We start from the raw sequence: 288,358 nt of genomic DNA, 5'->3' as shown, positions 1-288,358 counted from the left end.
AACAGCAGAAGACCCCACCGGGTACCACTCATCTCTACTACAAATAGGAAAAAGAGGCTACAATTTGCACAAGCTCACCAAAATTGGACAGTTGAAGACTGGAAAAATGTTGCCTGGTCTGATGAGTCTCGATTTCTGTTGAGACATTCAGATGGTAGAGTCAGAATTTGGCGTAAACAGAATGAGAACATGGATCCATCATGCCTTGTTACCACTGTGCAGGCTGGTGGTGGTGGTGTAATGGTGTGGGGGATGTTTTCTTGGCACACTTTAGGCCCCTTAGTGCCAATTGGACATCGTTTAAATGCCACGGCCTACCTGAGCATTGTTTCTGACCATGTCCATCCCTTTATGACCACCATGTACCCATCCTCTGATGGCTACTTCCAGCAGGATAATGCACCATGTCACAAAGGTCGAATCATTTCAAATTGGTTTCTTGAACATGACAATGAGTTCACTGTACTAAACTGGCCCCCACAGTCACCAGATCTCAACCCAATAGAGCATCTTTGGGATGTGGTGGAACGGGAGCTTCGTGCCCTGGATGTGCATCCCACAAATCTCCATCAACTGCAAGATGCTATCCTATCAATATGGGCCAACATTTCTAAAGAATGCTTTCAGCACCTTGTTGAATCAATGCCACGTAGAATTAAGGCAGTTCTGAAGGTGAAAGGGGGTCAAACACAGTATTAGTATGGTGTTCCTAATAATCCTTTAGGTGAGTGTATATCTGTCACTTTGTAATGTGTGTTTTCAGATATTGTTAAATTTGAATTGAGAAAAAATGTTAATGATTCAATAAATTACCATGCAATTAAAGGCCAATGCAATACTTAACAGTTCTCCTGACTGAACGTTTCCTAACTTAATTAAAACAATGCCTGTTTCTTCTCCAGGTGTATCTGAGCCAGTTGTAATTAATATGCAATGTTACTTGTGCACATATCTCTGGCTCCAGGCCTGGCAAGACTCAAGATTATGTATTATTCCCAATAAAAAACACAGATATTTGTCATCCATAGGCAATAGAGTAGGGATGACCATGCACCGGCTCCGGGACCTGGAGCCAGAGTGGAGCTAAACAGTTTTTGTTAGTTTTAGAGCTGGAGCTGGAGCTGGCATTGCTGGAGCAGGAGCTGAGGTCATGGAGCTGCTCCACTCTCTCACCCTTCCATTAAACTCTCCCAGATATTAAGTTCAGTTTTCTTGAATTAATTAAATATGTAACTTCATAGGAATTGTTGTGTGTTGGGAGTTATACATTTGTATTAATTGTAATGATATGACACCTTTACTTACTCAAGAAGTGATTCTATAATCTTAGTGTACATCTCTCATGAACAACGTGCAAAACAAGAAAAGTCTATTTTAAATGTAAAGTTTTAAGTATCTCCAAATTATTTTATTTCAACCATCTGCCTAAATTAACCTAATTTAATAGCCATCTGAAATGTCCTGACTTTAGTTTGTCCAAAAGCTGGTTGCCAGGGAGTTAAGGTTAGAGTCATGCCCCTGCACCTTGTTTGCCACTAGGGTTGCCACTCTACGAAAGTGCTCTGTGCAGGCCAGTCAAGTTCTTCCACACTGATCTTGACAAACTACTTCTGTATGGACCTGCTTTGTGCACGGGGGCGTTGTCATGCTGAAACAGGAAAAGGCTAAAATTGTCATTGTATGCTGTAGCATTAAGATTTACCTTCAGTGGAACTAAGGGGCCAAGCCCGAAGCATGATAAACCCAGGCCATCATTTTTCCTCCAAACTTTACAGCTGGCACTATGCATCGGGCAGGTAGCTTCTCCTGGAATCCACCAAACCCAGATTCATTTGCTGGACTGCCAGATGGTGAAGCGTGATTCATCTCTCCAGAGAAAGCGTTTCCATGGCTCCAGAGTCCAATGGCAGCGAGCTTTACACCACCCCAGCAGATGCTTGGCATTGCGCATGGTGATCTTAGGCTTGTGTGCGGCTGCTCGGCCATGGAAACCCATTTCATGAAGCTCCAGACAAACAGTTCTTGTGCTGACGTTGCTTCCAGAGGTAGTTTGGAACTCGGTGGTGATTGTTGCAACCGAGGACAGATGATTTGTATGCGCTACATGCTTCAGCACTCAACAGTCCTGTTCTGTGAGCTTGTGTGGCTCCACTTCATGGCTGAGCTGTTGTTGAGACATTTCCACTTCACAATAACAACACTTACAGTTGACCGGGGTAGCTCTAGCAGAGAAGAAATTTGATTAACTGACTTATTGGAAAGGTAGCATCCTATGACAGTGCCACATTGAAAGTCCATTCTACTGCCAATGCTTGTCTAAGGAGATTGCTGTGTGACTTGATTTTCAGTGGCTCTCAAAAGTATTCACCCCTCTTGGACTTTTCCACATGTCATTGTGTTACAGCATGAAATCAGAATGGATTTTTCTTTTGCATCCACCACCATGTTGCATCCACCAAATATTGACTGAAAGGTGTGATTACTTTCAATTCAATTCAATTCAATTCAATTATTTTCGATTTTGTATTTGTAATTAATTTAGAACCATTTGCAGATTATATTTTCACTTTCCATTCTGATTTCATGTTGTAACACAATGAAATATGGAAAAATCCAAGTGGGTGAAAACTTTTGAGAGCCACTGTATACACCTGTCAGCAATAGGTGTGGCTGAAATAGCTAACTCCACTAATTAGAAGGGGTATCCACATACTTTTGGCCATGTAAAAATACCAGACAGTCGGGTCAAATACTGCCACTTTTAACGTATCATATGGTCAAGCTGCTCCCACAACAGCTCAATAGGGTTGAGATCTGGTGACTGTGCTGGCCACTCCATTATAGACAGAATACCAGCTGACTGCTTCTTCCCTAAATAATTATTGCATAGTTTGGAGCTGTGCTTTGGGTCATTTTCCTGTCAGTGGGTGGGATATATTAGGCAGCAAGTGAACAAAGCTGATGTGTTAGAAGCAGGAAAAATGGGCAAGCATAAGGATCTGAACGACTTTGACAAGGGCCAAATTGTGATGGCTAGACGACTGGGTCAGAGCATTTCCAAAACTGCAGCTCTTGTGGGGTGTTCCCGTTCTGCAGTGGTCAGTATCTATCAAAAGTGGTCCAAGGAAGGAAAAGCGGTGAACCGGCGACAGGGTCATGGGCGGCCAAGGCTCATTGATGCACGTGGGGAGGGAAGGCTGGCCCGTGTGGTCCGATCCAACAGACGAGCTACTGTAGCTCAAATTGCTGAAAAAGTTAATGCTGGTTCTGATAGAAAGTTGTCAGAACACACAGTGCATCGCAGTTTGTTGCGTATGGGGCTGCGTAGCTGCAGACCAGTCAGGGTGCCCATGCTGACCCCTGTCCACTGCAGAAAGCACCTACAATGGGCACGTGAGCATCAGAACTGGACCATGGAGCAATGGAGGAAGGTAGCCTGGTCTGATGAATCACGAGTTCAAGGTGTTGACTTGGCCTCCAAATTCCCCAGATCTCTAGCCAATCGAGCATCTGTGGGATGTGCTGGACAAACAAGTCCGATCCATGGAGGCCCCACCTCGCAACTTACAGGACTTAAAGGATCTGCTGCTAACGTCTTGGTGCTAGATACCACAGCACACCTTCAGAGGTCTAGTGGAGTCCATGCCTCGATGGGTCAGGGTTGTTTTGGCGGAAAAAGGGGGACCTACACAATTATTAGGAAGGTGGTCATAATGTTATGGCTGATCGGTGTATATATATAGAACACTCTGTAATCGATGGGGGGTGGGGGGTGAAAAAAACTAATAATTTAAAAATTAAAACCTGATAAATATTAACCCCCATTTGCTATGACATTCCTAAATAAGCTTGGGTGAAACAAATTGCCTTTTGAATTCACACAGTAAGATGAATGGAGTCCATCTGCGTGCAATAAAAGTGGTTCACATGATTTCCAATAAAATACACCAATAGGTTGCGAATGTAACCCCGGTTACCTGAAAAAGGAAGCTCTGCCCAAGGGGGAGAGGTTTCTGCGCACCCTATCAAAGCTGCCATTGGCCCCTGCGCCTGTCGCTCAGAACAGGTCCCTTCCCACTTCCTGTTCTACAAAACGTGATGTCAGCGCAGGTTCATCCTCTTTTGCCGGGAGCTAGGACTCCCGTGCGACCTTGCAACCCTTGGGCAGTGCTTCCTTTTTCAGATAACCTGGGTTGCATTTGCAACCTGTCGTTATCTTTGAAGTCGGAAGCACTGCCCAAGGGGGAGGGGTTACTGTATAACAAAATCGTCGCAAGGGAGGAGGCAGCGAGCTGATAAGGGAGCCTGCCCCAAGGTGTACCGCTACGGGTCCCTCACTTCTGTCCACACCACGCCTCGGAATGGGGGTGGACGTGTTTGAAACTGTAGGGAGTAGCCAACTGATATAATCTGGAGCACCAAAGAGTCTTTGAGAGTTGCTGGGTGTGTAAGGGAGGGCCAGAGGCTGCTGGAACGCCTCAGGGACGGGGCTTGGGTGGTGGAGGAGGTGGGGTCCGACCAGGCCCCCTCCTCTCACGAGCTGGGGGGGGCCTGCAAACACGGACAAGGAGGCTAAGCAGAGCTCGTTCTCAGCAAACTGAGAGAGTGAGATCTCCTACAGCTGCAGCTGGCAGAGGAGCACCTCACACGGGCAAGATCTCTTATGACACACCGAGGCTCAGGCCAGGCAGCCGGGCCTCAGATTTGACTGCCCCTGATACATTCCTGCTGTGGAGGAAAAAGCCATGTGGATAAAAAACCAACACAGCAAGCAGTCAGAATATATAAGGCACTATATAAACACGACTATTATTTTTAAAGTGTTCTATTTGTAGCCGAAACTGAAACTGAAAGTGCACTGGAGCCCCGGAGCACAGACAGAACAGAGTCAGATTAGCTATTAATAATAACTAATATAATACAAATAGACACAGACAATAATAAACAGTGGTGAACAACACAGCCGTGAAGCCAACCAACTGAATAATAATTGTTAAATAACAATAAGGGTCTAATGCACAGACAAGACACAGAGAGCTCACATTCTCGAGTCCAGACGAAATGGTAAAAGAGGACGAACCTGTGCTGACGTCACGTTTTATAGACCAGGAAGTGGGAAGGGACCTGTTCTGAGTGATGGGCGCAGGGGCCAATGGCAGCTTTGATAGAGTGACATTTCGATCAGGTTCCTACGGAAGTGTGCAGAAACCCCTCCCCCTTCGGCAGTGCTTCCGACTTGAAAAATAAGTCTCTTTATAGTCCAACTTGAAAGAGCTTGAACAATTATGCCAAGAAGAATAGATGAATATTGTACAATACAGATGCACAAATCTGGTAGAGACTCACAGATATAATTACTGCCATAGTTGGTTCTACCAAGTATTGACTCAAGGGGGTGAATACTTCTATAAGCAAGTCTATAAATTCCAGGTTATAACATAACAAAATGCGAAAATGTCCAAGGGGGCAAATACTTCTAATAGCCACTATACATACACCCCTTTGTCCATCTCCTCTCGTTCTCTGCATTACTCTTACCTTTAGCTCTATGAATACACCCCCTACCACTCCACCTCATACCCATCTCTCTTTCTCTAACTTTGTGTGTGTGTAATAAACAGCTGGGTTTCGGTCATAGAAAGTTTCTATGTATGACTTAATGTTGTTCACTGTAATTTGTGGCTAAATAATTTTGGTAGAAATCCAATTTTAGCACCATATATTCTCAAAGTTATGCAATTGTAACACCAGCCCTACCTCACAGTATTCATGCATGTGAAATGGAAGCACTGTGGCACATAAAGGGTGTTAATATACATGCTAAACTTCTTCAATAGCATACATTAAAAAAGCACAAGTCAAGTGTTTTGCCATTACAATCCACTACTGCTGAGTTATCGTTTAACTGTAAAGTCAACTCAGATACCATTGTGCTCAGGTTTTTTATTCTGTTCTTTAAAAAGATACTAGTTTTTCCTCATTGGAAGTATCAGAAAACCTTTGTCCTCATCACCCTTTCTGGAAAGGCCACAGTGTCTTATGGTTTTAATTTCAAATGGAGATCTCTCAGTTACTCAATTCACCTAGTCAGTCTATCAGTTTGACATATATATTTAACACAATTTAAAACTCTTTTACAGTTCATGGCCTACAATATTCTTTATGGTGTCACTACTGGGTGAATTGTTTCAAAAGTCAGGAGACATTATGGCCCTGGTTTTAGACCCAAGCCTGACTGTGTTTACATGCTCTTGAATAAGTCATGACAGTTCTGTCTGGTCACAGTTATAAATTATACAATTTGATCCCATAATGGTGCCTTCCAAAAGTACATCTTCATTTAAAAGACTAAAACATACCTTTTCCTGTTGAAACTCAGCCATTCTGCTCACATAGTCCATAATATGTGTGTTTGACATCAATGATGTCACATTGCTCCGATAATGCTGGTGATTCACAGGCTGCCCATCGCTCCATTTCAGGGCTCCTGCCTAGAGATGCCTGCAGTTTTCCATGGAATTCATATTTCTTATATCTCTTTTCATTTTTCTTTTCTTTAGGCCCACAGCTTGTTTCCACCCCCAAGGATGGATACACATAAGTGGAACTTTATATCAGAGCCGATTTTATCAGTCCTGTGGACACACACATACATGCATGTAACAGACACTAAAAAAGAAAGAGTGTATTTATTTATTTATTTATTATTTATTTATTTATTGTGGAAAGTTCGATTGTTTGCCTGTCTGTGCCTTTGGTTGTCCATTGCAAGCCACTCTGATCCCACAAAGTGTGTTTGAAATATACCATTGCAATGAATATGGGATTAATTAATTTGTTAACTCATCAAGCAACAAAAACTGACTTGCTATCCCAGATGACAGTAAATAAGATTAATATAACATGCTGTCATTTGTTTATGGATAAAAAAACAGCTTTATGAAGTCAATGACTCTTCTGACACAGAGCTCTGAAATTCAGTTTTGTCATGCAGAATTCTCCAAAACACACAAATGGAGGCCGTATATATAGAAGTCAGTGTCAGTCGCTGTGTGTAAATAAAGTGCATTAAGGGCTTGATCTTAATTAGTCGAGTGTCATGCTGAGGCCATGACCAAAAAGGAAAAAAAGGTCATGTTTATCTCATGCTCACAAGATAATTTGCCTCAAGATTTTGATATTATAAGCCATCATGTTCTGACCTCAAGATAAAAAGTTTGAAAGATACTTCATCTCAGGATTTCAAACCTGAAATTATTTATCTCGTGATCTCAGAATAAAGATTCACATAATGCTTTTGCCTGCGGACCGTAAGGAATCACAATATATTAAAGCTGTGAAAGGTTGACGTTCACTGTTCCCACATGTCCAGGTTTCTGAAGGTGCTCAAAAGAGCAATGGAGCAAGATACTATCCTCCTACTGTTGGGAGATGTTAAAAACCTAAAAGACTAATCTTTGAGGGACGTTCTTGTTGGCAAATCAGATTCAGCCTAGAGAAAACAGTAAAGATTCACTGGATTTGTGAAGACAGGTCAGCTTCTTGGCCATGATTTCTGTTTTATCCTGGTTCACTTGCTATGAACACTTTCTTGTACTGTGGCACAACTTCAACCAAAGTCAGATTTTAGAAGTCATAATTTAAAATTTAAAATGCACATAGGAGTAATGGAAGATCCAACACTGTATTTTATGTTGAGGAAATCCTTACGCTACAGCTGAAGAGTGGACTTCCCCTGACTATTCTGAATCTAGCCATCGGATTAATGTTTTCTGCTAATTTGAGGATTTTGGCTCCTCAATGGCAGCTTAATCTGTCAATCAGACTGCTCTTGACTGATGGAACATATTAAGAGGAAACATGTTCTCTTCAGCACATCTGGGTGAAGCTCAGCTTGTGCTGTCCTGGGATCTGTGTGATAAACAACATGATGTAAATTTACTGGTATGATGTCATCTCTGGGATCCTGAATGAGACTTCCAACCATTATCTCAAGATCCTATTGATAAAGAAATAGCTATGAATTTGATGATGATGCAGCCAATAAATTAAGAAAATATGATTACCAGTGAACTGAAAAATTATGTGTATGTGTGTGTGTGTGTGTGTGTGTGTGTGTGTGTGTGCACATAGATAGATATAGATATATGTTAGGTGAGAAGACTGACCTAGAATTTAGCTGGATCCCTTTACAGTGAGGGAAAAAAGTATTTGATCCCCTGCTGATTTTGTACGTTTGCCCACTGACAAAGAAATGATCAGTCTTTAATTTTAATGGTAGGTGTATTTTAACAGTGAGAGACAATAACAACAAAAAAATCCAGAAAAACGCATTTCAAAAAAGTTATAAATTGATTTGCATGTTAATGAGGGAAATAAGTATTTGATCCCATATCAATCAGCAAGATTTCTGGCTCCCACGTGTCTTTTATACAAGTAACGAGCTGAGATTAGGAGCACTCTCTTAAAGGGAGTGCTCCTAATCTCAGCTCGTTACCTGTATAAAAGACACCTGGGAGCCAGAAGCAATCAATCAATCAGATTCCAAACTCTCCACCATGGCCAAGACCAAAGAGCTGTCCAAGGATGTCAGGGACAAGATTGTAGACCTACACAAGGCTGGAATGGGCTACAAGACCATCGCCAAGCAGCTTGGTGAGAAGGTGACAACAGTTGGTGTGATTATTCGCAAATGGAAGAAACACAAAATAACTGTGAGTCTCCCTCGGTCTGGGGCTCCATGCAAGATCTCACCTCGTGGAGTTTCACTGATCATGAGAACGGTGAGGAATCAGCCCAGAACTACACAGGAGGATCTTGTTAATGATCTCAAGGCAGATGGGACCATAGTCACCAAGAAAACAATTGGTAACACACTACGCCGTGAAGGACTGAAATCCTGCAGCACCCGCAAGGTCCCCCTGCTCAAGAAAGCACATGTACAGGCCCGTCTGAAGTTTGCCAATGAACATCTGAATGATTCAGAGGAGAACTGGGTGAAAGTGTTGTGGTCAGATGAGACCAAAATCAAGCTCTTTGGCATCAACTCAATTCGCCGTGTTTGGAGGAGGAGGAATGACCCCAAGAACACCATCGCCAACCGTCAAATGTGGAGGTGGAAACATTATGCTTTGGGGGTGTTTTTCTGCTAAGGGGACAGGACAACTGCACCGCATCAAAAGGAACGATGGACGGGGCCATGTACCGTCAAATCTTGGGTGAGAACCTCCTTCCCTCAGCCAGGGCATTGAAAATGGGTCGTGGATGGGAATTCCAGCATGACAATGACCCAAAACACACAACCAAGGCAACAAAGGAGTGGCTCAAGAAGAAGCACATTAAGGTCCTGGAGTGGCCTAGCCAGTCTCCAGACCTTAATCCCATAGAAAATCTGTGGAGGGAGCTGAAGGTTCGAGTTGCTAAACGTCAGCCTCGAAACCTTAATGACTTGGAGAGGATCTGCAAAGAAGAGTGGGAAAAAATCCCTCCTGAGATGTGTGCCAACCTGGTGGCCAACTACAAGAAACGTCTGACCTCTGTGATTGCCAACAAGGGTTTTGCCACCAAGTACTAAGTCGAAGGGGTCAAATACTTATTTCCCTCATTAACATGCAAATCAATTTATAACTTTTTTGAAATGCGTTTTTCTGGATTTTTTTGTTGTTATTCTGTCTCTCACTGTTAAAATACACCTACCATTAAAATTATAGACTGATCATTTCTTTGTCAGTGGGCAAACGTACAAAATCAGCAGGGGATCAAATACTTTTTCCCTCACTGTACATAAATCATAAATGAAACCAGAGACTATCTACATTCATGTAGCCTTGTCAGAAAACCCATTTGATCTGGTTAAACATGGTCTTTAAGGAAGCCTTTAGTGGAAACCCAATAAACTTGGATTCTTACACACCTCTACCTGATACTGAAAAGTACTGCAAAATAATTGGCAGGTCCAACACCCATATCCTCTGCCCACTTCCACTCCCGGGGCTGTCCAAAGACAGCATCTCAAATGTTGGATGAATGCGTGTACTTTAAAAGAGACGGGTACCATGCAGAACTTCCACTCAGTGCTATAGGTCTCCGGGCATTTCTGTCAGGAGGGACCAGTGAATGTATACTGAATGTCTGTTTGAGGACTGACTAACAAAGACCTCCTTTTTTCATTTTTCTACAAAAGCAGTTCAGCGAATATACAACATAATTACAGAGGTTTGATCCCGAGGTTTGTTCACGTGTTCATGTTCATATAATGTGGAAACATTGTTCAGTAGTTCTCAGTGGCACACACTAGGGCCCTTCTATGAAAGTGTGTGCAAGTTACAATCATTTAAGTTGGTTTAAATATGACTCCTGGAGTTACATTTAAACTATTTTAAATTCCACATCATCGAACTTTGTTGATTTCCTTTTTTTTTTTTTTTTAATTCACATATGAAATATGGAGCTTCTGGTTATTTGGTGTCAGACGGTAGTGGTTTTAATGTTCCTGTGCAGTAATCAATAGATTATGTATTGGACTAGTAAGTAATATTGATCCCAATAAAGCACAAGTGGTAAACAATACAACCACAAGAGAAAATCGATTCAGTTCAAAGCCTCTCTGACTCTGCAGTGTTATTGGATGAATGTGTAAATGCTTCAAACACAACAATATATTTCTGTTTTCGCTTTTTTTTATTAATCTCTTCACACTGCTGTCTTTTTAGGAACTTAATAAGTGGGGGTAACATTCATAATGATGCATTACTGTAGCACAGGGTGAGATGACTAAGGAGTAGGAGCTGTGATGCATATTGCATAGAATGTAATTTAAATTGCTTTAAATATGCTGTAGTTGGTTTTCATATTTGACATTTACAAGACTGGGGAAATAAGTAACACCTTAAACTGATAATGAGAGTAAAACAGACCCTGGCTATGTCATAGTGATGCAGAAGTTAATGTTTACTTTGCAGTATTCTGCAAACGAAAAAAGCAATATTTACATTTATTAATAATATTTATTCTGAACCGTGACAGAAAGATAGAAAGAGATCATATTATACATCAATTTAGATCAACAATAGCTACTGATTCATTAGCCCTAATAGTCAGAAATCCAAACCAAACCAACAGTTACATTTGCAGCTATTATTCTAAATATAAAAGTTTTAGTTTATTGAGTAGAATCGTAATCCTATCCCTATGGGAATGGAGCCTTACTGGAGCCTCTATCCCAACCTCTATCCCAAATCAAAATGTTACCCTATTTTGATCCCTTCACTTAATCCTAGAGTACAATTAAGCTACATTCCAAATATTACAATATTACTCTAAACTCTATTACAATCTATCTGTAAGACCATTCTTAACAGATCCAAATTCCCTCCTTTACTTCCTGAAATGATATAGCCTTTCTCTGGACCAACCTAAAAGGCCACAGTCACGGGCCACAGGCAAGAGAATCTTTGGTTTAATTTTACACACCCTTGTTTGCAAACAAGCTGGAGAATGGGGCGAATGGTTTGGATCGCTGTGTAGTTTGGGAATGTGGGAAAATGTATTCATCCTACAATGATGCAGTCTGCTCCCAGTGTTGCAGTTAATTGTATGTCAAGAGTGTGCTGTGTGCTGAGGGTGTTATATTAGGGTTGTCCATGATATTAAGGGGGTTATTTCCTGAAGTTGGAAAGGGGTTTACTCCTGAGGAAGGACAGCACATCTGTTTATTATAGTTACTGTAATGCATTTACAGCTACTCGCTCTACTGACACAAAAAAGTTCCAAAGAGCCTCCATAAATTATCTGCATTTGAAAATGTAAGGCATTCTGTTTAAATTTCTGGTTTTACTCAGGAGCAGGGCTTTTACTGACTAAGACTAAGACTAAGACTTTCTAAGACTCCTACTACACCAAAGGAGGTGCCATGTGTTAGCACCGACAAACAGACCTGGGACAAAAAATATTATAATACAAATACATGTTTTACTCATATTTATTTATTTATTTATTTAGTTAGTTAGTTAGTTATAATATTCATAGGCAATAATAATGAAGTAATGTAAAGTTTATATGAAATATATTTAAACAAAGGCTACAGGAGGATTCACAGACCTCCATTCACCTAGTCCCTACCTTATCCATGACTAGTGCTAATCTAGGTCTGTGAAACCTGCCCTTAAACTATTTCACTTGCAAATGTAATATTTAACTATATTTGTCCCAGTTCTGCCTACAAATGACAATTGATCGACGAAAATAAACATTTTCAAGAAAGTAATTTTTTTTCCATTACTTACATTTTATTACTGTTGCACCATTTATACAAGTACATATAATTTTAATGCATCCATATTACAATTTCTTTTTTTTTTCTTTTGTATCAATGAGTGGTGTGGAGGTGTCAGTGACACGGAATGGAAGAGAGACGGTAATTGCAATGAATGCAGATTTTTGAATTATTATTAATTTTTTTTAATATCATTTTTTTTTCTTTTTTTTTTTTCCATTTTCCACTTGACCGAAAGACAGAACTACAGGTGCACCCAACCACGGACATGCATTAACTTTGTCAAGAGAAGAAGAGACAGAAACCTAAAGAGCAAGAAATATATATATTTATATATCTAGAGAGATAGAGCGACAGAGATAGAGCGACAGAGTTAGAGTTAAGAGTTCGCTAGCTCGACTAAATATGGTAGATATGTCAGTTCCAAAATTAAAGAAATAAAAGACAGGATGACAGAGAAAGAGAGAGAGAGAGAGAGAGAGAGAGAGAGAGAGAGAGAGGAACTGCTGCTATCAGATTGGCACTGAAAGATTCGAGAACTGTTTAGTTCTTAAAGGTGTCTGAAAGTGATGTCTGTAACCTGCGGAAAACAGGTAGCAAAAAAGCAACAACAACAACAACAACGTCGAAAAGAAACAAAGAAAGAAAAAACCTAAACGTAACAAAACAAACAGAACGTAAGTGACACGCAGCAAGAATCACAACTTGATTGATTTAGCACTGACCCAACAGGTAGAGTAGTAGACTAAGCACCCAAGAGGAGGGGGTTGGGGGGGTTGGTTGAAACTGGCGGAGTGCGTTGTACAGCTGTTAAGTAGATTCTACCCTTTCCATTTCATTTTCAGACATCTGCAGCAAGATAGTCCAGGAAAAAACGATGGTTTATGAGCGTGTGCGTTGAAGACCTCTCCTGGCAGGACCTATAGACGCAGGGATGAGTGGAGGGGGTGGTGGCGGTGAGAGGGTGTGGGGGGGGGGGGGGGGGCTTTATCCCAGTGAGAATGTTATGAAATGCGGGGCAGGTCAAACAAGACTTTGATCAAGTTTGTTTCTACAGCAGAAAAAAAAATATATAATAATATAATAATATTAATAATGATGTGGAATGGGGTGGGGTGGGTTGTTTTTTTTGTGTATTTTTTATGTATTTTTTTTGTTTTTTTTGTCGTCGTTTTGATGTTTTTGTTTAAAAGAGGCTGTCCGTTAATCTTGAACTGCTACGGTTTGATCCTTGTTGGGGACGGGGACATCTGTGCCTTTGACATCCTGCGCTGGGGTCCCATTCTCAGGGGCAGCCGTGGTAGAACTAGGGGCTACATCTTTAGCAGGGGCTTCCTTGGGAGGGGTGGCAGAGGCGGGACCGGTGGCGGCAGGGGTGGCATCAGCGGGTTTGGGCTCAGGAACAGCAGCAGCCGCCTCGCTTTTGGCTTCCTTGGCAGTGGGAGCCACCGGGGCCTCAGTTTTTTTGGCGTCGGCCTCCTCCTTGCTTTCTGCTTTGCTCTCTGCGACGGGTGGTGCGGGGGCATGGGCTTTTACCTCCGCAACTGGGGCAGCAGCAGCAGCGGCCGTGGCTGGGGCAGCGGTGGCAGCGGTAGCAGCGGCTGGCTGTTTGTCATCCGGCTTGGTCGCAGCGGGCTCCGCGCTCTTGACCGCGTCTTCCTTCGGCTCCGAGTTGGCCGCGGGTTTGTCAGCTTCAGCCTTGGTGGACTCCTCCTTACCGTCTCCCTCCTTGTCCTCCTCCTTGGCTCCTGTCTGGTTGGCCACAGGCTGCCCATCTTTCTCAGTCTTTTCGTTGGCTCCCTCGTTGTTCTCTGCTGCAGCCGGAGCCTCCTCCTTGTTCTCTTTCTGGGCCTCACCCTCCTCCGCCGACGCCCCCTCTGCCTTCTTGTCTTTGTCTTTGGCTTTCTCGTCGTTCACATTGTAGCCCTTCTTTTTCTTGCTCAGCTTGCCTCCCATTTTGTTCTCAGTGTCTATTTAAAGAGAGAGGAAGAAGGGGGAGAGTAGAAAGATAAGGACACCTGTCAGAACTCTGAGGAAATACATACGCACAGACATACATAGAAACGTGTGTGAGCAAATTAAGGCAACTGCAGAAGGTGCTAATTTGGAAAACGTACAGATTTTCATTCAATGTCCTCAGTCTAATTTCTGTGTTTCAGATAAAGACTTACTTTTCTCTAATACAGGAGAAAGGTCATCAGGTCATGTTTGTGTTTTTGCTTTTCTTTTTTTCTGTAGTGTATTTTTCGGTCACAACCAGAGGGGTGCGAGTCTTGAACATGCACAGGAAACTAATCTTACAGCTGCTTTTTTTAGATTCTGCATTTAAAATGTTGCAAAATATTTATTTAGCAGAATAAGGGGGCATAATGAGGACCAAAAAAAAAGGATATCTGGCACAACATACTGCTGCAGAAGCTTCTAATTTTCTGCAGATTATCTAGATGCAAACAGCTCATACTTTTATCTCTGTAGAATTCATACATACTATATACCAGATCACCAGAACACTTGAGAGTGCAGAATGATCACAATCACTATGCCACACAATTTGTAGTAAGAACTGCACTGTCCACTGCCAGTGGACCAGAGTTATCACTCATGAGACACAATTATGCAATTGGATAATGTGGGAGCTAAAGAAACATTATAATTTAATTGTACTAAAAGCGTATGCTAGAAAAGCAAAAAGGTTCTAATTCAGAGCTGCCAAGATAACATGGGTTACCACATTATCAATCTGCACTCAACAGCTTTTACAATCTAGGATGTAAGACCTTATATATTGCTTACTGTATCTTGTATACACTTGTGTAAATTCTAAATTTGTATTATTAACTGCACTGTATTATTGCACTTTGTATTGCTCTTATATTGTGTAAGTCGCCCTGGACAAGGGCATCTGATAATAAATAAATAAATAAATAAATAATAATAATAATAATAATAACAAGGATTTCAAATGAGTAGCCTAATTCTGAATTAATTCATGACACATGGCCACTTATTAGGTACACAAACATCACCCCCAAGCAAATATTCTTTGTTTCAGGAGCAAAACCTCAGGACACAATGGCTCTTTCATTCTGGAAGGATTATGTGTGAATCTCGGTTTCCAAATACACTATTTATCTATTGCTTAAGGCGCTAAAAAGAACCTTTTGGGGATGCACAAACAACATATCGCGGAATGTTGCTATCAAATCGACTGTGGTCAGGCGGGTGTCAGTGTGGCAGATTTGTGTCTTGGAAATACAATCTACAGGCACTTGGCACTGTGAGGTTGACAGCTTTATTGAGCTGGGCTCTGTGGGTTATTCAGGCCATCTGGTCCCTTGCTGTCCATCAAACAAAGCATAGCTGCTGACTTAACTAAAGAAATACGGACTCTCGTACTCTTTATTCTGCACTTTCTGGAGCAATGCAAATTGGTCATTAACCCGTCATTAAGTGGTTGGCCAGTTCTAAATTGCCATGCCACCTCTCCCAGTGCCCAAAAGGGAGGCAGGCCTGGAGATAATATTGAGATGTAGGGTATCTTCTGCTGCAGTTCTTATTGGAAGCCTTACTTCCCTTTCAAAGCCCCTTCTGACCGCTTCATCTTCTCTGTCCGTTGCTTTATCTGTATCTGTGAATAATGATAGTTCCTGTCACAGGAAATGTAGAAAACACCAGAACTGCCTGGCAACCCTCAGAGAGAGAGATATTCAGTGTGGTCAATTCTACCACTTGCCCATGCTATGCCGAACACTACCGACCAATTTTGTCCGACAGCCAACAGAACCTACCTCCTACCCTGAAGTGCATAGTGCATGACAAGTGCATAGTGAATCCACCAGCACACTTTGTATGCATATATCCTAGACATACGCTAAACAGACTGCCCTCAAAAACTGAACGTATTGCATGTAATACGCTATTTAGCACAGATTAACAGGACAGAGTGGCGGCAGCTGTAATTTAAGCAAAGGGAAGAGGAAATCCCTTTCTGACCCCAGCGGGTTTAAGCTCCGAGAACTCGCTCTGCAATCATTTTTCACCGCAGCAACCGCAGTGCACTGAGCACGGGGCCGCTGGGTTATGAACAGAGGCAGCAGAGGGCAGGAAAAAACCCAAAACAAACAAACACACAATAAAACAGGAAGCTGCTCATCTACAGCTTTCATTTCTTCTCTTGATCGTACAAGGCACGGCAGCATAGCCAGGCTGAAACTGATCACATTGCTGTAATCTGCACTAACAGGCTTGTTCAATTTCTGCCATTGTTATATCACAATGGCAGACCTCAGATTACAATTTCCTCTATCCTACAGGGACTTACTGCTTTTTATTTAAGTATGTATGTGTATGTACATACAAGATATTTTGCTACAGGTACTAACATTTCCCATTTTGTCTGGATCTAGATTCACATGTCCATTGTCTTATGAGGAATAAAATCCTCCTTCCATTAATCGAAGCATTCAAACTTTATCTCTAGCTTTTGACACTTTCCTTCTCTCTTTCTCGAGCACCCAATTTAAAAGCCTTTATTTCCAGATTTTTCATCTTTCCTTCCCATCAGTTTGAAGGCGTCTCCCTAGGATCAGCTGTGTTCATACTTTATAGACAAAATAGTCTGTGCCCTTTCTGTTTGCCATGCTTCCCCTATTATAAAAACTTATTTTATCAGTGAAGCCATGTAAGGGGGTTTGTTTCGGCCAGATTTAAGTTATCTCCTGTGTTGGAGGCTATATTTCAAGATCACAATGCCCATGTAACTCTTTCCTATCCTTCTTTAAAAAACATTGCTCTCCCTTGTGTACTACAGTTCAAGTACAGTACAAGTATAGTATAGCACAATGAAAATATTACAGACAAATGAAGAGATACATACATAGAATAGAAAACCATGATCCAAAGAATGGCAAAGCAGGGTACATGCATTGCAAAATGAGCACAAAGATATTTGTAATGTATAGGTTTTTTTTTTATGCCTGAATTGGCCCTCAAATGACAAAATAAATATATGGATAACAGGCTAAAATGTATAATATATCCCATATATTGTAAATATACAAAACATTTGGCAATTTAGGCATGTGTTAAATATATGGATCACACATTTTATGATTTTAAAAATATAGGCCTATTTGTTCTGAATGGGAAAACTGCTCAATTACCACAGATATTCTTTTTAAACTTCAATAAGGGCTTTACGGTGACTTTTATTTGATCTGAATTGGAAATTTCTGCACAGAATTGTAAGAGCAGGTTACTAATGGCAAGCTGTAATATACTCATTATAACACATTCAAAACTATGTGTTTCCTGTGAAATATCACACTCTATGGCTGCTTAAAGACATTGGGCAGACCATATACACCAGGTAGATTAAAATTAGCTCCCCATAATATAGTGCAATTGTCTGCAAAGAAATAAGTATCCCAGAAAAGAATCTACACCCATGGTAAAAACATTGTCTGCATACCCATGCTGGCATATACTGTACCAGATATGTTCTTAGCAATAACCTTTCAATGATGTATCCAAATACAACAAATAAGACCTTATACTTGTTGATATAGATCTGCAGTATATCAGATAATAAAAACAAATGTATATTAACAAGTTGAGAAAAAAAGTATCAGAATTGGAATCTGTGAGGGTCATTGAGTAAAGAAAGGTCAGGAAGAAAAGTTTGGTCTGCCCTTCCAACAAATGTGACCTTGCTTTACTTTTCAAAAGATACTCGCCTCATGAATTCTGATCCTAATACTTAAGTAAAGTTACACTTGTCATTTTGGAAGGAAATGGAACAGGAAGATAGAAACAAGCATGGGAAATGCCTTCATTCTTCACACAATAAAATCTGAATAAAACACTGATCCGGGGTACAAAGAAAAGTCACCTAATGTTTCATGCATGATTTCACAAGGAGTGCAAATCCTAGAGGAGCTTTTTACTGAGGAAAATGTAATGTACCTTAGCTGCCATTAATGCAAAGTAAGCAAATTTCTATTCCACAGCTTTACTGTGAACTGTGATACCATGAAAAAGAATTGACAATACACACCTATGAATTACACCACTAAGATACCTACCCCAGTACTAGCCCTAACAACAGTCAAACCCCAACCCTAGCCAACTCCCATATTTGAAGCTACACTCTATCTGAAAAGATGTCTTAAGTAACATTGCGCTTATGTTTTTTAAGTCGCCCTGGATAAGGGCATCTGCCAATAAATGAATAAATAAATAAATAAAACGACTACTACTACTACTACTACTACTACTACTAAGAAGAAGAAGAAGAAGAAGAAGAAGAAGAAGAAGAAGAAGAAGAAGAAGAAGAAGAAGAAGAAGAAGATTTATAAAACACAACCCTATTCCCTAAATGGAAGTCTGTGTTTGCTGGGTACTCTAACCCTGACCCTAGTTTGGATAATTAAAACTTAATTCTAGTGCACAATTTATCAAGTCCAAATATTACTCAAATATTGGGGATAAATGTGGAGGTTAATGTATATAAATGTAATAGTTCTTAGTTCTCCATGTAATGTAATAGTTCACTTTTGTAATTGTTCCACTGCATATTTTTCCATTAATTCGAGAACTCACACACCTATTCTCACTTCCTTAATGTTCCAGTTTCCCCGTCTGGGATCAATAAACTTTAGACTCCATTCAGTCTTGGGTGACCCTTTCTTCATGCCAGAAATGCCTGTTCTAATGAGATGTTTATTTTATTTTCGTAATTCTTTATATTCCCACATAAGGAGTTGCAATCTTAACGAGTGCAGAGCTAAGCTGTGAGTTATCCTGACTGATGGATTCTTTAAATTAACTGACTGATAGTCAGACCCAGCAGTCAAAGCCAAACAATGCCAAGTCATAAGAGACTGCTGTCCCTCCTTAAGTTTGACACAACTGCAAAAGGAATGGCAGAGAAGAGATCCATAAGGGGAACCATAGAATTCTAAGATACACAAAGACTGAGTGCTGCATCTGTTACTGGAGTACTGCCTCCTAGTATCACAGAAGTCATTTTGTTATTCCCTGTAGCAATTCACAAGTATTGTATGACAGCAAATGGAGGGTACTGTGAACTGGTCCCAAACAGAAACCACGCCGTATAAAATCAGTTCGATCGCTACTATGGCTTGTCTGGACCCATCCTCCAGCCTCTTCTCCTATGAGGAAAAATCATAGTGCCCACCTGAAAACTAGTCCGTCAGTCTGCTCAGATCTATTTGGACAAATGAAAAAAACCTGAATCTGAAGAGTAGTATTTTAACCATCACAAATAATCTAAGTGATGTTTCTACTCAGATTATTTTTAGTATAAAGCATAGTAGACTTCTTTCTAGACTGTTTTCCACAACCTCGATTGCTTTGCAGAAATGTAACAGAGCAGACGACTGCCACAGACTGCTGTAAGCCAATGAATTTGGTAATAAGATCACGGTAAACACAAGATAAGGTTATGGTCATAATTCATTTTTGTTTTTCATGTGCTCGTCAGTTTTTTCCTCTCTCTCTCTTTCTCTCTATACTTGTAGACCTGAATGATCTTTTTTAATGGCCCATATTTGAAAATAAATTGAAAATGGTTATATTTTGACACTAGAGTCTGGTGCAACTCTATATACGTGGAAAGTCTGTGCGGTCAGGAATGGTGCTTAAAATAAATTATCCACAACCTCATCAACATCAAAATCACAAATCCTACCCTATGCTTTCAGACCTAAATTCTCAAAATAAATTATAGCACAATATGATACCTTCAGGTTCCATGAAATGCTACATTAGTCAGCAGGAGTTCATGTTCAATATCATGCTAATCTTTCAATGAGTGGGATTCTGGAAAACAAATTTAAAGCAATATTATCTTAATTTATATATCCTTTCCTTCTCATTGTTTAAACAAAAAAGATTGCATGCTGTCATTTGGCTCCTACAATTAATCACTGGGGGCTCCAGTGTATTATTTGTACTACTGTAGTGTTAGCGGTAGAAAACTAGCACCCTATGATATCCATGTTGGATGGGATCTCGGAATTCAGGGGGGGAAATGGAATCAGGCCCTTGAACACATTAGAACAAAGTCAGTTTAAACAAACAATATATATGTTTTATATATATTTAAACACATTGAAATAGCAGTGTTTGTATAACAAGAAGCTTGGAGAAACACACATCATGGGAACCCATGAAAACATTTTTTTTAGCACCTTTCAGTCACCATACGTGACCTTAATAAAAAACGCTGCCACTTCACTCTCGCTACTGTAGCTAAGTTATCGCTTGATTGAAAATAACACCTAATAAAAGCTATAATTTTATTCTGATATGTCAAAGCGACCTTCACTCACATATTCACTCACAATTAAGTCCTACTCTCAACAGCAGTGTAGATTTGTCAGCTGTTTACCTCAGCGCGCAGAATATGTCAGGTCAGTGGGATGTCATTCCTAACAACGGGCTTAGCAACGATGCTGCTAGTCCGCGTTATTTCAAAACCCACTCTCCTCTGGGCAAGCTACGCCAACACATGCCCAAACAGGATTCAAAGCGCTGGCATTGGTCATTGGAATAATGTTAATCATATTTTATGCAGCCAATCACCTTGCAGGAAATGAATATCAATATTTTTTTTGTGTGGCCAATCACTTGCAGAAGGAACTTCTCAGTCATTTTTATGTGGCTAATTGCCTTCATTTATAAAGTAAGAGCGGGAGAAGAAACGAAGGGGAGGGTGCAAATGTGTCTCGGTGGTGTGTTTGAGTTTGAGGTGTGTTGATGTTAGTGGATAGCAGGTAGTGGTGAGGTCATTAGGAGATTCAACAGCTAAAGTAGCATGCTTTATTTACACACAGGTTTTATAACTTGTGTGTTATAAAAAAAACAATGGAAGTTAGCTGTAGGCAAGGCTAGTTTGATGGGACAAACAAACCGATGTGACGTTTAACATATGTTAAAAAATATATTTTGATATTTTGATGAGTTGTGCTTACACAAAAATTACACACAAATGTATAAACACATCCCTTCCTGTCAACAACCCCCTTTCCAGCCCCCAACCCCCCCCCCCCCCCCACCGTCAGGAAAAAAATAATCAGAACAATTTCATAGGTTTCATAGGGCCCTAGAAAACCTAAACTGTTTTACAGGCTCGGATACGTGGTCTGTCTAAAAAAGTGGGGAGTGTTAAATGAATGATTACAGTGTGCTTGCTATTCAGTTTGTCATAAGCCCATGTCATATCCACAATAGTGTTTATCAGAGATTTTACATTAATTGTGACAAATATAAGCTTTTGGAAAAAAGCTGAACAGGATGTAATGTGCTTGGAATCAGGATAAAGTTTCCTTCTTTTGAGAGCCAAAGTAAATAATGGAGTGTGGATTGCCAACAATGGGTTTTGCATTTATTTATGTATCTATTTATGAATTATATAATGCCAGAATGCAAAAATGAATCCTGATAATAAACACCTAGGATTTGCCCTTTAAGGAATAAACCATGAATAAAATAAAAACGTCAAAAACACACATCATGGTAGTAATATCAAATTGAAGAACATGAGTTTACAATTGTCCTGAATATAGTATAGGATCCCCAAATCCAGAGTGGTATGAAAGTTGACCTAAAGATATATACTGAACTGAACATAAAGTTACTGAACAGTCCCTGTAGTACTCCATCAGAACTTTTGCTGGAGGTGGGGCATCATTCAAGCTGGCAGGGAGTGGATTGGCTGGAGCTGAAACAGTGCTACAGTTTGACTGACTGGTTTTGAGGCAGAGTGACATTTTGATTTATTTCAATGTGTTTCATTCTATTGAATTTACAATTGGGCATTTCACCGTTCCAGTGGACATTATAATTTGATAATGCCTGCTAGATCTGGAAGCTGATGGGCTGTTTGCATACAATCTTTTTCTAAATATATATATAGAGAGAGGGCATGTGAAGTAAAACCTTGTATAGATGCAAACCCCTGATCTGCCCAAACAGAGAGACAAACCTGCTATGCCAACAGAGCAGCCTCCTATAGAATGGACTTTGAAGTTAATGCATGTGATGTCATCGTAACAGGCTCATGTACATAATAAACTCTCTTACATATACACACAGCTCAAGATGTCTAAAGACAAAACAGGCTGGGAGAGAAAGATACAGTCAGACATAGAAGTACACTATTTCTTATGCACCCCTCCTGCTGGTAAGGGATTCAAGTATTGAAGACTTTGTGGGGAGTTGCTTTAGATTCAGTTCTAGTCAAAGTCACTGTGACAAGCACAGTGGATTCTGCCAGTTCCGTGTAAGTGAGAAATGGTTTCATCAATACAGCCTGAAAAGAAACAATCCTCCAGAAACTCTCAGCTTCAGGATTTTATTGTTATTTTTTATTTTTATTTTATTTTTTTGGGGGGGGGGGTGGTGGTTGTCTATGAGCTATCCCAGTCTACCAGCTATTTATTGGCAGAATTTGGGAACAGTCCAATGACTTCTAGACTCAAGGAAAGGACTGGACAAATATCATGATAGATGGTTCAGGAAGGATCAGAAAAAATAAACTTGCACTGGGAAAATTTAAGTTTGGATGGCAAAGCTGTCACATCTGGAGAAGAAATCTGACATGTATTGACATTTTATTCTATATCCCACATGTGAACATGATACAAATATTTTGCACACATCGTTTTCAGGGTCTAAGACAGGAACAGAGGTTGGCTTAAATGTCTCTTCTTGGCAAGGTAAGACAATTGATAAAATTGGCAATAAAACATTCTGATTCTCCTACTCATTCTAGTGGATTAAAATTTCTTTCGCAACAAATGAGAATCACAGATGCTGCACAGTGATCCAAGTACTAAGGCCCTTCCTGAAAGACTGTCAAGACTTATTTTATTTTTCTACTGCTGTCTGAAAACCTACATAAGCAGATATATGGATTGTCACAGTTTGACCTGCATTACAGTTCCTTACTCAAACAAGTGTTATCAGTGAGGTTCATAAGAGAACCGACAGTCACGGTTTTCTTTTTCCAGAAATGGTCTGTAAAGCAAAAAACGAAAGAGTTGGGGGAGGATTTTTAGTCCTTAAAACCACTGTATGTGAGCTAGCTCTTTATAGGCAGGCCATTATCTCTCATGTACAGTTACAAATTGTTCAGATGCGTCATTGACACACCTGCATCACTCCTACTCAATTGTTATGTTTCTATTGTCTTTGAGGTACAGTGTGGTCCCCTATACATTTGTACTACGTGATAAATTGGTGCACAAGATTTCAGTTTATAACTCCCCTATGTATGTTAAGTGTTCTGATCATGGTGAATTGACCTTTGAAGTTAAAGCCAAGCAAAACAGTCCAAAAACAGCTGGGGCTTGACCTGAAGAGCTCCACTACATGTCTATTAATCAGGGATGGGGGTTGGGGGGGTGTTTCATGGGATCAATATCCAGTGTGGGCTGCTGAACATGCTGATCAGATCCTGAGCCTGAAAAGTCAATTCGTAGCTATGTCAGCATAGAGCATCAACAATAAGCATATTCAAGCACCACTGTCATGGCCTGATTAAGAAGATATTTGTATCCATACAATTACACATGGGTAAATTGTTGGAAATAGAATATTGTAAACTGATTGCATTTAATGTCATTCTACTTGGATAAAGTGCTACATGATACTATTACTAATACAGAATAAGTTCCAGCAAAATCCTGTGTTCAGAAAACCTTTAACGGGTTCATCCTATAAATTCACATTTATTATATAGTCTTATTAAATGCAAACTCAAAAGTAATTACATCTAGCACAATTTTCATAGATGTTTCTCTCCCATTTTAATCTAGTGTTTGCAAATGCCAAAATACATAGCACCAGAAAACTGCGTAATTTCCATCAAGATTCAATTATATTTCAAGTAGAAAAGCTCTTCATGTTGGACGGCTCTAAAAGCCCTTTCTCTCTACAGCTCATTATCAACAGTGCTGAGAGAGGGGCCAGCCCAAGATAACTGTACCATTGTCCATACTTGGGAACTGATTTGCTTTGGTTGTCAGTCTCTCTCTCTCTCTATTCTCTTGACAGGGGAAGAAAAGAAAACATGGTCTGAAAAATCTACTTGCTTGTGAGATTGCAAAAAACGTTGGCACGATTTAAAAAACTCTGCCAACAGCCAAGTTGCAAATTTCCAGCTTTCAGTTTCACCACAGTCTTCTTGAATTGAAGACAGAGGCCTGAGAATTGGGTTTGGAGTTTACGATTGACAGGTGGGTCTAGACCCTAGTCCTGGAGGATCCATGTCTACAGTTTTTCTGTTACAGTTGAGCTACTAATTAAACTGATCTAATGATTGTCTTGTTTCAACATTGTTAGTAATTTCCATCTCTTAAACAGTTTAGCAAGTGGATGACAAGGGGGCTAGATTAAAAACCAACAGACACAGGGATCCAGGGATGGGAACCACTACAGGCAAAACCATCTTTAACCCACTCACGAATCACAAATGACAAACTTGTAGCCAGTTGTGTTTTTATTTACAAGTAGTAGAAGTGGCCAAATTAAAATACAATTAAATATAATAAATTAAACCATGGGCAGATCATAATCTAGACCCAAGTCCAATGTCCAGCTGCCTAAAACACCTAAAGTACTGAATATCTTGCATATTAAATACAGCAAATACTGATTTTTTTCCCTTCAAATTAATATGTTAAATGACTGGGTAGGAAACTTTTTTTTTTCTGATATGCGAAATGCGAAATGAGAAATGGAAAGGAGGATTGGCAGAGTTAGCAGGTGTAATTATATGCTAGTGGATATTTTGCAATGACTCAAAGCACACTTTGTGGCGTTATGTATCCATGTATTCTCCACTTTTCTTCATCAACAAATACGGACAACACTGCAATTCACGATACAGTTACATTCAATACAATTAAGTCAAATGCATATTTTTATAGTCTTACACAAGAGAGCTTGGTTATAAATCTTCATTTAAGTCATTTAAGGTTAGGAGATCAGTCCCTGAGGAATGTCCCATCGAAGTTGCATTTCAAAGTGGTAAAAATTTTAAATCAATCAATAAATAAACAAAGTGTACAACCATATATGCTGGTACATTCAAATGAATATGAAATGCACCGATATTACAGTTTTGGAGCTCTATGCCCTCTTTTCGCGTTCATATCCTCAGAAAACCAAATCGGCAAATTAAATTACAAAGAAACATATATAGACCAATCGTTTCAAATTGGATCTCTGTGTTGCATTGTAAGTTATGTATAGATTATCTGCACTACTGTGTCTTACAAAAACAGATTAGGGATTCTTTATAAAACTGCAAAGCTGGGAAAATTCATCTCAAAGCCTCTTTTCTGAAACTATCAGTAGTAGTAGTAGTAGTAGTAGTAGTAGTAGTAGTAGTAGTAGTAGTAGTAGTAGTTCATACCAATACAGTATGAAATGTTTTATCATGGATTATATTTAAGATAGGAATAATTTATTAAAAGGTAACATTTTCATCCTTTTCAAATACACACTTTCTCTGTGTAACAGGGCTTTTGCAGTGCATGGATTTGAAGAATACTCAATAATCTAATAGCATACACAGTATCGCTATGCCACACTATTTTCTAATGCAGAGGCGTCCGAGTTTTTTCAATAGTGGGCCACATGATCAGAAATCCATACATGTGCAGCCCGCATAAATTTTTTGATGATAATGGTGAAGTATAGCCTGTCAGCTGTTAACAAATATGGATTTTTTAGTGTAATAAAAAAGCAGTTCAAAGACTAAATTTAATCAACTTTGTTCGTACAAAAGTGCACAGTAATAGGCCTAGTATTTGAACTATTCTCAAGAATTGTGGCGTGTATTCAGTTACGCCACATCTTATTTCTGCCTGCTAGCATGACTGGCGGCAGTCAGTTACACAACGGTAGCGGCAGGCTATCAGTTTTGACTAAGCACTATTCGCCTACTATTTCATGTGTGCTAGCTAATTAGGTAAAAAAAAAATGCTGCTAAAAATCTCAGGCGGGGCCGCATCTCTATAGTATTAATCAATGTGTAACAAAAGTGTTCTCTGTTTACTAAATCCCAAGCAATGATGAAGACTAGGCCTATAAGCTGTATTCAAAATAAACATTGTACAACAATATAACAGTAAATAAATAAATAAATAAATAAATAAATAAATAAATAGTCAAATTCAGGAGATGAAACTCATCTTGATGTTTTGCCCTCAAAACCGAGATAAACTCCAACAATGAGAAAAAACAATCACCTTCCAACAGCTGGAAGGCAACAGCATATATGAACAGTGACATCTCGCAATAACTCAGTGTGAAATAATGCTGATAATATAAATTAAGCAGGGTGGATGCTCTTGTCCAGAGGTGATGACAAGAAGTTCCATATCTCCTTAAAAAAAGAGATAGGACATCTCTGGGAGCAAATGAATTTCATTTAAAAAAATATATATTATGTGTGGAGGAAGGGGTGTGTCTGTGTGGGAGAGATTGACATAGCAGGTTGCTCCCAGGACTGTAACAATGCTGTAGTTTGGGGCTGTAAAACCTGCCTATCAATGCTGTGACAATTTAGTTGTGATTTTTTTGTATGTATCTATTAATCTATTTATTGATCTGTGTATATATGTATTAAATCTATATCTATTAATTGATATATTATTATTATTATTATTATTATTATTATTATTATTATTATTATTATTATTATTATTATTATGTATGCTTATTCAATTGAATTGATTATCCTATACACCTATGGCATGACATTTTCAAAAGCTGGTAAAGGATTTACTACTGAGTAAGTATTATAGTTTGTATTATAATTATTTTGCTTGTGATAAATAGATAACCCAATACTCCACACACACTTCATGTGATTGTGATGGAGTACCATTTTAAATCCGTGAGATCCACAGAGTTACTGTCCCATTGATTCTGAAAACCCAGTCGATGTCAGCTTGTGAGCATGTGCAGGCAGTTTTACAACTCTCACATAAAAGTCAAAGAAGCTAAACTGTTGCTGCTGTAGACACCTGATGAAATTATGTGTGCCCTTATCCTGGTAAAACTGGATATTTGCACTTTTGGTTTTACTGTGGTTTTAGCATAGTTTTACTGTGGTTTCCTACGGTTTTAACATTGATTTTACTATACTATACCATGAATACATTATGGTCTACAATAGCAATAAGCATTCTTCTTAAATGTTTATCATGGTTTATCACGGTTTATCATGGTATTCCCATAGTCCAGTGTATTGAAGCACATGAACCCACCAGGGTAAACTTACATAAGGGTAATTATTTTTACAGGCCTATATATTAAAATAATATGTACAGTACAGTAACCAGCTTTGGCCTTGGGAACTGACAGTTTATAGTTTACTGACAGTCTTTGTCAGTTTACAGGAACATAAGAATTCTGATAGTTTAAAAAAAATATTAAAGCTGATATCAAAACGGATGCAAATGTGTATTGATGTTTTCCAAAAATGTTACCTAAAAAGTACATTTCAGATTTTATACCCATATCGTAAAAATGACCAAACTGATATATTTTTTCCCAAAAAAGTATTCCTGTAATGTAATTGCACACGTGCAAGCTGACCTCAATATCTGCTCAGCCCTACAGCTGCGTCTGCGTGAGTGGTCTAAGTTAGAAAAAAGATTTATGAGCGCTTTAGCTGGCTTATCATGCAAAGGTAAAATGTGCACATTTTCTGATTCAGTCTTCCAAAAATTTGAAATCATGGAAAATACTGATTGTACCATGATTAGCAAATCTTCCCTCTCTCTAAATCTTTTTTATCCCAAATATATATATATATATATATATATATATATATATATATATATATATACATGTTTCTGACACTTTTTCTTAAGGCACTTTGTGTAATCATGATGAGGTATGAAAAGAGAACATACTGAACATACAGTGTAGGCTAATAATGGCACACGTAATCAAAACCCTGGGAGTAATAAAACTATTTACAGGAACTAAAATAATGTGCATGCGACTCAACTCAAAAGTGATAAAAAATTATAGAATTTACACAATTTGGAAGGATCTAAACTTTATAAATAAATAAATGTCTCATAGGAAGATAAATCAATCAATCAACTTTTAAAATTAATCGGGTAATACTGAGAAAAATATATAAACTCAAGATGGGACTTTTTGGGGGGAAATTGATAATTCTTAATATATATTGCAGTGTTTTGCTTTCTTTCACACTGTACCTTTGAATAAAGTTGTTGAATTCTTTCAGTGTCCAGACATTCATATTAAGATTAATGTTAGGTAATGAAGAAGCATTTAATACATGCATTTATAAATAATAATGTGCATGAATCTGCAAGCTAATGACATCCTCATAGACTTTTAATTACAATTTGTTATCCCACCCACACTTTGTAATGAGATTCCACCCACTTGATTGACTCGCAATTAGCTCCATAACGATGTGTTTGAAATGGTCCTTGTTAATGAAATATATATAGATAGATATATGGATAGATATATAGATATACAATACTATTACACTTAATATGTGGTGAAACCAAAAGTGCTTAATACAACATTTGTTTCAGCTTTGTCCCAAAATACCTCAGGATCAGAGTGAGTAAGCGACAAGAACAAAGAGAAAGGCAGCTTCTATGAAGACCAAGTACAAGCAGAGGTCTGCATTGAAATAATAACCACAGTCACTCTGTGTTTCTTTTCAAGTTTCCAAGCAACTGTGTAAAAACTGCTTTGCCTCCCACAGAGCTGTTAACACAGCTTCTGGTTCACTTTGAGCATGCACTTTGACACACAAGCACACAGAACGTTTACATTACTTTACACCCAAATCCCCCAATATCACTGCATTTATTAAAAAAAAACAATAACAATTACATGGGGTCATTGCATTGGTCTAACACAGGGGTTTTCAAACCCGTCCTGGAGTACCCCCTGAACTGCTGGTTTTTGTTCCAACTTAGGTCTTAATTACTTAATTGAATTGTATATTGCTTTGTTAGGTCAATTAAGGATTTAATTAAGCAATTAAGACCTCAGTTGGAACAAAAACCAGCAGGGCAGGGGGTACTCCAGGACTGGTTTGAAAACCCCCGGTCTAACGGAACAACAAACAATGTGTTAATCACATCCTAATAGGAGTTATAAAAGAGTGTGGTATGAAAATGCTGAAACGAGAGTTTCGCTCTCCAATGTAAGGCTTCTTCCCCCTGACCTATATACAGTGTACATTCCCTATACCTTCCACTCCTTCTCCCTGTCTCTCTCTCAAATACCTCAATTCATTAAAGGTGACAACATTATCTTATAATCTTATAATTGTATAATAAAAGTTAAGGCTCACTCTTGAACTTCCAAGATGCAGTGTTCAGGTCTGCATTCCACTGTGACCCTGTGACAGCCGTTTGACACTTGCTTTGGTTCATCCAGCAGACGACCGAGATAGATGGGCAGATACTGTGAGTAATGGCAATGTATTGTACTGCTGGCAGCTTCCCAGTTACTGCATGTGAGACAGTGCTTAAGGTTTGTGGGCTACTCACAGTACACTTTAAGAGGGGGACAGAAATAATATTCCTTAGTTTCACTGTTTCAACAAGCTGTATCATCGATCAATATTCATTAGTACAGTGTAAATAAATAATAACAGGCTGTCCTAGTAATCCTCGAAATTGGGCTAGTACTTTAAACACTGTGTGAATCAATATGTACACATCTCTTACTTGGAACTGTACCAAAGCAAGAATGGTCTCAGGCCTATGATTGTAGTTTGCAATAGCTACCACAAGGTGACAATTCTCATTTTATCTAGCCATCAGCCTTGCTGGATAAATAACAGCTGTTGAAATGAAAAGTCTGCATAAAAGGATTTGTGGACTGGATCCAATCAAGCAGATTTTTTTTTGTATATATATATATATATATATATATATATACTGGGGGGCGATGAGTAATTTATAGAAACACTGTGACACTAAACTGATACCAACAGCTAAGCATGCCATATTGAAGTAGATAGCTTCTCCAATAAGAGGTCTGAGCAGTTCATCACATGTCAATGTAACATGTCACATGATTGTGCCATTTCTTCTCTCAAATTAGGAGGATCCAGATCTGTTGTTGTATTTTCTTTAATATTAAACCATGACAAAAGCATTACTTTAAATGTTAATTGTGCCTCTGAGCAAAACCCGAGGGTACAATTGTGACTGGTTGTGTAAACAGCAATTAAATATCAGGATTGTTTAACAGAGCTGTCGCATTTAACTTGCAAAATGTATAAAGCCAATAATCACTACTGTTTTGTTTTGGATTATTTTTAAGATCTCTAAAACACAAAGCAACACATTATAGTGTACTGTAAAGGAAGCAGTGCAACTTTAAACAAAGCTGGGATTCACCACTATATTGCAAAAATAATGTAATAATGTTGCAAAAAGTTATAAGATGTGCTGCATTCAGTGCAACTTATTGATCAGAAGAGTAAATGGAGATGTTTTTAGATTGACACTGGCTTGATGTGACAAGCTAGTCAGTGTATTATAAGAGTACTATTAGTACTTTTAAAAAGGCATTGATTAATAACACTGTCAGACTTTGTAGCTAATTGTGTAAGTGCAGAGACATGTGTTTTAATGACCTGAAAATAAACTCTATTCCCCGATATCTGTAGCCCATTTAGACTTAAATGGATTTCCCCTTCACCATTATTTACATTTAGAAGCATGACAAGCAGAAGTCATTCCCTGGGGGAGTCAAAACCTGCAGTGTTAATTAGTTCTCCAAGAGCAGCAAAATTTACACCTGACGCTTTGCTGGCTACATATCTATCTGTAGACGGCCAGGGGCTAGTTCGTTCTTGCTTCTACTGCATTAAACTCTGCATTTGATAAAAATCTCTACACCCTGAGGACCAATGCAGGTTAACATGCAAAATGTAAAAAACATCTAATAATAATAATAATAAAAAATCTCATATCTTGAATTAGTTATGTTTTTGATCATAATTGATCAGAACACTGCTTGTATTGTAATGTTAGTTAGAATGGTCTAGTGCCTTGTTTAATATATCAATAAATACATGAACAAACAAATACATAAATAAAAATAAGTTTGCTACAGTTTGTAAGTATCATGACTGTCCATTATAATATTGTTCGGCACTTTGAAATGGTGCAGTACAAAGCTGAAAGCAGTGTATGCCTCATTGTGCACAATATCTCATATATATAATCCCTGGCAAAGCTGTAGTCCTGAGGGGCACACAGTCCAGTCCCCCAAAAAATTTGAAGTTTCCTTGAACTGAGGACATGTTGCTAAATTAGTCTAATAAAATTACTGTAAAACTTTCCATACACCTAGAACACTACAATAGTTCAATGAGCTAGTTCCTCATTCTCCTTCTCTCCCCTTGCCTGCCCCTGCACAAAAGCATTTGCATATTCAAACCCTCTTCCTGTAAACCCCCCCGTGCATGGCCCTGCCAGTACTGTAATGTAATGTAATGCAGACATCCTTGATCGTCGCCATACAATAAGACTGTTACTTGTACCGTCAAAAATATATATAAAGAGAATGGGAGAGAGAGACAGAGAATTAAATGCTTGTCTACGTGCCCGCTACTAATTAGGATGAGTGTCGGCCTTTAGGTTCTGTTCTTACCCGTGTAAATGTTTGAAAAACATCCCTTAGGACACCAAGATGATTTGATCTCCTCTCCCAGTCACTACCTGCTCTGAGCGTGCCTCTTGGTGTCCTTTTAATTGCACAAGTTGGACAGAAGTTCTATGGGTCACACTCGAGGTTGCTGCACTCGAGGTTGCTGCTGAGGATAAAAGGATCTTTTCTCTCAGCGCCTTTGACATTTTCCCTGTCCTTGCACCCAGGTTAGCAGGCCGGCTTATTCTGTGTCCTCCTGCGAAAGTGTAAACCTCCCCTCCTGTGTAGCAAATGTCATAAATGAGAGCCAAGATTTCATGTTGCTGCTGTTATTTTAATACAATATAACAGGAATAACACTGATGTGGATTTAATTAATTTTATTTATTTACTCTCAGGAAAGAAAGGCAGTACATAAGTGGGTAATGACATAAGAGAAAATGACCAAAATCCCAGTCACAGAGCATTTGTTCGTGAATTGTACAGCTGAGAGCAAAGACTCTGACCTCCCATGAGCGTAGAGCAATATGGAAATTTGTTTTTGAAGCACTGTAGATAGGCTAAATTACCATGCCAACATCATTGATTAGCTTCACTGTGAGCTGGAGGAAATTGCTTTTTGAACTTTCCTTCTCTGTGTCATAAACTCCATGGAAACATACACCAAAGACAATAATGAGTAACTGTGCATGCAAAGTAACTGATGGAATTGAAGAATGCAACTGTTAATGCCAAACAAAGAAAGAAACCGCCAACTGATAAGAGCAGGAGAGCTGACAGCGACACATTGCCTGCGAGATTATCCATTTAAGAGGGTTGTTGCAGACACAAAACATTACAGACAGGTGTTAATAAGTGTGTGTATTGCGGCATATTTAATCTTAAAACAAAATAAAGGAGAGAGAAAAACAATCACAGGAAATCACACCACTCACTGATCTGATGAGATCCCCAGGGAATATTGATTTTTAAATAAATAAATAAATAAAACTGCTTCTAAAAACACTCCACTATCTGTACCAAAGGCAACACACTTCTAATAAAAAAATCGTTCAAAGCAAAATTAACCAAAAACAAGAGCCTGTTAGATACTCTGTATTTCGCTTTCATCTTCACTGACCTTAAATGTAGATCTAACCTCCTTATAGCCACTGTATGGTTCTAGGTTCATGCAAGCTTGTATTTAAAAGGCCATTTACTGTGTCTTTGTGCCATTATATTAAATGTGCAAATATATAAAAGTGTACTCTACAGATTATTATCTACAGCTCTGAAGCCACTGCTTGCATGAATGCTAAAACTCTTAGTGCCTCCTGACCCTGTTACATACTTTAGTTTTACTGAACCCATAGCTCTTGTGGTTGTCAAATCTTAAAACACAAAATTAAGCTAGCTTCTCAGCTTGGCCTAATGTAAGCTGCTCTATTATGCCAAGGCCTCTGTTGTTTAGCATAATTTACCAAACAATTACAATACGAAATCTTGAAATACGCCGTAACAATTTAATTACTCTGGGAATGCATCTACCAGGCTGAAGTTACCAGTGTCTCCGAGCAATTACACGCAAGGATCCTGCTTGGCTCGTTCACAGTTCAAAACAAAAATACTTTGGGGGCACATGGGAATGCTTTTATGAACGGATTCGGACCATTGAGTCAGAAGCTAACACTTCTGAGCCAAGACTTGGGGAGAGACTGCGAAAAGCATGGGGTAATAAAAACTGACTGGCAATACAGGGACCATTGTTTTGCCATGATTATGCAAGAAAAATGACAAATCAATAGCCCAAGAGAGGTGCAGTACAGTAATTACCCTGCTACAGCCACCTTTTGTTTAGTTTTATTTATTTTTTCATAAAGGGAAGGGGGAAGGGACAGCCGTTTGACTGAGAGAAAGACGTCCAGTGCCTTGGCCTGAGAAGGTACTGCAGTAAGCCAGAATCCCCTTGAGCTTAAGGTATTTATTTGTTTTTTCATCTAGAAATATGTGGTTGTTTTATTAATCGCCTTTCCTGTGCCATTTTTGAAGACAACAGCAAGCAGTGGTACTCTCCAGCCTTCCCTTAAAAAGCAAAGCAAAACAAACAAAATGCATCCCCTATTGGTTAAACTCCAATAGGCACACAGTTAGCTATTTAAGGGCCTTTCTGATCAAGTTAACAGTAAAATTTTGATCTGGCTGTCACTTTTAATTTTGTGCTGTAGTGTAAAAAATATATGTTTCTAATAAGATGTAAAAGTACACACTGACGCATTGACGGTACTAAAAGCATTGTGACCTGCCTCTTTATAAAAGCCAGAAACCGATATTATTATATATAAAATAATATAGTTTCTGGCTATATATACACACACATATAAAGACAATGTTTTATTGGATGCAGAGAAATCCAGAAAAACCCAAATGCTATTCCCAAAAGGGAGGTGTTGCTTCTCAGTAGACATATGTTCATCTTCCATACGAGGAAAGGAAGCAAAGAAAACATTCCACCACCATAATACAATTAAGAAAATTGGCGAACACGACTGTTTTCCCAGATTTTCTACTGACAGGTTTCCAAAAAGCAGTGGCTGCAGTTAGAAACATGCCAGAGACAACTGTACAGCCATAATATATTCATCTGTGACAAAGGCCTCCATTGCCAAGTGTCTGGGGAAAAAAAATAAAGGAGACCATAAAAACAAATAAATAAATATATGGAGACAGTACTTGATTATTCAATTGTGAAAGGCCTCAGCTAAAGTCACAGTGCACATTATTACAATTACTTTTATTAAAAATAATAAATACATAAATAAATACATACATACATACATACATACATACATACTCCTGGATGATGTTACTAGAATGTATATATACACTCACCTAAAGGATTATTAGGAACACCATACTAATACTGTGTTTGACCCCCTTTCGCCTTCAGAACTGCCTTAATTCTACGTGGCATTGATTCAACAAGGTGCTGAAAGCATTCTTTAGAAATGTTGGCCCATATTGATAGGATAGCATCTTGCAGTCGATGGAGATTTGTGGGATGCACATCCAGGGCACGAAGCTCCCGTTCCACCACATCCCAAAGATGCTCTATTGGGTTGAGATCTGGTGACTGTGGGGGCCAGTTTAGTACAGTGAACTCATTGTCATGTTCAAGAAACCAATTTGAAATGATTCGACCTTTGTGACATGGTGCATTATCCTGCTGGAATTAGCCATCAGAGGATGGGTACATGGTGGTCATAAAGGGATGGACATGGTCAGAAACAATGCTCAGGTAGGCCGTGGCATTTAAACGATGCCCAATTGGCACTAAGGGGCCTAAAGTGTGCCAAGAAAACATCCCCCACACCATTACACCACCACCACCAGCCTGCACAGTGGTAACAAGGCATGATGGATCCATGTTCTCATTCTGTTTACGCCAAATTCTGACTCTACCATCTGAATGTCTCAACAGAAATCGAGACTCATCAGACCAGGCAACATTTTTCCAGTCTTCAACTGTCCAATTTTGGTGAGCTTGTGCAAATTGTAGCCTCTTTTTCCTATTTGTAGTGGAGATGAGTGGTACCCGGTGGGGTCTTCTGCTGTTGTAGCCCATCCGCCTCAAGGTTGTACGTGTTGTGGCTTCACAAATGCTTTGCTGCATACCTCGGTTGTAACGAGTGGTTATTTCAGTCAAAGTTGCTCTTCTATCAGCTTGAATCAGTCGGCCCATTCTCCTCTGACCTCTAGCATCAACAAGGCATTTTCTCCCACAGGACTGCCGCATACTGGATGTTTTTCCCTTTTCACACCATTCTTTGTAAACCCTAGAAATGGTTGTGTGTGAAAATCCCAGTAACTGAGCAGATTGTGAAATACTCAGACTGGCCCGTCTGGCACCAACAACCATGCCACGCTCAAAATTGCTTAAATCACCTTTCTTTCCCATTCAGACATTCAGTTTGGAGTTCAGGAGATTGTCTTGACCAGGACCACACCCCTAAATGCATTGAAGCAACTGCCATGTGTTTGGTTGGTTAGATAATTGCATTAATGAGAAATTGGACAGGTGTTCCTAATAATCCTTTAGGTGAGTGTATATATATATATATATATATATATATATATATATACATACATTCTAGTAACATCATCCAGGAGGGGGGTGTGGGGGGGTGTCATACAATAGCTAGAGTGTACAGAAAAAAGTAGATAGCAAGAAAGGAGCAGAAACATCACACACACTGTACACAAGAGCAGGACTGTCAAGTCTACACTTCACACATGTTCCAGTCCCTGCATGCTTTGAACCCTCATCTTTCCTACTGTATGTCCTCACATTGAATAGCACTATTTATTATGTAAGTGCAACCAAAAAAATTATGAAATATTGTTTTTTCTAAGAAACATGGTGTGTTGGATGAAGGACAGAAGCACTGCAGTCAGTCATGTAAACAAAGCCTGGCATGCAAGGAATCTTCTGGAAAGAGAGAGAGAGGAAAAAAAAGGCCTTCATACTGCCTGCCGTAAAAACAATTCTCCTGAAGCAACAAAATGGTGGGTTCCATGGCATAGTACTGTATTCCTGCACACTGAAGAGCACAGATGCATTTTAGCCTAAAGGAAGGGAATAATTTCTGCATATGTTTTGCTTTTGAGCTGCACAATACAGCTTGCTTTTCCATATGAAAATATTTGGTTAGGCTGACATGGTTAGGATCTAACTTGGATAGAACACTGCTCTCCATAACCCTTTTATCATATCAGTCAGGCCAAGAATGAAAAAATAAAAAATAAAATCTTTGTGCATGATTCCAATGCCATTGCTTTCCAAATTGTGGTCAGACTACCTTTTGCTTGATTTCAGTTTTTGCTGAGTTTGCACAAAGCCTGGAATTTATTTGTCATCGTCATTGTCAGAAGGCAGCATTTCATCTCTACAGAATGTGTCCACATTTTCCTTGTACAACAAAGAAGCCATTTTCTACCTTGCTCTGTTGTAATTTTTAGTTTTTCTGGTATGATTTTCTTAATATTTGTTCAACAAACAAGGCCGTGCAATTCAAAAGTCTGTTCTGAATTATAACATTTTTCTGCTGTGTTGTCACTACATTTCTGCCCATCAGGAATTCAAAGCTTGCATTGCACCAACTTGAATCATTCCCAGAATACAATGTGGTAATGAGTCATTATCATTATTTTTCTGTTTGTCTCATTAGGAGGAGGGAAGGGATGACTGTTGAATGAAGTATGGCTGCATTTTGTTGTTTTCCGGGCACTTCAAACTGCTGTTCCAATGCGCTCAGGTTGTTCAGCACTATCTCTCTGCTTACAGATCACAGCATTTACAACCCAGTCTCTCCAGAATCACCCAGCCTCCTGCTTCCCAAAGACAACCATAATGTCAGGTCAAATATCTTTCAGACAGTATGTTAATGAATTTCCTGGATGGTTCTTCTGAGAAATATGTGACCTCTGACATAAAAGAAGAAAACAAAAAAGGTCTTCGATTTCACTAACATATAACCATTCGGCATTCAAGGTTGCCATAAAGAAAACAAAAGAGGCCCCATGAAAGAATAATCTAAACACCATGAATCACAGAGATTTTGCACTTAAAGGGATAGTGTATGCAAAAGTCTGGAACTTCTACCTAAATTCCCAGCAAAATCAGAAGCTTCCTGGCACAGTGGGGCTGAATGGGAGTTGGAATTCTCTCAAACTCGTTACACAGTCTAGAGTTTTGGTTGATCCTACTTCCAGATGTTGAGAGACCTGAAGTCTTTCTCAAGTCACAGAAGTACTTCAACAGGCTAATGTATTTTTTGGTGGGGATTCCTTTTCCAAGTTACTGTATTGAACGACTGCCTTAAACATACTACTGTGCCATCATCTATTTATATCTTGGCAGCAGAGAACAGCTAGGTATATGAATATTTATATATAGTTGCTGTTAATGTCGAACCATAAAAACAACAAAAAACACATTTATTTTAAATGTTTAACTCAGAGAAAGGTGTGTATTTATTGAAAGCTGCCAAATTGGATGGAGAGGCGAGAGAAGAGCAAAAGTTCAATTTTCAAGACCACACACCCAAGAGAGAGCAAAATTCATGTGTGTTTAAAACAGAGAGGCAGTAAAGGGAAAGAAAAAGGTGTCCCTTAAGAGGTAGTGGCAGAAGGGTTTCTCACAGTGCAACACGCCAACTCCCGGATGTCTGGATATTACTGACAGGCAAGAAAACATCTATGAGGCCACTGGGTCTCCCACTGAAACGCAGGAAAAGATCCAGCTGTACCTTTGCACCAGGTGGGAATGAAGAGATAAGAAATCCAATAACTCCCTGAGTGGAGCCCTGTCCTGAGTGGGTGTGACAATTTACATCTTCGCACAGTAATCTTTTTTGACCAACACGCAGAACACATGCTTAGCTTCAAATAAAATAGAAGAAGAAGAAGAAGAAGAAGAAGAAAATGATGTGGGCTGTTCATTTATTGAGGCCCTACACTGCACACAGCAGGATGCTCCACTAGCCTGGAGGTTAGTAGTGGTTCTGTAATGCAGCCGTGGGAGATCAGGTTTGCGGCTGAAGTCTTCAGTTCACCACATAGTAACACATAAGGTTTATGTACTGTAGGTTGTTGATGTACAATATAATTCTTCTTTACACAGTTAATTCCAATCCGTTGTACTGGAGCCATTGGACAGATTCAAAAGCACGGCTGAAGCTTTTGTATGATAGCAGTAATGATCTTCTGCTTTGTGTCACGAATCCAGCTATGGTTTCTTTCTCTTTTAAACATGTAAACATTCTCTTCAACAAAAGAAAAAAAACACAGTGCTTAAACAGGTGAGGATCTCTTGGACAGACTCGGAAGAACTATCAAGCACACAGGGTTACATAATATCTCAATAGAGCCGATCCCAACTGTCAACATCCTTCACATTCTTTAAATCGATTTGACTTTGCTTTGCATAGTCATGACTCTGCAGGGGAGCCTTCTTCTGCCGAGGTGTCCCTGAGGTACATCAATGTATTTGCCAGTGTTAACATCAGAAAATTATTAGTAAGTCAAAACAGGTGTTCAGTTTCTGGAATATTCAAATCCATATCCTGGATTTATTAAAGGATGCATTCTTAGTTGAGGAGCAATTCAGACATGCTACCAGGTACTAAAGACATGTCTATGTGCATATAAGCCACAATTACAGCCCAGCTGAGGTTGAAAAGTTCAAGTGTTTTTTTTTTTACATGATGGGAAAATGTAACTTAATTTGAATACCCTCCTTTTTCAAACATGATTATATTTAAACGTTTAAATGATAGCTTTTTCTGAAATAAAAGTGCTTTTATTTCCATTATGTTGGAACAATTGCATCCATTTCATGCTTAAAACGAAATATTCATATTTTTAAAACACAAGGGAAAATGCTCTATATACTGATATCTATTGTACAATGTATCTTTGAGTATGTGTACCATGCTATAAAATATAGTAATCAGTGACATTTGTCCAGATACAAAAATCATTCATCAGTGTTGTGTCAGTGTTTGAAAAAAATACTTTGTTTTCATTTTGGTTAGATGAACAAAACAGATTACACTGAAAAAACATTTTGAGATCAAATTTAGTTCAATAATCCGTAACCACTTTGAAAACAACACATATACACTATGCAGAGGGCAATCAAAGGTAAAATTCCTATTTCCTATATTTTACTATCAGTCTGTTTGTTAGGTCTGTCTGTCCCCTTATGGAAATGGCTTAGAATGGCTTCTTTAGAATTTAATGTATTATATATGTAGCTCTGGAAAAAATTAAGAGACCACTCCAAGTTCAGAAATCAATGAAATCAAAATCTTAATTTTTTACAGAGCTGTATTATATTTATTCCAAAACTAAAAATCCATAATGGTCATGTTAATTGCTGTGCGTGGGTACGACACAACTTAATTAGCTTTTCAACAGTGTGTGTTGAAATATGAAAAGATGATGGTTATTGTCTATATTCATTTTGCACCAACTCCAACTTCTCTTGGAATACAGCTGGGGTATCCATGGCAACACCATGCTGGGCTAGCAAATTTGATGCTCAAATCCTAAAAAAATTATTTAATATGCCACCAAACACTGTGCAAATGGAAAAAAATCTTACACGTCCACAGAAACCAAATATAACATAATAACTGGTGGGGAATCAGAATCAAATGGAAAATAGGCTGTACAGTATTGTATGTTTTTTGGCTCAAATAAATCAAAAATAGTTTAGGTTCTAAACCGCACATTTTTTCCTACAAAGGAATGATGACACAGGTAATTATGTTACTTGTTAACTTTTTTACTTAAGTGTTCTATTTCTATACATTCATGTGTGTGTGTGTGCGTGCATATTTTGCTGGATTTAAACCAATATTAAATTACTTACTATCGAAAATGTTCTAGTTCCCCTGTCATTAAATGACATATGAGTGCTACTCAGATCTGATCATTTTTCTCTTTGTGTAAATATCTGTGGTAGACTTTACAGGTTGTGGTTAGGATGGTTGCACATGGTCTTGGACCAACTGTACAAGCCCTACTGCTGCTGGGCTTTTCAGGAGATGGCAGTGATTTTCGAAGTCTTACAGATCTTGCAGTTTGCTGGAGTCTGAGGGGATTTTTTTTTTAATATCATGATAATATAATATCATGAACTAATAAAAGTTGTATTTTCTCTAAATCCGTAGGGTTGTTCTGCTTGTATATAAATATATGTAGCATATTAAGATGTGGGTATGGGTATGTTTCTTTCTTTTGTATTAAAATTACAATCCTCAACAATTTTGTGACTCATTTGTGGCCTACTTCTCTAAATAAAATATGGAGACTTGATATTCTTCCTCAATGCTGTGAGTTTTTTATCTTTCAGTCTGTGTCCACTGTATTGTGTGAGTGTGTGTTTGCTTATGTAAGTGTGTGTGCGTGTTTTATTTCCCTTTAATATCACTATGATTTTCACTTTTTTTCCACCACTCAAAAGTTTAATTTTTCATCTTTCTTTCCAAAGGAAATATATATATATTCTGCATGACTATTAACATTCCAGGCTACAAAAACACCAGATGAATGTCAGCTTTTTCCAATAGCTCTTCCCCCTGACTGACACACTGGGAATGCAAGGCTATAATTCAGGCCTTCAAGAAGGGACAGAAAGAAAAGAAACTAAAAGCTTTTCTTTGGTAAAACACATTTTGGCTACAGACCATAGAAAGAACTACTCAGCTTTGACGAGCTTTATTCTGAACCACGCATTCCAATCAACATCTATGGGTTACAGTCACATTTTGTCAAACATCACAAGCAGAAGTGAAACACCAATGCACTTCTTTTGTGCCATTAACAAATGCAGAAGAGAAGAACATCTGAATGGGTGTAATAACAGAAGTTTTGGAAGGTACAGAATAAAACCCTCCATAGCATAGAAGATTATTATTATTATTTTTCGATAGCAATTGATTCAATACAAACTAAGGAAATACCAGGTACATCACTCATATGAAAATACTCACATTAAAGCCAATTCTCCACATAGACAACATGGTTACTGCCTTGTGTTAGGAAAACAGTGATATTGGCATGCCAGCTATTAAGACACGCTTTCAAACAAGAACAATTACCAGGTTACTTACATTCAGCATTTTAACACCATTATGTGAAACCTGTAAACATGCCCTAGAGCCTGTGTTATAAAAATTAACTTACTTAACTTAGTAACAGGTCACAAATCTGTATTTAAAAAATCTAAACTTAATTGGACAAATTGATAACAATGGTGTCAGGTAGACCTTGAATACAGTGCCCATTTGAGTTCAAAGGCTGAAAAATACATGTGACGGCAAGTTTAGATACCCCTGCCCTAACTTTCACTACATAAAAAACATGTAGGCTAAGTATAACGATGCATTCTGCATTCTTTGCTATAAGAAGTGTGAATCTTAAATCCATTAAAAACCATTTTTCTGTATACTTTTGTTATGCTGCAGTATACCATTATGTGCTTTAAATTGTCCCCAAGTGAAGCTTAGCTTCTCATCAGTATTCATTCCAGATGACAGTCCACACCAAGACTCTCTGAGGTGGAAATTTAAATGGCAGGTGAATACATTAATGCTAAGTAGCCAGGTTAAGAAAAACCTGCTTTCTTTTTTGATTCTCAGGGCATATCAACATTTTGAATTTTTTTTTTACCCTTCATTTCCCAAGTAAAATAACCATAAATTACAATGTTCCTTGGGGATCTTTTAAAATTGAAAATACCATTTCCTTCTTTTACGTTTGTGCTTTCAAGTTTTAACATCTGATTTGAGAGCATTAATTTTTGCTCCATTCAGTTGGTCCAGAAACATCCATGTAACTTTTTACATTTCTTGAGCCAGCATAAAATTAGGCATGAACTTAATTAGAAATGAAGTCCAAGTATCTTATTCATCCCTGAGGTCAAGAGCAGTCTTATTATGAAATGAATGAATGCATGAATTCCAGAATCTGTACATGTATGATCAGTGACTAGTTTCTTGATTGGAAACTCATGAAACACAGGACACAAGGTAGGACTGAGAGCACACTACTGTCCTCACCCCCCTGGAGGATGGCACACCAATATCCATTGCAGAGCAGCCAAGAAAGGGACAATTTATAGCAGCCGATATGTCAGCATATTCTTGGGAGGTTGGATGAACCTGCAAAATGAAACATTGGGGAAATGCATGCAAACTATCCCCTCTATGAAAAAATAAATATCTTACATTGCTACACTTCCCAAAATAAAAAATAAAAATATGAAATGGTTAACTGTTCAAATGTAGCCAAAAAATAAAAATACATTTTATAGCTGTCTCAAAGCATCAGTCAGCTCTTGGGCCTTCAGTCTAATGGCATTAACTGACCTCACATTTCAGCTGCTCTGTAATTTTCCATTGAGAAGGAAAGGATAAAAGCTGTACCACAGCGTACATTTCTGCTATCCTATTCTGTGACACAAGAACGGACACAGGTTTCCCTGTTTTACGGATGCACTCTGCATGTGTCCACAATAAGGATATAGTTTAGGAGTCATTAGGAATCGTTCAAGCCTGAGAAACATTGCTTGTGTCCTCAGTGGAATGCTGGAGAGAAAAAGGGGATCTATGGCAACAAAAGCAACGAGTTGTATGACCTTCTATTTGCAGTTTTCTGTGAACTTCCTTTTTCGGTCATCTTTCAGTCCTCTGATTAGAAACTATGTTGAACTATGCTAACTACGTTTATAAAATGCAGCTTCCTGCATGTGTATGTTTGCAGAATGAAAGAGAGAGAGAGAAATAGAGAGAGTGAATCAAAATTTGCTTACAGGGTTTGGCAGGTTTATCTAGGCAATCAATAGCCAAAGCTTTTTTCCACTGATATTAAAGTCCATCACACCCACAAAGTTAACTTAGTTTCTAATAAAATGTGAAGTTCTCATGTAAAATACATTCCAGAAAGCAACATAAAATACAGACATCTGAGTCTTTCCAGGCTGTAGATCTCCAAGCTGTGATGGATGATAAATTGGAGATTATTTATTATTTATCTCCTTTGTCCAGCTTTTTGTTGTTCCTAGACATTTGTGGAATTTTCATTTAATCAGGTTTTTAAAATGAAGCGTGTGGTTGAAAAAATAAATCTCCATTATGCACAAGGACAGACTGTCTCCCCGTGTTACACAAAGTTTATATTGAAGCAAGTCTAAACAAGGGGAAACACCATATTGCCCATGTTAGCTTGAGGAAGAGATGTCTACAAGAATGAACCCAAAGGCTGAGGAACGTTATTGTCCAGAGATGTCAAAAACCACCAATGAGGTGCCTCTCTGAACAAGGGCTGACTTCTCTATCAGAGTCAGGAGCTATCCCCTGAGGAGCCCAAGATGTTGTCACTGGCTCCCTGTGGTGTCTGAAAAAATCACAAGCTCTGCGGAGATAATTTATGTTTTATTTTCTGCTCCATAACCAGGAATGAAGTGTGGATCTATCACAGGGAACCTGAAGCTAAACAGTAGTTGATGTAGTGGAAACACACTCTTCTCTGTGATGCTAAACAAATTTCACAGTCGGCCGTCAACCAAGAAAAATACTGGAAAATTTTGTTTTGTGAGAAACATTTAGAGAGCAAAAAATGAGAAAAGCCTGCTAATGTATTTGTTTTTTTCTCCTTTAATCACCATCCACCTACAAAAAGACCCCCCATGAAGAGATAACATCTTAAGAAACCCCAAAACCATTTTGGCCAGACACCAGAACCAGAATTTTATTTGCCACTTTACACGTTGTCTGTAAAAGCATCAGTTTTTACTTGATTGATGAGGCAATTGCTGCATGCGTCTGCTCTCCTGAATTACCTGACTCTCTTTCTAATTCAGGAAGAGCTTTATTAAGAGCTAGAAAAAGTAAATTATTTAATCCCATCTAAACTTAAGTATAGGAGCACTAATGCATCGTGTATCTTGCAGATGTAAACAAAAGCCTAGCCTAAATATTTACACACCACTTCTCCCAGTGGTGAACAGTGATATTCTTTAGTTGTTTGTTTGTTTGAAATTCACTGATAAAGACTGCTCCATACATTTTGTTTTCTTCTTGACGTGGAGTGTAAGCTGGGCTAAAGTATATTGCTTCAAAGCAGGTGAGTTGTCTTATGTGATTATGGCATACCAAACAGTTCTTTTACAGTCACCACAAGATTATACCATTAGCACAGGAACAATACAGCAAATCATTAAGCTGTATAAAATGTCATATTACCAGCAATTAAATCCCAAGCAAATACCTCATAAAAGGGTGTGACTGCATTTCCATGTAGGAGTTTCTCGCTGTCTCGCTTGACATCCTTGTCCTGGTCCTTCTTCTGGTGTTTTGATCCTAGCTTTTAATTAGTTTGGCTCCACCTTTTTAACCTATTGCATCCTCGTTGAACATGTCTGATGTTGTCAGGACCAATTTATTTTAGGATTTAAAAGAGAAACTATGCCCTTCTTATATTAGGGCTTTTTTTTTTCAAAAGCCCTTGCGGTTATACAATAGTATATATGTCTCCTTTTCATGGCAGATTGGTCTTCAATTGTTAGATTTTTCCCCTCTGAATGAGAACTGAATTATAAATGTGGTGTATATGGTGCACTTGAGTTTTCAAATCCCATGTCCAAACTCTGGCACTCACTTTTTGCCTCGAACATCTGCACTAATTCTGCAGGCTGGACCTGTCTTTATTTTCACCTAGATGCACTTACACTCACCCTGCAGTCTCTGCATTTTCCTATTCAACCAGATTTTATATGTTTTTGCCTATCTTCCCATCTTAAACAATTGGGGAACACCTTTGGATTTTGTCAACACAGGTCAGTTAAAACATGTTTTTTCCGACATTGGACTGAAAGGAATTTTCGCCACATCAGATGAGCTCTGTAATAAGACTGTAAAAGGTTAATTTGGGTATTTTCTTGTTTTAATGTCCTCAAGATTATAAATTATTCATATTCTTATACGTGTGCTGGGTTCCAAAACCCTCCTAATTTTTATTTAAAAAAATCCCAAGATTAAGAAATTAAGGACATGCAATAAATAATAATCCATAACATACTGTAATCCCCAACTATGGTATGCACAGTTCTGTAGTGTGGACCCTAGCTGTATTTAGCACTTTTATAATGTTTCTAATTATCCTCAGAAAGTGATTCAGTGCATATATACCGATTGTATGTCCCTTAAGTGTAGTACATGCTGTAGTAATCCAGAAAAACTAGAATGCCACAAAATGGAAGCCATAACACTGTGTACCAACGAGGCTAATATACCATTTTGTTTCTTTAAAACCCCTACCAAAGCCATGTCAAGGACTATGCTTGTATACAGGCTGCTGGATCTTGACAGCACAGTGGTGGGAGAGCTGCTGTCTGCTTTAATCGAACCTGTCTTCTTGCTAAGTAGATCTTTTTATTTCTGCTTAGGCTGCTGCTTATTTTTCCAGATAAAAGGAAGTAGACTGGGTTTTATTTCTGAAGCAAAAAAAAGCATGGTACCCAAAAAGATGTCCACTTTCAAGGGACAATGGTCAAAGGGCCACTGGTGACAACTGTCACTCAATCTCAATCATTCCCATCATGCCTTGTGGCACATCAGTCAAGGTTCTCAATTTGTGCCGGATTGCATTGGTCAACATCCCCCCCGATATTCAGTTTTTAGAATATCATTTTCATAGTAAAATAGGACACAGATTCCGTTCTCCTCCAAAAGTATACATGTACAATTGTTTCCTCATCAGTGTATTCCATGCATGACATGCTTTACCAATGGTCTGAAAATCAAACGTTACACATTAAAGGGGAAATAAAACGTCCAACTGTATCGACAGGAGATTAAAAATAGCCCCATCCCAACTCAGGAGACAGTATGTCAAATTGAAATGTGAATAACTGGCCCCTTGAAACATTTTGATAAAGTCACCAGGGAATATCTCTTCAGATGCCTATTTGCATTGTCCCTGCAAATGTGCAGTTTGCATTGCAGGAGGTAGTGAGGTGTTCATAAAAATACAATGCAGCAGATCCAGTTTACTTAAGAATTCTCTAGAAGTAAATGGCTGCTAGCAATTTCTCTCTCTCTCTCTCTCTCTCTCTCTCTCTCTATATATATATATATATATATATATATATAAACCTCATGCTTTCTTTAGTCCCACTGTGTTCCAACATGTTGAACACACTTCCCCAGATCTGACCATACAATGCCTTTGAGTTTTAAATGGCTCAAAAAAACATGTCTTGTAAGGACAAAATGATTATGCTGCATGTAAAATGTAGGGGAAAGTCATTAAAGATCTCAAAAGAATACAGACATTTCAGTTTGTCTCACGTACATGTACAGTATTGCACAAGCAACAAAAACTGAGAGCCAGTAAGGAGAAAACCCAGTTCTTATCATCAGTTACCAAGGCAAAAATGATTTACCAACGCATGTTATTTGATATAATGAAAACTGCAGAATGCAGAATGTATATCCCTAGGGCATTTCTCACTAAGCAGTGGGTGTAATGAAGCAAATATATTGCACTACCCAGAATATTTTGAACTCCGGTGTTAGGCAGAAAAACAAAGGAATGGCTTCAGTCTGCAGCCAATTTAAGCTGCTAAAAACAAATAGTGATTTTGAGATTAGGATGCTGCTGAACTGATTAAACACAAATTCTAACACACACAGAGGAGCACAGTGAGTGCATTCAGTAGGTAGCCTTATTCAGAGCCAGATATATTCTTTTGCTACACTTCTTTTGACAGGACGTGTGTTTCCTGCTATCCTGTGTTTTTCATTAGGCCCTGGTCTTTCTGTTTATTTGAAATTGTACCCATACATTTGTGTTTCTTTATTTCTTTATGTAAATATGTATTTTACTTTGCACACTGCAGAGTTGAAGTAGAGCACAAAGTACAACACACATTTTCCATAGTGAACTTCCAAGTCGTGCAAAGTTAGGAATCTGACCAGCAGGGCAATTCTGTACATAGCAATTTGCCTTCCACAGCATTCATTCTATATTCTCCACAGAAATACAAGGAATTCCACTGGTTTTATTATTGAGCGTTTTGAGTTACAGATAAATAGCTGAGAACATCATATTATTCGGCTGCTTACTATTATTATATTTTTTGTTTTTAAGAGTAGGCTGATAGCAAAGTCTGGCATCAGTCTACCCTGATGGCCGTAATAATGATTAACATTTATTTAGCCTATTTATTTTTAAATGATTTAGCTAGTGTTTATGAGCTTTTTTCAATGTCCGCCCTTGTGAAATTGCACCAATGTATTTTTTTTCCTTTTATTTATCTAAGGCCTAGACCAAATAAAAATATTGACGTGCCCCATTCACAAATTATAAACTTGTACCCTACTGCAGCTGGATTTACTGTCAGAAGTCACTTTCTACTACTTATACATTTTAAAAGATTGGGAACAAGTTTGTAATTTGTGGGAGGGCCAAGTTTTGATTTCGACTTGGCAACAGTCTGAGCAGTGTGTTCCTCAAGCAACAGGGGAGTAAAACCGACTAGGCCTATATGACAGGAATACCCATCAACCACAATAAGGTCATATTTGCAAGAATTTGAAAGCGTGTTCCTAAGGGCAACCGGAGCCCCACTAGCCCTACCAAAAATGGGCTGCAGAGGACTTTCAATTGTGTGGACTCGTATCCACAAGGAACTGAGCAATGTAACCAGGGTGTTTGAGGATGCCAGCTCCTCTACAAGCAAAGCTTTCATTAGGCAATATTCACCAAGCATAGGTAGCTGGACAAGCAGTTTAGTTTTTTCTGTCTGTCTCCTCTTTGTCACCAACATTAAATAATAATAATAATAATAATAATAATAATCTTTAGCCCTGAATGCCAAAGTACTGTTTTCAATTTAGCAACTGATTTGTATTGAACCATTAAAAACCAAGGCATGATTTTTAATTGACGGTTTAAAATGAGAGCAAAACGCCTAATATTTAAAACCTTCTTATTCAAAGTAATGATGGAAACTCTTTCATGACATTTTGGCTTCTGAATTTGATAGTGGCGAGTAATTGGTTGAATGGTTACTTCATGGTATTGCTATACTGACAGCAATATGAGGTTTCAAGAGATCATTCATCAAAATTGCCACTTCAAAGTAATGGAATTTTTTCAGCAAGGGCTGAATTTCAAGCAGATTGTATGCACTTAAATGTGGTTTATTTATGTATGTATGTATTTTATTTTTTATTTTTTATTTGATGTATGTGTTTATTTTGCACCACAGTACTTTTATTGTTATAGAAGAAACATAATTTAAAAATCATTTTAGTGTCAAAATGCAATAACAGAAATTTATGAGGGGGGAAAAATACATAACTCATCAGTTTTAAAAACATCTGAATCCATCTTTGGAAAAAAGCTCACATCTCTGGGGTAGTAATCAATTTCTCAAAAATATATAATAATAATAATACACATACAGTTGTCAGAAAATAATACAAGTATTTGAGGTTTAGATGGTAACATTTAGTAAGTGCTTTGGAATAGACTCCCAGATAGCAGATCTTTAAAAAAAATGATAGTTGCCCCGCATCTTACACGTACTTTACACGGTTGGCCAAAAAATATATTAAAATTAATAAAAATGAAGAAAAACTATATTTCTTATATTTAAACCGCAAGCCGACTAAGCATGCAATTTTCTGTTATCGTACAGCATACATAGGCTACATCATCATCATCGCAACATCATCATCATGGTGAGTACAGTATTAAAATGTATTCATTTTATTGCTCTATAATGTAATTTATAAACAAATTACAGTGCCTGTTTATAAGAGCAGTCTTGGCTATATGTGGTTTTGGCTTTACGCGGGGGGCCAGGAATGTAATCCCCCGTGTAAGATCTACCTGCCGTTCTGAAGTAACTGAACGTTACAATATTGGTGTAATGAGCCTTTTCTATGGCCCTTAACCATATTGTCAATGTAGAAATTTAATTTACCTAATACTTTATTGTGAGATGCAATGTCTTTTCCTTCTGAGCTTCTATACAGGAATGCAGAGTATTTTGTAGGGTCTGCATAAAAGCCATAAGCCACCACCCTTAACAGCTCAGTGACTTTCTACCCCTTTATATAAGCGCTCCTTTGGCTCATCATAACCACACTTGCTAATGACCAAAAGCACAATACCATTATTATTTTTGTCATTTAGCTGACACACTTATCCAGGGCGACTTACATTTGTACCCATTTATACAGCTGGGTATTTTACTGGAGCAATCTAAGTGAAGCACCTTGCTCAAGGGTACTGCACTACCAAGGATTTGAACCCACAACTTTCCAGTCATGAGTCCAGAGCCCTAACCACTACTCAACAGTGCTGCCATGCATATTAACATCCATATATAATTACTTCAGACCATTTATGGTATTATTATTATTTTATTGTTGGTGTGAAGGAAAGTTTGTGGTTGGTCTCCACTAGGCATGGGCCGGTATGAGATTTTGGCGGTATGATAACCTTAAGCAAAAAATATCACGGTTTCCCGGTATTGCGATTAAAGCTATAAAATGTGTTATTTTTAAGTGTCTGGGTGAAAAACAACTTTTTTCCATTGAACACAATATATTTTATTTTTAAGCAACATATAGAATATTTGGAACAGTAGTAAATATGTATGTCAGGTTAAATAATTAAAAAATTAAAATAAATACTTGAATTCTTCTTAAATTAAATTAAAATAAATGCAGTCACTTAAGTGAGCCTAAACCTGCAGCTCAACAAGGTTTTTGTAGACATGCTCACTTTCTAAACATTTCTCTTTCAGTCCAAGTTATGATGCAGGAATATTAGCATGTTCACCTTTGGAGCGGTGAGGTACGAGGACATGTCCACTAGAACCGAACACCCTCTCTGAGGGCACACTGGTGGCTGGGATGCAGAGACATTGTCTTGCTAAGTTGCCACACACACACACACACGGTCTCTCTCTGTACAACACACAAAGCGGCAAAGACACCAGAGAGCCAGCAGTTTTTTTTTTTTTTTAAATGTCGTGATTTTGAACAGATGTAAACAATGGTGGAAGACTTAAACAAAAGTATAGACATGATACCAGCTAAATTTAATTATTGTACTAAATCGCATAAACGTAGTACTCTGCTCTTCCCCGCTCTGTGAAGTAACGTGAGGGGGGAAACTAACTGATGTTAGTTGGTTAATTAGCCGTGTTATCTGCTTCGGTAGCAAGCCAACAGTATTTATTTCACCAGTGCTAAACACGTGAACGCTCTTAGCTTGTTGCAAATGTTCATTTCAAGACAGCATTACCTTGAATCTAGCGAAGAATGACGAGTGGTGCTCCCGTAGATGGGATATCATATCGTATTGCCTCCTCTAGCAACCTCTCCTTAAACACGTCTTACAAGTTGGATGTCCTTCCTCCTCCAAGCCGTGGCTGACTGAATGTTTTCAGTACCCGAAAAATTCCCATACTGTAGACTCCGTCTTTTTCAACGGGGATAAAGTTCCAGGGGTTCACCTCCTTCAGCCATCCTACACACAGGTGACTGACTGCTTGTACCAACCGGAGGGGAAGGGTTGTGTTACTCTCTACGCTGTACACAACACAACCTGAGGGATTCCTTCATTTTCCGTCTTTGACGAGCCATAATAAAACAGCTCATACCGCAGGAACGGTATCACAGAAAATTTTAGTGGTTTTGAAACCGTGACTTTTTCAAAGCGCGGTATACCTTGAAACCGGTAACCGGCCCATGCCTAGTCTCCACAAGGGTTTGCCTAAAAGCAGTGTCACATTTATCAAATCAGAATCTACAGAAAACACCTACAGAATCTACGGAAACCCGTTTTCTATGGGGCGCCGTTTGTACCATACATAATTTCGTGCAGGAAAAAAAACGAGGGAAAGAGGGTTTTCTTTTCGACCACGAAATTAAAAGCAACTTTTACATTTTGTGGACAAAATGCATAATTGGGTGTTCATTCTGTCCAGGGAAAGCAAAGTACATTTAACATTTCATCCACAAAATTGTAGGACAAAATACTCATTATGTGCCCGAAATGGGTATTTCGTGGGACAAAATGTGAATTATATACACACAGTGTAAATTATATGCACGAAACGTATATACATAGTTTTGTGAGACCTCTGCACATGTCCAGGCCAGATGAAGGGGAGTACAGTCTGTCAGTGCGACATACGTTTCGTGGATGAGGAGATTCAATACTTTCGAATGTCACCACATTGTTTTTTTGTCACCACAACCCCTCAAAAACATTTTCCTGACCTTCTTGCTCAAGTTACCCCCTTCTCTGTAAAGGCACAAGACTCCAAGCTTACAGGTTGAAATTAGTTTTCTTCTATAAAAATGGCAGTGGTTGTGGAAGCCCCTGTTTCGGGTCTCTGATAAAGTAATGTCTCTTGGCATTCAGAGTCAGGTGTGATTAAAGACCAGCTGGACTCGGTGGGTGTGTAGAATCTGTTGTTCTCTCTCCTCTTGGGCCTGCCTGCAGATATTCTGGAACCCAGCCCCTTAACTTCCGAGAGATCCGGAGATTGCCAGCGTCCATCACAACCAGATGGAGTTGAGCGCCAAAGCCGAGCTGAGAGATTACCACACGGACTTGTCTTCTACACAGGATGCCATGCCACACAAACAAGGCTGTGCCGATTGTGCACTCAAACACTGCTTGGTTATGGGCGTGTTTAGCCGATGTGTAACGATCCAGCATCCGTCACATTTGCAGTTGTCACTGGGTACCAGAACACCTACTGTTGTGGATATCAGAGGGGCACGTGAGAGGACACGAGATTGCAGAGGCAAAGGAACACAGAACTGCTGGACTCACTATCCAACTAACCAAATAGTGTGGTGGCAAATTTGTAATAAAGTGAACTTTGACCAATTTGACACTGTGTCAACTCAGTTTTGTAGACTCCAGGGGATGTTGTTAAAACATTGTAAAATGGCATTAGGAAATTAACTGTAAAAAACTAGATTCCAAAGAAACAACATTAGCAAAAAAAAAGGAACTGCTGAGAATGAAGAGTTTATTTTAAGAGAAATGAAAAAGAAAATGAATGTGTTGTTACTACAGATGGAAACTGAATGAATGAAATGGACAAATTGTGCTTGAGACACACTGGAATTCTAGAGCTGGTCCAATGAAATGAACACACATTACTGAGTGAAAATCAGACATTATCGATGCCTTGTGGTCAGGGTAATGCGTTTCTAATACATTTTTTCTCGCATCATATTTGTCGGATACAACCAAATTACAACACCAGCAGATTAAAATGTGTTAGCTAGGAGAGTTTAGAGGCTCGGCACCTGATCCTAACAGCACATAAGCGAGATGAGAGACGAGAGAGCGAGAGAGAGTGAGACACAGTACTGGTCATTAATCTTTTGACAACAATGATTTGCTCTCTGGATGGTCCTGGCTCTACTTTTGCAGACCTCCCCCACCACTGGTTATGGTCAACCAAGAGAAGCCTTGGGAATACTTCTATAAATTACACACAGATTCTTCAGAAAACCACAACTTCCCCCCAGAAAACAAACACACACAAAAAAGGGTTTTTTGGTTAATCTAACACACACATTAGGTCATCTTTCATAATGAGGAGGATAGGTAATCCTGTTTATGCAGCATTAACAGGTTTACCAATCATGGGTCATGTAGGATTCAGACCACGCACACCTTAGTCCAATCGCTCCCCTGATGCAGATCTGAAAAATAAGAGCTGTGACATGAATGTGTCAGTGGTCTTCTGGTGTAAGCGCACCTCCCTCCTCTCTCCGCGTAAAAGCTGACTATCTCTGGCTCACACTGTCATGACGCCTCTCTCCCTGTCATCTCACTTCCACGTAAATCCTTCGGAAAGCCTCCTTTGCAGAGCTTCACCTTAAAAGGCCTTGTCAAATCAAGCTTGTCTACCCTTTTACAAGACTGAGGCCCTGTAATTAGCTACATTTTTGCCCTGCAATTATAAATATAGCTTTTTCCTGAGGAACAATGTTACAAGTGCCTTGGAGAGGGGAGTGAAGGAGGTGGCAACAAGTGAAAACGAAACTAATGTCTAGACCAATTAAAAAATTACAAAGTTGTACCCTGTCGCGAATTGATTATAAATAATAGAAAGTGGCTTCAAAAAATATATTAAACTGTGATAGGGTACCAATTCTGCTTTATGATTCGCAAATAGGTAAAAGTTCTGGTTTGGTCTAGCCCTAAGTTTCAAGGCATTCAGAACAGAAATCAGGAGTCACTTTTTCACACAAAGAATGTGGTGGGTCTGAAACTGCCCAACTTCTTTGGTTTATTCAACAATAGACTGAAAGTGATTCTTGAATCTAGTAAGCCTGTAAATTGAGCTTTTAGCTCAAAAGACTAAGAACTCCTTATTTGCTGCAGTAGCTATAGGAAAATAAAATAATATGCAGAATGTCCTTATTTTAACTGGAATGTCCCTTTCAACTAAAAAGACAAGATGCTAGAGTCTTAAGAGTCTTGTGTGGCATATAAAAAGGTTTTCTTAGGAGCATTCGATTTTTCCACTCCTCAGGACAGGCAAATAAAAGGCGCAGATCTAAGCTATTAGACAAACAATTCACTCTATTCTACGAAAGTATGAGAAGAGGAACCTGAGTCTCCCACTCAATTGGATGAAAAATAAAACATTCCCATTGTTTTGTTTCTGGTGCTCATTTTATTTTTTCAGAGATTTATCTAAAGAGACTTCAATATCTCTCATAAATTAATCAGTAACTGACTGCAAATGTCTGCATACTATGTACAGATATGTTATCTGCACATGCTTTGTATTTATCAAAGTTTTAACTGTATTCAAGCAGAAATCAATAGTGTTTTGTGTCAAAAAAATCGCTGGTTAAAAAACACACTTGATAAAAGTATAATGTATTATACACAAATAGCATGTTTCCTTCCATATGAACACATTCCATTAACGTTTCAAATGATTTGTGGGAAAAAATATCTGACTAGTCAATGTATCAGTAGGAGGATGTTAACACAAAGGCTCGATTGACCTTATCTGGTAAAAAGTTTATACCATTTTCATCCTGAAATGAATCATATTTTATTTCCAGTTAGTGATAACAAACAGCCCGTTCAAGAAATAAGAAAGCTTAATTAATAAAGATAAAAGTGTCATTTTCATAAACAGACAACTAGACAAATTACTCTACAATTTCCCTCATCTAAATGGGCAGCAATAAATACATTTCCTAGTACAGCTTAAGCTACTGTATGCAAAGCCTATATGTACATTTAGTGATTTAATTCAGCTGCACCAGTTATTTGTAAGTATGTCTTTAAATTATTCCCATCATCAGTCAGTCAATGACCAGCAACAGGAAGCATTTCTTAATTAGTCACAATGCAGCTGTACAGCTTATGCAGAAAATATTATTATACCTGTGTGAGATGGCTTCCATGTCAGTTTCCATAGCAGACTTGTAAAGATAAGATATTCGTTTGATGCAAGGCATCCGTTTGGAATAAAACGAGATACAATATTATTGCGTCCACCAGGGCCCCAGAGAAAAGACAGCACTGGAAAACTACTTAATAGGATGCAGGTCAGATAAAGCCTCAAAGCAAAGTCCAAACAGTGAAGTGAAAATTACACCTGAAGGGAAACAGCCACCAGTATATGTTACATTACAGCACACCAAACAGACTTCGATTTCTGAGTGAATTCTCTTTGTCATAATTTACAGGTCAGACACTCAACACAGTCTAAGACTAAGTAGAATGGGGGGGAGATATATATATGTAACCTTGCAGAAACATAATCTATATCTGACATACACTCACCTAAAGGATTATTAGGAACACCATACTAATACTGTGTTTGACCCCCTTTCGCCTTCAGAACTGCCTTAATTCTACGTGGCATTGATTCAACAAGGTGCTGAAAGCATTCTTTAGAAATGTTGGCCCATATTGATAGGATAACATCTTGCAGTTGATGGAGATTTGTGGGATGCACATCCAGGGCACGAAGCTCCCGTTCCACCACATCCCAAAGATGCTCTATTGGGTTGAGATCTGGTGACTGTGGGGGCCAGTTTAGTACAGTGAACTCATTGTCATGTTCAAGAAACCAATTTGAAATGATTCGACCTTTGTGACATGGTGCATTATCCTGCTGGAAGTAGCCGTCAGACGATGGGTACATGGTGGTCATAAAGGGATGGACATGGTCAGAAACAATGCTCAGGTAGGCCGTGGCATGTAAACGATGCCCAATTGGCACTAAGGGGCCTAAAGTGTGCCAAGAAAACATCCCCCACACCATTACACCACCACCACCAGCCTGCACAGTGGTAACAAGGCATGATGGATCCATGTTCTCATCTGTTTACGCCAAATTCTGACTCTACCATCTGAATGTCTCAACAGAAATCAAGACTCATCAGACCAGGCAACATTTTTCCAGTCTTCAACTGTCCAATTTTGGTGAGCTTGTGCAAATTGTAGCCTCTTTTTCCTATTTGTAGTGGAGATGAGTGGTACCCGGTGGGGTCTTCTGCTGTTGTAGCCCATCCGCCTCAAGGTTGTACGTGTTGTGGCTTCACAAATGCTTTGCTGCAAACCTCGGTTGTAACGAGTGGTTATTTCAGTCAAAGTTGCTCTTCTATCAGCTTGAATCAGTCGGCCCATTCTCCTCTGACCTCTAGCATCAACAAGGCATTTTTGCCCACAGGACTGCCGCATACTGGATGTTTTTCCCTTTTCACACCATTCTTTGTAAACCCTAGAAATGGTTGTGCGTGAAAATCCCAGTAACTGAGCAGATTGTGAAATACTCAGACCGGCCCGTCTGGCACCAACAACCATGCCACGCTCAAAATTGCTTAAATCACCTTTCTTTCCCATTCAGACATTCAGTTTGGAGTTCAGGAGATTGTCTTGACCAGGACCACACCCCTAACTGCATTGAAGCAACTGCCATGTGATTGGTTGGTTAGATAATTGCATTAATGAGAAATTGAACAGGTGTTCCTAATAATCCTTTAGGTGAGTGTATATTGTGCAGGAACTGTGGAAGGTCAATCCTTATTATGTGTGATCCGGAGCCACCATTTCTTCAATAACTTTCTCCAACCAATAACTGAGAAACAGAGCTCTCCCCGCAAATCCGACCAGTCAACACCTATAGAAGAAGGACAATCTTAATACCTGAGGACCTGGAGGGCTACAGAGCAGTCCAGCAAAGCTTAACGATCTCTGAATAATTTGCACCTTAAGGGCAGGAAAATGTTGTTATGATTTCCATAGGCATTTTTTGCTTGGTTTTACGCTGGATTTACCATGGCTCATCACACCTTCATTGTGCTTCACAGCACTAGACTAGAATTCTGGGTGGAATGCAAACCTGAATATGCTGTGCTGTGCTGTACTGTACTGTGCTGTATCGATCTGCAGCTCTCCAGGACCATAACTGTGCTATGATGCTTCTGAAGCACTGCTACAAACGTCTTCAGTCCTGCCCTGACCAGACACAGTAACATAGAGACTTTGTGTATCTTTTCTCACTTGCTGATTGAGTATCCTCTGACAGCTGCTAGCGAACAATCAAGTATAAACTGAGTTCAAAATAAAGAAATGTCACCAATTACGACTACTGAAATGAATATAGGTGAATGTCATTTTATTTAATAATAATAATAATAATAATAATAATAATAATAATAATAATAATAAGCCTCCAAGTAGCACTGTACCAAACAGCTCAGTGCAGCCTTGTAGAAAGACTCCTTAATATTGCAGTGTGGCTTGCAAATACTTGTGGGAAAATTCCTCCTCCAGAACCACACACATCCAACTGGATGAAAAGTGACAGAACAGGGACTCATCAAACAACATGGCAGCAGCCCAAAAATGGCAGGGTTGCTGCTGCACTTCGCAAAGCGCTCTCTCTATCTCCCTCTCTCTCTCTTTTTTTTTCTCTTTTGTTGGATAATGATGCCAACGGAAAGATCTGCTCCGATTTTGGCAGCAATCCCTTCAAACGCCATGTTGTGAAGATAAGGGTTTCATGGTCAAAATGGACAAGAGAGAGGGATATTGTGCTTGCTAGCCTGCTGTGTAATTCCTACATGCACTGGTCTCAGGTGAACTCAAGGCCTGTCACTCTCTGGGCTGTGAAAACCACACCTCAGTGACACCAGCTATTGGTTTGGTTTACAGGGTTTCATTCTGTTTTTGTTTTTTTGTTTGTTTGGATGTTTTTAACTGAAATAGCTTTTTAGTTCTGTTTAGCAAAGCATTTGTAGTAATGAGTGGGAGTAGGGGCTTGACATTAAAATTAGAAGTATATGTTATTTTTCACAAAGTATGTATATGATAAAGTTAATTAATAAGAGACACGCACACCACTCTCTCTGATTGGATGGCTTCTGAAGAAGGCATTGTGGGATTTTATGAAAGAAGAAAGACTTACAAGATGACTTCCTCATCCATCTGTAAAGTGTGTTTATAACATAGCCTGCAACTAATAGCCATTACATGAGCACTAAAACATTTTCTGTCCCATTTGTTGTTGTTGCTGCTTGTTTTCTATTCAAGCATTTTCAGAACCACCATTTTCTGTCTCCAAGCTATATCATTATTGGCTCTCTCAGATGTAATATATTGAATTCCTTCCTTATAGCGCCTCAGTAAAATGATTACCAAAGTGTTCCATTGGTCATTTAAACATTTACCTTTAAACATATATCCCCAGATCGATCACTACCGCTCCAGTTTTCATGTCAGCAACAGAAATCACTAACCTACTTAACAGCAGCACCCTACCACAACACATTCAACATGTCCATGTGAGTTTATTAGCAGATTGGTCTTTGGCATTCACCTGTAAACAATATACAGAGGCGTTCTCTTTGGCAAGAACCTAAACTCTCTGTCAACTCTTTATCAAACTCTTTCTGTGGTTCTTTTCAGTGTCATTAGCTGTGCACCATATTTCTGCACTGGGGAAATAAATTGCTTGGAGGATACGGTCTTTAAGTTTGTTCTCTGACATCCCAAGTGCTGCCTATCCTTAATTTCAAACAATGTCACTTGGTGATGCATTTAGATCAACAAATACTGTTTATTACAATATACTTAATCAATTATATATGTTTTCAGAGTTTCCTGAACACTGGCTCAGTCCAGAGAGAAAACTGTAAAAATGTCAGTTGTCTGAACTGAATTACACCAGGGAGGGGGGGAGGGGAAAAGGGTGGGTGGGTGGTGATGGCATATGTCCATTTATTTTCAACGAACCCTTCAACGATTTCATAAGCAATAAACATTAGATAGAACGAGTCACCAATAACACAGGATTGTGTCAAATTAAGGCGTGTGAATAATACTTTCGACTACCGCTGATATTCCAGTGCTTTTTCTCTGGGCTAGGGATTCCTGAGGACTCCCAATGAACATAGTCAGAAGACAGAGGCATCAATTCTAAGCCCTTGTCAGCACCCAACTTACCGAGTCCTTGAAGTCACTGCCCTAGCGATTAAAAAGTAACTCTGAGCTCTCCAACTCCCCCCTTCCTATCTGGTTCTACACTACTCCAGTGTACTCACTGGGTGAAATCAGTGATTATTTTCTGTGTTTGTACCTCACAATCCCAATTCTCAAGAATTGGATAATGCTTCACATATTTTCTACGTGCGTACATGTGTGGTGGTGGAGGAGGAGGGGTGGGGTTGGTAGTGATCTACTTTTTGAGGAAGTTCTAGCTGTCTGTTCATTCTGCCACTGGGGACAGTGTAAAGTGCAGTCACAATAAATGTATGTCCATTGTTGACATGCGGGGGGAGGGGGGGGGGTAAATTGGCAAGGGCCCATGAATCTAAAGAAATAAAACAGGAGGTTCAAAGCACCTCTTTCTTTTAGGTATCAAGCAAAAGACAGGAAAATTCATCCTTTTTGAACTAGCTCATTTTTTTACATTTTAAGTCCCCCACCACAGTTAAGACAAGTAGCTCTAAACAGCCCGGTAATTATTTGCCCTAAACGTATTTACAAGAAAATAATGCATTTAATTGAACAGATTACAATATAGCCTACACTGCATTCTACATACTGACATCTACTGTCCAGATTTAAGCAACTGACTTTTGTAAGGAACCAAGTGCAGGCCTTGGATGTTAATTAATATCAGACAATTAGTGCTGTATCCCCCTGTTGTATGTTAGTCTAGTTAGTAAGTTCTACCCATCACACACATTCACACAAAAAAATGTTGACCGTCAATTGTTAAAAGCCTTCTGGCATTTATGAGTCAAAATATTCAGTCATTTGGACGGATCCTTTATTTCTACTTCAAAGCATCAGGAAAGGTATAGAATATTAACGTTAATATTCTATACCTTTCCTGATACTTTGAAGTAGCTATCATATTGAATACTGCATTACAGCCCCCCCCCAACACACACACACAAACAAGAGCATTCAGGACTTTTTCTATGTAAAAACATACATAAATACATAAGCAAATGATTTATCCCTTTTCACATTGCAGGATGAAGCATAAGACCCAGATTACTTTCTGTGATATTTTCTGGTTGCTGATTGGCCTGATTGTGTTCTACAGCTTCCAAAACTATAATGTTTTCCTTGCTTTTGTTCCATAAATAAATAAATAAATAAATAAACAAATAAATAGGCCTTTCTGCTTCCCCAACATATTATAGCAAAACAATACATCATGGTATGAGTCCACTACTTAGGCTATATCTTAACAAGTTGAATTATGGTAGCTTGATTATGGTAGTTTACAATATTCCATCCAAACTCCTCTAGCCTCTTCCTGCCATCCAACATTTAAACTCAAGCATGTATTTATTCATGTTTTTATTTACAGATATAAGGGGATATAAACACAAAGTCAATAACTGTAAAACAGAAACGAAAGGAGAAGGCATTTCTTATTAAAACACATAATCGACCTGTCAACAGCCTTTGCTTTCAAGCCTACATGCCAAATCCTAACGTGACCAAAGGCTATTCTGGATTAAAATGTCAGGACTCGATTAACAGTCTAGATTACTGTAAAATGGTCAGACAAATCTAGTTGTATGTGCGTGTGTGGACACACGCACACACATACAACCACTGAAACCAATACAGATTTCATAGCTTTCATTACATACTTCAGTTCTAGTCCAAAGACACAAGACCGACAGAGGCACATTCAATCTATAAGTGTCTGTCTGTCTGTCTGTCTGTCTGTCTGTCTGTCTCTCTCTCTCTCTCTCTCTCTCTCTCTCTCTCTCTCTCTCTCTCTATATATATATATATATATATATATATATATATATATATATATATAATGGGTGTGTATTAAATGCACAGTAAATGTAAAATAAAATGGTAAACTGGCATACAAAATACCATCAGAAAGGATTAAATTAAGCACAACAGTTTCTATCTGACCATGTATCCAATGGCAGACAGAATAGCAAATGCAATGCACGTCTTGTACAACACATATATGTGGCTCCATTTCCTGCAGCACAAAGCTGAACAGCAGATATGTCTCGCCGACTCAGCCGCCACACACGTACCCTGCCCTATCTTAATAATAAATCGATGTCTATAGCCCTAACGTAAGCACTTGAAAAAAAATCGAGGTGTGAAATGCAGAGCAGTCATTAAGTGCATAATAATCCTAACATTTGCGGCGAGAAAAAGACCGTCATATCAGTGGCTCGTAAATGAAGCAACAGTCAATTGATAAGTGCAAAGAAAATCAATCGCTCCCCCACACCCAGCTTGCAATGCGCATGTGCTTTGTGGAAACAAAGGACCCCGAACAATTACCAGACTGAATTCATTCATTCCCAATAACGACGGGCTGCAACAGAACCGTAGCACAACCAAACACAACACACCGACAGGACTTAATAACGCATCTGTTAACGAAACTGTACAAGATGTGGGGTAATATACGCGTCATATGCATGATGATTTAAAGACACCTTTTAAAGCGTTTACATCGCGTCGAGAGCCACGACTAGACGCCTTTTATCTGTATCACATCAAGACAGCTCCCAAAGGACCAATTCAGTCGCCGCAGACGAACAAACAGCGAGAATTCACCCGTAACATTGTCTGAGCGGCGATTAACAATTCGCACTGTCAAAATGCAACAATGGGATAGTCAACTAAACCATTTGTAAGTTATTTTTCATAAACTGTCCATTTGAAATCATATTACAGTCAATGGCAGATATGTGCAGTGCAGCCAGATGTGAAAGAGAACACACCCCCTAACACAGACAAAACGAAGGGTGGGTGTACAATATCCTATTATAAAAGCATCACGCTTTCTATTTGCTATGTGTGATTTTCTTCACAAAAAAATCCTGTTTCACAATCAAATATACGAAATATATCATTACTTTTCCATTATATTTTTCCAGTTGTAAGCATCCTCTTAAAAACCCGTTTTTCCCTTTAATGTAAAAACAATGGTAATCCAAATGAAAGAATCCCCATCGCCAAAATATGATTTCAACAAAACAGTTCATATGAAAAAAAAAGCAATATTAAAAATATTTTTAAAGGAACACGTGCACATTATTCCCATATTTTCTTTTTACACACATTTTTTTGTCTCCTTTCGACAGCAGGATAAGACATTTCTCAGATTATTCGCAAAATCAGAACAAAAAATGCAACAGGAAAACACACATACAGCATAAATAAAATACTAACATCTGTTTTAAATCACAATATACAGAATTTAGTGTTGGTGTTTATGTGTTTTGTTGTTTTTCCCTCCCTGTCGAATACACCCTTTCCAAATTGGGCTAGTACTACAGCAAATTGGTTTCATCAAGATCCCAAAGAATATCAAAGCAATAGACTGGCTAGGTACATTAAAAAATAACACCAGCGATGTGGGAGGGGGGGACACACCGGGGGTACATTTTAGTGACTCTTACCGTTGTTTGTGGTGAAGTTGTAACGGGTTCCTGGCTGTAGACTGTAGATGAGTGTTCCCAGTGTCCGTCTCTCTGTGCTTTCTCTAGCTGCGCCTATTAGGGAAGTGCACAGCGCGGCTGTCTCTGCATTTCCCACTGTCTTTCTCAGTCTCTACTCCTTGGCTGTGGGCAGTTCAAATCCTACACACTCACAGTGCAATGTGCGAGATTGGAACCAGGGGGGCGCTGTTGGACAGGTTTGTGCGGCGTCAATACTACATCCATCTCCCTCCCCGGTAAACCCACCCACCCCCTGGCAAAGACGCAAATAAATAAATGCATGTAAAAAAATGGTTCTTTAGTGTCCGAGTACGCTTTCTTAACGAGTGGTTTTCGGCAGTATTTTTTGTATTATTGTATTGGGTTATGATATGCAGATACAGTCGTGCATTGAGTGCAGCATATATGTACGTTCCATTGCAAATTATGAACGCAATTTCATTACTGAGTAAACATATAGGTCACTGGCTAACGCACACACAGCATTTTTTTCCTAGCCGACTAGTTATCTGAATTACCGGGAATTGTCTGTGCATGCATGTGTTGATGCGTGTGCGCGTTAACAAACATAAAAAATGTTGTTGTTTTTTATATCACATAAGCAGCATTATTCGTTGATAAGCGGAAATTGAGCATTCATCCAACAGAACCGTTCTGTTTCACAGTAATTTATCGCACCTCTCCGGCTCTTTGGACACCTCTGTCAGATTATGATTACGAACATCTGGCGCCCTCTGTCACACACTCTGTGCAAATACAACACAGTTATTATGTTGATTCAAATGTGAAATTTCTATCTCAGTTACAGTCAGATACAGCGTCTGGTCGATTGTATATATATATCGTACAGTATATTATTATATAATATTATTATTATTTATTATATAGTGTATGCAGTACATATATAGTAACAAATTCTAAGTCGCTCTGTATATGGGCCTCTGCTAAGAAATGTTATACTAATGTCATTCAATTATATTTTTGAAGGAAATGTCTTTAATTTCAGTGACACCCTGCCCATGATCTTCTTCAGATGGAAGTGCTCCAGTCCATGCACCACATCGATAATTTTTTAATAGTTAATAGTTTTAATAGGTGGTTTCTATCTTTCCAACCTGGGCTCTGAGATGGAGACAGAGATACAGGGAGGGTTGGGAGACAGGGAGACAGGATAGAAAAACTGTGAGAAAGAGTTGGGAGGACACTGAGAGAAGACACTAAATAGGGCCTGAGAAAAAGTTTATGAACCCCTTAGGATTTCCACATTTCAAAACTAAAATGTTATTAGATCTTCAATCTAAATCTTAATAGTAGATAAAGATAACCAGATTAAATAAATGACACAAAAACATTATACTTTTTCAAAAGCTGTTTTCAACAAAATATTCAACATTCAATATCAATGTGTGCAAAAGTAAGTGGACCTTTAGATTCAGTAAGTTGTGGCACCCCCTTGAGCAGCAAAGTCTCTCACATTGGTTTAGAGGAATTATGACCCATTCCTCTTTACAGAACTGCTTCAACTTGGTGACATATGAGGGCATTCTTGCATGGTCAGCTCATTTCAGGTCCTGCAACAATATGACGATGTGGTTTAGGTCCAGCCTTTCACAAGGTCATTCTAAAAAGTGGAAGTTCTTCTTCTGCCATTCTTTTGTAGATCTGCCTGCATGTTTTGTATTATTGTCTTGCTGCATGACCCACTTTCATTTCAGCTTCAGCTCATGGGCGGATGGCCTGACATTCTCCTCTAGAATCTTCTGATACAATGCAGAATTAATGTTTGTGTCAATGATGGCAAGCCGTCCAGTTTCTGAGGCAGCAAATCACCCCCAAACCATCACACTGCCACCACCATGCTTAATGGTTTGGATGAGATTCACATGAGTGCAGTGTTTGGTTTTCTCCAAACAATGTTTTTCATTGATTGAAAAAAGTTCAACCTTTTACTCATCTGTCCAGAGAACATTGTTCCACAAGTGTTGTGGATCATCTATATGCTCTTTGGTGAACTTCAGATCATCAGCAATGTTCTTTTTAGAGAGCTGTGGTTTCCTCCTGGCTATCCTTGGATGTTACTCTGGGGTTCCTTCTGACTTCCTGGATCATTTGCTGGTTTATGATTGGAAAGATTTTGGTTGGACAACTGCTCCTGGGTGGAGAAACTGTCGTATTGAACTATCTGACAGTGAATTGGTGGAGCCCCAACATCTTGGCTTTGTAACTTTTTCAAGACTGGAAAGTATCAATAACTGCTTTCCTGAGGTCCTCAGAGATTATTATGTATATGTATTTATTGTTATTATTGTTATTTATTTCTTGATTGATTGATTGATTGATTGGTTGATTGATTGATTAATTGTTTGTTGCATGATGTGTTTCCATGATGAATACTAAACTCACAAAGTGTCTGATCTTTATATAGGGTGAGGCCTCCCAAAGTCACCCCTGAAGATCTACCTAATAATTAAATCACCTGATTATAATTAGCCCCTTTAATTAGTAATTAGCCCCTGACCTGATTGAACCAGGGTTCACTTATTTTTTCACATACCCTGACTCTTAATTACTAATTGTTTTTCTAATTCCTACATCATTTTCTTTCTAAAGACATGGAATTGGTTCTCATATGAACCCTACTGAATATTTAAGAAAAGACTGCTTTTTATTCAGGAAAGTTATCATAGTATAACTATGGAAATTCTGTAATTATCATTGGAGTTCATAAACTTTAATATTTTTTATCCAACTAACAAAGAAACATCAACTTCAGATTGTCCAAGCTTATGCTCCTACATCAAACCACTCAGATGTGGAAACAGATTGTTCTGAAGAAATAGGACAGCTATATGAAAAAGGCAGGACTTAAATCATCATGGGAGACTTCAATGCAAAAATTGGATTAGTGGTATTTGCAGAAAACAAATGTTTTATCATGATTAAATTGACCTGGAAAAGCCCCAGTGAAGGACAGAGTGAAATTGACTACATCTTAATAAATAGAAAATGCACTGCTCTCAAGAAGCCCTGAACTTCATTCAACTAAGAGAACAAGTAGGATTTAGAAGTAGATATAACAAGGTGGATCATATTCAAGTTGTCTGAAAAGTATTTGAAAGATGTAGAGAATATGAGCTTCCTCTGTGCCTGTACTTTGTTGGTTATGAGAAAGCAGTTGATTACATTTATACAAGGATCATCAGCGATCCAAGAAATCAAAACATTGAGGATATGTACATACATCTATCTACAACAATAGAACATCAACAATCAAACTCCACCAAGACAACTTGTAACATTTTTATATTCAGTGACCAGGTTTCAGAGCAATGAGTAAACACTGGTAGTATGTATTGATCAAATCATTTTCTTTTTTAATGTGCAAAATGGTATATTGAATCAAATGCTTTCTCATAGTCAATAAAGCCCAGGCACAGAGGAAGCTCATATTCTGTTATCCATCGTGTCATATCCACTTCTGAATCCTGCTTGCTCTCTTTGGCAAAGTCCAGGGTGTCTTGAAGGTGATGTGTCAATATCTTTGTAAATACTTTACACTAATGGGCCTATAATTCTTTGTCTCCTTTCTTGCCAAAGAGAATGACAATTGTGTTGTTCCATGTATCCGGTATTGGTTTAATTCTGAGACACCTTTGACAGAATCTGGTCCACTGTCATCTCCAGGTGTTTTTCCATTTTTAATTTTCAGTTAAAAATTTTAAAGTAGAATGGCATATTCTACTTCTTCTGGAATCACATCTGGCATATGTGTGTGTGTGTGTGTATATATATATATATATATATATATATATATATATATATATACATCGATCAGCCATAACAATATGACCACCTGCCTAATATTGTGTAGGTCCCCCTTTTGCCGCCAAAACAGCCCTGACCCATCAAGGCATGGACTCCACTAGACCTCTGAAGGTGTGCTGTGGTATCTGGCACCAAGACGTTAGCAGCAGATCCTTTAAGTCCTGTAAGTTGAGAGGTGGGGCCTCCATGGATCGGACTTGTTTGTCCAGCACATCCCACAGATGCTCGATTGGATTGAGATCTGGGGAATTTGGAGGCCAAGTCAACACCTTGAACTCGTGATTCATCAGACCAGGCCACCTTCTTCCATTGCTCCGTGGTCCAGTTCTGATGCTCACATGCCCATTGTAGGCACTTTCGGTAGTGGACAGGGGTCCAGCCCCATACACAACAAACTGCAATGTACTGTGTGTTCTGACACCTTTCTTTGAGAACCAGCATTAACTTTTTCAGCAATTTGAGCTACAGTAGCTCGTCTGTTGGATTGGACCACACGGGCCAGCCTTCGCTCCCCACGTGCATCAATGAGTCTTGGCCGCCCATGTCCTTGTCGCCGGTTCACCGCTTTTCCTTCCTTGGACCACTTTTGATAGGTACTGACCACTGCAGAACGGGAACACCCCACAAGAGCTGCAGTTTTAGCCATCACAATTTGGCCCTTGTCAAAGTCGCTCAGATCCTTACACTTGCCCATTTTTCCTGCTTCTAACATATCAACTTTGAGGACAAAATGTTCACTTGCTGCCTAATATATCCCACCCACTGACAGACATTATACACACACATTATATTGTTAGTATATTGTTATAATCCAGGAGAAAGAGTACAATTCCATAAAATATATTATTGTACAACAGTCAGTTATAGATGTATAAATATATGCACACATGTTACCACACATAGGTGTAATGGCACTACTCCCTTTTAGCTCTCTTAAAATGTATCAACAACACCACCTAATTGTTAGAAAGGAGAGACCACTAATACACCTTATTAATACCACCTTTAATACACTGGGTTATTGTAAAAGGTACCACGACAAAAATCCAATAAGTACAAATTGAAAGGGAGAGGACAGAAGAGAACCCCCCACAAAAAAGCAAATAAATCACACCCACTATACATGCACAATATAAAGCAGTGGTTCTCAATCCTGGTCCTGGAGGATGCCTACCCTGCTGGTTTTTGTTCCAACTGAGCTCTCAACGACTTAATTGAACCCTTAATTGAAGTAATTTGATTACATTTCAATCGTTAAATTGTGTAATGGATACAAAGTTGGTTCCTTAATAAGATAATTCCCTTATACTTAACTTAAAACCCCTACTGTTAAAAATAATTAAATGGCTCTGATTTAGTAAATTATTACTTCAATTAAGGGCTGAATTAAGTAATTGAGAGCTCAGTTGGAAGAAAAATCAGCAGGGTAGGTGTTTCTTCAGGACCAGGATTAAGGACCACTGCTTTAGAGCAGCAAAAGATCCAATACATAAAACAGTCAGTGCCAAAATCTAAACACATAGTATGCAGCACAGGAGCTTAGACCACAAACTCTCCTACTATGTGCATTTGTCCATTTATTGAGTCATCAACTGTCCTTTCAGAAAACCCGCTGGGAGAGGAAATTGAGTCCAGGCCATCCTCTTCCCTCTGTGCTGCAGGTGTATATAGTAACACTGGATAAAGAACAGCATGGATCACCAATATGCCTCCCACGAGCACAGCCCACACACTCAGCAAAGTTTAACTTATTTTCCCCAGATTACCTGCCTTAGTAAGGTCTTGACATTCTGCTTTTATTCAGCAGCTGCTCCCACGACCATAGACAGACTGCAGCAGCTCAGGAATTGACATAGACCTCAGAAGACAAAACATGTTTTACTAGGGGTGGGGTAGGCATATGAACAGGTGAAGTTACAGTAAAATTATAAAAGTGCCAAAGATTATCAGGAGTATAGTCAAATAAAGAACAAAAGTGTCAAGATGTCCAGGAGATTAGGCTGTGGTAATACAGGTAGCCTGAACAGTCATGTTTTGAGCAGACACTGGAAGGTGGTCAGGCACTGTGCAGTCTTGAACTCAGTGGGTAGGTCATTCCATCACTTAGGGATGATGCTCGAAAAACGAGTAAGAGGAGATGAGAGTCTGGAGGTAGCTAGGTACAGACCGGTCGAGACAATTGTAGGCAAGAATCAAAAGTCTTGAACTGGACTCAAGTGGAGATCAGGAGCTAGTGGAGAGTGGAGCAACACGTGGAAACTGAGGTAGAGAGAACACTAGTGCCCAGTGTTGCCAACTTAGTGACTTTGTCGCTAGATTTAGCGACTTTTCAGACCTCTTTAGCGACTTTTATTCAAAAAAGCGCCTAACCACAAATCTAGTGACTTTTTGGACAAATCGCCAGCACTGCCCCGTGAGTGCGAGGTCTTGCTTTCCTGCCCGGACTCGGAGGCACACCTCTCTCTGCGGCTACTCTGACAGTGAGACTGACAGAGAGGTGGGCAGCTGACATAGACATGAATGAGCTGCGCAAGTGCAAATTTGTAAATATGCACAATTTTTTGTATACATGCAGTTTTTTTCTAAACATGCACATCGTTTTTTGTAAATATTCACATAGGTTTGTTTTGTAAACATGCACATCGTTTTTTTGGAAAATATGCTCATAGTTTTTTTGTAAATATGCACATAGTGGTTTGTTATGGCTGAGCGCTGTGTGAGAGAAAAGTTTCTGTCGCTTCTAACTTTCTCTCTGAGTGATTGATAGATATAGGGAATTAATAGGGTATTACAGTATGTACAGTAAGCACAGAGAAGCAAACACATGTAAAGGGTGGACACTATGCAAAATGCAAATGAGACGCGGGGACGTCACAAATATGCTAATTATGCATATTAGGTCATCTAGCGACATTTAGCGACTTTTCGAGCAGGCTTTAGCTACTTTCCATTGAAACTAGTTGGCAACACTGCTAGCATAGTTCTGGATGAGCTTCAGCAGACAACTTGCAGATGCACGTAGGCCAGCCAGGAGGGAGTCGCACAAACCCAGATGGGAGAGAACCAGGGTCCAGACGAGGAGCCAAGTCAAGTAGTTGGTGAGGAAATGTTGAATTCTGTGTATGTTTCTCAGGAATAAAATCTGCAAGTGTGTGCAAGAGTGGAGATGTGCTGGGAGTAGGACAGAGCAGGGTCATGGATGACTTCAGGATTCTTAGCAGTAGGGGAGGGAGAGAGTGCCGTGGAATCCAGGAGAATTGAAAGATCATAAGAGTGCAAAGAGGAGGAGGGAAAATTATGATTTGGAAAGGTAAAACTGGAGATGAAGCAAGTATGCATGTGAGGGGATGAGAGGATCGGAGAAGGGAAAAAAAAGGAAGATCTACTACTTCTATGCAGATGATGCCCAGGAGAACCCATGAGATGTTATAAGGGAGCCCAGAGAGCAGGTGTAGAGAGATCAGAAGAGGTAACAGGACAGATCCTTGGGGTGGACCGGTTAAGAGAGGTTGAGGAGTAGATGAAGAATCACACCATGTCACCTGGCAAAAGCAGTGCCAGAGATTCCAAGGTTGGCAAAGGAAGAGAGGAGGATGGAGGGACCGACAGTGTCCAAGGCTGCAGAGAGAGATCTAGGAGGATTAGGACAGAAGAGAGGGTGGCTGCTTGAGCAGAGTTATGTGACTCAGTAACAAATAGGAGAGAAGCTTCAGAGGAGTGAGCAGAGCAAAAGACATATGCAGAGTGTCAGGGACTGACAGACTTTCCACGATACATAGAAGTAATAAATAATTTAAAATATACAGTGTTTTGCAAAGGTATACAGATCCCTGACCAATTTTCTCATATTTCTGAATTAAACACATTACATTTAAATTTCATTCCGTTTGATATATTTTTAAACACAAACTCAAAATCAGTTATTGTAAGGTGACATTGATTTTATGTTGGGAAATATTTGTAACATTTGTAAGGAAAATTTAAAACTGAAATATGTTGCTTGCATAAGTATTAAACCCCTGTGCTACCCTGATCATTGGTCGGGCTGTGAATCTGAAGGAAATTAGGAAAAGGATACAAAATAATATCTAAGTGTTTGGATATCCCAGAGAGCACAGTTGGATCAATAATCAGGAAGTGGAAGCTGCATCACACCACCCAGGCACTGCCAAGAAAAGGCCGTCCCTCAAAACTCAGCACTCAAACAAGCAGACTTGTGAGAGAAGCCACAGAGACCAACAATCTCTTTGAAGGAGTTACAGAGTTCAGTGGCTGGGAGTGGAGTAATGGTGCACCAGTCAACCATATCAAGAGATCTGCATAACACTGGCCTGTATGGGAGGGTGGCAAGAAAGAAGCCGTTACTCAAAAAGTACCATCTGAAAGCATGAGAGTGACCCAGCTGTGATGTGGGAAAAGGTTTTGTGGTGAGATTGTACTTAAAATTGTTATAATAATAATAATAATAATAATAATAATAATAATAATAATAATAATAATAATAATGCCTGCTTTCCCCTCTCTCAGTGCTGCTCCAATCAAATGCTACATCCCCTTGCTCTACATCAAAGGGCTTAAACAGGGCGTGCCTAGTTGGGAGGTTGTGACGCACAGCTGCAGGTAGGCAGGGCAGCCGATACCCAGTCACATGGCAAGGTGTCTCTCTTTTAGTGACCATGGTGATTAATTACAACAAGCAACCAACAATTGTAACATACATACACCGAGGCCAAAGATGACAATGCATTTTTAAATGTTACCAGAGGGAACTAGGGTCATGTCTCATTGACATTTTCATATAATATAATGGTTGAACACAAGCTACAGAGACAAGAATAAGAAGAAGCCTGGTTTCTTACTTTTTATGACCCCAAACAGTGTGCTCACATAGTTTAAAAAGAATGTTATTCTGCCCCCCAAATAAACTGGTTTAACTAATTCAGGCTAATCAGATATTAGCTGGATTCAGTTAACCTGATAATTTAAGTCAGGCTACCTCCGTTCCTTGAAGGCAAATAGAGGCGATTCTGACTTAACTCTGAAAACCAGAAGACTGGTCCTCCAAAACCACAGAAGTGCCATGAGTGTGTTCAGCATTGCATTGTATCCACAAAGGGGAAAGCCATGCAAAGCAAATGGGGAATAAAGTGTTTTTATATTTTATATGTCGCATGAGCACTGAAACAATGACCTGCACCAAAGATGATGTCAAAACAGAGCAACGTTTGTCAGCCTGACTGAGCAAGACTTTTTCATATAAAGTTTTGCGGAATATAAAGACATTTTTACAATTAAATGCAACACTGCTGTGACTGCCAAGTCCAGAAGGGAATTTTGGCAAAAAATACCTTCATTTTAAATATATAGTTTTTATTAGGCTATGTATTTAGTTAAATATAATAATTTCACTCATGTCCAATTTAAATCTGCATGCTCGTTGGAATGGAATGTAACATGGACCGAGTTTGCTGCATGAATGTTAGCTCTCTATTGTTTTGTCATATGTTGCCTTTTTTCTTTTCTTTTTTTAATGTGTAATACTGTAGTATTATGTTGCACTGATTAACCTGTCTGATATAAATGGTTTCTCTGCCTTTATAGACAAATTAACAAGAAATTATCCCATCATAGCGACATATGAGATGAGCACTGTTAGATCACTTCATAAAACAAATATTTAAGCAATGCTTTCTGACAAATAAGATTATTTCCTACACCTTCCTCGAATCTCTGACACAATGTAGACTCTCTGAATACTCTTGAGTCGTGGACAGAGCCTGGGCACATGGCTTCAATATTTGAAATGAGGCAGGTGGATTCACAGATCATATGAGAATAACTGAGGTCAAGTCATGGATGATGTAGCCTACAGTATTATCCAAAATCTGATACCCTACTGTCTAGCACAGCATTGTATTATTATGAAGGGTGATTACTGAGGGGAAGCATTAGTGTATTATTATTATTATTATTATTATTATTATTATTATTATTATTATTATTAACAACAACAACAACAATAATAATAATTTGTCCGATATCTGTGTCCATAGATTATTGTTAATTAAGTGCAATGCAAAGCAAATAATATGAATGATGATTATTATTTGCTTTGCACATTATTAACCCTTAATGTATGCCATTGACATTTGTATAGCCTATAATACGTCAAACAAACACCATTATACAGCACATGATACCGAAAGTGTTTCAGGACACTGCCAGCATTGTGCTCTATGATTATGATGATGATGATGATGATGATGATGATGATAATAACATTAATAATATGTATCATAATAATAATAATCAACACCATAATAAAGTGTTAAAACGTGCCCCCAAACTGAATCAAATTAAAATTGATATAATTGCGTAAATTATGTTAAATTGGTCGCATTTATTGTAATTGTTTTGTTCATTTTCTTGTCGTTGTTGCTTTGTTTGCTTTTTTGTTCTGTTTCCATATAATAAAGTAGCAATTGATTTTCTATTCAATAAACAAATGCATGTTCTGATAAACAAACCTTGCCTGATGTGTGTTATTAACTTGATTTGGAAATAAGTTCAAATTATGTCCGTATTCCAACACATTGCAGTAGTACCTGCCGCTGCAGACAGACAGGTGGAATACAAAACCTTCCCATTTCAATGTTGTACTTTGGATGCGAACAAATCAATGAAAGTCCTGCGCCAATTTAAAGATATTCCACTAGGTGGCAGTATATTCCCGTCGAGAAGTCTCAGAAAAACTAAACGTTAAGTACCGCACGGTCTTACGGCAACAAACAAGAACAAATAACTAGATCATCATGTATAATGATATCCCTTTATGACAAGCTATCGTTTTAACATAAACAACCTGTGTCCATATCACTCCTTTAAAACCCTTTAGCACTTGTAAGACTTTTACTTTTACATTGTTGCTTGAGAAAACCCGATGCTCGTTTTTGTATTCTTGAACACGTCCCGCAGCTCTACTTAATATCATGTAGCCTATACCATCTACATGCACAACTATATCACGTTTTCACGTAAATATGACATTGCCATAGCCAAAGAAAACAACAACTAACAACTAATAAATGATACTCCACATGACCCTCATCAGACCCTCGACAGACTCTCACGCCTCGGCCGCTATTCCCGGCGAACATGTGTCCCGGATACAGTTCCGCTCACCTGCAGTCCCGCTGTGAGTCGCGACTGCAGACCGATTTGAATATTATTATTGCTCTGCTGTATGACGCAGGAAACACCAGCCTGAAGATCCCAGAGCCATCAAAAGTGCATGGCGTTCATACCCAACACCTTTCAGCATGGACATCGCCAGTTTTCTGTCCAACAAAGCCAAAAGCAGAAGTCGCGATGGAAAGGTGTTGTTGGACCTTTTACAGGTAAGGGAACAAAACCAAAGTAAACGAGGACAACAAAAAAGTATTGTGACGTCAGTAGATTTAGGTTCAGTGGAGGGGGGATTGTTGAAATTAGTTACAATAATATAATATGAATAATTCGTCTTTAAAGTTGATCTGTGTAAATTGAGTTTGAAATGGAAATCGCGCATAGGAAAATGTGAAGTATATAATTTGGAAGTCTGGGACTTGGCAACGGCTAGTGGTACAAACGTGTGTGTTTTAATAAACTCACATCTATTGCAACAAGGTCATTGTTTCTGTTGCTGAAATGGTACAACTGACGCAGAATTACTTTTCTAAATGTATTAACCTTGCAGAAGATAAATAATATTCGGTCATTTACATTCTCACTGCACTAGATAATTAACAAAATTTGATTAATCTGTGGTTTTATTTATGTAGGCCTGTTTATACACTTTTTAAAGTTTTGGATAAGTTTCCTTGTAACATAAAGAGGTGGTACTCAGTTTTATAAAGGTAGTGTTTCCATGTTTGCTACTGAGCTAAATCGTTGCTATGAAAATGTATGTATTTGTTAAATTGATTGATTGGATAATTATCAATGTGTTTATCTATTGGCCAACAATTCGTTTTATTGAAAAACATTCAATTTCTTAAAATTCTAGGAATATATCTATATGACCTGAACTTTTGGGGCAACCTAGTTAGTTGTTACATTTTGATACTTTAATCAGAGTATTGCAGTGTCAAGCTTCAGTCCTTAGTGAAAGTAGGGGGTTCTTCTTTAACTACCTTTACAAACAAACAAACAAAAAAATAGGCTAACATTATTTTTCAATCATTCAGGCATATACACTTTATACAGTTTGTGTTGAAATAATCTGTTGGCAAATTTTGATTTTACTATATACAATTTTTATAATAATTAATGTGCTTTGCAGTACATATAATAATAATTGCCAGGTCCAGAAAACCATGTTACTGTGTTCTATTGATCCTTATACAAAAATACAGGACTGCAATATTAAAGTCATTACTTGTGACAAAACTCATTTTCTCTAATTTATATTGTTTGCAAAACAGTCTTCGCTGCATCTTGAAATGTTTGGTTAAAACAACTCTGTTTGGATTCCACAAGAGCACATACTGACACAAATAATGATGTATCCTTGGGGGTATATCTACAGGAAGTGAAGGCCTTGCAGCTACGTTGTTAAAAGTGACCCTGGCAGTGTGCAGCCAGCCAAGAGTATATATTTCAACACTTGTGTGAATTATTTGCATTCCATGCTGTCTTGACAGGAAATGGTTTAGGACTTAAAGCAATCTAACTCATTGCCCTAATACATTTTGACCACAGATCACAGCAGCCTGTTCTCCTCAGCGAGAAACAGGCAACAACCCCCCTCTAAATCTGGAGGCGACTTTTTGAGATTCCTCAGTGAAACAACATGTCCAAATAATAGCCTGCATTGCAAAACCCAATCAGGCTTGTTCATTCCCTTGTGTAATGCAAAATGTGTAAAACTTTATTTCTTCAGAGGGAAAAAAGTGCCTGGTTCTTGTGTCACAGAGGAGAACTTTTATTTTATTTTACACAACAATCCTTGGCTCTGACTCTGAGGGAGCGTGCCAATGTTTTGCAGTTTTGCTGTACAGTGGCAGTCAGATGTGTTCACACCTTTCCCTGGCATGCATTTAGCTGAATAAATCTTGTGCACTGAACTCTCCACATTTAACAATTATACTATTTGTGATCGCTGATTCAATCTCATTGAGAAAAATGATTGCAACCAAGTCTGGGGGGGTGGGGAGGTTGGATATCAAACCTTTGAATGCCACTCTGTTGAAATCAATTAACTGGCAGTCAAAAGTGTACAGACCTCGCCCCTGCCTGACCTAACTTGGTTGTCCCTTCTTTGATCCTTAAACTTAATTATAGTACAAAACTAGTCAAATGATTACTCTAAAAACTAAATGTAACCATAAAACCGATACTACCTTGAGTTGCATCTGTAATTAAACCTCACGTGCTGCTCTCTTCCTGTAATTATGTAATCTTCCCAGTGGTCCATGGGAAAACTGCAAGGAAATTTGCAGACCACACATTTGGGAACCTCTGATCTATAGGGTTTATGGACCAAATCCAAGTTTGCTGTCATATGTGTCCTCACCTAATGGAACAACGTAAAGTGTTCCTTGTTACACTCCCTGAACTTTGTTTCTCCCAGAGGATACTTAAGTCCTCTCAAGCTCTTCAGCAGTGCTAGTTTTGTCCTAGCATGTGCAGTACTGCTGGACCGCTCTTCGGGTTCACAGAGATCGAAGACTTACAGTGTGCAGCAGTTGTTTGGAGACTGTTGGTAGTTCTTATACAGATTGGGGGGAATTTGCAAATGTATCCCACTTGCAGATGCAGTGTGCATCAAGTCATTCTGTTGAAATGCCAAAGCAGTCCACAAAGTAATAAATGCCATCCCATCATGTCAGTCAAGTCACCCCTAAGGTTGAAGCATAGGCAGATGGGAAAGGTTATATTCGTGGCTAGGTTTCAGACCAGTGTCCTAGTTTATTTATTTTATGGGGCCATATTTATAAATTGAGGATGAATTTCCTTGTAAGTGTTTCATGCCTTTAGTTTTGTCGAGTGTGTTTTCAGTAGAATTGAATATTAGGCTATTATTTATGAGATGCATCATTTTCAGGTTTGATATGGAAATGTTTGTTTTTCCTTGGAGGGACACAGGCCTAATCTGGCCCCCCCTTACCATACTTTAATAGGAATGGTTTGTTATAGACCAAATAAAAAACTCTGACCTACCCGCGAAACACAAAGCACAAATCTCTACCCTTTCATGGTTTTGTTTATTGTAAGAAGCTACTTTATACTATGTATCAAAATGCCACAGGGTAGAACTTCCTAATTTGCGATTCGCGGGTGGGTCAAAGTTTTGATTTGGACTAGCCCTTAGTCTTGGAAAAACAGCAATAGGGAATGTAGGCCAAATAACCATTTAAATTATATGAAACGACAAGCGCAATTATTTCTATTCATATACTTCTTCCCGCATCTTCCTTTTGTGGCAACAAGTAGAGGAAATAATTTCCGAAAGGCTTCATATAACAAACTGCTGTTATCGACTGGAGAGGAAAGGCAAACCATTATCTTCAATCTTAGATGAAGCCCAAAATGGCTTAGGAAATGTTTGTTTTCCCCTTCCTGTTGATTCTAAAACTTCAAGCTTGGTCTGCTCCAATGCGTCAAACAGTGTTATTCACATGGCCTGTCTCTTATCAGGAAGCTTAGAAATGGGCCTCTGTAAGGGCTCTTAAGCAAACTCTGATTGTGTCTTCACTGACCCAAAACAAGTCACATAGCCCAGTTGTGCCTGTCCCTGTATTGCACTGGCCTCTGTAGATAGATATGCACCCTGACATTTAAAATGTAAACTTATGTAATGTGTGTATATGTTATTTAAATATACATATTTTTATGGCTGGACATACATGGAATATTTTTCAGAGCAAACCTCCAAGGACAAATGAGAGCATAGCCCAAAACATCCACAAATCTGAAATGATTTATTATCAAAAACTTTTCACCTGACATTACTTTCCAAGGTTATAGATTTCAAAAGTAAGTAAATCCACAATGTTTGACCACAGAAGAAATAGGTCACATTTTCAGGATTCAACTAAAGTGTTGATTCTGAAGACTGATTTGATCTGATTTTTAAATGATGTATCCCTTTATGTAATACAACTGAAAACATTTAAGAGAAGGAGCACAATCTTAATTCTACCAGACTGATATAATTACAGTGTTATAAACTATGATGTCTCACTTTGGTATTAAGATTACAAATAGAGACAAAAGGTTGCTTAAACTTTTCAAAATATCTATCTTGCTATCCATTTAATCTCCTCATTGATATTGTGTGTGGCTGAATACAAATATAAGCATATATATTTATTCTAATTATCTGCCTGTGATATGCAGGGGATATCTATAGAGTTGGAACTTGACATTCATTCATTTTATTTCCAATGTCTTCTTGACACTTTCTGAAACGGAGTATTACTGGCAGCAGTTATGAAAGCTGGGCATTACTTGAAAAGTGTTTCATATTAAGTCATAATTATGCAGCATGTTTCTCATAATAAACAAAAAATGAATACATCTCAAGAAGAATTTGCTTAGACAACCATATGTTGTACATTCTGTGTTTGATTAAAATCATACCTTGCGCCCTAAGTGGCTTAATCGACACAATCACGTTTTATTTATTTATACATTAGCCCTTAATTAAAAGCTCTTTAACCTGTGGCTAGTAAAATCGACTTTTCCACTACCATATGTTTTGTCAGAATTAAGGTAACGATTGGCTCTAGGGATTATTATGTTACAGGATCGCATCACAGCAAAGTCCCAGGTTCCAAGGGAATTTATCTTTCACTCATTGAAAATGAAGTTATGTCATGTAAGAGCTTTGTTAATTACTGGTTGAAGCCCCAACTAGTCTTCTCATAGGTACTAATTCAACAGCATTGTGTATTTATTTTTGATTTAGATTTTTTTTTAAATTGCTAAAATTGTCCTGAAGTCAAATGAGAATAAAGTAGTATTGACCCATATGAACTAACTATCTGTAAGATCTTCTTTTTGACTTCCTTCAGATAAACCTGTGCACCAGCCAAGAAATGCCTGCATGGTTTTACCTCACACAAGGCCTTTTGCTTGAGGGGTGTTTGATACCTGTAATTGACTAGCTGTTAGAAAGCGATACAGCCTAAGTTTCGTATGGTCTATAAATGTTTGCATTCAAGTTCAGCTATGAAGCTTTGATGCTTCACTCCCCTTACCCTCACAGTGTATTTTGGCATTTATTTCATCCTTAGTGATTTTTTGAGAGAAGATTTTGACTACCAGATTTTGAGATTTTGAGACCAAAGCTATGACTAAATATAGGCAGCAGATTGCCAGAATGATACTTAGTGTTTGCTTGAATGATGGCAGTTGGAGTGCCACTTTTACCTAGTTTGTACTTTGTGTCTAAGGAACAATGTACCTCATGTCGCAACACGTCCTTTAATAATTAGGCTGGACAGAAAATCCACAAATCTTGATGGGATCCATGCAGGTTTTTAAGTGTGACTCCCTGGGCTTTCCAAGGGGGCTGGCAGCAACTGAAGATTACAAACCCCTCATTCACGATTTGTAGATCATGACTCATTCGTACAAGCTACAAATGCAGAGTAGTAGTGTGTGTGTAAATAAATCATGCACTGGCCATATATTGGGCGTGTTTCCCCAGAGGGCACAACACCACACGGCTCAGTGACTTGTTCTCTCTGTCCACTGTTCTCTCTGAGAAAAATGCATTCGACCCAGGGTCTGCCCCCACGAATGTCTCCCCTCCAATAACACATAAGCCCAGGTCATTGTAATGGCTAACACAACAAATCATCTTGGGTATCTACATATTTTTTCTTTTTTTTTTGGGGGGGGGATAAAACTGCTGTTTTTCTTTCATTCTTTCAATTAAAAATATATTTTTAAACGTTATGTCTAAGTATATATAGGCCTACTTTTTGCATTCTTTTGAAATATGATTTAGCTGATTGCAAAAGTGCTAAAATGCAGGGGGGTGGATAAGGTAGCAGCACCCTTGGACAATCTTGTGATTGACTGGTGGGAAATCAGAGATTTCTGTTCAGCACAAGTTTATTTTTGTCTGTGGATCTATAACAAGCCTAAATGTTTTAATGGGTACAAGAGACATGTCTTGTGTTCCCCACTGAGCAGAGAGCTTCAGAACTAAACAAGTATGATTCATTTAGTCAATTAATATTTTCAATGCAGGATATCATGAAAAAATGTGCTGTAAGGAATTGTACTGCATGATCACTGTAGCATTCTTTAAGCAAGTTATGAGAATGTGATTTTGATGTTTTTATTGTGCTCTACAGGCCTATACCATTCATCAATTTTTTTTAACCGTCTCCAATTCACAGTTTATTTGTTTTTTGTTTGCCAAATCACGGCTGCTAACAATCATAATGTCATAAAAATAAAAATCACATATCGAAGGTTGTAAACATGTTTTTGAAAGTATACACATTTTTTGTATTTGTATTTACAACTCTACCCATTTTGAAATCTGAATGCTGTTCTGTGGCTGAAACATTTGCACATTACTAGAGCTATATTGTAACTTTGTATAAGTTTTGTAACACTATGAAGTCCAAGTGTGGCATGTTGCACAGACCATGTTGAAGGAAGGGAGTCCATACTATATGTTTTTAGTAAAATAGGAATTACTACAACATCAATGTAAATGTAATCGTGACTTACCAAAGTAAGTAAACATTATTGGATTTTAATTTAGCAATGCTGCAATCTTTGCAATTCTATTTTTAATGATATAATGAATTGTTGATTCTTGTGTTGATCAGAATTCATTCAAAATGCACATGCTCCTGTTCTCCAGAAATAGTTATCATTAAGTAATAAAAAGTAATTCCCAGTGTAGCTGAATCACATAATAAGAAACACTGCAGTACTAGAGTACATTAGGCATTAGAGACTCTATGGATGGTTTCTTCCGATGGAGTCTGGTCAGGACAGTACACAATTAAGGCCTGCTTTTCGAAAGCTGGTAAAGGATTTACTAATAATTAGGGGCAGTACATGTGTAATAAAGTTACTGTAGCATAATCACAGTTTATCTACTTGGGCAGAGTGGTTCGATCCCATCTCCCTCCTATCCCCCCAACCATATGTGATCTTATTCTGAAAAACTGCAAAATGTTATACATTGAATTAAAACTGCAGGTCTCCATCATGAATAACAAAATGTGAAAAGCATTGTCTTTAGGAGGCAGTAAATCAACCTAGCTGACTTGGTTACAGTTCTGCTCATAGTACAGTGTGCAGGACTGTCAGTTTGCATTGATCCATTTCTCAGTGTTTTTTTCAGTCTTTGTAGTATTAAAGTCACAGAAAAGCAGAACATGACCAGGAGGAAGGCAAGGGTCCCACACTATGATTCACCATTATTGTTGAAAAGGGATGCAGAGTTTGTTTTTTTATTTAGTTTTTTAAAACATTGTTGCCACCATATGTTCTGTTCCCTAAAGCCACAGAACAGAGGCTGACTTTCAGAAGAAGAAAGCTGTCTAATCAGGATTAAAGTGCACACTAAGTGCAATTTGTCTTTGGGGGATTTTAGGGTCGAGGAGAAGTGCTTTGCTTTGATGTTTCTAATGTTCTCATTTAAATATAATCCTTTGTTTGTAAGTACTAGGCAAGTCCTTATTTTTATAGATAACAACCCAAGAAACAGACCTGCACATTGACAATTAAGTGTCCCAAACAAAAGTCTTTTCAAATCAAGGGTTTGTTAAAACATGGTTGAAAAAATAGTGAAAGAAGTGCAGATGTTTCAGTCAACTATTGGCCATAGTCAGTAAATGTAATGTGATGGACCTGTGGGTTCACATGGAGTTCCTTAAACTGTTAAAAAAGGTATCAGGGACAGTTTGCTAGCAATTGCTTGGCAGATCTGTATTCTAGCCAATTATGTATGACACACATTGTTATTTTGATTTGGTATATAAAAAGTCATCATATTCAGCTCTCTTAACTCAATCACAAAAATGTATGGTGGATATTTTATTTCATTTTAAGGAATGCATATAATTTAATACCAGTTTAGCTACTTCTGTTATATATTTCATATGGAAGGTCTCAGAAGTCTCCAAAGAACAGCAAATTGTGCACCAGGACACTAAATTAAAAAAAAAAGAAAAAAAAAAGTTATTCACCTTTATTGATGAGCTTTGAAATGCAGTATGCTTGTACCTAATCATAATCATGTTGGTGCTTGTAGAATTAATCAGTGGAGTGGGGTCAGTTTTACACAGTCCTGTCTTATTTATCTCCAGCTAGCTGGGATCTTATCTGTAATTCTTAATCGGTGTTCAACCAAATCTGAAAATATTTAATTGATAAGTAGTTTAACAACACATTTACTTAACTAAGTGAATCACTGAGTTTCAAATAAAGGTGGTGAAACATGTTAGCTGTATATGGAGTGCATTTATCTTAAAATAAATGGAAAAAGCTGTATTTTCAAACGGTATAATTTAAATAATTACTGTGAGTTGTGTTGTTTCAAAAACTAAAAGTCATCATACTGTATTCTTGATATAGACATCGAATCAACGAAAATGTAGTGTAGTGTGTAATCAACCAATATTATGAAAACAATGATAAGATTCTTATCCTGGATATGATTGAGTTGTAAAACAGTAATAATACAAACATTACCGATAGGCGTACTTTAGACGTAGTTTATCTTATTTTACTTGGCTTGTTCTTAACATGTGCTTATCAATACTTTCAAAGTAACTTACAGTATTTACAGTTATTAATATGAATAAATAAACATAAAATGGGAAATAAAACAAACACATGAGTTATTTACAGGGGTCAGAATAAAATCAGATTGGTTTATGCCGGGACACAATGATCGCGTTCTTGTAGCTCAGATTTGCGCAGTTCTGCGCAGATTTGCAGATTCCCACCGATCCCATTGGTGTAGCCGCGCAACCCCGCGCAGAACTGCGTAAATCTGCGCTACTCGAACGCGACCGGCGAGTTGGACAGGCGGAGTCAGACAAGGGGCTGTGCTGGAGATTAGCTTTCAAAACTCCCTGGGTGGAGCTCCAAGATGCAGAAAAGTCCGACTGGAGTTAGCTCGCCTGCTTTACAACACACGCGTAGTTTGTATGTATTTGAATGTGTGTATGTGTGTGTGTGTGAATGTTAGTACCGTGACACAAAGTGCCAGAGGAAAACACGTTTGGCTTCTTTTCTCAGCACTATGTTGCCCTGTCAGGTTTAACTGGCCGTCCGGTACAGACTAAGGATAGTCTTGTCGGTCTTTAAATAATAAAGGACACATGGCATTTTTTAAGTGACCTCTGAACAAAGGATTGTCCGTGGATTTGTGTGATTTCTTTTTTTCTTCTTCTTCTTTTAACACTTTGAAGATTGTTAACTGGGAATACATGGAATCGGAGACGTAACCAAAAACTCCACTCATGCCTTAGCTAGTTAAGTGCATCATTATAACACATGGTTTGTCCAGCCGTTTCCAACACTGTGATCGTTGGATTAAGTGACCAAGAAGCATGGATAATTTATTTTCTGAGGTGAGTTGCATGTTTGCGGTGTAATCGGGCAAATTGTGTTTGCTTATTTTGTGCACTTTGTATAGCCAAAGTGAGCGGCTACGTTAGTTTATTATATGGGATTAATACATACATATTGCTAAATGAATCACAGTAACCTAGCAGACTTATTAAAATGGGATGCATTAATTTGTAATTATTACTGCCATGAACAAGTTGTATTATTATTACTACTACTACTATTACTACTATAATAATAATAATACAACCCCTGTAGTAGTAGTAGTAGTAGTAGTAGTTATTACTAGTAGTAGAATTGTCAAGTTCATTGGAGAAATCCCTTTTTTTAATGTACTCTGTGTTTTGTTATTTAACTGGCATTGGCCATACGTTGCACTACACAATGCAGTGTTGAACTGACTGGACAGATTTTGTGAGAGGTCGGATGATTGGAGAAGCAGACTGAATCTCTCTGGGGCTGAAGGTACAACACACCGATGCAAGTACAAACTGTGGAAGTCTGCCCAAGTGCTCAGGGCAGGGGGTGGGGGAGGTCGGTATTTCCTTAAAAGCTCCCCCAATCCCCATTCTCCCGTATGTGCTTTGTAAATTTGACACTGGTGTAAATATAGCACAAACAGCAGGTCAAGTAATATTCAGCGATGTCTCTGATAAAGTGGCATAACTATTAGACAATACATCCATTCACTGTCATTTTAGAGACTGCGCCAGTATTGAAGATGGGTAGAACAAAACAACTGGGATGTCATCATACTTTGACAATAACTTACGCAGACGTTTTCACTCACAAAAGTGTGTGAGCTTAGTCATCGCTTTCTTGTGCTCTTACCTGAGGAAGTGTCACACACACACCCTGCAACCAACCTCAGTCCTGAAAGTGTTGAGTGCTTTATCATCAGTCGGACTTGCCCCTGTTATGTATTATTAATGTTTGCTGAAGGTATGGATGATGGCAAAGTAACGTGTTGCTTTTTTTACCTGTCTTGAGAGTAAGGGTAAAAAACTTGTGTGAATGCAAGACCTGGGTGACACTTAACACCTCCCAACACCAAGACACACATACACATACACTGCTTTCTATTAGTACTACTCAGTACAGAAGTGTACCCCTCCACAAGAATTAAAAAAAAAAACAGCTGACAGATTCCTTTGCCAATGCTGCAAGCCATCTCACAATAGTCTCAGATATCACCCAGCTTCCTATGGTTCTGGTAATCTTTCTCTAAACAAAGAGTCAGTCTTTTGGGGGGGGGGGGGCAGCTTAAAGGGACTTTCTCCCAAAGTGAATTTCTAAATGTTAATATATTTTGCTATGTGTACTTGAAGAAATGGAGAGCGTGAAATTAAGTGAACTGTGGTGTTTGTCTGAGTGTGTGTGTAGCAGTTCATATTTAACACTTCTAAAGTGTTGAAGTATACAAACAAAGCTGAACAAATCATAAAGTAAACCTTTTCTTATAGGCTTGTGGATCCTGAGTTGTTCCTTGGATGTTTTCATGGACAGCTTTGCAGTGAAGCTTTTTTAATGATGATAATGATTATTATTTTGAATATTATTGAATATTATTACTTTACCTCAAACACCTTTTGTTAATACCCCACTCAACCATGTCGTTTCCTATTCTTCAGCTTTACCTTCTCTTCTCCGTTAAACAGGTTGTTATCTTTCAGTTCTCCTTACCGCATTGTCTGTATTTATTTAAATTGCAGGTTTGTGCACAGCCATTGGTGCCTTCAAGGTGAAACACCAGCCTGCTATCCTATCTCAGCATGTCAGGAAGTGAATAACTATTGGTGTTGATTAGAAATGATTACTCGTCTCTTTGGTTACATATTAATTGATTTGCTTAAAGAATGGGCTGGACTTTGTGTGTTTCAACTGGCTTCAGTACAAACTGTTGAATCAATGTGTGCAGTTTGTCAAGAGAGAGTTAACAAGGATCTGTCTCTCCTCCCCTCTTCTCTTCAGTTGTGAAAACAGGAGCACACTTCTCAAAAAAATAAAGTGGAAAAGTACAGATTCCCCAAACTTCCATAAACCCAAAGATATTTTGTATATTGTTTTGTCTTGACAACTTCCCTCCCAGACTGCATTTTTTATTTGTTTTAATTAGTTATCAGATAGTTTTAATGTTTACAGGTAGTGCTGGTTAGATAAATAAACACTCATTGGAGGAACAGGACTCCTAAAGCCTTAAAGAACTAATAAACATATGAGGCTCCTGTGTAACGCTGTGAATGCAGGACTCTGTGGGGGTGTCTACTTTCTTGAACTCTTGAGCGGCAGTGGTAGGCTACACCCTGAGCTGGACAAGCCACTGTTGCCAAAACCTACACAAGCATGAGAAATCAGCAGTGTTACTTGCTTCATTAGATCATTTAGCGGCACAATTTTTTGAAAGTTAGTTTATTTGCAGTTTCTCTCCACAAAGTCAATTTGAGGGAGAACTTTTATGCAGTGACCTGAATGGTTGTAAAAATGGTCCTCATTGGCCAGTTTCACAGACCACAATTAGCACTAGTCTAGGACTACTCTAACTTAGACCCTGTTCACACATGAGATTTAGATAACATGGACTAGTGCTAATTTGAGTCTACGAAACCAGCTTTACATTTTATAGACAGTAAAATGTTTGGGGGGAACATAACTTTGTGACAGTTGCAAATCTAAGTAGCAGTCAGTTTGGAAAATAATCTCTGTTGAAGAGTGTATTAATCTGTAATGAATGTGTACATTCAAATAGTAATTGGGTTTCTTTAGTCCACAAACTGCAGTTTTATGTTCTATCAGAAAGTTAAATTGAAGAGCACAAACCAGATATGACTTGTACATTTGCTTCCATTCCACAAACAATACACTATGGGGCATTGCATTCTTCCCAAAGGCAGCAATACATATGGTTTTATAGGTCTGATATATCACCAACACCTAGACAACATTTAACCAGTTTTACTGGTTATGGTTGGAATTCTGTAGTTGAGAGCTCTGGTGGAAAGAAAACTGAGACACCACAGGCCTGATCTGTTTGAAGTGTTCGTAACCAGTTCTTGACAGCTACAGCTATTTGTTTTTTCTCAGTTTCTTCAGCTGAGTTCCCAGTTGCCTTCCTATTGAACTAAACTAATAATTGGCTCAACCAGGCTCGTTTGTTTTCAGTTATTTAGATGTTGGTAGGTGAAAATAATTGAGAAGACGTGTTAAAGACAAGCATGAGTCTATTTGAGGGTTTAATTGAGTAATTACAAACACAGTTGGAACAAGAAACAGTCAACTTTCCTGCCCAGACCAGGATTTAGAACATTCCTGGTCTGCAGCCTTCTTAGAGTTGTCTTTGTTTTCAGAGCACTCTGAAGAGAGGTTTTGTGCAAACACACATTCTGTATTTTCACAGCTTTTCTGCTCTGTGGAAAAATGCATTGCTTCTTCAAAGTGGCTTCACTTAATACTCTGTGAAAACCAGACATTTTGGACTTTGGCCAGCGCAATAATAAATTAATCTAGAGCTTACCCCCCATACTAAATAAATGGCCTTGTAAAGTACTACCACTGTGACAGAATCATTCAAACACTGTGTTACATTTTCATAAAACGTGAACTGAGATGTATACTTTTAAGAGATGATTAAATCATAGCTGTTTACATACAGATAGTCTGTGTATATAGCACTTGACTTATGGATTGTGAACAGAATTAGTCTAAATTGTAAGGTTCTTTGTGATATAAGACACAGTTGGAGCTGATGGGTATCTTCACTTAATGTTTTTTAAATAAATTTAAAACATTTTAACATTTAACCTATTATGGTCCTGCATGTCAAAGTAAAAATAATCGCTCACAATGTTTAGAAAAACTTGCAAGATATACAACTATATAACTGCATTAAATGTGAATTCCTTACACTTTTCATCTTTCTAATAAACTTTCATCAATACATGTTCTGTGATGTTCTCCTATGTATGGAGCAGTAATGTTTGTTTTTTCATTGAAGGACACTTTAAACAGGTTTTAAAAGTGAGCTCCTTGCATATTATTTATAGTGTCGGTATAGCAGAAGGTTCAAGAAACTGTTGTATGTAAGCAGATAAAAAAAAAAAAAAATACTTTAAACCTATAGACCGTTTTTATCCCCACTTTTCAAATCACTTTCTTCCTCTTCCTGTTACTAGCATTCCATATATCTTTTGCAAGCTTGTTAACCTGTCTCGTACTGGCTTTTTTTCCCAGTTACTGCTAGACATATTTTTTTAGTTTTTTAGTAGGGGGATTTTCATAATCCTTTTCAAATGAAACACAGATGATTTTATATCCATGACAATAACAGGAGCAAAACAATTAAAAATGTCTGTCATTACATATTTTATTTTCTTGTGTTCTAGTTGGAAACATTAAATTGTAGTATGAGAGAGAACTTGCATTATAGTATATAGCTGTGTTTTTTCTACCTTAATATTAAAAAGCACATTTTACTCAGTGTCACTGGTGTAGTGCCTCACCTAAATTACAGGCAATCACAAACACTCAAGTGGCCAAGAATGCCTCTTTCTATTGATCCACGATTATAATGGGATGTTCCAAAAGAGGAGGATTTGGAAGGGAGAATCCTGCAGCCAATTACAAAAGACCTACTGATGTGCATAAATTCCTCAAAGTATAATTTATTTTTCTCAGGGGACCTCTGGGAACAAGAGTGATGACAGAATGGTAGAGCCTCCAAAAACAAACAAGCAAGAAAACAAAACACTCACACATTTCTTTTGGTATTGATTGTCAAAATCTGCCCTTAGATTGAGAGGCATTATTTAGAACCACAAGAATGGCCCATCAGTCATTCCAGAGAGAATGGCTGAGATCTGTTATTGGGTGCTTTTTCAGCTGCTTGATGATGCCAAAGCCTTTACAAAGATACTCATTTAGCATTTTTATGATGTTGAACAGTACTTAACAAAAAAAAAAACACGGATAGCCTGCAAAAATGTAGAGAGAGCTTTCTAGGGACTAGCATTGTGTACGCTGGAGAGTCAGTTAAACATTTTATGAGACTTGCCAGGCAATATTTATGGAAGACAAAATGCTGCTGAACCATTTGTTTGTTTGAATGATCAAAAGCTTTTATAAATACTAATACAGGTACAGGGCATTAAGAGGTCATCTAGAGAATCTGAATTTCAAGCCACAGACTCTTAGTAGGTGCCTACTGTTCACTGGCCAGGGGCTGTGGCGCTTTTGCAATAAACAATGTTAATTTTAACATTCTCAAACTCTGCAGACAGGAACCAGTACACTGTATGAGAATGTACTGCATGCTCCTGTTACTGAACAACAGTTAAGACCCTGAACCTGGTAACTTCAGATGATGAGCGATGGCTCAATTCAGATTCTCTCGGAAGACCCTTAAGAAAGGGTGATACAAAACACGTAATCGCTGCATTCCCTTGTTGTTAATGGTATTCCAGAATCTGATGACTCACTCGTGTTTTAATATTGCAGTCCAGAAAGTAAAACTAAATGGGATATTTGCCACATTTTGGCTGTGCTTTGAACATCCAGCGGAGAGAAGAGTTTGTTGCATCTCTGCATTCCATTGTGTGAGGCCTGAATTAGTTTGAAGTGAAGTCTCTTAGCTTAGTGAAGGTTGTGGCACTCGGCAGAAGTGTTTCAAGATCTGCCACCAAATTTGGAGATTTGGGACTCACAAAAGGAAGCTGCTTTTGAACTAGGCAGGGCTGGGTGGGGCGGTGTTTGAAAGAAAAGCAAAGATAGAGACTGAATCTAATGGACGTTGGATACTGCATAGTTTCACCTGTTTTTCCTCAGGTTTTGCGGCACGGTGCTCTGGGAAAGACCCAAAGCCTCTGCTGGCTCCTTCCTGTAATACACCCGTGAAGACCAAGATGCAGAACTCAGGCTTTGTGTCATCCTGCCAGAAAAGGAGCAGCCGCGTCTTGAATTTCAAACTCCGGTGCACAACTCTTGTACAAAGTGCTTTCAGTAGGCCTGTAGTAATGCTGCAGCACGGCCTCTCCACACAGTGCAGGCACAGCTGGCCAACACATGGCTGGGGCAGCTGAAGGGAACAAGGGAAGAACAAACAAGCTCACATCTGAAAGTAGGTCAGGTAGCCAAGTAAATGGGCAAGGAAAGGAGTGGGAGGAGGGGGGTTGAAGGCTGGATTTGGAGAGCAGAGAGAAGAGTTGGAGCATTCCTTCTTTTTTCCCCCTCTTTTTTTTAACGCACTGATTTGAGTTGTAGGCAAGCTGAAATGCACAGCTGCAGTTATTGGCTGACAAACGTAGCGATGAATGCAAGGTCAGTCATATCCAGACAGTTTATACATGATCCACGTTTTCAGAAGTTCTGAATCTGGTCTGCTTTGCTCAGTGTGAGTGGAGGGATTGCTTCCAGATTAACTGTTACAAATACATTTTTGTTTTTTGCACATAGGCAGGAAAAGCACTGTGTTGCTTTTTAAAGTGAAACTAGAGAACAGGAAGTGAACTGAAGACTGCTGGAGACTTTTTTTTTGATGAACAGTGATATTATGGTGCAGAACTGGTGTCAGCTGGAGAACCCTGGGTTTGCAATGCAGTTGCTGGGGTTGGTGTTACCAGGCTGTGTAAAGTGGAGCTGTGTCTGTCCTCTAGTTGGTACCAGAGCTCAGCAGGCTGTGCTGAGAGAACAGCACTGGTTCACTGGCACCTCTTGTTAGATGCATGTGCTAGTGGGTTGGCTTCTGGTCTCCCACGTCTGTGCTGTGTTAGAGTGACCACTTGGGTTGAGAAGAGAATATTTCCAAAGTGAATCAAAAACAGGAGGTGAAATAAATGCTTTTTCATTAAAAAAAGAAGTAGAAATTATAATGTTGAAGTTCTCTTCAGTTTATATCATACATGTTCATATTTTGTTATGTTCATGTTCATACCTTTTCATTTTCCTTGCTTACTTTCTTTTAAACTGTATCTTCCATATCCAAGAATAAAATAACCACCTGATAGGAATGAGTTGCTTCTGAATGAGAAGAATTTGCACGTAGTAAAATGATAGGTTATCAGAGGAGAGCTGCAACAGGTGTGTGACGTGCCAACAATGGGCATCTGAGCTCTGGGCAGTTCCAGTTTCCTTCTGCTTTATGGTGCTTTTCACCGAGCGTTGACATGTCTTTTTTTCATACGCTTCATTCATGACTGGAATAGTTAGCCAGTATGTCAAATACCAATAAAAACAAAACCGAGAAACAAGGAGACACAAGTCAGAGGCCTTCCAACAAAAAATCCCTGAAATAGCTGCATGATGCTTTTAACTTTGTTTTGTTTTCCCCGTCCCAAATCCACACTCTGAGAATGTCACAGAAAATGAACAGATTGTATAACACATGCATAGATTTTATAGCAGAGGGGTATGGCCTAGATGGTAAATAAAGAAGAGAAGAGAAAACAAATTGAAGGAAGGTACAGGAAGGGGGGAGGGAGCTGTGAGGAGAGATTTTGTTTTCAACACATGAGCCGTGACTCTGTTAATCTGATGAACAGTCTGCCTCTCATCACATACACCATAGGTCTTGACCTGACCAGTACAGTGTGGTGTTATTGTCTGCCAAAGCTTCCTTGGAACTTTGTCTTCGCCTTTTTGTGTGTGTGTCTAGCTGGGTGTGCCTGTGTGTGTACTTCTGTGTTCAGTGTTTTCCCTGCCTTACATTGCTTACCCTCTTGTTTCCTGAGGCCCATCTGTTATGTTCAGAGCCTCAGGGGCCAGCACTCATTTATTAATTTGAGGGAGCACTCACACGGTATCTTGTGATGAATGAATCAGGTATGTTTATATTAACTGGAATAAATGGCTTTGGTTGATAATTTTGAGTGCCAGTAAACAAAACTTTGTGTCAGTGTTTTCCCACTTAATCATAGGCATAATTTACAGGAGGAGTGGGGATTGGTCCTTGTTGGAATTCTCATAATGAATGTCCCCCCTACTTTAGAAAGTAAAGTTGCGCTGTAAATAAATAAATAGGAACGTGCTCCCTAAGTGATAATGCTAAACTACTACATACAATTAAACCTACAGGTTTTTATTAAAGAATGTTGCAGAAGCACCACCAACCAACTTAAAATGCCTGAAGTGAAAGTCACTTATCCCTCTCAATAAGCCCCACAATGCTATAATAGTCCTCTTTGTTGATGCTCTCTACATGTAATGGAGTCACACTATTGGCATGTGATGGCTCAAAATACATCGAGTTTGAAATGTAACATTCTCCCCAATTTGCACTGCAACGTGGCCAATTTGGGAATATGCTCTGTAAGCAAGTCGCAGATTACAGCCTGCAGTTGTGGATGTGTGGACCATAATCTGGCCTAGAGTTCCTCCTTTTTATGATGACTAATTGGTACGAACTAAACCAAGCTTGCCATAAAAAACATTCACAATAAAAGTAACATCACACAGGAGCTTAAACTGAAAAAATATACCAGCAGTTTTTGCTTCCAAACTTTTTTTTCACAGCTTCAAAGCTACAGTTGTTCAAAGGGATACTTAAAAGATATTTCTTCTAAAAACACTGTACTAAATTTTAAAAGAAAACAAAATTGTTCTTATCAAATCCTTGAATTTGGTCACCTTGTATTCTTTCCTTGGATATCACTTCAAATTTCAAGTATAACCGCAACTCGTCAGATGTTTAAGTATGGTTTCTATAGCTCTGTTGACTACAGTGGTGTCTGGAGATTACTTTTAACAAGCTAAGATTTTCAGATGCAAGCATTTGTTTCAAGGTAACAACAATGCATCAACTGTAAAAAATAAGGAACCATGTATTAGGACAGACATAGCTGTCTTTGGAATATGTAAACAAAATTACGTTTTTGGAAAAGGTTTTCTTTCCTGCTTCCGTGAGATGACTAAACTCCAAAATAATTTGGCACTACACTCATCATCATTGTAATAAAACAGATGCAGTGACAGGCAGCCTGCAGTTTTGTGATGAAATTATAACAATAAATACAAATGCATAGGGTGCAAATTTTCTAGCACTCAAAACAGCAGCCACTACACTTAGCATTTTGTTTGCTTTTTGTTATTTATTTGCCATTTAGTTTATAACCATTGTTGTACACACCCATCTTGGATGATAAGTCCAATGTGACTTGTGATTTTATAGTCCAATTGCTTTGAGGCTCTTCCTGGGACTCTAACAATGGAACTCTTGTGGGCCTTTGGTCACTGCAAAAAAGTGAAACAAATGAAAGGATTTTTGATTTGTATGTATTCCCCTCAAAGTCCCTACCTAGATGCAGTAATGACCTGCTGAGATGATACAAGACTGGCTATAACTGTATACTGGAAATAGTGGCTAGGTTTCATGACCAGCAGTGTCTACTCCTCAGTCAAACTGATGTCACACTTACTGCTGACCTTCCTGAGATCTAAAAGCCTGTCGGTCAAGCGATGGTGCACACAGACACCTTGAAACTCTCAAGCTGGGTGTTTGCAGCTCAATAAAGACCTTTTGGCTGAGGTGTGGTGGCTGTTGTTTCCTTGTTCTTCATCAAAGCAGGACATCCTCCAGGATTTACTTAGCAACTGGGCAATTGTTGCAGTGTACTGCAGTTACAGAATTGTAGAAAAGTCTGGACTTTGATGGTTACACTGTTCAAAGTAAAGTATTGCGAATTAAGCTGATTTGCAGTGAGACCGTCATAACTGCTTTTCAGTCCATACATTATATGAACTTGAAGCTTTTTCATTGAAATATAAACAAGTAAATCAAAGGAATCTAAAATGTTTTTCACGGGTTTTCCAGCTTGGGCATCCTGAGAGGTGAACATTGGTGTTGAATAATCGTAGTACAGATTCTCGTGGACATGAATGCATATCACATTTGTGCAGGCAATAGAGTCGCATCTGGAAACGATTTCGTTGGGCACAGCTGTCCAACATTTCTTAACCTTATGGTAATGCAAGTATAATGATGGAAGAGTGTCGTTTCCTTTTTATTTAAAACGAGAGAGAGATATTTGAAGTCTTTAATAATCGATTTATATGTAATTACACACTGGAAGGACTGTCATTGGATTTAATTGGTGCGATTTGGGTCATCCCGGTGTCTAAATTACTTCCTTTACTTATGATTAGAGATGGCTGCACTATTGAATGCCCTTGGGCTGTGTGCGAGTGCCCCTCCAACTTTAAAAAAACGATATGTATAAATAGGCCTATATATTTATAAGGCTTGACAGTTGCAGCCTGGGGGAAACGAAAGACCTGCCCAATGTGACAGCTTCCACATAATCACCATACAATCATATTTATGATCACTTACCTATACTCCAGGAACTCGGTCAGCAGTAATGTAACAATTTTCAGTACTGTATAGGTAGCATCAATGAGCATGCAGTGTCTGAAATAACTTTGGCTTGACATAGAAAATTGGATTGGAGTAATACTGTATCATGTACAGCTACTATGACAGTAGCTTTTTAAATCCCAATTTTTAATCTGAAGTTGTAATGCTAAACGAGTTCATTTTGAAGAAATTGTCTCCTGTTTATAAACTTTTATTTGGCTGAAGCAACACATCTTGATTATAAAATATAGATATAGATTTCAGTGACTGTTCTATCTGCTTTTTAAGTGAAAACGTGAAAACCACTTTTCCTTCAGTGTAAAACTACCTGATTTTATTTGATCAAGATAATTCAGGGATTCTTAGTGCTGGACAGTGTATGTGGGGAAAGGAGGAAGTTCGCCATTGGCTTGAGAAAGTGTTTTTTATTACCAGGGATATTTTTAACGGGTTAGGTTATGACTTTCCTCTTTATATTTTGGCACTTCTCACATTTGATGAGTTACAGCATTCCCACGTATGCACTATAATCTTAAATTGCCACGTATCATTCTGATTAAACCTTCTGTAGAAACTTGACTCGCTTTGTGTCTCTGTTCCAACTGTGTCTTATCTTTTGGTTTAGCACATCCTTTAAACACTCTGCAACAGTGTGGGAAACTAATTTGAGCAGAAATTTGTTTTTGTTATAATGTATGTTTTTAATTGGGGACCTAAATATCCAGATCACTATAGATCTGTAGATGTCCTGGAACAGATATTTTTCATTGAAGTAGAAAGTCTTTAAGAAGTCTTATATGCACTTTAAGAAATGCACCCCCCCTTTTTTCCCCAAGAGGCAGGCAAGTCTGACACCTTTCTGTACCTTCTAATTCAGAATGTTGATTCAGGTTAAATTAGCATGCACTAAGAAGAAGAAGAAATACATTTGCTGGAAGAGAAGTTTCTAAACTACTTCTCACACATGTGTCAACTTGATGGGGCTCTCTTGTGTCTGCAGGTTTGTTTACAAGAGTGCTGCACATCACAACCATTTTGATAAGTGCTTATGAAGAGGTCTCGGGTTACCTCCTGTCCGTGTTGCAGAAAGAATCGAAAATAAGTTCTCAGACACTCAAAACTTCGCAGTTGTGTGTCTGTGGCTTCAGGCAGGTCTGCAAAACAGCCACAGTGAGGAGCAGGGGTAAAGAGAGTGCTGACAGTTCTGTAGGCCTGCTCTGTGTCATTGCCTGAAAACGTGTCTGAAATTAGGCTGTCATCATAAAAAAGTCATAGAAAGGCTGGGGGTGAGGCCTAGTTTTGAAATGTCAGATGTGCTCTTTACGCTCTGCTGTCATTTAATTAAGCTCGCACACGGAGTAATGACAGCAGGCTTTAGTCAATGGTGACAGTGCTGGGAAATAGGTACAGACGGCACGCCTCCGCCAGACCTTGTGAAACAAATCATTTCAACACCGCAACAATAACTTGTTAATACTCGCCCTTACACGTCACTGAAGGTCATATAGGGTGGTTACATTCTCTAAAGTTAAAGGCCATTTAATGATATTTTATTAAGCTTCCCCAGGCTTTGGGGGTTACGAGAAGTTTACTAGGATTGTTTGTCAAGGGCAGTCTATTTCATTTACATTTATTCAAATATTTGCAACGTGTATCTTAACATTTAATTTAATATCTATAGTTTCTCAAAGGCATACTGCTGTATATTATTTAACTTAACTACACTTGCGCCACCATTTCCACCCCCACCCTCCTGAGAAGAAATGTTTTGCCTCCTAACTTAATTATTTTAGATTTACTTTTCTTTTACTTTTCTCTTCTGATAAGGATAGTCATTGTTCAGATTCCACTGTGTTGTTGTTTTCTTGACTTATTTTCACTTTGTATTCTCAGAACAATTCAATTTTCCATGTGAATTTGGTCTTTATTGTACACTGAAGTGCAAATGTTGTTGAATCGTAAACCATGTGAGTACTGGCTATTGTCAAAAGTCCTGCTCTTTTAATTACATGGCAGCATAAGAAATCAGCCTTGTACCTATACACATTACTTCAGGTGGTTCAGTAATGTGTCTTTGAAATTATTATTTTTCAAGTTCATGTCCTGGCTAGTTTCTTTTTTTTTTTTTGAGAAGTCCAATGCAGTTGCCTTGGGGTTTCAGCTCGTGTTCCTGTAGTGTGGGTTGTGGGGGTGGGAGGGAATAGGTTATGTTTGAGCTCTCTGGCAGCTGTTAGAGGCGTGATAAGTGCTGGCACTCCTGTGATATAATGAACCGGGTGAGAAGCGTTTCTCCAGTGGCCAAGGCTAACACCAGTCATTGCTACCTGAATGACATCCTAGCCTGAACTACAGTGGGCAGACACATGGAAAGAGATCTGCCTGTGACTTTTGAAGTTGTTTAACTGCCCAGCAAGTGCAGAACAAAAAGTTTAATTACAGTCTCATTACTTATGCAGTCAATTAGAGAAATTGTGGTGGTTTATATTTATGTGTTTTTTAGGAACCAGTACTGTTTGCTCTATGATGTCCAATTTGGTACAAAAAGTATTTTTGTAAAGTTAGATGCATGCAAAAGATTGTATTGAGGCACTAATGACAGGGCTGGATCTCCTCAGTCCTCTTATTGAACAGCTTCTTCAAGTCAAAGGTTCTCGTCCCTGGTCCCATAGGAGTCTCCTGGTTTTCATTCCAGCCCAAATTGTTAGCTACTTACCTTGAATGATGTCCTCCAGTTTAAAAGCTGAAAACAACTGTCAAGCTTGAAATAAGAGAATTATAAATTAAAAAATAGCTGCAAGCAGCCATCATTGGTGACCTTTCAAGCATGGCAGTAGTAGTAGTACTCAAAAATAACAGAAAATTGGGTGTTTTCAAAAGTATGATAAATGCAAATGGAGTGAGGAAACAAGGGCTTAGGAACTTGGGAAAACTGCTCTACAGGACTGAGGCAGTTTTGAAAAGTGCCACATGATAGGTATTTAGAAAAGGCACTAATTTGCATATGGTTATTAATGGTTAAAGAAAAAAGCAGGGACGTGCTAGTCAGCAGCTTTTATTCTGGGAGACAGTGGTGCTCAGTTCACAAAGAGTATGTCAACATCTCCTTCAACAACATGGTAGAGTGTTCACAGATGGTATCTGGATTTTGGGTTGTAATGTAGCTGGAATATAGTGGCAATTTCATGTTTTCACTTTTACATTGGCATCAGAGAAAGTGATTATTTTTTTTAACCTCCTTTTGTGTTCTTGGTAAATAGGTGGAGTGTTACTTGGGTTAACAATGGAACTGACACATTTGTTACATGACATTCAATGAGTACAATCTTAAAAGTACATTTGCAATCATATTTGTACATCTGCATAGATTGTGTTCCACGACTGGGGCCAGACAGACCGAGATGATGGAGCCAACTCTACTGCTATCAGTGTCATTTTCACGCTACTTACAGATTGCCAGCAGTATGAAGTGGTTCCAGAATAAGATTCTGATCTAATCCAACCATGTTCCAAATGTATGGTCTTTTGTGCATCAGTAGCGATTCAGAGGCACCGTGTTTGCCTTAAATAATGGCAAATTATTTTTGAATGATCTCTGTCAGCACTTTAAATGTGTGTCCCTTTGTTTTAACCCAATAAAATGTTGGAGCTTTAAGCATAATTTTAGGCGATCCAGTATAATAGTGGATGTTAAGCAGCATAAATGATTGCTTTGTCTGTCTTTATCAGCTAGCCTTACTTACTCGGTTCTGAACTGGAGTTGTACCCTTTGGGACTGAAGTGCTGATCAGTACACTATCCAGTTTTGCAGGGCTGTTTTATAATATAAGGACAAAAGGCATTTCCCACTGTCAGTGTGATGTGTACATAGGTGTACATCACTACTCGTTTTCCTTATTGGAGAGGAGTATATGCCATGAAGATGTAGTAAATCATTTATGATAAACAATTGTGGTTTTGTTGTTATATGAGACTGGCCATGTTAAGTGGGCATTGGTGGAGGCTATTACAGATTACATACAGGCGTTGCTTTGAATGGTAGTTATAACCATGTAGCCTGTGCTAACTGCAGCCACGAACAGGAAAGTTATCAATCAAGTTGGAATTAGTGTGTTATGGGGTATCTGGAATTCCTGGGGCAATACAGCTTTCTGTTATCAGGGCTCTGTTACTGATTTCAGTAGGAAAGTCCCTGTTTATTGTTTAAATGTGAAAGTGTAGGTCTTTCTGTGGCTGATCATGAAACTGAAATGCTTCTAATGCTGAAGATGTGATGCTCAGGGTCGGTGTCTGACTCAGGCTTAGCTTGGAAATTGGGTAAAACATCTTTAATACTCCCTGGAAAGATTAGTCATTACAATTATGGGTGTGACAGAAAGATTTAGTTGTTTATTTTTGGTCTAGTAAAAAAACAAATCAGTCAGGTAATAGTCAGAAATCGGCATAATTAAGCTTTTTTTTTATCAGACTCAATTAAAGGCCCAAGGTGTTTTTATACTTCGCAAATCCTGGAACAAGTTTTGGTTTTGGTGAAATTGCAAAACACAAAAAACATTTCCTATTGAGAAATTCTAATAACCATCCAGCTTTTCTGGAATTAATACTACTTAATTTGTACAGTGCCTATACAGTGAATCATGATCTAATTTGATCTAACTTATTTATTTCATATTTAAGTCAGAATCCTGATAAATTCATTTTTCTGTGTGGTTCTTATTGCAGACATGCAAAGATAGTCTGGATTATATTCTTCTATTCTTTTGTCTCTGCCATTGCAGCTCCCAAAAGTGCAACAATTCAAGTTTAGTTCGCGGGCTGTTTCTCCCTTACCAAAGTGCCTGAATGTCTTTCCTGTCTTTACACAGGGTTTCTGTCTGAACCGAGGCCCTATATTCAGACAAAGCACAATAAAATCAGCAGCTTCCTAATCCTAGCTCACCAACATGTCATAGCCACCATGTGTGATTGCACTGACATTTCATTCAATGTTTTTGCTCTGAGGCAGAGGAAGGCCAAAATTAAGCAGTGAAGATTTGTTTAAAGCCCAAGACTCTTTGCAAATTGTTCTTGGCTTTACTCTTGACCTTAGCTTAGGTATACCTTTTTTTGATATTTTATTATTTTAACATCTGTCTTTTTTCCACACAAATTCCACCAAAACCATAGCTCTACAACTTATTTTCTTTTTTCCTTTTTGCAACAATCAAAACTTTGGCACTCTTACTTTTTTGAAATGTACTGTTTTCAGAATACATTTTGGTCTCCACAAGTCATTTCACCCAGAATCTCTTTTGGATTTTTAAAACATTTGATTTCCATGAGAAATCATGAATGATTTCTCTTGCACTGGCTTTGAATACTTGGGAGAAATCATGAAGTTCTACAGTGTATACCATACAATGTTTAATTTAACTATTGGAAGTCGCCAGCCTTCCCTTGTTTTGTCTCTAAATTGTACAGTATCCCTTTTGTTACATGTTGCCGCACTTCATTGCTCGCTGCCACGAGTCGTATGAGAAAAGAACTAAAGAGTTCTAATTTAGAATGAATATTAATAATGGCATTCCATCAACCCCTTGAGTTGGTTAGAGATCCTCCGCTCCAAATGAAAGCTTACTAGCTGGAAGACAGTAATTGCAGCTGTGCCCAAAACAACTAGCTGTCCTGTTTAGCTTTTGAAACTGGAAAGTCCTGATTAAATTCAAATGTACCCTTTATATTTTAGAATTATATGCAAATGTATAGTTAGCATTAACATGACGTGGCAAAGCTGGGAGAGTGGTAAGTGAGGGTTCCCAGCTGATAACTAATGTCTGACTTGCCACTTTGCAAGCAAAGCAAAGGAGAGGTATTTCTGAACAGCAAGACTGCAGCACAAATTCGCTGTCACAGAATCGCTGCTTCAGTTCTAGCAGTGTGGGTGCAAAAGACTGTGCACAAGACACTTAGCAGTTTGCCCCTGGAGAACCAAGGCTGAATTTGCATTTTGCTGAAAAGTCTGCACACATTATCACCTGTGTGCGAATGAAGTAGGTTCTAGGTAGGTATACCCCCACCACTCCCCTCCCGCCCCAAAAGAGCATGTCAGTCAGCTTACAATAGCTCAAATCTGTAGACAAAGACAGACAATACAGCAATACAATAGTGGCTTTCATTCCACCTTAGGTGTTAATTACTTAATTGTAGTCATTATTAGGATAAGAATTCAAATCACCTGTTGATTCCAGGTCTTAATCACTAGCTAATTGAAAGCTATCTTTAAACCCTCAGGAATTGCCTGCAATTCTGAAGGACGGCAATGATCTTAACAAGAGGCACTGGTTTAGCTGAGCAGAACCGTTTTGTTTGTCCGTAAACATGCACTCATGAGACTACAGATAACATTCCCAGTTTGGCTAGAACAGTTTTCCCACTGGTGATTATATGATGGCATATCAAAAGACATCAGCAATGTTTGTGCCCAGCACAGACTGACCTGTCTGTAATAATAAACCGGAGGGTTTCCGCTCTCAAGGGAACTTTTTAATTCGCAGTCCAACAGAGTACATCTTGTAGGATAACAAATTAACCAGAAGCTATTGGGATTAAGATAGCATTGCTTATCTGCCAAGATTTCAGTGTCTCCTAGGCTAAGTTGTACAAAAAAATAAGACTAACTATACACAGTGTATTAGCTGTCAGTGGTTCTGTACATGTTTTTCAAGCATAATTATCCAAATGAATCACTCCAAAACTGTCTTTGGTTCATAATAGTTTTAATTTATTTATTTGTCTGTTTGTTTATTTTTTTCTTTCCTCCAAAGGCAGTCGGCTCTCTTCTTTCTCCTCTTGCAAGCTTGATGTGTGAGCTTAGGGGGCAGGGGTACAAAACCACTTAAACATACCATTAGCTATTTTTATATTTTGGAATATGGGGAGGGTGTTGGTTCATCTCCACAGACCACAGGAAAAATAATGGATCACATGTGTGTATTGGAAAGCAGTGTCTGTAGCTGCCTAGACAGTCAAACCATGTTTCAATAAACAAAAAGCCAACGGTTCTTTTTCAGACTAATTTCCTCCACCCACAGATAACCCCTCCCCCCTTTGCCTGTCACATGAGGGACTCCAGGCTAGATGAGGCATGGGCTCCTCACTGTTTACTGACCCAGCATTCTTTAAAATGATAGAAAATGTGAAACACAGAGCATCCCTTTTTGAAAACTGCTCAGTTGGCCGAAAAGGTTTTGTCGTTATGAAACCAGTCCTCTAAAATCATTTAAATAAATAAATGAAGCAGACAATGAGCAGGAAGGCACACCTGTCCTCTTGAGGGCCGTTGCTTACCTACCTCACAGGGGTAATATTTAAAATGCAAACGACTTTTGTTTCTGCATGTACTCTGGTTGGTGCGTGTTGTCAGCTGGCCCAGGTTCAAGGTCAATATACAGTTGGTTCACTTCCTCTACTGGTATCAAATACTACACTTTGATCCTTCACAGATTGTTTTAACAACTGGGCTGTTTGTAATCTCTAGTGCTAGTTAAATTATTATTATTATTATTATTATTTTTACGCTGAAGTGATATTTTAAAAGATATCTGTAGTTCAGCACCAAGATATGAAAAAATGGTCTTTAGTGACAGAGTAACTGATTGTAACTTCAGTTGACAAGGGTAAACAGTAATAGTTCAGTACCATTTTTCAGTATGTAAACAGCTGACAACAAATAGACAGTAAATCCAGTTCAGATGTATTTTTGTTTTCACATCCAATGGGCAAAACCAGGCACAGCTATTGAGCGCGTGATCCTGCATCATCGGCGTTGCCTCACAACACTGAATGAAAGCAGTGGTGTTACTGTGCAGGGGGACACATTAACATTGCTCAATCTGGTAATCATTAAACCAATTAGTCACCCGAGTAAAAGAGTACACTATCAGCGAATACACTGGATACACAGTAAGTTTGAAATTAAGTTCGGTGTTTAGGTTCAAGGTTGTACAGGTGCATTTTATTTATGGTTAAACATAAGCCAGGCTTTGTCTTGTTCTGTGGGTAATCTAGTGCAATACAGGATTATTTTCTCCCCTTTCTATTAAGACCATGAAGAAACTTTAGTGTACCTTTTTGAAGGGTAAAATAAACCCAAGCTTATCCTTTTAAGTGGTGTGTAGGGGTCTATTGACTCCAAGTGACTTCAGCAACACAAAAGGAAAGGGAAAAACAAAATGATAAGACTTGAAAGACACTAAGTAGGCTAAAGGTATAAAAGCAATAGACAAAAATATTTGTAGCAGCCATGGATTTCACTACACTATAACACTTCAGGCCTAAAACATTGTGAAATTTACAGTATATTGTATATTTACTGAAAAACTTTTATAGCATGATATTGCATCACTGTATTGGATGATTTTTTTTAAGGTTAAAATTGTATTTTTAATTAAACGTCTCCACACGCACACACACATACACACACAGCCCTGCCCAGAACTGGAAACCAAACCGGTGAATTTAAAATGTGTATTTTTATGAGACTGAGCTCTTTAGAGTGGTGTGACAAAGGTTTAATGCCATTTATTCAGAAGATGTCTCTTTCTCTTTCTCTTTTAAGGAACACAGAGTACTTCAGTAAACACACCCAGGAGTGCTGTATGTGCTTGTGGTGTCCATCTCTGTGTGATGCAGTTCAAATATAGATGCTGCTTTCCATAGCTATTTATTAGCACAGCAACAAGTTATACCCTTGTGTTAAGGTTCTCAAAGTGAAGATGTTCTTTTCAAAGTGTGCTTTAGGACGATGGAGATGAAGTCTGGAAGCAGTTACTTGCCCAAACAGGTGAAGGGAAGTATAAATATCTTCGTAATTGACAGGCAGGAAGTTATTTTTTGACAAGGGGTGGAAAGGGAAATTTATTATAGGATGGAGAGAGCTCCCATCTGGATGTATCCTGTAGCTAGTGGTTACTGTCTGCTGTGTGGGTTATGATAAATTGATGGCCCGATTCATTTGCTTACGTACATGGACTCCTATTTAAATTGCAGATAGGGATACAAGTAATCTACTTCATCATTCTTATTTGGGGCCTACATTTTAGTAGTGAGTGAAACCAGTTCACTTCCAATTGGGAAGCACACAGGAATGCATTGGGATTAAAGGCTCTATATAAATGCAACATATCATTATTTGCAGTCCCACGCTCCATTCTGACAGAATAAAGTATTTGCTCTGTAATGGTTGCCTTCATTTTTTTATTAACCCACCTCATTCTCATTGGTATTCTTATCACATTTTATTGTTTAAACACCAACTACTCGTTACTGTAACTACCTGCCAAACACTCTCCCGGCAAATTGCACAGCAAGCAAGTTTTATCACAAGATTGACACACACGGATCTGTTTTGTGCAAGAGAGCAAACAGAAGAAATAGCATGTTTTGTATGCCAGTGTACGTTTGTTTTAAAGCAAAACCATTGCACTTGTTTCACTGGGTCAGTGTCAGTTAATGCTGGCCTATCTTTCTCAAGAGTAAACTTACCTGTTTACCCGCCTGTGCTGTATTCTCCATGTCACATGCACCTCATTCAAAAGAGTCCTAAAATCTGTGAAACCTTATGAGGTTGAGCTTAAGCATTTTTTTGACTACTATGATATTTTCCCATTGATTGGTGCAGTAGTTGAATTGGGGAGGATCCTGTTGAATGACAATCAGAGCCATACAGATGGGTGTCATGTTCATCAATGTAGCAGCTGCCTGTTAATATGTGAATCAGCAGTGGGGTTTTGCAGGTGTGTGTGTGTGTCTGCCTGGCTTGCCTTCCTTCTTCAGTCTGCCAGAGGCCAACGCTGTTTGAGTTTGCAGGACAATAGAGGCTGTGTGCGCGTATGAGGGCTATTATCTGTTGGGGGGGAGACTCACTGACACACATCGACTGCAGAGAGAGAGAGAAAGGGAGAGACAGAGAGGCAGTCTCTTCATATCCTCAATGGCAGAGCACAAAGGATGTTGTTTCATGGCGTATGCCTGCAAGCCACAGCACCACTTCGGTTGTGGCTCTCTGATCAGTCAGTCTCAGAAGTGACTTCACTCGGTGGTAAATTAGCCTGACAACAAGACGCCTGACTGTGATTTTTGTTCTTCTTTTTTCTGTGAAATGCTGAGCACTCAGATGACCTATAACAGCTCAGTTTAGCCTCTAGTATTCATGCTGGTAGGCCTGTGAATTTAGAGCATTAGTTTTGATCTTAAGTTAGATCTTTTTGGATAATCTTTTTGGATAATATATATTTTCATATATTTAGAATACAATATTAACATAGAAATATATGATTATATGGGATGGTTTGTAATTGAATTATTTTTGGGCAATCACTTTGCTGTGCTTTTCCGTATTCATTTAAATAGAGTGACCCCAGTTTTCCACACAGTGAATGGATGGATTGTCTGAACATTAAGTAAAAAATCCTCTTTGTACTACTGCTTACCAGCATTAGGCAAATTGGTGTCAAGATGTGGTTTTCCACATTTTCACGTGGAGCCGCCTTGTGGAGCCGCCTCGTGGAGCCACATACAACTGTTTTAAGGAAAGTCCATTTGTCAAAGTTGTTATTGCCAACTAAGGAGCAAACTACTTAACAGTTTTAAATGTGTTTGTGCTGCTGTAGGCCTTGGGCGGTTGACTGGGGACTGAGCACTGCCACACTAATCTTCTAGTTAAAATCCATACCTGTGTCAATCGCTGTATAATTACTTCTCTTCTACAATAAAACAATGATATTTAATCTGTAAATATGTGCATGTCAGAGTACTATGAAACTATGTACTCTACTATGCACTATGAAAACTGCTATGCATGGCAACCCAAGAGGGAGACTGACAGAACAGTAGCAGTTTAGAGACATGATATGACTCTGTGGGTTTACTCTTGTCACCTACACGTACAGCTACACTGTGCATCCTTTAGTGTCTATTGCCTCACCCCCCTCGATCTTAATAACATGTTAGCGTCCGTGGCCACATTGACGCTTTCTTCATCTTCTTGTTCTTGTTCTTCTTCTTCTTCTTCTTCTTCTTCTTCTTCCCGAATTGCCTATGGGAATTGAATTCCTTTGGAAGATCCAGACCATATCAAAGCTTTGATTCAGGTGCCAGTTAAACCAGGGTACTTCACGGTGGGGTTTGTGTGAGGAAAAAGGAAGTTTTGATGAAGTCTTGTCCAAAAGACACGTTAGGATAGTAAGGTATGACCTTATGTATCTTCCCTAACTCGTATCACTTCCCATAGTGCTTATCGTCACTTGTTTAGGCTTGATTGTTTCATGCAGAGTTTGTGTGGTAGTCGGACAATCAGGGCTCTATGTCATTGACACCTGGATACCTCAGGAATCACTTGTTTCTTTCAGTCCAGGGTTTCTTCACTTTGAAAGGACTAAGTCAGTAGAAATGTCAAAGGTCATTTCCCCAGTGAGTTCAGAGGTTGTGAGTCTGACCAATCAATTTGCAAAGGACAGCACTGCTGCTTCATAAGCTTTTTACATTAGGGGGCCCGTGATGCAAATGGAGCAAATCAATTAGCAGTCTGTTATTACTCGTCAGGCAGAAACACATCTGGCTTTGCATTTAAAAAACTATATTGGGGCGCAAGCAAGACTGGACTATTTTAGTAACATTCCTACAGGATTTCAAAGGGATGAGCTAGCTTCATTCAACATGAGCAAAAAGTGCCTCAAAAAAATAAAAACTTCAGACAGGAATGAATGATACTAAAGTAAATAGTGTTGTCCAGGGGAGCAGAAAAATGTATGATAGTTATAGAAAACTCAGCCTGTAGGCCTTTTTTTTTTTTTTCACCTCACGTTTTTAATTGGTTTGAGCCACAAACTTTATAGGCACTCTGGGGGCCTGGATTACATCAAACATGGACCCAGTCTCCAGTGTAATCTGTAGATGAGTGTAGCCTCTGGCAAATAGACTTTCTTTGAGCTTCATATATGGATTCTGCATTTGGCGTGTGCCTCTATATTTTAACATTAACTGAGCGTGTGTTTACCCTCCCTTCTGTCCTCAGTGTGTATTGTGACTCTTGGGTTTGTGTTTTATCGAAATTCTAAAATGAAATCTTACTAAAATATGTCCTTCTTGGCTTCTTTTAGCCTAAGAAGGCCTACTTTACTACTTAAACTTTCTAAGTTTAAATCGTATTTCTGCAAAGTAAAACCACAGTTGAGATGTCTTGGGTGTCACATAATCGGACTCCGACACAAATGGTCATGTTCTGTAGCTTGACAAAGCCACACATTTAAACTTCTCTTCATAATATTTCATTAAAAAAATATATAATATCTCGATAAAGTAACATGTGCAGGCAATGATTAAATACAACAACTACACCGTTAAATATAGGAACATTAAACAAATTAAGACTATTGATTGCATATTCTGGATTTAGTGGTGTTATTTAAATTAGTTTACATATTTGTAAACTGGAGTTTCTTCAGATGATGCAATAAATCCAAGCTCTGAGTATTAATATGCTGAACAGACATTTTATTTCTGGTTGAAAACACAGAAACAAGCAAAGAAACAGATTAATGTGTCTAAGAATGAGTAGAGTTTGATATACTGGGGGACTACAAGCTTCTTTATATTGTTCATTAGCTTCTGCAACTACAACACATCAATAATATCAGAAGACGGTGAATGGAAGATGCTGAACTCTTTCCTGTGTCTTTGTGTTTCCAGGGAACCAGAGTGTGGCTGCGAGAGGATGGTCAGCACCTGCCCAGCACTGTTTCCTCATGCTCAGGGGGAGTGGTGGTGTTTACCACTGACTATGGACAGGTAAGTCTGCTATTTACACTCGCCTGCAGTACCTAACCTGAAAAAATGAAAAACGGAAATCCAACAAATCTTACTTTGTTTACCCGCCCTGTGAAGTGGCATGATGGTAGAGGCAGTGTCCTGATCCCATTTCCAGTCACCAGTGGAAGAATTGCATATCTGCCTTGTCTTCCTCTAAGTCATTTAAGTGTTAATTCTGGCCAGTGGAGAATGAGAGGATGAGAATCGGCAGCCTTGTCCAAATTGAGTGTAATAAAGGAGGAGCAATATGCCAGTTCTAAATTTACTCTACAAATTGGCAATCTGTAGTCAGCACTCTGTTTTTGATTTCCCTTTGGACACACACAATATGACTGCACAGTACCAATTGCAATAACATTGAATGTTTATATTGTTTTTTAATTTATTGACACTAAACATGTATCAACTGAAACAATGACCAACGAGTAACAAATGGAATAGTGTATTTGAAATCTCTGAAACGGGAGTTATTTTTATTCTGGCGTGAATACTAAACCATAAATAAATAACACATGACCTAGTTTCCATTTTATAAGTGCGCTGGACCCTGGCATTTGAGAAATGGTTATAATTGAGCGATGATGTGGCTCTGATTAATGCTTGTATGGCTTGGAAATGTGTACAGAGGGGTGTGTTGTCTTGCTTTACTCCTACAGTGAGGGAAAAAAGTATTTGATCCCCTTCTGATTTTGTATGTTTGCCAACTGACAAAGAAATGATCAGTCTATAATTTTAATGGTAGGTGTATTTTAACAGTGAGAGACAGAATAACAACAAAAAAATCCAGAAAAACGCATTTCAAAAAAGTTATAAACTGATTTGCATGTTAATGAGTGAAATAAGTATTTGACCCCTTCGACTTAGTACTTGGTGGCAAAACCCTTGTTGGCAATCACAGAGGTCAGACGTTTCTTGTAGTTGGCCACCAGGTTTGCACACATCTCAGGAGGGATTTTGTCCCACTCCTCTTTGCAGATCCTCTCCAAGTCATTAAGGTTTCGAGACTGACGTTTGGCAACTCGAACCTTCAGCTCCCTCCACAGATTTTCTATGGGATTAAGGTCTGGAGACTGGCTAGGCCACTCCAGGACCTTAATGTGCTTCTTCTTGAGCCACTCCTTTGTTGCCTTGGCTGTGTGTTTTGGGTCATTGTCATGCTGGAATATCCATCCACTACCCATTTTCAATGCCCTGGCTGAGGGAAGGAGGTTCTCACCCAAGAGTTGACGGTACATGGCCCCGTCCATCGTCCCTTTGATGCGGTGCAGTTGTCCTGTCCCCTTAGCAGAAAAACACCCCCAAAGCATAATGTTTCCACCTCCATGTTTGACGGTGGGGATGGTGTTCTTGGGGTCATTCCTCCTCCTCCAAACACGGCGAGTTGAGTTGATGCCAAAGAGCTCGATTTTGGTCTCATCTGACCACAACACTTTCACCCAGTTCTCCTCTGAATCATTCAGATGTTCATTGGCAAACTTCAGATGGGCCTGTACATGTGCTTTCTTGAGCAGGGGGACCTTGCGGGCGCTGCAGGATTTCAGTCCTTCACAGCGTAGTGTGTTACCAATTGTTTTCTTGGTGACTATGGTCCCAGCTGCCTTGCGATCATTAACAAGATCCTCCTGTGTAGTTCTGGGCTGATTCCTCACCGTTCTCATGATCAGCAAAACTCCGCAAGGTGAGATCTTACATGGAGCCCCAGACCGAGGGAGACTGACAGTTATTTTGTGTTTCTTCCATTTGCGAATAATCGCGCCAACTGTTGTCACCTTCTCACCAAGCTGCTTGGCGATGGTCTTGTAGCCCATTCCAGCCTTGTGTAGGTCTACAATCTTGTCCCTGACATCCTTGGACAGCTCTTTGGTCTTGGCCATGGTGGAGAGTTTGGAATCTGATTGATTGATTGCTTCTGGCTCCCAGGTGTCTTTTATACAGGTAACGAGCTGAGATTAGGAGCACTCCCTTTAAGAGAGTGCTCCTAATCTCAGCTCATTACCTATATAAAAGACACCTGGGAGCCAGAAATCTTGCTGATTGATAGGGGATCAAATACTTATTTCACTCATTAACATGCAAATCAATTTATAACTTTTTTGAAATGCGTTTTTCTGGATTTTTTTGTTGTTATTCTGTCTCTCACTGTTAAAATACACCTACCATTAAAATTATAGACTGATAATTTCTTTGTCAGTGGGCAAATGTACAAAATCAGCAGGGGATCAAATACTTTTTTCCCTCACTGTAACACACCTGAAAGTGTTTAACTGCATTGCAACCCATGGTTTCTGCACCAAACATGTCTTGTGGGCTATTGTTTTTGTGGAAAAAGACTTTTGGAAAACATCCCCCTAAACAAAAGCGGTAATGGTTAGTGAAGCTGATGTTCATTTTTTAAAAGAAGCAAAATATACTTCATTCAGCCAGGCTCACTAAACAGAAGTTTTTAATCATGTGTTCAAATACCTTGTATGAAATACATACAGAAATGGTCACAGTAGCAAGAGACCATGTACCATATATTACCAGTCACTGAATGTTATCTGAGACTTTTGCAAGAAACTGGCCAACCGTACATTGTCCTTAGTGAATAAATGTGGTTCAGGACACACAGTGTAGTGCACCACAGAAAGAAAGCCAGAGACCAATCAAATCCACAACCTTTTTGGAATTCACACCTACAGGGTTCTGTGGACAGTGGACATTGTTGGTGGCATTTGTGTTTTTCTTCTGTTACCACATCCTTTAACCATTACTGTGAGGGTTATGTTATGCAATTCCAAGTAGGTAATGTGACGTACACTGCGCTGGTCTTTTGTTCCTGGTAGCCCTTCTCAAAAGCTTTGTGATAAGCATTGGACATGTGGCATCTGAGAATCAACACAGTGGAGAACAAAATCAAACAAAAAGGGAAGCAAATCGCTCACAAAGGGATTATTTTACGGTGGATATTTAATGTTATTACAGAACCTCTAGATGCAGAAACCATTTATTATTGAAGCTCACATCAGTCAAAATATTTGTCTTACAACAATGCCACTCAATGGGGTTTGTAGAGGTATTGTTTTTAAGATAGATGTTGCGAATTGTGTCCGTGAATGGGAGATGAGTGAGCAGCATTAAGGACAATGCACACACTGTGTATCTTTTACTGACGATAAAGGGATCATTCATTTGAAATTTGACACATGAAGGTAACTTTCACAAGCTACAGCCTTGCACAACAATACCTGCCACTTTAGAATTGCAAGGGGATCACTACTTTATATTGCTTTTGTTTGATACAGATTTACTTTTACAGTTTTATTCATATCCATCCTGGGATTGTGGTGAAGGCCAAAGGGTGTTTCAAGTTACCATTGGGATTAATAGTGTGATTTTCAAAAATAAGTTGGTTGAAAAGTATTTTCTAAATCCTTATTTGGGTCACTTGATTAATATTGGTCTTGAATCAAGAATATGAAGCAGATGTTTCATTTTGGTCAATGTCTTATCCTGCTCCTTCGAAAATAATTTTGTATGTGTTAATTTTGAGTGACAGCACAGGCCAATAGACTAGCCACCTCTCAGCAGCACCACCACTGAGTGATAAATGTATTATATGGGATCATTGTTAATGATTAGTCATTAAGTGGCTTTTAAAGGAGGCTGGAGGACTGAAATACAGGTGACAAATCCAAGTCCTGAAAAACACGAGGCACACATCATAGAAACATACATAGACCAAGTCAAACAACCCTGAATACAAAATCCATTCATCATATTTGCCTTAGCAATTCCTGTGATTTTTCATTATTTATATTACACTGAATGGCTCTGTCAAATTGCTCTCCTTCTGCATTATAAGCAGGTGGGTTTGTGGCAACATGTAGGGCTAAGTTAGGATAAATAAAGGTGTGTAAATGCAAACGTCTTGAAGGTGAACTAATAACCATCGCAGATGCCCTGTTTAAATGGGTAAACTCGGCCCTGCATGAAACCCTACACTGCTGTTTACACTTCAAACCATTGTAGACTACATGTGTCCAGTCCAGTTATCCTACATTGTAGCATACTGAATGGAGTTTGACATTACACTTAGTTAGGTATTAGTGCAAATAGTAGGTTTTCTTGTTGAGCTCTGTGGGTAAATAAGAGGTATCGAGGCCTAGTACAGTAGTGGGTAACCTTGGTCCTAGAGGGCATCAGTCAGTCATGCAGATTGTGTTGTTTTGTAGGTCTCTTTGCTGCCACAGCTGCACTACTAACAATATGGAGATCTAGAGAGGTTCGTTAGGATCCCCCAGTCAATGCCTCCCAGGGACTTATGCAATCAGTGGTGACATCTTACTGGTGGTAAGAAGCCCTGACTTTAGTCCCATCTGTGTTCTTAATGAGTTAATGGGACTGCTTCATTGCCTAATTGAACCCATTTAAGTTTTAAACCATTTGTTATTTAAAAGGTTCCTTTGGATGCTGAGAGCCTTCAGAGACTGGAGTTGTTTAATGTTCAAAGAAAACTAAAGACTAAAGCTTTCCTTGCATGCCATGTTAAATCACACTTTTCTATGGACAATTTGCATGAATGGTATTGCTTAGCACCCTCCATTTATTCCAGTATTACTTGTTACAGTACAATTGTTATATAATGTTGTAAATATGTATTTACTATTATGTACTGTTTTAAGGCATGTGCATCACAAAGGCACCTGCCAGATGATTCAATTAAAATAAAAAAGACATCAAACAGACAGATCTCACAATACAGAAAACAGAAACTAAACGAGACTCAGACAATATGAGAGTTCAACAAATTAAATTAGACAAAGCCAGCACTCCTTTTAATGTCTGTGGTATATTATATTTGCTGCAATGCTCTTGCTTTTTTTTGTGTTTCAACAACATTTATGGTAAAGCACAGCAGTGGTCTCCCCCAGAAATGTCGGCAGAAACTGATTAAACCCTGGAAAAGGCTGATGTTTAAAATGACTGTGGGTGTGTTTCAGTCCTGATTGGTGGTTCCTTCTCGTGTGGCTGTAAGGTGACACTGAAGCACCTGTTAGCTAGGAGATCCCAGAATGATATGAAAGCAGAACGGAGTCCAGATGCTGTCCATTGTCCTTCCCTGCCGGCCTCACCTTACCTCAGTTATTGATGCCTTACTGTTAAAAGAAAAGCCCATTACCTAAAGAGGTCAGGCTGAGCTTTGCAGGAGAGTCTGGTTGAGTTACCACCATGGGACCCTGGAGTAGATTTAGACCAGTTCATGTTGTTTTTTGTAAATCATTTAGAGAAGAAATACAATCTACAACAAGGATGTTGTTATTAGTTATAAATTCAGTTGGAACACGATATGTGTGTATGTCACATAAAACGACATTGCGCCATCGCTGCTTTTTGTTTCGTATGTTGTGAAAGTTGATCACAGAGCAACCTTTTGTGAAAGTTGAAGTATTCAGTCAACTGGTCAACCAACTAGTTTGGATTTGCCCTTTAACACAGTCCGGTATTGAAGGGGGCTTGGTGAAATACAGTGGGCTCGTTTCTGAGCTTTTTCAGATGTTTGGCAGGGGAAAGCCTACTCTATGATTGGACAGATAAACAAACAAGGATTCAGGACAATAGAAGAGTAAAAGTATGTTACTGAAGTGTGCACAGGCACTTGCTGATTCAATATATATATATATATATGTTTCCTCCGACATTATTATTATTATTATTATTATTATTATTATTATTATTATTATTATTATTATTATTATTATTTATTTCATATTATTTTATCCAAGGCGACTTACAAAATATAAGCGCAATACAAAGTGCAAGAATACAGTTAAGTACAAGGCATCGTAAAGACATGCTTCTTAGGTTGATTGGCTACTCTAAATTGCCATATACTCATGTGCATGTGCATGTGTGTGTGTGTGTCTCGCCAACCCCTCTGGCCAGCACGGTTTTCACTTAACGATCCCTTATTGGAAGGGATGCACTCATCCTGCAGTGGATTGATGAAGACTGATGGATGGATAGCTGGATGTATGGATGTATCACAGTTTCACTCTGCAGAACATTGTTTTAAAAAATAAAAACACATATATTTTACATTTATATTTTAAAAACAAAAGTACAAATATTATAACTGTCGTAGCAATTTTGTAAACCTGGAACATAAGTTAGATATATCTTATTATAGCCTAAATCATACTTTATAATAGCAGGAAAGAAAATGGAACTGCCCTGCTCCCGAGTCTTGTAATTGTGGTTGCTGCATGCGTCAGTTCATTCTTTCCTGGGTTGCCTTATTAGTATCCTGTTTAAAAGAGGGTTATTCTTTCGGCATCTGTTTCTTGGCTTAATTCCCAAAGTAGTGATTCTGTTGTGTCTCAGCAATTAAGTACTGTCTGTATCTGAAGAGTTATCAACGGATATCATTTCCCTAATTGGAAAAATAATTAGGGCCAAATGGAGCCTAATCTCTTCAGAAGCCTGTTTCGTCGGGCCGCAGACCAGACTGCCTTACCTTCTTAAGAAGTTAATCTTAGAAGACTTGGTACTGACCTCCATGAAACCTCCACAACAGCTTAGTTGTTTGGTCTAACACAAAGGCGGTATAAACAAGGTAGGCTGGTAAACAAGACCCAGTAGCCTGGAATGCAATGATTATAGGTTTAAATTCCCTATAATATATATCTTTGCCAGGATGAAAAATTAAGAAAAGAGAATTAAAAAAAGGTGGGTGGAGAGAGAACTCCACTGAATTTAATGATGGCATTCTTTGGGTAATTGTATTTTACTGTTTTGTTTATTTAATATTTGCAAAGAATCAGAGGAAATAGCTGCATTCTGATTACATTTAGGACAGACATTTGTAATGTTTGATGCCTTGTTTTTAACTGTATTCTTGCACTTTGTATTGCACTTATGTTGTAAGTTGCCCTGGATAAGGGCATCTGCCAAGAAATAATAATAATAATAATAATAATAATAATAATAATAATAATAATAATAATAATATTCCCTGGATAGCATTGAAATTCTGGGGCTCTGTCATTAGGTAACTATTTATTTCCCTGTCAAAGGCATGATTTTAGGTTATTCCCAAACCACTAGATGTTCATGTGTACTGTAGTGATGTACCAACCACTTTCAATTGCATTTAGCATTTTGTTAATATAGTGTTACAAAGCGATATCAATACGCCACCACTATAGTGCCTAGATAACCACAAATTGATAAACTAACCTTGTGTGATACCAGTGAAATCTAACTAATCTAACTAATCCTTCAAATAGGCTATACATTTTTCTTTTTTCTTTTTATATTCAGGGTGAACCCAGTACTGAACATGTAAAGCCAAAGCTGAATAGTGAATGGCTAATGCAAAAGCAGTACTGGAAAGCCCATTGTGTAATTTATATTTAAACAGCTGTCACATGCAACATATAGTAGGTGCATTGAAAAGGCAAGTGTTTGGGAATTAGTGAGATGAGAAGTAAACAAATCTGAGACAACAGAGAAGATGATCGCCTTCAAATGGAGAGCTAAAATGCATAACCACTGTGAGGAGCTGCAACAGACAGCGAACAGAGTTTAATCCATTCTTTGGAGTCATTTTATGGAGACCTTCTCTCTGGTAGGCGATTGTGCGTGCTTTCGGAGACTGCAGTCAGCACTCCAGAGTCTCCTGCTCTCTTCTACTGGGTGCTATCGACAGTGACCCTTTTTTAATCCCCTCTGTTTTCACAACCTTCTTTCAGTGTGTGTAGCCAGCCACACGTGGAGCCATGTAGTGAGCATTGCTGAATGACTGCAAATGCCACTTTGCGAAATTAGTGTAGACAAGGAATGCTTGTAAACGTAGTGGCCAGTTTCTGGTTTTCAGTTTCTAGTCACACAGCAGCCACATGACTTCTCTCTCAAATTCAGGGGGTAACCTCAAAGCTTTTGTCTCTTTTTATAATTTCTCACACTGATCTTCAGTGGCACTGTAGCCACCACTGTAGCCTTTGTGGCTGATGGCCCCGTGATGCTGTTGAGACTGACCCTTTCTGCCTCCACTCTGTTTTCACAAGCTCCTCAGTGTGAATGAAGGCAACCCCACACGTGGACTATTCCATACGGCTTGGCCTCTAGAGCAAGAATATTTCTCCATTTCAAATTTTGTTTTCATGACAACGATGTTTAGTTTGAATTAAGCAAAAAAAAAAACCTTCAGTGAAGGTTTACTGCAGTGCAAACCAGTCATCTGTAGGAAAGAAAAGTGAAAGCATAGAGGAGTATGGAATAGTAGACCATGAGACAAACCAGGTTAAACCAAATTCATACATTCCAAAGTACATTCATAGTAAATCTACCAAACTACCATGCAAAATAAATGTGGTGCACTTTCATACGGGAAAGTGCTGATTGCTGTTTCAGAAAGCAGACCTGAGATGTGAGAGGGTCTCTCCACACCTTCTCGCAGTGCTGGGTGATGGTACCACACTACTGAATGCTTCCCCACAGCTTGAAAATTCCTTGCAGTGCTGTGGGTTCCTTGTCAAGGTCCATGATGAATTCCAGGAAAAAACATTTCACAACTGTGGAGTAACGCAATTTAAAACAAATATGTTTGGGTTTCTCCTTTGCTGTAATAATAAGCTACACTTAAATGAGGTCAACAGAATATTTTCACTTATTTTTTATATCATATTAAAAATGATATCCATTCAGTGCCTCTGTATCAATGAACACATCTTTTCTGTCTGCTCCATTGCTCTTCAATGTCATCTTGATGGCTCAAACACCAGAATGCCAAAATATTTCTTCAAAGAGCTATTCTGACTTATAACATGTAAACTATAGTACATTTCCTCAATTTCCCAAAGACATTGTCTTCTGAGAGTTTGTTAACAGTATTGTGCACAGAGGTACTTGAAAGTAAAGTTAAAGCTAACAATTAATGGGTTATATCTGTTCCAGATTTCCCTTATGGAAGTAGTGGATTTGCACAGTGCTTTGCCCATGTAATTTTCATGTGTTTTTTACTTGTGTTTTACTTTACTGCACCTCTCTATGCATTACCATGATTGAACTTTGCTGTCCAACACTATACATTGTCATGTATGCAATACTACAGCAACCTTTCCAGTACTTTTGTAATTTCTCTCTCTCTCTCTCTCTCTCTCTCTCTCTCTCTCTCTCTCTCTCTCTCTCTCTCTCTCTCACCAAGCCCTCTTGATCTGGCTTTCACGTGTGAGAGAACTGGAACTCAGATTCTGATAATAATCTAGTCTCTACATGAGTTAGCGTGTGAATCCTTACAGACCAAATCATCATCATGAGACCTGTTTGTCATAACTTAGTTTCAGTTCACTGGCTCGTTCCTAGGGCTAAAGCAATAAAGTTGTGAAATGGAGTCCAAATCATGGGCACTTGGGCTAGGGAGACTGATTAGTTTAATGGAGTGTGTGTGTGTTATAACATGTCTCGCAGAAATATCAGATGAAGTCACGTGTATGTCAAATGATTAATTAATTTAACAAAGAACATGGGATGAACTGGCTGCAGTATTCTGTGGAGCACTGTACTTTGTGTTAACTCTGCAGTTAAATAGTTTACAAATGATAAAAACTTAAATCCATATTAAAGAAACTATAGAGACTATTAAAAATACTTAAGGAAAGCAAATGGCCCAGAACATTTTGAGTGTATTGATGCAGTTAAACTCCTTGTATGCCTTGTATGATTATTCATTTAAAGGAATGGTTTGAGATTTTGCAGGTACACATTAGAAGGGTCAGAGGCCCCAACCGCACATAGGAATGCTGTTTCTATATCAATTGCAGTGAAAGGAATTATGTCAATTGCTGTCACAGCAATTGCTGTACATTTGCTCCAGCTTCACTCGGTTTTCTTCATACTGAAGATTAATTAAATGTCAAAATAATTTTGAAAAAGCAAGGTTGACGTATTGTAGTGTAACCAAAGAGGGGTATGAAAAAGAAAACTTAAAAATGACATAAAAAGAGGTGACATAGTTTGGTTGTTTTTATACATGGAAGGAACATCATGTATCATTGCAGCCTACAGTTGTCTACAAAGCAGCACACAATGTAAGCTTTCAATTCTCAACAGGACATGATGTATCCTGTGCTGGTTTGTATCCAGGCTTCTTTCCAGTGCTTGGCTACAGCAATATTGAAAATTTATTCATTCACATTTGCTCCGGAATGTGATTTTTTTTTCTTCTGAAATCTGCATGATGTATACTACCAATCAAAAGTTTTAGAACACCTCCATCTTTCATTTTTTTATTGAAATGTATGCAGTTTAATGTCTCAATGTACTCTGAAATGTAAGCAAAGAACAAATAAACAATTGGAGATAAAAACAAATCATGGAATCATTTTGTTTAACAAAATTTAATCTATTTTAATCTAGTCTTCAAAGTAGCCACCTTTTGCAGATATAACAGCCAAACACACTCGTGGGATTCTTTCTACAATGGAAATTAAATATTGTTCAGACAGTTCTTCCCAACACTGTTGCAGAAGTTCCCACAAATGTGTTGCACTTGTAGGTTGCTTTGCTTTCACTCTTCTGTCCAGTTCATCCCAAACCAGCTGTGCCATCTTAGCAATGGCTTTCTTACTGCCACTTACTGCACAGTTGAAACTGAGACTTGCTTACTTCGACCAGTGTTAAGCTGTGCTTGAATCTGTTGTCCTGTGAGCCGCCTATCAAGCAAGCTGTTGACTTTAAAAAACTTCTTCTAATTCTGTTGTGTCTTTGGGTCTGCCAGACCTCTTCCTGTCAGAGTTTCCTCCAGTGTCCAGGTGCCTTTTTGCAAAGTGCTTTCTTTTCAATGTCTCTAAAGGAAAGACCTACACTTTTAAGGGTTATAATGGTCTGTCTGTCTTCTTTTGTTAATTGCCTTTTTCGCCATTATGATAGTAATATACTACTTCCTGCAGTACAATACTGTCCAAATAATGCTTAAGAGGGTGTAGTAACATAGTCTGTTCCAACACTGCTTTTATAAAGGACAGAGGGATTGTAAGTAATCAACAAAAGTTGGGACACCTGTAGGAATTGTTGGCATCAACCTTCAAAGCTTAATTTACTTCCATTGCGGCAGAACAGCTGTAAGTTGTTCACCCATTACTTGTTCCCATCCAAACATATTTTTAGGCTCCTTCTGTGTGTCATCTTCCCTCCTGATTTGTCAGTCTGTTTGTTCTTTCCCATAGTTTTCCAAAAATATTTTCAGTCCAACAATATAAAAAAAGTTATATTCAAAGAAATCAAAAGTCATTCAGAAAATGCATTCTTGTACAGTGTGGTCCGGTGGTGTGCTCAGTGGTGTGCATGGAAATCTGCGAGAGGCTTTATTGCTTGAACTGTGCAGTTCAGAATGGAATGCTAATAAGCCAAATAAGCCATTAACATCAGTGACCAGTTTTAAAGCTGCCAGTGAGATCTGAAACCGATTTAGATTACAAACTTACTGGCCTGATTTTTTTTAAATGCATTAGCGTTATTGTGATTTCTAATAGAGTATTTTCCATGTAATATGTATGAACTAGGCTGATGTTTTTAGACTTTTAATCAACTCTGTGATGTATTACAGTTCAGTAGCACTTAATATGTATTCAATCACTACAATTAAAAAAAATCTTCAGGAAATAATTGAATTCTCCATTTCCTTAAGAGAATAAACGTTCTACATTAAGACATACTTTTGTCCCGAATCTGATAGAACATTTGTGGTTTGACTTTGAGAAAGCAGATCAGGGAGCTGGAGAAACTCTACCAGGAAGACTTGTCAAAAGTCCCTCCTGAGAATTGCCAGAACCTTTTAAAAGGCTACAGGAATCATATTCGCAGTGTCCTCAAAACCAAAGGAGGTTGCATAAAGTACTGAGTGCAAAGGCGTGTTGTTAATATTAACATTTTACATATTTGTATTTATTGAGCATTTCTTCTGTGAAATCATCTTTTTGTTATACTTTATTAGGAGTATGAATATATGTAGAGGGCACTGCGTGTGTTTGGAGAGGCACGGAATGGCCTGACAGGCTGGCACTTCACCTCTCGGAAGCCCAGGGAATATGAATCAGCGTGTGGGAGCATCTGACCTGTAGGGCTCCCACAGTTGGCCATTGCATGAATAAAAGAATGAGGCAAGCACATGTTTGATTTGGGGGGAACCCACAAGCAGAATATATGCTACCTGCACCTGAGTGTGTGCTTCAGTAGTAGTAAAGGATGTTTGGATTTGAACATCATTGTGGATTCTGATTTGGACTGTTTACTGTGTTTGTTTGTTTTGTGTCTATATAGAGCGACCTAGAAGTAGTCCAGGTAGGCTTGATATATAATGTAATCTAGGTTGTTTATACAGGCAATAAACAAAAACTGCAGTTTAATTCAAGATGCAACTCCTCTCAAGTCCCTGTGGGTTTTGCCAGCAGATTAGAAGAGATATTGGAAATTGTTATCCTCATCCTTGTCTTGCACGCTACCCAGAATATAAACACCAATCATATTAAGTAAACTGTATGCCCTTTTTGATGAAACTGCACGTGGATGGGTTTGTGTGTTTGAGGAGGTGATGTCATCGGGCTCTTCAATCACAACATGGTACTTTACAGAAAATTAATTAAGGACGCTTTACGTGCACTGGAACAGGAGCCGTAGTGGGAGACCCATTTAATGGGCGAAACATTGGACAAATAAGTGTTTTGCCAGGCCCGCATCTCAACCCAAGCTTCAGAGAGTACTGTGTGCTCTTCTCTCACTGTGGAGGAAAGGAGGTCCGAGAAAGTGCCAAAAGAGCTGCGTTGATTAGTCTCAGTTCTGTTACAGATTGTGTGTGTAATAAAAAGTATAAACAAAACAAACAAAAAAAAAAAAAAAAAATATATATATATATATATATATATATATATATATATATATATATATATATATATATATATACACTCACCTAAAGGATTATTAGGAACACCTGTTCAATTTCTCATTAATGCAATTATCTAACCAACCAATCACATGGCAGTTGCTTCAATGCATTTAGGGGTGTGGTCCTGGTCAAGACAATCTCTGAATGGGAAAGAAAGGTGATTTAAGCAATTTTGAGCGTGGCATGGTTGTTGGTGCCAGACGGGCCAGTCTGAGTATTTCACAATCTGCTCAGTTACTGGGATTTTCATGCACAACCATTTCTAGGGTTTACAAAGAATGGTGTGAAAAGGGAAAAACATCCAGTATGCGGCAGTCCTGTGGGCGAAAATGCCTTGTTGATGCTAGAGGTCAGAGGAGAATGGGCCGACTGATTCAAGCTGATAGAAGAGCAACTTTGACTGAAATAACCACTCGTTACAACCGAGGTATGCAGCAAAGCATTTGTGAAGCCACAACACGTACAACCTTGAGGCGGATGGGCTACAACAGCAGAAGACCCCACCGGGTACCACTCATCTCCACTACAAATAGGAAAAAGAGGCTACAATTTGCACAAGCTCACCAAAATTGGACAGTTGAAGACTGTAAAAATGTTGCCTGGTCTGATGAGTCTCGATTTCTGTTGAGACATTCAGATGGTAGAGTCAGAATTTGGCGTAAACAGAATGAGAACATGGATCCATCATGCCTTGTTACCACTGTGCAGGCTGGTGGTGGTGGTGTAATGGTGTGGGGGATGTTTTCTTGGCACACTTTAGGCCCCTTAGTGCCAATTGGGCATCGTTTAAATGCCACGGCCTACCTGAGCATTGTTTCTGACCATGTCCATCCCTTTATGACCACCATGTACCCATCCTCTGATGGCTACTTCCAGCAGGATAATGCACCATGTCACAAAGGTCGAATAATTTCAAATTGGTTTCTTGAACATGACAATGAGTTCACTGTACTAAACTGGCCCCCACAGTCACCAGATCTCAACCCAATAGAGCATCTTTGGGATGTGGTGGAACGGGAGCTTCGTGCCCTGGATGTGCATCCCACAAATCTCCATCAACTGCAAGATGCTATCCTATCAATATGGGCCAACATTTCTAAAGAATGCTTTCAGCACCTTGTTGAATCAATGCCACGTAGAATTAAGGCAGTTCTGAAGGCGAAAGGGGGTCAAACACAGTATTAGTATGGTGTTCCTAATAATCCTTTAGGTGAGTATATATATATATATATATATATATATATGCATATATATATGCAAGATAGGAGTAAGTGCAATGCTGATAGTGGAGACGAATTAGTGGGGTGATGTAGTTCCTGTGTGCGGAGGGTATTCATCCAATATTACTGGAGTGTGTTTTAAGACACGAGTGCTTTGAACAGCTGTTTTTCCCCCTCATTAATATAGTGTGATTTGCACTCCAGTTACAGTGAGGGAAAAAAGTATTTGATCCCCTGCTGATTTTGTACGTTTGCACACTGACAAAGAAATGATCAGTCTATAATTTTAATGGTAGGTGTATTTTAATAGTGAGAGACAGAATAACAACAAACAAATCCAGAAAAACGCATTTCAAAAAAGTTATACATTGATTTGCATGTTAATGAGGGAAATAAGTATTTGATCCCCTATCAATCAGCAAGATTTCTGGCTCCAAGGAGTCTTTTATACAGGTAACGAGCTGAGACTAGGAGCACTCTCTTAAAGGGAGTGCTCCTAATCTCAGCTCGTTACCTGTATAAAAGACACCTGTCCAAAGAAGCAATCAATCAATCAGATTCCAAACTCTCCACCATGGCCAAGACCAAAGAGCTGTCCAAGGATGTCAGGGACAAGATTGTAGACCTACAAAAGGCTGGAATGGGCTACAAGACCATCGCCAAGCAGCTTGGTGAGAAGGTGACAACATTTGGTGCGATTATTCGCAAATGGAAGAAACACAAAATAACTGTCAGTCTCCCTCGGTCTGGGGCTCCATGGAAGATCTCACCTCGTGGAGTTTCAGTGATCATGAGAATGGTGAGGAATCAGCCCAGAACTACACGGGAGGATCTTGTTAATGATCTCAAGGCAGCTGGGACCACAGTCACCAAGAAAACAATTGGTAACACACTACGCCGTGAAGGACTGAAATCCTGCAGCGCCCGCAAGGTCCCCCTGCTCAAGAAATCACATGTACAGGCCCATCTGAAGTTTGCCAATGAACATCTGAATGATTCAGAGGAGAACTGGGTGAAAGTGTTGTGGTCAGATGAGACCAAAATCGAGCTCTTTGGCATCAACTCAACTCGCCGTGTTTGGAGGAGGAGGAATGACCCCAAGAACACCATCCCCACCGTCAAACATGGAGGTGGAAACATTATGCTTTGGGGGTGTTTTTCTGCTAAGGGGACAGGACAACTGCACCGCATCAATGGGATGATGGACGGGGCCATGTACCAGCAAATCTTGGGTGAGAACCTCCTTCCCTCAGCCAGGGCATTGAAAATGGGTCGTGGATGGGGATTCCAGCATGACAATGACCCAAAACACACAGCCAAGGGAACAATGGAGTGGCTCAAGAAGAAGCACATTAAGGTCCTGGAGTGGCCTAGCCAGTCTCCAGACCTTAATCCCATAGAAAATCTGTTGAGGGAGCTGAAGGTTCGAGCTGCCAAACGTCAGCCTCGAAACCTTAATGACTTGGAGAGGATCTGCAAAGAGGAGTGGGACAAAATCCCTCCTGAGATGTGTGCAAACCATGTGGCCAACTACAAGAAACATCTGACCTCTGTGATTGCCAACAAGGGTTTTACCACCAAGTACTAAGTCGAAGGGGTCAAATACTTATTTCCCTCATTAACATGCAAATCAATTTATAACTTTTTTGAGATGCATTTTTCTGGATGTTTTTGTTGTTATTCTGTCTCTCACTGTTAAAATACACCTACCATTAAAATTATAGACTGATCATTTCTTTGTCAGTGGGCAAATGTACAAAATCAGCAGGGGATCAAATACTTTTTTCCCTCACTGTATAAATGTTGAAACTGACCCTTTAGTAAAAGCAAAAATAATGTTATGGTATGTGTAAATGTCAAATGCTACCAGTTGTATTTGTGTTCTCTCTTTTATATGAATGTTTGTCTTTTAATTTTTTTAGTTTTTATCTGGAACAGACATTTCTTTCTTAAAAAATAAAAATAAAATAATAGTGTTTTTAATAATTTTTGTTTAGCAATTGTGATTTGCACTTTAAGGAGGTGTGTTTTATGGTTACAGAATATTTAACTTAAGTGAAAATCAGTCAAACTCTGTTTTCTGTAGCAGTAAGTACTACAAGGCTTTCAAATTATGGCTGTGGACATTTTCTGAGTAAAAACTCCAGCTTACAGCTTTGACGATGATTTGGAATAAAGGTGATGCAGGAAAATACAGTTTTTCCTTAATATTGTTTTTGATATTTTACACAAAAAAAAAAGGATTTTTAATTATCATCTCTGAAATCTGGAGTGGCTAAACTAGCCTTTTAAAAACTGGAATGTAGTTTTTTTTTTGGATTTTACTCAAGCACTTCCTGAAATATCAACATCAACATTTGATAGCCTTAATACAAAACCTGATGAGACACTTCTCCCAATATCAGTTAAGGATTTTACCACAGGTCGTGCACTATAGAGTCTCTGGTGGTCATGATGGGAGCAATGAACTCTAGTTTAAAGATATTCTGATTATATATTCATTGTCAGCATTTGTGGATCTCCGCAGAGTTACGAGGGATTTGGAATAGCTGAGATCATCTTAACTCTTTTTTAAAACTGCAATTTTCAGTAATTCTCACAATTTGTCTGTAATTGCGTGTGGGTGTTTAAATTTGTGATGCATCTTGTTTTAATAATCTTGCTTTTGTTTGTCTTGATGTGATTGGAAGTGTCTATGGGCACTGGCACTTTAAAAAGTCTTTAATGAATACATTAAGTACATTTTGTTTGTTCAGGGCTTCAGGATTTGCTAACTGTAATGCATGCCATACAACAGGGAGTGAAACACAGAAGTTCAGGGAGAATAGCTTTGAAAACAATCCATGACCCTGCCCAAAGCTCTGAGTTAAATCCAATCCAATTCAATTTAATCCCATTGGCTAGCCACAAACTCAGACCCATTGTTGGTGGCAGGATCCTTCTGGGGTATCACCAAGAACCTTCTGACAAAAATTAAAACCCGCTACAAGTACCTGTTTATTAATTTGTGTCAAAGGCTTGATTTAATCCCAGCACAAATTCTGTTTCTGCGATTGAGAGTGCTGCTAGAGAAATGATACAGTACTCCTTTTGGCCACCTAACAAGCATTGCAGCAGCCCTTAAGGACCAGGGTGGGCGTTTATAACATGCTGTTAAATACAGTACATTGTGAACAGCTGTCTTCTGTTGTTTGGTCCGTTTTCTCATAATACTGATAACACAGTGCATCTCCCAAGGTTAGTGTCTCTTTTCATAAGGCAGTGCCATCACAGTCCGTGGCCCCATAAAGTATTCCAGCTAATACTGGAACTGTGGGTTTGGGCGTTCTGTCTCAAATTAATATACATACCCTCGATGAGAAAGCGATGGAATGTGAAGAATGAGGGCAAGAGAAGAAATGCTTTCATGGGGGTCAGCAGAAACTTGACTTTCTCAACAGTAACCAGCTTTCACTGGGAGCCAACAGGAAATGTCACTTCGGTCTTTTCTCTTTGCACTACTGAACTGTGATTGGCCCAGGTTTCCTTATAGAGATTAAGGACGCTCACTGTGCCCTCACCCAAGTTCGCCACTGGGTCCCTATGACGAAAGGGGTCACCTCAGCTCGGGGTTTAGATGGTTCAGGGGCTGTGAATATTCCCTTCACTGCAGTTCTGCTCTCAACCTTCTTTATCTTCTTCTCGTGCCTGTCCCTGCACAGGAAATTCCAGTTTGTGTGTTTGTTAATGGGAAACTCTAAGGCTTATCTAGTTGTCTAAGAGAAATTGTTCTTTCTGATATACCTTTACCTTGGTTTGGGAACTTGAAAGGTTGGAAAACAGCAGGTTAAAACCTCAAAGCTTTGGCAAAATGTTAAATATATATTTATTTGACTTTAAAGTTTGCTACTGAAATAGTTATGTTTGCTTAGCTGTATGTAAATGTTTCCACTTCCTTTGTGTAATGCCAGTGAAAGGAAATCAGTAACTAGGCAGAGATACTGTGCCTGTTGCTAAAAATCCACCTCTTTCACTTTATGCCAGACCCGTGTTTCTCTCTAGCTTGAAAACATTAAAGACTTTTATAAAGAACTTTAATCACAGGCCAGATCCATGTTGAGCTTTAGCTTTACCTATTTCCTTTTTCCCCCACTCTGCAATAGAAAGACATGTAATAAAACAAATTAAAACAAGCTGGAAATGCAGAAAATGTTTTCAAGCAGACATAACGTGAACATAAAACAGTTCCTTTTGGCAGCCCTCATCTCGGTCTTAAGCAATCGTGATTTTTAGCATTTTATTGAGAAGCAAAATTTAAAAATATGTCAGTTTTATTTCAAAGTAAAGCGAAACAAAAAACATACATATCTGTCTATATGAACAGTGAAAGTAACTCTGTACAGACTGGCACTTTTAGAGTATTTTTATATTTCCGTTTGATTCTTGTTGACCTAGGTCTACACCTACAAGCAGAATGCCCTCACCCGGCACAAGGTGACGCCCATGCACTGCGCCAATGCAGATGGTGTGGAGGACATGGCCGGGCTGGCTGAGCTTCACGACGGCGCCATCACCCACAACCTGCACCTCCGCTACCGGCAGAACAAGATCTACGTAAGTGTCACCGCACCACGTCTGCTGCCAGTGCTGCTCCCAACCAGTCTGCTCAAGTACCCCAGAGGCTTACAGAGACAGAGAAAAGTTATGCCACTGAAAGCCATCAGTAATTTCCACATAATAATGGTATAATAATAATATATTCCATTTATATATGATTATATGAGGGTTGGCCAGAGTCCATAAAGCCTGGTTTGGACTTTTGCCAGGAATCCGGGGTTAGGACTGCCCCTGTTCTTTTGAAAATCGTTACTGACCATTGGGAGTTAGGACCCCAATTTATAGTCTCATGCAAAAGATGGCACCCCCTACAGCACAGTGTCTCTTTCACTTGGATTAAGGACATTTTATGGTCTAAGGGGAGGAGTGGTTCATCAACACCTCTTCATTTTCACAAAGAAAAGTTTTCAAAAGAATAAGGGAATCATCAGTTTCTTTTTGGTTTCCAGCACTTGTTTGGAAATTCATTGACATATTGCTGTTACTTGGAAGACCAAGTTCTCCTATGTGTAGATTTTGGACAAAATTGTAATTGCCTAAATTGCCTCCCACGTAGCTACACTTCAATTCTATCTTATGCCCCTGACCACAGTCTTATTGGAGAAAATCTGGGTCCTAGGGTCCAGGTCTCCTGCCCTCCATCTGGAATTAATAGCCAAGATCACTGTGACTTGACCTCTGTGCTGCCCTGGAGTGTCCAGTGACGAATTCTGAAGTTTACAGCCACATAAACTAGATTATATTTGTCTAAAACTGCATGCGAGGCAGACTTGGACTTGAATTTTAACCCTTTGTGTTTGCCATTCATCCTCAAGATAAAGTGGAACGAATCGGAATATCAATGCATGCATGCATTTATATAAATGTATTTATATTTAATGTCTATGCATATGTATTCACATTTTTCCATTTCTATTACAATATGGATAGATTCTTCACTTCTTTTCATGAAGATCTGGCTAGATCAAGTTCATTGCAAATATCTATTTTTAACTGTATTTTTCACTATTTGTGCGATAGAGAAAAAAATGTAAGTAAACAGAAAAATTAATTTGTGGTGATAATCTCAAAGCCTGGAATGTTTTTAATATTAGAGAGCTTCATGTTGATAAAGAGTTCATTCAAGCAAGCTGAAGTGCGTTGTGAGGTGTGGTTAAGACTAGGAGCTTTAGGCATTAGACCGAGGCTATACTTTGAAAGAAATACTAGAAACCGGTTGCCTGCCCTTTAAAGTGTAAATATCAGGTTATTTTGAGGTTTTATTGAGGTTTCAGTCAGCTGCTCAGTTCCATTGTGTCTGCTTTATAGACTCCACTCACTCCTTTGTTGATTATGCCTTTCATTTCTAAATATGGGTTTCTACCATTTTCTTGTAATCACAGTCACTTTTCAAAGAAAAAACTAAATGCGCTGGAAATACACACACTTTTGGCGCCATAGGTGTCATAGTGTTTCCAGAAAGCTACAAAGGAAAGGAAAAATCTCTTTTATACTCTACCAGACCTTAGAATGACACAAGTACATATTAAAAATATTTTTATTTAATAATTTTTATTTATAAGTATTTCTCTCATATGATTTCTGTGTGCCTTCAATGCAGACATTGTTTTTAAGCCAAATGAAACACAAGTATCCAGGGAGAGACTTGCTTTTGCATCTATTTTCATTTGGAAAGTGGGAGTTTTCTTTTTAAATGTTTCTCAACTGTGGTTCTTTGGCTCACCATAATGAGTCTTGAATCTTTGGGAAGCTGGGCAGGGAATGGTGCGCGTCCCACTTCTGAAGCAGCCTGGTTTGCAGCATTAATCCAGCTCCGTAGCCAGAGCCTGAAGCAGAAGCTCACATCTCATCCAAAGTTTTGCTGACATATGTTGAGCATAAGTCAAAGTGCGGATAGTCATTAAAACAAACAAAAGCAGAGCAAATGGTTTTTAAGTTGGCAGTAAGTTCGAGAAGAGTGATGGGTTTGGTTGTTTTTGTTTCACGTTAATTTTAGTTCAAGCTGGGAAATGACATGAAATAGTTCGAAAGAAGGCAGTTGTGTGTGTGTGCGTGTGTGTGTGCGTGCATGTTTTTTTTTTAAATAAAATAAAATAGATCCACAGTCATCAAACGAATGTGCAATAACTGTGTATTTATCACGATTCAAATTCGAATTGAAATCCCTGTCAATGCACGTGACCAATCCTTCTGCTCTCTGAACCAGACTGAAGATGAACCAGTTAATAATAGTGCGCCAATGTAATTTAATCTAATTCTTCTGTTTTGACTCAAATGTTCAACATTACAGTAAAGCGATTTTTATGATTTTGGTGTACAGTACAAGAGACAGAAGGAAAAACAAGTTTATTATGTTTATTATCTTCCTGTACTTATCTGGTTATGTTTTATAACTACTGCTTTATTTTATTATGATTTTGTCTGCACAGAGGTTTAAGTACTTCATACTTTCCCCCCTGACTTTCAAAGTCACTATATTGCTTTAAGCTGTTTACCTGACCGTGTGCCAAATCAGTTTGGGGATTTTTGCCATCCTGTGCAAAATGCAGCATATCAGACATGTTTGCACATAGTTATGTATTTACAAGGTGCTAAACAATTACCATAGACGTAAGTGAATTAGCTACACTTAATGTTCAGAAGATTTAATTTTTTGGGGTGACAATTGTTTGATACGCGCATGCAAATCAGATTCATTTTCCCCACAGTAATTATACATTTTAATTTTAATTTGATTAAATTAAATATCTGTAATCAAATAGCTCTTATCATAATTTGGATCAAAGCTAGAATAGACATCAGCAGCCAGCAAATTGATTGGATAACTTTGACCGCACAGAAACAGTCAATTAGCTAGATAGTTTATTCCAATAACTATATCTTATTAAATAAAAGTGGAAAGGTTGCATTATTTAATCAATATCCCTGAGAGATTTGCTGATAAAAAATGGCTATAAAAGCACTTCATATATATATATATATATATATATATATATATATATATATATATATATATACAGTGAGGGAAAAAAGTATTTGATCCCCTGCTGATTTTGTACGTTTGCCCACTGACAAAGAAATTATCTTTGATTTTAATTTTAATGGTAGATGTATTTTAACAGTGAGAGACAGAATAACAACAAAAAAATCCAGAAAAACGCATTTCAAAAAAGTTATAAACTGATTTGCATGTTAATGAGTGAAATAAGTATTTGACCCCTTCGACTTAGTACTTGGTGGCAAAACCCTTGTTGGCAATCACAGAGGTCAGACGTTTCTTGTAGTTGGCCACCAGGTTTGCACACATCTCAGGAGGGATTTTGTCCCACTCCTCTTTGCAGATCCTCTCCAAGTCATTAAGGTTTCCAGGCTGACATTTGGCAACTCGAACCTTCACAGATTTTCTATGGGATTAAGGTCTGGAGACTGGCTAGGCCACTCCAGGACCTTAATGTGCTTCTTCTTGAGCCACTCCTTTGTTGCCTTGGCTGTGTGTTTTGGGTCATTGTCATGCTGGAATACCCATCCACGACCCATTTTCAATGCCCTGGCTGAGGGAAGGAGGTTCTCACCCAAGATTTGACGGTACATGGCCCCGTCCATCGTCCCTTTGATGCGGTGCAGTTGTCCTGTCCCCTTAGCAGAAAAACATCCCCAAAGCATAATGTTTCCACCTCCATGTTTGACGGTGAGGATGGTGTTCTTGGGGTCATTCCTCCTCCTCCAAACACGGCGAGTTGAGTTGATGCCAAAGACCTCGATTTTGGTCTCATCTGACCACAACACTTTCACCCAGTTCTCTGAATCATTCAGATGTTCATTGGCAAACTTCAGACGGGCCTGTACATGTGTTTTCTTGAGCAGGGGGACCTTGCGGGCGCTGCAGGATTTCAGTCCTTCACAGCGTAGTGTGTTACCAATTTTTTTCTTGGTGACTATGGTCCCAGCTGCCTTGAGATCATTAACAAGATCCTCCCATGTAGTTCTGGGCTGATTCCTCACCGTTCTCATGATCATTGAAACTCCACGAGGTGAGATATTGCATGGAGCCCCAGACCGAGGGAGACTGACAGTTATTTTGTGTTTCTTCCATTTGCGAATAATCGCACCAACTGTTGTCACCTTCTCACCAAGCTGCTTGGCGATGGTCTTGTAGCCCATTCCAGCCTTGTGTAGGTCTACAATCTTGTCCCTGACATCCTTGGACAGCTCTTTGGTCTTGGCCATGGTGGAGAGTTTGGAATCTGATTGATTGATTGCTTCTGGCTCCCAGGTGTCTTTTATACAGGTAACGAGCTGAGATTAGGAGCACTCCCTTTAAGAGAGTGCTCCTAATTTCAGCTCGTTACCTGTATAAAAGACTCCTGGTAGCCAGAAATCTTGCTGATTGATAGGGGATCAAATACTTATTTCACTCATTTACATGCAAATCAATGTATAACTTTTTTGAAATGCGTTTTTCTGGATTTTTTTGTTGTTATTCTGTCTCTCACTGTTAAAATACACCTACCATTAAAATTATAGACTGATCATTTCTTTGTCAGTGGGCAAACGTACAAAATCAGCAGGGGATCAAATACTTTTTTCCCTCACTGTATATTAACATGCTTTTTGGTGTTTAATCATACCATTCTTCCATGGCTACAGAGCTATCTTCACTTATTGGTATCCTTATACAATTATTGGATACACACCAGCGCACAACAGTGGGACAGGCTGTGTACCTGGTGCGATTTTACAGATCCAATGTGCAATTTCCTTGACAGACAACTTTGCAGATGAGGTTACAGATTGTATGGCGACAAATGCCATATTGGATCCAGTGTACAATGGCCTTAACCATGACAAAACAACATTCTTGGGCCTGGGCATTTTTTTCCCATTCATTTCACATGGTTTTCTACTATACCTACACTTTACTATGGTTTTACCAAGATTCAATGAAATATCACACAGCTGCCTATGCTGGGCGCAGACATTGTGCCTGGCAAGCAGTAGGATCCAAGGAGAACCGTTACAGACAAATGGAAATTAGACTTTTTTTTCTCTCTCTTTTTTTCTCTCTTTTTTTTCTTCTTTAGTTAAATTCAGAACGCAGCATCTCACTGTAGCCTTTGATTGTAACCATCTGTGGCCTCTGTGCCAGTAAAGCGGGTTCGAAGGCATTGCTTTTCTCCTGATACCGCTGCCACATCAGTCACAGGCGATAGTAATTGCGGGGAGGGGGGGTGAGCTTTATTTATGGATGTTTTAATTTATATATATTTTTCCTCTCCCCTTCCTCTCTCTCTCTTTGCATTATCCGGCATTTTGTTTTTTCTTGAATTTTTTTTGTGATGAGAAATTGCAGGAAATGGCAAACGACTTACAATGGGGACTGGAATGAGACCGCAGTTTGCAGTCTCGAGTGGCAGCTGTTTATATTTACAGAATGCAAGCCAGAATGCATTATCCACATTATCCCAGCGTTTCATATCGCATGGGCCTGCCATCTCCTGAGCTGGGTGTGGCAAGGGAGTGGGTGTAAACCTCTGATCATTCTAGTGCCCCTTCCTTTCCCACTTACAGCTCACTTGAATCTAACATACCTCCAAATTGATGAGCCCATGAAGTGTCCCCCCCTCACCTCGCCAAGCCCTGACCTCACGATCTCTGCTCACCATTCCCCTCTGAATGTCGGTCAAATCTCAGTGGGTTGTCTACACTCATACTCTCAACGCAAAACTGTCTGGGATACTGCCTTATTAAAGGTTTACTGTGGTGTTGTAAAACACCAGAACTGTGCAAGAAAGCAAAATGAAATTGTGGCGAAGGCACGGCGAGGTTTATTGTATACTGAAGCACTGTATGAACCACAGTAAAGCACTGGACGGTATAGAAATTGTAATTTTTTTTTGAGGAAGGTCATAAGGGGCAGGTGCAGTGGACAGGCACCAACCAACCCTCTCCCAGTACATCCGTTTTAGCTTTCCGGAATAAGCCAGGACTTAGACCTACCCACTAATAGCGGAAACAATCATCTCCATTCATTTTTAATTAGAAATGGATATTTGTGACACAAAATTAAGCCACCACTGAGTTTGCCAGTTTGTAGTTTCCTACTAGCAGTGGTGTCAAAGTTTAGTTTTAGTCCGGCGCCAAGTGTCCACTGCCTGCAACTCGCCTCCCCTCTCCTATAGGACAGCCTGCTATAGTGTTTGCAGTGTATTCCTGTTTTTGATACTATTTTGGTGACTTAGTATGCAATGTAGTGCGTTTGAGTCTATTGCTGTTTTAAATTCGGTGAGTTATTTTAGTACAGTAGCTTTTCAGACCAAATTGATTCTATATTACCACCTTTAAGCCATTATAATAAAATACAATCACACACACACACTCAAAAGGAAACTATATTACCTTCCAGTTACATGTACTGCTAAATCACTGCTGGCAAGTGATATTCATGACCTATATTTGGAGAAAGAGTATTATATATGGATTGGGTCCAGTAGGTGATTGAAGCCAGATGGAGAAATGTTTGTGTTCAAAGGAAAGGAAATTATCCTCTAAAATAGTCAGTTTCTGCCACATCGCAGAGTTGCAGAAATCAGGTGATGAGAATCCAGACAGACTTTCTCTCATGTCAGTCTTCTTTGTGTTTACTTGGAATCCTGCCGATTAAAGACATTCTATGAAAGATCACATTTTAGGAACGTTTTTATTTTTTCTCACATCTACCTTTTTGTCAGTCTGCAATAACCAGCGATGAAAATGGAGAACCTGCCAGGAGGCTTCTGTCATATGACTTTGATTTATCCCCACTGAAATGTTAGAATGCAAGTGGGCAAGAGAAAGAAAAAGAGCAAGGAGAAAACATCTAGTTTAACTGTCAATCAATTTAAAGAGTAACGTGATAATACTGTAGGTATACTGGGGTTTGACAGCATGAGCAGACATAAAGAAAGATAACCATTCATACTTAGCAACTCACCCCAGTTGAGAGTGTTGAGCATAACATGTTTTTTCATACTCTCTCTGAAAGCGATCAGAAATTGAACCAGATCACATTTAGTCAGGATTTTACTAGGGAAATGTAATAGCCAAAAACGTCCCTCAATGAGGAAATGTATTATGTTGAACTTTTTATTTCTTATAAAAATCTTTAAAAAATAGTAATTAAAAAAAATCGGAAATTGAATTGAATCAGGTGACCATTAAAAAAAAAGAAAAGAAAATTCCTAGCCAAGATTTCTTATTTATGGAAGTGTGCGCTAAACTTTGGACAAGCTAGATTTAGTTCTGCCGCTTTCACGACACTCTGTGACCTACCCTTTTTTTTTCAGATATTTAGTCGCCCAGGGTGGGAGGTAGGGATCTACAATTGCAACTTTAGGATGACTGGTTCCCACCTTGGAATAGCTGGAGAACCAAGAAAAATGGAGGAAGTTGCAATAATTCTAACCACTATTGATGTACACCGATCAGTCATAACATTATGACCACTGACAGGTGAAGTGAATAACATTGATAATCTCGTTATCATGGCACCTGTCAGTGGGTGGGATATATTAGGCAGCAAGTGAACATTTTGTCCTCAAAGTTGATGTGTTAGAAGCAGGAAAAATGGGCAAGCGTAAGGATCTGAGCGACTTTGACAAGGGCCAAATTGTGATGGCTAGATGACTGGGTAAGAGCCTCTCCAAAACTGCAGCTCTTGTGGGGTGTTCCCGGTCTGCAGTGGTCAGTACCTATCAAAAGTGGTCCAAGGAAGGAAAAGCGGTTAACCGGCAACAGGGTCATGGGCGGCCAAGGCTCATTGATGCACGTGGGGAGTGAAGGCTGGCCCGTGTGGTCCAATCCAACAGACGAGCTACTGTAGCTCAAATTGCTGAAAAAGTTCATGCTGGTTCTGATAGAAAGGTGTCAGAACACACAGTGCATTGCAGTTTGTAGTGTATGAGGCTGCAGACCAGTCAGGGTGCCCATGCTGACCCCTGTCCACTGCCGAAAGCACCTACAATGGGCACGTGAGCATCAGAACTGGACCACGGAGCAATGGAAGAAGGTGGCCTGGTCCGATGAATCACGAGTTCAAGGTGTTGACTTGGCCTCCAAATTCCCCAGATCTCAATCCAATCGAGCATCTGTGGGATGTGCTGGACAAACAAGTCCGATCCATGGAGGCCCTACCTCGCAACTTACAGGACTTAAAGGATCTGCTGCTAACGTCTTGGTGCCAGATACCACAGCACAACTTCAGAGGTCTAGTGGAGTCCATGTCACGATGGGTCAGGGCTGTTTTGGCGGCAAAAGGGGGACCTACACAGTATTAGGCTATTGGTCATAATGTTATGGCTGATCGGTTTATGTAATACACAATTAATTTTATAGGCTTAAAGGTACATTTATGTACAGGATACATTACAGAAAGGACAGGATAAACTATATCTGACTCAAATAAATACTGTATAGAACATCAAACAAAAAAAAAAAAAGCTGATTTTCATAGACCCCGATTAGTGCTAGTCTTGGATTATCCAATATTGTGTTAGGTAGAGAAGTCCCAGAATAGTGCTAATCAAGGTCTGTGAAACTAGCTTTACGAAAATTTTTTGGCCTTGACACTGGTTTAAGATACCTTTTCAGACAATCAGGATTGACTGGTTTTAACATAACCTCTCTAGACATTTTGACAGTGGTATGTCACAAAGATACAGTCTAGATATGGTCATGCAAACAAACATTCTCTACACATGAATGGTCCAACACAACGTCTTCAAAGCAAGAATGCCAATAAAGAAATCAAAACGGTATACGCAAACCAATGACACATTTGTGTAAGTATTGGGTTACAGAGGCTGATTAAACAGATCTGTGTGAATGACCTAGTTTCTAGTAATGTTTATGTAGTTCATATATACAACCCCCCCCCCAATCTCTTTTGCTGTTTGTGATTAATTTTTTATTTATTTTTGTTTAGTTTTTCAAATGTATTTGAATACAATTTGCATACAATTTTGCTTTAATTAAGATGTTGGGTCACACATGTATTGCAAGATCAGCTCTACTTTGCTAAGAAGTTTTCATTTTTTCATGTTTATTTTTTTATTTTTTTATTTAATTTCAACTGCCATTCAAATAAGTCTATATTCGGCCTCACTGCGGTTTTGACACATTTTGGCATTTTGCATTTGCTTCACTGGTTCAGAGTTGCTTTTGCTCCAGCAAATGTTTCCAGGTCAACCTGGGAAGATTTCTGAGGCTGTGGGAGTGGTAGAATTAAAGGAATGTGGGATCTGAACTTGGCAGTGATTTTTTTTATTTATTTATTTATTTATTTATTTATTTAATAATTATTTTTTTCTCTGTTACATGCAGTCCAAGTATGTTAAATCCCCTTATTTATGCATGCATGTAAAGACTAATTTCCAAGTTGATGGCTTATCCTTCCTTGCACTGTTGGTAGCAACAAAAGATAATTTAAAAGACATCCAAGACAAAATATATTGAAATGTTGGCTTGGATGTTTTCAGATTGTTCTGCTGAATTGAAAAACAACCCCCAAAAAAGCTTTTAGTGACCAGCAGGACTATAAGATGCCTGCATTAATTTAGCAGCAGCCACCCTAAAAGTGGCTGCCATTCTTCTGAATACCCAGTACAGATCAATCATCAGGTTAGCTTATAGTGCTTCAGACTTCACTAATTGGGCCCAGTGTGTATATAATGGTTTACATCTGTTGCAGGGGGAACAAAAGTTGAAGAACACAAAACATGCCCTGTGCAGGGCTGTTTGTTTTGTTTTGTTTTATTCCCTTTTCAATCTCACCCCTCAAAAGTCCCTCCTGCAACAGAGCTTGTGATCTTTTGTGCACACAAAGCAAAACATAAGTTTAAAAAAATGTTACCCCCCTTCCTCCTCTTTAAATGGGGTGGATAGTCTTTCAATGAAGCAGGGGCAAAACAAATCAGATGTGAATGTCCTGTTGCTACGTATTCCCTGTAAAACTCAAAAACAGGATGGATTGTATGTATTTCAGGACTAGAAAACAGACACTAGTTTGAAAACCAGTTTGGCTTTGTATAGCAGCCACCTCTCATATCTGCTTGGATTGCCATCTTCAAGCTTACTTTCCTTTTTTCTCTTCTCCTTCTTCTGGTCCTTTTCATGTTCAGTGCCCTAGTAAGTTGCATCGCATCGTATTGCATTGCTTTGCATTGCCCAGAATAAAGTTCAACAGTTGTGGGCTTATCCAAATGGTAATGCAGTCACAGCTCTCTGGGTAGAGTCTCCGCAGGCAGGTTTCCATCCTTCATCAGTCCTGTGATATACAAGGCAGAATGCAGGGGGAGTTGGAATCCCACTAGCTGTAAAGAGGAGCAGCCTCACTGCTGGAGGGGCCAGGCGTGCCTCCCCAGGGCTCAGTCAGTGTGTGCTCAACACTCCCCTCCACACTTACACACACACTCGCACACACAGTATACACTTACCCTGCAGCTCCATTAGATCACCTAGGGTTTTGTAATTTATTTGCATACAAAAGTGTACTACTGACACAATACCTACACACGTATAAGTGTGTAACTATTATATTGTAAAGCATTCTTAGAAATGAATGAGTATTTAAAAAAATAATTAGAAGAATACAAGAAGAAATCAGCCATGCACTTACATCACAGAAATATTAAGTGATTTTATATGTATATGAAGCCAATTCAAACCTGTCTTGGAAGGTCATTTTTTATGTTCTTTCTGGAATATGAAATTCCAGGCCTTTACCTCCTTTCCCAAACCCAGAAGGATTAAACACTGTTCTGTGGATCCCTGTTTCACTTTTTTCTTCTACTTATAAAATCCCTCAGATCTTCAGTGCTCAATATGTAGGTAATTGCGAGAGGGAAACCATCCAAAAAGTCTCCTCCAGACATGTAGGAAATACATTGTAACACGAGTTAGTAAATAGTTTGTTGTTGTTTCTTTTACTTTTTCACAAGCTGAGTTTTAGTTTAATATTTTAATTTTTTGAATTTTAAAATGAAAACTAAATAAATCAAATCGCCATCAAATTTGTTAGCAGGCATGCGTTTCTGCATTTGACCCCATGTTGATTTTGGTTTGACAGGGAGAATGAGATGTTTTTGAGTCTTTACACTTAAGCGATAAGCTTCAGGGCCTCGGGAGTGGAGTAGGAAAGGAATGTTAACAGTGTGATGCCTTTCATTATAAGGTCATGTTCACAGTTACCAGTGGCAGGCCTGAATACAAACTGATTGAAAACAGAGCAGGCTGGGCCAGCTAGGTGTCTGTTTCAGAGGGTTCATGTGTGCAGAAGGCCTTTTCCTCCCTCTCTGGGTCCAGTTCTGAGAGAACCTTTACTACTCATTTGAATAGCTGGGCTGCAACTTCAGTAGCAGCAGCCAAAGGATGTTTCGATTCTGTCTCAGCTGCAACACTTGAAAGTCTCCCTTCCTATCAACTAAGGCCACAGGCATAAAACATTCTTCATTAAGGAAGTGCATGAATTAGTTAATTAGTGAATACATAAATAAATAAATGAGTGAATGGACAGATGAAGGAAACAACTTGGCATTTGCTGCTTTGTTGGGATTGAAATACAACAGCTCACTTCTGGTCTAAACATCACTTTGCCTTCTGTCAAGATTTGGTCTTGCACTTCTATCATTGGCTGATTCTGAGCAGGAACAGTCCCCACCTACCCTCCCCATTTACCTGTTCAGAAAACTGGACCTGTAAGGATGCTAATCAATAAGCTTGTGTTAAGGCTGCTTAGCTAATCACAAGCAGGCCAAAATCCCAGATTTGAAAAAATCTTAATTGCAATGTCCACTGCAAGTGCCTTAATTGTGTACATACACACACCTTGGCCTAAGACGACAATTCCTATGTTTGCAATTGTTGTTGATTGAGGCTGAGCTGCAGTTCCTCTCTTTGTTCACTGCCCTGTGAAGAGGTGTCCAGGAGTCACTTCAAGATAATAAAGTCAGCAGAGAAGTAGTGAGAAGGAAAGCAAGGTCTTTAGTCTAGTAGTCACAGTGACAAGACTCCAGAAGCCCAGAGAATCTGAGTACATGCTCAGGGTTTACAGATGGCAGCAGTGGGCAGAAAATAAGTCATCTGAAAGCTAACCAACCAGACACAGAGAGGAGGCTGTAACCAAGAGAAGTCATTGTTACATTTTCTTTTTTTTTTACGGCATTCATCGTCCCAAAAGCTGCACAGTATGCCAACATCTGTGGTGCGTAAAGAGTTCCTTTTATACTTAGGGAATATAGTTTCATTATGAGTTCTGTGTATAAAAGGCTTTAACGACTTTGACAGTAAGCTGCATTTGGTTTCAAGATTCAGCATTCATGAACTGATAGTGTTCTCTGTGAAAGTATGGCAAGACCGAGTGCCCTGCAAACCCCACCTCTATTGTTGTATGACAAAAATCCTCACTATATAAACACTGTGGTGGACAGCTCCACAAATTACCGGCTCTACCACAGACATACTAACGTAATGAGGGGTAAAAGAGAAAGCCACAAATTTTAAAATACACAAGACTGTTTAGATGCTTGGTGTCAGTCCTCTTCATCCAGGAATAATGCATCAATGCGAGAACTGCAGTATTACAGTCCATCTTCCCCATAGCCATGTGGAAAGAGCATGACTTGGTGTTTCTCTTATTCCAAGAAGATAATGACACAAAATGCACTTCCAAGAACTTGTTTTTTTAAAAGCCCCTCCCCATGTAAGAATTTGAATGAAGATTGTGTGTATAGTAAATTTATATATATTTTTCTGTGTGTGCAAAGCTCCATGAATGATCGATTATTTGTAATGTTTTAATATATTTACATACTACTTTTTAATGCCAAAGATAAGAGGGGGGTGGGGAACAATGTCTGATATATGGTAATTGGTCACAACCCAGAAATGCTTTTACGCAAAGATATTCAGAGTTTTGGTTGAATAAGTAACCTCCATCTGCTCCAGCATAAATTCGTCTCTACAGTCCCTTGATCTTATACTCAGTTAATCACTTGCATTCCCCCATTTGTGTGAGGGAACACACAGTTGGGAACATTTGTCCTTCTTTCCCACAGGTAGCAGGGATGAATTGTGCCTCTCCCCAAGCTTTTCTTTTTCTTTCTTTCGAGAAACAAACTTTAAACCTTTCAGAATGTTAAACTTATTACATTTGCCACCCCTATTTAAAAGATGATAAACACACACCCCAGCAGTACATTAAAGAAGTGAAGCATTCAATTTCCTGGAATTAACGCAAGATAGTACCCTCAAAGTCTTATGTGACACTTCTCCAAACAGGTGTTAAATAGGGGGGAGAAATTTTATGACTAAGACCCACTGTGTCAAGAAACTAAGTTGAAAGAATGTTTAAATTGAACCAAAATAATCCTGCAAAACTTTCATGATATTTGATAACCGGCAACTGGCTTTAGGACTTTCTGTGTTGTTGAGACCATGCGGCTCTTGACAGATGTGTCTGAGGAAAGAGAGACGATATATAATCTATTTTTTGTTTTAACTGTTTCCCAAGCTTCATTCCTAAGCCCTCTGGAGGGGAGCTCCAAGGGGCCTAACCTCCAGTAACTCACAGTGTCAGATCTCGTCCCATGTGGGAGAGCACAGACTCCCGAGTTAATATGGGCTTCAGGCTTGTTAAAGTGTCACGATGCTTTACTGTCCAACAGTGTCCTGTCACTCTTTTCTGCTCAGAAGTGGTCTGTGGTGTTTCTATTATAGACCATAATGGCTGAAGTAGTGTGTTAAAGCATTGTCATAGCTTTTTGTCAAATAACATACTCATTCACAGTCTCTCTCTTTGAGTTTGCTGCTTGTAAGTCCAGTAAAGTGGTAGGTGTGCCGCATGGTGTTTTCAAGTCCTCTGCTGCCCTTTTGTGTTTTGTTTTTTGTTTCCTCTTGTCATTTTGAAAGGGAATTTGACAGTTATTGCCCAAAAAACCTGAGATATAAAATCAGATGCTAGAAACTTGTTTTCAATTAAACAAATAAGAATGGCCATACTGGACATTACACTTTTTAGGCATTGAAGTTCATGCTAAGAAAAAAGGTTCACTTTGCCATTTGATAGTGACTCTTTTGGGGTGTAGAAATGTGTTATTATATAATTACTATACAATGGCAAAATATTTAAGCAACACCACAAAACACATGGTTTTCGTTACCTGTACTTATTGTGTAGCCTCCTAACAAAGCTTTTATGTTGAAATGTACTTGATTGTACTAAACAGAGTTTGTTGTTAAATGTCACTTGATTCCCTTGTTTGTTGTATTACCAGGATTATCTTATCGAAGGATTAACTCGGCTTTTGTCTCCTCTGGCTCCTAGCAGAGGGATTGAAGCATACTTGCTTCAACTACATTCTCATAACTGCATTTGAAAACATTCTGGTGTGGTACTTTTGTGGTATGTCTGCGTACAGTGTACCAGGCTGTATGTATGAAGAGATTTTTCTGAAACCTCTCAGGTTGCCAGGGACTCGGTAGCCCATGAGTTTAAGCAGCAGTCCAAACACTGCAAAAAAAAACTGCAGCTGCTGATATTGAATTATTTAGGCCTACTGTTTTCCATCTCTGATAACCTGAAGTGCAGGAAAGATTTAAACCTCTTGAGTAGGTGCCGTGTTTTCTGTTTATTTGTTTGACTACCCCCCCCCACTGTGCTCCTCTGGGTGCTGTATGTGATTTCCCTCCTTTTTTTCCCATTCTCCTGCAGACCTATATTGGCTCCATCCTGGCTGCAGTGAATCCTTACCAGACCATCCCACACCTGTACGACTGCCCTACAGTGGAGCTGTACAGCAGACACCATCTGGGCGAAATCTCCCCGCATATCTTTGCCATCGCTAACGAGTGTTACCGCAGTCTGTGGAAGCGCCTTGAAAACCAGTGTGTGCTCATCAGGTACTGTTCTGTTTATTACTGTACTGTACTGTTCTTCTTACTGTTGTTTGTTAATTTATTTGTCTGATGCTTTCAAGGGGCTGCTTTTCAGCAGCAATATGGTTGTTCTTTTTCTCACAAGTTATTTCCTCCCCCCCGGCATTTGAACTTACAAATCCCAAACTCAAACAACTACTCCTCTCAGCTTCCCCTGATTCTACTGCTGTTTGCTCTACACCTGTAGCATAAAAGCATGTTAGTTACGTAAAGACAAAAACCCGGTTCACTTAGCTATGACCTCCCAGCATATATATTCCTAGTCATCTGTCATTTTGTTTTTACTTATTTGGTAATTCTTTACAATAAGTCTCCCTAGTTACAGTGTGTTGCGTTCTGACAAGTATATTTTCATTTTCAAAGAGAAAAGTCTTGCAATTTACCCAGAATCCCTTGAGTGTGAAAAGTCCCTGTAGGCAAAATAATTTGTGCACTGCTTAAGACATGATTCAGTAGTTATTAACCAATTACACAAGGTTAGTCTCTATCTTGGCTGACAGACACTTATGGAAGCAATCTTCAGCACACTAATTGGTATCAAGGGGATGAATGGTATTGGGAGATGCATGTACCATCTATAACATTTTAATTGAAAAGCCTAAATTAAAAAATAGAGACAGGTCTTATAGTCATCCAAGTGGATTACGGAATACAATCGGAGACCCCATTGTAATCAAGAGGGGAAAAAAACATCAGGTCAGCTTGTTAGAGTAACGTCCCTGTAACAAGACAAAACCCATGTAAACAAAGCTACTGTTTGACTAGATTGATAGATTTCTTTATTACTTTAACTTGTATTGTTTAATTTTACATGCAAGAATTCCCAGCCCAGCACAGCTGTTTTGAAGTTTCAGTGACCTGTTTATAATGTATTCCAAAGGCTGAAAAATACAAAAAACTAACTTTCTGCTTCAAAGGACTTCCTGTTTTACCCCCCACCCACCCCAAGAAAAATGCGTTTATGAAACTTTGCTTTGTTTCTGGAAGTGGTTGTTATTTTGGAGATTAAATATCTCTGCTAAAGGTGACCTGCTTTTTATACTAGGCAAGAATGCACTGCACTCCTCATCCTGTGAAATAAATACAAAAGTTTGCCTGGCATCTGCAGTGCACATGTAAAAGAGTTGGTGGCTCCCATCCAAGCAGGACTGTGGACTCTCTCCCTTCCTCCCCCAAACCCTTTTTCTCCCCCCATCTCCCTCCTCCTCCTCCTCCTCCTCATCCTTTCCTCTCCACTCTGGCAAAGCTTAGCAACACAGCCTGCTAGCTAATCAGTTGGAACATATACTAGGTAGCAAAAAACAGGCCAAAGCTGGGGCAGAGGGAAGGGGGAGGAGGAGTAGGGGGAGAAACGACATTGCACTTAAAGTAGCCCAAAGGGAACTATATAATAGAATAATAGTTTTGACCTGAAATACCAGAGTTTTCAGGGTGTATTTGAAGAAAGTATTTAAATTCATCGATTACATATGAATTACTGAATTACAAATTATTTGTTTATTGTTATGTATTCATGTCTGGTAAAACATTAAAGGAATTGATATGCCAATGTCAATGTCTATGTACAGCTCTGGAAAAAATTCCACTCCAAGTTCAGAAATCAATGTTAAGTGGTCTCTTAATTTTTTCCAGAGCTGTATATACGGGCTAGACCAAATAAAAACTTTGACCTACCAGCGAATAGCAAAGTACAAACATTCGTTTAATTTATTGTCAGTAATCACTTTCTACGGCTTACAAATTATAACGTGATAGGTTACTAGGTCAAAGTTTTGATTTGGTTTAGACCTATGTCTGTGATAAGAACTGAAGTCCTGAGTTTCCTATATAGGAAGCTGTCAACATTGTACACAGTTTTGCTGGGGATGTTAGTGAGAACTTGGCTTGGTCCTCACTCAATACAGTAATGTCTGCTGTGTCCTATTGAACATATATGAATATTGTCCTATCTGGCATTTCACCGTAAATATCTTGGGCTGGAGACCCTTTGCTTTTCAGTTCAGTCCTTTTTCCAGCATAGTGTAGAAACAGATCTTTCAACAGGAAATAAATGTGTGACACAGACGTAAAACAAGTATTACTTTACCTTACATTGTTGATGCCTTTGTGATTAGTGAGAATGGCCAAATTTAAATTATCTGTAAGACAGAAGTGCTTGGGACAATACACCAATGCAAAGCAGGTACGTTGAGCTGATATTTATATTTACTGTGGGGAAAAATTTGTTCTCTTATGTGGAGTGCCCATTTTTATTCTTAAATCCTTGTTGCATAATGGGAGAATAAATTTGTTAGAATAAGTTTGCAGCAATTATCTTCACCGGTGTTTCCTTTTTGTTGGTGTAGCTGCTATTTTTGTTGCCTAGTTGTCATGTTTTGCGTCTACAGAGCATTTATCTCCTACTTGTTCTATGGTGGCTTATCTCTCGTTAGTATGAATGTTTTTGCTTTCATTCCTCTCGTACAATTGGAGAGGGGGGATACCTGATAACTGAATAATTGATGGTTGCTAGTGAAAACAGTGTGGGTAATTGTTAGCATTGAAATGCCCTGGAGTCCCTATATAATCATAAAGAGTAGACATCACTTATCCAAATAACCTCGGAGGCTGGGTGTTGTCAGGTGGACTTTTGTTATTGTAAACGTTTTATTACCTGGAAAGACAGGGACAATCTGTGTATAGAAAATTGAAGCACAGTGAGTTATGGAACATGCAAACCCCATTTCTTGTAATTTCCATTTGCACACCACAAACACTGAAATTTTTGAGTGTTAATGAAACCACAGACAGATTTTACACATTCATTCATCGTTAGTGACCAATTAATGAGGACCCTCATATTATGCAGTTGAACAGACACACTGAGATGTGGTGAATTCTTCTGTTGTGGTGTGCATATAAGCACAATGAAAACGAAGAGAAACTTGTCTTGTCAAATAAATTATGGAATGTAAGCAAAACCAAGACTGAACAGATGAATAAAGGGAAGCAAGAGACACATGTGATATTGTTTGAATTAATTTTAGAGTCTGTTCCCTTACATGGAATTGCCCTACATATTTTGGAGAGCCATATTTTCTCACCCCATCTTCTCCTGTCATTTTTAACTGCAGCTGTAGTGTGACACTGGGGTTCACAACATTAAATAACTTAATGAAGCACTTCAAAATGGCTCTTCCCAAGAAAATGTTGCTCTCTGAATTAAACAGCGATGGATGTACTTTGTGACATGTTTATACACTACTGACACACAGCTCCACTCATAACATCTGTTTGGAAAAAATAAAAATGTTACCATGCACATGGTACCTATAATTTGCTGGGTATATTCAAGACTTGATAGAGTTAAAGCCTTGAAATGCATGATTCATGTTGCTGGAAGCATACATCTTGTCACTTTTAGCGTTCGTTTTAAGAAACATTTCAGTTCTGTGACGTGACAGAATGCAGTAAATACAGAGCAAAAGCCTTTACAGCTACTCGCTTGCAATATTTTCTTTATTTTTTATTGCCAGTAGGCCGTACTTGAGTGTGTTAGCTGTGGCTTAAATGAGCCATTAGTGTCTTCATTATTTAATTTGTGAAAACAGCTGTTTGTGGGCTGTTTCTTTTAAGCTGAAAAAGCAACCCTCCTCCAGCAGAGGAGTGATAGATTGGGATATTAGTTTTGCAGTAAATGACTTGAGTAAAAAAAAAATGCCTAGATTTACTATAGGAGTTTTGCACGTTGAACTTGGTTTTACTGTAGTTTTACTATAGTTTTGCATCTGTTTCTTATGGATTCCACACAACAGTGTTCTTTACTACACTGGACCATGGAATACATGGGAAGGCATGTTTACTATGGTACATTATGGTTTATTCATTGTTGAATGTAGTAAAGCATAGTGAAGGCATGTGAAAACCATACAAAACCATGGTGAAAATAACCATATTAACAGGGCAAACACCTTTTGGCAGATTAACCAGAGGAGCCCCTTATTTGAGAGATCATTATGCACCAAAGCTTATTCAAGTTTGTAGTTATTAAGACAGGACAGCAGTACTGGCAGTTATTCCTCACAAATGCTTCTCATTGTTAATTTATTTTGTTAGTTTGCATTTGTGCAACAAAACTCGCCGCAAAGTCCCTGAGGGAAAACGCAAGGAGGAAACATATCAGAGCTAAGAGTAAATGAGAGGAGAGGAGCGACTGGAAAGAACCGGACTGAACACGCGGCCTAAGACACATTTCTGGTTGATGAACCCTCACGGAAATCAACTCGCAACGATCCTTAATAATGCTCTAAAATGATTTTGCCTTATAGCAAGCCAGAACCACGACACGTCACCGGCAGAACCCACACCCCACACCATGGCACAATATATCTATATAATATACACTCACCTAAAGGATTATTAGGAACACCTGTTCAATTTCTCATTAATGCAATTATCTAACCAACCAATCACATGGCAGTTGCTTCAATGCATTTAGGGGTGTGGTCCTGGTCAAGACAATCTCCTGAACTCCAAACTGAATGTCTGAATGGGAAAGAAAGGTGATTTAAGCAATTTTGAGCGTGGCATGGTTGTTGGTGCCAGACGGGCCGGTCTGAGTATTTCACAATCTGCTCACTTACTGGGATTTTCACGCACAACCATTTCTAGGGTTTACAAAGAATGGTGTGAAAAGGGAAAAACATCCAGTATGCGGCAGTCCTGTGGGCGAAAATGCCTTGTTGATGCTAGAGGTCAGAGGAGAATGGGCCGACTGATTCAAGCTGATAGAAGAGCAACTTTGACTGAAATAACCACTCGTTACAACCGAGGTATGCAGCAAAGCATTTGTGAAGCCACAACACGTACAACCTTGAGGCGGATGGGCTACAACAGCAGAAGACCCCACCGGGTACCACTCATCTCCACTACAAATAGGAAAAAGAGGCTACAATTTGCACAAGCTCACCAAAATTGGACAGTTGAAGACTGTAAAAATGTTGCCTGGTCTGATGAGTCTCGATTTCTGTTGAGACATTCAGATGGTAGAGTCAGAATTTGGCGTAAACAGAATGAGAACATGGATCCATCATGCCTTGTTACCACTGTGCAGGCTGGTGGTGGTGGTGTAATGGTGTGGGGGATGTTTTCTTGGCACACTTTAGGACCCTTAGTGCCAATTGGGCATCGTTTAAATGCCACGGCCTACCTGAGCATTGTTTCTGACCATGTCCATCCCTTTATGACCACCATATACCCATCCTCTGATGGCTACTTCCAGCAGGATAATGCACCATGTCACAAAGGTCGAATCATTTCAAATTGGTTTCTTGAACATGACAATGAGTTCACTGTACTAAACTGGCCCCCACAGTCACCAGATCTCAACCCAATAGAGCATCTTTGGGATGTGGTGGAACGGGAGCTTCGTGCCCTGGATGTGCATCCCACAAATCTCCATCAACTGCAAGATGCTATCCTATCAATATGGGCCAACATTTCTAAAGAATGCTTTCAGCACCTTGTTGAATCAATGCCACGTAGAATTAAGGCAGTTCTGAAGGAGAAAGGGGGTCAAACACAGTATTAGTATGGTGTTCCTAATAATCCTTTAGGTGAGTGTATGAACAATTTATATATTTGTACATACACACCGCAGTAGCTTTATGGTCCCTTTGTGGTGTTTACTCTGCTTGAAAGCCGAGTAGTACAATTAACAGTGCAGTTGTCAAATAAGCTGACATTGTGGAGCAATAAATTGTACACTGGCACTTTAACTGAATGGGAGCCTCAGGCCAGCAAATAACGACATCCAGACTGAATCTCATGCAGGGTGTAAATTCTGCAGAGGTGCAGCGAGAGACGAAGTTTGGAGCTCAGTGTTTAAGCCAAAATTAAAGCCATGTGGTCTTTGGTCCTGCATACTATTTCTAGCAAGGAATTTGTACCCTAAACTATTTCACTTCAGCATGTTGCCTTTTTTATGTTTTGTTTTTGTTTTTTTAATTAAATCTTAAGCAGTGTTTAGTAGTGAGGAACAATTAAAGTCAACCAATAATTGCAAGAAAACGTTCTCTAATGGTGCTTTTGTTTGCAGCTTTCCATAGTAAGTCCTCCTTGATTCAGGCTGAAAGACGAGATGAGGGTTTAAATATCCCAATGATCTCAGTCACTGATTGTAGCTGCGTCTGATGTGGCTGTTCAGAACTGGTTGAAGAACTGGGGTCCCATCGTTGGGGAGGTCTTTGCCTTTGACTGAGGGAAGAGACTTCTGTTGCTCCTGTCTGATCTTACCTGATTATGATCTTGAATTAGAACATAAGAACATAAGAAAGTTTGCAAACGAGGGGAGACCATTCGACCCATCGTGCTCGTTTGGTGTCCATTAATAACTAAGTGATCCAAGGATCCTATCCAGTCTATTTTTAAATGTTCCCAAACTTTCAGCATCTACCACATTGCTGGGGAGTTTGCTCCAGATTATGACAACTCTGTGTGAAGAAGTGTCTCCTGTTTTCCGTTTTGAATGCCTTGAAGCCCAATTTCCATTTGTGTCCCCGGGTGCATGTGTCCCTGCTGGAGAATTGATCCACTGATCATAAAAGCAAAGTTTCTCTCTCTGAGATTTGCAAGACTCCTTTGCAAGCAGTTAGTGTTTTTGAAGTGGTTCACATTTAAGAAAATGTAGACTCCTTTATTATTATGCAATTATTATTATATACATACATACACACACACACATAGGCCTACACACAGAGACAGATGTACAAATCTTTTAGTTTGTATCTGGTGCGTTGCATATATACAGATACACAGTAAAATGATTGATAACAAAAGTTATGAAACTTGGAGTTTATAAGGCACCATGTGGTAACTGATGAACAAAAGCTGTAGAGCTAAAAGACACAAGACTATATTAATGCAAGACAATGTTCTAATTATGAGTGAGCGCATGGTTTCATATGAGAAATATTACAAGGCCCTTTTCACTTCATAGAAATTTATTATATGCACAAAAGCTTTCAACATCAATGTCCAAAGGTCTGGATTACATTTCACCATTGGGCAGCTTCACCCACAATACTTTTTTCTTTTTGACGGTCCTTCAGCATGTAACAGATGAGAGTATTTTTGTTTTGAATAATAATAATTTGGGTTGGTAACTTGAAAATAAGATTTCCTGGTGTCTTCATATTGGCTAGGGAACAAAATGCCCTTTACTTTGTCACTTAGACAACCTTACAGTCTAGACTTTACTCTAGGAACAACCCTTCCACAGCACCATGGCAACCATTATTCAGAGGGAGTTTTGGGTCATAGGTCACCCACTATTCCTTAAGGCTCTTGCAGTATCTTTTCAATGGAGAATTTCTGAGAGACAGAAGTTGCAAAAATCCTATCGATCAATATTTGTAAGGGAGACCTTTTGTCCTTCGCCCATTACATGAGTAACCCTTCAGAATCCCCAGGTAATCTTGATACCTTAAAGCTCAATTTATAATTGTAATTAATGGCAGTAGCTTAAAAATAAACATCTGGGAGTAATTTTGAGCACATAGTAAATCTGTACTCCATCACCATAGACATTCACGACATATGAAAGGATTCAATTAGAATTAGCTGTTTTGCATGTTGCTGAATGCACAAAATAAAAAGCTCAGTAAAATCCAAAGGACACAAGGTTCGACAATGGCTTGCAGATGAAAGTAAATAAAAACTATAATAATAATAATAATAATAATAATAATAATAATAATAATAATAATTATTATTATTATTATTATTATTATTATTATTATGTGCCTCTTTCATGATTTGAGATACATCTGTTAAAAGTGAAGGCTTTTGCCGTTTTAAACTAAGTAGCCAAACCTTTAAAAGACAAAAAGACAAGGAGCAAACTAGTATTATTCTGATGAGGTACAGTCTCCAGCAGCATAAACTTTAAGTATTGAATAACTTAAAGTATTAAATATTATATTAAAATATTATAATGCATTTTTTTCAGTGTGCTAAGGTGTTTTGTGTAGCTCCCTGAACTTAAACTCCAGGAGTTTCAGGACACAAGACCAAAGGGAAAGTGAACTTCAGTGGCCTAAACTGGCCACAAGAGGATGTAATCCATATCACAGACATTGAAACTCGAGGGTCCCCGGTAGGCAGGGGAGAGCCTAGCGGTGTGATTAAACTGTTAAACGAGGTTAATAAGAAATCCAGTTAGCACACCCCCTTTCCTGCAGGGACCATCCTTGGTAGTACTCCCAGCGCCACAGAATTCCCAGCAGGACAAAGGAGTTGGGTCAGGGCCAGCCAGCCTACCACGCTTTTACAAAAGCATGAAAGCATTTTTATTTTATTTTATTTTTTAGACTAGTGATACTGCCACAGTGAGCGGTGAATTACCCCCTGTCCCCCCACCCCAAACACATTTTGCAGAATCATTTGTGGCAGGGAACTGTAAATTCAGTTCGCAGAGGACTGCAGCGTCTTCTGGTTTTGTTTCCAGCTGGAAATCTTGTTTACTTAATCCAGCTAGATATTTTCCCACCAAGGCATGCATTACATTGTTTTAAAGTGTGTTGATTTTTATATATCTTCCTTGGCTTAGCATATTCTTTTGATTCATGGTAAACTACAGTACACATAACCCCGGGTTGGTATAGCAGTATTCAATTCGTCCAGCTCATCAGATCGGGTTGCAACGAAAGCCAGAAGACACAGTGGCCTCCCCAGAGTTTGAGATCCATGCTTTAATATGTCAGAGTGTCTCCAGTCTGCTGTACTCTGCAAACAAGCTTTAGGTGCTTGACATGCTTTCTGGGGAACAAAAAAAACAGTGCCACATTGTGAAAGGACTCACCCTTTATTGTGATAGCACTGTGTGAGTGTGCTCTTTCTGTCCAAATGGAACATTAGAGCTTTGCTTTTTCTCAGCACCCCGTAACCCATTTTATGCACCATTTCCAAGTGTTTGCTAATGGAGAGAAGACGGGCTGGAAGCGTTTTAAAAAGCTGACAGGAATTAATGGTTTGTCACTGACCGAGGCCTGGTCTCTTCCGTGGGCTTCATCCCTTGTTTGATGCTTTGCAGTAATCTTGATGGGTCTCTTTTGCAAGAGCAGAGACCCAACATTTCCACTTCATTTTGAATATCTGTTGCTTTTAATTGTCATCCCATTATGAACCGCAAGTGACTAGATGGCAAGTGCCATCTCAGGTGACTAGAAATCCTAAAATCCACCTCCTTTGCTCCAGCAGAATTATTTCTCACAAAATGCCTCCATGCTTATTTCTATAATATTCAATAGAAGTAAAATGGGAAGAAAAAACATTAAAAGCTAATTGTACTTTAATAGGTGGTTTCACAGACCTTGATTAGCAGTAGTCTTGGATTTCCCTACCTAAAATTACAGTGGGTAATGCAAGTCTAGTGCTAATCAGAGTCTGTAAAGAGTGACATTTAAAACTGTACCTGGAGCTCTTTATTTCATATTCTTATCATGTTCTCCTTCTATGATAGTCATATTCATTGAACAGTATAATAGTTAAGTCCCTATGCAATTGCTTTCAACCTCGTTTTTAAATCAAATCTCTTAACCCTGAAAGCAGACCACATTATAGGACTGTCGTGTTAAATGTAACTTTCTCTCTCCTGCCTCCTCCACCACCCCCAACTTGTGCTCAATATAAATATTTTTATAGACCACATTCCAGAGAGTGGAGCCTACTCTGGGCCCATCTGGTAATGGTTGGAAAGAGGGGAAAAAGGGAGAAGTCCGCATTTGACCTAATTCAATAACGCGCTCCTGATCTGGAGAGATACCAGCGTGTATTTGTGAAGCCCTGTGCTTATTTTGATGATGTTTTCTCAGCCTCTCGTGACCTGGGGTTCCTGAAGTTTACAAATTGGTCATAATTTGATAAACTCTACTGAAAAACAACCTATGTATGTATGTGTATATATATATATATATATATATATCTTTTTCAATGCTAAAAAGAGTTTGTTCTATACAAAACTGGTGGTGTGTGATGACAGAGCTTGTATTGTTGTGACACATCTTTTCTTTTAGGAATGGTACAGTCTTGGCTGTTCTATATCAATACATACTAGGCTGTCTATATACATAATGAAACACACACATCTTTGTTTCATTGTCTTAAACACACAACACCTCATTACTCCACACACCCCCACGCCTTTTGAACATATAGTTCAAGCTTTATAAACAGAAGAAAAACTAACACAAAATACTAATACCATGTCCCTACAACTATACCCTGGTATTACTGTGGGTTAGGATGTTGGCCCAGGTTTTGAAGGGTCAGTTCAGACTGGATACTTTTTAAAGTTTTTTTAGATCTTTAATTTAGTTACTTAATTAGTTTGTTGTAACATTTTATTCAATACTTTTTAGGCCCCAAGTCCCCTGTGTGACTTCCCCCTGTTGGGCAGGGGAAGATAGAGGCCAGTGGATAACAGTGCTTAAAACGATCCTGTTAGTTGGACAAGGGCACACAGCTAGACCCTAATCGCTCTGCCCTGAGCCGAGATGACAGTGGCTGGGCAAGAAGAAAGGCAATTACAGGAGCGCTGCGTGAGTGGAAGGACTGAACGATCAGTGTCAGTCAGGCTGTGCGGCTGAGGAGCTGGCGTTAAGATGGGGCTTGGCAGCTACTGCACTCTAAAGAAGGGATTCTCTCTCTCACATCTGCCTCATATCTGTCTATCTGTGCATCTTGCTCTTCCTTCATATTTATGCTCCACATCATTCCAACTCAGCATCTTTGCATTACATGCTATCTAGTGTAGAGGAAAATGTTTTTTTTTGTGATGGGTCCCTTAGAAAATGTATAGATCCTTAAGGTCTTTCAAGAAAAGTGCATCGATTTGATCAGATCAAAGCTAAAATACGACTCGGACCTGGGAAAGGGTGTCCCCCTCCCCCCAATTTCATTCTTGCCAAACTATGTTTTAAGTTATCATCATATCAGTTATTAAAGTAAGCTTAAGGTGGATTTTGTGCTATTGCATTGATACGTATTTTCTTCAATAACTTCCTTCCTTTCCATTGAACTTTTTCCAAGGCTTATTAGTTGTTTTTATACTGAGCAACAGCCGCCCTCTTGTGGCCAGTCTGGGCCTTTGCAGACTGATTTGTTTTTAAAACTGATTTGATGCCATTTGATACATCGTTTGATCCCACATACATAAAGGTGGTGTTTTTGACTTGAAGCAGAACTAAAATACTACTGAGTCTATAGTATTTATGTTTTGTTCTATAGACTATCTGTAAAGAAAGCTGACAAACAGTGGCTTCTCATTGTAGTTTAAAATACAATTCTAATAGTAATACACCATTTGACAGATTGTACTCTGAGTAAATATGATACCGTGTAGTGTTTTCTGAGTTCTGAGAATGAATCACCTCTGGATCACCTGTACAAATTATAGGACTGTGGGCCTACAAGAACTATGCGGCTCCTGGTGTATTGTCTGGAAAGACCACTGCTGTTAGTGTCCGGCTGGGATAGCACCACTGCCAATCACTGTCTTCAAAACAAGCCTTTAGCTTCTTCACAGCCACGTCTACATTTGAGAAATGTTGCCGTTTTTTTTTTATTTCAGCGGCGAAAGTGGGGCCGGCAAGACCGAAAGCACCAAGCTGATCCTGAAGTTCCTGTCCGCGATGAGCCAGCACTCCCTCGAAGCCACCTCCAAAGAAAAGACATCGCATGTCGAGCAAGCCCTTTTGGAGAGCAGGTGTGCCATGTTTTTAGTTTTAGTTTTTTGTATTTGTTTCCCTCTTACTGCCTCAGTGGATGTCAACAAGGAATGGCCAGCAGCCACAAACCTAAAACAAACCTCCCCAACGCCAAACAAGTTTTTTTGTTTTCTCTGAATACAGTTTCCTGTGGACAATGGACAGTTGTGGGGCTTAAAACAATTACAACTCTAATAGTATTTTGTTTATACATATATAGTATTATAATTAGTTTTGTACTAATTATGACACCTCACAGTCAAGTCATTCAGTTAATCTGAATCCTTTTATATGACTGTAGTCTGCTGAGATGGGGTGAACTTTTGAGTTTTATTGTACTTACAGTACAGTTCAGATTTATTAAGTCATTTAGTATTTGCCGGATTTAATTTGTATTAAAATGTAATTGCTTATTCAATTTGAAATGATTGATGATTAATGCATGTATGTTTTTGTTTATTTGTTTGTTTTTGTGCATTGTCTCCTTTTTAATCACATAGTCCAATCATGGAGGCCTTTGGAAATGCCAAGACCGTTTACAACAACAACTCCAGCCGCTTTGGGAAGTTCGTTCAGCTGAATTTCTGCCAGAAGGGGAACATTCAGGGAGGGAAAATTGTTGATTGTATCCTTTTGTTATCAAATAACCCAGCTCTTCCTGACAGGTTACAGCAATGGTTCCCAGCCTTGGAGTCGTGACTCAATTTGAGGTCACACAAGAAATAAATGGGGTCACAAATGGTGATTCTTGTTATGTTTTTTTGGTAAATATAAAATAAAGGTAGGTTAAAGTCAGTTCCTGGAGGGATGCGGTGCTTCTTCTGGCTTCAGTCACTTTATTGTTCTGATTTAACCTGTTTGACTGGATGAATTTAATACTTCTGTACAAGTGGAAAATTATGTTACAGGTAGTGCCACCTTGAATCAAAATAATATTTTTTCCATCACCTGTAAAGGACCTTAGAACAATGGCATGGATGTCTAACTAATAAAATAATGAGACTGAGTAAATCAGAGCACGCCAAGAGGAACAATACCAGAAGGTGCTTGGGCCCCTCCAGGAACAGGCCTGTTATGGAGAGAGGACACGCTTTGAACCATTAACTTATTATTGAAAGCAGGGGTCTGCAATGTGTGTCAAATGCATTACTTCCGTCCGTCTGTGCCGTCCCATATGAAAGTCTGAAAATAGTTAATCGTCAGTATAACAAATATAAATTGTTCCAGACTTATGGAATTCTGCCAGGGAGCAAGATGGAGTTACAGTACATTTGTACAATGATGTGCTGATGATAGGTTTCAGAGTTTGGTTTTAGGATGAAGAGGTTATAGTGGGTAGTTGCTGGACAGGCAAAGAATTTAATGAGGTCTTTTGGGTTTTCATAATCTCGAGTTGTGTCCTATCTCTACACTTTGCATAAACACAAGAATGTTTGAAAGTATATATTTTTTATCTTGTCGTCGTTGTCAGCCTTAACTTGCGCCTTTCCATCTGCAGATTTATTAGAGAAGGTGAGCTTCATTCTTTGACCTTTATCCCAGTTGATCTTGTTTTTCCATTCCATAATTTAATAATGAATTCCAGTCCAGTAGGTACTCAGCTGCATTTGCTTTTTCTGTGCAGAACCGAGTGGTGCGTCAGAACCCAGGCGAGAGGAACTATCACATATTCTATGCTCTGCTGGCAGGAACAAACACAGAGCAGAAAGGTGAGGCTGATGAGGTGAACGGGAGAGTGTGGCTCACTACACCGGTAGAGAACAAGGGCTACAGCCTGGGGCAATGAGGGCACAATAATCATTATAAGGAAGTCAATTTCAGATTTTTCTGAAGGGACATGTCTTATATACAGGAGTAGAGATTAGGGCTCTGGACTCATAACTGGAAGGTTGTGGGTTCAAATACTGGGTGGGGCAGTGCTGTTGTACCCTTGAGCAAGGTACTTCACTTTACTTCACTTAGATTGCTCCAGTGAAATGCCCAACTGTATAAATGGGTACAAATGTAAGTCGCCCTGGATAAGAGTGTCTGCTAAATGACAAATAATGTAATGTAATGTTATAAATTATGACTAGGTACCCCTGAATTTGCTTGTTGCCTTATCTGGAAGCATGTATAAAGTGTTGTACTTTTCTTTTCGTTGTTGTCCGTAGGAGAGAGGAAGCTACATTGAAAATGCTAATGTTGGGTTTTTGTTTTTTTTGTTTTGCAGAAGCCTTCCATTTATCTCACCCTGAAAGCTACTATTACCTGAAGCAGTCTGGGTGCGTGGCAGACAAGACCATCAATGACAAAGACACTTTTGAGCAAGTGCTGGTAAGGCCCCATTGTATCCTTGTTGTGTGGCCTATCTAATGAGCTTTGGTGAATTTTTGTAATTGGTGAAGAGTAATCACTGACTTTGTACTTCACAAACTGGTTTTATGGTGAAGCCAAATAATTGTGTTGCCAAAGCACTAGTACTGGTTAAAAAAAAATATATATATATATAAATATATATATATATACACACCGATTAGCCATAACATTATGACCACCTGCCTAATATTGTGTAGGTCCCCTGACCTGTTGAGGCATGGACTCCACTAGACCTCTGAAAGTGTGCTGTGGTATCTGGCACCAAGACGTTAGCAGCAGATCCTTTAAGTCCTGTAAGTTGCGAGGTAGGGCCTCCATGGTTCGGACTTGTTTGTCCAGCACATCCCACAGATGCTCGATTGGATTGAGATCTGGGGAATTTGGAGGCCAAGTCAACACCTTGAACTCGTGATTCATCAGACCAGGCCACCTTCTTCCATTGCTCCATGGTCCAGTTCTGATGCTCATGTGCCCGTTGTAGGCACTTTTGGCAGTGGACAGGGGTCAGTATGGGCACCCTGTTTCCTATGTGTTTAACAGTAATTAACTAGGATGTATTTCTAAAATAGACCTGTAAAGAAATAGGCCCTGGTATATATCATATCAATATTCCTGTTGATTTGTGTCAGACTTTGTCCTGTGTCCTTCCCACTCCTTCCCGTTTTCAACCACTGTACATGAACCCTGGCTGACTGCTGCTGGCCTTGGAGTCCCTGACTGTGCCCTGTCTCCTTCCCTGCAGAACGCCATGAAGATAATGCAGTTCAGCCGGGAAAACATCCAGGAGACTCTGCGACTGCTGGCAGGGATTCTTCACATAGGGAACATCGAGTTCATGACGGCCGGGGGGGCTCAGGTCTCCTCAAAATCGGGTGAGTCTAAACACCCCTTGGTGACAGCCAGGATGCTATTTCTGGCATGGCATAAAATCCTGTGGGTGTGGCAGAGTGGCTGCTTGTATGGATTGGGTGAGATCGGTTTTGTTGCGTTTCACAAATCCAGTTCCCAAGGGGCAAGTTTCCTGCTGTATACGGTATTCATTGGTCTCCTTAAACCTATATACAATGTATATCGGTCTCTTTAAATTACGAGTGGGTAATTTGAGTCCTCAGGGGCAAGGTTCCTGCAGGTTTTATAGGTACCTTTCCAATTAGCAACTGAATAAGACCTGGAATAAACAGGTGACTTCACTTATCCTAATAATTACTTCAATTACCAGAAACTACTTAGGCCCTTGAGGCCTGGAATTGCCTCCCACTGCTTAAAATAATCCCCTGTATTAAAATCAGGCTTCAGTTACACTGGTTCAGGTACAGTTAAGTGAATGGTTAGTTGAATTCACAAATTAGGTACGGGCACAGGGGGAATGTAAACAAGGCACACTCCGGCCTGTTGAAGAAGCAGGTAGGAAGCTGCCGTCACTTCACTGCTTACCATTCAGATGACCTCAAATTGCGCTATAACTGAAGTCAATGATCTGTTCCCATGCATGAAGTAATGAATCGTCAGGTTTCATCAGAAGCAGTTTTCTCCCAGATCTGAATTTGTAGAAGACGCACTTAATCCTAAAAGAACCGGACTCGAATGGGCTTTTGAAGCTACAAGTGTACATAGATACCTAGCTGGTCACAATCCTATGGTAATGCTGGTGCTTTTTCCACTTCACAGCTTTGGGAAGAGCCTCAGAGCTGCTTGGGCTGGACTCAGTGCAGCTGGCCGAAGTCCTCACACACAGGTCCATGATCCTCCGTGGCGAGGAGATCTCCACACCTCTCTCTGTGGAGCAGGTGAGACTGACTGTTGTCTGCTTCATGGTGGCTGTCAGTTGCATGCCCTTCGCCAAGAGCCATTTCCACCTGTGTGAGGGTTGAACACATCAAGCCCTTTATTCAGATGGGTTAATGAGCTCAGGGCACCTTCTCATTCAGATCGACCGCCTGGCTATTAGTCTTATACCAACACAGCAGAGAACCAAGATGCACAACAAAACAATACACATTGTGCAACTGACACAGTTCAATTGGCGCAATCACAATTAGAGAGATTAACTGATAACACCTTAAATGATGCTTAATACCATCTTGATACCATGAAAAAATAATTACCACCCTTAAATGTTTCAAAGCTTTTCCCCCCCTCATTTATTTAGTCAGTTTTTAAAAATGGTAGCCATCCCACTGTGACAAATAGGTAAGCCCACTCTCTTGACTTTGTTGTCAGTTCACTGTTGCTGTCAAGACACTGTTTAAATGGCAGCATTTCCCTTCCAGGCTGTGGACTCCAGGGACTCAATGGCGATGGCACTTTATTCCCAATGCTTTACATGGATCATAAGGAAACTCAACAGCAGAATAAGAGGCAAAGAAGACTTCAGATCCATAGGCATCCTGGACATATTCGGATTTGAAAACTTTGAGGTGGGTCAGAAAAACAACAGAAATGTTGAGGGAAAATAAAATAAAAATGGTTGTTCATTATAAATTGCTATTGCAGAGGGAATATGTAGAATAGGCAAAGCAACTGTTCAGAGTGTAACAGTTGAGATGGAGATCAAAGGTGCCAGCTTTTTATCTCATCATGAACCCGTCTCTATTCACAGATCAATCGTTTCGAACAGTTCAACATAAACTATGCAAATGAGAAACTGCAGGAATATTTCAACAAGCATATATTTTCTTTGGAGCAACTTGAATATAACAAGTAAGTGTGGCGCTGTTGACTGTTTCCTGTATTTTCTTACTTCAAGGGCACATTTGTGTCTCATCTCAAAAGCCACCCTCTATCGTCGTCTTTTCTCTTTTTGTCCCAATCTGTCTTATATCTGCTATTATACCAGTGCTGTTTTACTAAGACCCAGTGATTGAGAAAAAAAAAAAAAAATCTTAAAAAAAACTTCATCACTGTCAAATCCAGAGGATTTACAGTTTATCAGTATCCCTAGAAGATTTGCAGGCGAGTACTTTGGAAGAGTATGATAAAGCGCTCAGTCACTCGAGAACTCATGTGCGGTTTTATAATTTGTATGCATTTTATTGCATGAGAAAAACCTAGTAATAACCAGCCATACAAAAAACAAAACAAAAAACAACATTTCTGATTAAACAAACTAAATCAATAAACAAAGAACAGAGAACCACTAATAACAAAACATTATTATGATAATAATAATAATTATTATTATTATTATCATTGTTATTTATGCACTCCATATGGATGAAAGAGGAAGGAAGTCCATGTTGTTTTGTGGGTTTACTTATCTATATTTTTACTGAACCTGTTATGTGGACAAATTACTGTCGTTTCTGCTTACATTTTGTAGTAGCACATTCATTTTACCTTTATCATCATCATCATAAGAGTAGTCAAAATATACCTGTGTTATCCTGTCAAATGTGGTTGAGAATGTATTGAAATCTGAAAACAACTACACAGTTAATCTAGAGAGAATTTGATCTACTAAAACTGCCAAATGTAAGATATATACACTCAATGAGAACATTTACAGTTCTTCTACTAGTTCCCACTGTATTCTGTCTGATATGCATAAATCAGTGAAACAGTAAAAAGCACAGTAAAATGAAAATTCTAATTTGTGAAAAGTCCTTCCTTTACTCCTTCAGTTATCGGAATTACTAAAATTACATCGACACTCAGCAGTGCTCAGTTTTAAAGAGATTTTGAATGAGAGGTATAGCGCCATATGGACTTATGTTGTAAGTCGCCCTGGATAAGGGCGTCTGCCAAGAAATAAAAATAATAATAATAATAATATGGACACATCCTTGGTGAGGGATAACAACTTGGTTCCCATTTAAAATTCAGGCAAGGACCATTTCCTGTCCTGTGATGGCAGCACAGATTTTGCACATATGCCACAATGGTTATTTAAAGGAAATAAAGTTATAGAACTTGACATTATGGCTTTCCAAAATTGATGTAGCATATTTGACACACTTGGCATTACAGTGTAGTGAAACTGCCTTGAGTCAGGAAACTAAGTAGATATTTATTTTTTTAATATAATTTTATTATGCTTCAAATCTACTACATTATGATGATGTGATGAAAATCTTGGCATTCCATTCTCAGAAAAACAAAGAAACACACTGCAGTACTTTTAAGCCATCCTACAAGCTTAATAGCTGGTACTTAATACAATATGTCCACACCTTAATAAAACAGAATAACTTAGATAAAATAGTAATACAAAGAATATTTAAATGCATGTCATGTGTAATCATACATTTTAAATACAGCTGTAAGTAAACATGCATTGAAATAATAATTTATTAAGTTCCCAAAGGAGTTATAACTTAATTATGTCAGTCGAAACTTGGTTATTATAAAGGGCAGTATTTCCCTAATAAGTTCTGTCCTTGTGTGTAATAATTAATCATGGCATAGCTAAATGTCAGTGTGACACTTTTATTGGTGATATGATGAATGCCTGTTCACTGCAAGTAAATGAAATATCCTTATGTGAGATCCAATTTAAAAATTTTGATTAGAGTTTAAACTATAATTACAGAATCCACTTAAATAAATTAGGACAAACTCACAGAATAAAAAATGCCTCCCATTTGAAGATGGGCTATTCTAATATGCTATTTGTTTTGAAACACAATTCATTGAACATTGAATTAGTGTTGTGTTAGGCCACAACAGAACTGGTTTGATGTATTGCAGTACAGAGGGCAGACAGCAGAACTAATAATAATAATGTTACAGTGTAGTACTACACAGATTGTCAATCATCAAAAAGCTATTTCAATTCTCTGGTCAATATCTGAAACATGTCTTCTGTCTTTCTAGGTTTTTTCAGAGATACCCCCACACACAATCTAATAGCTTTGGTCAGATTCTGCAATTGAGCTAAAATCTCAGACCTCGAATCGGATTTAACAGGTGACCCAAAGTGGCCAAGTACACTAGCCAGCCCTCAAGGGCTCCGACTTAATTTTAGAAATCATTAACTTTAAATGTCTATAAAGATACAGATCCCAAAAGATGGCTGATTACTTACCATTACTTACAACTTACCTGATATTACCATGGAAAGACAGGATGGCGATTGCCCAGGTACAGGCAAGGACTGTCATGCCTGTGTATTCAGTCCTTTGTGTTTTATCTTGCCAGGGAAGGGCTGGTTTGGGATAATATAAACTGGATGGACAACGGAGAATGTTTGGACCTGATTGAAAAGGTAATAAATGTTGTTGATGTTGAGAAGCAGTGAATTGAACAGGGGCAGCAGTGTGGGCTAATGGTTAGGGCTCTGGACTCCTGAGAGGGTCGTGGATTCAGTCCAAGGTGGGGGACACTGCTGTTGTACCCTTGAGCAAGGTATTTTACCTAGAATGCTCCAATAAAAAAATAAACAATAGCTGTTTAAATGGATAATTGTATGTAACAAATATTGTGATATATTGTAAGAAATGCAAATCACCCTGAGTAAGGGCACCTGCCAAGAAATATAATAACACTGAATCAGTGTTTTGACCTGTGACTGAACAGTTGTGATTTGTTTTGCACAAGGCATGGTGAGTATCACTTGACTTTGTTAAATCAGGTGCCACCCTATTTGTTTGCTTGTGATTTCCAGTTATAATGAATGCATACTAACTATAGTCTATGCCAGTTCTTCTGTGTTTCACCTTTTATGTGCTTTGTTTTTGTAGAAATTGGGACTCTTGGCACTAATTAATGAAGAGAGCCACTTTCCGAAGGCCACTGATGGGACATTGCTGGAAAAACTGCACAGCCAGCATTCGGTACGTGTTCTGCTGACACGGCATCAACCTACTTGTTTGCTAACGCAGTTCCTCATAACAATACCCAGGCACTCATGTCTTGGAAATTGAGACTCGCTCACATAACATGGTTTTCAGGGTTTGCAAGTAAGGAGGTGTAGTATAAATGATAGCAGTGAATGAACACCTTAGGCATGTTATTTCATGTATATAGTTAATATTATGTTAAGCTTGGGATGCAGGCCTTAAAAACTATACACTGTGCAGCCAATGTAACAATCAATTTGTATCTATCTATCTATCTATCTATCTATTTATTTATTTATTTATTAATTTTGTCATTCCAGCAAAACCCTTTCTACGTGAAGCCTCGGGTAGCCATCCATTATTTTGGAGTGAGGCACTACGCCGGAGAGGTATCTGCTGAACCGTCTATTAAGTTATTTGTAGACGTCTGTACTTGGGTCAAGAAGAAGAAAGGGATGGTTATTTGAAGAAAATGCATGATGGAAGCTTGAGGAATGCACCAGTGACTGTTTTTTGACATGACCATCAGATGCAAATCTTTCAACAATCTAGAGAATATCCTGCAGAAGATGGCAGTCAGATCCCCTGATCACCCTACTATAGCTCTGGTCTTTTTCTCCAATTGCTAGTTAATCCACTTGACATATGTAGCACTCGGTTCAATAAGAGGTGGATTTTCCTTTTGCTGCTGCATCAGGGTTCTGGTACTTTTAACTGATGATACCAATGTTGTTGTTTTTTTTGTCTGTCTGCGCAGGTCGTATACGATGTAAGGGGAATCCTCGAGAAGAACCGAGACTCATTCAGAGATGATGTTTTGAACCTGTTGAGAGAAAGCAGGTCTGTGAATAATGTTTCCTTATGCATCTGTACAGATATGTTTTTTTTCTTGTTTATTGTTTTTAGCATGTTTTGTACAAAGGTTCTTGTCAACAAAGGTAGAGGTATACATAGCTATAAGTGAAACTGACGGCTATTGCCCTGCTGTACAGCAATTCGAAAAAACATTGTTTGCCTGAAAGCAAGAATTTCCTGTATTATTATTAATTTATTAGCAGAGGCCCTTACCCAGGGCAATTTACAGTATTCACAAGAAACATTTTCATCACATTACAAAGTGCAGCAAATAAAATCAGTGCAAAATACAATAAGCATACATCCTAGTACAAATGTGCTAACAAGTGCCAACATAATAGTGTTCTGTCCCTGGTATGTGCTAAGGGGTGAGGTAGGCATTGGAACAGGAGAAGTTACAGTAAAATTATAAAAATGCCAAAGATACACAAGTAATCAGGAGCAGGAGGGAGCATAATTTACTATGAAAGAGCACCAGAGCAAGAGTGCTGAGATGTCCAGGAGATTATGCTGCGTTATTGCAGGTACAGTCTGAACAGGTGTGACTTGAGCAGACGCTGGAACTCTGTGATTCTGACCTCTGTACAATGAGTATATTGCCACTTTTCGAATACTATTAAGTGTTACAATTAAGTAAAGATCTCCCCGAACAAACCTTTCCTGGTCTCTCAAGGCAGGTACTGAACTTGATCTTGAACTGAAACATTACACAAGTATTTTCTGAAATGAACCGTGCTAAACCATACTGCAGGCTGATCCAGATGGCTTAGCAGCATAAGGAGAATCGGTGGGAAGTGGGAACTGGTCTGTTGTAGCTGCAGGAGGTTGGGTCTGTGGAGATCAGGTTGAACTGATCATACTGCTCATGTCTTCTCTGCACTCCTGCCTGCCCTTGTGGTGTCCCATGCAGTGTGCCCGGTGAGTTGGGCTCCAGCTCACCATTATTATTATTATTATTGTTTATTTCTTAGCAGACGTCCTCGTCCAGGGCAACTTACAAAATATAAGAGCAATACAGTGCAATAATGCAGTGCAGTTCAGGCATAATACATTTTACAAATTTAGAATTTACATAAGTGTATACGAGATACGGTAAGCAATATATAAGGTCTTACATCCTAGATTATCAGCTTTTACAATCTAGGATGTAAGACCTTATATATTGCTTACTGTATCTTACTGTATTGCTTACTGCAGGCAGGAGTACAGAAGAAGACATGAGCAGTACGATCACTTCAGCCTGATCTCCACAGACCCAGCTCCCTGCCATGTCCCTGTACTGGTTAGTTAAATCAGTTATTGATAATTAATGCATATATTAATTTTGTGTGTTCTTTGTTGCAGGTTGGATTTTGTGTATGACCTGTTCGAGCACGTCTCCAGCCGCAACAGTCAGGACACTCTGAAATGTGGCTCCAAACACAAGAGGCCCACGGTCAGCTCTCAGTTCAAGGTCAGTGGAGGAACAGGCTTCCTGTGTGTGACAGGCCAGAACACTGCAAACGGCAGCTCAAAGCCATTCCTTCAATGGAACACAGCTGGGCTTAACATCAACCAATTTATCACCTTTTCTGTTTAGACTGAGCGGTTTAGGAAACAAAACAAGCATGTCTGCACCCCACTGTGAATTTTGTATTAAATCTCTCCTGCCTTTATGTGCTTTTTCGCCTAAGAATTATAGGGGGGAATTCTAGACTGAGCTGTCCTCTGTTGTTGGAGTCCTTTCTGCAGTGTCTGAGATTAAAGGGAGATCATAATCCCTTTAAAACCAGGTGCTACATAGGTATCTTGCTCAGTAAAAACAGAATACAATCTGATCTGAACTTCTGCCACTCTTGGTTAGAGCCTGGAGACTCCAATATTATTTACATATTTTGTTCCTTAAAGAACTATACAAATCTAAGCAGGAGCAATATCAACAGTCAGCTGCTTCACTGTGTTTCTTTAGATGGAATTTTGTCTCGGTTGAATATAATAACGCTGGAAGAAGAGAGATCAGTGTGTTTTTTTGGCTGTTTCTTTGAGTGCCAGTCCTTCTAAGAAAAAGTATTTCTTGCCTTTCAGAACTCCTTGCATTCCCTGATGTCCACTCTCAGTACATCAAACCCCTTCTTTGTTCGCTGTATCAAACCAAACACTCAGAAGGTAAGCCCTGAACTCCAGCCCTTCCTTCTCCACTCGTCTCTCTCCCAATTATCGCCGGTCCGCTTCAGATGTTCGTTGTTGAAAGGCCCACTTTCAGAGAATCCATCTATTCATCTCGTACATCCTCCCATTTCAGGATACTTGACAACAAGAGGTTCTTGTCTTCAGGTTCTAAGTGAAAAACAAAATACAAAACAGCTTTCTCCACCTTGCTGGGAAACTGTGAGTTACCTTAATAAGAAGGATTCAATGGGTTGCAGAGTTTTCCCAGAGATGAAGTGAGGTTCCAAAATGGATTATTGATGGTGGTATTGGTTCATTATTATTCTTTTGTTTGTGTATTTTGTTGTGGGCCTTAGTCAGATTATAGTTTTGGTGTGGATTTTTTTGTATACAGACCAAATATAGGCATGTTTTCTCTATCCACATTTAAGTGCATACAAACTATCACCTTTTTTGATAAACATAAAACAAAAACATCAGGTAGACAAAACTGTGTTGGATAGTCACAGCTTCTTCCAAATCCATTTATATATATATATATATATATATATATATATCTGATGTATTACAATATATGTACATATATATACATATATACATATATATATATATATATATATATATTGTAATACATCAAATATAGAATATGCAATTTCTGAACATTTTTGTATTCTACATCAATTAGTTCAAAACGGTATAAAAAAGCATTGTTAAGTAGACCAGAGATATACATTTGTTTGTCTCCCCATCAGGTAGTCCACAAGGAGTCTGGACAAAACAAATAAAAAAGTATCAGTATGGTAATAGTCAGTGAGCAATACCAGGTGGGCTGCTTTGCTTTGGATGGTTCTACAGTGAGCTGTTGGTGTGGGCATTCTCATCAGTCTTTTTATCAGGTCGTCTACAACAGCACTGTGCTATTCATGAACTGAACAAACATACCAAATATGAACTATAAAATGTAAAATGTGTTCAATTTTTGTTTTTGACAAGATTGGTGTCCATTAATAACTAAGTGATCCAAAGATCCTATCCAGTCTATTTTTAAATGTTCCCAAATTTTCAGCATCTACCACATTGCTGGAGAGTTTGTTCCAGATTGTGACTACTCTCTGTGTAAAGAAGTGTCTCTTGTTTTCTGTCTTGAATGCCTTGTACCCCAATTTCCATTTGTGTCCCCGGGTGCATGTGTCCCTGCTGATCTGGAAAAGCTCCTCTGGTTTGATGTGGTCAATGCCCTTCATGATTTTGAAGACTTGGATCAAGTCCCCACGTAGTCTCCTCTGTTCCAGGGTGAAAAGGTTCAGTTCCCTCAGTCTCTCCGAGTAGGACATTCCCTTCAGACCTGGAATAAGTCTGGTAGCTCTCGTCTGAGCTGCCTCTAGAGCAGCGATATCCTTCTTGAAGTGTGGAGCCCAGAACTGTACACAGTATCCAGATGAGCTCTAACTAGCGCATTATACAGTCTTAACATTACTTCCCTTGTTTTAAATTCTACTATTGTCAAAAAATATACCCTAGCATTCTGTTTCCCTTTTTTATTGCTTCCCCACATTGTTTGGATGGAGAAAGTGAGGAGTTCATATACAGTGAGGGAAAAAAGTATTTGATCCCCTGCTGATTTTGTACGTTTGCCCACTGACAAAGAAATGATCAGTCTATAATTTTAATGGTAGGTGTATTTTAACAGTGAGAGACAGAATAACAACAAAAAAATCCAGAAAAATGCATTTCAAAAAAGTTATAAATTGATTTACATGTTAATGAGGGAAATAAGTATTTGATCCCCTATCAATCAACAAGATTTGTGGCTCCCAGGTGTCTTTTATACAGGTAACGAGCTGAGATTAGGAGCACTCTCTTAAAGGGACTGCTCCTAATCTCAGCTCGTTACCTGTATGAAAGACACCTGTCCACAGAAGCAATCAATCAATCAGATTCCAAACTCTCCACCATGGCCAAGAACAAAGAGCTGTACAAGGATGTCAGGGACAAGATTGTAGACCTACACAAGGCTGGAATGGGCTACAAGACCATCGCCAAGCAGCTTGGTGAGAAGGTGACAACAGTTGGTGCGATTATTCGCAAATGGAAGAAACACAAAATAACTGTCAGTCTCCCTCAGTCTGGGGCTCCATGCAAGATCTCACCTCGTGGAGTTTCAATGATCATGATCTTGTTAATGATTTCAAGGCAGCTGGGACCATAGTCACCAAGAAAACAATTGTGGTCAGATGAGACCAAAATCAAGCTCTTTGGCATCAACTCAACTCGCCGTGTTTGGAGGAGGAGGAATGACCCCAAGAACACCATCCCCACCGTCAAACATGGAGGTGGAAACATTATGCTTTGGGGGTGTTTTTCTGCTAAGGGGACAGGACAACTGCACCGCATCAAAGGGACGATGGACGGGGCCATGTACCGTCAAATCTTGGGTGAGAACCTCCTTCCCTCAGCCAGGGCATTAAAAATGGGTCGTGGATGGGTATTCCAGCATGACAATGACCCAAAACACACAGCCAAGGCAACAAAGGAGTGGCTCAAGAAGAAGCACATTAAGGTCCTGGAGTGGCCTAGCCAGTCTCCAGACCTTAATCCCATAGAAAATCTGTGGAGGGAGCTGAAGGTTCGAATTGCCAAACGTCAGCCTCGAAACCTTAATGACTTGGAGAGGATCTGCAAAGAGGAGTGGGACAAAATCCCTCCTGAGATGTGTGAAAACCTGGTGGCCAACTACAAGAAATGTCTGACCTCTGTGATTGCCAACAAGGGTTTTGCCACCAAGTACTAAGTCGAAGGGGTCAAATACTTATTTCCCTCATTAACATGCAAATCAATTTATAACTTTTTTGAAATGCGTTTTTCTGGATTGTTTTGTTGTTATTCTGTCTCTCACTGTTGAAATACACCTACCATTAAAATTATAGACTGATCATTTCTTTGTCAGTGGGCAAACGTACAAAATCAACAGGGGATCAAATACTTTTTTCCCTCACTGTAGACTCCTAGGTCTTTCTCATGCGGTACTTCATCTAGTTCTATTCCTCCCACAGTGTAATTATAGTGGACATTTTTGTTACCTGCATGTATTATCTTGCACTTGTCCACATTGAATTTCATCTGCCAGATGTCGGCCCATAACTGAATGTTATCTAAGTCCCTTTGAATAGCCTGTGCTGCCGAGATTGTATCTGCTGAGCCACCTATTTCAGTATCGTCTGCAAATTTGACAAGTTTGCTAACTATCCCAGAGTCCAGATCATTAATATAGATTAGAAAAAGCAAAGGCCCTAGTACTGATCCCTGTGGAACTCCACTAACAACCTCACTCCAGTTAGAAGCAACTCCTCTAATCGACACCCTGTTTCCTAGACATCAACCAGTTCATAATCCATCTTACATTACCCTGAATGCCTACAGCTTTCACATGATCTACAGCTGCAGTTGCGTGTTCAAAAAATTCTAATAAATTAGTAATGATGATCTGCCTCGTCTAAACCCATGTTGACTATCTCCAAGAATATGGTTTTCATTAAGATGCTCCTCCTATTTTCTGTCTAATCACTTTTTCTAACATTTGAGACTTATTGGTCTGTAATTTCCTGGCTCAGTTTTGTCCCCTTTCTTGTGGATTGGTATGACATTTGCTGTCTTCCAGTCAGTTGGCACACCCCCTGTTCTAAGTGTCATTTGGAATATTTGAGTTAGTGGCCTATAAATCATTTCCCTCATTTCTTTAAGTACTGTTGGAAATATACCATCTGGCCCAGGTGATTGTTTGTTTTTAATTCTGCTAGTCCCTTTATACACCTTGAGAGTGGTATAGTGACAGCAAAACTCTTATGCAATCTGCAGGTTGGTCAGACAAGCCATTGCAATGAGTGTTTTAGTTTTTGGGAATCCATTTCTCATTTCTGATATTTAATGCCACCCAGAGATTAATTTAACCTTTACTCTCTAGCAAAATCATACACTTTGGTATTGTTTCCGATATTCAGAGAAGTCATTTTCCAGTCCACAGAAGAAAACCTGACAGTTTATTTAAACACTTCCAATTCACACCACTAGATGGTACTACAAACTGTACCATCAGGATATTGATCTGCTTTGAAAAAGGTTTACCTGAAATACAAGTAGGAAAGGTTAAATGATTTAAATGGCAAAAATTGAAAACACAACACACACACATACACATAGTGGAATGGACAGAATTTTGTTTTACACAGAGTAATGATTTAATTTGTGTATGAGATTCATGACACCTTTTATTTATTTTTGTCAGTACTTTATAAGGATATTTTATTTATATGTTTTTTAAATATTACTTTTAATTATTTGGTACCCTTGATAAAGATGAGTAGAAAATACTCAGTTCTGGTAATGAGTTTTAGTGCAATTTTCCAACATGTGGAATTTATTGTACTTTATTAGTGATTCAAGTGATTACACATCCTACAAATTATACATTTATTTCCAAAAATGCCCTTGTACTTTCTGCTGTGCAACCTTCCCTTGCAAGGATAATGGCACTCAGGCATTTTCAAAAAATGTTTAAGAGATTCGAGAACACATTGGGAAGAGATCTTAGAACTCCATACAAAATCTTTCCAGATCCTTGATATCCTTCACTCTGTGCTTATGGACTGCTCTTTTCAATTCAAACCACAGGTTTTCAGCGAGATGGCCATTGCAAAATGTTGTTTGTGTGGTCAATGAACCATTTCCTTGTGGATTTGATGTGTTTGGGGTCTTTGTCAGAGGGAACTTTTGGCTAATATGTTGTGGTACCTGGTAGAGTTAATGATGCCATTGATCAGTGGAAGCAAAACAGACCCATAACATCAAAGATCCACCACCATATTTTACAGTGTATGAAGTTCTTTTCTACATACAAATCCTTCTTTCAATGCCAAACCCATTAGTATTAAAGAATATAGTTTTCTCATATTTTTGAGCATAACATAACATGCTAATTACCTGTGTTATTTTATTCAACCTTTATTGCTCATCTTTATGAAGGATGTCAATAATTTTGGGAGATGACTGTATATATAACCTATACTGTGCTGAACTAATGCACTTCCCCTGAACCAGGCTACACAAGTCAAGAAGCCTTTGTGGAAGTCACTGATGGTCACTGGTATATCACAGCTCTCTCCGTCTGTCCTCTCTAACTGCATTAATAAACACGCCCTTTCCACTGACACCCATCCATGAGAAACAGACCTAACCAGATTTTGGCCCAACATACATTTGAAGGCAGTAAGCATCAGATTGTGTCTCCATTCTGAGAAGTGAGATTTTCTGCAATGCAGTGAGAATCGCACTGAAGATGCCTTTTGGTCAGGGAGTGGCAGCTAGAAGTCTGTGGGCAGGAGGGAGTGCAAACAAGATTTTGGTCCCATAGAGACACATGAAAGATAAGTTCACGTGACTCTGTAATAGTCGCTGTGTCATTATCTGTACCGCACCATGCAGTTTCATGAGGATTTTCTTCGTTGTTGCAGTTAGCTCAGCAGGACGTGTAAACATGTTGCTTGACCATGTTTCCTGAACATCTGTAAAGAACAACCTGTCTGGAAATCACACTAGATAACATCACTCCCTTATAGTTAGGCAGACACTCAAACACCTCCTCATCAGGGGACCAGCCCTTTGGCGTCTGTTGGCGGGGACTGTGCGATTCGAATCGAATTGGGGGTCTGACTGCACACACCACACTAGCCTATAGACTCCCCACCTGCCTTCGCTAGGCACACAGTTTGTGTAGCACAGTGTGACTGTGAAACCTTTCCGTGCCATTCATGATAATAACCATTTACAGTAGAGATTCACACAAGAAATGGAGTTTGCGTAGGGTATACATAGCACTCACAGAGCCTGTAATTTACATGTTTTAAATAATTTCAAGCAGGCTTTCAAATGGCATTGTCTCTATGGGGATTACCAACTGTCTGAACATTTAGTTTTTCTCACGTTTTATGTACTTAGATTCTTTGTTAATAACAGCCCTTCGAGGCTCTGTTGTAATTAACAGTTCCTTCAGCTGTTTGGGTTTTGACTCAGCGAGTGCCCAAGAAGTCCATTTCAGCTGTAAAGGTTTCAGATGCAGCTCTGTAAATGCAGCCTGTCTGGTGTGTATAGGGGTAATAGTCAAGTCAAATAGGCACAGTTGTGTTACTTACACTCCTGCCAGAAAACATATCCCGCCTTTTGGAAATCAGTTAGCCAATGTCCTTGATAGAGGATGTTGTGGATATCTTACCCTCCATTCCAGCTACATTTTTACATTCGCTCTCACTCATCCCCTCCGTTTAGACTTCACAATCTCTTTCCTTTAGTGTCGACTATTAACTTAAACAGTGCAGCAGCTTGTAGCTCTATTGTGTGTAGGAATGCCCAAACAGTTAAAATAGTTTCATTCTGAAAGAGCAGCTGAAGTTTTTTTTTTTTTTTTTTTCAGATTTCTTTAAAAATAATCGCTTACCTCGAATCACCCCCCTCCCCCCACACACACAAAACACACTCCCCTCGCTAAGCATGACATCTTTTGAGTAAGAGTAGCTGCAGCAGCAGTAACCAACTATACTGGAGGAGCCAACGTGAGATCACTTGAAAGACCTGAAATACCAGCTCTCTCGGAAGAGGGGTGAATCTTGTACTGAATCAGGCTGCACAATCTTAAAGCTCAGGATATGGGCTATAACTCTAAACCTATATATTGAGGCAGGTGTTGCTACTGAACCTTCAGACTTCTTACCACTTTTCTGGAGGGGTTAATGGCACTAAGAAAATGTTGGATGAAAACTCATGTTGTGTGAGAAACAGCCAGGTGAGTATAATCTGAGATAAAGTGTATACTGTATAAAGTGTTTTTATTAACTAATGAAAGGACAGCTTTTGCCTGCCAGAGAGCACTCAAATAAGTTGCTGGCTTGTTTATTAAGTGAGGCTGTTTAAGTTTGTATCTCAAAAGAGCGGTAACTACAAATTAAAACTATTGTGCTTTTTTAATGCACAGAAAAGTTTTGTGGACTTGGGGAAATGTGACAAAATTGGTTATAGTCGTAGAAGTGGAGCTTATGTGTAGTTCCCAAAGTGAATGTGTATGTTGGCTGAGCAATGGCTGTGAATTGGGTGTAAAGCCCTCTATAGCTGCAGTCGTTGGCCCAGTAAGGAGGGTTGGCATGTTGTGGCTTGTTCATCCCAACGACAGGGAGACGAGGAAGGGAGGGAAGGGCTCCCAAATGCACATTGCTTTCCTGTAGGTTTGGCTTTTCAAGATTAACAGATCAGAACCTAGGGACATCAATATTTCTAAACAAAAAATATATATGTATTTTAATATCCTTTTTTTAGGATTTGGGTATGAGTTGTAATTCAGGGCAGGTTTAGTAGCAGTAGTTAGTATTAGTAGTGGAACTGGGATTATTAAGGTACATGCACACATGTTTTCAAGGCAAGGCATTCATTTCATTGCATCCCAAAAAATTGGAACAAGTCATTTGATTAATTCATTTCATAATGCTGATTAAGAGTTAATGAACCAGTTCACAGCCTTTTTTGTTTTCACACACCTAACTATAGACACATGTATTTATATTTATATGTATATTGTGATTTATTTCATTGCTTTGTATGCTAGACTGAGCCTTTCCTGTAGTCCTGTTGTGTTGTCAGTGGCCGAGTTCCTATTTTCATATGACAAAATCCGAACTCTTCACTGAACACACCTAATGAATCTCAGCTGAGACCTGTAAATAGACATAGAAATCTTTTTCAGGCTCTCTCCCTCCTTCTCCCTTTCCTTTCCTCTCTGCCCCTCTCTCTCTCCCAGGCCCTCTCTTTTTCCCTCTCTCCTTCTCTCCCCCTCTTTCTCCCCCTCTCTTCCCGCTCTCCTTCCCCTCCTTCTTCCTTATCTACTCCTTTCTCTCTCGCTCTCTCTGCTTCTCCCTCTCCATCTCTCTCCCTCCTCCTGCATCCCCGTCCCTCCCTCTCCTAAGCTCTTCCTCCCAAGCCAGTCCTCCCCTGCCCAGGCCATAATTACAAACTCAAACACTGCTTCCTTTTGGCCGATCACAGACGCTTCACCGGAGGATGGGAACAGCTCGGCCTTTTGGATTTTGCCATGACCCTGCGTTACCTAGCAACAAGGCGCCATACGGGGGAATTTGGTCTCGGGCTCTGCTAATTTACACTTATCAAATATTGGCAGTAGTGGAGCTCTGGCAGGGTTCCCATAGCCACTTCCCCAGCGCAGGTCTGCAGAGGAAGCTCCAGTTGTGTACACATGAGACTGGACAGTCAGTACCCTTTCAGTCTTGTGCTGCTTTTCCTCATGCAACGTGGCTCAAATCACTGCATAGTTGTAGTGTCAGAATTAGGGTGGCCCAAACTCATGTCAACAATACTGACTAATACTGACCAAAGAAAGTCCTTGTCTTTGGTTTCTGTCCAGAGACAGTAGAAAGCTCTCTGTGCCCCTCTGTGCTTACTGCAGGTGGCGGCTATTTAACTGCCTGCTTTTGTTTGCAGTGAATTAGACTGTGTTCAAGGCACACGTCCTGTGCGTAAACAATAGCGACCCTGATCCCTACTAAAGGCTAACAGGCCAGGCAGTCTGTGGGGAGGACAGCTGGCCCTCAAATTAGTGCTTAACACCATTTTCATGGTAAGATTCGGTATCCCTTGGCAACCTGGTTGAATTTTGATTAGGGGAGGCAAGGGCTGTGAAAAGGATGATTTTGGGAACAGTGGGGGGGCTGGGGTATGTGTGATGGGGGGTGTCAGTCACAAGTGTGGAGGAGGGTCATGGAGAGTCCTCAGCTGGGGTCTTTCTTGAGAGAACATGGTCTGCTTCGGTCTCTGCCTGTTTGCACTGATGAGGGGCAGGGGCGGTCAGAGCTGGCCTTGGAATTCACACACACACACAAACACACAAATTCTTAGCAGAACCTCTTGATCTGAAAAGTTCTGATTCTGAATTGTAATAACTGTGCACAAACACATGTAAAATAAATAAATACAATTTGAGATATTATAATTATAACTAATAATAACTGCTTATAACTTATTTTTTATTTGGTATATCTCTTATCCAAGGAGACCTACCCAAGGTTGGCTATAGTACTTTGTAAGCAATGTATATTACTTTGTGTACAACATATAGTCACACCACACTACTATGACATGAGAGCATTTGCATGGATATAAAGACTGTTATTAAGGTTTAGAAAGCATACGTTGACCTGGGGTGTTTGTGACAAGCTTCTGATGGCCAGACACACAGGCTTCCCCTGCCCTCTACCCATTTTTGCTGGAGTGGTTCTGGCAGCTGTTTTCTGGGGCCTGCAACGTGCTGGGGGAAATCAAAGCCCTGATCATGTCAATATGTATTGATATTTCCTGCAGGATTTAATTCCCATCTGTTTCTGTCCCTGCCCTCGCTGATGGCCTGTATTGAAGTATTGCATACACGTCACCATTACACAGTTTCAAAAAGCACAATGCTGTGATTCTGTCTTTGAATGCTACAACGATCTTTCCATTGTGCCTTCTTCTTTTCTAACCCCCCCAACAGCCAACCTCACTTGCCCTCATGAAGTTAACTCTGCAGAAACACTGGTGTCTTTGTTCCTCTGTGATACTCTGTTTAACTGAATTAAAAGACTGTACAACACATGGTTCGAAAAGAAGTTCAGACTTAAGATGGTAATTCCAGTTTGTTTGTTTGTTTGTTTCGTATCCAAAATGTGAAGCTATAGTTGGCAGCATTTCTTGGAGGGTTTTTGAATTATTATAGGACTAATTTAAAAAAAATAAAAGATATATATATATATATATATATATATATATATATATATATACACACTCACCTAAAGGATTATTAGGAACACCTGTTCAATTTCTCATTAATGCAATTATCTAACCAACCAATCACATGGCAGTTGCTTCAATGCATTTAGGGGTGTGGTCCTGGTCAAGACAATCTCCTGAACTCCAAACTGAATGTCTGAATGAGAAAGAAAGGTGATTTAAGCAATTTTGAGCGTGGCATGGTTGTTGGTGCCAGACGGGCCGGTCTGAGTATTTCACAATCTGCTCAGTTACTGGGATTTTCACGCACAACCATTTCTAGGGTTTACAAAGAATGGTGTGAAAAGGGAAAAACATCCAGTATGCGGCAGTCCTGTGGGCAAAAATGTCTTGTTGATGCTAGAGGTCAGAGGAGAATGGGCCGACTGATTCAAGCTGATAGAAGAGCAACACGTACAACCTTGAGGCGGATGGGCTACAACAGCAGAAGACCCCACCGGGTACCACTCATCTCCACTACAAATAGGAAAAAGAGGCTACAATTTGCACAAGCTCACCAAAATTGGACAGTTGAAGACTGTAAAAATGTTGCCTGGTCTGATGAGTCTCGATTTCTGTTGAGACATTCAGATGGTAGAGTCAGAATTTGGCGTAAACAGAATGAGAACATGGATCCATCATGCCTTGTTACCACTGTGCAGGCTGGTGGTGGTGGTGTAATGGGTTGGGGGATGTTTTCTTGGCACACTTTAGGCCCCTGAGTGCCAATTGGGCATCGTTTAAATGCCACGGCCTACCTGAGCATTGTTTCTGACCATGTCCATCCCTTTATGACCACCATGTACCCATCCTCTGATGGCTACTTCCAGCAGGATAATGCACCATGTCACAAAGGTCGAATCATTTCAAATTGGTTTCTTGAACATGACAATGAGTTCACTGTACTAAACTGGCCCCCACAGTCACCAGATCTCAACCCAATAGAGCATCTTTGGGATGTGGTGGAACGGGAGCTTCGTGCCCTGGATGTGCATCCCACAAATCTCCATCAACTGCAAGATGCTATCCTATCAATATGGGCCAACATTTCTAAAGAATGCTTTCAGCACCTTGTTGAATCAATGCCACGTAGAATTAAGGCAGTTCTGAAGGCGAAAGGGGGTCAAACACAGTATTAGTATGGTGTTCCTAATAATTCTTTAGGTGAGTGTATATATATATATATATATATATATATATATATATATATATATATATATATATATATAATGGAAACACATTCAAGATTTCAGTCTTGATGATACATAATAAAAAAACTATCCTGTGAATCATTGTATGTAAACTTGCCAAATATAGAAGGGCATTTTAGTTTCTTTGCCATCACTGAAAAGATGGATTGTGAGATTGTGTACCAATGGTTGGATTCTTTCAAAGGATTTTTTTAACTTGTCCATCTTGCTTCGAAACTGCTCATAAATCTCTGTGTAGCAGAGAGTGTTCGCTGTATTATGACCACCTAGAGAAAAAGATAAATGGCAATCATTATAGATTGGTGTCAGCCCTTATGTGTCTTTGAGTACAGTGTAGCCTGTGGGCTGGCCCATCAACAATGCTTTTATGTCACAAAAGCAGCATATTACAAGAGCACTGCTGTTTCCCAATGCTGGTCAATATGCTACTCAGAGATAGGAAAAACAAATACGAACCATAGTGGTATTGTGAAAGAGGACACTTTATTGAAATATAAAAAAGGTCATTTTCCTCCAGGCTGCTGTGTGATACATGTTATTATATGTATTGTATTTTTTCTCCAGAGCAATACTGGGTGGGGGGGCAGGGGAATTAATTAAATAAGATTAATCTACCTGCTGTTCTAAAGCTATTGGACTTCAGCCATGTTTCTCAAATCCAGTTCTGCATACATCACCTGCATCAACACACCCGATGAACTGAATCACATTTAGAGTTTCTGTAAGACACTTTGCTCAATATATCTTGTGTCTACTTGTTGGTCTCCACTGCCCTGCCCTCTTAATTCAATGAATCAAGCTTTTTTCTTCATCTTCTTCCTTTGAAGGAGAAAGTTAATGTTACTTATTAATCCCACCTGAAAGGACTGTTTTTACTCAAGCAGGGTATAAAACATCCAAAGAGTTCCAGCTTATGATATTTGAATGAAATATTTCTGTAGCACCCCTTACAACAAGTTGCCTCAGAAGGCTTCAGACAGTGAAAAGAAAAAAAAAAGAAAAAAGAAAACAACCATTATAGGTACCATTATACAAACATATGTTAAATACCTCCTCCAATGACTGGTTGCAAAGTGTTGCTGCAATCATCAGTCAATAATCCTCAATCGTCAATATACTACTAAAGGGCTGCAAACACAAGTAATACTATAGCAACCCTGAGAGAACACTGTCAACCCTGTGTATTTATTTTATTTAAAATCAAAGAGTTTTATTTTTTAGCACCAAATGTATACCCAATCTACTATGTCACATTAAAAACAAGGAAGAAAGTTACGATGAAAAATATGATATAAGCATTCATTTCTTGGAGTGATTCAGGTATTAATTCTTTAATTGCCAATTAAGTTTAATTAAAAATGAAAATGAAAACTCCAATGCACTCATCCTGTATGGTTAATTTAATTTGGCCTACTGTCCTCTCCTTACCTCCTTAATTGATCAATATATATACAGTATATCTATATATATATCACCATAATCATCATCATCAGCCTATATCGATCCATTACTGGATGAAGGCCTGCCCAGAAAGGTTTCCCTTTTCCATGTCATGCCTGCAAAGTTAATTATTTCATCTTCCTATGTGTTTAGTGGATGTCTTATAGGTATTTCATAATTGCTTGGGATTCATTTGATTGCTTTCTTAATCCATCTTTTATTTGTTCTTGCAATGTGTCCGGCCCATTTCCATTTTAACATTTTCCCTCTTTCAGTGGTGACTTTGAGAAATTTAAAAAAATGTGCCTTTTACATTGTTAGTCTTGTGCTTTAACAGTACATGAATTAATGGATAAATAATAATAGCTGGCAATTCTCCATGTGTGAAGTTGCATTGGGGCAGGCAGAGTGAGTCCAGACAGTTGCTGGCCTATTGCTTCTCCCCTCCTCCCCACAGGGCTTACAAGTGCCCTGCACAAATTAGCCTCAGTGTGAGATGTGGCTTCCATGGCAACCACTCGCTTTTAAAGCGCACTGGAGCTCTGTGCATCGTTCAGTGCACTTGTGTGTCTCTGGGCACTGTGAGGTTAGTCCTGTGGCTCTCTCCCACTTATGGAACTAGACTGGAGCGCAGACAACAGGAATGAAATACTCAACCTGCAGGCCGGTAGGATTTGGGCTTGTGTTTGTTACTTAAAGAGACTTTATACTGTTTTCTACAAGTTGATAAAGTGAAGCTGTCTTTAAGAAGTTTAAATGTCTGTATGTTTTTATGTATGTATGTATGTATGCATGCATGTACATATGTATTGTTATTCTGCCTAGAAATACTGCAGTTTAATCTATTTGGGAGACTTTTCTTCTCTCATTCTCTGCTTTCAAGATTAGTAATTTAATATCCCCCAACAGAGTGAAGAGATTTTAGGTTATGCAGTAAGTCACCGTGTAGCTACTGTGTTCATAGGGATCTCACTGTAAGTACTCTGTAGGACACTATAAGTAAAACAAATGTTTGCCGTTAACTCAAGAAGGTGATGTTGTTTTCAGTGAGCAATGTATCATTCCATTTCATCTTGTAAAATGTTATTGTGTAAGCTATAAACCAGGATGGGTCCTCTATTAATCATGGTAAATACATTTATTGTAGAAGTTTTACAACTGCTAGGCAAGGTACAGCATTTATTATTATTATTACTATTACTATTGTTATTTGTATTATTATTATTATGATTATTATTATTATTGTGAATAGTAAACATCTGTTGATGCATGTTCTAGAATGTGTGTAGTTGCAGTTTGGATAGTTGTCCTTTTTATTCACTCTTTCAGTCTTCATTCTGTACTGCATTCTGATACTGAAGATGACAAGTTATGTTTTAATTTGCGTGGAACATATGATTTTGTGAATGTCCCATAAAAGCTCAGTCCACAAAGTCAGTGATACTACCTTTAATACAATGATATGAGCATAAAACTCCTATGTCTACTACAGCTACTAGTGCTACTACAATTAATTTGTTTTGTGATGCTCTAAAGTTAAACTGAGGAACCCATTGTTTATTTTGACGACTCCAGAGGATGTGTTCTTTCCCCAGCATGTTGACACTTTTCAGTCACGCTGCCTTGCACCCTAACAGCAAGGACAGTATTTCTTTAACCTCCCAAGCAAAAAGCAGTCAACACAATTTGTACTTTACAGAAAGGCACATATGTGGTAAAGATGGCCTGGGGCAGGAGGTAAAGCTGTAATGTTTAATTTATGGAATCAGAGTTCTGGAGTGATAACAGTTTGATCCCATTACTGACTGACAATCCCTATGATTAAAAAAAGGGGGGGGAGCGGGGAAACTAACAATTTATAATGCAGTTATCCTGTTTTTTTAATAGAAAGAGGGAGCTGTAATCCTTTCTTAACTTTCACCTTTGAAAGTGGCGACTCAGTGACAGTGACTGACAACTGAGCCGATATCCTCCTGGGAATGACTGCTTTCGCCAAACAAAGCTCTCTTCTCCTCCTCATTTCCAAATCCAGGGCCCCCTTTGTTAGCCTGAACACTCATATAATGGTGCGGTCAAAATATGAATAAAAGAAACGGTAGCAGTTACAACCTCCAAAAAAAAAAGCTGCTCTCTGACCCTCCTATTCTGTTGCAGGAATCATCACTCATTATGCAAATTAATATTATGCTAATGTCATATTTGGGCAGACATTCAAGACCCCTTTACAATACAAGCCAGTATGTTAAGTTCATTACTTCAGGGCAACATGTGGAAGGAGTTTGACAGCAGTGACCTTTAATGGCAGAGAAATTATTATTTTTTTAGGGGGAAAAGGGACTTGTTTTATACACACCACCCACTGGGGTTAGCATTCTCGTCAAGGGGACCCCGATATGAAAGGAGGCACAAAAGAATAGTTTCCTTTGAAAATGTCTCTCTGCTCTACTCAAGATTTCAGCTCCCAGTGGTTCTGTTGTCCCTTAGTCTTCCGCTTTAATTTCAGCCTTCTGATTGGTGCACCTCCTTTGTACTGTAAGTGAAAGGATCTCGATAGAATGTGTCACATTTCAGAAACATCTGAAGTATTTCAAGTCTTTTGGATAATCTGCCACAGTGACATGGTTGAATTTATTTTTTGTGGTGGGGGGGTAGATGTTAATTGGGATATTTGACGTCTTGCTTCTGAACAAGGTATATAGCGGTTTTCCACGATTCAGTGTAGTGGTGCTTATGTTCATTTAACCTTGTTATTTAAACCTTTTCAATGCGTCCAATTTCATGAAACAACAAATTCCACTACTTTCTGTAAATTAAATTTGCCCATTATGTTTTTATTGAGTGTTATATGTTTTTTTATATCAATGCCAAAAGCCTAACAAAATCTAGTGTCCAGTCTCATGCCTATTGTTCAGTTCCTCAAATTCCCCTTCATTTTAAGATTTACAGATTATTTGAATTTGTGCTCAAAGCACCATGATGTTGACATCAGTCAGTGCTAGTGAAGGGAAAATCAGTTGTATTTAACACTTAATCTTTTCACTTCTGTTTGCAGTACTGTTCTTCCGAGTCAGGTCCAAGGTGATAGTTTGTGTCTCTGTTTTCTATGCATAGATGCCTGACCAGTTTGACCAGTCCGTGGTTCTAAATCAGCTGAGGTATTCAGGGATGCTGGAGACGGTGAGAATCCGGAAGGCTGGCTTCCCAGTGAGGAGACCCTTTCAGGACTTCTGCATCAGGTGACCCCTATTGCCTGTCCCCTCTCACCTCTCATACATACAGTGCAGCCAGGAGAGCAGCTGGCTCTTACAGAATCCTGAACTGTCACTGATTATTCTTCTTCGTCTTCTGTTTGTTTGTTTGTTTGTTTCCACTCAATAAGTAAGCTCTACGAACTACCCCAGCTATAGTTAGTCAGTTCCATTAAAGTGCAAAGTGTGCCGAGGGCTGCGCTTGCGATCAACACACTGTGACACACTGTCTGTCCTCAACTTTAGATACAAAGTGCTCATGAAGGACTTGGCTTTTCCTGAAGATTTGAAGGGGAAGTGTGCCAGTCTGCTCCAGCTCTATGACACCAGCAGTACCGAGTGGCAGATTGGAAAAACAAAGGTAAGAGACAGAAAAATGTATTACATTCTTCATTCATAATTACAATGAAATGTCCCCTAGTGTATTCTCTTCCAGTGTACAGTGTATGTTGCCACACTGTTTGCATCTTTTCCATGGTTGGGAATGGGTGTTAGTAGGAGAGTGTTTCTCTGGGCTGTCCTTGCCCTATCTATGAGCTCAGGTGTGCCATATAATGTGAACACCACAAGTTAAGTGACTTGTGAGAAATATTGTAGTCTCCAATATTGCATGCCTCTCTACTGAAGCACAGACAAGCAAACCTTTTCCTAACAACAATACTAATAATCTCACTTTCTTCAGTTTCTTATTTGGTTAATATTGTTTTGTTTTCTGTAAAAAAATATGCTTTATTTATATGAAATTCTTTACTTAATTATTTTGCAGTTTGGTTTCAACCAATTTTTCTCCACAATGATTCACTTGTCTCATTGTTTACAGCATGTTTGCAAACATTGTGTCCTGGACTGAAGATGCACCATGACTCTCTGATTTAATTGTCAGTGGCTTTGTCATACCTGATACAGGAGCACTGCTTACAGTCATTGCTCATTTCGTGCCATTTTGTACTAGCAAGTACTATGGATTAAAGCAAAACATTGTGAAATAGATGTTTTTTACGCACATGCAAACACATACACAAACACACATGCACACACGTGCACACACACACACACACACACACACACACACACACATATATACATACTGCACTCTTCTGCACAGCTTCCCACAATGAGATTAAGCCTTTGGAATATGCTGTTTACTTTTATTTTATTACCTGTCAGCCCCCAATTTAAGGGAGCCCTGTAATCACTTAATATGAGCAGATTAGCAAGATTTATGCCTAGTAGTAGTAAAATGCAGTAAAGGAGATTAACTGGCTTTGTTCTTCACAGGGCCTTATTACCTGAGGCACTCAGTGTCTACAATCTGCTGTTGGGCTTTGACTAATGTTAGCACAGGATAATAGCATCAGCCGCATCCATTAAAATGGAGCTTGATGCTGCTCAACAAGGTTTATGAGCCCTGCAGGCTATTGGCGTTGTATCCTGAAATAATCTAGGGGGGGACAAAATAACATCAGAGTAATCTGTAATTGAAAGTGACAGATGTCAGCGTGTCGACACAGTATGGTCATGTGATGCAGCTGGAGATGTCGGACTCCCAGGGGCCATGCTGCTTAAATCAATTGTGTTCCTTTATGATCACTTGAGGGAAAAGGGCATGGAGGAGAAAAATAAAGATGAAAGTTGTAAATTAAAAATGCTAAATTAGCCAACGTCGCCAGCCCCTAATAATGTTATGGAAGATTGGAAGAGGGATAGGTTTCATCGTTAATGGATGCATTAATAATGATGGTGTAAGTAACAATTAAGCCTTTGTAGTTTGTTTTTTTATATGCTTATTTATTTGCATGGCTTCTCTGGTGGACACAATAGCGGACTGCTTAAATGGAAGTTGATGAACCGATTCATCGTGTTTTCTTACCTGCAGATAAAATGGAAATAATGGTTCTTTTATAGGAGGGAGACCCAATTAGAGGCCAACTCCCTCCCCCCTGCACACAGCCACTGAAAGCGTTAATGAAATTTTGATACCAAGTAATAACCATCGGATTTCTTTGAATTGGATTCAAAGACTATAATACAAAAAGTAATAATAATTCTGCCTCTGAGACATATCAGTTTGATTGTGTCGTTTATCACCTACATTGCATCCGGGAAATCCTTTCCGGTCATGCAGAACCAAGAAACCAGCTCAACCCTTGCGGCTAGAAAGGCAGGGAATCGCTATCAATTGACAACAGATGTCTGCTGGAAAAGTAGGTTTAGGAATTAGGTGATACAGAGGTTAGGCAGGCATTGGAGTTGACTGAGTGAGATTTGAAGTCAGCACCCTGTGCATTCTTGCGTATTCTGGAAGAGAGCACGGGAATCAAATTTGATGTTAGACTGCTCGTGTGAAGCTGGAGAGACTCATCAGTGTTGAAAAGGTTCAACGTTTGTGAAGTGAAACTGAGTGTCAATGTTGGGATCAAACACTGGGTAGAAGTCACTGTACAATACTCCAGATCGCATGGTGCCCAGCAGATTGTGTGGGTCACCAGCCAAGATGCATAGAGAACCGCACCGGACACATCAACATTCAACATCTGTCATCCCCAGGTTTTTCTCCGGGAGTCTTTGGAAAACAAGCTGGAGAAGCAGCGTGAGGTGGAGGTGTACAAAGCTGCCATGATCATCCAGGCTCACATCATGGGCTACGTAGCACGGTACGTGGGAAGAGGAATGCATTCACCCCTACCCCCTTAGACCCTGGTCCAACTGTCCTGCTGGCTTCTGTTTCCACTTCTGTTGCTTCATTAAAACCTTAATTGACCTCATTATTTGCTTATGTTGAATTTTTCAAGTGATTAGGATTACAAATGGTTGAGAATTCAAGCACTGAATATTAATTTATATTTCCCCTAATCATTACAGATCAGCCAAATTATTATTTCAGTTAAGTGTTCAAGTAAGTAATTGAGAGCTTATCTGGGGGGATCAAAATTTTAAAAGCAGGACAGTGGACCCCCAGATACCAGGATTGAAAACCGCTGCCTTTAACCCATAAAAACCCTAAGCAAGGCCCCTTTCACTAGGTCGTAAGCACACAAGAATGAAAGGTTACAAATAATCTGAGTCCTGTTTGTTCCATCGAGTTCAGTTGAAGGCATCTATCCTTAACTCGATTACCGCTTTGGTATCATCGCCTCGTCACCTCTGCTCTCTCGCTGCTTCCCTGTAGGAAGCAATACCGCCGACTGCTGCAGTGCATCGTGGTCATTCAGAAAAACTACCGCGCCTTCTACTGGAGGAGGAGGTTCCTGCACCTCCGCTGTGCCGCTCTGATCTTCCAAAAGCGAACCAGGGGACGTCAGGCCCGTAGATTCTATTGCCAGCTACTGGAGGAGAGGAGGAGGAGAGAGGAAGAGGAGGAGGAAGTGCGGCGGCAGCAGCAGCAACAGAGAGAGGAGGAAGAGGAGAGGTACGTACATGCATCATAACATGTTACCACCTGTACAGTCTTCAAATATCTCCATGAAATGCCTTCACAGACATCATTTGGTAGCAATACATGAATGCCTTAATAAAAATGTGGTGTTTGCTGACTTTTTTTCCAATTGGTGAAGAGATGGCATATTGTACTTGTCCTTGTGTGCTGGAACTGTTTTTATCATGGGATATCTGTGAGGTTTGACTAGAAAACCACTTTCAAATGGTAGTAACATAGAATCAAAAGTTTGATCAAAATTAATTTTCCTATTATCTTAAACTGTTGGGATTTACTGTACAGTTTTGTGACTGTACACTTCTCTTGAGCATAATGCTGCCTTTTGTCAAAAGTAATCCACTTTGGTTATTGTTATCCTAAGTATTTTAAGTATATGTACCCAGTTGAGATTTAAGTTTTAAGCTATTTTTATAAATTAGGGGATTAAACTGTCACAACTGTAGTGATGTGGGAATCATTAATTGCAGATTATTGTAGATATGGATAATGCATTCACCAGTCATTACTTTATTTTTGGTTTCATATTTTTGTGAGTTATATTTTGTGAATTTTCTGTGTGCTTCTGCTACTGCGCGCTGTGGGTCATTTTATAAAGCTATTGTTTCTGCAGAACAAAACAAAGGACTCTGTCTAAGACAATGCCTTTAGGCCTCCTAAGGGAGCCAGTAAAAAGCTTACGCTCTCCTGCTCACTCTGAATTCCAAGGTCCTTTGTGAGACTTGGCTGCCCATTTGACTGAATCTGCTAGTGGAGTCCATTCTGTCCTGGAACCTAGTCATAGCCCTAGAACAAATCTTAACTGTGTCCAAACATGTGAATCACAAATTACAAACCAGTACCCAATCATAGTTTCATTTATTGTAAAATGCTACTTTCTTAAAAATAAAAGCAATGGGGCCCAAGTTTTGTAATTTGGGATTGTAATTTGCCCTTTTTTTTGTCTGGATCATAGCCCACAATTGCAGTAAAAAAATGTATAGGTTTTTATTTATTTATTTGGTTTTGTTTATTTGTCTGTTTATTTTAGGGAGAGACAAAGATTGGAAGCTGAACGTCTTGCCCAGGAGGTAAGAGCTTTTTGGCTTAAGTGACCAATCTTTTACAGTGTGAAACATAGTGTAGTGTATTGCTGTTTCCTTCAAAACCAGTCCTGATGGTTTACACTACACTAAGTGCAAATCCCTTTAAATCAAGGGTTCCCAACCCTGGTCCTGGAGCACCCCAGTGCCTGAATGTTTTAGTTGGTTTCAACTGATTCTTATTTTCAACTTGTTAGTTCTGTTCAGCACTAAGACAGGTGAAGATAATTTAGATGGGGCAGGAATGAAGAACCAGAATAGGGAGTCTTCCAAGACCATGGTGGGGAACCATTGTTAAAACTGTTTCAGTTGGTGAATAATAAGTTCCATTAACTAATTAAGAACTGAGAAGCCATCTGGCCTTCACAGCCTGGTTTTAAAGTATGTAAACAAACAATCATTCAATATAATTAATAAAATCCTATCAAGAAAAAAAGAAGACATGCTTATTGTTTTTTTTTTATGCAGGTGGCAGAGGCCCAAAGAACAGAGATTAAGAAGAAGGAGGAAGAGGAGGAAGAGCTGCCATCCCTGGAGAAAGCCGAGGTGGGGCTGCGGGAGCGAGGGGGTCAGGACAGCATGCAGGTGGAGGAGATCCTGCGGCTGGAGCGGGAGATCCAGGAGCTGCAGAGACGGAAGGAGCGACAGGAGCTGTCCTTGACAGAGGCATCGCTGCTCCGCCTGCAGCTGCTACGTGACCAGGAGCTGCGGCGTCTGGAGGACGAGGCCTGCCGCGCCGCACATGAATTCCTGGAGTCGCTCAACTTTGACGAGATCGATGAATGCGTGCGCAACATCGAGAGCTCGCTGTCGGGCAGTGGCGGCGGTTTGGTGGATGTGGGCGAAGAAGCTAATGGGAAGCCCACATTCAATTTCAGCCAGCCCTACCCCCGGGAGGAAGAGGAGGTGGATGAGGGCTTCGGGGCGGATGAGGACGCCTTCAAGGACTCGCCCAACCCCAGTGAGCATGGCCACTCGGACCAGCGCACCAGTGGCATTCGCACCAGCGATGATTCCTCTGAGGAGGACCCCTACATGAATGACACCGTTATCCCCAGTGTGCCCTCCCCCAACACAGGCGGCCTCCCTCTGCCCCCACCCCCCGCCTTCCAGGGCCTGGGCGTCCCAGCACAGGGCTCGGTGGAGCTCATCCCCCCCAACGAGGACTCCGACTATGATCAGGACGACTATGATGAGGGCGCCATTGTCTCGGGCAGCAGCATAGCGTTCTCCAACCCCCGCAGTGGACAGTGGTCGCCGGACTACCGCTGTTCCCTGGGCACCTACAACAGCTCGGGGGCCTATCGCTTCAGCTCAGAAGGAGCCCAGTCTTCAGTGAGTGCCAGCCTCCTTTTCATGTTGTGTTTGTTGTTTTTGTTGGATTTATTTTTCAAATAATAATTTGCAGTGGTATTCCTTAACACCCCTACCCCCCACCTTCAGCAGAAAGAGGCTTGGACTCTGGGGGCTGTGGGAAGCTATTGAGTCAATTGAGTCTCAACACATGTTCTCTTTCCCCAGTATGAAGACAGCGAGGATGACTTTGACAGGTTTGACACCGACGACGAGCTATCCTACCGCAGAGACTCTGTGTACAGCTGCGTCAGTCTGCCCTACTTTCACAGCTTTCTGCATATCAAAGGTAATGCCGCACCACACCACACCTCCTACAGAAAGCTGCCATACTAAAGCACTGCTGCGAAACATCACCTGTCTGTGTTAGTTATCTGCAAGGGACACAATAAAAGGAAATCCTATCAAAGCAAGAAGAAATTAATTAGTCAGTGGGTAGTTTGGGATGTGTGATCATTATGAAGGCTGCTTCCCTGGGACACCATTGAAAAACAAAGTTGTTAAATCTCAAGTTGTTTTAGAAAATTATAATGAATAAATAAGCAAATAAGAATTGTAGCAGAGCAGAAAATTTTTTTGGGGGCGGGGGCGTTGTTTAGTTTTTTAACGTCCCAAACAGATTCAAAGTAGTTTCAGAATTCATTTGAAACAGTTTCAAACTGCCTCATTGAAGCCAATGACAAGTCTGTACACCGCCCTGCGATATTCAGAATGGGGCAGTAAGACTTCACTGGTTATTTAGGAGTTATTTTAGTATTTTGAAGGTGTTTTATGACCATCCGTACATATTACTCTGACCTGATATTAAAGTCACGAGTTTAGAACAACCTCCCTGTCTCCCTGTGATTCATCGTGACCACACTATATTCGGTCATAAGAAACATAAGTTTACAAATGTGAGGAGGCCATTCGACCCATCATGCTCGTTTGGTGTGCATTAATGATCCAAGGATACTATCCAGTCTATTTTTAAATGTTCCCAAATCATTTGGTTTTAATACATATTGTTCATTAAACTATACTTTCCTTATCAATTATCTGTTTTTCAGAGTTTACTGATCACTGATTTAGCCCTAAAGAGCATAGTAAAGTTTCCTGTTGATTCGAACTGAGTTAAAACAAGAAAGGGGGAGGGGGTGGAAACTTTTGACAGATTAACGTGGATTCAAAACATTATCTCTCCAGGATATGCCTGGCTGAGTAATGTACTGTATATTTGGTCCAATGTGGTCCAAAGAAGCTTATTAGTCCTGTCAAGTGCTGTGCTGAGCAACACCTGTTGCATGAATTGCATTTTCAATCACTTTCACTCAATGCCAAAAGAAACTAACATTTTTCCATCTGGAAGAGGCGTATGTCCCAGGGCAATATATAAAGACCATCCTGTGAATTTTAGCCAAAAGGGAGAAGGGCTTCTATTTTGCACTTATGTTGTAATTTGCACTTATATTTGCACCTGGATAAGGGCGTCTGCCAAGAAATAAAAATAATAAGACTAATAATATTAATATCTGAAGCTCAGCCACCAGTGGAGTTTGTTCAGAGTGGCTGTACAGGCATTTCTGACAGCAATCCTCTTCCAAGACTTGTGTGAATCGCATGCAACAGCAGCAACAACACTGCTTTAGAATCGTTGTCTCACTTTAATGAGTCCACCCACCCCTCCAGTCATTTACCACTAGATGGCAGCTGCTCTTATAAAAGCTGTAAACAGACTATCAGCTTGGAGCACATGAAGTAGGCACCACCATGTCAGTCAATCTATAGTTATTAGGGTTAAGAAACACTTCTCAGTGTTTTGAAGTGGTTCAAGAGCCAGATACATTACTTGCTTTTTTATTCTCTCTCTCTCTCTCTCTCTGTCTCTGTCTCTGTCTCTCTCTCTCTCTCTCTCTCTTGTTCTTTACTTTATCTTGCCTGGTGTATTCAAATGAATGATGAAAATGAAAAATGAATAATTAGCCAGACAGACAACAGCCTCAGTAAAAGTAAAACACAATGCATCAAGATAATCCAGCCATTACTGAAAATACCTTTAATGGTTTCTCTATCCCCCCCACCCCCACCCTCTCCCTTTCAATATTAATAAATAAATATACCCCTCTCTCTCCATCTCTCCCTTAATATTATCAATAAATAAATACCTCTCTCCCTTCCTGTAATTTAATATTAATACATAAATAATCCCACTTCTCTCACTTGCTCCCTCCCTCCACACCATTATCTTTCTCCAATAATATTATGCATAAATAAATACAACCTCTCTCCCCTCCCCCTGCCCTCTCCGTCTCCCCCCTCTCTTCCTTAATATTATTAAATAAGTAATCCCTTCCTGGCTGTTCTTCCCTCTCCCTCCGTCCCCTTCCTCTCACTCCCTCTCTCTTCCTATAATATTATCAATAAATAAATACCTCGATCCTTTCACTAATTTAATATTAATAAATAAATGCCCACTCTCTCTCCCCTCGCTGTGCCCAGGTGGTCTGATGTACACATGGAAGCGGCGTTGGTGCGTCCTGAAGGATGAGACGTTCCTGTGGTTCCGCTCCAAGCAGGAGGCCCTGAAGCAGGGCTGGCTGCACAAGAAGGGTGGCGGCTCATCCACGTTGTCGCGCCGCAACTGGAAGCGCCGCTGGTTCGTCCTGCGGCAGAGCAAGCTCATGTACTTTGAGAACGATGGCGAGGAGAAGCTCAAGGGTACTCTGGATGTGCGCAGCGCAAAGTACGCTTCCATTTCAGTTCCTAATTCAGTTTTTGTTCCAGTTCAGTTTCAGTTTCGCACTGGGATTAAATTGATGGCATGTTTTCAAAATAGTGCTAAAATTATTTACTCATTAGTAAGCCTCATATTTTTAGTTCAGTTTATTACATATAGCATTTTTTCTAATTAATGTTTTTTTTCTGAACCATTTCGAGTGCCAAGATATCCTATAAGTATGTTAGAGTTACTATAATAAAAATACTTGCTGCCCTTGCTGATTAGTAAAATCCTTTTCCAACTTTGAAAAATCGGGCAATTGGGGCTGTATTCGTTAAGGGTATAAGTCTGTGGAGCTGATCAGTGCAATTTAAAAAGTGCCGTATTTGTCCAGAAGCAACATTATTAATGATACTGTTACTGTTGGTCTTATTTCAGAGAAATTATTGACAACGCAGGCAAGGAGAATGGGATCGACGTTGTCATGCCGGAACGCACCTATCACCTGATTGCCGAGTCTGCCGAGGATGCCAGGCAAGTACAAGGGCAGCAGTTTAACACCAGTATTGAGTATTCCCCTTACATAGCATACTGTCTAGACCCCACAGAATTTCTATGGAGTGACAGTCAACATAGAGTTGCAAGTGGTGGGTGTGAATCAGTTTCACTTCACCTGGTAGAGTGAATGTTTACTGTTTGTGGAAATTGCCTCCAGGCCCTGAAATATTTCATGTTTAATATAAGTAAATGGATTATGAACTGGTTGATGTCTAGGAAACAGAGGGTGTCGATTAGAGGAGTTGCTTCTAACTGGAGTGAGGTTGTTAGTGGAGTTCCACAGGGATCAGTACTAGGGCCTTTGCTTTTTCTAATCTATATTAATGATCTGGACTCTGGGATAGTTAGCAAACTTGTCAAATTTGCAGATGATACTGAAATAGGTGGCTCAGCAGATACAATCTTGGCAGCACAGGCTATTCAAAGGGACTTAGATAGTATTCAGTTGTGGGCTTACACCTGGCAGATGAAATTCATATTGTATATTGTCAAAAGTGTAGAATTTATAACAAGGGAAGTAATGTTAAGACTACAATGCAGTACTCAGAGAGTTGTTAAAATCTGGAACAAACTCCCCAGCGATGTGGTTGAAGCCGACAATTTGGGAACATTCAAAAATATACTGGACATGATCCTTTGATCACTTAGTTCAGGGCTTCCCAACCTTTTCTATTCCAAGGCCCACTTGATCAACATCATAAATCTTTGAGGCCCACTACCCACAAAATCCATTAAAAAACTCATTTTTAAATACATTTAAATACATTTGCATAATTTGTCAATGACGTCACATTAGCTAGTAAGTGTATATAATTGAATTAAATCTTTCTTTTTTTTTTTTACAATTATTCCATCTAAACAAAATAAGTTTAAAATGTGTTATGTCGAACAGTAATTGTGTTTTAATTTATTTTTACAAGCACACGGTTTATATATAGGTAGGCTATTGATTTAACTTGCATGAAACATGTTAACCTTCCAGTAAAAGCACTTTACTCTTAATAAACTGTATGTGTGGTGACGTATGCATGTTATCTTTAATTTGTATTTTATTCAATAGAGAAAATAGTGTCGGAAATAACAAATCGGTATTAAAACGGTGTAAAACCCTTGATGAATAAACTCCAGTGTTCAGTAACATAAAAAAAAGACAATATACTGAAAGTAGTAAATACGAAAGACACTGGAACACAGTAACCTTAATAGTTGGGTTAACTAAAGAAAAAGACTCCCTTCTACAGTTTGTGTCAACATTATATATTTTTCAGTATATAATAATAATAATAATAATAATAATAATAATAATAATAATAATAATAATAATGGGTAAATTGCAATGAACTTAGTACGGAGCTGCTTACTAACCACGGGATCATCTCCAGTTAGTGCACTGCTTTCAGTTCTTTGCAATTGACCCATTAATCCTAATAAATTATGCATACTAATTTAAATTGACATTGATTAAATGATCCTGGAGATTGGTAGATCCTCCGTGATATACCACTTTTCAGTTGTACAGCTTACATTCAACTTTTTGGGTGTCTTCTGTGCATTTAGCAAAAAATCCCAAACAGCAGATGTTTTTCGAGACATTTGTTTAGTTTTTTTACGTTTGCATTATATTGCACAACACTTTGCACAATGGCAGATAAAGAAACAATAATGCAGAATAACACAGACCACATGCATGCTGATAGATGGGGGATAGTACTCTTTCAGAAAACAAAATTAGTAAAATTATCAGTGTAATCATACATTTTCAAATACATTGTTTAAATTTAATCTGGTCCAATACCAACAATGGTTTTTAACTTTGTTTTATTCCTCAACTTTTATTTAAGTAATGGGCATTATACAAATCAAATGTTTTAATGTAGATAGACTACGAGTGACATCTGAAGTCAATGGCTGTATTTGAAACCGCATACTACCCATACTATACGTACTACATACCAACATTTCAGTAATGTTGAAATATTGGTATGTAGTACGTGTAGTATGGGCAGTATGCAGTTTCAAATACAGCCAATTTCTATCAACAAGAGAAAAAAAAATGATGTGATTGTTACGTGACAAACCTTCAAAACCTTAACAAAAAATGTATTCCTATTTTAAAACCATTTAAAAATATATGTTTACGGCCCACCTGCAGTACCTCTATGGCCCACTAGTGGGATGCGGCCCACAGGTTGGGAATCACTGACTTAGTTATTAATGGACACCAAACGAGCACGAAGGGTTGAATGGCCTCCTCTCGTTTCTAAACTCTCTTATGATTCTTAAGTTAATTGATTGCAGTTCAGATCTTGTTTCAGGATGTCTCTTGTTATAACACACCATCGCTGGATGCATCTTTAAAATTGACAGTGTAAACAGCTGTAACTCTAAATTAGTCAGGGAGGGGCTTGTTTGGACAGTTTTTTGTATTAGCCTGCCACATTAAGGGATCGTCTTTTTGCTTTCTGTTTATTTCCTATTGTTTTACCACTTGTCTCTGCATGTGTGTGTTTGTCTGTATATGGTGTGTTTGCTGAATTTCTCATTTAAGAGATTGCATAAAACAAATCCCCAGTCAATCTTAGTAGAGGAGTATCAGGTGGGGGAAGGGGGCGATATTTCTAATATGGCATGGTAAACATGTGCCAATCACACATATACACTCCCTCCCTATTAAAAATTAAGTTGGGTTCTTTTCTCTCTCCTTTACATTGACACACAGATTGTGACATGGCAGGGTGGTTTACTTATAGGGCCCTGGTGTTACAGAACCTGTGCTTGCTTGCTGTCAAAACAAGACCAGAATGTCACATGTAGCAGCTGAAAAGCTACTCAATCCAGTTGCTCCTTAATGAGAACCCCCCGTATCCAACCCACCCAGCCCCCCACCACACAGAGTCTTAACCTCATGGGTCTCTCTCTCTCACAGCCAGTGGTTCAGCGTCTTGAGCCAAGTCCATGGATCAACAGAGCAGGAGATTCGGGAAATGCACGATGAGCAGGCCAACCCCCAGAATGCAGTGGTAAGTCTTTCTGCATTTTCTTTTCTTTACCAAGGAGAGAAGAGCATAAAACTGTGTCAATGTGTCCCCACCTGGAAACACATGCTCTCTCTAGAATTGAATTTGCAGAATGCTCCAATTGTAATTCATTACTTTTTGGTTTTGGTGGTAAAAAAAAAGCACCACATTGACACTGATGTATTTAGTTTGGGCTGTTAATTTGGAATGGGAAACAAATACCTTCTGGTTTTTGTTATTATTATTATTTTTATTTCTTGGCAGACTCCCTTATCCAGGGTGACTTACAAAATATAAGCGCAATACATTGATACATCAATATGTTGTACCCCTTGGCCAGCTCTTGAGAAAATACATTTTCCTGAATAGTTTTGCTTCCGGCTAATGTTTGATATGTTGTTCATTTGGTTTAGGGAACTCTTGATGTGGGCCTCATTGATTCTGTGTGTGCTTCTGACAATCCAGAGAGGTAAGGCTTAATAACTCATTGTTGTTTTGTATTTAATTTGTTCCTCATTTTGCTGTAAAATGTATAATATATATTTCATTATTTTACCATAATCCATTCTTTTGAACTTGTTATCAATAGGTTAATATTTAAAATTCATATGCAAGGTAATACTACACGTTTCTTTCCTCATTAATGTAACAAAATGATCCATTTTGCTCTTAATATACATATAAATATATGTAAACATGCAACAGATTTGCAGTGGGATAATGATGTCATTACAATATGGAATGTTTTGCCATAACAATTCCAATTGTTTTTTATCTTATTTATTCTTTTAACTACACAGTTGCAAAGTGATTTTGAAATTCTGTTCTATGTAACCAAGGATGCAAAAGATGGATGCAACATACCTTTGATATTGTTTTTATTTTTCACCTTCATTTTCAGACCCAACTCGTTTGTGATCATCACAGCCAATCGCGTCCTGCACTGCAATGCGGACACCCCGGAGGAAATGCATCATTGGATAACCCTGCTGCAGCGCTCCAAAGGCGACACCCGGGTGGAGGGGCAAGAGTTCATTGTTAGAGGTGAGGAGGTGCCGACTGAGTGATTGACACACTGACTGTCAGAATGACTAACTGATACATTGACCAACACACATATAAATATAATATCTCCTTATCCATTAGAATTGAGAGGGTATTTACACTTCTTTGCTTTCCTCTGCAGGGTGGCTGCATAAGGAGGTGAAGAACAGCACAAAGTTGTCTCTGAAGCTAAAGAAGCGCTGGTTTCTGCTGACCCACAACTCCCTGGATTACTACAAGAGCTCGGAGAGGAGCGCGCCCAAACTGGGCACGCTGGTGCTCAACAGCCTGTGCTCAGTAGTGCCTCCAGATGAGAAGGTCTTCAAAGAAACCGGTGAGTGCTCACTTTGATTTCATATTTGAATTACTGTGGCAGATCTTCAAGTCAACATTTTTGCTTGAAAACCTTAACCTAGTATACCTAGTTTTGAGTTGGTTTTAGTTTTGTTCTAAAATCACTTGACGATGATAATAATAACAATAATAATAATAATAATCATCTTTATTTAGTAAGATTCTTTCCAACCAAAAGGTTCAAAGTGCTTCACAATTGAAAAAGGGACAGCCATACAGAAATCAAGTAAAGTAAAAGAGATTAATTAAAGAGAAGATTCCATATTAACACTAAATAAATAAAACATACTCTAAAACTACTACTGTATTAAACCATCTCAAAAAAATATTTAGTACACTAGTTTATACAAAGAGTTATTAAGTCTTGATTTAAAAGTAGTAACTGCTACTAAGCATCTAATATGATCAAACGTATGCAAACTATAATTATTGGATTAAAGGGATTAGCAGAGTTTTCTTGTATCTTTCATTTCAAACAAACCCTAGAATCTGAATCAGTGGCTGCAGCCTCCTGACACTAATGAAGACCCTGAACACATAATTGGCAGCTGAGAATGAGAAATAATCCCTCACTGTGACTCCAGATTCTCTGTGTATATAGCTGCTCACAGACTGTTTGTCTCATTCAACTATTAAAACAACCCTAAGACATGTTACTGAGCCTGTTAAGTAAATATCCTAAAAGCCTATGAAGCCAATACAGTAGTGTTTACAATACAAATGAAAGCAGTCCAAGTCCAAATGAGCTCTTCCCTCCTTCTCTCCCCACTGCACCCACAGGCTACTGGAATGTGACCGTATACGGCCGGAAGCACTGTTACCGGCTCTGCACTAAGCTGCTGAACGAGGCCACGCGTTGGGCCAGCGCCATCCAGAACGTTATCGACACTAAGGTGCCCATCGACACGCCCACCCAGCAGCTGATCCAGGACATCAAGGTAACGGGGTCTGCTGGGATAGCCAAGCGCTAGGCCAGAATTCCTCTTGAGCCTGTTTGATCAAATTGGCAGCCAGATGAAAATATGATGTGATGATGCTAGTAGTAGTAATAATAATAACAGGCATCCAGTCTTGTAGGTTGAACAGTGGACTGACTGGTTCCCCCTCTGATGAAACTTCACAACATATGAAACAAAGCACTTGGTGTAAAGCTTTTTTGGGTAACGTGCACACTGCATTCAGATCCAGTTGCATGAAACACAGCTACTGGTGTAGCAGCTTTTCCCTTGACTTTAATGGGTTAATGTACTTTGCATAACACCCTTAATAAACCCCACAAAAAACATAAGTACAAAACGGAACACTGGAGTTAAAAGTGTCTGTTATTTTCATTCTTTGGTGATGCGACCATTTATTTTATTATGTATCCTCTTGAACCAGCATTTTCCTTTATTTTGAATTTTTTCAATTTCTTTTGTTATTTCACCTCTGGGTGGAATAGCACACAATTACATTCCTCTTGATAGTATAAGCGGTGCCTGCTGGCCCTGCTTGCCTGTTTTTTTCAATGTGATTGTTTCTGCTTACAAAGCAAAGAAAACAAACCATAAAATGAGGGACGCGGGAGCAGCAGCAGTTTGATTAAACAGCAGGGAGGATAATTGTTGCTCATTTCACTACATTATTGTAAAGGCACTGCTCAGTGATTGACAAGCTAAAATGGGCATGCTTCAGATGTAGAGTTTAAAAGTCCTTGCATAAAAGCTACAGTGAGCTGTAAGCATAGAAAACTGATGTCCCTGTATGTGAGGTTTCCCTTTCCCTAAAAACAGTTTGCAGTAGTAAATGAGCAGCTATTAAACTGTTGAAACTGAAAGCAAGGATTTAATGAGTGTACTTTTCTTCAGACTCATCCTCATACTTTAATCAGGGTGCTTGCTTGGGCTTTGGTAAAGGATTCCAGAACTGGTTTAAACTTTCAGAATGTTCAATTAGAAATGTACAACAAGAGCGGTGGACAAATTTCCTAGCTTTTTGTTTTCTTGACTCTAGCTCAAAATGTACTAATGTATTCATTGATTTTTAAATTTTCTTTTACTCTTTTCCATACTACTTTGTCAGTTGTTGGATTTTAAAGTTTTGGGCGAGACAGTTGCTTGCAGGAATTACTTGTCTTCAGCAGCTCGGAAAATCATCCTGTCTGTGTGCTGTGCTCTGGCTTGTTTCAGGAGAACTGCTTGAATTCTGAAGTGGTGGAGCAAATCTACAAGCGGAACCCCATTCTGCGTTACACCCATCACCCCCTGCACTCCCCGCTTCTGCCTTTGCCTTACGGGGACATCAGCCTGAATTGTGAGTGCCTTTCTCATAAAAATAAGAACAGCTTAAAACAAATTATATATATGTATGAGTGGCGTGAGTAAGAAATCAGTGAAGAGGGAAGATGTTGAATGTGAAGGGGCTGGAAACGTTACAAGAAGGACAGATCAAAGCTATGGAATGGATCCCAAGAGATAAAAGACTATTACATGAATTAGAAAAGAAACTTGTATTATAAACTCTACTATTGTCTATTATCTGTAGAGGGGTCTGTTTATGCCATTCCATTGAATTTGCTTCTGAAAACAGGGTATTTTAAGTTTTTCTTACCAGTTCTGCTGGAGTTTTCCTCAGAATAGCATTTTCGTACAAAATACAATCTTTCCTATTCATTGTCCTTTTTGTTAACCGAGAGAAACAATTTCAATAGCCCAGAATTTTGTACCATAAAAACAAAACTGCAAAAAAAAGGACTGCAATAATTATCCTATTAAGCTGGAGGAACTGGAGAAAGAAGCTGGAGAATAGGATGGAAAATAACTAAATTGCAAATAATTTGTTGAAAAGCGGTGTATGTAATATACAGTTGTTTTTAAAGGTATTAGCACTCGTTTTAAAATCATGCTATGTGGTGATTTGCTCAATAAATATTAATTAATTAAAATTAATATAAAGTTAACCTATACTAAGTGTATTTTGCCATGAGTTTGTTGGATTCAGCACGAAAACTATACATTTGTCAGTTCATTGAAATGTGTGACAACAGTGAAGTACATAACATTCAATTGATTCCTGCTTCACTGCATTCCTCTCCCCTCCTCCACAGTGCTGAAAGACAAGGGCTACACCACCCTGCAGGAAGAGGCCATCAAGGTGTTCAACTCCCTGCAGCACATGGAGTCCGTGCCTGACCCCGTGCCCCTCATCCAGGGCATCCTGCAGACCGGCCAGGACCTCCGACCCCTACGGGACGAGTTGTACTGCCAGCTGATCAAGCAGACCAGCAAAGTGCCGCAGCCTGGCATCGTGGGCAACCTGCGCAACTGGCACATCCTGGCCTGCCTCAGCTCCACCTTCACCCCCTCACGTAGCATCCTCAAGTACCTCAAGTTCCACCTCAAGAGGTACAATTCAGTGGTGGGGTCCCTGCTGTGTGTTGTGGTGTGGCATGTTATTATGATTAATTATATTGTTGTATTATTTTATTATTTGCTGGTTGAAATGACCTAATCCAGTAGGCACAAAGCCTAAGGCAGGTTACACCCTGGACGTCAAGTTTTATTTAAAGTTGGTACAGCTGTTACATCACACAGGTTTTGACATGTATAGTCTCTGGTGTGCATTATATTCAAAATAAATGTTCTGCTTTTTAAATGGCAATGATTAACCTCCTACATTTCAATTACACTTAAAATTGGTCTTCAGTATGAGTGGAAACAACAAAGAGCATGTTTCTTTTTTTTAAACCCTTGTGAAGAGGTTTAAGTGTTGTTTTGCCTATGTAAAATGCACTGGATTAAAAAAAAAGGAAAGTGAATGCAACTTAATTTACACCTCGATCTGTTATTGGTCCTATGAATGATGTGGTGCACTTTTATTTATTTGTTCAGTCCTAGCGAAAATGTCATCCTAAATTTATTTTTAGTTTTCTGACTAATGTGACCGTATTGCAGAACATCTCCCCCCTAAACCACATCAATTACTTTAAACACCAGGAAATAACTGAACGAGTGAACAGGAAGTGGTTTAATCTGAGGAAGTATACAGGCATTTATTTAGCAATATAATTAAATATACAGGACGTTATACAAGTTATTTAGAGATATCTCAACATGAAATTGAGATCTTAAAATGGACAGAAAGTCCAATTTGAGATATCTCAAAAGGAATTCAAGATCTCTTATTTGAAAGTGCATTTGAAGATGTCTTGAAAACATTTAAAGATATCTCAAATTAATTTCAAGATATCTGTTATTTCAATCATTTTGAGATAACTAAATGCTAATTTGGCTTGCCATAGAGGAATGTTGTGATGCTTTCTGTATGTACACAACTTTACGGCTGTTGCTACATTGATTTCTGCATCAGTTTCAACAAACTGTGAAAAATATGACAATTTCAAATTATGACAAAATTAATGACTAAATAGCATAGCTTCAAACAAGGGTGAGAAAATACTTCTCACAGCACTTCTTCTGCAAATTACGGAATTGAATTTAGTTTTTTTTCTTCACTCGGCAGGACGCGAGAACACTTCCCAGGGACGGAGATGGAGAAGTATGCTGCCTTCACCTCTGAGTCTCTGAAAAAGACCAAATCCAGGGAGTTTGTGCCCTCGCAGGAGGAAATCAAGGCCATCATCAGCAGACAAGAAATGACCACCACAGTATACTGCCATGGGGGCGGCTCCTGCAAAATCACCATCAACTCCCACACCATGGCTGGAGAGGTAAGAGTAGGGGAGGGGGACTTCGGATAATCAGTCACTAGACTTTGGGCTGACAGGAGGTCAACAACTGATTCGTTTATCACTGTGTTTTGAGGAAGTCTGTGATGACAATACTGCCCTTTTCTTTTCCCGCCCCCCTTAGGCCGCTGTGGGCAGAGTCTCCTCTGTCTCTCCCCTTCTGCCAACGAGTTCAATAATTCCACTATTTGATGGGGGGGGGGTTTAGGGGGGGCTTGTCCTTCAAAGGAAGCAGGTCATACTATCTTTTTTGTTATATTTTTAGTTTTTTCTTGTGTTTGGTTTTTGAATATGTCTTGCACAACGTACAAGAAACATTCTAGTCCAGCACCCATAGGCATAGGTTTAGTGATACAATAATTTGCTCATAGTCGTTATTTATGAGATGTACTGGTACATTTTGCTCTGAACCCCCACTCAACAACTCTGCAGCCATGATGATATCATTTCAGAAAAAAATTTGGGGGGAGCAAAGAAGGTGTGGGGGTGCTCCTTATGAACTCATGCAGCTGGGGGAGAGGGATTGGGTAGTGGGGTGCAGTGGTCCTATCATTTTGGAGCTCATTGTGTGCATAGGTATTTTACCAGCAACTTTGCCCTTCATTCCTTAAAGTCGTTTATTTTATCAATTCATTTATTTACGTTTTTATTAATTTTTCACTCACCCCTGCCTGACACCAAAAACAATCCCCATGTGCAGTATCCCAGTGGATTGGGGGTGGATCAGTTTCTCACCAAGTGATATTTCAAAGCTGCCAAACGCAGACACACTTCAGGAGCTCTCGGGGATTCATGGAAATGTTGGCTGTCCCACACCAGAGACATGTGGGAAGGGGCCCTCTCTGAGCCTGCCAGTCTGTGAGAGCTCAACATGGCCTATTTTACTCTGTTCTCTCTACATTTCGGTCTGGCTAAATAACACAAAAATCTCGGTAAATACATAAATACATGAATGAAAACCATTAAGTACTAGGATTGACTGAATCTATCTTAGATGAGTCAAGGGTGTTACTAAGCTTCGCACCCAGGTGCTGTTTCATCCATTTTTGTTTGTTTGAGCTTTTGTCTCTCTTTTACAATGCAACTGAAACAGGGTTATAAAATAATAAGTCGCTGTGCCAGGATAATTTTTCTCCAAGCCCTCCAGATGTCATCTTCTGGTTGAACCAAGTCTCTACAAACCAATAATGTACACTCACCTAAAGAATTATTAGGAACACCTGTTCAATTTCTCATTAATGCAATTATCTAACCAACCAATCACATGGCAGTTGCTTCAATGCATTTAGGGGTGTGGTCCTGGTCAAGACAATCTCCTGAACTCCAAACTGAATGTCTGAATGGGAAAGAAAGGTGATTTAAGCAATTTTGAGCGTGGCATGGTTGTTGGTGCCAGACGGGCCGGTCTGAGTATTTCACAATCTGCTCAGTTACTGGGATTTTCACGCACAACCATTTCTAGGGTTTACAAAGAATGGTGTGAAAAGGGAAAAACATCCAGTATGCGGCAGTCCTGTGGGCGAAAATGCCTTGTTGATGCTAGAGGTCAGAGGAGAATGGGCCGACTGATTCAAGCTGATAGAAGAGCAACTTTGACTGAAATAACCACTCGTTACAACCGAGGTATGCAGCAAAGCATTTGTGAAGCCACAACACGTACAACCTTGAGGCGGATGGGCTACAACAGCAGAAGACCCCACCGGGTACCACTCATCTCCACTACAAATAGGAAAAAGAGGCTACAATTTGCACAAGCTCACCAAAATTGGACAGTTGAAGACTGGAAAAATGTTGCCTGGTCTGATGAGTCTCGATTTCTGTTGAGACATGCAGATGGTAGAGTCAGAATTTGGCGTAAACAGAATGAGAACATGGATCCATCATGCCTTGTTACCACTGTGCAGGCTGGTGGTGGTGGTGTAATGGTGTGGGGGATGTTTTCTTGGCACACTTTAGGCCCCTTAGTGCCAATTGGGCATCGTTTAAATGCCACGGCCTACCTGAGCATTGTTTCTGACCATGTCCATCCCTTTATGACCACCATATACCCATCCTCTGATGGCTACTTCCAGCAGGATAATGCACCATGACACAAAGGTCGAATCATTTCAAATTGGTTTCTTGAACATGACAATGAGTTCACTGTACTAAACTGGCCCCCACAGTCACCAGATCTCAACCCAATAGAACATCTTTGGGATGTGGTGGAACGGGAGCTTCGTGCCCTGGATGTGCATCCCACAAATCTCCATCAACTGCAAGATGCTATCCTATCAATATGGGCCAACATTTCTAAAGAATGCTTTCAGCACCTTGTTGAATCAATGCCACGTAGAATTAAGGCAGTTCTGAAGGCGAAAGGGGGTCAAACACAGTATTAGTATGGTGTTCCTAATAATCCTTTAGGTGAGTGTATATATGGACCATATCCCTTTATGGGGGAGAAGCAGACATTCTCGATTGTTCTCATTTTGCAAGTGTGATGGTCTTGCTTTGTTTTTGGAAGGAGGGAGTTGTTTTTTTCTCTCCCTAGGCATCTTGAGGAATTGTGACCACAGTACACATATAGCTCAATCCAAGACAGCATTGAAAATTTGAATTGTATTGGAACACAGTCTTTTTCTTCATGACTTAAAAGAGCTTTTAACTTGCAGCGTAATTTTTTGAAATTACATAGAGTGACAAGTGATGTGTGTGGTTTCTCAAGCCCTGCCGCCACTGCCTTTTACCTTCACAATCAATCAGCCGTATGGATTAAGTTTTTTGAAAAGGTTTGCACTGGATAACTTCTACAATACATGACAAGTTCACAGCACATTATTTGAATGCGTCGTGCACAGTACTAGTGTTAACATCTGCGTTTCCTGATTTCCGCTGTGCTTAACAGCCCCTCTTTGTGCCCTGCAGGTTGTCGAGAAGCTGATCAGGGGTCTGGCCATGGAAGATAGCCGGAACATGTTCGCCCTGTTTGAGCACAACGATTCCACTGACAAGGCCATAGAGAGCCGGACTGTGGTGGCTGATATCTTGGCCAAGTTTGAAAAGTAAGTCAAGGGTGCTGGGGGAATAGGATGGAGAGGGAGGGAGCACATGGGGCTGATTAGGGGTGGCTGCAAAAACACTGTTGCTGCTGCTTTGCAGAAAGATAAATACTATTCACATTGCACATATTGCTGTGAAGGAACCAATAAATAAACCCCAGAAATGAAGTGTTTGAAGAAAATGCTCCCCCACCCACCTTTCTTTTTAAGTAGCGTTTGAATGTTTTATAAATGGAAAAACTAGTCACAATGATTCATGACTACGGCTCACAGCTCATGCTTTCAGCAATAATGAGCCCTGTTTGGTGATGTCCAGTGCTTAAGGGTACAGTTATTATATTTCAAGGGCAATGAGAGGTAACAGCAGGGGATGTTGTACGCGGCATGCAATTCAATTTCCTTACTTCTTTCCCTTCCTTTTGTGTTTTTTTTTTTTAACAGAAGAACAGTGTAGCTTCATAGTAGCCTTTCTGTGTAAGACATCTAAAAAACAAATGTCATGTCCCTTCTCTGATTCCTCAGTGTCCTAAAATATATGTAAAGTGTACAGTGCTTTAATTTGTAGGCATCCTGTAATGTGATTTGGTATACATACTATACCTGTGTGTTATTGTCCAGCCTTTAGTGCATAGTTCAAGGTCAGGGTTATCAAAAACCACCGGCTTGTCCAGGAATTCAGCGACTCATTTGTGTATAGCTACATTATTACATCACATATTTTAAAAACACTGTGAGTAACAATATATTTTATATTAATCCAAATACCATACACTTTTTATCCAGGTTTGCACTTTGCACCTGTTTTTGTTGTCCTATTTTTTTGGTGTGCATCACTCACGACTGTATGTTGAAAATAGAAGAATGTATGACTGCTATTATTGTTAAAGAGCCCCTATTGAAAATACAGGTCCATTTAATTTATATCAATGTGGGGGCTGAATTGTTGAATCTGTTTATTTTCAGGCTTTCGGCAAGTCAAGAAGAGGGCAGCAAGGGGTGGAAATTTTACTTCAAACTCTACTGCTTTTTGGACACAGACAACGTTCCCAGGGACAGTGTGGAATTTGCCTTCATGTTTGAACAAGTAAGATCCATCTCTGTCCATCACTGTATCATTCTCCCTGTCTCATTCTCTCTCTCCGTCTCTCTCTCTTTCTCTGTCTATCTCACACCCTCCATCACTCCCTCCATTCCTCAATTAAGTTTAATTAATTAAAAAAAAAAAAAAAAAAAAAAAAAGCTTTGTTGGCATGGCAAGTTACATCAGTTTTGCCAAAGCATTCACATAGAGGTCCAGTGCTCAGGAACAGGAGAATGGGGAACAAGAAATTCAGTAATTATAAAGAATCTCCATCACTCTCCCGCTCTCCCTTCTAGGCCCATGAGGCAGTGATCCGGGGCCACTACCCAGCCCCTGAAGAGAGCCTGCAGTTCCTGGCGGCCCTGCGTCTGCAGTATCTGCTCGGAGACTGCGGCACCCCAGCCTCCTCCGCCACCCCCACCATCCCGCCCATGGAGCAGCTATACCCAATCAGCCGCCTGCGAGCCCGCGTGACCCAGTCAGCCCGCACCTTCTCCCCAGGCTCAGCCCACGAGCGCGCCGACAAGAAGCGCTCCAGCTTCCTCGAAGGCACCTTGCGTAGGAGCTTCCGCAGCGGCTCGGTCAGCAGGCAGCGGCTGGAGGAGGAGCAGGCACTGGAGGCCTGGGTGAGGGAGGAGGTGGCGGCTGCCCGGCTTGGCATCCTTGACAAGTGGAGGAAGCTGCAGGGCGTGAGCCAGGATCAGGCCATGGCCAAGTACATGGCACTGGTGAAGGAGTGGCCAGGGTATGGCTCCACACTGTTCGACGCAGAGGTGAGACTGGAATTGACATCTTGCCATTGTCATGTTCTGTAGTAATTTATTTATTGTTACTCTTTTGATGGGTTTGTTTACTGGTTTTCACCATTAATTTCTTTTGGTGGGGGTCAGCAGCCAATGAGAGTTGAGCTGATTGAAGAAGAAAAAAGAAACGGAAAGAATAAACATGAGAATTAGATTATCATAAGTATTTATTAAAATAATGAAAATACCAATGGTTGTTTCGGGGCAGGTTATTTTAAAATACTATAATACAGGTATCTGTAATTGATTAAAAGCATCAAATGCAGAACTACATACCAAAGTATCGATACAATGTGATGATCATTCTGTGGGATGAATATAGCCTGTGACTGTTGCTCAGCTCCAGCTCTCACAGAGTAAACAGCCTACTGACCTCGCCTCCCCAGCCATGTCTTCACACACATCTTCTTTTCTCTCCGCTTTTTGTGTTTGTCCGCACAGACGAACACAAACAGCAACAGCAGCTTGTGGTTGTGTCCTTGTTGCGCAGATTTCCACAGTTTTGCACAGATCTGCAGAAATCCACTGATCCCATTGGTGGAGCAGCGTAGATCTGCGCATGATTGCGGACATCTGCACTACACGAACGTAACCTGTAAATGTCCCCGTCCATGTTTGTTTACCTTTTCTCTGGATGGATCACGTGTATTTCCGTGAGCTGTGGGGAGTTTAGAGGCTGTGCCAGATATCCCTACGACACACAGGGTTTTAGATCAGTCTAAAAGTGTGTGTTCCCCTGTACTTAAGTGATTGTGTAGTATGCCGCAAAAGACATATATTCGGTGCAAAATAGTCGTTAAGTGTGAGCTGCCCACCCCAGCTTAAGGTGCATGTTCTCCCGTGGCCACATGGGTTTGTGCCAGATGCTCTGGTTTCCTCCTGTTTCCCAAAGACAGGCTGTTTAGTTTGATTGGCTACTCTGTGTTGACCTGTGTCTGTGTGCGCTGCCCTATGATAGACTGGCATCCCATTCAGGGTGTGCCCTGAGTCTGCCAGGGTTAGACTCTGACTCACTGTGACCCTTACTGGATGAAAAAGTCATTGTAAATGGATGGATGGATAAACAAATGATAGATTACAGTCCCTGATTTAAATGTATGTCAAATAAAGCAGAGATGCTGCCTGAATCAGATACCTGGAATAGGAGTGGGGCCAAGGAGAGGGTACCAGCACAGGGTTGGAAATCATCACTGTGGATGTGTGATTGTTAATGGCATGGGTTTGGCTTTGTGTCTCTGCAGTCCAGGGAAGGCGGGTACCCCTCAGAGGTATGGCTGGGCGTGAGCGCTGACGCCGTGTCTGTGTACAAGCGTGGGGAGCCCAGGCCACTGGAGGTCTTCCCCTACGAGCACATCCTGTCGTTCGGAGCCCCGCTGCCCAACACCTATAAAATCGCTGTGGAGGACAGGGAGCTGCTGTTTGAAACCAACCTGGTGAGTCACATCTCTCCTGCCACTCCTGACATTATTTACCATCACACTTTAACATCAGTTTTATCTAAGCAGCACAGACAAATATCAAACATCCACTGACTATCAGAAATTTGCTTGTTTATAAGTAAGGGTCTGAATGTAATGTTGTATCCAAAACATTTTGCACTGGGGCTTGGTTTCATTTGCCGAGACAGTGTATCACAAGGGATCATTTGTGTAGCTGGAAGAATTCAGTTAAGCTGTGAACCTACAAGGATCCACATCGGTCATTCTTGTTTGATATCTTACACCATTTTGTTTTTACTATAATCACTATAAGCTTGCTATCACTTGCCCCCCTCCCCAAGTCATCAAAAATGAAAAATAGCTGGTTGCAATCCACCTTGCAATCCACAACACATAACAAATGCAAACCTTTAAGATTGGTTTTGCATAACTATCTAATTTAACAGGATTGAACAAAACCAAAACAGATGAATGCTTCATGGATTAAAACTGAGCACGCCACACTAAGATTGTCAGGGAGTTATTCTATTAGCCTTCAAGGCTTCTTCAAGGTGCCTTTACACAAGCAGCCGAGACCTCAGTCCTGCCGTATCCTGCCATTGTATTTCTAGTGCACAATATATTCATAATCACGGCAACAGAGATTTCACAGAGACTTCTGTTTTAGGCACCATCAGAAAGGTTTGAAATACAAAGCCTAATGTGTGTTTCAATCTTTTTTTTCTCTCTCTCTCTCTCTCTCTCAGACGAGTTGTATTTCTCGGTTCGGTTACACCAGTGAAACAGCCGCTCTTGGGAGACTGGGTTATCCTGTTGTGAAAAGTCCAACATTAATGCAAACAAAACTGATAAGCTAACAGTACTTTCACAGGGGGGAATCAAGCCATTGCATTAGCTTCACAGCTCATTTAACCTTAAGCCTAACACTTAATCACACCAGTTCTGGGACTGAGAACTCGTCTCAGTTATTGACTGGTGAAGCAAGTGCAGTACAAACCCAGTTCAGTGAAGGCCTAGGACAGTTCAGGCAGTTTACATGTCATCTGACCGGCAGCAGCAGAAAGGAAAGGGGAGGGGGGGAGTGATCTACTATATAAAACCTGCTGGACTAGGGAGCCAGGGTACAGAGTGTGAGTGCTAAAGCTCTTAATGAGTTTCTAGCTGTGTGCTTTATTTTTATTTTCTTATTTTCTACAGGTTGTGGACATCGCCAAACTGATGAAAGCCTACATCAGCATGATTGTGAAGAAGCGCTACAGCACATCTCGCTCTGTCAGCAGCCAGGGCAGCCAGTGCAGCAGTCGATGAGGGGAGGCAGCTTGTGTTGACCTCCAGGGGGAGCAGAGGCCCTGGCCCTGTGCTGGGACTGGGTGGTCGATTTGAGCTGCAGGAGGCCCTGGCCTCAGCCTCACCCACCTCCTAAACGGGCACTCTCAGGCCACACTCAAAACTGTGCACAGGAGGCAGCAAAACAAAAACACTCTCGCCCTTACAATCCTACATCGTGCATCATACATTTCAACCCCGACCAGCAAAAACAGCTCCTCTTTTTAAACCAAATTGTCATATAGTGTGTTTGTTTTTGTTTTTTTAAATGTGAGAACTAGAATAACTCGAGGGTCATGTTTAAAAGGGATGGGGTTTATTTAAAAAAAAAAATCTCCTATCTCGCTGGTATCATCCCTAGTATTCCGGTTTACTTGGGCTGGTGTTTGAGGATAGCCTGTTCTCGAGAGGTAAAATGCTGAGATGCTACATGTGAGTCAGTGTCAGTGTAATTTCTTGCAACGTGCATCAGAGACCAGATACATGTTTTCTTATTTAAAAAAAGAAGAGGAGTCTGTAAACTTCCAAAGCTTTAAACATATTTGTGTAGAATGCACAAATAGAACACTGCCAGCAAAGTAGCTGTTACAAAAAAAGTGCCTTATTGTGTTCTTTTATTTTTTGGGGAAATACAAAATGTCATATGCTAAAACTGTGGTAACTTTAGGATGCCAAGTACATGTATATTTAAAAGCAAAAAACAAGAAAAAGAAAATGCCATGGTTTCATTCTTCAAGGTAAGTGCTGTCTGAGTTTTATTGATTCAAAAAGGTGCTCTAAAGTTTCTCATTCCTATTGTGGTGTCATTTCAATGGATTGCTGCTGGCGGCTTTCCCCCAAAGACAATAAGGATATCCTTTTTTTTTCTTATAATGTGCCTTTTTTTTGTAAAATTTGTACACAACTTTGTAATCAATATTTTTCCTCTGGAATGTTTTATTTCAAATACAATAATGTGCAATGTTTTATATAAGCAATGGCTGTACATTTTTTAGATTGAGATTCTAGCATTCTTTACTGGACTGTAACACAAGGCAATTGAAACAAAAGTACTCCTTTCTTAAAAAAATCATAATAACTGCAAAATATTTCTGCTGCTTCAGAGGAATATCAGAAGCAGCATACTGTACATGAAAGTGATGGCTTTTTAATAAGTGTATTAGTTGTGTTATGCATTTACTGTTCCTAACTGTTCCTAACAAGCCATTAAATACATATTTATCTTATCTCACAATGTGTTTTTTTAAGTGTGAGGTCTTTAAAAAATAAAACAAAAGGCAGAATTTACAAGTACACTGATCACATTTCCATCACACTTACTTACATTCATGTTTTAGAATCCGGTACTTTTTGCATGCATTGTATAGTCACTGCAGTCACTGACACTTGACGGTATGATCTTTCCTTTCAAACCTTTGCAGTGACATGTTGGAGAAGAAGTAGTTTATTTTAAACTCTAGTAAACTAAATCGGTCATGCTTAACAATAAAGGGCACCAATAATTTATGAATTAATGTATCAATCCCACAGGATTAACACAGGAATACCTCATGTACTTCATCTGACTTCTGCTGTTAATCACAGGTATAACAAGGTGAGGGTCAGGGTTAGGGATAGGGTTACAAACAAGGTTTGGGGTGATGGCTTATACAGTGAGGGAAAAAAGTATTTGATCCCCTGCTGATTTTGTATGTTTGCCCACTGACAAAGAAATGATCAGTCTATAATTTTAATGGTAGGTGTATTTTAACAGTGAGAGACAGAATAACAACAAAAAAATCCAGAAAAACGCATTTCAAAAAAGTTATAAATTGATTTGCATGTTATTGAGGGAAATAAGTATTTGATCCCCTATCAATCAGCAAGATTTCTGGCTCCCAGGTGTATTTTATACATGTAACGAGCTGAGATTAGGAGCACTCTCTTAAAGGGAGTGCTCCTAATCTCAGCTCGTTACCTGTATAAAAGACACCTGTCCACAGAAGCAATCAATCAATCAGATTCCAAACTCTCCACCATGGCCAAGACCAAAGAGCTGTCCAAGGATGTCAGGGACAAGATTGTAGACCTACACAAGGCTGGAATGGGCTACAAGACCATCGCCAAGCAGCTTGGTGAGAAGGTGACAACAGTTGGTGCGATTATTCGCAAATGGAAGAAACACAAAATAACTGTCAGTCTCCCTCGGTCTGGGGCTCCATGCAATATCTCACCTCGTGGAGTTTCAATGATCATGAGAACGGTGAGGAATCAGCCCAGAACTACATGGGAGGATCTTGTTAATGATCTCAAGGCAGCTGGGACCATAGTCACCAAGAAAACAATTGGTAACACACTACGCCATGAAGGACTGAAATCCTGCAGCGCCCGCAAGGTCCCCCTGCTCAAGAAAGCACATGTACAGGCCCATCTGAAGATTGCCAATGAACATCTGAATGATTCAGAGGAGAACTGGGTGAAAGTGTTGTGGTCAGATGAGACCAAAATCGAGCTCTTTGGCATCAACTCAACTCGCCATGTTTGGAGGAGGAGGAATGACCCCAAGAACACCATCCCCACCGTCAAACATGGAGGTGGAAACATTATGCTTTGGGGGTGTTTTTCTGCTAAGGGGACAGGACAACTGCACTGCATCAAAGGGACGATGGATGGGGCCATGTACCGTCAAATCTTGGGTGAGAACCTCCTTCCCTCAGCCAGGGCATTGAAAATGGGTCGTGGATGGGTATTCCAGCATGACAATGACCCAAAACACACAGCCAAGGCAACAAAGGAGTGGCTCAAGAAGAAGCACATTAAGGTCCTGGAGTGGCCTAGCCAGTCTCCTGACATTAATCCCATAGAAAAATCTGTGGAGGGAGCTGAAGGTTCGAGTTGCCAAACGTCAGCCTCGAAACCCTAATGACTTGGAGAGGATCTGCAAAGAGGAGTGGGACAAAATCCCTCCTGAGATGTGTGAAAACCTGGTGGCCAACTACAAGAAACGTCTGACCTCTGTGATTGCCAACAAGGGTTTTGCCACCAAGTACTAAGTCAAAGCGGTCAAATACTTATTTCCCTCATTAACATGCAAATCAATTTATAACTTTTTTGAAATGCGTTTTTCTGGATTTTTTTGTTGTTATTCTGTCTCTCACTGTTAAAATACACCTACCATTAAAATTATAGACTGATCATTTCTTTGTCAGTGGGCAAACGTACAAAATCAGCAGGGGATCAAATACTTTTTTCCCTCACTGTACATGTGGTCAACATCAGCACGCAATGGAAGTGCATGAGGTTATTCCTGTGTTACCATCTACAACCGATTTAAACACGTTTTATTTTATTTTTTGTTTTTACAAAAGACACTCAATGGCACTTGTTAAACCACATTTAATTGTTTTAATTGAAATTATCAAAGAGGTATACACACAAAAACATGGCTGTTCTTCATCTCCTGCACAGTACTCACTTTTAACTTAGGTTTATAGTAAACTGGATACCAAAACAAAAACACTTATGATCTTGGACTAGGCCGCTATAGCAGATATAGCAAGGCTTTTTTCCCAAGTGAAGCAGGAATGTTTTGATTCCACCTTGGCCCATTTGATTTTCAACCATGACGGAAAAATTGTGAAATTCCTGGACCATTCCAAGTCAAGACGAGGGGCTTGTTGTGCATTTATATATTTTCTAGTTCCAATACTACTTTTCCTCCTTCTGTTCATTGTAATCCTGTTCTGTATTTATTGGTGGGGGGTCTATTATGGTGTCTGAATGCTCTGGGGGAGGGGGGAAGATTAAAAATGTAGATTAACACTGGACTGGCATCGTTGAGGCATACAGTTTGATCCAAAAGTGCAGCTCTCCTGTATTTTCCATCTTCAAGGATTCTGACACAATTTGAAATTATAATATAATCATTCATGCTTAGCTGTCTGTCTGCTACGATTCTTTTGGGGGAATGTTGACGAAGGTTATCCAACTGGCTGGAATAAATCGCTGAGGCCCGCCAGATCGCAAACACCGCACTCTGAATAAAAAACACGATCGGCATGGCTAACGTCACATCCTTGGAGAGCCCTTCTGCATATGGTATGGGCCTCACTGCCTCCCTACAGAAGACCTCAGCCCAGGCAGACCTTGTGCATACTTACCCCTTTTATTTTCTCTTTTTTTGTTTCTGTTTATCCAGTTACAAAGTCTGTGATTCAGTATCCTGAAAACACTGTGTAAAAGCGCTAAATGAGAATGTTTAGCAGCGCCTGTATAATTCCTTTACGGACTTATTTCAACACTGACATCGGCACCTCTTTTCCTACGTTTAAAAAATAAATAGAAATATAAATTATAACAAAATAAAAATGATAAAACCTCACGTAGGAGGCTGTACATTTTATTCTTTCTCAGATAAATAACGTTCAGTATTTGTCTATCAAATTGAATTTACATTCAGCGGTAGGTAATTAAAAAAAAAGCGCCCGTCTTCATATATAAAAACCTATTAGCTTCCAACCCCTGACTTTATCGCCTGCCCCCCCACCCCCTCCCAAAACAAAGTGCTACATAACCTCCAGCTCAGGGAAAATGGATCCACTGTCTGGGTGTGTCGAATGGTACAATCAACCCCCGCTCTACACGGAAGTCACTCTGATCACCACCTCCCCGGACCCGCTGTCCTCGCTGATGTCTTCCTCCTCCACGCTGCGTCTGAGAGGGCAGCACCTCAGCAGCTGCGAGAGTCCCCAGTGGGGTGGATGGTGGGTCCCAATCTGCGTGGGGTGCACAGAGCCCTGCACCCGGAGGCCGGTCAAGGGCAACCACAGTGTCCGGCTGGCAGAGGATTCACCGTTGCTGCTACTCTCCTCCACGTCCGCAGTCTTGTCGTAGTTGCGCACGTCCCAGTCCAGATTCACCGCCCGCCACCGCTTGAACACTTTGTACACTGCCGCCCCCTCGTGGACGATCAGACCTGTGGGTAAATTCAACACGGGGAGGGGAATGGAGTTGAGTTCCCACTGATGATTGTGAATAGTCTCCATATGCATGCAGCCAGCTTCCAATCCAATAGCATATGTATGTTTTTAGCTATTTAGTTATCATCAATCGAAATATCTCACAGGTAATTTTTCTCTGTCATATACACTCACCTAAAGGATTATTAGGAACACCTGTTCAATTTCTCATTAATGCAATTATCTAACCAACCAATCACATGGCAGTTGCTTCAATGCATTTAGGGGTGTGGTCCTGGTCAAGACAATCTCCTGAACTCCAAACTGAATATCTGAATGGGAAAGAAAGGTGATTTAAGCAATTTTGAGCGTGGCATGGTTGTTGGTGCCAAACGGGCCGGTCTGAGTATTTCACAATCTGCTCAGTTACTGGGATTTTCACGCACAACCATTTCTAGGGTTTACAAAGAATGGTGTGAAAAGGGAAAAACATCCAGTATGCGGCAGTCCTGTGGGCGAAAATGCCTTGTTGATGCTAGAGGTCAGAGGAGAATGGGCCGACTGATCCAAGCTGATAGAAGAGCAACTTTGACTGAAATAACTACTCGCTACAACCGAGGTATGCAGCAAAGCATTTGTGAAGCCACAACACGTACACGTACACGTATCTCCACTACAAATAGGAAAAAGAGGCTACGATTTGCACAAGCTCACCAAAATTGGACAGTTGAAGACTGGAAAAATGTTGCCTGGTCTGATGAGTCTCGATTTCTGTTGAGACATTCAGATGGTAGAGTCAGAATTTGGCATAAACAGAATGAGAACATGGATCCATCATGCCTTGTTACCACTGTGCAGGCTGGTGGTGGTGGTGTAATGGTGTGGGGGATGTTTTCTTGGCACACTTTAGGCCCCTTAGTGCCAATTGGGCATCGTTTAAATGCCACGGCCTACCTGAGCATTGTTTCTGACCATGTCCATCCCTTTATGACCACCATGTACCCATCCTCTGATGGCTACTTCCAGCAGGATAATGCACCATGTCACAAAGGTCGAATCATTTCAAATTGGTTTCTTGAATATGACAATGAGTTCACTGTACTAAACTGGCCCCCACAGTCACCAGATCTCAACCCAATAGAGCATCTTTGGGATGTGGTGGAACGGGAGCTTCGTGCCCTGGATGTGCATGCCACAAATCTCCATCAACTGCAAGATGCTATCCTATCAATATGGGCCAACATTTCTAAAGAATGCTTTCAGCACCTTGTTGAATCAATGCCACTTAGAATTAAGGCAGTTCTGAAGGCGAAAGGGGGTCAAACACAGTATTAGTATGGTGTTCCTAATAATCCTTTAGGTGAGTGTATTTTATTATTGAGAAGCATGAATTAGATGACAACTCAATGTTAATAAAACAATAGTACCAATGTAAAAGAAAATGTTGTAAAAAGTTATCTTCTTCCTTACCGATGCACACCAGGTCCATGAAGCCATACATGCCATAGCAGATCTGGAACAGAATGTCCCTGCGCTGCCAGATGGCATTGGGACTGAAGGCTGACCAAAGGAGCCAAGTGACACTGGCCACCAGGAACAGGGAGCCCAGGAACACGGCGATGATCTGTACTTTCTCCACCAGGGTGATGGTGATCGCCTGCCACTGCCAGACCACAATAGGTGCCACAGGGTGGGAGGAGAGGGGAAATAAATAATAACAAGAATATAATGTCATCAGACATCAAGAACATAATGACAAAACAGGGAATAAATTATAGAAGATATTAGAAACGAGAGAAGCTCTATTAGTTCAGCTTATATTACTTTTTTGTTGTTGTTCCACCAGGAGACAACAGCAGACTTCTTTAATTCATCATAATAATCATTCATAGGGTAATTTTCACTACTTGCAAACAAACTGATGCCAAATTGGCTCCCCTTCCCCATAGACAGGCTAGAGAATGCAAGTGGAAATGAAGCAGAAATGCTTGAAGGCTAAAAACGTGAGGCACTTCTTTACAGAGGCTTGTGGGAGTCCAGAACAAGTTGCCCAAGCATGTCGCTGAAGCAAACGGACACTCCTAGGACCCTTCAGGACACAGCTGGCTGAAATCCTTGGAGTACTTTGTTATTAATAATGCAACTGAATAAGTTGGATGGGCTGAGAGGCCTCCTGTCTCTTTGTAACCTTTCTTATAAGTAATTCTAAAACATTCTAAAGATTACTATTCAAAACCCAACCTAGAGGTTGAACCATAGGGACTGTGAAGGACAGAAAATATTATGTTCCACTTAATAAAACAATTTGGGAAATTGGGAAAAGGCAGAGAAGAACAGTAACAGTACAGGTCAAACAGTACATTTGTGGAGAGAACATTTTTTGATTTAAATCAAGTATTTACACATCCCTTGCATCACCTTCTTCACATCTCATTTAAAACTCTTACTTATCCGAGCTTGCCTTTTCCAGTCAGAGGGCTACGATCTGCAGTTTTTATGCGTTCAGTGTCCTTCCCTGCATTGCTAATTAGCGGAGTAAGGTTCAAGCTGTGTGCTCAATTAGGTGTGCAGAACACCTTAATTTCATTGAACAATGAGCTGCACACTTGGTCTATGAAAAGAGACACTGTGTACACTGTAGAACAGGACTGCAGGTCTCTCAGAGAACCTTTACACTGAGAAATAGCCCCTGCACAATGGACAAGACACTCAATATAAACTTCTCCTCCTTCTTATACTTATTATTATTAGTGGTTAGTAGTATTAGTAGTAGTAGGATTGCTATTATAATTTGTATTAAACATTATTATTATTATTATTATTATTATTATTATTATTATTATTATTATTGCAAAATAAGAATCAAGAAACTAGGTACACAAGAGTTTCCTTTGTGTGACACTCAGCCGAACACTGTACATGTTGGGGGTCCTATTGGGGGTGTGACATTAATGTTAGAGTGGCTCTCCAACTGTTGTGTTGTCTTCTAATGAATGTCCTGCATGATAAACATGTTACCAAAAGGGGTCCCAAATTGGTTATACCACAAGCATCCCCCACCAGCCCAGTACTACCAGTACCCCACCCCACATATTTGGTGAAATGACACCCATTAACAATACCGCTCCCCCCTCAGCGCTCTCACCTGACATGGCTTCTTCATTTTGATGGGGATCACGTGAAATCTGTAGCAGCACAGCTCGCAGGTCCAGGAGCCTCTCTCGCTGATCCACTTCAGCAGGCACTGCTGGTGTGTGTAGCGCACCGAGCCATCGCAGCGGCAGGGATTCAGCAGCTCCCCCTGCAGGCAGATGGCAACCAACCCACTCATGAAAAACCACTCTGATGAAGATTATAAATCACATATGAGAAACCAGCCAATCACAGAGCAGCATTTCTAAGCATTGCTATAAATGTCATCCTGTGTATAGAATTATCAGGATTTTAAAAATCTTCAGTTACCAATGACATTTCAGGACATTTAAATGCTAGTGGTGCAAGTTTTACAGGATGTACATTTGTTTTTAATAAATAGCTGTGTTATGTTTGACTAGAACATAAGAAAGTTTACAAACGAGAGGAGGTTCAGTTTCCTCAGTCTCTCCGAGTAGGACCTGGAATAAGTCTGGTTGCTCTCCTCTGAACTGCCTCTAAAGCAGCAATATCCTTCTTGAAGTGTGGTGCCCAGAACTGTACACAGTATTCCAGATGAGGTCTAACTAGTGCATTGTACAGTCTTAACATTACTTCCCTTGTTTTAAATTCTACACTTTTGACAGTATATCCTAGCATTCTGTTTCCCTTTTTTATTGCTTCCCCACATTGCTTGGATGGAGAAAGTGAGGAGTCCACATAGACTCCTAGGTCTTTCTCATGCGTTACTTCATCTAGATCTGTACCTCCCATAGTGTAATTATAGTGGACATTTTTGTTACCTGCATGTATTACCTTGCACTTGTCCACATTGAATTTCATTTGCCAGGTGTCGGCCTACAACTGAATATTATCTAAGTCCCTCTGAATAGCCTGTGCTGCCAAGATTGTATCTGCTGAGCCACCTATTTTAGTATAATCTGCAAATTTGACAAGTTTGCTAACTATCCCAGAGTCCAGATCATTAATATAGATTAGAAAAAGCAAAGGCCCTAGTACTGATCCCTGTGGAACTCCACTAACAACCTCACTCCAGTTAGAAGCAACTCCTCTAATCGACACCCTCTGTTTCCTATACATCAACCAGTTCATAACCCATCCACTTACATTACCCTGAATGCCTACAGCTTCCAATTTGAGGATCAGTCTTTGGTGTGGAACCTTATCAAAAGCTTTTTGGAAATCTAAGTATATCATATCATATGCTTTCACGTGATCTACAGCTGCAGTTGCATGTTCAAAAAATTCTAATAAATTAGTAAGACATGATCTGCCTCGTCTAAACCCATGTTGACCATCTCCAAGAATATGGTTTTCATTAAGATGCTCCTCTATTTTCTGTCTAATCATTTTTTCCAACATTTTACAAGTGATGCAGGTAAGACTGATTGGTCTGTAATTTCCTGGCTCAGTTTTGTCCCCTTCTTGTGGATTGGTATGACATTTGCTGTCTTCCAGTCAGTTGGCACATCCCCTGTTCTAAGTGTCATTTGGAATAATTGAGTTAGCGGCTTATAAATAATTTCCCTCATTTCTTTAAGTACTGTTGGAAATATCCCATCTGGCCCAGGTGATTTGTTTGTTTTTAATTCTGCTAGTCCCTTTAGTACCTCCTCCTCATTTATCCTGATCTCTCTTAGGGTTTGACTGGACTGATTGTCAACCTGTGGCATATCATCTGTTTTTTATTTTGTAAAAACCTCTGTGAAATACTCATTTAGAACATTTGCCACATCTTGTTCATTTTCCAAGATACCTCAATTTTTGCCCTTTATCTGTTTCACTTCCTCCTTTATTGACCGCTTGCTGTTGTAATATTGAAAAAAGCTCTTTGCATTGGTTTTAGCTCCAAGAGCTATGTTTCTTTCTATTTCCCTCTTTGCTTTCCTGAGCCCTTTCTTAAGATCTCTTTGCAGCTCAACATATTCTATGTATTTTGTTTCGTCACCATCCCTTTTGTATGCGCTATACAACATTTTATTTCTCTTGATATTTTTTTGCATACCTCTATTAAACCATTTTGGCCAGTGTTTTTTGGTCCTCAATTTGCTAAGTTTTGTTACAAATTGCTCCTGAGCCTCAAGTAGTATATTCTTAAAATATACCCATCCATTTTCAACTGACTCTGTATCCAATGGGCTCCAGTCTACTCCAGTGCCATCTCATACCTTCAAGGTTTGCTTTTCTAAAATTGTAGACCATTGTTTTAGACTTGAACCTTGTTTTTTGAAAGAATGCCTCAAAGCTAACCATATTGTGATCACAATTTGCCATTGGTTCTCTAACTACTGTCCCCCTGACTCTATCTTGGTCATTTGAAAAGATCAAGTCAATACATGCACTCTGTCTGGTTGGTTCCCTGACAAATTGAGTTAGAAAGCAGTCATTTACCATCTCAACCATTTCCATTTCTGCTTCTGTAGTCCCCACTGGGCTTTCCCAGTCTAAATTTGTGAAATTGAAATCCCCCATTATAACAGCCACATCATTGCTACATGCAGTCCTGATTACACTGTACAATGCAGCATCTTTCTGAATATCTGAGTTTGGTGGCCTGTAACACACTCCTACCGCTAATCCTCCAGATCTCTTGTTCAAAAGTTTCACCCACAAAGATTCTGTTCTGTTACTGGGATCTAATACAAGTTCTTCTGCCTCAATGTCATTTTTCACATATAATGCTACCCCACCCCCTCTTCGATTTTGCCTGTCTCTCCTAAACTGTGTGTATCCTTCCAACTTGTATTCATCCCCATCATTTTCTGTAAGCCATGTTTCTGTCACTCCTACAACATCATAGTCACATGCCAGCACTGTGGCTTCCAAGTCTAACATCTTGTTCCTTATATTCCTGGCATTGAGGTACAAACATTTCAGGACTTTCCTACTAGCAGTTTCCCTTGGTTTTCTTTCCTTAGAGGAACATCTCCCATTGTCAGAGCTCCCTGCCCCCCTGGTTCCTAGTTTAAATGATTCTCAATTTCACTGCACATATGCTCTCCCAATGCATTAGCCCCCCTTCTGTTTAGATGTAGACCGTCCGGTTTGTACAGGTCCCATCTATCCCAGAAGAAAGACCAATGCTCCGTAAACCTAAACCCCTCTTCCCTACACCAAGCTTTCAACCACGTGTTAAACTTTCTAATCTAGTCTCCCTGGCCTGGCACGTGGTACCGGAAGTATTTCAGAGAAAACTACCATAGAGGTTCTGCGCTTTAGTTTTGTTCCTAACTCTTTAAATTTGTCTTGCAGAACCTCTGTCCTACCTTTTCCTATGTCATTGGTTCCAATGTGGACCATGACCAGTGGATTCCCCCCGGCTTTGGCCAGTAGCCCGTCTACTAGTTTAGGGAGATCTGCAACCTGAGCACCAGGCAGGCAAGATACCATGCGGATCTCCTTGTCACTAGAACACACTGTGTGATCTACACCTCTAAGAATTGAGTCTCCTACTATAACTACCTCCTTCTTCTGGGGGGGAGTGGGTACCATGGTGCTCTGGTGCTCAACTGCCCACCCATCACCCTCTGAGCTGTCACTGTCCAACTAGGTGTCCAGCAGTTGGAACCTGTTGGGCAATTCAACTAGCATGAAAATCATGAAAACACACCACAGACCTGCTACTGTAGGTCAGTTACAGTGGAGTCTGGACTTAAATGGAGAGAAGGGGGTTGATTGTTAATTATTTTTATTTTTTAAAAACACTGATTAAGATAAGGCAGTAACACACTGCTCTTCGAACCCAGTCCTCAAGGACCACAATCAAGCAGGCGTTAGAGCACTCTGTAAATCAAAAAAACACTAAAAAGAGTCAAAGTGGCTCAATTAACTAATTAGGAGCTCAGGTGGTGTGAAATTGTTCCTGCCCTTCAGAACTGGATTTGAAGAACACTGCAGTAAAACAAGCTCAATTAACCCTTAGTTTTGCACTGAAGTCTCCACAAATATCAAAATAACATATTCAAGTCAAATACACTAGTTAAGAGAAATGCTGCTATACTCAATACTTAAGTTATTCAATAGTTCAAATGTTTTATGCAACTGGGCCCTGGCATTCCCACAAAAATATGATTAATCTAACTTCTATTATTATTATTATTATTATTATTATTATTATTATTATTATTATTATTATTCAGGGGCAAATTTAGAGACTGGTTCACATGACCCTGATGTGAAAGTCACCTCATTGACAGTCAAAGCATTTTTGGATGTTTTTTTCTTATTAAGTAAGAATCTGAGTGATATGTGCATGTTACTAAAAAAAAAAAAAAACTTGAATGCCAGTGCTTTGTTTCATATGTTGACAGAGGAAATTTGGGATGTGGGAGAAAAATTGAGCACCTGGTGAAAATCTACACATCCACAGGGGGGAATCAAACCAGGGCTCCCAAGAGCTATGAGGTAGCATTGTTTTTAATTAATTCATTATTTATTATTAATACATTTGAAACAATATTAATGTATTTGGTGATTCTTTCTAAGCTTATGAAAACCCCAACCTGCCCTTCTGAGGTCCCGTTTAATTTCAAAACCAGCAACTACTCTGCCACTTTGGGACTGTGTGTCGGCACTCTGAGACAGCCTGCCAGTTTCCCTTGGGACTCTGATTCCATCACGAGAAGGCAAGCAAGTATCACCCCCCCACCCCCCTTGTTTCCACCGAGAGATCCTGCAGCATGTGTCTGCTCCAGGTGTAAGCAGAACAGCCAGAAGAAAAATAAGCACTACTGGGAGGACAGAAGGCAAGAAGCAAGAAGAGAACTGATGCATGCTAATGACTGGAGTCTGCCTGACCATTTAACAATCCACTTTACAAAATCAGAGTGATGCACGCTGCCTATTCCTCATCAGTTGCATCCCAGCATTATTCATGATGTTTTTTTTTCTATCGACCAGCAAGATTCAGGAAAGAAAAAAAAAAAAAAAAAAGCTGTGTTTCTTCTCAGCCAAGACACTCAGTGGATATTTCTGATTTTCCAGTAAGGTTCCTTTCACTTAAACCCCATCACCCTCATCATTCATATACTGAGACTGTGTAATGGGACATATTCTTTGGCTTGGATGGAAGGCAGGCAGTTTACCATGGATTAATAATGTAGCTTCATCAGCAGAATCAGTTTGCAATTTGCTTTATATATGTGTATTTAGGTCACCGGAGTCACTGTAGTGTAGCTATAGGAGTTATAGTTGCTCACATGTTTGAGAAGTCATGACAAGTGCACTTTATTGTTTACATTCAAATCATAGCTCATCTGACAATGTGTTGCATCTCGAGTTTCTTCTGCTCCCTAAGCTGGTTTGCAACAGTCTTTATATCCAAATGTGAAGTGTAATGTTTGCATAATTTCTGTAACATTTCATGTTTTCATTCCCAAGATCAAAGCATGTCTAATCTAATCTATCTAATAATGATGCCATAACTGTTAGACCTCTTAAATTGACAATCTGCTTTCAGACATATGGAGAAAAAGTAGGTATTTCAAAGTAATTTAGAGAAATATGTATTACAGTAAAATAATGTATAACATTTATTAACAAAGAAACTCCCTTCTTATCTTGTCTTTATATATAATCTTTTTTTTTCAATAATACCCTTCTGTTTGGAATGTATTTAAAAAATGTTTTCCTTTTGGTGCAACAGCTGTGTATGCTAAGTCCCTAATCTCTTTTGATGAAATGTTGGCCTGGGGGGGAATTGGTGTGTATCTGTGAGTATCTGCATGTTGAGCAGGCATTTCAGTTTTTCAGGGATCTGGTTTTGCCGAAGCAATATAAAGTTCAGTTTGGGTTGTTTCTCCAGGAAATGGAAATGGAAATGTTTTATCTGTGCTGTGGTCTTAATCTATCGCTTTAAAGCTAACATAATTTTCTCCTTCTGGACAATTATGTTATCATCTAATACTCTTGCATACCCAAAAGGTTTCTTATCTTGTAGGCTGCACATTGCGTTTTGATAAAGATGTAGACTACAGGTTCTGGAAAAATGCAATGATTACTTTTCTCTCCTACTGAAGGATTTCCATTATGATAATTTCAGTGTAAATTGCAAAATGTGAAGCAAGTGCATTCTTAAATGCCCTTTGTAAAATGTGGGGGCCTTTTTTGGGCTGTATGTCTGTTCTTTCGTGCACTTTGTCTTTTGCATTCTACAGCAGCAGAAAACATTTGGGCTGCCTTTCAAGACAAACCAAAAGGTTTTAATCTATATGTGCACAAAATAGATTCATCAGAGAATATGCACATCCTCACAGCCATACAGAGGAAAACAAATTATATATTATATATGTGTGTATGTGTGTGTTCACTATAATTCTGTGAAGTCATTGGCGGAATCTAAAAATTGTCCAGAATTTAAGTGTATTGTAGTGACTGATGCCATGGAGCTGTTCTCTATACAATGTTGGACAACTTTCATTATAGCATTTTCCTAATGTTCTGGGGTTCACATCTAAAGATGCAAGGATGGCTGAGGATTTGATTCAAAGTATTCTTCTGTAGCACTACAAGTCTGTGGTTGGAGCGCAGCTGAGTGCAGGTGTGCTGTTTCATGTCCCGAACCCACCCCCCAAAAACTGTTGGATTACAGACAGTTTATCAGCTGTGAAAGTGAAGTGCATCATACATTCCTTAGTACTACTTAGTAGGAAAGCTTTTTTAACAATGAAGTTATTAACTACTTTAGGGAGTTCATACATCTGGTACCAGATCTTATTGTATCAAAAGGTACCATCATTGAAGCAAATGTTCTCTCACACTGGTGGTAGGTAGGCAGAGGTCTGTTAACTGTGCCCAGCCAGTGTATAAAATCACATCACCTGTAACTATAACGCCTGTGGAAGTCCACACTGAACGCAAACCTCTCTACCGTTACCGTTCCTATCACCAATCACGGCTTGGGCAGGAAACAATCAATAAAATCATTAAACAAATAAATGCATCGTTGACATAAACACATGAAAAAAAACCTTTCACATTGAGGGCGTGAAACTGTTAAGCCAGGAAGTCGCTGTCTGAGGTGCTGAAACGCCCTTCGCCTGGAACTGCATGTAATGAATGTCACAGTGGAAACTCCAACCCTGCCAAAGACTAGCTGTGGCTAATTAACACAAAACACGCCACCGGACTGGACTCAACTGGATGTGACAAATGGCACGGGTGAGACTGCAACTTTTCCGTACCTGTTCAGCTCCCTGGAAGCAGATCCTGCAGATCGGCGTGGGGCTGCAGTTCTCGCTGCTGCAGTAGGAGTGCAGCGCCTCCGCCTTGCCGTCGTTCTCTCCGCACTCACCCTGGGAGTTGCGTTCCCCATTTGGCACTGCCCGGTCCTCCTCCACCTCGGCGCCACAGTCGCTGCGCCCTTCCCCGGGGTTTTCATGCTCAGACCCCTCGCCTGCGTCTCTCCCATCAGCCTGCGTGTCCCCGCTGTGAATACGTCCTTCCAGATCAGTTGGCAGCTGGTCGGTGTGGCGGCGGTGGTTCTGTTCGGCCGGGCTGGTGTGGGTTATTGTAGCGCCTCCCTGTGGCTTCTCTTCCGTTCCCCCACATAACAGATACGCCTCTCCCTCTAAGCTCATACTAATTTAATAAATAAATGAAGTGAAATGAAATAAAATAAGGAATAAATAATATGATATAAAAATGCAACGGCTTATGATTCAAATATCAACATATTCCGGTGTGACAGCGAGTCAACGCTGGGGGAGAAAAATAGGTTAAAAAAAACAGCCTCCAGCTGGGAGCCCAAGTGCAACAAATGACGTTAGCAGTTCGGTAAAGTTGTCGGGAATCCGAGTCTCCCATGAGCGGTGCTTGCGGGGCTGTCGTTTGTACGGCTGTTCCCTTGGCACGTTTATATCCAAACCGGCTGCAGATGAAGAGGGAGAAATGAAGAGGGGAAGGCAGTGATGGAGGTCTGAGCGCAGAGGAGCCGACAGCCGCGCCAAACGGCCGCGGAGCGAGTCTTCACCTGGGTCGCGTTTCCAAGGAAACAGCGGATTTATTACACGCAGGGTAAACTTTCCGGCCACACGCACACGCACGCCGGGGTCGCGCAGGCCCTTCTGCATGCCGGGGCACTGTGGCAGCCTGGCGTGACTATTACACGACCGAGGAGACACGACGGGCACAGCCGCTGCCAGTGCATACCGGGCTTATCGTAGGTAAAATGTGCCGGAGCTATCCATGCGTGCTATGAGGGGGGACATGATACTCCACCGCTACCGAGACCTGATAGCATGTGTGATATTTTCTTTCATTTCCTACAATGGAAGTCGTTTGACCCAGTGACTCTTATAAGGACAATATTATCTGTATGCCAAGCTGTGCATGTCGGGTAGAGAGACGGGTGTCTGTGCGTGGTAGCATGCTTTGCAACAATGAATCATCATAATAATAATGATACAAATAAAACCCGCCTCACTTTCACGAATCGAAAACAACATAAATGTGTATTTTTCTGTCTCACTGAAAATTAAAAGGAAAAAAAACTATCCTGCAAAACTAAAAGGGAAAAAAGCTGTTTAATGTAAAAGCACCGAGTCGTTAAAACCGATGGCAGGGAATTGTAATTGAACGTGTACTTTAGGGTTACGGGATAGGATGTTTGCAGAATGGATGTGCTATATTTTAATTATCTGGCTCCAGCAAATTAGGGCACTTTGCAATGAGAGACTGCTGAATCATTCAGCCATTTATAGCACGAGGTAAGGCGGGTACCTGCTTAATGTTGGTTGAATTTGCATCGTAAATAAAATATGCCTCAGGGTATCAGCTTATCCTGTGCTGGATAAAGGTGTCAGTGAATTAATTAATTAATACATTAATAACCCAATATTAAAACAATACCACACGTTGTTTAATTAAAAGCTAAAAAGCTCCTGACATTAGAAAGAAACCATGTTTTATTATACATATTGTTGCATTGCTTCTTTCATTGATTAAAGTCTAAGCCCTGCAAGCAAGCAAGCAAGCAAGCAAACACACACACACACAGCACCCTTCTGCTTGCGAGTAGTTTGTGTGAAGCCAAAAGCATTGGGCACCACAAAAGCTTCCACAGCCCTGAATGGAGCTATGCCATTTCCTGTCATAATCGGAATGGAATACTTCTGAACTGCCAGATGACATCATATTAATCCTGGCTCGTTGGATCCAGTTTCTGGTGTAGTAGTCAATTTTAAATAGACTTAGGTGTTGTCATCTTTTTATGTAATGCCCATTTGCTTCTGAACATGTTTTCTCTTTATTTCTCTTTCTGTGGTAGAGTTTCAGTTAACTGTTTTACCCGAATCACTTAAATTGGGGATAGGCAACTCCTGGTGTTTGTCCACCCATTCATTCCTTAAATGAACTAATAACTTGAATAAGTGAAAAGACATGTAACCAGGTATTAACTGGTTGTTAATTGAATGATACACTGAAGACCTGCAGAAATCTGGCCTCTCCAGAATTGGAGTTGATTCTGGGGTAGCACTTGTTTTTTAGTTTTTTTCCAGCTGCACAAAAATTTGTATTTTCCATGTTTACAAATAGAAGGGGAATGTAACATTTGCTGGGTTGCCCTTTAAAGCTGTAAGGAAGATATCTGACCAGTTACCTCTTTAAGTTTGTACGTTTTTAATAAAAGTTCAAAAAGATTACATTAATAATAATAAAATAAAATAAGCTCCATTTGCTTCCAGAAAACAGGTGTGACAGTCTTGGTACAGAAAGAATACTAGCACTAGAAGTATCAGCACTTGGTATCATAAGGGAACACTGTAATACATTATTAATCATGGATATTTGTAGTTTTATCCAATGAATGTGCCTGTTGACAGACAAAAGCAAAACTCTAAAAGCCTATTATGCTATCTGAAGTAAGAAGCGCTTAAAGTTTCCTTGCATATTGATTAACTAATTAATGTATTAATTAAATCCCAAAGGGCGAATCATTTGCAGCATGATACAAAACATATGAAAAAACAGCCACATACAGCATGCAATACAATTCAACAGCAGCAAACATATTAAACACAAAAAGCAAACAAAGCAAATTTACATTGTAAGGAATGCATAATAAAAAGTACTGATTCAGTCCGCAATGCAGTCCATTTAACAAGTTGATGGCTGAGGAAATCTATGCATATTTATACCTAATGGTCTTAATTCTTGTTTCAAACATCTGAAGGATATTTAGTGTCCAGTTCAGACTGTTTCTGCAGGTTTCAAATCAGAGCTACAAAATGTTTATTTTTCCAAGGTAGAAGACAATTTGTATCTGTAAAAACAATCAAAGTATTATCTTGATTTATTTAGAGACAAAGGCAGCTATTTAACTCTTACAGTAGTACATTGGCCTTAACCCCTTAATTTAGTAATTAATAATTAATTTAGTACTTTACCCTCTCATGCATAAATCATGCTAAATAGCTGAAAAAGTGTTTTATCTTTATGCAAAATTGAAAAACACAGAAAATGAAAATGGGTGCAACTCTAACAAGGACCCACCCGCTAACAGCAAACCACAAACCTGTATATCATACCAGTTAGATTCATGATTAGAAGAGAGTAGCATCTTACTCAAAATGAAGTCACAACTAAGTAAACTTTTGTATTTTTTGTATTAGCAAGTGGGTCAAAGTCTTGATTTAAACTAGCCTAAGGGTGATATAAGCCAACATGAATTCAGTATAATTTTTGAAGGTTCTCTTTTCTGTCCCTATCTCAGTTTTTTGTTTTTTTAAATAAATACATGTTTCTTTTGAAAATCTTCCCAGGAAATGGCTGCAGAATTTACTAATATAAACTCTGTATTCCCTTTTGAATCCTAAATTTGTAGCCATCTCAGTTTCCACAGCACAAAATGCTCTTTTGATGCAGCTGAATCTGGTGGTCCCAGCACAAATTATCCCATTCAAAACCTATTTCTGGCTTCTGCAAATAGTACATTGTAATGTGCCGTCATCCATCATCCACTCTGGCATTTAATCTATTGAATGAAGAATACAAAAATAAAAAGTTATAAAGGAAATACATTTGTAGTTTATATTGTGGTCCTGGATAGAGTTGGTCCTAAATTTCATAATTAGATTTACTTTGCACAGGGACTGTTCTCAGTCAGCATCTTATAGATTTCCTTATTAAAAGACCAATTTATTTATCTGTTGCTCTGGACAAATTGCGTATCGTGCCCGTCTCGGGCTGTTATATTTAGGCTAGCGGGTTCTTCCTCTGGCAAGCCACAAAGTGCTGTCCGAGTGCCGTGAGATAGGAAGCAAAGAGGGGGTCTTGCAGACTGAGGAGGAGTAGTACTTACAGCAGGGTAATGCTAATGTGCACTAATGCAAGAAAGTAAATTACTGCCTGTGTCAAGGCATTACCTGGACGAGGGAATCAATACCAGACTGCAGTCTAAAGCATCAGCCTGCAATTATAAAACTGAAACTAGGGATCTTTGTCCATTTATAGCTACATCAAATGAAGCATGACTTGAGGTAGGCGACAGTGTGTGTATGTGTGTGTGTACACGGTGCAATTAACTTGAAGATATATAATGATGTAATGGGGAGTCTGCTTGATGCAGGCTGTGCTGTGCTTACCTGCAAGTGTCAGTGCATCAAGCTCAAGAGCCATAAAATGCTCAGTCACTTCTGACAATCAACCTAATGGATTAAAAACTAAAAAGGCAAAACTTTTTTGGTGACATTTTACAATAGGCCCATTCATTATGAATTAATGTATGAGGAATATCATATGAATAACACATGCATACCTCAGGTACTTCCTCTTTGTTCTGACGTTGATCACCTAGGCTATATAATTCCATAAACAGAAGCCTAGTCTGTTAACCCTAGCCCTAATCCTCTCATAGATGTGATCAACATCAGAGCTCAGATGAAGTGCATGCGATATTCATGCAGAATGTTCACCCATTTCTTGTGCAGTGTGATTTTTTTTTTCCATCTCAAATGTCTATATGAGTTTAATTTTTTATCCTGTGACCTTGCTACTGTGCCTGTTTTGTTTCTTCAACACAGACACATGTACTGCAAAACTCCCCTTAGAAAGAAAAATAAACTAAAGAATGTCCAACAATTCAGAAATCAGTTTAAAAAGAAAAAAAGTGTTATAATCCAGTAGGTGGAAATACAAAATGTGCTGCCCACATGCTACCGATCCAGTAACTCAGGAAGACTTGATTTCAAGATGCTGGTAACACTAACTTCCTGTAGCTCTGTACAGACTTGGGTAGTGAGGGAGCTCAACAATGCTTAAATTTAACATAAAAATCAGGGGTCCAAGATTCATACAAAGCAGGATCCTCTTTCCTTAGCTCTGTAATGAGGAAAAGGGGAACTCCAAAAGCAATATTAATTAAAAACAAGGTGGTGATAGCTTGTTTGATATTTTTCATTCTCTACCACTGTATTAATGGGATCCGTAACCTTAAGCCTCCATGGGCTTTCTTTAGCTCGAAAGTCAATTAACACATTGTCCTTTCAGCAACTTCAGTCGCTGTCTGCCTCCCTTCCCCTGCGACATCTTCAAGCAAAGCAAGGCGGGTATGTTCGGACTGGCCTGTGGCAGAGCGCCTAACCGATACTTAGAAATAACATTGATCTGTTAAGGAAGTGGAAATCTTGCCAAAGACAAAAAGCCCATAACCAAATGGACTGAGTCATTTGTTATCCTTCTGTTGCTGCACAGTATCTTGGCAGAAGCACATCAGTCAATGCAATCTCCTGCTTTAAAGATGCAGCACTCCTATCCACCCCCCGGCTAAATTAACAGCCATGCCGTCATAGGACAAGCTGATGCCAGTCAGTGTTGGAGCATAACACCCCCTCGATTTCTTTGGTTTATTTTAATTGGGTAAAGAATTTAATTTTTTTTTAAAGCAGGCCTTTTAAAGCTGAAATACATATCCATATACATGTTTTCTCAAGGGGAAACTTGATTTAGTGTTCCTGTCATTCACGGGCACCTTTAAATAATTCACCCAATTTAATTTCTTTGACATTTCTTCGCTCAGCGAATGTAAATCCACAAAGAAACATTTTAGTGAAATGACTGTGCATTTCAGGAGAGCCCCTATAGACTAGAAGATCCTCTAGATAAGTTATATTCCACAGGAACTAGCAGGATTTCATAAAGATAATGTTACTTTATATGACCACAATGGGCTGCTTTGGATTAGAGTATCACCGAAGCAATTGAGGTGCTTTGCTACTTTTCAGCTAAGCTCGGCTTTGTCTGGGTTCGATATTTCAAATAATCCACATTTCGAATAATCGCCCCTTAAAACAAATTAACCTGGATCATAAAAATATATATTAATTTAATAAAAATATATATTACAAATATACATTATTTATTGTGTTTGATGCATATAACCGCAGAACACACAGCTGACCTCCGACTAAGCACAAGTCTTTAAAGACAATCAGTCTGTGAATACTGTACAGACAAGATAGCCACAACTGAATAGATACAATATGAACAATGGACCCAATTACCTCAATAAGGAATCAGATTCACATGACCAAAAACAAACCAAAAAATAAAAAAGCAGAGAAAAGATGGGATGAATAGGTTTGCCCAGATAGCAACTCCCAAATTACCCTGGCAGTAAGTTGCATTGTCCAGTCAATAAGTGCAAGGGCAGGGCTCATCTCAGCCAGGGGGAGAGAGTAATAGAGAGAATGCACGCAGTAAATGCTTCCACTCATTGATTAGTCATCCCATTATACAGCTGGAATCAGTTCCTGTTGTCATTACTGGAGACAATGAATTAAGGGCCTGGAGATGCATGCTTGCAAGGTCACATGGGAAAGCTAGTTACAGCATCCATCCAGGGGCTATCTGCCCTGATACTACACTGTGATAGGATACGAACCTCTGTTCTTTAATTCCGGACCGGGCTGTTCCATTAACTACAGACACTCCTATACACTGGCAACTTGAAGAGAGCAGGTATTTTAAGATGGAATGTGTCTACTTGAAATTCGTATTCTTCTGACAGGTGAAAGCAGTCAAATTAAACTAGAGAATTAAAGTTTTGATACTTAGTAACCGGATTAATTTTTCTATTTCTATGGTCTGCTGATCAACTCATCAAATATGGATGCAGATTTCTGTCAGCTCCGTCACATCCCTAATATTAATTAGATGCAGGTTAATTAGACGTATCTGCATTGCAAATAAAAGAAAGGTCTGATAAGTATGCAGTCAAGAACAATATTCTACAAAAAATAGTTTGGAAGCTTAAAAAAATAAATGTGGTATAGGGACTGCTGATCAACTTCAATCAATGCTGCATGTTAAAAGGCCCACAACAGGAATACTGCAGGGGATATTGTGAAAGGGTGTGGTGGGATAGGGGTATTCTGATTAAAACAATGTAAAAAAGCTACTGCTGAAGGATTGCAATGGACTGCAAAGTGTTTATTTATTTATTTAATGATTCATGAATTCTCTCTGAATGTGTGATTACAGTCCTTTACACATTAGTAGTAAGTAAAAGTCTCAATTTACAAGGGCATATTCTCCGAAAGGTGTACAAAACCCCAGAAAGCTAGAGGAGATTATAATGGCTACACAGCAAATGTATCCTCACACATTCCCAGATAATATGTACAACATATGAAGAAAAGCTTCCATGAAATCTATAATTTAATTAGTGATTTTACAGAATATAAAACAAGCAGCGTTCATCCTGTACTATAGTATTCATTTGTACTTTTACAAAATGGAAACGTAGGCCTGTACTTTTAAGTGATTATCTCAGAGGTTGCGTTTCATAGTTCAGCAGCTCCAACCTGTACAGCAGCACGGCTTGAGAATTGTGTTTAGTATATACGGTCATATTTGGGCATGTTTGTAATACAGAGTGGGATCTGTGGACAGAGGCAGGGAGTCAGACTAGAACATGACTTGCGCCCTGAAGTGTGTCTGTTTGTTGGCATTATTGTTCATGCCCATCTTCAACATCCACCTGGACTTCATCTTCTGAACATACTGCATGTCTCTTGGGCTCTGCAGACCAACGCCTCTGGCTGTGAGGGGAGAGAGAGGGACAAAATATAAAAACACAGAACGAAAGAATGGGGCAGAGGGAGATGGGGGGGCAAGGGTGAGAGAAACAGAAAAAAGGAGTGAATAGGGGTGAGAGACAAAGGGGTGAGAAGAATAGGAAGAGAAAGGCGATGGGCATGGAGAAAAGGAGACAAGGTAAGAAAAGAGTCGGTGCTTAACAACAAATGTGTAAACATTGTTATGTTTGGGGATAAACACTTAAAATCATAGCCCTGAAGGAACATTAAAAGGACAATAATAGCTTTTGATGAAAAATTCTCACCACAGGCAAAGCTCTAGGCAAGGCACATGATGGACTGCAATAACATGTACAGGACCAGAAAAATATGTATCAAGGTGCATCATTTTAAATGGTTTGCATGGATCAAAGACATTTGTAATAATGTGTGACATTATGTTTAAAACCATTATGTTTTCTTTTAATATGCAGTAGAACCATTTACAGTACATATTGGGTTTTTTGTTTTTACAAATCCCAAAATATCCAGCCTCCCTGCCTCCTTCTTCTCCCCTCCCCATTCCCCTGGCCTCCCTGGTCTCCCCTCTTCCTCCTTTCCCTCGTCTTACCTGCATCGTTCCCCCAGCCCAGGGCCTTGTACTGCCGCAGCACTCTGCCCACTGCATTCCTGTTGCTGGCGAGGGCCACGGTTCTCTGAGTCCCAAAGCGCTGCTTGTAGTACCTCATCAAGGATCGGTGCCCCACCTTCGCCCCTGTGACACACACACAGCTCTGTTCACATATTGGCCCAGCCACATAGGACAAGTCCCAGAGAAAAGGTGACACACACTGTGCAAGCATTTCTAACGTTCATATTCCCATTATACAGAAGAACGGCAAAGCATTTATTTTATTACTGCCCAACGTTACTTTTCTCTTGAACAAATAGGTGCCAAAAAGCATACTTTGTAATGCCTTGATCATCTCTCTGATGAGAACTGTTTGGGAGACATCCGCATCGTGGAATTTTTCATATTTGACTGCATGCATCACAACGATAGTCAGATTATGGGATGCACTGTAATACCCTGTTTCAACTAGCCACGTTTAGCTGCACCTCAGCGTGGCCGTGCCGGTCCTGGGGGTTTCCACTAGTGCTTAGCTGCACCCTCCACCTGTGCGCGATCTAGTTTCAGGCGGCAGTTTCGTATATCGTATCGGCTGAGTCCCAAACTGGTCCGGGGCACGTACTGTGACGTCCCTTACGCAATTCACTGCATTTGGAAATTGTAACTACAGTAATGGTGGCCGCTCTCAATGCAATGCAATGTTATAAATACACGCAAATATGAAATATTCGTCCTGGATTTAAATGACCCAATGTCTTGTAAATTCTCTCAAAATTATTTAAATGGCACGGTTTTTAGCTTCCCCCAGTTTACACAATCTTAAAACTATTAAACTGTTTAAAACAGAGGCTAATTTTTATGTGATCAATCGCATGAAGAATCGTATATTTTAATTATATCTGTAATCCCTCATTATTGCTATAACTATATGTAGTGGCTAGACAGGACAGATTTAAACCCAGGCGCACTGTATTTAATAATGCAATGCAGTTCATTCTCCCACAGATAAATAATAAGGGAGAATATCTAGGATACTTAAATTAAGCTATATTGTCAATGTTAATCGGATCATGATACAGGGAGTAGTAACACGGTTATTTACGATGCGCTGGTAAACAAAATAAACTGGATGAAGTTTTAAGTGATGTCATTTGTTTTATATATTGTTTCAATGTATCCCAGTTTCTACTTTTGAATATCTGGTATAACTTATGCTATAAGACTGCGTTAGATATAGTAAAAACTTTTCAGCCCAAAGTTTATTGCACTGTAATGTTAGCGGTATTTCAGCCTCCAGTTTAAAACACTAAATCCCAGAATGTCGAGTGTCCCAAGATGCGTTTTGACCTTTCGTGTCTCACAGTCACTTCCTAGGGCAGCTGTAACTCATGAGAATGTAGTGGAAATGCTGCCGGGCATAGTTTAGGTGCACAGTTACAGCACTGCCACACGGAGGTGGACCTGAATGTGGCTCGTGGAAGCGAGGCATAAGTCTGAGATAAGTTTATGGAAAAAAAAAAAAAAAAAAAATCCACTTCAACTTTTAGCTTCTGCAAACGTTTGTGATCTCTTATTAAAGAAAACCATACTGCAACTACATGTGTTGGTATTTTAGCATCGATTGCATTGCAATACCCCAGAAAAGATGCTAAAGTATTTTTGACTTTTCAGTGGCCAGTGCAAAGGGCAAATATGATTTCTGTCAGCTGCATCACATCCCTAATATTAATTAGATGTAGGTTAATTAAAGGTATCTGCATTGCAAATAAAAGAAAGGTCTTAAGTTTGCAGTCAAGAACAATACACTAGAAAGAACAGTTTGGAAGCTAAAAAAACAAAATCTGTCAAACGCGAGAATGAAATACCACTTAAATTAATGCAATGAGTTAAGTTTTTGGTCTAAATGACAAAAGCAGCAAGCAGAATCAGGGGCTCAATCAACACATGTAGGTGAAAATGAAGCCGCTGTTAACAGCTGGTTGTTTTTGCAGAGCAAAATTAAGAAGGAAGACAGCTTGAAAAATGATTCAAAGGAAGAAAAAAATTACTTAATGAAAAAAAAAAAAAACTAAACAACATCAAGCCTGAAGTACAGACTACAGATACAGAAATGCAGGTAGCTATGTAAAGACAAGCTGCAGAGATGGACAGAAACCAACACTTGAAAGGAAAGAGTGAAGTCCCCAAACACCCAACACCACCCCCACCCCACACAATCTGTGAGAAGCTTACCTGATGGCAGGGTCAGTTCCATTGTGTCCTCATCATAATCCAAGTTCTTATCATCAGGCAGATCACCGTCCTGCATTTCTACATCACTTCCATCCTTCTGGTCTGGATAGCTTGCCCTGTATAGCCCACACCATAGGAGAATTAATTATTATTATTATTATTTTTATTTCTTGGCAGACGCCCTTATCCAGGGCGACTTACAACATAAGTGCAAAAATACAGTGAAGTACAAGGCATCAATCATTACAAATTCAATTTAGCTAAAACAGCAATTCAGAATAATACATTTTACAAATTCCAATTTACAATTTACACAAGTACAGTAAGTGACTTCCTACATCCTGGATGGTGAAAGCTAAGTGCTGTCAAGATGTAGGGTCACAGACAAGGGCTACGGGAAAGGGAGCAAGGAGGAAAACAATCAAGAACGTGAGAAGCATAATAAAAACTGTGAAGTGCTATCTAGCAGGGGTAGAGGACTAATATTACAAGTACTGTCGGAAAAGATGCGTCTTCAGTAAGCGCCGGAATGAGGTCAAGGACTCTGCTGTTCTGACTTCGGTGGGCAGGTCGTTCCAAGTGGGCAGGTCATTAAACAATAACAAGCAATTGGTCTTTCCAGGTTAAGTCAGCAAAAGGACATAACCCTGTACACCCCTGTATTAAACCTTCACTATTTGCATGAAAATGTGAAGCTACACCTAATGTGAAACTAGACAGATAGGTTAACACAGTAGAAACAACTCTTAACAGTAGCCTGCGTTTAATAGGGACTGACTGTAACCATAACCTGATCCTTAAATTTACTTAACTACTCAAGATAAATCAAGATATGTCTACAGCTCTCTCTAACGTGATGCGTTAATAAAACATGGTCAGAGTTTTAACACTGTGTTGACTGTGTGAGGGGCACGGCAGTTCTTTTAGTGGAGGAGGCCACAAAACCTCTCCTCCAAGACTCCAAACCTCAGATGTCTGCAAGGCTCCTGATGGCAATAGCCCCGCCCACCACTTCCTCTATAAAAGGAAACAGGAAACTGGAAACTGACCAGTGTGTGTATTCTTGGCTGGGGTAGCAAGGTGCACGGGAGGGCAAGAGGAAGAGGAAGAGAGAGCGAGAGAGTAGAAGAACAGGAGAATGAAGGGTGAAGTTGACTGATTTACTGGCTCGAGACCCTTTTTCTGGACCTGGAACATTCTTGCTCTTGAACAACCTCTGACAACCTCCCCCCAGTAACGAACTGATTACGAACCTGCCTTTTCCCTTTTGTACTTCTGCCTGCCTGGTGTTCGGCTCTGCCGACCCAGGGACTTACTGTTGTTATTATTGTTTGTTAGTTAGGGACTGTTTGTTTATTAAGTGCTCGGACATAGCTAGGTTTTTGTTTTCACACTGTGCCCACCATTGAGGGAATCAAAACAGCAAGCCTATTTTGTACCCTCTGTTTGCATCCCTACTGTGCGTTTCAAGACCAGACCCCACCTACAAACAAGCCCTTTTTGCGACAGGCCCTCCAACCTGTCACAATAATTATTAGCAGCATCATGTTAATTAGCAATGCCTGGTTTTAGAAACACTAACAATGTTCTACAGGTACTGACAATTTGTATTTCTTAGTAGATGCCTTACCCAGGGCAACTTAGGTGTATGAAAGAAAAAAAAAAAAAATCTCAAAAGCATGATATAATATAGTAAAATACAATAAATAACAAGTACAAAATACATAGCAGGCAAATGTTTGGGCACCCCTGGCCAAATTACATGTTGAAAAGAACCAACCTCTGCAGTGAACAAACTTAAACTTGTCATATATCTGCAAATGTTAATGCACATTTACTATTTATTTGCTGAATTTAACACTGAAAAAAATTAAACCGTAAATGTGGCATAAAGTTTGGGCACCCTTCCAGTTTTTTTGTTTTTTTTGTTTGAAGGTCTCAGAACATAATTGACTTGTTAGGCCTTAATATACGTCAGGTGATAACAAAGCTTAATACATTTTGACTCTTCAAACCTCTCAGGGTGTTTGAGCTTATGCTCAAAAACCATAGGCTATACATGCGTAGCCTACATTACATACATACGCAAGCTACATACATACATAAACAAATTATGTGTGTGTGTGCCCAGAGAGAGAGTACAGATTTCTTTTATGGGTAATTATTGGTTTTTCCCCCATGTTATAGATCTATGTAGTATGTAAATGAAAAAGATTAAAAGCATCTCCTTATTTAGATCTTTCTTCTGTTTGCAGTAGGAAAAGCAATCCCCACATCCATTGCAACCAGGAAGCATCTTGTTTTAGTTTGATTTTCTGAGCATGTACATTCATGAGGAGGATATTTAGTTTTCTTTCTTTGTTATTGCACATTTGCTGAAAAGCCTATATAAAACGTCAGAAGGCATCTTTCCTCCTGTACTCCCGGTTTTCCCTGTTCAAAAACATACCTGTCACAATGAGTATGAACTCGCTGCACTGAATATAGTGTTACTGGACACTCACTACCCCAGGTTAACAGTCCCATTTTTAACAGGACTCTCACTGAAAAATAGTTTACTTCATAATAAACTAAATAACACTGACCGCTAATCGCAAATCAGACCAGGGTGTGTGTTTTATCAGTTACGAAGCTTGTCGGTATGCGAGTTTTGATCTGACTCGACTTTTATTAAATTGTTTTGTTTTGTTAGTCACTTGTTAATTCTGCTTTGAGATCCCATTGAAACATAACTGAAGTGAAGTGCCCACTACACAACCTGAATTTGCTGGACCTTTCCAACTGAACAAGATCAAGAAATGTGTTGATGTCAGTACCCATGTTGACAGTCCACTGACTAGCAAATTGGCGACCTTTTGGGATGGGGAATCATTTGACTTTCTCCTCCTCATCTTGATAATGATCTTTGGCTTTGTTTCATGCAGACAAAATCCATACCGTGTGCTATGTGTGTAACACAGATGTTGAGTGCCGCTGCCCAGCAGCTGTCAGTGTCAGATAGACACCCAGCCACACCGCACTATGGGGCCGCACTGATGTCGCTGATTGTCAGCTATAGAGAAAAGGGTGGCCACATATGCATTAATAAATCACGGTTCTCCTAAATCTATATTAAAAAAACACATTTCAAAAAAGTTATACATTGATTTGCATGTTAATGAGGGAAATAAATATTTGATCCCCTATCAATCGGCAAGATTTCTGGCTCCCAGGTGTCTTTTATACAGGTAACGATCTGAGATTAGGAACACTCTCTTAAAGGGAGTGCTCCTAATCTCAGCTCGTTACCTGTATAAAAGACACCTGTCCACAGAAGCAATCAATCAATCAGATTCCAAACTCTCCACCATGGCCAAGACCAAAGAGCTGTCCAAGGATGTCAGGGACAAGATTGTAGACCTACACAAGGCTGGAATGGGCTACAAGACCATCGCCAAGCAGCTTGGTGAGAAGGTGACAACAGTTGGTGCGATTATTCGCAAATTTTAGAAACACAAAATAACTGTCAGTCTCCCTTGGTCTGGGGCTCCATGCAAGATCTCACCTTGTGGAGTTTCAATGATCATGAGAACGGTGAGGAATCAGCCCAGAACTACACGGGAGGATCTTGTTAATGATCTCAAGACAGCTGGGACCATAGTCACCAAGAAAACAATTGGTAACACACTACGCCGTGAAGGACTGAAATCCTGCAGCACCCGCAAGGTCCCCCTGCTCAAGAAAGCACATGTACAGGCCCGTCTGAAGTTTGCCCAATGAACATCTGAATGATTCAGAGGAGAACTGGGTGAAAGTGTTGTGGTCAGATGAGACCAAAATCGAGCTCTTTGGCATCAACTCAACTTGCCGTGTTTGGGGGAGGAGGAATGACCCCAAGAACACCATCCCCACCGTCAAACATGGAGGTGGAAACATTATGCTTTGGGGGTGTTTTTCTGCTAAGGGGACAGGACAACTGCACCACATCAAAGGGACGATGGACGAGGCCATGTACCATCAAATCGTGGGTGAGAACCTCCTTCCCTCAGCCAGGGCATTGAAAATGGGTCGTGGATGGGTATTCCAGCATGACAATGACCCAAAACACACAGCCAAGGCAACAAAGGAGTGGCTCAAGAAGAAGCACATTAAGGTCCTGGAGTGGCCTAGCCAGTCTCCTGACCTTAATCCCATAGAAAAATCTGTGGAGGGAGCTGAAGGTTCGAGTTGCCAAACGTCAGCCTCGAAACCTTAATGACTTGGAGAGGATCTGCAAAGAGGAGTGGGACAAAATCCCTCCTGAGATGTGTGAAAACCTGGTGGCCAACTACAAGAAACGTCTGACCTCTGTGATTGCCAACAAGGGTTTTGCCAACAAGGGTTCTGCCACCAAGTACTAAGTCGAAGGGGTCAAATACTTATTTCCCTCATTAACATGCAAATCAATTTATAACTTTTTTGAAATGCGTTTTTCTGGATTTTTTTTTTGTTATTCTGTCTCTCACTGTTAAAATACACCTACCATTAAAATTATAGACTGATCATTTCTTTGTCAGTGGGCAAACGTACAAAATCAGCAGGGGATCAAATACTTTTTTCCCTCACTGTACAGCTAACAATCAAGATTAAAACAAATTGGGTTGCAGTTAAGTTAAGACAAGTTAAGACAAGATCTGGGAGACCAAGAAAAATCACCTATAGAACTGCTCGTAGACTGGTCAGGAATGCAAAGCAAAACCCCCACATCACTGCAAAGGACCTAGAGGAAGGTTTAGCTGGCACAGAAGTAATTGTCCTCCGGTCCACTCTGCAGCGTTGCTTACACAACCATGATCTGATGACTCTTAAATGCAGAAGGAAACCTTACCTGCAATCTCATCACAAAAGTCAACATCTAAAGTATGCAACGCAACACAATACTTGGATAAGCCAGAGGCGTTTTGCAACCAAGTGCTGTGGTCTGATGAAGTACAAATTTTACACTCTGGCCAAACTCACCACAAGGAAAAACGGAAAACCATTTGAATAAAAGAACACCTTGTTAAGCATGGGGGTGGATCCATTATGCTTTGGGGTTGTGTGGCAGCCAGTGGCACAGGAAAAATTTTGTGGGGTGAGAGAGGAAGAGTGAGTCCAGGCAGCAGGACGCAAGGGCAGGCTTGACTAGCTAAATGGAGAGAGGCCAGAGGGGACATAGGGGGACTGGAGACAGAGAAAGAGCAGTTGGTGGAGCAGTTTGTTCAAGGTGGAGCAGAAAGAAAGCGAAAAGCTAGAGCGAGTTCCACCCCTGTGGAGAGACTGTGACATAAAGCCAGAGACCCCGGTGTCTGATCACCTGAAATCATAGAAGTCTGCAAACTCCAGAGCGGCATCTCCATCGGTGAAGAGCTTACAGTGGCTCTTGTCCGTCATGTGGGCCTGGACAGCTTCAGTGGAATAAAAGGACCGGCCTTTCTCATTGCACCAGAGGCACACATTCCCTACACCAACCTTCTCCCCTAGAGGAAGAGAGAGGGAGGGGGGGGGAGGGGGGGAAAAAAAAAAAAAAAAAAAAAGTTGTAAGTGTTTTTGAGAAATGTGTACATTGTGTATAAGGAAATTGTTTATTAAACAATACAAGTAATAATACATGAAGAACACATTTGTTTGGTAGGGGAGGGGGGGAGAGAGTGAGTGAGTGGATGTGAATGGATGGATATGAGTCAGTGTTTGTGTGCGTCACATTCCCTTATGAAATAATTCGTTTAGCCACATTACTGAAATGTTTAGGGCCCAAGAATGTGTGAGATAATGGAATGAAAGACAGAAAAATGGAAATTAACTTCTGACACCAAAATCACAATTTCCAATTATCTTTGCAGGAAATATCAGATTTTTGTGTGTGTGTTTGTTGTGGTAGGTGCCCAAGAGACATAAATGCTTGAGAATTTACATTTACATTTAGGAATCCCTTCACTCTTCTTGTTTATTAACAATTGTTGTATTATTCATGTTATGAACTAAACTAATATTTAAAAAATAGTGGTTACCTTCACATCAACGACATGAAAACCAATGGGAAAACTATTTGAATGTACTTTAAGACCTTAAAGATATCCTCACAGTGTCTCTCTATCACACACACTACACTCACAGTCCCCCTCTCTATATATATCATCAAACATACACACTCACTTATTACAACCATACACACAAAAACACTGCTTACCCAGATACCTGATGAAACCCTTCAGACCCACTAGGTACTCCACATCCGGGATGAAGAAGCCGTGTGCTTTGGTCATGTGAGCCAGGTTCTTGAGGAGGGAGCGGGAGTGGTGTGGGCAGAAGAGACAGTCCGTGACAGGGATGGACCCAGGTGGAGAGGATTGTGGGGAGGCACCATCAGTCTCCCCACAGTCGCACTCTTCCTCCTCCTCCATCTCCCCACACTCCTCCTCATCCATCTCTTCATCCACATCGTCCCACTCTTCTGTAAGAGAAGGAGATACTGCACGTTCAAAACACTAGAGCACTAACATCTCAGCCTGTACCATACACTGCTGTATTTCACCAATCCAGTGCTGAAAGCCCACCTACAGTACAATACAGATGCCACAACATTACCTTCGTCCTCTCCCTCCTCCTCCTCCTTGATCTTCCTCGCCTGTCCCTCGAACCACTGCAGCCTGGGAGGAACTTCGGGGCGCTGCTTCTCCTTGCTCGCTGCCTTAGCCGGGGAGGATGAGGGCTTCTTCTGCTGGTCATGGAGGGCCTGCTTGATTGCTTCATTCATGGCATTGTGGTCCAGTCCCTGTTCTTGCTCCCCCAGCCCCTTCTCAAGGTTCTTCTCATTCATCTTTTCCACTTTCCTCTGGGCAGCCAGCATCGCCCTCCTCTCGGCCTCCTGGTGCTTGTGGGACTGTAGGTGGTTCTGGTGGGCATTGACGGAGGAGAACTTCTTAGCGCAGGTGATGCACTGGGCCACACCGCCAGGGGCCCCGGCCCCGCCACGCTCACGCTCCTCCGCTGCCGCCCTCTGGGCCAACACCCGCTCTTGGAAGTTCTCGGCCGTGACAGGGGGCATGTCCGCCACCTTCCTCTTCAGGTTGTAGCGGTGCCAGTCCGTCTTATAGTGGGCCCGCTGCACCTCCCCGTCCGCAAACACCACCCGGCAGCTAATACAGGTGTAGGAAGACATGTCTGCGTGCAGGAGAGAAGTTATAAGGGCAAGGACATACTGATCCTGCTCAAGACACTTGTTACAATAACCTACAATGTATTTTATTAACAAAACCTCGAGTAAGAACACCATTCTTGATTTCCCATCAAAGATCCAGACCTACTAACACACAACGTTGCCACAACGTTAATACAACGTTCTGTGTTAGCTGGGAGGCTTGCAACCGTGAGATAATTCGTGAACCTAAATCGATGCTATAAAATATATATCTATCACTGAATTTCTGACACAATTTATAATATTCAGAGAGATCAATGTAACTAACAAGGAAATGAATATACAGACTTTCCCCCAACAACATGGATATCTAACTATTTGTTTACGTGATCTCAGCCCAATCAGTACAATATTAACACAGAAAATACGCACTTAAGTCATACGACTTGCCCTATTTACCATTTAAACTGCATAAGTAGCAGGTTGCTGTTACTTGTAATAATATATTAGGTCATTATAACCTGAGAAAGAAACAGAATTACTTACCAATCTAAAATCCCCCGAAACACGTTTTAAATTAAATAAAGTGCGAGCTTTACTCCTACCCATAAACTCAACACGCGTTCCGCAGTTGTTTCCACGACAACCTTTGAACTCCGCGAGCCGAGTGCAAAAGGGAAAGACGAAAAACAAGACGACGTGTCGTGAAGGTTGAGTACCGCCGCCTAGTGGGATGGGGTGGTATTGTATCAGATTCGGGCTTGTTTTCGAATACATTATAGTAATAAGCTTTTTTGTTTCAGTTGTTTTAAAAATAATAATGTCAGAAAATGAGTATTGTATATTTGAATCTCTTTGGACGTGATAGCTAAGCAGAAGTGGTTTGAGTTCAATCAGTCAGTTTTACTGCATTTCCACAGGTACATTACTGCTCTATGGTTTCATAAGCAGTAAAGACTGACTCCAAAATATTTCAGTAATAAGTAAGTTTAATTATCAATATATAAAAATAAATGAATCCCAATATTTGTGATTTAATTATTATGCTCTACTTGTTTTTTTCTATATGTAATATATTCTGAGATGTTATGGCTGTTGTTGAAAGGCAAAACAGTAAAAACTGTGATATAAAACATGTTCTGTCTTCCTGAGATATGTGGTTTCTCACACACTGAGAAAATTAGAAAATGTACTGTATGATTTCCTCTAAAGTTTGTAAGTGTAAGTCACATTTGTCTTTCATTGGCTGTTTACAGGCTGGTAAAAAGTAATGACAGTAGAGGGATTATGTCTGGATTACAATTTTAGGGTGTTTAGGTTAATGTGTGCTTTGGACCTTTGTGTTATATGTACATTTTTGTTTAATTTGCATTCCAACAAAAAACTAAACTATTTTAAATTGTAAGCAGTCACAACCACCTCTACTGCCATGACTTATTTACCAGCAACATGTGATTAGTGCCCTTTGAGAGGGATTTCCTAGTTTATCAGACTCACAAGGCAGGAAACAGTTAAAGTGTATACCCTACATGGTGTGTAGAATGACAGTGAATAGTGCAGTATTCCCTCAGGGCTGCTCTGTTGATGGGTGTGTGTGTGTGTATTGTTCTGTATGCTCAGTATGCTAAATATTTGCATAATGACAGGCTGCAAATTAGATTGCTTAGTTTGCTTTTTGGTACAGTTTCTCTGTCCCTCGACTAATTTAATGTTTAGTTTCATTTTGTGTTGTTTTTCTTTTGCTTCATTTGGGCTCCTAATTACCCTGGCTTATCAAACCCATTGATTTAAATTTCTGTTATGTTTTCTGCACTCAAAAATGCATTGCTTTTGCTGTATTGTGGTCAATAAATGTAGCAAACAAATCTCTTCAGTCTGTCCAAAACAACCAGTTCACAAAAGGGCTTCTTGCTTGTTATTTAGTGATCCATTTGCAGTAATTTTTCTATGACGTTAATTGAATGATGGAGACTGAGTGATACCAGATATCACTCTGCATGATCCTTCATGTAGTTGCAAATCCAAAAAAAAATAGATGTGATGAAAGAGGTTTCAATTTCTAGATCATTTACTTTTAGTTAAGCCTTTCCAAGAGGGAAACAAAACAAAAAAACAGTTGGCTTGCCAAAATGCTGGCAGTTTTCAATCTGTGCTCCAAAATCATTCAGACCCATTATATGGTTATTGGAATGGACATTTTTGACATAACACATAGCATTTTAAGTAATTGATTTAAGCCTAGCTACCAACCATGATAGAATTCTCTTCATCTTAAATTAGATTGCACTGTATTGCCCGGGCACACTGGTGATGCAGTGGTTAGCGCTGCTGCCTCACAGCTCCGGGGTCCCGCATTCGGGTCCCAGCTTGGGGGTAATGTCTGTGTGGAGTTTGCATTTTCTCCCCGTGTCTGCATGGGTTTTCTTGTAGCACTCCCACCATCCAAAGACAGCCCAAAAACTCTGGGTTTCCTCCCACTGTCCAAAGACATGTTGGTTAGGTTGATTGGTTTCTCTAGTGTGTGTGTGTGTGTTGCCCTGTCCTGGGTGTATTCCTGCCTTGTGCTCTATGCCTGTCGGGATCAGCTCTGGCTTCCCTGTGACCCTCACCAGGATGGAGATGGATGGATGCCATACCACACACATACCACAGCTTCTTCAGGAGTACAGTGGGCCTATTGCTAGGGGCTGAGTTGTACTTTCTGCCTTTCCCATTCTTTAACTTCCCCTTTTAATCTTATATGGGAAGGGAGTTATATTGACAAACCTATGGATAAAGGCCATAGTATCCTTTCATAAAACTAAAATAACCCTGACCACTTTATTTATTTTCACAGTATTCAGATTGCATGCAGGTTGCATTTCTGTGTGGTATTGGGGAGCTCACCACTGATTAAGAATTTTAAAGTGTCCTGATGTCTCAAGCCAGTCGCTTGGAGTCTATGCGAGGTGTTGCGGTCACTCTCAGATGTGCAGTTCCCACCATTTCTCCTGAAAGAACTCTCACTTCAATGTGTTTTATTGGCATGCCATAAAGTGTTGCACAAGCATTTACAAAAGGAGATACAAATGATCAATAGAAGTAACAATGATAATAATGTAGCAGGGGAAATAAGAAAATAAGTTACACGTATAAGTATAATACATGACTAGAACCATAGAAAAACTAAATTAAGAAAATCAAATACAAGTTTTTACAATTGTATTGGTAGAGATCCTCACAGCACCTGTGCTCTCTGGGCAGCCAGGTCGGCCTATTTCGATGGCCAGACTGTGGTCACGAGCCGGCTGTACTGGGTCAGGATCTGTCTGTCCTTTGCATCTTGACAGTGAAATAATTCTGTGTTTAGCACCTGATAGCAATCCAGTTTGTTTTGACAATTAGTTTCTTGATGCTATTGATCCCGATAATTGTAGGTTTGGTTTATAATTTGGTAAACTGATTTGTGGCTGGAGAGTAGTGCTGGTCTGAACCTGGTCAGTAGTGTTAAGGGGGTCAGGGCAGTGAGCTTCAGGACCAGTTGATGAAGGGGGCTTTTCTCTGGGCTGAGCTCTTGGGTTTTCTGAACTTTCTAGTAGCGAGTTGTGGGAGCTCACCTACAGGAGAATCCAGAAATTCAGTGCTCGCTCTCTTGCTAATAGAGCTTCTAAGTGCCTCTTCAGAATGACATCACCAAGACTCCTCAGAAAGACAAGTGGAAGCAACTAAATAAGACCCCTGTAGGAATCGGATATTGCTATACGAGACACCATAAAATGAGAATCCCATAACAAATTTAGATGTATGGGCACAGTTTTTACATTTTATAAAGTGTGAACATTGGTTTATAAAGTGTGATATTTGCAAGCACTAAATTAGATTGTTACCCATTCCAATATAAATATACACATTATTCACACATATGAAAATGGTTCAGTAGACTTGGAGGTGTTACAACTGAAGAATGATTGGCATTGCCAGGAGTCCTTAAATTTACCTCAGAGAAATCTACCTGAACCATCCATACATATTGTAACACTTTGGGGATTTCTGGGTCACGGAGGGGAGGAACTCAAATTCGAATCTGGTCCCACCATGCTGTTACGTACCATGGGCATGAGAACAGCGGAACCCAGTTGTGGTGCTGGTGGGATGGTCAAGACAGCCGGGTGTCGGATATCGGCAGGACAGAGCTATTAGTGGTAAGGCAAAGACGTGGTTGTGGTCACGGGCACGAGTCAAGCAAACAGGGGAAGGTCGTAATCAGGAGGTCGATGAAACAAGGCTATAACAAGGCACAGGGAGACTGCTCGGAGATGTAGCTAACACTGACGAAGCTTGACTGTGAGGGGTTTATATGGTGACTAGAGGGAAGCAAGCAAGTGCACATGGTGTTCAGGAATGTTGATTGAATGGACCTGGGAGAAGTGTATGGCAAGCCAAATTATCATTTAGAGATCTAAATGCATTTAAAGATATCTTCAAATATTTTGAGATCTCTAAATCATTTGAATATATCTAAATAAGGTGCTTTATAAAGATCTGTAAATGATTTGAAGATATCTGCAAATCATTTAGAGATATCTGCAAACAACTTCCTGTATATTGGCTGTGATTATCACTTCCTGTTTCCTCATTCAGTTACATAGTTAACAGGAAGCGATGATCTTGGGCTACATACAGGAAGTCATTTGAAGATATCTCAAAATGATTTAGGGATATCTCCAAATAAACATGAAGTCATTTGCAGATCTCTCTAAACTATTTGCAGATATCTGGAATTATTTGAAGATATCTTTAAATGATAATTTGGCTTGCCATAGAAGTGACTGGTAAGGAAGGTTGATGGTGACATCTACTGGGGAAAATTGGAAGTGCCTGGACTGGGAAACGAGTGCCGATCTGTGGCTGTGACACACGCTACACTGCAACAACCTTACTATTAAATTATTAAATTGCATCAGAGCATACATAACATTTTAAGGATTTCTTGTTCCCACCTATCCCATTAACCATTAAACACCCTTAAAAGATAATTGTTGAATAATCACAAAATACCTAAAATATAAAATACACTCCATGAACAAAAGTATCAAACCATGTTAACAAAATTGAAAACCATCACAACCCTAAAATCAACAATATCCCCAGCCTCTGATTAACAAGTTATTTAAATAAGGTTCAGCAATAAATGAAAACCCAAACTAGCCAGTAAGACCAATTAAGATTTCAGAAGGAACAATATTACACTTGTATAAATGACATGAAGTAAGAAACAAGGTCATTATTTGTAGTACATGTAAAAAAAAAAGCATTTTAAAATTGCCCCCCAAACACCAACAAAGGATCCACTTGTCTGGGTGCATGAGGGGTTACTTTAGCCAAATCACTCATATAGAGCAGACAAATCTATCCAATATGAACAAAACCTTGATCAGTAATCTAACGCTCCCAACCAATCTCAGCAAATTTATTAGTTCTGATGTTTAAAGTAAACTGATATGTCTTACCACAATAGCTATTCACCTCTCTAAGCTCACACTCTCCAACCAGATAGCTTTCTTGTTTATTTGACTCAGAAGCCATATTTATACACCTGGGTCAATATGGCAATTAGACCTGCCATTCCCTTAATAACCCGGAGTTGTTCAAAGGGACTATCGATGGAGTGTGTTAAACACAAAGATAAGTAATAGTGGAAAAACAAAGAAACCCAAACCTAAAATAATTATTATCCCCGTCTACTCATCTATGAAAAATATTAATGATATATAAGCCTGAATGGTATGACTGTTACAGTCTTCTTCTTCTTCTTCTTCTTCTTCTTCTTCTTCTTCTTCTTCTTCTTCTTCTTCTTATTATTATTATTATTATTATTATTATTATTACTACTACTACTATTATAAAAAATCTAAAGAAAGTAAAGTTGAAGGAACATGACAGCAGCACATGCCTGTTCAGATATTCAAAATGTTCAAAATATTTCTGTAAACTGTTGAACAATGACTGTGTTTACATGCTGATGAAAAGTCATGAAAGTAGTGGTAAATACTGTTTTGGTAAATAATTTAACAATTCCTTTTTATCCTTCCTTCTTAGCAATTCCTTTTCAAAACAATTTAACCTTTATCTTTGGTTGTGTTTATTTGTGTTTATTTTAGTTTTGAAACATAAAACAAAACTATTTCAAATTGTTACCAGCCATAACCACCGTACCTGTACTATCATGACTAATTTAGCACTTAAGAACTCACATACACCCTCGGCTTTTGAATAGAAACCATGGTCCTGTCGATTAGCACCCTTTTCAGATGCTAAGCACCATGCATCATGCTAGCAGTGTTTTGTGTCCTGCTTGTCCTCCTTGACTCATCCTATCGCATCAATCCCCCAAACCCCCCAGCCTCTGCCCCTTGCCCTGCTCCCTCATGCAGCGCATCCCGGAGCCTTACCCAGAATGCAGCCCTGTCCTGCTCCCTCTCGGGCCACAGCAGGTAGGTGTTGCTCCTGAGCAGCCGGCGCAGGCGGGTGTAGGGGGACAGGCAGTGGTCAGGGATGTCCTCCAGGAAAAGCAGCAACAGGACATCGCTGCGTTCCCAGAGCAATCGGGAGCTGGCCAACTGGAACTCCAGACTGCACCACTCGCTTCGTAGGAAGTCCCTGCTCACCACGCACAGGGTTCGTCGCGAGCTGTACACTGCCGCTTCAATATTCTCCAAGATGGCCACACCTGGGCGGAAATTGCGGTGGTGTAGGCACAGGCAGAAACCTCCCCCTCCTCCTTCTCCTCTTCCACCTGCTCCAGGTCCTTCCAAGTGGGGCAGCAGCTCCTGCATGACCCAGGTTTCATCGTGGGAGCTATAGGAGATGAAGGCATCATAGAGGAAGCCACCCCCTTCTACCTTCCTTCTGCCGCCAACACGGGAGCAGACCAGCAGGAAGAGGTAGCGGATGTAGGACCACTGCATGTGCCAGGCCAGGCCCAGCACCATGAGTAGCAGGTCACCCAGGGAGGTACACAGGAAGAGGCTGAAGAGCAGTGAGTTGTAGACACAGTCTCCATCATGAAACTGCCATAGGTAGGGTGAGGTGGGCAGGTTGTCACAGTGGAGGCTGTATACATATGCCGCCTCCATGTCAGGGCTGTTCAGTGACCAGTTTTTGAACCAGGCGTTCTGACAGGTGCAGGACAGAGGGTTGTCCCTGACATCCAGGTAACTAAGATGAACGAGCCTCCCGAGCAGAGATTCCTCCAAGACGTGGAAGTGGTTGCTCCGCACATTCAGATACTCCAAGGGGCTGCCTGGAGGAAGCAGATCTTGTGGAAGGGAGTCCAGATCTGTCTTGTACAGTGTGAGCTTCCTGAGTGAGGTGAGGTTGCGGAAAAGGCGGCCCAGGTTGACATTGGTCAGCGAGACGCTGGCAATGTACAGGAGGCTCAGGTTGCTGAGCGGGGTGAAGGCATCCTGGTGGAAGGTGACCATGAACATGTAGCCCAGGGCCAGGCTATGCAGGTTCTCAGTTCCCCGGAAGAAAGACGGTCCCAGGGTCCCCAGGCCGTCTCCACCAGGACCTTGGTAGCGGAATTCCAGAAACACCAGGGAGTAGAGACCCTCAAATGGGCTGACGTCCTGCTCTCCGAAGTGTAGCCGGTTGTTGTACATATCTAAGTGAGTCAACCTGCCAAGGCCCTGGAAGATGGACGGGTTGACAGTTTTGAGTCGATTCCCATTTATCCCCAGCCACCTGAGGTTCTTTAGCCCCTGGAAGGCACCGTAGTCAATGTGATAGATGTCGTTGGAGTCCAGCTCTAACTTTTGGAGCTGAGTGAGATTGCAGAAGTCCCATTTGCCGATCACCCTGAGCACATTCTGTCGGAGCATGAGCGTTTTCAGATTGCCCAATGGGCTGAACACTCCCCCTGGAAGCTCAGTCAGCTTGTTCTTTATGATGGACAAAGTTGTCAGGTTGCCGAGATTCTTAAACCAGTCACGGTGCAACTTACGGATGCCGCTGCTGTCCAGTTTGAGCGACCTGAGCTGTTGGAGAGCAATGAAAGTGTCGTTCCGAATGTCCAGCTCATTGTTCGAGTCCAAGTGCAAAACCTCGAGTATCTGCAGGCCTTTCCATGTGTCAGCAGAGATACTCTGTAGGTTGCAGTTGCTCATGATGAGACGAATGAGTCCATTGGCTGGCAGCAGCAGTGGAACATTTTCAAGGGACCCTAGGAAGGCGTTGTTGAGCTGCAGAATTTTAGATTTTGCACAGGCTGCTAGAACTGAGACATTTTTTAGGCCGCCAGATCCACCTAGGTCCACAATCAATCTCTTCAACTTAGTCAGCCCCTGCAGGAGACGGCACACAGTGCTGTCCTTCAATGACACAGAGTAGGAGAAGCTTATGCTCTGCAGGATTGGTGGAGGTTCCTCTGCCAGTCCAAGGAGGAACTGCACAATTTCACCTTGGAGCACCAGGTCCTTGAGATAAAGGTTAAAGGCAAAGGTCTGAGGGACCATCTGCCCCAAAGGGTTGTGGGAGAGGTTGAGAAGAGAAAGGGCAGGAAGGCTGCCAAGATTGAGGTGGGAGATGTTATTGTGGGAGAGGTCCAGCCAACCCAGAGTGCTGCTGTTCCAGACTGAATTGCCGCCTACACTTTCTAGTTTATTCCTAGACAGGTCAAGGAGCTTAATCCGGGGCAGGGACAGGAAAAACACAGAGGGGATATCGGAGAGGGAGTTCCTGTGCATATACAGACTCTTCAGGCGGGACAAGCCCTGGAATGTCCCTGACTGGATCTCTGACAGGCAGTTGCAGGAGAGGTTAAGCAACTTCAGTTCACTGAGGCCTCTGAACGTACCGGCGTGTAGGAAAGAGACCTGGTTCTGGTCTAGGGTGAGAATCTGCAGTTGGTGAAACTCGGAAAACACCCCAGAGGAGGGAAGGGCATTAATATGGTTTCTAGAGAGGTTGATACGGGTGGCATTTGGTGGGACCTTCACCATGGCTTGGGTCACGTTCTTGATGCCCTGGTGGAAGCACCACACTACACTTTTGTCTCTGTAGTTGATTGAGCAGCTCTCCAGACCATATCCCCAGCAAAGGGGAAGAAACATTAACAATACCAGTAGAGAGAGAGAAAGCAGCATTTTCTTTTTAACTCCAGGGGTGGGGGACATGTGCACTCTCAGTTGCCCTTGACCTGTTCAAGAAGAAGAAGAAGTGCAAGAGGCAGATTCAGAGCTCAGAAGATCTCACTTTTCAATCCTGGTATATCTTAGGCTTCTACTGATTGGTTCCAATTCCTGTTCCTGCTTTCAGATTTTAATAGTCTATAGTCTAGTACAATGTGATGTTAGTCAACACTTTTGGAATACTGCATAAGTATAATTTGTTTAACATTATTTGAAACATTAATTCGAGCAACTGGATTGGCTTCTGATATATTTGTGCATGCAAACTAATTCACATAAATAAATAATAGTTAAAATGCTTACCACAAAATGCAGACAATTTTCGAATACAAACATCTTCCTGATTTGTGCACTGATATTAATGGGTCTATATAAATGTAATTGTATATATATATATAACTAACTAGCTAACTAACTATATACATAACTAGAGAAAAACAAATTGATTAAATTGTGATTGAAATTCAAGACTATGCTCTTTTTCTGTTGGCTGAATAACAGACATTGTTTAATATAACAGCCTAAAAGAGGAACAGTAAGTGTGTACAAGACATGTGAAATATGGGTTATTAATTACTTGTGTTTAAATGAAGTCACACTGTGCTAATCAGGAAAATGTACCGAAAGACAATAATTCAATTATAATCCTAAGGGGAAAAAATAAAATAAAAATACAAATTAATCAATATAATCTAAAATAAGGCTTCTTCTAATGTATGTGAACTTGTTTTGTGACATTTATTTATTTATTATTATTTTATTTTTGTTTAATGGCTAAGGTATAGGAAATAACTTTTCGTATTTAAACAGATTAGTAGTTAATAATTGGAAATGTATTAATTCATATTAACGTAACTCACACAGACATTAAAAAATTATTTAAGCAGCAATTGTTACTTAAGATTTGTTTAATTTAAACACAGACACACACACTATATATATATATATATATATATATATAATATACACATACATAACATTTATATTTTAATGTATCTATCTTTTTTCACGATTTAAACTACATAGTGACCACATACTTTGACCATTTTATTTTTTTACTGTGACTTTTTTACAATTCAAGCTTAACAACCTCTTGAAATGTAATGCTGCTCTAAATCTCCCGAGCGTATATTTACTCACCATATTTGCAGGCTGTTTGCATAATGAAAGGTGAAGTAGCACTGAAAAGACTTACCGTTCTTAGTTTCAGTGTTAAAACCCTTTTGCCTTCTTCAGAACTCTCAGGACTGCTGTTCTTCTAATGAGGAGGGTGGGGTGATGCCTCACATTATATTAATAAGTTAGACTAAGAAAGAGAAGCGCTCCCTCACTGGTTTACAAGCATGCAGACACACTTCTGAAGATTTCCTAAAATACAGCTGATAGTTTGGGTTCTTCAAAACAGCTCAGCCAGGTTTATAACAACGATTAGGTTTAGAGACACAGAACTGTCAATCTTAATGGTGGAACTGCTTTTCCTCTCTGATGAAGATGAGATTTAAAATTGTCTGGCTGCTCTCTCCTACAACGCTGCTCCCCTCATTCTCACCCCGTAGCAGCCCAGCCGAGGTCCCGGGTGACACACTATATTATTAGAGCAAAAAATAGTAGGAACCCAATCTTAGCCAACATCCACATTTGAAGCTACAGTCTCAATCATATATAACTTACCTAAGGAGCAGCATAACCTGAACACTAACACGAGTCTGTGTTTACTGGGGATTTCAACATTGACCCCAGTCAAAATGTTATCCTAATTGTAAACCTAAATGTAATTCTTAATTAAAAATAAACCTAAATGAGTCAAAACCTAAAATAGTCAAAACACTGTTCCTATCTTTACTGATATCTAAAATCAATCCTAAACATAACCTGAGTCTATTCTTCATTCGGGCCTTAAACCAATGGAAAGCCCAGTCCTACACTTACATTAATGTTTAGGTTTGATACAGTGGTAGGATTCATGTACACTGGCATTGATATTTGTGGTTTGTGTATTTAAGTTTATAAATATATCATTCAAATATCTAATTAATCCTATAAAGCATGATGGTGCTCATGTCATATTTGTCAAACTAAAACATATTTTTATTATTATTGCCACCATATGAATTTAATACCCCAAATAGAAAAGTCACATTTCCCTTGCAAAACATAAAAGCAAACATATAAATAAGGCCCAGGAAAAAACAACGGTAAAAATATTGATTCTTTAATGGTACATATAAGCTCATTTACATACAACTACATTATTCTCTTAGGACTAACAACAATAGTAACTCACACCATAGTGTAAGAGTCTGAACTTTCTTAAGTTTCGATATTTTCAACAAGACACAACTCAATAAATTTCTTAGTGTGGCAAACACCTACTGATAAAAGAGGACTTAATGGCAGGATAGAGGATAAATTAACGTTAAATAAATAGCAAGTGGAGCGAGAAAAAACAACACCAATACAGAAAGAGATCTTCTGATATCAGATTGTGAGCTAATGCAGACCTCAATGTTATTATTGGAGGTTTGATTGCTCTTGGAGGACAACACAGTTAAGAAAAACACAGAACAGCGTTCCAGACAAAAATGTTCCACTGCAATTCAGTGACTTTCCCGATGTGTTGAAGAATAATGACATTTTGCCTTACATTTTTTATATTGTTGACACCTCACAAGAATACAATAAAAGCACTGCGCAAAATGCATTTCCTGTAAAGTACTGCTTGTAACGGGTCCCAGATTTGCAAGACACAAATGGTTTTCACTGGGCACTATAGTCATTCTCTGCTCCTTCACTCCCCAAACATGTAGAACCAAACCTAAACAAAACAATATAAAATTAGGTTTAAAAAAAAGAAAGATCATATCTAAAGTGCTCTGAGATTTATATTAAATAAAAAGTGACTGATTGTGTTTAGCTGGAAGCAGGGGGTCACAGCCTTCACTAGGGAAACAGATGAGTAAAATATTAATTTCCTTTTTATAGAACATCTTTTCTTCTTTCAACAGTTAATTGACCAATTACATACTTGATTCCCTGCTCTTGTCATTTAGGAAGCATCCAAACATTTGTCTATTCTGCAGCAACTGTGCCACAAGAAAATTCCTATAGCATGAAATACATTTTAATTTTGTTTGTCTTTTTTGCCAAGTTATCCTGTGCTGGAAACTGTATTCCTAATTTAGATTTTTCCTTCATCTCATTTCAGTACATGCCCGGCAATGGGTCAATACAAACAACCCCCCCCCACACACACACACTAATAAAAACAGAAGAAACTGAATCTAGTCACAATATATTTCATATGCTGCTACAGCAAGAACTGTTTATATTTAAACAACGTCTGTACAATGGGACATGTGCCACTAACCTGATTGAATACAAGCAATTCTACGCTCTCTCTGTCCTTTGAAGGTGTAAAACTGAAGAGCTGTGTATCAGTGGTTATGGTGGTCATAAACTCTAGAAAGTAAAAGATCCAGTTTTCTGTGGTACATATTGTAGAAAAACCTTGTAACAGGCTTCAAATAAACTATTTACTGATCCTTTAAATGAGAAATAAACAGCAAAATGAGACCTTACTTTTGCAAGGCTGTCTGGTATGTTAAATAAACTACTGATTATGACCTCAGCTACTTCATTTAAAAAAGGGAACTCTTCTTAATTTCTGCATTTGGTTTTGAACCAGACAACCAAGACTGTTTCTGGGGTATTTTTAAATCCATAAATCCTCTTTCCTCTCTGGGTTCAATAACAGGAAGTGGAAGATGAAATCATGCCCAGAAACTATATTTCCTTTATCTAGGTATGACAAGCTAGTTAACAGGTTTGTTTGTTAGTTTGATTTTATTTTAGTTTTAACAGTACTAACAGAGTAGGTACCTCTGTGCATTATGAGTTACTAGTGGTTTAAAAAACTGGCTCAAATAAACAGAAGTGGATTATTCTGCATTTCATACAAACCCTTTGACTTTTCTGCAGAAAAAGGGAAAAATTCATTACACAGCTACATGTAGCTTGTTTAAACACTTCTCTGGCAACAAAGGAGATCTGGGAGCTCTTAAAAGATTAACAATTGTCACATACACAGCGTTTACTACAATCATTACAAATTAATTTCCTTTGCATTATGATCAACCCGTACATTGTATTTTGCTGAGCTTTGACCCATGTCAACTTTTTTCTACAGTGTGTGAGTTTTCATAACTAACTCATCCAGTGTGTGCATCTGCATCACAGTTAAACACCTTTCGGTGCATCTCCCTTAAACATCGCTATTCTGAGTATTAAGCTTTAAACAAGAGATTAATTTACATTACTGATGGTAAACTGATCTTGTCTCCACAGAAAAAACTGTAGCAAATATTGTGTTTAGGTGCCAGCAAGTGGCTTTTGTAAACATATTGTATGAATTTTAACTTCAAATCACAATCTAAACAAAAAAGTACATATATATAGTGAATATACCGTGTATATATATATATATATATATATATATATATATATATATATATATATATATATTACTAGTTATCCTGCAGTTCTGAATGTTTGTTTAGGTTTTCTAAAGTGCATAGGTTTTAGTAACATTTTGTATTTGATTTATTATTATTATTATTATTATTATTATTATTATTATTATTATTATTATTAAAGTCCTGAAACTGCAAAGTGCAAATATACCATGGGGATGATAGTGGGAAGAAAAATGTGATCTTACTTTTTTTTTTTAACATAAGCATATCTACTGCTTGAGACTAGCTGGGTCTGGTGGCTCTTGGGCCCAGGTTAAAATATGAACTATGCTTCAGTAGTTAATAAATAAATGAGGACGGTCTGCAAAAGGTCTGACCCATTTATCATGTGAAAAGTCTTGCACTGTTTGGTGCTGCAGATGGAAGTTGACTTAGTTCAAATACAATCACATATAAATGCAGACAAAGCTGGACAGAGAGCTCCCAGTTGTGGCATGTTTGATTGTCATCTTGAAATGTCCTAGTAAAAAGGCTGCTCATTTCTTACAAGGAGTGAGATGTCAGGAAGTGAAACATGGACCTTTGCCAATCAGTCAGCACACAGGAACTTCACCTCTGAGCCTCAGGTTTGGCAGCGAATAGGAAACATGAAAAAAAAACACCCATTGATAGCTTTAACCCCCAACGGTATTCCACTGCATGCTATACCAAAGCAGGAATGGATACAATGGCTACGATGACAACAAAGTGGCTACAAACATGTGATCTCAGACAAGAACAAAAGAAAACGACAAGATGCACACACCGACCCCCCCACCCACCCCTACTGAAGCGATTGCAAAGTTTTTTCTTTCATGTTCCCAGTTTACACTTTAGGATGACTTTATCCTGTTGAAAAGGAACACAGAGGTTTCTCATCCAAATTCCTCCTACAGTGCCTCCCCTCAGTTCCACCTCCTCCTCCTCACTCATCTTCCCTCTGTGTGCAGTTGTTAATGCCGCCCCAGCAGGCTAGAGAGGAATCCGGAGGGTTTGGGTTTGGGTGCGTCGGCAGGGCTGTGCTGCTCTGTCTCCTGGGGGGTAATGAGGCCCAGCTCGCTCTCCAGCTGCTCCAGTTCTGACTGGTCCAGGAGCTCGAAGTCCTCTCCTTCCTCGCTGTCCGTGTTGAAGTCCAGGGCAGGAGCAGCAGTGGCAGCAGGAGGAAGAGGAGTAGGAGAAGAGGCAGCCCATGGCAAGGCGGCGTCCAGCTGCTCATGAATGGCCGCACAGACTGCCGCAGCGATGACGTCCCCCGCCATCTTGTTCACCAGCTCCAGCGCCCGCTCCCCTGCCAACACCCCGCCGTCCCCCAAACCCAGGCCTGCGGAATGTGGGGCAGGCAGGCCGATGCTTAGGTCCTCGTCGTCGCCATTGGTGCCCGTGCCATTGGTGTCCAGAGACGGGAACTCAGGGAGCCCACCTGAGAACGCCTCCTCTTGATCGCTGGGCCGGTCCAAGTCTGCAAAGGGGAAAAAATGGGAGGTGGGGGATAAATAAATGATGTAAAATAGCCATGAGCGCTGCACCAATAGAATTACTCGCACTCACTTCACAGGAAAATGTTTGGGAAGGTGAACCGATGATCCAATTGAGTGCAAGTGGGAAGTACTGTTTTCTTTTATTGGGGGGGTGTAATGCACCCCACTCAAGTCCGCTTGCTCAGTTCAGACTGTAAAGTGACGCAGTGCTTGCTTAACCCCTATGGCAAGCCAAATTATCATTTAGAGATATCTTCAAATAATTACAGATATCTTCAAATATTTCAAGATATCTAAATCATTTAAAGATATCTGCAAATCAATTTGAGATATCTGTAAATAATTTAAAGATATCTCATTTAAAAGTACATTTAGAGATATCTCTAAATGATTTCCAGATATCTTTAAATGATTTAGAGATATCTTTTAATAATTTCTAGATATCTGCAATCATTTTGAGATATCTTCAAATGACTTCCTGTATGTAGCCCAAGATTATCACTCCTGTTAACCTCTTAAACTGACCTCTTTACCTCTTTAGGAATTTCCTCCTAAAAGGACCGGCCCTATTTCAAAAGCCCATAACTCCGTTAATATTTACATCACATGCATATGGATGGCATCATTTGAAAGTAAATCGCTTGTTTATTTTTGATATATGCTTAGAACATAGCTTGGAATAACAAAATAAACATAATACAACATAACGTGCAGAAAACGTATTTTTTTAATTATTGTTTCAATATGCAAAATCATGTTTCACATATAGCTAAAAAAGGCACCTCTATATATACCTCTATATCCCTTCAGTGATGGGGGGGCACTTTCTAAATAGGCTCATTTTGTTCAGAACATCCTTAAATCCAGTATATATAATGTATAATGTTTTATGTTCAGATCCGATGATATAAGATAGTTGTGTATCAGTGTGCTGTACAGAGAGTGTTTACTTCCTGACATTCTGAGCTCTGCACTGGTGAGTATTGTCAATATTTTCAGATATTTTTATTCCTTCTCAGACCAAGTACCACCCCCCCAAAAATTGTTTTTTTTTTTTTTAATAAAATTCCCTTTTAAGAGTACCAGCGCCATCTGTCAGTTTAAGAAGTTAAATTGTTCATTAATTTATATGTAATTGAATGAGGAAACAGGAAGTTATAATCTCAGCCAACATACAGGAAGTAATCTGAAGATATCTCAAAATGATTTAGAGATTTGCCATATAACCCCTCAGGTGCAATGCAGGCCTCATATGCTCTATATTTGCTGTAGTGGTGGGGTCTGGAATACCAGTACAGTGAATTTTTAACTGACTGATAGGAGGCACTAAATCACTCCCTACCACACGCAGACTATGGTGCTTTCACACCGGACATGACACGCATGCCGCCTCCTTGTGCACAGTGCAGCACTCATCGTACATTAATATTAAGATTATACTATTTCTTTTAATTGAGGTTTAATCTGCCCATCCACCATCTATTGAATATCACAGACACTTTCATTTGATCACAGCAGTGCTGTTGCACAATCCACTGAGCAATATGCTATGAATTACAGCCAGGAATAATTATTTAATCTCTTTGATAATGAAAAATTTGATGGTACATAGTACTTTTTTGTTATTATTTTAATATATTTACTTACATTATAATATCAAGCTAAAGTTTCTCGAACTCTTTAATTATCGAGGCAAACTGCAATCCTGAAAAGCTTCCTTATCAACCTGCTGCTCAATAGCACATCACTTTTCTGACTATATTGGCTTCCTTCATTGTATTGACACGTATGAATATTAAATATTAAAATAATCACTGATATGTTTCTCCTCCATTTTAATTATTTCAATATCTCCACTGAGTCTCATACTTTTCTCTGATTGGCTGATGGGTCTCTACATGACAGCGCAGCGAAAGTTGAAGATAGTTTATCTCTTGTGTGCCGTTGCACTTTGCCGTTTCTTAACTCCGCCCTTCTGGCGCACTGCATCCAGTGTGAAATAAATAATAGTGTACCATTCACACTTTCATTAAATGCACACCCATTGGCTTTTTATTGTAACACCATATCAGCCCGTTTTGTTGAAACTGTCCAAGCATCAAGCAATCAAATAATTACCAAATGTAAGCTATCAATCACTAACATCAGTCACTGAACTGTAGAAGGAGGAAAAGAACAATAGACTGTGTGTATAAGGAAATGTTTGCTCTGCAGAAACCATACTCCCAGACCCAGGGATGCAACCCAGCATTCATGGACACACTGTGAAGTAAAGTGCAACATAAAAATGCATATGCAGTTTTGATGCTGTGAATTTCTGCTCTGTATGTCATACAGTCAGGTCGGTCTGTCGTTTTCACAAGAAAAGAAAAGTGTGTTTGTGTAACTGCAAGGAGAGCCCTTATATACCCACATTTGTGCATCAGAAATTGTATACATTATATGTGATCCTTAAAGAAGGACTGACATTTAAAACTCACATACAAACCAATGTCACAGTACCTAGTTTATGTCCCAATGTACCCACGCTTGTGCTTTGCTTTTTCGGAATCTGGGCTCCTAGATGTTCCAAATGCTAAGTTAGGATAAATGGGGGATTGGGCATTTTGCTGCTATGCCCCTACCTCAAATAAAGTTGTATTATAGTTTTATTATTCTACTAGTCAGAAAATGACCACAGTAATTCACAGTAAATACAGGTTCCTCCTGATTTCATCTTGGTTGTACTACAGTATTTTTGAATACACTAAATCCAGCAGTGGCAGACTTTTTTGTCCAGGATGGGCAAGATTCTCACTTGGGTCTGCTGACTCTGATGACTGAAAAAATTTTTCAACAGGACCAAAATTTGCGCCTGGAGATCACATTTTCTCAGGCTAAATCACATATTTTTACAATGAAGGGGAGGCGGTCATCCCCAGCTCACCATCAGAGTTTTCGGTCTGCGGAGTGTGTCCCTCTGAGAGGTTGAAGGTCCCGTTTTCTGTCCAGGACACCTCAGAGGCCTCCGTGTCAGATATGGACAGCTCCTTGCAGATAGCTGAGGCGTCCATCTAAACAGAAGAAAAACAGTATATTTTAGATTGACCACTTTTTGTGGGGAAGGCACGGAGAAAGAGATAAGAATTCATACATTCCATCCTTTCCACTATGCATGCACTATTATCGAATCAAGCTCTGGAGTCCTACTTCTAGCTGCTTAAATACACAGGAATAACAAGTTAAATCCAGAGGAATGAATTATATTTTCTTAACAATTGCACCACTTAGCCCAACACATTTCTCATAGATCAAGGACGTCTTCGTGACATCTGAGCTGTGCAGTACTCACCTCACTCACCCCCCCTCCACTAACCAGGCTATGTTGCTGATCTGTCTTTATCGGCTCACGCTGCACAGTGATTCAAAAACCCTATGAAGGTGTCAAATAAGCAGCTGATGCCCCGTTTCCACTAGCCACGCTGAGGTGTGGCCCAGGTGCACCTCCGCCTGTGCCGGAACTAGTTTCAGGAGGCACTGTTTCATACATCATACTGGCTGAGTCTCAAACTGGTCTGGGGCATGTACTGTTACGTCCTTTATGTAGCCAGATACTATGCCACTGCATTTTGAAATTGTAACTACAATAATGGCAGCTGCTATTGATGCAAGAGATGCAGTAGGAAATGCAGTAGAAACTTTTCACAAGACTTTGGGAAGACAATTAAATTTGAGCAGTTATTAATGTATGGACGGCTGCTTGGAACAGTAAGGCATTTAAAAGTGTTTGAAAAGATTGCAAAAATCCTGCTGGAGAAATCTGCATCGAACTGCAATACAGTGTGCCTTGACAAAAAAAATTTGTATAAAAACACACAAACATGAAAGACTATGGTGACCATACATCCTGGATTTAAATTAAATGTCCAGATGTCTTGAAAATTCTCTCAAAATAGTTTAAATGTCACACTGTTAACACTTAAAACTATTAAAATCTTAACAACAGAAGCATGTTTGTATGTGATCAATCGCAATAAGAAGCAAATATTTTAATTATATTTGTAAACCCTCATTACTGGTAACTATATGTATACTACTACTAGCATAACAGTAATCCTAGTACAGGCGCTTTACTGACTGCAGAAATACATCACTATCTTGAAAAATTTGCAATTAATACAACCACTGCCTGATCCATTAATTACGATGTCAGGACAAGGTATCTTTTAAATAAATCCCAGACAAAATAAAAGTTGATGCAGTGCACAGTGTTAGTGATATGTGATTATTTTATTTAGCAACATTGATTAAGCTTATGTAGGTTATACAGGAAAACAATGCTAATACTGAATTTGTGAAAAACTGAGTAACTTATGGATCTGAGAGTGTTGAAACAGTATTTATATATACATTTATTAGTTGTTCTTTGAACTACATACATAGGCTGTGACTGCATATTTCATACTGTCTATTTCATGATATTCTAAGTGGCTACACAGGACAGCTTCCTGCCGCCAACCTGACAGCACTGAGTGTGTTTAAAGTTCATCTGTAATTTTGTGGAGAGCTGGTGTTCTTGTAGCCTAATATTTAACAATGAACAGACTTATGCTTTGTTATTTTTTCAAACATGGTATTTAATTTTTTCAGATATTTGTTGGTCTTAATTCAGAGAGATGCGTTAATGCAGACCAGATTTGTTCCACTACTCTTTTCAAAAGTTCAGTACAGCCATTTTTTCCCCTTATCGAACTACTTTGTCGGTTAAAATTCTTAACAAAACCGGAGTTTCATCATCTGACAAAAAGTAGCTGCTTCTCTTTGAACCTGTCATAATTTACATCACACCGGCTCTCCTGTCACACATGCATGTCTGTGGGTTCATCTTCATATTCTGAATATGCCGTTTACATGGCACTATTTACATTCACTATTCCTTTAGTATTCCAAATACTAGAAGAAGATCCCTCCTTTGATATTTCCCATATTCGGAGCTGAAATATTCCAATTAACATTCTGAATATGCAGTGTAGAATGTGTCTCTTTTCCAAGTTACATTTTCACCAACAGAAAACAAAACAAACCTTTGGGAAAAGGGCAGATAAGTCTGCTTCACTGTTCTCCTCCTTACTCTTGATGTTCCTTTTTTCTATAAAAGAAACAGTAGAATGAATGTAATATATCTGTGTACAGTAACGTGAAGTGTAAGGACAGTGTATGGTTTACTGAATTGGATTCAAAAGGGCAAATGTTTAAGACCACTCAGAAAACTATGGTTATGTGACACAAAATCTCCAGAAATTAGAAGCAGAATAACTGAGAGCTGCTGTATATCTCCAGCCTCCACTTCTTCAAATGCAGCTTGCAGATGATTATATTAACAAATATCAAAAAACACAAAAGTGGAGTCTTGTTTGAGAAAAATGTAGTCTGAAACCCACAAAACCTTGTAAAACCCCAGTAAATAACCACCTGTCTTTATACCATAAGGCATCCAAAAAAATGAAGGAGCATATTCATATACATCAGCCCCAAGCATAATAAACTGCCGAGCAGTCTTTTACTGCTCAGTGTTGCTGATGACTGGGCTTGCAGGAAATTACACACTGCTGTGAGGTGCTCTTCACTGACTGAACCTTACAGGGCAGAGGGAGCTACTCCCTAGCTTTATGACAGAGTTGTTACCGTTTGTATATTAATGGAGCCCTCTGTGGCACCGGGCAAACTGTCATGCTGAGAAAAACACACTGGGACCATACAGACAGCCAAGAAACCAGTGTGAACTGCAATGAACTGTGATTCATTTATTTAGCGACACTTATTGTAATTGATTACGTTTCATATGTAGAGGTTTTCCAGAAAACAATGCTAACACTGAATTTGTAAAAAACAGTTTGAATAAGAGTATGTTGATGAAGAGTATGAGAATGTTGTAGGAGTATTCATATATAAATATAGTTGTTCTTAAGAATCAGTTCTGTCAAGTTACAATCAGTTAACTACATATAGGCTGTGACTGTATATTTCGTTCTGATATGCTAACCCAGGCTACACAGGACAGATTTAAACAACAAACATGTACTTTAATTAATAATGCAACATAATTTAACTCTCCCGCAGATAAATAATAAGGGAACATTTCTGGGGTACTAAAGTTCATGATCATTATACAGAGAAGTCACGCGCTACTCAAAAAATGAAATTTGATTAAACAGGAGCAGATACATGGAAATTAACACTTTTTCTAACAAATACTATATTTTTAATTTATGTAATTTGATTTATACATTTTTACTTTTGAGAATCTGGTCACCATACTCAGAGGGCCAATAGTGTGCTGTTTCAAGGTTGTTGTATTTTATTTTATTGTTTATTCCTTCTGTATTTTTTTGGCCTTCTTGTCCGAAATAAAATTTAAATGATAACTTATAACTAGTCAGCACAATCAAACTATAAGAATGACATATTTGATGTATACCAGTGGCGGCTGGTGACTCAAGACATTGGGGAGGACAGGAGGAAAACCAACCCACTGTGTCATGTTATTTTACACTAATTGGCTACTTATCTCTACATTCTTATGTTCAAGTTATGTTATGTTTTTATGTTCAAATGTAGCAATAATCCAACTAGCAACCTAATGCAAACTTACTATACAACTAAGGTAAGGTAATGCACCCAGAGTTTATCCCCATCTTCCATAAGGAACAAACATCATATTATCATATATCATATTACAACAAAAAGGATGAATCTAAAAAAGGAGCCAGGTGAACAAAAGTGAAAGACATATCTAATCACTGCGGGCTCTGGATGAGAATGAACCTTGTGTGTGCGTAATGTGGCACTAGAAGCCTACTAGCTAGCTACTTCTCAATAAAAAAAGGGAAACGTGAATCTGAAAACTGTGTTTGCAATTTGCACCTATAATTTCTCTTTTCTAATATGGTACTGTATCTATCTCTGTCTATCGCTTTACCACCAGTTCATCACACTCACATACAATACAGTGGTAGATAATTGATGATTATCAGAAATTATCATTGGACAAATGCGATGTCAATATTATATTCTGGTTGTTGATTGGTTAGTGAGGACGTTCTCCCTTGGAGCATCATTTTACGTGTTTTGGCCAATAACAGATTAGCATGAAAAAAAATGAACTACATTAAATTGATAAGAGATCCCGCCGTAAGGAGAACAGCAGGGGATCCTTCCTCCTCTGCCCCCCACCACCACTTCACACAGCCTGCCCTTCCCCTCTGCCTGCAGGTGTCGCTGTTGAAGCATTTTAAATCAGAATTTCAATAATGGATTTTTTCCAAATAAGAGATATATTATTTTATAAATGATACTGAGATTTGGTAATGGTTTATTTCAACCAATTACTCTTTTTTATATTTTGATCTCCCTCTTGCCTCTCAAAAATAGAGGAGCAACCTCCTCTGCCTCTATGGACCAGCCTCCTCAAGTCCATAATGGCTGATAATACTTTTTGTCACTTATTACAAACATACATAAGTATAGGTATACATAGACTGGTGGACAGAGACAGAGATGGGGATACAATAATTCAGAGAGGCATGAATTAGAGACAGAAACACAAATATAGATAGTTGGACAGACAGATGGATAGATATACTGATTCAATTTGATGGGGACACAGGAGGGGGATTGGAAAGAGAACCCTCACCGTGACTCTCCTTAAGTTTCATTTTAATTTTCTGCAGGAAATCTCCAATGCCAAAATCCAGCTTCTGTAGGACTGGTTCAAGCCATATGCTAAACTCCTGGGAGGACAGCAGGGGCCACAGAAAGAAACTCAGCACTGAGAAAGGGAACAAGAAGCATTCAGATTGCATGTTGAGTGAGTGAATCTTAGACACAGTAATGTCTAAATATTCTAATCAAAAAAGTGGGGAGGAGAAGGGGCTGCAAGCTGTATTGGGGGAATGTATACAGTTCAGACTCAGATTATGAATTTATACTTTCTTAAAAAGAGAACAGTTAAACAAATTAGATGTTATTTCACTTATGATACTAGAAAAAAAAAAAAAAAAACAACATTGCTCTAATAAGGGAATCTGCTAAAAAAAAAAAAGTTGTGGAAAAAGCAACTTAAAATGCATTAAAATACATAGGGAGGGAGGTTTTAGATTTCCAAGAAATTACTGTCCTGTCTCTCTCACTCTTTTTTATATAAATGTTACCACAGTTGCCATTAATAATCAGGTAATCTACTCCAAAAGCTGCACGCAAGCAGCTTCAGGAATAGAACATGAGAGGCAAACGGCCAGAACGTTCATCTGGCAAAGCCACCTACCATTAATCTTGATTGGTGAGATCAGTCTTTATGTTGTCTTTCAACCCATTTGACAAAGAAGAACTGCACCAACCACTTCCTCATGAAATATAGCTTCACTTTCCTTATCTTTTTTTATTTTTTATTTTTAAATCTTGTGATGGTTATTGAGATGGATTAATTACGAATACTCAGCCTTCAGATTGGCTCCTCTAGTAGCCGCCTCTTGCTTGCTCAAAGCAAGCAGTCAGCACATAGTTATAATCTAATATGCATTGCTCGCCAAATAATGCCCAGGTGGCCCCACACAATTTGCACAGGGTTGAGAAAAAAGTCCAACAGAACATCCTTGGTTAGATCCAACTGCTTAGTTGTTATATAGTGTGGAGCAGCTGAGTGCAAGCTGGGACAACCCCTCAGATTTACTTTTACCAGCTGTTTGAAAAGTAGGCTGATGGGTTTAACTGTTTGTGCTGGTTAAGTGTGTCTGATTACAGTGCGGGTTGTGTTCAGTGATAATTGGCAAATGCAAACAAAGGATGGGAGAGGAGGCTGATGAGGGCCCTCTTAAGTGGGAAAGAAAACAAAACAAATTGAAGACTTGTGTATATTGTATATCTGCACAAAAAATAGGTTGCATTTAAACTCTAACATCATCAAAAACATTCTCATATTCATCACCATAATTATCTTTATTTTACACACACATGCACAGACCTCACAAAGCGCTTAACAACAGTACAGACGACACATTGCATTTAAAGCAGCCACAGATGCAGAAAAGACATGTCCATAAGAGCGCAGGAGCAATCGAGATATTTGTAATTTTCACACTGTTTCACAGTGTGTGCTTTAAGTGACCAGTTCCAACGGGTAAGCATGAATTACAACAGCAGTGTTATATTTTTGTCCTGTTGGGTTGCCGTAAAGGGAAACTGAAGTCCGACGTGCCATGAACAGTGCCTACTGCCACAATAATATTTGACAACAAAAATGTAATTAGACTAAAGAACTTCATATATGTAGAGGATTTTTCTCTTAGTTTCCTTTTTCAACTAAGTGCATGTGTTTAAAGATAATTTGTTGTACGTAGTTTTGTAATGGCAATTTAGTAGGCCTGCTTGGTGTGCATTTAAAGACCAACCCACCTAAAAGCAGCATAATTTGGATAGCAGTGCAGTGCCTAAATGTACAAGCCCATCTAGACAAAAATAGTTAGGGCTTATCTACGTAACACTGCTGTTGTAATTCAGCTTTAACCATTTCAAGTCATCACTAAAAGCACAGCACTGGGCACAGCAACTGAAACTGGCATGACAGCACAACCATCGTCTAAAGGTGCTTACCAGCAGCATAAGAAATGACCACTCCTGGAATGTAACGCCCAAGCACAGCCAGGAAAGTGCACAGGCTGCACACTAGAAGGCAGAACTGAAAATGACAGAAACAACGGTCTTGTGATAGTGTGTCTAAATAAGCTTTGAGAACAGCCTGTGGAGAGCTCTGCTGAATGAAACGTCAGCTGTGCGCCAAGGAAAATGTGCACTGGAGTGAAGCAAAAAGCGTGTGTGGGCCTGATACTGTATAAATAATACCATTTACACTATTGGCCTTCACCCTCCAAAGCATTTGTTAATATATGACAAAATAATCATGGCAATTAATAACCTATGGAGAAGCCACAACAGGTATAATACAACTGACAACATTTCAGAAATAAAAGATTCATGGAAATCAAGTCTATTTCTATACTGAAAGTGTGTTTTTTTACACATACGGTAAAGGCAATTTCTCCCTCCTACCTTGCCCGGGTTCTGCTGTTTAAAGGAGGACATTTCTTGTAGGAACAGGCTACCACTCATCCAGGGCTCGGTGGCACACGAGCTGGTCTCCGGCCTAATCTCCTGCTTGGAGTCGATGACTTCCCAGCTGGAGAAAGAGAGAGATTGAAAGAGAGAGAGAGACGTGACGGCAATGCAAACCCACAACAGAACAATCCTGCAGGATTAAGTTTATTTTACATGTACTGAAACACTGGATGATTAATTGAGCAACGAGAGCAAGAAATGCCAGTTAAAGTGTCGAGTCATTAATGTCATTGGTTAACTGAAGATTTGCAGAGATTCCTAGAAAACTTAAAAAAGGTTATTTTACCATACAAAGCTACACTTGATCCAGGACAAGAAGCTGAAGATCAAAGGCCCATGACTAGTTACATAAAACAATTTAAGTTCAATCCACTTTTAACTTTCCCTTAATGGGTGTTGCACAAAGCAAATCAGGGCATTGAAGACAATACTCTGGTAATGGATGGCTGTATTTAATAGTAAATTATGTATTACTTAGGGGAACTGGCTACATACAGACCCTCTCATGTGTTTGAAACAGACATCATCACAGCACACAGGGCCTTTAAAACACTGAAGGTCTGTAGGTGTAGGTGTGTGGAGACTACTCATTATGTCAAATTTGGTAAAATAACAAATAAAATCTGAAGCAATGCCAAAATAGCTGAGTTACAGTCAATGCCTTAACAATAGAACAATGAAGAAGAAACTAATCAAATCCACTGGAAAGCAAGCTGGGTTAAGGTCTGAGCGATTTGAGTGTTTTTTGCAAGCAATGAGAGAGAGGGAGAGAGAGAGAGAGAGAGAGAGAGGAACCAACAATAATAAACTTGAATATCAGGCTTTCTTGGAATGTCTTCTCTACACACACACTCTTCCTCTCCCTCCCTGGCTGGCTGACCCACTAGGTTCAATTAGTGGAAGTGGTGGTGCTCAGGGCCACCTTAACAAATCGTTGCCCCTGCAGCTGTCAGAGCCAGGTGCTAAATCTCATCTCAGTCACACGTCTGGACCATGGTAGAGTGCCATGTCTGTCCCTTTCCCACTGCTGCTGCTACAACATGGACAGGACCACTGGTATTCCATCTCCCCAGGTGTGTTAATCTTTCCAAATAAATGTATGTGAAACAACACGTGACATACCCCCTTTAAAAAGCCCTACATGCCCCGCTTTTATAAATAGTTCCAAACAATGTCAAGAATGGGTTCCAAGTATGTGGTACATCCATCTATTTCAAATCGAGAAGGAAAATATGTTTGCGTTGTGTATTCGCTTGTATATCGGGGCTGGACAACAGTGAGCGCTGTGACTGAGCAGCCTGCTGTTCGGAGGATTCAGTGACAGCTGAACACATGACAACGATATCCCACTCCGATCCCATCACTGTCTTTAAACCGCCCCCAGAAGGCTAGACTGTGATAATGAGAGATTATTGGTACTGACAGGTAAAGTTTCCATTGCACTCTAACAGAAGCACATAAAGAGACGCACAGCCACGCATTCAAGACAGAAAATCTCTAAAACCCATTGAAGAACGGCTATAATTAAAACGAAAAACAAACAGTCAGTTACTGAAACGTCATATGCTTTATGTGAAGTGCAACACTATGTGTTATATTTTATGTATGTTTTTGATCATGGATTTTTGGGGGGGAAAGTTAACTCAAATTATAATTATAATATAATAAGTATAACACACAGGGATGGAATAACCTTAACTGCAACTAAACAACTGCAACTCTTAAGCAGTCCTGTTGAGCGCAGCTTTAGTACCGTTCTGGATCATCCCCGGAACAATCCTTGCATCTATGATGGCAAAAGGCTATCAAAGCTTTCAACATGTGAGTGGAGCACGTAAAATCAGTTTCACAATACACTTTATAGGTTATATTGACAAACACAGCGGATTATTGCCACAATCCAACAATCTGGTCCTCTAGTCTCCTCATCCTGCATACAAATAAGACCCCCCTACTGCTCTTGTCACAATGAGTTACTCATCATCAGATAGAAAGATACCAATTACCTCATGCCCGATCCCCTGTCTTCATTTTCCATGTCAGGTGGCTCTGGGTCAAAGCTCGCCCAATACAATCACCTTTAAAACGTTGTCCGAGGTTAAACGTGAGTTTTCTTCTTATAGATGTGGGGTTGTACAATGAGCCTACAACAAGTGCCCTTGTTTATCCTCAGTGCGGCTCTGGGCGCGCTGGCTGCTGTCTATAAATAACTCAGTCACACCGCATTCCGCGCAGCACAGCTCGGCCGCCACTGCCGTCCCGCGGGAGGCGCGGCTGTGTTTCCTTGGAAGGTGCAGTAGCTTTTTCTTCTGACACCGTCCAAATTATTTCAGATGTGAATAGGAGAATTCAACGAAATTGTTTTAAAAGCGACACAAACACCACTGGCTTGCTTTGTTGTCGACGTTTAAATGTCATTTACTTTTATTATGAATGTTGTTATGCAGTGTAGAGTTCCGCGGAAGAAACCGCGTCCACTCACAGTCTGTTAGTCTTGGCGCTGTTCGTGGTTTGAAGTTGAGAGAGGAACACAAAAGCTTCAGTTACATTTGTTTTCCCAAAGTCGCCGCAGTTATAGTAAACAAAACATAAAAAGAACACAGAAAGTCCTTGGGAACATTTCGTTTTGTACGCAATGACCTACAGCGTTAATTATTGACTGCATAGTGATCTTGAGCACACACCAAGCCATCTAACTGTACCTACTGGGTACTGTTTCACAGCAGTATGCACGGCGTTTCGTAGCGTCTGTACAAGTGAAGAATATACACTACATACATTAACTGCAGACGATTCAGTGTTTTTTTAATTGATTTGCCAGTTGTACAGTAAGTACTTCAAAGTTATATAAACAGAGGTCACTTGTTCGTAATGGCGCATTTGCGCGTTCATGTAGCGCAGATTGCCGCAGTTCTGCACAGATCAGCAGAATTCTACTGATCTCATTGGTGGACCAGTGCAGATCTATGCAGAACTGCGGAAATCTGCGCTACAAGAACGCGAACCGAGTGAACAATGTTTTACGCAGCGCAGCGCCCCAAGTGTAACGAGTTTGTTTGTGCAACATCCAACCAGAGAATACAATTACTCTTTCAATACATACGGACGTGTGTGTATTTCTGTAAATACTGTATTGTTTTTACAGCCTTATGCAAGTTTGCCCTGGTAAATGTAAAATATGACGTTTGCAAATCCATGGTTTTACCGTTTTTTTGACATAGTTTGCCAGTGTTTCGCAACCCTCACCATGTTTCACGATATGTACCACTGCTCCGCCACATTGGACGAGAGTGACTCCAGCAAACGAGGTAACGAGGGACAGGATTTATTTCTTGTTCCCTGATGTACAGTAACGCTGTCTCTGAAGTAATCCAATATAAAGTGGCAATATGTTTGCATACAATATGTTTTGTTTAACTTTTTAATTTGCTTTATTAACTTTTCTTTCTGTTTTTTTTTTTGTATTATTATTTGCTAATACTGTGGAATGGAGTTAAATTGAATCTTATAACGTTTTTTCAGGATGTTTTGACAACAGTCCCCGAGTCTACACATTTTTGTTGCCACGATGAAAGATTGTTTTGTGGACACTTGTTTATTACAATGTTGCTCACAACTTTATTTGTTTAAGTTGGAGAGATTAAAGCGCCTCTGACGCAATACTGTACATTCGGAGACTTTGGGCTGTTCCATCTTGGAACCATTTCCGGGGTTTCCAGTGCAGAACAGTATACTTAACGGGAGTTTTGAAAAGCAAGTGTATCCATTACCTTTATCTTCCTTGGAAATCTGTACATATATTCTCTTTCTATCTATTTTTCTGTCTCTGTTCCTCCCTCTACATATTTTTACATATATGTATTGTCCCTGTGCAATGTATAGTTCTTTCCTTTTAGATAAACACGTAATCGTGCTGTGTGACAAAATGGAAATACTTAAAGAGCACACTTCCATGTTGCAGTGATTAATCTATTGTTTATTTATTTTTTACTGACATTGCGAAAGCCAAATCTCTCGGGAACAGCGAGAGCAACATCAGTTTCAGTCTTTGAATGCCTGTGTTTACAATCTTTAAGCAGGCTCACATTCCCTTAGCCGAGAACCAATGGCAGGCCTCCCTCTCAGGCACACCTCCCAGCCTCCCCCTCATCGTGTCCCTAATTGGCTGCCTTTGCCTGGGTCTCTTCACAAAGACTCTGAAGTAAACAGCTGTGTCATTTTCAGCGTACATTTCATGACGAACAGTTTTCAGCTACCAGTCGCGTTACACAACAACCAGAAAAAATTATCAAAACTAGTATTTTATCGACAAAAATAATGAAACAAAGAAAAAGAAAAACGAAATAAAAGGATATACATCCCTTTATAATAGTTTACTGTAGTATACCATGGTAAAACCACAGACAAATAGGAAATCAAAGTAAAATCACAGTAAATCGTGAAGAGGTATAGTATAGTATAGTATAGTATAGTATAGTATAGTATAGTACTCCATGACACAAACCATGCATGGTAATAGGATGGAGAAGCTACCAATATGTTTTTCAAGTAGACTGTGGTAAACTGTGATATGGGTTCCACAAACTGTATGACATGGGAGTGCCAAGGAGCAATCAAGAGCAGACTCAAACTCCAGTTCCAGTGTATGCCCTTGCTCACACTGAAGAACACCTGCTTACTCATTAAATATTACATTTGTAGAAGAAGCTGTACAATGTTAAATCGACAATACTGAAAACACAAGCCTTCCTTTCTGCCAGTAACATGTAGATGCAGTGTGCTATTTAGTTTATTTTGATTGTTTGTTTTATTTTATTTAATAAGGGCACCATGACAACCTGTGTATGTTGTGATATTGTGAACAACAGACTCCCAGCCAACTTTGATAGCATTTCCAGTTGAAAAACCACCTGCCCACCCACCCCCTTCTCTCCTACATCTACCCACACCACAATAAGTGATCAAATGCCATGATGGAAAAATTACCTAAACCAGAGCTGGGTCACCATAGTCCTGGAGGGCCGCATTCATGTCTGTAGGTTTTTGTAGGCCGCTCTACATCCCCATACTGCTGACAACCTTAATTTAATCATGAATTGGTTCAATTTACATTTTTTGTGAAGTATCTGAGAGTTAATGTGCAGGAAAAAAACATACTGGGGTTACAAACCACTGTTCTAGACCTTTGATACAGACCATGCTTGTCAGAACGTCCCATACTTGCCATAACAAAAAAACAAAATATATATATATATATATATATATATATATCCATTCTGTGTTTGCTTATATTCTGTATTCCCTATACTTGTTACTGTGAGGGTGACTGTGGAGTTTTTGTTGGTCTTTTATTACAAGCCCCTGCTAACCAATTCCAAGGCTCTACAGAGAGAGAACATGCTTCTCAGTATTCTGTGTACTCAAAACCCCTTTGCACCCCCTGGGAGAAGCTTTTTCCTGCTGGTATTTCTTAGTACTGAGCAGGAATTGGGGCCCCTTTCTGAGTGAGACAGACAAGAAGACTCATCCTGGAACACAACACTGCTCAGCAGATTCTAGAAGGGAGAGGGCTGACAGAACGGAATGGAATGGAATGCATCTTCTGATCTTCACGTCTCTGTGAATTGTGCAACACTGTTGTGCTTTGTATTACATGTTGAAATCAGTTTCACACAAGTATTAAGAAGTGTGTGAGGGGGGATTTAAAATTATGGCACTGGTCTTAAAAGCACCTCTGCAGTACAAACAGATCCCTGTGTTGCCACATCAGCAAAGCAACACTACTGAATAGGTGTGCAAAGTCCAGCTTTTAGCTCCAATCCCTCGAAAGAAATACAAAACTACTTGTAACTGACAGCCACAGAGTGATGCACACAGCTCAGTAACTCATTGCTTGTGGATCAGCAGCGTGATCTATCTTAACCTTGGTTAATGGAGCAATACTCACTGCAAAGAACATCAGGTGGTACACATTGCATGAAGAAAGATCATCTAATCTTTTTTGTCACATTTAAAGTGTTATTAAAGCTATTCATTTATTTATTTAAAGCCCACATGTATTGATTGATTGATTGATATCAGATTTGTCCTTTGAAACCCTAACAAGATACAAGACCCAGGAAGAACTGCAGGATTCAAACACAATTTTAGTTATGTACATGGCTTTAACCAAATACCTCCAATCACTGTTGAAACAAATACGTTTAAAAAAATGATCTGTTTCATGAATTTTATCAGTTCCAACAAGTGAATGGTCACAAGACTGACATTTCTGTAGAATAGAATCATAAAGCATTATTGCTCAGCTATGTTATATTACAGAACTGACAATATATAGGCTAAATATAAACACATTATTTGATTTGATAAGCTGTAAGATTAAAGAAGCGAGAGAGAAACAACCTGGCTAACACATTTAATTCTGTCAAAGTTGTGTGAGGTTGTAGTTCAATGATATTTTGTTTATCTTTCAAATCGGAAGCAGTGCCCAAGGGGGGGCGAGGTTTAGCACGTTACCATAGGAACCTCATCAAAAACATTTTTCTATCAAAGCTGCCTATAGGCCCCTGTGTGAGTCACTCAAACTCAGACCCTTCCCGTGTCCTGTTTGTAAATAACGTGACACACACACAGGAACTTCCTCTTTGCCATTTTCACCTGGCACTCTAAGACATGTAAGATCCTCTGTTTTTGTGTTGTCTTTTAATCTTATAAATCACAACATGTTGTTTTCAGCTGGCTGGCTTTATAAATAGTATTGCCACCCATGAGCCGCTACATTTATTAGTCTTATTTGTGTGTATTTTGTTGTTATTATTAACAAAAAAGCTGTACTGTGCTATCCGCACCCCAGAGCTCTGGCTACGCCTCATTTCCAGTTTTGATTTCTATACACAAAGACTTGCAAAACTAGTCACTTTTTATATATTTATTTGACATATATTTTATATATATATGTATACACTCACCTAAAGGATTATTAGGAACACCTGTTCAATTTCTCATTAATGCAATTATCTAACCAACCAATCACATGGCAGTTGCTTCAATGCATTTAGGGGTGTGGTCCTGGTCAAGACAATCTCCTGAACTCCAAACTGAATGTCTGTGAATGGGAAAGAAAGGTGATTTAAGCAATTTTGAGCGTGGCATGGTTGTTGGTGCCAGACGGGCCGGTCTGAGTATTTCACAATCTGCTCAGTTACTGGGATTTTCACGCACAACCATTTCTAGGGTTTACAAAGAATGGTGTGAAAAGGGAAAAACATCCAGTATGCGGCAGTCCTCTGGGCGAAAATGCCTTGTTGATGCTAGAGGTCAGAGGAGAATGGGCCGACTGATTCAAGCTGATAGAAGAGCAACTTTGACTGAAATAACCACTCGTTACAACCGAGGTATGCAGCAAAGCATTTGTGAAGCTACAACACGTACAACCTTGAGGCGGATGGGCTACAACAGCAGAAGACCCCACCGGGTACCACTCATCTCCACTACAAATAGGACAAAGAGGCTACAATTTGCACAAGCTCACCAAAATTGGACAGTTGAAGACTGGAAAAATGTTGCCTGGTCTGATGAGTCTCGATTTCTGTTGAGACATTCAGATGGTAGAGTCAGAATTTGGCGTAAACAGAATGAGAACATGGATCCATCATGCCTTGTTACCACTGTGCAGGCTGGTGGTGGTGGTGTAATGGTGTGGGGGATGTTTTCTTGGCACACTTTAGGCCCCTTAGTGCCAATTGGGCATCGTTTAAATGCCACGGCCTACCTGAGCATTGTTTCTGACCATGTCCATCCCTTTATGACCACCATGTACCCATCCTCTGATGGCTACTTCCAGCAGGATAATGCACCATGTCACAAAGGTCGAATCATTTCAAATTGGTTTCTTGAACATGACAATGAGTTCACTGTACTAAACTGGCCCCCACAGTCACCAGATCTCAACCCAATAGAGCATCTTTGGGATGTGGTGGAACGGGAGCTTCGTGCCCTGGATGTGCATCCCACAAATCTCCATCAACTGCAAGATGCTATCCTATCAATATGGGCCAACATTTCTAAAGAATGCTTTCAGCACCTTGTTGAATCAATGCCACGTAGAATTAAGGCAGTTCTGAAGGCGAAAGGGGGTCAAACACAGTATTAGTATGGTGTTCCTAATAATCCTTTAGGTGAGTGTATATATATACACCGATCAGCCATAACATTATGACCACCTGCCTAATATTGTGTAGGTCCCCCTTTTGCCGCCAAAACAGCCCTGACCCGTCGAGACATGGACTCCACTAGACCTCTGAAGGTGTGCTGTGGTATCTGGCACCAAGACGTTAGCAGCAGATCCTTTAAGTCCTGTAAGGTGCGAGGTGGGGCCTCCATGGATCGGACTTGTTTGTGCAGCACATCCCACAGATGCTCGATTGGATTGAGATCTGGGGAATTTGGAGGTCAAGTCAACACCTTGAACTTGTGATTCATCAGACCAGGCCACCTTCCTCCATTGCTCTGTGGTCCAGTTCTGATGCTCACGTGCCCATTGTAGGCGCTTTCGGCAGTGGACAGGGGTCAGCATGGGCACCCTGACTGGTCTGCGTCTACGCAGTCCCATACGCAACAAACTGCGATGCACTGTGTGTTCTGACACCTTTCTATCAGAACTAGCATTAACTTTATCAGTTGGATCGGACCACACGGGCCAGCCTTCGCTCCCCACATGCATCAATGAGCCTTGGCCGCCCATGACCCTGTCGCAGGTTCACCGCTTTTCCTTCCTTTTGATAGGTTCTGACCACTGCAGACCGGGAACACCCAATAAGAGCTGCAGTTTTGGAGATGCTCTGACCCAGTCGTCTAGCCATCACAATTTGACCCTTGTCAAAGTCGCTCAGATCCTTACGCTTGCCCATTTTTCCTGCTTCTAACACATCAACTTTGAGGACAAAATGTTCACTTGCTGCCTAATATATCCCACCCACTGACAGGTGCCATGATAACAAGATTATCAGTGTTATTCACTTCACCTGTCAGTGGTCATAATGTTATGGCTGATCGGTGTATATATTAGTAGGCTAGTCGTTGTGTTGGTTTTTGCCTTCCAGCAAGCAGTCGCAGTAAATTCAAGGCACGGCTGCCTGGCCTAAGCCTCAGCCTATCGTAAGACATCTCCTCCACTGGCTTGAGCCCTTATTACAGCCCGAGGATGCAGCTGTAGGACATCTCGCTCTTTGGTTGGTGGCCTTTTACCCTTGGGCCCTCTGGACCCTGCACATCGCAATGCCTGGTGTCCCTGGTACCCCCGGCACACACGGTGTGAACTGGCTTACAAGACTCATGCAGCGATGGCCTCCTGCAGTGTAGTTCTACAGGCTGGATGTGATGGGACTGGCCCCCTCCATTGGGAACCCGGTTTTGGCTTTGTTTTGAGCCTTAGTAGCCTATGAGGCACAGGCTCCTGGCCTCTTGTATCCCTGTCTAACCCTGTTAACGCATCCTGGTGAGCACCTTGGATGGAACCATGTTGACACGCTTCCCTTCCTACTGGGAGCACCCATGGGAGTTGCTCCTGGTTTTTGACAGTCCCAGAGACTGTCAAGCAGCCTCGCGGGTATGTTGTCTCACGAGGCTGCCCTGTATATAGTTCGCTCATTACTGTGTATTGCTTACGTTGTGTCACAGGAGTGCATGTGCTTTGCCCTGTACCCCGCTATGTACATAGTTCCTTGGATAGCAGGTTTGTGGTTCCTTGTTCTTAGCTGTGCTAGTAGAGATGGAGGCCGCTGCTGCTGTATCCAGTGGAGGGCACTCAAGCTGACACTTGTTGCCCCCCTGTGTATATAGTTAGTTGGTTACAACATAGTAGAGCTTGCTGTTGCCCCGCATCTAGCAGTGCTGAGATAGCTCATGTGTTGTGCGGAGGGTGCATGAGCTGGTTCCTGCACCCTGCAGTGTATATAGTTAATTTGTTACATTACAGTTGAGTTGTCTGCTACTATCATTAGCGGAGGGCACGTGAGCTGGTCTCTGTTGCCCCGGCCTTGATAACAGCACCAGTAGAGCTTGCTGTCCCTCCACTCCTAAGTTTGCTGGTTGAGCAGAAGATGACTGCTCCTGTGCTGTGTGGTAGCTACATGAGTCTTCTCCTGTTGCCGCCCTGTATATAGTTGTTGTATCCAGCCGAGGATATCCCAGTGCTGTTAGCCCACAGTGTGTATAATTTCTGATGACAGATCTGTATCCTGCTCCTAATTGCATTAGTCAAACAGGATGCCACTGTGACTGTGAAGCTGAGGGCACAAGAGTGTTTGCTGCCCCGCTCTGGTTTCATTCCGTTCATTTGTACAGTAGGTCTGTGGCCCACTCCTGTCTGTGCCAGCGGAGCAGTAGACTACTGCTACTGTGTTGAGCAGAGGGCACAATAATTGTTGTCCTCCTGTTTTTACATTTTTTTAAAATACTGTAGCAGTAGATCTGTGGCCCCACTTCTGGCTGTACTTGTGGAGCAGGATGCCGCTGCCACTGTGTTATGCGGAGGTCACAAGAATTGTTCTGTTGCCTGTGCTATATGATTCTGTACTAGTAGATCTGGGGTCAAACTCCTAGTTAAGCTAGTAGAGCTTGAGGCTGCTACTACTGTGTTACACGGAGAGCACAAGATTTGCTCTGTTGCCCCGCATTGTATGATGTTGTGCAAGTAGACCACCCTTAACTGCGCTAGTGGAGCAGGAGGCCACTGCTACTGTGATGAGTAGAGGGCACAAGAACTGACTCATGTTGCCCCGCTTTGTACACCATTCTTGAATTACTGTTCCCAGTACAGCGTGACTGCAATCTTCGCTTCTGGGCAGCCCATATTTGGCCCTGAGGGGCCCCTGCAACTTCAATCTAGAGTTTGTCGAGGTCCCTAGCAGTTATGCCTCGGGGCAGGCTCCCTTATCAGCTTGCTGCCTCTTCCCTTGTGACAGTTTGGCTATATAGTAGTCCCTCCCCCTTGGGCAGTGGTTCTGATTAGAAAGATAATGATAGGTTGCCGATGCAACCCTGTTTATCTGAGAAAGGAAATACTGCCCAAGGGTTGAAAGGTCATGTGGGAGTTCCAGGCTGCGCAAAGAGTTCTATGACTTCAGCGCTAAAACACTTCCGAAAAAGTGTACTCTTTTGAACACTCTGCCGAAGGGAGCATTGAAGGACACAAAAAGCTCAATTAGGCTCCCTTCACTCGTTCCCTAAGGGTTTGGGACACCCCTTAAGATGGCCACCGTAGTACTTCCGCCCTGCAAGGGAAGGGAATGAGGGAACAAGTGTGCGATTTGGAACACAGCCCAAGTCTTTCAGCAAATTGGAAGTTCCTGTATGTGCATCATGTTATATACAAACAGGAAACAGGAAAGGGACTATTTGAGTGACTCACACAGGAGCCTATAGGCAGCTCTATGATATGATAAAATGTAGCGGAGGTTCCTATGGTAACATGCTAAACCAATCCCCTTTGGGCAGTGATTTCTTTCTTAGATAACCGGGGTTGCATCTGCAACGTATCGTTTCGACTAATATGAAATCAGAAAAAGGTTGTAGAAACGTATTATCAACTCAGAATCGTATTATTTTGCATGCGTGAATACAGTTTAATATTTTTCATTTAACTTAAATGTCTTTATTCTCTGTATTTTGTTATTTGTCAATATTTAATTTTTCTTTGGAATGTAGTAATATGAATGGTATATTATAATGTTATGTTTTGACAACATAAAGTCACACAAACCTAAAGGACATCTAAATAGTGGATAAAAATTGCTTTACATTATCATGATCTTTAATACCATGATATGATATCATGTATTTAGTTTGTGTCAAAGCCTATACAAAACAGTAATATTGATATTAAAAACATACAGCACTGATTATGGAATTCATATTTTCAACCTTCCAATAAATTAGGAATATGCATTTCAATTACATTTATTTTTTAGACTGATTCAAGTTTTCAGGTCTGATCACCCTCAAAAGCCACATACTGAACTAAATATATTGTTTAATGTAATAACAATTATCATTATTATTATCATCAAATGATTTGTCAAGTTCATATCAACTGAACTCTCAGTGCTGTTTGAATGACAGCTGTAAGACTTTATATCCAAACAGATTATGTGAATTATCTCTGAAGAGTTATATTTACAAATTGAAAAAGGTGCAGCTGACTTTCCAACTCTCCAGCTCCCCTGTATGCCTTTTTCGTGAAGATAGACAAAATCTGGCAGTCAAACAGCACATTTGTTTCTGTTTTAGGCTATGTATTGTAAGACCAGTAGCTCAGGCAATGATAATTAATTGTTTTTTAATGGAGCCCCAAAATTATAAATGTTATAGGTTTGTGTTCAGAGTGCCAAATAATGTGTCAAGTGTGACTAATAAGTGTCAAGTGTATCTACACTACTGGTCATGGAATAGTTTTGTTTAACAAAATTTAACGCTCTGCGCGTAACACAGACAAATAATGCTTAAGAGGGTTTAGTAACACAGTATTTAACTCTGAAATGTTTTTGGTAACCTAACTTTGTTTAACCTCTGGCAGTTTATTGCTTACCTTTGTACCATTTCAGGTTATTCACTGGTCTTGAACTGCTTCAATTTTCAAAAGAAACTGAAAAACTGGGGGTGTTCTAAAACTTTTGACTGGTAGTATATATTAGGTGCATTTACACTGCCATTTCTGATCCGGATCAAATGTATCAGAACCATCTGATCACGATCAGTGGTGTTGCGTTTACACTGCCATTTGATGAGGATCAACTTTGAGCCCCCACAGGGGTCCTCACATGTGCACTAGCACGCAAGTCCAAACTTAATGATATGCATTTATTAAATTAGTCCTTTAGAACATTGTTATGTCGTATGATCTCATGTCAAATTATTCTAACAATTAAAGCCAAAATAATCTTAACCAAAGCATTTAAAATAAATATACAAATATTTTTTGCTAACATAAAATAAGTTATTTTTAACAGCCGAAGCACTTTAAATTAAAATACAATTATATTTTATGCTAACATAAAATAACAAGCCATTCAGTGTTAATTTTAACAATATTTTATTTATATTACGGGAAGTAGATATCTTATCTGCGCCACCGGTGCAGGTCTGCTGCCTGCCTTTAAACGTACTAGCTTGTAAGTACAAAAATAATTATATGTACACTCACCTAAAGGATTATTAGGAACACCTGTTCAATTTCTCATTAATGCAATTATCTAACCAACCAATCACATGGCAGTTGCTTCAATGCATTTAGGGGTGTGGTCCTGGTCAAGACAATCTCCTGAACTCCAAACTGAATGTCTGAATGGGAAAGAAAGGTGATTTAAGCAATTTTGAGCGTGGCATGGTTGTTGGTGCCAGACGGGCCGGTCTGAGTATTTCACAATCTGCTCAGTTACTGGGATTTTCACGCACAACCATTTCTAGGGTTTACAAAGAATGGTGTGAAAAGGGAAAAACATCCAGTATGCGGCAGTCCTGTGGGCGAAAATGCCTTGTTGATGCTAGAGGTCAGAGGAGAATGGGCCGACTGATTCAAGCTGATAGAAGAGCAACTTTGACTGAAATAACCACTCGTTACAACCGAGGTATGCAGCAAAGCATTAGTGAAGCCACAACACGTACAACCTTGAGGCGGATGGGCTACAATGCCGGCAAAAGCCAATGTCCAGGAGGATCCGAAGGCGAGGTCGATAAGGCAAGCAAGGGTCAAGGATGAGGCGAACAGGCTGGCAGGGAGAATCTGGGAATCGTAGGCCGATGTACAAAAGGAGGTCAAGGAACAGGCAATCAATAATCAAGAGGGCACACTGAGAATAGCAACTCGAGAGAAGACTAGACTTAGCAATGATTGGAGTGACCAAGGGGTTTATATACAGGGCAGGAGACGGAAGGTAATAGGTACTGGGCTGTGCTGAGCGAATGGGAGCTGAGGGAGGTGAGAGAGAGGGCACTGGGGTTTGAGGAATGTGGAATGACATGGTTAGAAGTCTGGTGATGATGACCTCTGGTGGCAAGTTGGAGAAGTGCGGGGGGAAACCATGACATACACAGTCATGTAAGTTCCATCAATTTGTTCCTTTTTGTTTTTTTGTCTTAAACCAGGGTTTACTTGCCTCCTAAATTAATGCTCATTTCATCATATCAGTATTGTAGCTGTGTATTTGGTTTTTCCATTCTAATTACGCTTCTTTAATGTGCTCCCAACTACTGCTTTATTTTAGAAATGGCTGCTGCACTATGGAAGACAGCATGTCTTACAGATGCTTATTTCCTGTCCATGGCTTGAATTCTGGGGGGAAAAAAGGATGACTTCAGCAATTATTATTATTATTATTTTCTCCCGATTGGTAGTGGTAGTGTTTATAAACATGAATAGTACAGCTGTAATCTGAAAATGTACAAGTTGGCATTATTTAATTGAAACTATCCCCTTTTTACTTGTTCTTAAAGGTCTGATGCATGCCAAAGCAAAAAAATATATATATTTTTTTAATATATGGAAGAAATGTGTGATCCTTATATTTTTCACAAACTGGCCCCTTTCATGCATAATGTAATATGTGGGATGTATTTTAAATATATTCTACTCTGTCATCCACATATGTATTTTATAAGTGGAAAGAATATTGTCGAAATTAACTTAAATTAACCTATATTTGCAACCTATTAAATAAATACACGGGTGGCAAACTAAGAAATAGTTAAAATACATCCCATATATTATAAGTATATATTTTATTGTTTCTTAGCAGATGTACTTATCCAGGTTGACTCACGATTGTTGTAGTTCATCACATTATTTTTACATAAAATTACCCATTTATACAGCTGGGTTTTTACTGGAGCAATCTAGGTAAAGTACCTTGCTCAAGGGTACAACAGCAGTGTCCCCTGCCTGGGATTAATCAATGAGTTCAGAGCCCTCACCACTCATTATGCCACACTGTCTGCTAAGAAATGTAATAAAGTACATATAAAAAGGGGGGATTTTGGCAAATGAAAAATATAAAGACTACATATTTCAACCATATATTTAAAATATAAAATTGTGTTCCATATGGGATTAAAGCTAGTATTCTGTTTTAGGTAGAAGCCAAAATTGGTCACAGATATGATGCCTGAAAAAACAGCCACTCTTAAAGGAAACTGCACACTTGCTTAAAAAAAACCCAGCCAACTGACAAGAATGTAAATAATCCAGCACATGTATTCTTTTTAAGATGGCACAGAAAACCTTGTCTCTAAGCGGAAATGTATACCTGTTTTCAGCCACCGTAGTTAAATATATGGATTCTCCTTTTATAGATCTGATTTTCAAATACAACTGATTTTCTGTATTTATTTTGAGAACTTTACAGGTTTCATTACCACACAGTTCAAAACTACAGTGAGGTTTTGTGCTGGGCTAGGGTTAGTGTTACATGGTCTAATAAGCTTAGATGAGCATTAGCATTAAGATTGCATTTTTAGTGCACAAACTAAAATGGGATGAGGTTTAGGGTTACCCATAACATTTACCCTACACCTAACCCTAAACCTAAACATACCTCCAGCCTGAAACATAACCCAACCCAAAGTCCCACCTTATTTTCCAGGTTAGGGTTAGGATCTCCCTTTGAATTAATATGAATTCTAATCTTACCCTTAGCCCTAAATCTAATCTAATGTACAGTTAGGGTTTATACTTAACTCAAAAACTAGCAATAGCCCTAAGCTTAAACCTCACCATAGTTTTAGGGTCTTAATTATCACATTGAAAGTGATCTATTACACCTGCAACCACCCAGCCTCTTGTGAGGGTGTCAGGTCAGGGTGACCCAGTGCCTCCAACAATTGTTAAATATTCAGTGCTGTAAGGTTCTGGGAAATGAAATGCCATGAGTTTAAAATCCTTATTAAACTCACTGGTAAAACATTTTGCAGAAGCATGCCACGATTAAGAAGTTTTCTGCATGAAAGAAGGCATTCCAGCCCACTTGCCTGCTGACCAAATTAATTGCGGTAATAACTGTGACAACAAACTCCTGTCTCACAGAGCACATTAAGCCTGGTCAGCTTTGTATACAAAGCGGCAGCCAACTGTGCAGATTTGCAGGGCTATTTCAACATTCAGAAAAGAAAAGATTTAGGCTGTTTTATTTATTAATTTATTTGCAAGGACAGGAATTTTCCATGGTGTTTTTCTCCTCTCTGACAGAGTCAGTTTGTATACTTCAGTTAAAATGTAGAGCATTTCCATTTTTCATATGAATAATAAAGAAGAAAAGGACAGCAGTTTTATTCCCATTGACAATGCAAAAGGTTAAGTCTACATGTTTTACTTGCTGACTTACATTAAGTCTGACAGGAAAAATATAGTCAGAAATTTGACAAAAAGGAAAAAAAGAAAACTCTCTTTAAGATCTAGGCCTTGAAATGTGAAACCTAGGCCTCCATGGCAGAGCTAGAATGCTCCAGTAGTATGGATTGGTGCTCTCCTTTCCTAGGTATATTGTTTTATTACAGACTGACAGTAATAGATGGTAGACAGGAATTTTACAGACCTCTCTCTGCAACAGTACAGTATTGATATGTGCTGCATTCAAACTGGTCACTACAGCGGACTCTTTTATCTCACATGTTGTTTTCCAATACGTCACTGCCTGTTCTCCTACCTTTAGTACCAATCAAATACATAACACCAGGGTTCTTACCTCTCACTGAGACTGCGCCACAGCTGGGCACCTAGAGAAATGAAAACATTATTGTTTTTTTGCTTTATTGAAACAGTGCAGTTTAGCAAAACAAAACAGCATACAAAACATGCTTAAGAATTATTTTATCTTTATTTGTTTAAGGATTTATTTTATTCTTGAAAATGTGGGGATTTTAATATTAGGTTTTCCTCTCTATATTACTCAGTACATACATATATATATATACATACATATATATATATACATACATGTATACATATATGTATATATATATATACATGTATACATATATGTATATATATATATATACATGTATATATATATATGTATACGTATATATATATATGTATATATATATGTGATCCTGTGCTAAGGAGGGTGAGACATGACCATGATGGGTAGCACTGGCCTTCCCCAAAACCCTGGGGGGATGATTTGGTTTGGGAACACCTGAAGCACAGCGTTCCCGTGAGTGACCCCCGGACTGAACTAAATAGGAAGCAGACCACTTCCAGAATAGGGAGAGCAAAGAGAGACTGAGATGGAATAGCTGGAGCCAGGGGGAGAAAGAAACAGAAATATTCTGCCTGAGAGCTGGAGAGCAGAGCCCAAAGAGTGTACCATACAATACAGCATCAAAAGATATATAAGACAATCATGAGTTAAAAACACAAATCCTGTTATACAGACACAAGAAGACATCAACCTTTAGATGGGAGATAGATAAATAGAAAGAGATAGACTGTAAGAAAGATTTGACAAATAATGTAATGCTAAAATTGAAGCCAAAGTTACTGTACAGTCACACTGACTGCAAGCCTGCTTGGCTGCCCAGTCCTTTTGCAAAGTCTGCTGGGTATTTAACTCTGATGCAGACATCTCCCTGAGCAAACCAAGAGCCTATATACTAAAACACGGAATGCCTGTTTTGTGTAAATGTTCTGGACAGGGTACATATTTGGGTGAGTAAATAAAAAAAGAACCACTCTGAGCCTTATGCAATCTTGCCCCCTATTTTGGCTGAGATAATGCACAGGCTACCCAATTTTATACTGGAGTTAACTCTAGCGTACCTCTGGTTCTGGACAGTGCTAAGTCTTTCACCATCTGCGCCGTAACAAGACCAACCAAAGACAAGGCAAGCAGGTAATACACTCTCCAGGAGCTCAGCGCCACAAACCTAGGAGAAAAGGAACCTGGTGATGAGAAAACTATTCCAGCCAGTTCAACCAGAAAAGTAATTATACTGCTACTACTACTAATAATAATATAAAAAATAACACAAAATGAAGCTATGTGGATATTTTTTATATTGATGTAGTATATATGTAAAATATTGTGTTAGTGATTCAAATAATGTTTACTCAGATGCAGAAGATAATGAAGTAGAAAGTCTTGGGTATCAATGCAAGCTTTTATAGTGCATTCAAAGGAACAAACCAAAGAGGTTTGGCTTTAAAGTGAATTTCTATAAGTAGTTCCTCTATGACACTGTCCAAATCATTATCGTTGTTTGTTTGCTTTTGATTGAGGAATGAGTCCTGAACTGTCTGAAGCCGTCTTTTAACAGCTACAAAAAAACTCCTAAGCTCAGTAAAGCCAAGAAAAAAAAAAGTATTAAATAATTGTGTAATTCAAGTTCATTTCAGCATTCTGCAAATGTGGTCATTTTCATGGGGGTCAGTCTAAGTATCATGTTTAATAAATTCATAATAATCATAGTAAATTATAGAATTCATAGCTTTCACTCACACAATTTTCCCCAAAATGAGCAACAATCCAGATATAATTGGCCTGTAGACAGCAATTTTAGAGAAAAGACAACATGCTGGCAAGCAGTCAAAGTAACAGGTGATCAATCAATTCTATCCAGTGCTTCAGTTTAACACTGAATAGAGCTGCTGCGAAATCTGGGGCCCAGGAGAAACTTTCACAAACACCAACATGGAACAAGAGTGAATCCATACAGCGTTTTATCAACCGTCCAAGTCCAGAAAGACACTAACAAATCTTCCTTCTACTGCACAGATTCCCATACATCTTAGAAATGTAATGATGCTCCCAAATACAGAAATTCAAATACACACACAAAAACATGCCCACCAAATTAGACATAAGTAAACACACAATTCTAAAGATCTGCCTGTTTGACATTTTCCCCAGTAACATGTACAGGTCCCAAATCAACAGGTGTGTCTCTTTCAAACTCGGCCTTCTATTTACTGAAGTCCAGTCATTGCATATTTCAACCTGACCTTCATCTGTATTTATACACGGATTTGCAATAGTTAGAAGAAATTGCTGGACAGGCCAACCCTTCCAGTCATGTGTTATCAAAACCAGATTTATCTGTGAATTAAAGCAGTGTGTTCAAGCTTCAAGTACCAGTCTCGAAACAGAGACATTGAAAAAAGGCAGAAGTACATTGTTGATTTTATTTTTAAACGAGAATCTTAGTAGTTAATTGTTTTCAGTGTAAATGACAGTTCAGGTTTTCACCTTCTTACCCCTCAACCCCAGCTGACTGTAAATTTATTAGAAATATAAGTTCAGTTAACTGTGAAACTTACATTTCACTTATATTATTTGAACACACACTGGCTGTGTTTACATGCTGGTAAATATTTAATGACTGCAGAGGGAATGGCAGGACTCATTTTAGGTGGTCATGGCTGGTTACAGTTTTAAATTATTTTTGTTTTCTTTTTTAATACAAATTAGGCCCTAAACCAAACTCAACATAACAAAATAGAAAGGTCCAATGCAGGAATTGTTCAATGTTAAAGCAGTATAGTATTAACCAAAACACTGTACAATTGTAATTCAGCCAATGCCACCTTAAAAAAAGTAATGACACGACCTCTACTGCCATGACTTTTCAGCAGCCTGTAAACACAGTCATTGTGTGCACTCACTTCCTGTGTCTTCTCTTCTGTGTGGAATCAACAGAACCAAAAGTGAAAGAGTTTTCGTCTCCAATTTTAACCAGGCAGGAAAATTGCCTTTAAGATTAATCAGTAAGAATCCACAAATATGCAGAGAGGATTTATAGATAGATAGATAGATAGATAGATAGATAGATAGATAGATAGATAGATAGATAGATAGTGGATGGAGGAAGAGAGAGAGACAAGGGCAGAGAGAGAGAAAAAAGGGGGAGACAGAGCAAGGCACAACAGATAGAGAGTGAGAGAGAAGGGGAGAGGACATTTTAATAAAAAGACACAACAAGAAAATAACACTTTCCTTACATGTCAGAGTACAACAAACCAAAACCAAAACACATTATCTGTTTGAAGTGTTAAAGTATTGCAAACAGCCATTTATTCTTGTTCAGCACATTATGACAAATTGGCAAACAATGTTGCTCTTCTGGTGTTCAATACACATCCCCAATGCAAAATCCCTGTAGTCTCCAGGCACTGGCGATACATGTGGTGCCTAAAGTATTTACTGTTCTAAGGTGCAAACCGAGAGCAGAGTCTCCTTTCAGTCACTGAGAAGCTGACTCCATTCACTGTCTGTAAATAATGACAAAACTGTACCCAGCTAAGGATCTGTCAACACAGGCAAAGGCAGTAAACTTAAAAATTAATAATTAGCTGAACACTTTGTAATAGTTTGTCTATTTGGGTTATGTTTTCTGGGAGGCAATACATAATTAATGGGAGTGTTTAATACAGGCTCCAGCTCAGCTATTTCTACAAAGTGAAAATAAAAAGGCGATCTTTCTTTGTACTGAGCATACAAGATATTCAAAGACTCTGGTCTCAGCCTGAAAAGCAACTTATTTTACATTCTCACAATATTTATCTGAGCCAGGCTAATCTTCGCATACTAAGACCCACATTGAATACATGTATATCTGAGTGCATTTAATTTCCTGACCTATTTTCAGGGGGAGAGAGAGAGAGAGAGCATTGAAAATTGGGCCTCTTAACAATGTTAATTTACAATAACTTGAATTTGAATAAATAAGAAGTTGTGCAGAGAATTTGCATTATAATTACAAGTACCACAGATCAGCACACGTGATGTTCACTCCCAGTATTCCTGTTGTTTTTGTCTGTGAAATCAAAATTGTTGCAGTCAATATTCCTAATTTTATCTGATGGTATATTTATGTATTTAATTGATGGTGTGTTTTAATAATCTGGAGTGTGCTTAAAGAAAACAACACACTGAAAAATCTGTCCTAAATTGGGAAAGGGCATTCACGTGTTATTATTATCATTATCATTATTATTATTATAATATTATTGACGTAAAATACAATTCATCAAGAAATGGTCTGTGAAAATGCAGGACACTCCTAAATGCTTTGACACGATTAAATTACGACACGAATTCTATAAAACCTATATATTGCATATCATGTTCTTACGTCATTGGATATCAAAACAAACCTCAGTGGGCATAGTTTATTATAATCTAGAGATGTGTGTTGTCTCTTTATCACCAAATAAAATGGGGAAAACGCCTGTATTGTTTTAGAGATAGTACTTTACCAAGCTTTAATCGTTTGCAGAATGGGTGTGTTGGATGCAAAATATAAACACACCTAGTTATTAAACGCGTTCAGCTTTCACTCTTGTTATATTGCATATGTAGCTAAGCAACGACTTAAATCGTGCCGGTGTACAATATAACATGTTTATTGTCGTTGCTATTTTATATTTCTATGTATTTATGCATGCATTTTATGCTTTTGTCGTTGTATTGTCCTGTCCTGCGGTAAAGCATGCAGGCTCTTACCAGAAGACCGAGTTGGTCGCTAGGAACGTCAGTGAGCTGCGCAGCGGTCTCCGCCAGCTTGTCGCGTCTGCGATGTGGCCAAGCAGAGATCTGCTGTCAGCGGGCTGCCTCGGAGCTGCTACTGTGGCCGTAGCCTGCTCTTCCCTCGCTTCATCCTGCTCTTTCTCCGGGTACTCTGCCATTGCTGCGGCTCTGTCGTCGCTCCACATATTCTCTGCAGCCACGGCAGTCGGGTCACCCTGTCTAGTGGCCGCCGCCGCTACAGCATCATCCTCGATTCTCCTCCTCCCTCTCCCTCTCCCTAGACTCGCCATGGGAAAATGGATCAATTCTTATTTTTGTTGTCAAGATGATTATTTAGCAGTAGTGGGCGATTGGTATTACCGACCCGCCTGTCCTGTATTGCCAACCTGACAGCAGCCTGTCTGTTGTTGTTTTTGTTGTCGGCTTGATTTACTGATGTCATCGAGAGGCAGCCAAGGTTGCTCTGGAGGACGATGACGTCATGGTGAAAGACTAAGTGACGCTGGCAAGAAGTGGGGTGTGTGTGTGTGTGTTTAATAATGGGTGGGGGGGGGGGGGAGGGGTTATAGCGTCTAGAGCTGATGTCAATGGGAATGCAAGTGTTCAGCACTGTGAATTTAACAAGCACAAGTCTTCTGAGCATGGAGAAAAATGTAGACAGTTACATTTGATTAGAAGAACTAGAATCCCTTTATTTACGTTTGTTTAATTGTTTAAATTAAGGCAAATAGGAAACAAATGCCATACATTAATTTATTTAATCATTATTCAATGTACATAAGATACATTGCCAAATTAGCAGCATGGGTCCCCCATTCATTGACCTCGTTGAGCCACAGCCTAGTAGGTTTACACTGACACTCAAAAACAGGAAGGGTGAGTTAAACCCATTCAATTAAGACCATGATGAGTACAGTGTGAAATTAAACCTGGAAACAATGCAGTCCTCCAGGAGCTGGGCTGGAGACCCTGGCATTATGCCAAACACCTCTTCAGCTGCAAATAATTTACATGAAGAATACATCGTACTATGCCCAGCGATGGACTGGCGCCCCATCCTGGGTGTATTCCTGCCTTGCGCTCTATGCCTGCCGTGATTGGCTCCGGCTTCCCCGCAACCCTCACCAGGATAAGTGGTTTCGAAAATGGATGGATGGATGGAACACATCGTACTAAGTAAATATAATGTAATTTTTCTAGTTACCTTGTAACAAACATACTAGTAGTAATATATCCTATACTAGTAGGTCTGGTAGTACAGGTACTGTATGGCAGAAGCCTTCAATACATTTGTCTCAATCTTTCTCTTGTATCATATTATATGCTTAGTTTATGCCAAACCCAATTCAACAAATATGATAACCACATCAGATAACAACAACAACAATAATAATAATAATAATAATAATAATAATAATAATAATAATAATAATAATAATAAAAATCTGACTTTAATAAACTGTCTTGCTTTATCATTTTTCTGCATGTCAGAATTACACTTCTCTCTCACTTCTGATTCCCTTTCTATGCACATGCAGAGTCTCTCCCAGATTCTGACCTGTGAGGGTGTGTAAGGCTTTGAGCTGCCCTTCTAATTCTTTTCCTTCCTCTTCCACTGAGATGCACTGCTACTCTCTTAACTGTCTGTTTCAGGGTCAGAGGTGCTGACAGAATTTGCTGGGAGTTGCTGGGCTCTATTAGCTATGGGGTGTTTGGCCAATGTCTGAGGAAGACTCCAATTGGAACCTGCCACACCAGATTCCTCTTACTAGCAGGTATGAAGCCAGCGCCCTTCCTAATTTCTTCGCTCTGGTGTCATCCCTCCAGCAGGACTGGGACTGCCGTCGGCCCCTGGAGCTAACAGATGATCGTCCAGGGGTCCACTGTGTGCAATCCAGCCCCTGCTAACACACAATGTTCCCACAACATTGTACAATGTTGTGACAATGTAAATTATGTTGCTGCAACATTGCAATACTTAGCTAATATTCAGTTGTGGGCTGACACCTGGCAGATTCAATTCAATGTGGACAAGTGCAAGGTATTACATGCAGGCAATACAAATGTCTGCTGTAATTACACTATGGAAGGAATAGAACTGGAAGAAGTATTGCATGAGAAAGACCTAGGAGTTTATGTGGACTCATCACTTTCCCCATCCAAACGATGTGGGGAAGCAATAAAAAAGGCAAACAGAATGTTAGGGTATATTGTCAAAAGTGTAGAATTTTAAACAAGGGAAGTAATGTTAAGACTGTACAATGCACTAGTTAGACCTCATCTGGAATACTGTGTACAGTTCTGGACTCCACAGCTCAAGAAAGATATCGCTGCTGAGGCGGCAGTTCAGAGGAGAGCAACCAGACTTATTCCAGGTTTGAAGGGAATGTCCTACTGAGAGACTGAGGGAACTGAACCTTTTCACCCCGGAACAGAGGAGACTATGTGGGGATTTGATTCAAATCTTCAAAATCATGAAGGGCATCGACCACATCAAACCAGAGGAGCTTTTCCAGATCAGCAGGGACACATGGACCCGGGGACACAAATGGAAATGTGACTATTTACAAGAATATGATTTTCATTAAGATGCTCCTCTATTTTCTGTCTAATAATTTTCTCCAACATTTTACAGGTGATGCAGATGAGACTGATTGGTCTGTAATTTCTCGGAAATAAGTGGAGAAGTCGTCGAGATAAAGCAAATAGAACTTTAATCAAGCCGGCTCGGAAGCCCCACGTCAGGAAAATTCCTTCAGTGAGGACTTAATGTTTACAAACATGAGTGAAGCTTTATAGGAAAATGATGGCCGTTCATCCAATCATAGGCTTCAAAAGATGCAAGCTCTGGAAAGTTTGTAGGCTGCCCTTCCCAAGGGAGGAGGTCATCATAGAGGCAGATGTCTGGTCCTGTTACAGCATACAAACGATATGATCTTGTGGTTTTCTTAACAACGTGGTAACATCTTTGGCTTTGAGAGGAGAAACAGGAAATCGGACCATTTGCCTTATCATAGATTAAACAGAAGTGGAGGCAGAGAGAATCATTTCAATAGGATGTATCTTTAACAACCACCTTGTTGGTTTTGCTAAGCTAGATAAAGCTAATTTGCTGAGTCTGTATACAAACAATTTCTAATGCTAACATCAATATAAAACATATACAGAGTCTTCAGTTTTGTCCCCTTTCTTGTGGATTAGTATGACATTTTCTGTCTTCCAGTCAGTTGGCACATCCCCTGTTCTAAGTGTCTTTTAGAATATTTTAGTTAGTGGCCTATAAATAATTTCCCTCATTTCTTTAAGTACTGTTGGAAATATACCATCTGACCCAGGTGATTTCTTTGTTTTTAATTCTGCTAATCCCTTTAGTACCTCCTCCTCATTTATCCTGATCTCTCTTAGGATTTGACTGGACTGATTGTTAACCTGTGGCATGTTTTCTGTTTCTTCTTTTGTGAAAACCTCTGTGAAATACTCATTTAGAACACTTGCCACATCTTGTTCATTTTCCAAGATACTTCCATTGTTGCCCTTTATCTATTTCACTTCCTCCTTTATTGACCGCTTGCTGTTGTAGTATTGAAAAAAGCTCTTTCCATTAGTTTTAGCTCCAAGAGCTATGTTTCTTTCTATTTCCCTCTTTGTTTTCCTGATCCCTTTCTTAAGATCTCTTTGCAGCTCAACATATTCTTTGTATTTTGTTTAATCTCCATCCCTTTTGTATGCGCTATACAACATTTTATTTTTCTTTATATTTTTTTGCATACTTCTATTAAACCATTTTGGCCAATGATTTTTGGTCCTCAATTTGCTAAGTTTTGGTACAAATTTCTCCTGAGCCTCAAGTAGTATATTCTTAAAATATAACCATCCATTTTCAACTGAATCTGTATCCAGTGTGCTCCAGTCTAACTCTTCTAAGTGCTGCCTCATACCTTCAATGTATTTGAACCTTCAAAC

At 39.6% G+C, this 288,358-nt stretch overlaps 6 protein-coding genes across 7 annotated transcripts; 1 reads left to right on the top strand and 5 right to left on the bottom strand.

Annotated features, from left to right (window-relative positions):
* Positions 1-12,265: 12,265 nt before the first annotated feature.
* basp1 (brain abundant, membrane attached signal protein 1) lies at positions 12,266-62,691 on the bottom strand. The gene is made up of 2 exons (XM_066687424.1): positions 62,530-62,691; positions 12,266-14,244 (listed from the first exon to the last, which is right to left on the bottom strand). Exon 2 carries the CDS (start codon positions 14,228-14,230, stop codon positions 13,478-13,480), a length of 753 nt encoding a protein of 250 aa, XP_066543521.1. The 5' UTR covers positions 14,231-14,244; positions 62,530-62,691; the 3' UTR covers positions 12,266-13,477.
* Positions 62,692-73,502: 10,811 nt separating this feature from the next.
* On the top strand, positions 73,503-205,693 carry myo10 (myosin X). The gene is made up of 41 exons (XM_066687486.1): positions 73,503-73,790; positions 106,052-106,150; positions 124,748-124,906; positions 139,653-139,840; positions 151,485-151,619; positions 152,121-152,245; positions 153,119-153,132; positions 153,245-153,329; positions 153,833-153,936; positions 154,721-154,850; positions 155,647-155,765; positions 156,249-156,395; positions 156,578-156,678; positions 159,115-159,181; positions 159,657-159,749; positions 160,076-160,144; positions 160,513-160,595; positions 161,955-162,063; positions 162,675-162,755; positions 178,376-178,500; positions 178,759-178,873; positions 181,060-181,166; positions 181,682-181,921; positions 182,976-183,015; positions 183,496-184,362; positions 184,549-184,669; positions 186,859-187,102; positions 187,517-187,612; positions 190,563-190,656; positions 191,067-191,122; positions 191,555-191,697; positions 191,840-192,031; positions 192,832-192,989; positions 194,220-194,343; positions 195,137-195,434; positions 196,552-196,759; positions 199,685-199,821; positions 200,782-200,902; positions 201,196-201,672; positions 202,944-203,135; positions 204,339-205,693. The coding sequence occupies exons 1-41, from the start codon at positions 73,713-73,715 to the stop codon at positions 204,447-204,449; spliced, it is 6,252 nt and encodes a 2,083-aa protein (XP_066543583.1). The 5' UTR covers positions 73,503-73,712; the 3' UTR covers positions 204,450-205,693.
* Positions 205,694-209,020: 3,327 nt separating this feature from the next.
* marchf11 (membrane-associated ring finger (C3HC4) 11) lies at positions 209,021-220,623 on the bottom strand. Its single transcript, XM_066689595.1, has 4 exons — positions 219,739-220,623; positions 212,550-212,705; positions 210,875-211,067; positions 209,021-209,421 (listed from the first exon to the last, which is right to left on the bottom strand). The coding sequence occupies exons 1-4, from the start codon at positions 220,132-220,134 to the stop codon at positions 209,084-209,086; spliced, it is 1,083 nt and encodes a 360-aa protein (XP_066545692.1). The 5' UTR covers positions 220,135-220,623; the 3' UTR covers positions 209,021-209,083.
* Positions 220,624-226,978: 6,355 nt separating this feature from the next.
* Positions 226,979-238,226, bottom strand: znf622 (zinc finger protein 622). Its single transcript, XM_066687410.1, has 7 exons — positions 238,119-238,226; positions 237,020-237,595; positions 236,622-236,885; positions 235,749-235,911; positions 230,435-230,550; positions 228,203-228,346; positions 226,979-227,595 (listed from the first exon to the last, which is right to left on the bottom strand). The coding sequence occupies exons 2-7, from the start codon at positions 237,591-237,593 to the stop codon at positions 227,462-227,464; spliced, it is 1,395 nt and encodes a 464-aa protein (XP_066543507.1). The 5' UTR covers positions 237,594-237,595; positions 238,119-238,226; the 3' UTR covers positions 226,979-227,461.
* A 5,699-nt stretch (positions 238,227-243,925) lies between these two features.
* LOC136713170 (toll-like receptor 13) lies at positions 243,926-246,735 on the bottom strand. Its single transcript, XM_066690193.1, has one exon. It carries the CDS (start codon positions 246,725-246,727, stop codon positions 243,926-243,928), a length of 2,802 nt encoding a protein of 933 aa, XP_066546290.1. The 5' UTR covers positions 246,728-246,735.
* Positions 246,736-248,938: 2,203 nt separating this feature from the next.
* retreg1 (reticulophagy regulator 1) lies at positions 248,939-284,858 on the bottom strand. 2 transcript variants are annotated; one of them, XM_066687390.1, is made up of 9 exons: positions 284,372-284,858; positions 280,690-280,796; positions 279,614-279,644; positions 262,815-262,941; positions 262,359-262,443; positions 260,404-260,538; positions 257,795-257,859; positions 255,658-255,784; positions 248,939-252,712 (listed from the first exon to the last, which is right to left on the bottom strand). In XM_066687390.1, exons 1-9 carry the CDS (start codon positions 284,683-284,685, stop codon positions 252,207-252,209), a joined length of 1,497 nt encoding a protein of 498 aa, XP_066543487.1. In that variant the 5' UTR covers positions 284,686-284,858; the 3' UTR covers positions 248,939-252,206. The 2 variants fall into 2 exon arrangements, with proteins under 2 accessions (XP_066543487.1, XP_066543495.1); XM_066687398.1 differs by lacking the exon at positions 284,372-284,858 and adding an exon at positions 282,124-282,295.
* Positions 284,859-288,358: the final 3,500 nt, after the last annotated feature.

Source organism: Amia ocellicauda, chromosome 2 (assembly GCF_036373705.1).
Source record: "Amia ocellicauda isolate fAmiCal2 chromosome 2, fAmiCal2.hap1, whole genome shotgun sequence".
Taxonomy (NCBI): Eukaryota; Metazoa; Chordata; class Actinopteri; order Amiiformes; family Amiidae; genus Amia; species Amia ocellicauda.
This window is presented reverse-complemented; position numbering and strand designations above follow the sequence as displayed.

Coding starts and splice junctions, on each gene's coding strand:
- basp1 (XM_066687424.1), bottom strand. CDS start 14,230: ATGGGAGGCAAGCTGAGCAAGAAAAAGAAGGGCTACAATGTGAACGAC.
- myo10 (XM_066687486.1), top strand. CDS start 73,713: ATGGACATCGCCAGTTTTCTGTCCAACAAAGCCAAAAGCAGAAGTCGC. Junction 160,596..161,954: donor AACCTGTTGAGAGAAAGCAG/GTCTGTGAATAA, acceptor TCTTTGTTGCAG/GTTGGATTTTGTGTATGACC. Junction 191,698..191,839: donor GCAAGAGTTCATTGTTAGAG/GTGAGGAGGTGC, acceptor TTTCCTCTGCAG/GGTGGCTGCATAAGGAGGTG.
- marchf11 (XM_066689595.1), bottom strand. CDS start 220,134: ATGAGCTTAGAGGGAGAGGCGTATCTGTTATGTGGGGGAACGGAAGAG. Junction 211,068..212,549: donor AAATGAAGAAGCCATGTCAG/GTGAGAGCGCTG, acceptor GTGGTCTGGCAG/TGGCAGGCGATCACCATCAC. Junction 209,422..210,874: donor CATGGACCTGGTGTGCATCG/GTAAGGAAGAAG, acceptor ATTTACCCACAG/GTCTGATCGTCCACGAGGGG.
- znf622 (XM_066687410.1), bottom strand. CDS start 237,593: ATGTCTTCCTACACCTGTATTAGCTGCCGGGTGGTGTTTGCGGACGGG. Junction 236,886..237,019: donor GGAGGAGGGAGAGGACGAAG/GTAATGTTGTGG, acceptor CTTCTCTTACAG/AAGAGTGGGACGATGTGGAT. Junction 227,596..228,202: donor GGGCTGGGGGAACGATGCAG/GTAAGACGAGGG, acceptor CTCCCCTCACAG/CCAGAGGCGTTGGTCTGCAG.
- LOC136713170 (XM_066690193.1), bottom strand. CDS start 246,727: ATGTCCCCCACCCCTGGAGTTAAAAAGAAAATGCTGCTTTCTCTCTCT.
- retreg1 (XM_066687390.1), bottom strand. CDS start 284,685: ATGGCGAGTCTAGGGAGAGGGAGAGGGAGGAGGAGAATCGAGGATGAT. Junction 262,942..279,613: donor TGGCGCAGTCTCAGTGAGAG/GTAAGAACCCTG, acceptor CTCTTTCTCCAG/CTGGGAAGTCATCGACTCCA. Junction 262,444..262,814: donor AACAGCAGAACCCGGGCAAG/GTAGGAGGGAGA, acceptor TGTCATTTTCAG/TTCTGCCTTCTAGTGTGCAG.